This window comes from Streptopelia decaocto (genome assembly GCF_964273445.1).
Source record: "Streptopelia decaocto genome assembly, chromosome: 3".
Taxonomy (NCBI): Eukaryota; Metazoa; Chordata; class Aves; order Columbiformes; family Columbidae; genus Streptopelia; species Streptopelia decaocto.
Window position 1 is genome coordinate 52804290 of NC_138656.1, and position 242286 is coordinate 53046575.

Here is a 242286-nt window from a genome sequence, read left to right on the forward strand (position 1 = left end):
ATCTGCTTGGTCTGGTTGGACTTATTATTTTGCTGTGGAAGTGAGTGTTGATTCGCTTGTTTGTCTAATGTTTGTAATTTCATTTATAAGCAAATTTATAATTATCACAGGCATTTTGAGAGAGAATCTGTAAGAATTCTCTATCTGAAAGGAATTAGAACCTCTTTATGGTACAACATAAGCAACTTATAAGCAAGGATTAAGGGAACAGGCATTATTTCAGAACAGTTATTGTCCTTCCTAGAGCGATTAGATGATTGTTTTACATTTTGTGGAAGGGAAATATTTACTTTAGTGGTAATAAGTTTTATTTACTTTCTTATTCTGTTTATTGGAAACTGCTACAGTGAATCCAATTAGGCAGTTGTTTTAACATATACACAGGGTGCCTAATGATTTGGGAATATTCTCTGTGGTCGTGTAGCAGACAGGTTGTATCAAGAGCCATTACAGACAATATAAAGCTGTAAACCTTTTGAAGTATTTTCATACAAAAATAAAATCTTGTGTTTTCAAAAACAGTAAATCAAGACTATAAATGTCCTTACAACTTGGGAGAGGGAAGAGATCTTAAATGGACTTAATTTAGTTCATGCAATTTATCACTGTTTAGATGCAAGCACCAAACAACAGGCTGCTGCTTCCAGTAGCATCTGTATTCTTGCATTTGGTTTTCTATAAATCCATTAGTCAGGCACCACTCTTCAACAGCCTCTGTATTGGTTTTTACAAAGCAGTATGTTCAGTTATTCTAAAATCAGAAAGTTACATATCCCAGAAAAAAAATCACAAATACTGTACTTGTCAGTGGCTGTGTACCAGTGGTAGGGTTGCAATCGAACTCCCATACCTTTGATATTTTTTATCATTCTGATTGCATAATCATTGCTCTTATAATCCAGGGGAATGGGTGATTGCCCAAAGCAAAACAGTGTTTGCAAAGAGCTCATTGTACGCCATTTTCTTTCATGATGTGTTCGATGACCAAGTACAAAACCTTGTTAACTCCATAGCAATTATTCAGGAACATGATTTGTTTTGATGTGGGAAGGAAGGTCAAATTCATTTAACAACACTGCATTTCCACCACTTGTGCTTTTAGTATGTTTAGTGTCTAGACTTGGACTATCAATTCTTGTTTCTCAAGGCCTTATTTAAGAAAACGATCTGGATGCAGTTTTGAAGTCTATAATGTGCAGTACATTTTTAGGAATTATTAGAAGTAGATCAACCAGGTGGATCCCTTTAGCACCTGTAATTTTTGCTCTCCATTTTGCCGCTTGCTGTAACCCTATCCATAAGCGTTCATCTCCAGCGAGGTACACGGTATTGCTGCTGGTCCAGGGGCTGCCTGGTGTCTGAGGGCGTTGCTCAGGGTTAAGGCTGTTCCCTTACAGGTCCTAACTTTTCAATTTATTAAAGCAGTACACCTTAGTGAGCCATATTGGCTATTTCTATCCTTCCACATCAAGTAACAACAATTTACAAACTGGACCTACCTTTTCTTTTTCCTCTCTGAAAGTAATTATTAGGTACAAAGCTGCAATAAATCAGAGCACTTAAAGATGGCCCAGGGGAGCCTTTATGTTTGTAAAACCTTGTCAGTCAGGATTTGTTTTTGTAAAAACTCCATGGAAGTTGCTTGTTTCATTTTTATTTGAACTTTCAAAGCAATGAATTTGAGAACATTTGGATTAAAGCTTGCTTTTTTTTTTTTTAAATAATAATGTTATCAATGTTAATTCAGATATCAGGTATAGCAAATCGGTTCTCTTTAATTCCCATACTGGAAAACACTTCATCTGGGATGAAGAAAAATATACATTTCTATATCTTTCTTATACCCTTGTGTATCCAGACCATTTAAGTACTTGTGTTACTCTGTATTTGAGGATGGTTTGCCTCAAGCAGAGAGAGCTTCCAGAGAAGGACATATGATGCTCTCAGCAGAGCTGGAGAGCTAATGCCAGGCTGAGCCAGAGCACTGGCACTGGTGGCATGAGAAGGGTGCACTTAGGTACTGGGAGCTGTGGTCATTTTATGCACTCACAGAGATTACAGCAAACGCAGGCACCTCTGGTCCTTGCGTTATCACGGCAAGTTTATTTTATGTACTGTAGATGTATGTCATGCATGAACAATATTATTGGAAGTGCCTCAAAGTACTTTGGTATAGGAAACAAAATATACAATATGATGTGCAGGAAGAAATCTCTTGAAAGGCAAGTCATCAAAGAACATTGTCAAAGACTCTGTGGTTACTGAGAGTTGGGCAAAGACGTGGTAACTCTGGTCCTCAGCTTTTACTTTTGTGTCAGTAGAATGGATTTCTTTTCTTAATAGAAAAGTCATTTCTTTTTTTTTTTTTTTTTACAGTGAATTAAGTCAGAGTTCCCAAAGTTGATATATATGCTCTTTGAACAAACTGAATGGGACTAACTTAATGGCAGTTTTTGATAGGGCAGACAAGGTTAAAAGCATTAGTGGAGAGAGCAGAGACGTAGGCTGTCTAGAGAATATCTATTGGGATAGTCAAAGTTGTTTTAGCACAAAGAATGTCATTACAAATGGTTTGCCGTTTGCCATCTTTCTCACAGACAGTAAGTGTACTATATTAGGGATATCAGAGGTGTAAAGATGAATTGGCTCAACTGCAGAAGCCCTACAGAATGGTTGAGGTGGGCATGGGTTGAAACTGTTGATTTCTCATGTTTTAAGTCTTTCATGTCTGTTTTACCTCTGTTCCATTGTAGCAAATGTAAAGACATCACAGAAAAAAGTTATCTTCCAATGGTGTATAGAGTAAGCAATTTTTTGTAGATTCTCTAATCTCAGAATGAAGCCGTTACTGTAATTTTTACTGTATTTGTGGAGCAGCTGCAGGCTGATGAGAAAGCAAACAAACAAACAAACAAACAGTCTTAAATGGGTGGGAACTGTTAAACTGCTGGACAGGTGGCTAGATGTAGCTGAGAAACGCAAGTGTTACTTTAGATAACAGTCTAGACCAGTGCATTGACAGTGTATTGATACATACAGCCATCTATCTAAAAAAACTAGACCCCATTTCAAACAGGCACTTTTAAAAATTATTATTAAAAAGTCACCGAAGTATGTCATGCAATGTGAGAAGAACAATGGAAAAGGAAAATTAGAGAACTGCAAATAATTCTTCCATTTCAAACCCTCTCCAATTAAATGCATGTGTAATCTCTGCTAGTTATTAACTGAGGTCAACTAGTGAAGAATACACTAAACAGTTGGACTGTAGTTCTACTGTACAGTCAGTTCTGTAAATAAAATTGGTACCTGATAGTAACTAAGCATTATTGAAGCTGATTGACAGTAAAACGTCAGCTGATTCTGATGGGGAAGGAGAGGGCATGGGATCTCACTCTCTTTAGCTAATGGAGAGACTTCTAACATCATTGGAAAGGGAAAGAAATTCTGCTTCAACTTTTCACTGAAACACCTCCAATGTATAGGTTTATATTTCTGTAAACTCTTCTGTTCTAAAATAAATTCAGCAGACTAACAACTGAGTGGTCTTACTGTAAAGGGTGAACAGTAACTGTGAAATGAAGGCAATGTATGTAGAGTCAAATCATTCCCTCTTTAATTTCTCTACATATATATTGGGAGAATTAGTGAAAAAACTTGTCTCATCTGCCAATGTGGTACTCATAAAAGTACCACAAATCACACAAACATTCCAACATACATTTTAATGGCATGTTCCCAAATGACAGGAATCTTCTTCGCTTCTAACACAGTAAAATCTCTTCACAAAATCAGGCTGTGGGAGAAAAGGAGCCAACGTAAATGTGATACTGGATGAAAAGGTGAAACACTGAAGAACTAAACCAAGTTGCCACTTTGATCTTATAGTCCTACTCAGTTGAGCAGCAAGAAGCATGAGCCTCTTTTGATACTCAACAAACCTTCAGTATCTTTTTTCTGATTTGTTTTTTTTTTCTTAAAGCTTCAAGCTCTCTTGGAGCTGTCACTCCTTCCTCCCTAATAAAGATTTGCAAGTCGTGCACTCCAGGCTCAGCTATCCTGGAGCTTTGTAGCTGCGTGTGAAAACATGGAGGAGAGCTCCCAGCTGGCAGGCTGTCCAGCCCCACTCTGGCACAGCCCTTGGACCACACTTGTGCTGGGCTCCTTCCAGCTGCTTTAGTCACCCCTTGCTAAACCTGCTAACAAGGATCTGTTGCCCATCTTTGTGTGGAGGGTGTAGTGGCAGGAGCCTGTTAGTTTTCGGCTTATTTACTTCTTTTTGGCAACTTCATCCCCAATTCAAAGGGATATCTGAGAGGTCATGGTTGCAGCCTTTCTGCTTCCCTTCCCTGCCAAAGGCCCATGTGTTCTCTGTTCACCTTGCTGTAACAAGGTAGATTTTTTAATCTTCCAGATCAAAGCCAAAACCAGTGGAAAGGTGTTCAAAAGCAATAATTGCTTTGCATTTTCTATAATGTAATCATCTTGAAAATTGTATTCATCAGTGAAACTTTTGGATAAAGTCACAAACATCTGGTCCTGGAAAGGCAAATATTAGGTTGAACATCTAGTCTGATCATTTTTCAGTGTGAAAAATAACTTTCCATCATAAGAAGACGATATTTACTTGGCATTGCTTTATATCCATAAATACCCGCTTATTTTACTCTTGCCAAAGTAGTTTTTATTCTGGAAAAAAAAAAAAGTGTCAGAGAGTTAACAACTTTAAGACTTTTGTCTAAAATTGTTGCTATTACATGAAAGATGCATGAAAGTTATAATGATGGGGAGAAATGTAAAAACCCTAAAATAAACTTTTTTTTGGAACTGGAATGATCCAATGAAATGAGTAGATTTACTGCAGTATAAATCACAGTTTGGCCCAAAGTCTGAGTACTTCTGCAGTTTTTGGTAATTCCATGTAAGGCCCTTGTAATTTTGTTAGTGTACAGCATGTTCAGGCAGTGTTGCCATTGCCTTCAGGATAGCCCTCATCACAGTTGTTTCCAGTATTTGCTAAATGTGCTTTTGGGGCCGAGTAGTGGCATGTTTTTCCTTCACCTGTGAAGAAACATGGAAACAGGGAAAATGATCCCATAATGCTTCCTTAAACCACACTGTCAACAAACCCTAACTAGTTTCCACAGAAAGCAAATATTCACTTATGTTTTCATAGCACAGAAATCATCATCTCAAGCCAGGAACAGTGCCAGTAAACTCTGATCTCTGAATAAGCAGTTCACATGCTCAAACTCTTAGGCTGTATGGGAACTGGTACTTTGCTCCCCCTCAAATACCTCTGGTGCTTGAGATTAGCACTCCAAGTGTTGCACATATTCATGATCAAGCATTCATACTTTGCATTTCAGTTGAGTGTTGTTGCGTGTAAAACCTGATACCTTCCCTTTACTCAGCCTTTACTAGCTATTTAGAGTTGGCTAATAATAAGTTGCAACTGTGCAAGTAAGCAAATTTTTCACGTTTGTGTGGGATTAGATGGCATCTGATCTGGTGGGATTGAATCAAATCTGCTCTTTGACGATACATTTGGTGGGATTCTGGTTTCTGGGCAGGCCCAGCACTGCCTGAAAGCTGCTGACTGGGGAGTTGTGAAAACTTAGATCATAACCTAAATGTTAGTGCCAGTACAACATCCAGCATCAAGTTTTTTCAGGTCTAGCTTGGGCTGCTTCTAAAAGCTTGAAGGGAGACGCTGAACAGTCTCAGGCACAAGCTCTGGGGGTATGTGTTTGGTCTCTTGCCTCCAAAGCAGCAGGAACAAGTGGAAGTGTCAGGGGGTCACCTGGCTGAGACCTTGTAATGAGTTTGCAGCACAGCTTGGCACAGGCTGTGGTTCCTGAGTCTGCTTTGGACCAGTGCCAAGCTGGAGCAGAAGAGGTCAGGGGTGCATTTCATCAAGTGTGCTCTTCAGAAGCTGCATGTACACTCCTCATTGGTACTGTGAGGTTTCTTTTTTTTTTATCAGTTTGCTTAATTTCTTTATTGGATTCCTGAAATTCTCCAAAGAGAACTGAAAAGCTTTAATAGGTTATAAAATTAAGACTTTTACAACAACAACAGTGAAAAAGTGACATTAATTTCTCAGATTATGTGGTGTTGGGGGTTCTATGTAGTATTTGGAGGTGGGTGTGTCTTTATTTCTTTTAATTTAAAAAAAAATTCTTAATAGTATCATTATTCTGAATGATACAGAATACTTATTGCAGAAGCAGCAGGAGCATGGGAATCTCGGGTATTCTGAACCAAAATGATAGCAACCGGGAAGTCCAGGATTGCAGGTTATTCCTGCTATGGGTATGTAAACACTCACAGATACCACAAAGGTGCAAAGACATATGGGGTGATTTTATCCTGGAAAACATTCAGAATTAGCTACCTTATTACTTGTCTGCAGGTAAAATTTGCCATTGTAATTGAACTGCTGTAGTTACACAGGTATAACTCCTCATTCAGCCACTGGTTTCAGAGGGAGTGCCCAGGCAGGGAGTTTATTATCAGAGTAACCACGGCAATGTGCTGCCATACAAGTACAGTGAGGCCATTTGCCAGCTGCTGCATGCCCGGTGGTGCCATCTGAGATGCTCAGGACAGCATTGCTCATGGTGAAAAAAATTGCTGAGCTGTGCCAGGGCCTTAGGCAGGACACACATTCCCATCAACGCCTCGAAAATAAACATTTTAAGTTACAAGTCAAATAGTTTCCCTATGTATATAAAATCTAGTTGCTTTTGAAAACCTTCTATCACAGCTTGCTTTCACAGTTCAATTTGACAAAAAGATGAGTTTAACTGTTAATATTTAGCAGGCTTCTGGTGTTGGATCCTTAACTCAGTTTCTTACCACTCCACTTTCCTACCACCCCTTTTTCTCTCCACCCTGCCCGTGGCTGTAGAGCGACTTCTGACTGCGGGAAGGGCTGGGAAAGGGATGAGGTGACTAGCTGGAAATGTGGGTGACCTGGCTCCAAGTCCTTGCTTTGTTGCAGACTGTCTGTATGGTCTTGGGTAAGACGATCTCTGCAAAGGTGATGAGCACTGTGTCCACAACTCTGGGAAGAGCTGCAAGTTGTGATAACCATGTCAGAGAAGATGAGTTGCACAGGTTGGGCAGGCGGAGAGGTTGGGTCAGTACCTCAGCAGCATTGCATTTCCCAGAAGAAAGGGATGGAAACTTGTTTGTTCCCCAGACAGGCTGCTTCTCTGGAGCAAATCCACTTTGCCTTCCCTCCTGTTCCCTTACTGAGCAGTCTTCCAGAGCCTTAACTGCTCAAAGCAGGTTTCTGTTTCTCTTAATGCACTGAAATGTATCTTTCTGAAAAAGGAGAAATCTCCTTGAAAACACTTGTGACCTCTGATTATTACAACCTGAAGAAATAATTTATTTTAAAGCAGGAAGGTTCACAACACTTCTCAGCTCATTTGGCTGGAGAAAGACAAACCTCATTCAGGGACAGTTGTTCTAAAGAAGTTGGCTTTTCGGTGTACAAGACATCACAGTTCATTATGGGACACGCTCTGCTGTGATTGTCAATGTTTGCTAACAACAGATTTAGAAAAATTGGCAGGACTGGATGTTAATGTTGGATACTGAAAAAGAGAAAAAGAAAAAAGGGGGGGTGAAACTATTAAATCTGAGCTAAAGCTAGGTTCCTTTTCACCTCTTCATCATGCATGTGTAGCCTCCCATGCTTGCCCTTGTTTGGATTGGAGTTAATTTGGTTAGTGGTTTTTGCAGGTTGTTCCAGAACTGCTGAATATTTTGCGAGTGTTCATTAGCCTGCATAATTTGCTCTTACTTGTCTTATATCAATCTTTGTCTGAGGTGGACAAAAACACATATCTTATGTGGGAGCTCTATTATACTGTTGTTAAAAGCAGCTGTTTGAGTCCTTGCTATTCAGTCTTTACTTAATTTCAAAAGCGACAATTCAGATTGTGAGTTTAGCTCAAGGATATACAATGAGGGTAATCAAACCTCTTTATATAGCCTCAAATTTGTGTCATAAAGAACTACAAAAAAGGCATCCAAATGCAACATTGAAAGTTAGATGGCAATTTATTTGTACAGTGTAATCTGGCAGTCATTTCCCTGGCCTACAACAGGCTTGGAAGTGCTCTGCTGTGGTGTGTGCATTCTAGAAAGAAAGAGACTATCATGAACATAAACATATACTGGTGTTAAATGTACTTTCTGTGTTTCAGAATCTGTGTTCACTTGGATAACTCTAGGCATACAATATCCCTAACATAAAAAAGAAGGGATAGGCTAATATTTTATCTATAGTCATCTCTGTTCTCTGTTCCAGGCATACCACTTTTTCAGTCTTAGATGTCTAGCATTGGGAGAGACAATCCATAGCTTTTTAACAAAAAAGGGAGGTTGTGGAGTCTCCTTCTCTGGACACATTCAAACCTGCCTGGACATGTTCCTGTGTAACATCATCTAGGTGTCCTGCTCCAGCACAGAGATTGGACTAGATGATCTTTCGAGGTCCCTTCCAATCCCTATCATTCTGCGATTCTGTGAAAAGGATTGTGCTACCTGCCTGGTCTAGTTCTTGCTCAGAATACTGAAAGGGGGTGATAGAGATGTGCTTGATGGATAGGAACAGTCAAGAGCAGTCCCTTTCCTTATCCAGGCTTTGGCCAGCTGTCCCTCCCTCTCCAGTTTAGTGAGCATCTCAGGGAGGGGAGAGTGCTCAGCTGAAATGCACCTACTTCCATTTTTTCTGATTGAGTATCCCTGTCATTTTTTAAAAAAAATTATTCTTACTCTGCAGGGAATTATATTCAGCAGGAATAGTTCATTTTTGTTTCTTACAATATAAAAAACAAAACGGTGCTGCGCCCTTTCAGATCCGTGACAGATCTTCGTTGCTTTCTTGTGAGGAAGAAACCCAGGGTGGCAAAGTCAACCTGGGCCTCCAGTAGGAACTATTCAAATACACAAAAAATCTGAGGTGTTTTTGCAGTCACAACTATTTAGGGGAAAGCATGGAAAACATACTCAATGCTCAACAGGATTTGTCTCTGTGCAATTTCATTGGTTGCTTTGTTGTTTGGTCTCTGTGTTGGGCTAAACAGTGACGGTGGGGGCATTTTGTTCAAAACTTGCTTTGCTAAATAAAAAAAAAAAAATAAAAAAAAAAAGAGTTTTGTACCAAGTTTTATCCAAACATTTCCCCGCGGAAAGGACTACGTGCACTTCATCTGCTGTACCTGTACATTTGGGGAGGAGGCCCGGAAAGGGGCAGAGCCCGGCGCTCCGCCCGCCGCGCGGCTTCGCGCACCGGGGCTGCCACCTAGCGGCCGCGAGCGGGCACCGCGTCGGGGCGGGCGGGCGAGAGGACCCGGCGCTGGCCGAGGTGCCCGCCCAGGGTCGGGCGCTCGCTGGGTTGATGTTCGGATCTCTGGCGGCCGTAGCACACCTCGTCGCTTAAAAATAAAATTAAAATAAAACACCACAAACAAAGCAAATCTCCCCCCTTCCAGTAAGAAAAGTGGACGAAAACAAACAACCAAAAAAAACCCCCCAACAACCTACAAAATGTCCCTCGGGTTTCAATGGTAGGACTTTTACTGGGCTGCAGTTGGGTTGGGGGTCTTTGTTATTAATTGTCCGGGGATTTGTTATTAACTGCCAAAGTGCTGAGTACTCCCCCTGGGTAGGTGGGCGCTGTGGGTGCAGTGGGGGAGGGGGTGTGGGGTCTGGGCCACCCGCAGCAGCTGTGGGCTGGGATCAGGGGCTTTCAGGGGATTCTGCAACAGCAGTGCCAGGGGAAGAATTGGTCTTGTCATTTGCTCTTCTATTTTAAAAGTACTAAATGTTTGCTGAAGGAATACCCTGTGTCTGCTGAAAAATGTCCATGCCAAACAGCCCCTTCTCCCCTCTGCCCCCCGCATCCTCCCCCACCAAACCCCAACAAAATGAAAAAAAAAATGAACAAAGCCAGAGAACAACTTAAAAGGAAGGGAAAGCATAATTGCTTATGTACAAGATCACAACTTAAACATTATGTAGAGGAAAGAGCTGGTATTTTGTCCTGATTTAATATCCATAATTTTACTTGCAGGGTATTTCTCCAAAAATTAAATATTTCTGATGAGGATGGTTATTTGTCTTAAATAATTTAGCCATTCAAACTGTTATTTTGAATTATCTGGCATCTGTTCATTGAAAGGAAGTTAAGCCTTTGTCTTTTTTCAAGGTCTAGATTTCAAACTACAGATTTATTTGCTGTTTACAGCCACTTCATATCCAAAATTGCCGCTGTAAAGTGGTAGCTTTGCACTCTATTTTGGTATTAACCATTGCAAGATCAGTAGTCTGTTTATAGCACGGAAAAGTTGTTTCATTGTGTGCTTTCCTGCTGTGCCACATTTCTGAAATCAATGAAACAGAGCACAGGGGAAGAGATAGGAAATTTTGCGTTGTTTATGATATCCTGCACAGAAATAGATGAGGCAACTGCATCCATTGTGGTTTATGGTAGAGAACTGTGAATATCAACAAAATGCTGAAGGATCTGTTGGTGCTGAGATTTTGATTTCCCTATTACTAATGCCAGGTATTTTTAATAACAGTTTTACTTACCTTATTATGCTTATACTTTTTTGGCATGAGATTTTATGTGCCTTCTCTGTGACCCTGATGATATGATATTCTTCATGAAAACTGACATTTGCATAAATGACATGATTGCAGGAGCTGAGCACTCAAAAAGAAACCTATGGTTATATACCTTTGTGAAAGCTGCGCGTTATGAAAATTATGTTAATTAATTGACAGTAATTGAGTTGGGGGGGGGGGGGGGGCTGTGTGCCAGTTTTAGCCATCAAAGCACCTGTGGATATTGTGTATAAGATAATCAGGAACTGAGACTGACCAACAATACTGGTAAATATTTTTCCAGTAAAGCTATGTGCTACTAGGGAGGGGTGAGGAGGCAGCCACTTTTGCAAGGAGCCAGGTTGGGACTATATTGGTTTCTAACCTTGGACATTTTTTTCCCATCAACCATCAAAGCCTGACTTATCCTCTATATAGTACTGTCAGGGAGTTTGATAAATATCTTGCTGATTATTTATATACTTTATATAATTTTGGTTTATTTTTGACAGGTAATCATATCAGTCTTTGCTGCGATCTGGCTTGTGCTATAAATGTTGCTGTCAGGTTGCTACGTTAAGTTGAGCACAGGGACTGTCTGCCATAGACAGAGAGCAAATGGTGCTGCACAAGAAAATGATGCTTAAAAATCTCTGTTTGCAATTCTAAACAGGAGAGAGGAAGAATTTTGTTTACTGGGAGACTTTGTACAAGAGCAAATCAACCTCTTTTTGTTTAACTTCAAGACCTGCTGACTGAAAACCATGTTAGCTTCTAGGATTTAAGATAGCAACTCTAATAATTGGTAGTAGCCTTCTATTAACAGTGAGAAGGCTGTGCAGAAAGCCAGCAAAATGAAGAGCATAATTTACACAGCTGCTGGAAAGTTCAGAGTAAGATGACTTTTTCCTCCCTCTGTCTTTTTAGGTAAATGAGATGGTAACTTTTTAAAAATTAGTGTCAACAACTCTTTTGTTTCCAAAAAAACCCATAATGTTCATGTCTGGGTAGACCTGACTAAACAAAGAGCATCAGTGGCTTTGTGTCCTGCTTTCCAGAATGGGCAAGTTGTAAGATAATGCGCTATACAAAAAATCCATGTAAGCACAAACTCACTTTTCACAGAGATTGCTGGCATCACTCCTGTGGAGGTGGCAGAGCTGCCTGATGGTTTTCTCTTCCCCCTCCGGAGAGGTAGCACTCTGTGTACATTGTCTGCAACATACAGCGCATATGGTCAATAAGTGAAGTGCACAAAACCTAGGTCAGATGAAAGTAAGGCATCTAGCAGACACCAAATATTTTCAATAGGAGACTTTTTTTTAATTTGGTTTGGTCTTTAACTAAGCTTAAAATTGCTGTTGCCAGTCTGTCCAAGCTAGTGACCACTGCTAAGGAAGAAATACTGAGCAACTTCTTTGGAAAGTAGCTAAAAACGCATTTTAGAAACACTGAATATTTTATTGTATACTTCTTCATTCCACACAAACCCTCACTTTCCCTGTGTTAGTGTCCAGGTGTCATGATCTGTGTGTGGGATGTGTGTGCACAGGTAAATGTCTTGAGTTAGACTGGGTCCAGGTGGAGAGCAACGCCATCTGCTACCTCTGACTCGCAGCCCCAAAGATCATAGAACTGATCCAGGGGAATGCCTTTGTGCTCCTCTGCCTCCAGTATCTCTGAAATGTCTATCACACCTCCCATAGGAGTTGTTCTTGATGTCCCAGCTTCATTTCAGAAGTGAAAGGACACCTTCTACTGCAAATATTTTTTCATACCAGGTTTTCCTGCTACAGGATCTATAGAGAGGAAAAGAGCAATGGGAACTCCTCCTGTCATCACCCTGATCTCAAAGGCAGCATTGTTCCTGTGAGGAGGAGGAGGAAGGAGAAGAAAAGAAAGTGAAAATAGTTAGAAAACTAAAAGCAGCATTTCCTTTCTCCTCCATTCTGAAAGATCTATCTAGGGACATGACAAAATTTTGGTACTTGTTGATGCTGAAGACCAGTGTATGGGTTCCTGGAGGGTAAAAATGCTGACCTCTGCTTTGAATTCTTAAACTGCTGTGAACTTTACTGTTCTCAGTTAGTGTCCCAATCCCTCTGAAGTCTCCATGCTCTTTCAGTGTTTTAAATGAATGAAAAAGAGAACTGAAGAAAATGCAGTAAAGGAGTGATAATGTTTTTCCTAGCCAAATTTTGTCCTAATCCTTACACAGACCAATGGTAAAATTTAAGGTTTCCTTAGCACAGCTATGTCCAGCTTCACTAATTTATTATATAGTTTGCAATTGGAATAACTGTTAGAGATTTTGGTGACCTTTCTGCCCCACTTCATCTTTATTTTATCTATTACCAGAATCTTTTCAGTTGTGTCCTCATGTACTGCTCCATAATAAATAGAAAAAATAATTCCTCTTTGCCCTCGGACTTTATAGTTAGAAATGTCACCATTTTGTGTAAGGAGAATCTCAACTGTAAAATTGAATCCAGTATGGAGAGTTTACTTAGGGTTCAGAACTGTAGGATTTTATGATCAAAAGTCTTTTGGTATTTCATGACCCGAAGGGTATCTTGGAGTGTCAAAGGGAGATCGTGTGCACAGATAACAGTGGAGATTTATAGCAGGGTTGTGTTTCACTACTTACCTTTGTCACAAACAACCCATAACAACTATTTTCAAGGATCTTCTACCATGGTATATAGTAAGCACACAATAATTTTTAATATCCAAGATCTAGAACCACTATTGCTGCTTATGTCTCTACTACAATTCTAGCTCCTCTCTTGTTTTTTAGCTTGATGAATCTGATACAAATTCCATTGGCATTAATGAAGAACACTCATTGACTTCAATGATCTTTGAATTGCATCTGGTATCAACTACATTAGCATAATCAAGTGAGAGGCAATTGTTATGGATGCATTACTTAGCACTGATTGGGGAGGCACCATCGGATCCCAGTGCCAGCTGGTGTTAGATGTTATTTTATTAGGGCTTGATTATTAAATTACTATTGCAAGTTATGAATCTTTCAGTTGTGCTTTCACTCTGCAGTACTCCGTATTTACGTCATAGTTCTGCTAAAGTGTACATTGGAATGATTCAGTCACTTTATATAATTTCCAAATCTGTAATCTCTTCTATAAAGTGGCATTTTTTACAAAACTGAGTGAGGTGAGGGCCAGAATATGCCTTACATTCCCTTCTGCATCAGGAAGTGAGATGCACCCTGTACTGCTGCAGATAAGGTTTTGACTGTCAGCACTGATTTATGAGTAAATGGGAGGAGTATGGCAGGCTTCTGATAATGGTAATTTGAGTCAGGCTTCTGGTACACCATACTCCTTAGCTTGAAAGTTGCTGCAGGCCATTAAGAGAAAAAATATCAAACTACGGATGCCACATCCTGGAGTATAACTTCATCGAACCCTGTTAGCACTAGTTTAAAAACCACACTAGTCATAACTTGAGTGAGCAAAGTTGAGAGGCCATAATGGTGCAGGAATAGGAAACTGGATATTTTCTGCAGTAATAATCACAGTTTTGTTAATACTCATGGAGCAGTTAAAAATAGTTTTGTTGGTGAACAGAGGTTTATTCCAAAGAGTTGCAAGGGACATAAGCCTCTGCTGCAAGTTAGCTGTTTGCCTTCCAACAGCACAAAATTTGCTTTTAGTGAAGTCCAAAATGATTAACTCTCATATTAGACAACGCATTTACTTCTGTCAGTGTTTAGAAAAATTTCACTTTAGATCCTAATGTTCAGGCTGATGGACTTCTGTGCCAGTGTAGGACTTCATCAGTTCTTGAAAGTTGATCTACGACTTTATTTCATGCTGCAAAATCCAGACCTCACCCAGTAGAGCAGAACTGAAATCTTCCTCTGCCTTGTCAGACTGGAGTGAATATGTGGGAGACTAGTGTGCTTTAAATTTTGGGACACAGAACATGGACATGTCATATTTGGCACAGTGGTGTCACAGTGGGCTATTCTAATCACACACGGGATAAGGGAAATCTGCAGCACTACACCAGTACGTAAAGACAACATCTCACTGGGGTGAATTGCTGCACTTCCACAGCGGAGGGAGAAGAGATGGATGTTTAGTATGTGACTGTGGGACCAAGGTCTGCTTCAGAAAAAGGCCATTGAAAACAGACCTATTTGCAATTGCTACAGAAACCAAACCATGGAAATCTTTCTTACAAGTCGAAGCAGGCAAAGTCTACTGAAGCACTAAGGAATAATATTTATAAGACGTTAGTACAAGTGCATGATTTTAACATGGAGCTATTTACATGGATATTGAAATGAAAATATAAAGTTGGGCAGAGGTCTGCCTGGTACAGGCAGAAGCATGGAGCTAAATGGTGGACAAGTTCAGAACATGTTTTCTTGGGGGATCAATATAAAAGAACTTCAGGAAGGGTACATAAAGGTGATTTACTTTTCACCTTTTTCTGACTTACTGTAGAAAAATGTAATTGAACTTCAAGTGGTGTCTGAATTATTTGGCCTTCTGTTAAGGTAGCAGAGAAAGATCTTTGATAGATGTTTATTATGATCCTGATGGAAGATTTTATGCTGTGTAGCATGAGAATCAAGGGAGGAAAAAAAAAAAAAAAAGGCTTTTAAAGTTGTTTTTTACCATGTGCTGTTTCACCTCTGTGGTTTTACTTGCCATCCCTCTCCCGAGATCCTGCTTATAGGATCCAGTAATGCAGAAGCTGCCATCACTCGCCCTTTGCTCTTTTTTCACCCTTCTGCTCCAAATGAGTTCAAAACCAAGGAGTTAGTCACATGGAGTTTTTGCCACAGTTTTTCACCACAGTATTTCTGTCTGTCAAAATTGTTTTCTTGTTTTGAAATAACTAACCTGAGGTAATATTCCACGTAAATTAAATTTCATAACACGTATTCAAATGCCCCTTAAAATAAAATGCCTAGGTAAAATCAAGTAACATTATCATGGTAAAAGAATGGATCTGCAAAAACTCCTTAGAGCTTGCAGTAGAGCTCAGCAACAGGACATATTTTCAACCCACTAGGTTCAATGTACATGGTTCCAAACAACAGATAAAGTATTGGAGACATCCTGGTTGTAACTGGAAAGCCCAGAGGGTTAAGGATCCTTCGCAACAGGACAAAGATGTCTGTGTTCCACTAAATGCCAGAAGAATTGTATTAGTTTGCCAAGTTGCAGGATTCACAGAATAAAGTAGGAAAAACATACATGCTGATGAGGAACAGTTTGCTAGTTTTTGCAAATCAAAGAGCTTGAAAAGCACTAATAATAGATTTATTGCTGAACAACATCCTTTGTAATTATTTGCTTCTGGACAGATACAGGATGATCAGCATCCTGTTTTATTTCATTTTGTTTGTATAAGTAGAACACTGAAGTGATTAACTGGGAATAAGTGCTGATTTAAGATGCATCTAAATTTATCCCACATTGTTTGGAGATAGCATAGACTCAGGAAATCTGAAATCAGATCATTGGATTGTTAGTTTTGATCTGTGTGTTAAATAGTGCAAGTGTATGCCAGTGTGCAGTCAGAGTCCAGTACAGATGTTTTACTGGTCTGGGTGACTCTATTGAGTGAAAACATGGCATTTTTATTCTACTTTTCATTTTGTCCCACTGATCTAATTAAATGTGGTCTGAAAGTGCATAAGTGGTTCAAGGCTATAATGGCATAGATATTACACTACTATATGTACATCATATTATATATCTATGCAGAATTTCCTAAGCTGTAAGAGGGTAGAAGGTTTTTCCTATGTATTAAATTAATTAACGGGTTGATGGCATTACTGCTGTCTTACCCAGGGGCAAACCAAGTGTTTCACAGGGTCCCTCCAGCCATGAGTATGAACCCCTTTCCTGGCCATGTCCCAGCGTTCTGGGAGCCTGGCCCCTGCAGAGACTGCTCGGGCTCCCCAGGAACCGTTCCGCGCTTCCACCCACCTGCTCCTTGGTTCTGTCTAATCACTGATGCAAGGGCATCAGAGGAGGATGTTAAAGATAGGAGCTTGGCAGAAAATATAAGCTTTTAAATATAAAAAATTTGAGCTGTGAACAACATTCATCTAGATTGTCTCAGCAATTTCCAAGCCACAGCACCAGTAGTGGTCCCAATTCATTAGGAAATGTCAAGAGGTGTGGAGTGAATACTACCTCAGACCTCAATGTGTCAGAAAAAGAAAAAACTTGCAAAGAAAAAAAGGTTATCTTGATCAATCTGGTGAGGGCTTGATGATTGTGTAAAAGTCTGCAATAGCATTTATTTGCTTGGAGTGATACTTTTAGTCTGGGACTTGAAAGATTTTGAACCTTCACAAGATTTACCTGTGTAGGCAGCTAACCAAAAGTTTTAAAGATAGGCACATGAAATAAATGACAAATCTTGCACTGGAGTCTTCCAACTAACTGGAGGTCATTAAGTTGTTACGTATTTCTCCCTTCTCAATTTACTGCAGAGAGCAGTTTCTAAACTCTTCAGATTCTCTTCTCAGGGCACAAATAGGTCTGCGTGTGTATGGGAAAGAAGATGCAGCATTTAAATTTTCCCTGGATGTTGTTATCCTCATTCCTCAAAAAATGCACTGCATTTTTTTCTGTGTTTTTCTTGGAGTTCAGGGGTTTTTTTTTTAGTTGTTAAAAGTGGTAATTATAAGTGCATTTAAATTTGTTCTTGTAACTTCTTCCTACCGCAGTAGGTTTGTGTATTAATCCATTAATGCATTGTGGCAGAATAGGTGTTTTAAACTTGTGGCTTATGATGAACTTCATGATATTTAAATATGTAGCAAGCAGGAATCCGAATCCACAGCTATGTTCCATGCACAGAATGTAACTTAATACACCTTAGGGACTTACACTTCAGAGACTTTTAAACACAAGCCTCTGGCTTGAAGCTATCTTTCTCTTGGCTGCACATAGCACCCAGTAAAAGTTTGTATCTGGCACGTCATTTTTGAGGTGTGGCGGAGTTACAGATGGCAATATGAGTTGAAGTTTTACAAATGATTATGTTAGAGACATGTATGAATCCTTGAGCTCCTTTATTATACGTTGTGCAAGCATTCAGTTAGCTGAGGCATACTTTACTTTTGAATCATAAGGAGAATGCCACTACCCAGCTTGCTTGCAAACTCGTTTGCTTAGAAGCCTCATTGCATCAGCAAAAACAACAGTGTGTGTTTAGAGTACTCTGTGGAGCACAATGTTTCCTTTTCTTCGTTCAGTAATTTAAATGATTGGAGTGAGACTTTTGACAAGGAAGAAATAATTTCATTGTTATGGATCATTTTTCAAGTGAAACTGAGTTTTGGAATAAAGTGATGGTGAGTAAACCGTGTGAGTGGGGAAGGAAGGATTATTTTTGTTCCGAGTTTTATTCAGCAGTTTCTGAAAACTAAGATGGAAGTGATTTTGGTATTCTGACTGCAGGGTTATATGTTTTTTATTAAGTGGAAAACATAATGTAACAATTAAAGAAGGGGTGAGACAGTAACAAGCATGCTTGCTGTCGTGTTCCACGGGGAAGTGGAATGTGATTTCTCTTTTAATATTGAGATACAAATCTGATTCACAGTTAGTTCATCTGACTTATTCTGAAAGGGAAACATGTCAGCTCATTAAATGAATGCATTTTTTCTAAGCAGCTGCTTTTAACGTAATAGTAACCTAGATTTTCAAAATCAATTGTGGTATTGCTATCTAGATATTTAAAACAGGGGTTTTTTTTACTTAAAATAAAAAGGAAAAAATAAAATCAACACCCAATTTAATTTCAGAGGGGGGAAACTTTTAAATGACTAGTTATGATTACTCTCTTTCTGGGAACTGTATTCTCTGTATAACTGTATTCTGAATGTTCTCTAAGTAGCCATTTTCTTTTGTTTCTTTTTCTCTTTTTTTTTTTTTTCCCCATCAAAATGCAAATAATACCTCAGTCATTGAATTATTGATTTCACCCAAAAAGATAAGTTGTTTTGTTTTAAGTTGAAGTTTTGCCCAAAAGGTTAAAAAGGCCAGACAAAATAATGCTGCTTAACTATAGGGAGGTGACCGTATGCATAGCTGCAGGTTAGGACAAGTAAATTTTATTGTGCCTTCTCTTGTTGCTGATGGTAATCAGAACATTCATATTAGCCTGATGAAAAGAAAAAATCAACCAGAGATTTTCTGAGGTAACTAAAGGAACACTTTTTTTTCTGAGAGGGAAAGGCAGTGTGATCTAGCTGGTAAAGCTTATAATCAGTGTGTCTGGCTTATCATCTCAGGCACTGCCACAGGCAGCCTTAGATGGGTTTGAGGAAGCCACCATAGAACCAATTTTACTACACTTGCTTACAAAGTGAACTGCACTTTTTTCATGTGGTAAGGTACCCCCACAAAATCTTTGCGTTTCCATATTTTTAAAATGTCAGTGATTTTCTTCTCCTTCGCAGGGGTGCTATGATTCTTACTGCATTGCTGTATTTAGTCGTTGAAGACACTGTTTCAGCTATCTCTAGGTCTTTCCTCCATAGGCAGCACTGCAGTTGAGTGAGAGTGATTATTATAAAACCTGCCCAAATTTGTGAAGACTCGTTTGTATTTCCTTGTTTTAAAAAAGGCAAGTAAGTAACTGCTTGGCTGTCCAACTGCTGAAAATACAGGATACATAACCTACATTTTAGAGATGTGAGAGTTAACCTAATCTTTTTCTGTGTAGTTAGTTCAAATTTGCAAGCTATGAAGTTCTTCATTTTGCTATCTTGTATATATGATTTGTATAAACACCATTAACTCATGACAGCAGGTTTGCAAGTGGAAATGATCGTGCTGTTGAACTTTTAGGCCGTGATCATGCAATCTGGTTGTAAACCATGAGTTCTGTGGGTAAAGACAACTTCCGTGGTTGTCTGAACATATATATGGAGTGGGTTCTCATGTCTGGAAGTTACCTTTGCAGTTTAGATATTTCAGGTGAGCTTGTGTCTAGTGGCGGCTTCAGGAACGTGTCTCCTTCATGATTTGCTAACTGGTTTAAATGTTTCTTTAAAAATAAAACTAAGAGAGCAGCTCAGTTTGTTCTCTTTTTTTGCAGTGACTGAATTTCTTTTTACTGCCTTTCTCCCAGAACAATAGCACTTCCATCTTCACCTGACTATACTTTCTTCTTGAGTGAGACCTCTCTGCCAAGAGCAGAGCCCTGTGCTCAAAGCTGAGATTTAGAAATGCTACATGAAGAAGATGCAATGAAAACATCTGTCGATGGGATTTGCCATCTCTTGAAATTAAATTTTTAAATAAGCATCCATGTGTCCTAATCTTTTCCTTTCACAGAGCATTGCTTGTAGGACAATGCAGCCTTCTCCATTGTTTTTTGCACTTGAACACAGCTTAATAATATAAAAAGTCCAAAGGAGCAAAAATTATTTTTGAAAAATAGGTTTATGGTTGTGTGACCACTGTAATTTTCAGGAAGGGTTTTAAAAGAAAGGTTCTTGGAAATATTGGTTTTCATTTCAAAATAAGCCATCAAATGCATCACATTCCTGTGGAAGAAGCCAGCTGATTGTCACAAAGAAGATATGCCAGCGTCCACATTGTTAGCAAGGTTTGCTGCTGTGCCAAGCTGAGATCTGGAGGGGATTCTCAGTCACTCTGCAGAGTATCTTGATGCTGGAAGCTGGTGAGCTGGTTCCCCGTGTGTCCTGAGGATGGGGTTACCCAGCCAGCTTGGTGAGAGTGAGTCAGGATAGCTGCTCTGTATTGGATCATTGGGCTGAGCCACGTCCCCTGTCGAAGATCAAAAGAAGAAAACACTTAGGGGCATGCAATGCTTCAAAGACAGTAGCGGATCCGTTCTCCTGATCACAGGCATTTTGCTTAACTCAATTCCAGTTTTGAGTTTCGGTAAAGAAATACATAATAAGCAGAATGTGACTAAAGGTATCAGAAGAGGACGTGTAACTGATTTGCTGCCTCTTTTTGCATCTATAGGTCAGGTTTGAACATTGGCTCTCAGCATGGGCTGATGAATGTGGAAGGTCTCTTGACTTCCCTTTGTGGCTGCTGGTGTCCTGAGCCCGAGCATCCCTCTTGTGGGCTCAGGGCTGCCCTACCGTCCTCATCATCTGCTGGATCACTTCATCTGCGGTGCAGTTAGTCACCAATAAAATCCCTTAGTGAAGGGGGTCTTCTTTGTATAAATTCAGAGCTATTGTGGTGTGCCAGGTAGTGTCAATGCAGTGTTTGAAATGGGCTGAGAGGAGAGTATAACAAAAGAACTCTTAACAGACAGGACACAGGTTCATGGGGTATGTCTAATCATAGGAATAAGATGTGCCAGCATCTGCTATTGGCAAGTGCAGTGTCACTCTGCTAAGATTTTGGGGATGTAGTTCAGAAACTTGGCTTTGCAAAACTCTAACTATGTGTGTTGCCAGCTTCACCATACAATGGAGTGATCACACGTCCTTTTAATTAAAGTACTAACAATAAAATAGAAGCTAAAAAGTGCTTTAGAGGCACCATAAATAAAAGCAGTAGTAGGTTTTAAACATGAACATTGATGAAATAGTGGTTTAAAAAGAAAGAAACCCTTCTTCTGAACTCAACATGTCATCTGCAGTTTTGGGTGTAGAGGGGGGAAAGTCTGATTTGTAAGCTCGGGCACAGCAAGGGAATGGGCTGCATCTTCTCCATGTTCCAAGTCTTGGAAACAGTGATTGTAGCCACCTTCCCTTGCCAAGCAGAGGTCCCACCATTTCTGAGAGGCATGTTCTTGTCTGCATACAGCCCACCAACATCTGAAATGCTTCACCTATTACTGACCAGGTGGAAAGTTCAAATTCATGTGTGTGAAGAAACTGCTTGTGTGATAAGCCACCATTCTGCTGCTTTTTATGTAGTTAAGTAGTAGATAGCAAAAGATATTGAAATATATTTTTCTGTAGTAGTTGCATAGAGAATCTTTTTTTCTCCCTTCTTCCTAATTTTCACTCCCACTTTACTACCTCGATTTATATTTTGCATTTCTTTTTCATCCCACCTATAGAACTGAAAGCACTGTATCTACTACACACCTGCATTTGTTTTACATCAGATTCGTCCAAATACTATAAAAACAAAACCCATCTTTACAGGTAATCTGCTCATCTGGAAGCTGATAATTTTTTTAGAATTGGGTTGAAGGTTATATGCTTCCCCAGAGAAAAGACATATATATATTGATGTGTTTATGCTTTGCAATAATAATATTTGTCCATGTGAGAAAGTGTGAAGTTTTTTTCTTCTGCCACACCATATGGCTTATGACTATTTACAATCCAAACAATAACAGCTGCTGCTGGGTAAGAGAATCCATTCCTCTGAGCTGGAGATGTGCTGAGTAGCAAATGACAAAGTGTATGTCCACAGATGCATTCCAAATATCCTCATTTACCACTCAACATCCTGTCTATCACTCTCTCCTTGGAAACTGTTGGAGCTGTTTTCTTATATGCTTAGCTAGTGGGAAGAGCTTTGACAGCTTGGTTTGGGAGTTTGGGAGCAGATGGAGAAGCTGTGTCTGATGACCACCATCCAAATGGGAGAAGGGAAGGACATTCTGATTGGGTGCTCAGCAAAATGAAAATGTGAATCATGCTCTTAACCTCTTCCAAAGAAATATCAGTTGACTCTTATAATCAATAAATGAGAAGTTTCTAGCTGGAAGAATGAATCAGGTTAGTCTTTAGACCTTTAAAATGTGGGTCGCTCCATGCCTTTCATTGATGGCATGCTTCAAGTTTGGCATTCCATGTTACAAAGATACACACATACTTTGCATTTTTCAGCTAGTATCAGTCATTTCTGGCTCCTATCAGTTACTTGTTGAGCTTCTTTTTTCTGTGGTTGTCTGCTGGTCATTTTGACTAATTCCTGAATTTTTGTTTCAGATGTTGTAAGAGGTGACTTACCATTGTCAGTCTTTGCTGTCAACTGCAAGAGGACAATTTCCAAATATTATACAATCAGGCTGCTTGCCTGGCCTTTAGCTAGAATGCTCTGATTGGAAATGGCATTTAAGCCATGTCTGTGCCTGTCAGCAGGTTCTCTCATATTTGCAGTAAGTTGTTTGTGTACCTGCTCTTTCCCAATAGGTTAGGCAATTGGCATATTATATGTATTATGACTTATCTCGCAAAAAACTTATTCCAGGGAGGATGAAATGTTCAGTGGGAGTATTCCCTGAGCATATTCTTCCTGTCACACAATAATTTAACAATGTTCATTAGCAAATAAGAATTGCAGGTTTCTTGCAGTTGATGCTTTATCTGTGATGAAGCTTTGCTGGTAAATAAAACCCACTGGATTTCATTCGACTTCAGTGATGGCTATGAATAGAAGCGATCACACTTTGTAACAGCATCTAATGTTGTGGTGGAACCTTCTCATTGAAAACCCTTAAAATTCAGACAAATTAATTCCTTGACAGTATACAATGATTCCTATCATTTACTTTTTTGTAATGTATCTGTAGTACTCCTGTGCCACTGAGAATTTTTCATGTCAGGGCTACAGCTACCATAGAAACAAAAGGAATAAGAGGAACTTTATGAGCCTTACTGGTAGTTAGGCTGGCAGCCCCGAACCTCACTGCTTCAACGACTCTTTAATTTTAATACCTTTGTGGTCATCTTACAGAGAGATGTTTTTAACTTGAATAGTTTTCTGCCTTCTTCTAGGTGCTAGCAGGTCTCCCTCTCAGACTGTTTTACTAAGGTCAGCAACCTCTGCTCCTCTGCTTTCTTCATGTATGACAGATGCTCTGTTGCCACAATTACATTTGCTGCTTACAGTTTCTCTTTCACAACTGTGCAGTGACCAGAAGGGTTTTGAAGAAGGGACCCCATAGAAATGAATGGGCGCTTGGGACCACCAAGAATGGCCTGTAGGGCACATCCCGTGGGCCAGTTCAGTAAATAAATAAAGTGGGGCTCCGGGTAGATTCAGGTTAAAACCCTTTATTGTAGAGCCCAAGCAATGCCGCTTATAGTTAATGAAAAATCTCCTTTATATTATAAATCTAAAGGCACTACATAGTTGTGATTCCATAATTCATGTGCTGAGTCAGCTCATTCCCATGTGCAGGAAGGAATTACTTGAGAACATGCTCTTCAGTGTGAATTTCATCTCGCTTGCCAGAGATAAAATGAATTTACCAGAAATATTTGTATGAAAAGCCATAAATGCAGGCTTAATCTACATCAGTGCTATGGGAAAGAGCTTCTAATGTATTCCTACCAGAAAAACAGTGATGGGTACCATCTCCTGCCCCATTTCTGCTTCACTAGAAGAGACAAATTACTTCAGCTTTCTTGGATCAATGCAGCTGTGCCCCGGTTAAACTTGGAACTGTATGGAGAGAAATCAATATAAAACAACTGACAACGAAAATGGCAGATGGGAAAAATCGCTCTGTATAAACTGAGGCCACATTTTGTCGTGGCCTTTGCCTGCCAAAGCTGTTCTGTGAGCAGTAACAATGGGTTGCATAAACAAATTCAAGGGATTGATTGAATTTGATTTCATGCTTTGTTCTTTCTCCCTGTTTTCTATGTTAACCAGAGCATCCATTTCAATACCCACTATGCAAAATTCTAGAAACAGCTGTGAGTATTTACTTCCAGGATGCTGCCTAGGGATAGCTGGGCTTCTTGGTAACTCTGTGTTAGAGCAATCAGTGTCAAAAAATCACCTAGTGAATAAAATTGTTCTGCAGACCTATGACATGATTTGATGCCATTAATACCAGATGTTGAAGCCTCTACTCCTCCTCCAGCCATGCACTTAATTCACACAACACTGCAATGAGAATTTGCTACTGAAAACTCTCTCTGCTTCCTAAGCAGGGAACCCAGGAGCTTCATCTGCAGAGGAAAGCCCCTGTATTGGCTTAACTAAGGGAACTTCCACATGGACTGTTGACTTCATAAAAAATAAAAGCATATTGTCACACTATCCTTTCCACTGCCCCATCACTTTGGAAACAGCATAGAAATAAATTACAGAGGGTCTGTACTTTATCAGCTCCACAACAGAGGCAACCTTGTGTACTAAAATTGCTTAGTTTTGGGACTTCATTGGTGTTGTCTGAATTTTGGCTTCAGACCAACAAGCTAGAATCTAAGAGAGTAATCTCTCAAATCCCATGTGCTCACTTTAGCACAGCAAGTTAGAGCAAGAAGCTGTGTTTGGACAGCATCCCAGTGAGACAGCATGGAACCAATTAATGTCAGAAACCTGTACCTGGATGTGAATCCTAGTGTGCGGGAGTTGCTGAGGCATATCTTTCAGAAATCTCCTCCTAGAAGTCAGACTTATTGATTTGCCCAGAGACTCATGCCAGGACCCGAGTGATCTGAATGTGCTTAGGCAGTAACCTTGCAAAAGCACGCCCATTAGCATCAGGCAATCACCTCCAACAGCTATTGTTCGTATGTTTTTTGCCTGGAGTGGCAGAAAAGGTTGAGCAAGGGATGAGGTAAGAATGAATTTGGGGAGGTTGTCTTTCCATCCTACTCAAAAGTAAAGAAGAAAATCCTGCTCCTTCCATCTCCTGTCTGTAAGGGATCTTCTTTCCTGTGTTTCCACAGGCTGATGATATGAGGGCTCATTTTTTTGGATAATATAAGGTAGGGGTGACAAGGCAATGCAACAGAAAATTAAAGTGCAAATCCCATGTCTTCCTCCTTTCTCCTCTAGAAATGCCCCATTTCTTAGCTCTGCCAAAGAGCAGGGATGCCAGCAGTTCAAAACACTGAGACTCTGAGAGCGTCAGGGGAGCCTCAGGCCCTAATGTACCATAGGGAAAGCATTTTGGGCCATTCCCCCCAGTGTGGCTGTCACTCGATACCTAGAGAGCGCAGAACAGTCAGTCGGTGCCCCAAGGGAGGCTTCGGCAGGCTGGGAGCTGCACATGGGCAGAAGGGTTTGTGAGGCTTCAAGCATCTGCATGAGCTGTTTTAACATGGGGTATTTTAGGTTTAAAATGTGCTTGAACCATCACTCTAGACTAATTCCTGCAACATGAATTGCATGTTGTAGTGCCATTGCTCTCATTATTTCTGTGATTTCATTCCTTTTATTGTGAGTTTTATCTGTGAAAATAAATAGATAATTTACTGTTCCCCACTTACTTCTGTCACAGGATGAACTTAGTTTCCCCAATACCTTTACTAAACTGGCAGTGCAGGTCCCCTGTGAAAAACCTGCAGCTGTCACAAGGATTTCTAACATGTATCTTCAAAATCCATCTTTTGCCTCTTCATTCAATAGTCTTCCAAGCCATTACTTCAAAAGAGGATGTTGCCTATTTTTTATTTCTTGAGTTCAGTAGTTAGAGATAAGTGAACCTAAAAGAGAAAATAACTGAAGATGAAGAATAGAAGAAAAATGTTCATTATTAACTCAGGCAGAAAATTAATCCCTTTTCAGAAATTCAGGAAGTTGATAATAGTGGATTTTTTTTATAGATGATTACCCTCATGACAAATCTATCACTTCAACTTCTCAAACAAGTATGATAAGTTTTGTCTTTTTTTTTTCCTCTTGACAAGGGAATTCATGACATAATGTCACCTTGTTGGAAAATATGTATGTTTCTGGTAATTACTGGAAAATGATGCTGTTCTTAATTTACATATTGCACAGGGTGATTGTGCTTAAAATGTTAGACATTTACATGCAAGAAAGTGCTGGGATAAGTAATTTCTCATAGCTGCAGCAGACATTTCTTAGTGAGAAGACATACTATCACTTGTGTGTGTGCTTTTTTAACTGTTAAACAGCAATTCCTGTACAAAGAAGAGTTGTGATCCCACACAGATACTGAATATCTGTGCTGTCTCTGTGCTGTCTTCAGTGAAGGTAACCCATCCTTCATATAAATAATTTTTACCTCATTAGGAACCTTGCAATACCTTCTATCATTGCAGCACAAAGCAAAAAAAAAAAAAAAAAAAAAAAAAAAAAGGAACTGTCATCTTCTCTGTTTCCATGCTTTATTTTCAGAGATGCAGGGATGAAACATCATCTGAGCACCCATCCCCCTACAGTCACGTGTTGCATTTGAAACTGAAGCAGAGAACAAGATGTCATGCTGTCCCTCTTATCGGTTCATCTTATCTGCCTTCTCAGACATATCCTGCCTTTGGACTTCATTTAGATTTCTCTCCAAATTGTTTTGTTGCAAAGTCACCACACATACTGGTCGTTCCTTGGTGTTGGTTTAATGAGTGAAGTCATAGCTTGTATTAATTCCTGCCCAGCCCTTTACAACTCCTCAACTGCATTTAACATGTCACATCTAGCCACCCTTAGGTGTGGTTGGCATCTTTATTTGAAAGATGTGATGGCACACTTACCTAAAACTTTCGCCAAGGTGAAGGACTGAAGGAAAGCCAAGGGTTAGGGTTCCCTTGGAAAACAGAAAGATAAGCTGGCAGTGTGAGCCCTGAGGGGTCCTTCCAAAAAACACTGGGAGAGAAGTAGTCAATAAATGAGGGGAACTGGAAACACTGATCCTCCTAACCAGTGCCCCAAAATAAAGCAAGGTTTGAATGAATGTCTTGTTGTCACATAGGCACAAGCCCTTAGAGCTCTCTGAACTTGGAAAGGATTTTTTCTGACTGGTCATGGTAGAAAAGTAATCTTTTAATACAGAGAGAATTGTAGTATTTCAACACATTTTTCGTTCTTAAAGTAGGATGGAAAGTGTAAATCTGGGAAGCATTACAAATTCACAAACTAAAAATATTAAATAATAAATTAATCAAAACATTTTTTTTCTTGTTTTCTGTCCCTTTCCATCCCTTTTTTCACCTTTCTTTGCCAGTTTGTTTTTTTTTTTAGACAAAAATTATTAATACTTAAAAAAAAATAGAATACTGCCCCAGAAAATGCAAACTTTTGCCATCAGTTCTGTTGCTGGCAAACTGAAATATTTTATAAAAGATAGAGTGTGTTTATTGAACAAATTTGTGGTTGGCTTGACTCTAATCTTGAAAGCAGTCCCTTCAAATTCATGCAGAATGCAGATAAAATCCACCTTAGTAGTCCATTCTCCTGGACAATGGTTAAAGACTCTGGGACCCAGGGGCTCAGGATGCAAGGTGAAAACCTGTCACGTTGAGTAGAATACAGAATAATCTGGGTTGAGCAATCATATTGATTTGTATAGCATGTAGCCCAAAGTCTTCTATATTCCCTGTATGAAGGGGAAGAGGAAAGAAATCTTGTGTTAAGTGTCTAGATTAAATTCCAGTAATCTCACTGTGTTATAATTGAATGATTGGTAAAGGAATAGCACACTATAAAATGATGTGAAAAAGATGAATACAATTCAACAAGATCAATATACTAATAAAGGGGATTTTTCACTCTGAGCTAATTATAAAATCCACCTTCTGCAAACAGCTGAATAGACTCAGGTTGCTTCTTCCAAGCATTTCTTTGCCGTTGGTTATCTTTTAGCAATAAGGTTCGTTATTTGCAATGTGATGTTATAATGAAAAGTAAGAGAAGGAATGCTTCGTGCAAAGGTCATGTGCAGCTGACAAAAAAGGGCCTTTCTGATATGATTCCTGTGTAACTGTGGAGAACAAGGAGCTGTCAGGGTGGAGATGATGGAAACACAGACAGTTAAGCCAGAGGAACACAAAGACCCTCTATCTACTTCTTTGCTATAATAGAAGTAGTAGGAGGTAGTAGTAGGAAGCAGGTGGTTCTACAGAAACAGGACAGATGTGTGGCAAATCTCTCAAAAGATTTATCTTTCTCCTGCAAGTCCCTCATTTTCAGTCACCTTGCTTTCACACGGCTTTTGTCTGATCTCACCTCTCTCATCTAGCATCAGAGGCCTTTTGGGCCTACTAAAGGCTGCTGAAAACTTGTGCTGCCTCAAAGGAGCCCTCCTTTATCTTCCTGAAGCATCTGTTCACCATCTAATTTCAAAGCATAGCTGAAAATCTGTTTTGTTGGATTTTTTTCTTTTTCCCTATGCCAGTGCTTTTAAATTTCCTCATCACTTTGTTGTTGTTGTTTACTTTGTAAATTTTTAGATGTAGTCCTTTTTTTTCTTTTGAGAGCAAAAATATTGCTTCAGATTGCTCTATCGCAACATATATCAGAAATTTACTAGTTAATAATACTTTTTTTTTAAAAAAAGTTCTCATTCTGTTTAAAACAGTGTGATGATTTAGACCTGTTTTGTTTTACCAAACAAAAAAAATACAAGGTTCGTTATTTGCAGCTCATTGACTGAAATCAGCTCATTGACTGAAAAGATGAAGTAGTTAAACCTGATGGGTTTTCATACATCAGTTTTGGTCAATTTTTTATGTTGTTGTGGGGTTTTTTTTCCCCCTGATACTATAAGTCCCCTGTCTGATGCTGGGATGTTTGCCATGACACTATAATTCCTCACATAGATTGTATGTGCTCCTTGGTGTATGCAAGAATAGCTTCAGTCTTCCTTTCCCATCCCTTATTCCCTATTCCACCCTTCCCAGCTTTTTATAATGATAGTGATGAAAAAAGGAGGGAGAGCTACTTCCTACCACTTCCTTCAAGGCCTAAGAAACTGGGGTACCTATCCAACTGGGTTACACTTTTCAGTTTATGTGGATATTTTTATTCTCTCAATTCATGGACTGAAGTCAGGAAATGCCTTCCTCTTAGAGGCAGCCACAATCTGAGGCTCTTAAAGAAGAAAGAGGAGGGACCCTGAGAACTTTTTCCTTCCCTCTCCCCTCGCCTCTTCCCCCTTGAAATCACTGACCCAGACAGTCTCCTCTCAGCAAAAAAACCACATCTTTTAAACTGCATGGATACGTTCCTTTCAGATCTTTTAAAACCCAGTTTTCAAGGAAAAGGAGTGGAAAATTCACAGTCTTTAGTGTGGGTGAGAACAGCCTTGAGAAAGTCGCAAACACACCATGCTGAGCTTCTGACAGAGACTGCTTCCCTCAAGCATTTTCTGAGCTGCCTTACTTGAGTCTGTTCGATGAGAATATCCCATGGGGCATTTTCATCTGTGCAACTTTGATGAAACATTTTGCTGTATGGTTGGCCTGTATGCTGCACCACTATATATGTTTGAAATCTGAGACTCAAGACAAGATCTCTTTTTCACCAGCAAACTGAAAGTTGTGTTGTATTGTTCCTTAAATAATATTTTGGTATCAAACACTTTTCTTCTCTTGCTAGGTATTTGGTGATAAAACTTTTTTTTTTTTTTTTTTTTTTAAGAAATAGCAGAAATCATGAAAATACCATTTAGTTTTTCATAGTTCTCCCAAATGTTTGAACTTTGGAAAATTCATCCTCCAAGAGCAAGAAATTTATCTGCTGTAGTCTAGAAAGTAATAGTAATTGTAGATGGAAAGGTATGAAAATCAAGTGGATCCACTAGAGGTACTCATGCAACATGATAGTTGCAATTCTTCCCTTTGTAATAAATGGCTATGTCTGAATATATGGGTTTGGATATACACACTCAGTTACTGTGAAACTGTTTCTGCTGAATCCAGAAATCTTAAGAACTCAATTGAGAGGTTTTGAGAAGTCCACGAATGTTGAATTAGAGCTGTAACAAATAAGAATTCTGCATCTATGATCAGTGTGATGGGGGGGGACACAAATCTCATCTAAAAGCAGGTATGACAAGTATGATTTGCCTGAGTTTCTCCTTTGAACTTCGAGAAAAATGTTCTCCACCTAGATGAGCAAGAGCCAACTGCTTTCTTGCATATGCACATACGTGTCTGGTCCTGTAGACTGGGCAGAAACTGAGCTCATTCACTGAGCAAGTGTAATTTAAATAACAGGTTTAATTACAGTCCTAGAACTGGAGTGTCAAGTTTGTGACAAATGCGTGGTAATTTCCATTTCACTTCATAGAGTCAGCAAATGTTAATCAACAGGTACTGCTTACTCTCTCTTTAAGAAGTTTTGATTTAAAATAACCAAGATCAAAGCAGTTCTAAGAACAAGATATGCATGCATTTGATTCCTAAAGTTTATTAATTTTACCAATTCAGGTTTTTTTTTTTTATGGTGCATATTATTAGTGGCAATAGATATTGCAAAGCAAATGCTATGACAAGATAATATGGTTTTAAAAGCCAATACTGTTCAGTGCTGTAGAAAGAATTAGAGAAATCAGTGGCTTTTGTACAAACTTAGAATTTGTGTGCAGTGACAGTTGTTTGCCTGGGTATCAGTGGCATGTCAATAGTCACATCCCATTCAGGGGATCCATCATCAAACCATTCTAAAGGCTACTAGCTATAAATTTTTCATTAAATTAGTCAGAGCTCTATTCCCACAGCATTTGGAAAATTTTCCCTTAAATCTTCCTTTTAGAGTATGAATGAAGCCACTTATATTAAAAATATTTTGATACTGGTTAATAGAGAATGGTGTTGTTGATGCCAAAAAAAAAGGTAGAAAATTATATAGAAAGAGTTTATTTTTAGAAGCCATTTCCTAAACATTTAATTTGTTTTATGTCCATTACCTGCACTAAAAATGAATGCCAAAGTGGGAAATACACTTTAGAAAGAAACCTTTTTTCCTCATTAAAACATTTTTTGTGCCTTTTTATGAGGCTCTCCGGAGAATGAAAGCAAATGGTTGATTCTCAGGAGGACTTTCATTTGTTTAAAAGTGAAGATTTTTCATTTTATTTTTTTTACAGCAGATGTTAGATTAAAATAACTTATTAAAACTAAGTAGGTTGTTAGTTTCCTTTTTCTACTTTTTTTTCCCAATATGCTGTGCTTTTCCAGGAGACTCCCAATAACCACCTTCATATATTTGAACGTTTACCTGTTACTGTTAAATCAATGTTAGAAAGAAATAAATTACTCCAGAACATATTTTAAAACTCAAAATCTATCCGTTTTGGTTTTGTCCCTTTTAATTCAGGCCCTGTTCCTATCAGTAATCTTGGACCCCTTTGATTTTTCTTCCTCCTCCCCTAAACCTTTGCAGTTTTTCAGTCAAATAAACTGACAACTGTGGGATTTTTGTTGTTTCTGTGCTCCAATATTTGAATTCAAGAAATAGGTTGTATCTAATCTCTTCAGTTTTGATACTTCTGATCTTCAAACCCAAGTGGGATGCACTGAACACTACCTCAGTGTCTTCATGATGAGAAGCTAATTTTGTATTGTCTTATATCTGGCTCTGTGTTTCCCATAATGTATGATTAATAAAAAGTAAAAGAACTGGTCCCCAGTATTTTTAATCTATCAGTTCTGTTTTCTAAAAACAGTTGTTGAAAAAAATTTTCACCATATATTAACTCTCTGCTCTTTGGCAAATTTTAGATCACCTTGACAACTTGAGTTATACTCAAAAAATAATATTTTAGTTTAATTTTTCCAGTTATGTTTGTCAAGACCTAAGGAATAACTGAATAGAAAACATATATTCAATTTATATATGACCAGAATTTTGCTCTTTTTACAACATGAGGGTAAGCAATTCCATTAATCAGGTGTTGAATACAGGGCCAGATATCGAGAAATATGTTGGGAGCTTCATGAGTCCTACTGGATGTGAGCCATTCCAGACAATGGTGGTGAAAGAGCTGCGGTCCCATTGTGCAGTCCCACAGCCTGGTCCCCTTATCTTTTATACCTTTCCATCCAAAAATTCACATCCTCAGAAAGTGTCTTGACATCCATAACTGACAAAATTGAGTATAGTCTTGAAGTGCATTGATTCTCACGATCACCTACTCCAGCCTCCTAAAGCAACCACCCTAAGACAATTTATGCCATTTCTGCCCTAGAGTACCCTGTGTGAAAGAGAGGCTTGAATTTTCCCTATGCATAGAGTGTTGTGAACTTGTCCTAAGACTTGACTCCTTAGTGTGATATGACACCTCAACTCCATGAACAGGGCTCCCCTCAAGTCCTCTTCTCAGGATGCCCCCAGAAAGAGAAGTTGCAGTCTCTGCCACTCCACCGCAGGGAAGAAGGGAACAATGCACCTTTCCTCCAGGCCTCTTGCTTCTCCATAAGGCATTAAAAAAAAGCAGCCTGGGAAACAAAAGACTTGGGGGATAGTGGTGCAGAGATAGTCATGACTTCTTGCTGCAAACTGGAGGAAATATCTAAAAGAAAGAGTCCGAGCAGAACTATCTGTGCTGGTTTTGCACTCTAATAATGTTCATGTTACAAGTGCTGATGAAAGGAACAACTCCATTAGATACCAGTGTCCCTTTCTGTTGTTTATATCAGTCTTGTTTGGTGCTGTTGTTCATCTAGAAGCAATCAAAAAAAAAGGCAGGCTGGTTATAAATACTGGCCCATGGCTTTTTCCTTAGTGACCTAAGAGATACCATAGGTTGGATTTTTGTTAGCAATACCTCCTCGATAAAGCTATTTTTCTTCGAACATCACATATTAAATTGATTATGCACCATGTCATTTTAAAAGTATGCAGTTGCTGTTTGATTTATATGGTCAGACTACCTGCCAACTCAGCAATTTTCATCCTAAAATAACAGATCCAAAAAAACCCCAAGCCCTACAGTCAGCTGCTTTATGTTGTAATGAGTCAGCTGCAGATCTGTGCAACCACTAATTTCAGCCCATTTGTCCAAAGGGACAAGGAAAAACATGCAATTTTCTAGCAATTACAATCAGTGAAGAACTCTACATGGAAATGGTTGGCAGGAACATCAAGAAAATAATTTAGACCGGGAAGCATTTTCTGCTCTTTTCTGCGTGCTCTCTCTCTTTATATATACATATATATGTTTCCACTAATCAATTAAATGCCAATCAGAGACCTTGTTGGCCAGTTTCAGGAGCAGAAAAAGAAGGGAAAAAACAAACAAACAAACAAACAAACCAAAACAAAACCTGATGAAGGCAATGAAGTTGCTAGGGGTTTGCAACTGCGTGCATACTGAAGAGAACGGATACTGGCAAGGCAGTGCAAACTTTAATAATGTCTCCTAACACCGTACCAAAGTGAATAAAAAATTTTCTTGGCAGCTCTTCTATGCACGGTCATTTTGGATGTAAACCAGACGGGCCCACGTGTGTCACGTACATGATACTCTGCCATTGAACAGCACGCAGACTAACAGAGAGCAGTAGTAGGTATGGCAAATGCAAATGTACAGTCATATTTAAAAGCATGAAAAAATAGGAAGGCAGCCTACAAAGCTAAATAATGTTGGTATAGTCTTCATGTGCATAATATGCATCTTGGTATTAATTAGGAAAAAGAGAAGAAATTAGTCTACTCTTCAAGTAGTTCAAGATATAGAGCTTGCTGATCACTTCAGGATATTGTGATAGAAATACCTGATGTTGACCACTTAAAACCCAGTGCACAGCAGTGCTACAGTCCTTCCTTCATGACTGGAACATGAAAAGCTGTAGGTTAAATTCAGGTTAAGAAATGGCATTCTCAGGCTTCTCTAGTGGTAGCAGGAAAAAAAAATCAACCCATGCAGTGTGGCATCTGGGAAAAAGGGAGCCCTTCTCCATTATCGTCTTTCCTTTTGTCATTCTGAAGGTCACCAGGAATTCAGATATCCTTTTTGGTGTAAAAGAGCCAAGGAATATCTGACAGTCACTGCAGATGCCAGCTTTTACCAGTCCAATCACTTATGACCATAATCATGTGTGACTTTGTAGTTTTAAGGTGATCTATAGAGCCTCGTACTTGTATATTGTTTCTATTAATGATGCATAGTCAAGCCCAAAGCAATAATGTAATGAGACGAATCCAATAGAGTTCATTTGTGTGGCCTGTGAAAGTAATATCTTTGACAGACCTTGCATTTAATGAGAATATGGTATTGATTAAATTAGATCCACAATGGCATAAACAATAACACTGAATTTCCAAAGTGTGCTCTGATTGAACTACTATTTCAGATTTGGGCTCTAGGGTTAGAAATCGGGTAAATGCATATCCATAAATAGTGTTTGTATGGCATCAGTACTAATTAGTATAATTATATTCCACTATCATTTGCTTAATTTATAAGTTGGCAGCATGACTGAAAAGTAGGGTTTTTTTCTTGCCTTTTCTGTTTAGAATTTGGTCATTAGGATGAGGTCATTAGTTTACAATTAAGTCACTTTATTTCCTCTAGCACTAGTGTTAATGGAACACTTCATCACTGGATCCCATATCTTGCCTTTCTGTTACATAGAGGGAGGAATTCCTATGGGTTTTAGCTTCCCACTCCATCATTAAAGCCACAGGAGGAATTTCTTACATGTGTTATATGAGACAATGAGGCAATTTCTTATGAAGTAATTTTTATGTACACATTCCCATCTTCGTGCCTCCAGTGGGCTCTTTGGATCTTCCATCCCTCTTTCTGGCAGCACAATCCATCAGGTCAGATGTGGAAGAAGGCTTTTCTTTGCAGGGGGTAAAAAATGTGAAGCCTTGCTTTAGTTACAGTTTTAGCAACTCAAATCAGTCCTAAACATTCAATCCTAGCATATGTGTCTGGCAGCAGTTGACATCAGATTCCTCTGATGAAGGCTTTTTTTCTGTGAGGAAGGGGGATAAGGGAGGAGACCTGTTCTTTGGACCACTCTGGACTATGGGTGTGTCACATAAATCAAACTCTTTGTAATTGACAAGCAGTGATTAAATATTCATATATGTATATATAAAGGAACAAAAAGGTAGGAGAGATTTCTTTTTTTCCCACCCATATAAAAAAGAAAAAAAAATGACTTGGGTTTTTTTTTATTATTTGTCACAGCATGATCTGTTTTAACAACCCTTTTAACAAAGTCTCTCTCTATTCATACTGTTTCCCTGTAGGGATGGGTTAGAGGGGGAGTGCTGCTGCGTACGCACAGAGCAGAGCGAGCTCACTGCTTCTTGAGCTGGGCAGCAAATGTTTAAGTCCCGTTTTAGGGCACAAGTTTAGAAGCGGTTGTTCCTGTTGGTTTAAATACTGTATTTTCCAGTCACGTAGTCATATCCTTTCATAGGTTTTCTTTTTTCCCCTGAAACTAAATGACCTAGAGTAACACACCACTACCATAAAGCACATACTTTGCTTTTACAACCCTCTTTCCCAGTAGTATCTGCTCAGAGCGTGAGGCATACTGTTATAATAAAACACTAGTTGTGCCTTTTATCCTTCTAAGTCATTCTAGCTATGTTTAAAAAGAATCCTAAATCTAAACGCACCTGAGAATGTGCACTGTGGATTTTTAATAGTGTAGCTGTGTTTCGTGTACGCACAGGGATACATATCTCTACGCCTAAACTCTATGCCTGAGCGTTCTGACTTCGCTATCTCGAGTTCACTGAAAAGTCCCCTCTGTGATGTTCCTAATGGAAGCCTTGGGTGGTTGCTCTGCAGTGGGTGACCATGTGAGGATGTGTCAGAGTGGGGCCCTTGCCAAGGCTGCTTTCCGTTCACCCTCTGTGTTTGCCCATCAGCCCCTGGAGGAAGATGCACTGTGCCCCCTGACAGGAGGATTAGCTGTATTCCCAATTTGCTGGGTGGGGGCGTGTGTGTTTGTGCAGAAGACTGAGCAGCTGGCAGGGCCATGAAATCTGGGTGTATTGCCTGAGAGTGGAAGTCTTGTCCTGGCGTTCATTCATCCATTCCACATTCCAGCCTCCTGCATTCATCTCAGATGTCTTCCAGAAACCTTCCCAGGAGAAACAGCTGCCTCATGCTTAAGAGAGGAAATACTGAAAGCTCTTGAAGTTTTAAACCTGGGGGATTGATGTCATTTCTCCCCTTTGGCAACACATGCAGTGTTTAACTCATCTCTTGCCACAATCAGAGGCTGAAGAACTACCCTAGAATTTTTTATTTGCTTGGGTAAAGGATGCTACCGTGCATGGGCTTTCAGTAGTCAGAAGAGTGGATGGCTCTTTGGCATTAAATCTTATAGCTTAACAGGATTTGAAAAGCTATATTGAGAAAAGGATAGAAGTGGTGTAATATTGGAACATGGGCTCAGATTTTCAAATCTAAGGTATCTTAAGTTGTGTACCTAAAGATAGCTATTTAGCAGGGGTTTTGGAAGTGCCCACTAGTAGTTAGGAGAATAGATAGATCATTTAGCAAATCTCATTTGTTTGCCCCTTTGAGACTCTAAGTAGCTATAAAACTGAGAATCGTGGGGTTTTCTCTACTACAATGGCTGAAGTTCTTACTATAATGCCTTTGGAAGGTAGAGTTGAAAATTATTCTGGTGTAGGGCTGACTCCTAGTGATGACTCACAGACAGAAGCAGCAGCCTTACAGAAGTCTGGCAGAGAGGCTTAATTCTGCATGTCCACATGCATGGATATGTTCATGCACATATTGATGTAAACAGCCAACTTCTGAGTTGGACTTGCAGCAAATTAATGTTAATTGTTAAAGCGTTGGGTACCTATTTTGAGTCATAGTTGTATTCTTCCATTCCCTTGGTTCGACTTGTGTTAACACTTGCAGTGCTGTAAATCCAGAGTGGCTTTAGCATAGATTTTACCAGTGTAAAGATAAATGGCTACCTGAAGAAGGGCAGTCAGGACATGGAAGAGAAATTAATTGCTATGACATATGCAGTAATTTTGCCAGATAAACAGCAGAGGTAGATATGACATTCATACTCTTTAGAAAGAGAAACAGCAATTTTGCATAAAAATAGAAGCTAAAGTTCTGTAACTAAATGCATGTGAAGTGCTTTTCCTTCTTTTCTTCCAACTTGCTTGCTTCATGCATTTGACAGCATTTTGGAGATAGATGTGTTTGCTGTATCCCCAACATTTCATTTAGTCAGTTTTCAGTGTTGTGCCCAAGTCACTGCTGTTAAGTGTTTGCAGGACTGCCAACTGTATGCTTGGCACTGTCTAAACACTTGAGGATGGCAGCTTGGACAACTGGTAAGGCAAAAAGAAATAATATTACTCTTCACAGCTTAAAAATCAATGTATTTTCATAGGCAGCAGAACGCAAGTGGATCTTCAGGTTGAGGTAAAGCAGGACTTTTGGGGAAATTTGAACAGAAGAGGTGATATGGGGCAAAAGACAAGGAAACTCTGAAAACCTGGCAGGAAGGAGGACTGGGAGGAAAGAAGAGGAGGGTAAGAAGTTGAGATAAAGCTTAACAAGGGGAAGATAAATTAAAAGGACACAGCATTATGTTGAGCTTGGAAGGTGCTGACATCTGTTATGGTTTTGGAGGGAAGCCAACACTGAAGCTAAGAAAGGGATGTGGGAGTCAAAAGAAAAGAGGTGATCAAACTTCCAGGCAAAAAAACACATATTTCCTTGGCAGCACTTTGATTTGTATGCCTTTGTGCACATGGGGACCCAGAAAGAAGGAATGGAGTCTGTAGTAATCAAAATAGGATATGTGTGAGAGATAGAGTAAAGGATTGAACTCTAAGAATGGAGTTGAAAGGGTGGATTTTGAAGATGCTGAAGAGATAAGTGTCATGACTTGGAGATGGTTTGGATGTGGCTAAGGGCAAGGAATCAAATAAAACCCCCAAATGTTGGCTGGAGCAATAGGAAGAGGAATGGTATTGTCAACAGCACTAGAAAAGTTTGGTGAGGAAAGGTAACTTTGATTTGCCCATAATCCATCAAAAATGACAAAGGATTACAGTTTTTCTTGGATAGTTAATTCATACCTAAACAATTATTAATTTTTTTATTATTATTAAATGAATACCATGTTAACTCCCAGCAATGGTAACAGTTGCCAGCTAATTGAAACCACTTACACAGATCTGTTAAAGGCCTCATGTTTCATGGCATAGCTCTGTTGAAATGGTTGTTAGTTCTTGGATTACAAAGGTCTTTCAGATAACAGTGCGGTAGGAGAAAGACATGTATATTTAAGGGAAAGTGTAATTGGAAGATCCCAGAAGTTGGAAAGTAAATGTAAGGCAAAACGTTAGTACCTTAAGTAGGTAGTACTGAGTGCGGATATGCCTGTGCTCCCTCTTTGGGTAGCTAGATTTCGTGACAGCCTTATCTCTCTAATTTCTATGGATGTCAATCTTTCCCTCTGTCTTGCTCTTTTTTATTTCACTAGCACAAACAAATGCAGTATCAACTTGTAACTAATCAAACATGATGGCTACTATTACTCTTGATGCTTTCCTGGACTGCAGTCCAGGAAAAAGCTGTTTCTTGGCCACTATTGATATAGCTACATAGAGCTGTTTATTCCAAGAATCCTTACCGTAACACAAGTTACCAGTTCTGGTCTACACAACTGAAAGTCATCACTGTTTCTTTCAGGACTGACAACAGTTTGTTTCTCAGGCTGCTGTCAGGTCCAGGGTCCCCATGAAAAGTTGTCTCCTAATGAACCATTATGGACTACCCAAGTGGGAGAACTTGACAGTTGTTTCACAGACATGCATTAATATCATGGCAGCATCATGACTCAGATGGTAGACAGCACTGAAACTAAAACTAAACTAAAAAAATCAGTGAATTATGCATTTCTTCCCCTCTCTGTACCTCTTCTTTTGCTGTCCTGGGCTGCTAAAGTGGGATGGCACTACCAATGACAACCTGGCTCTTCCTCCTGGGAAGGTGAGGGCAGCCACACTTTCCTTCCATTCCTTCTGTCCAGGGGCACCCCTCTCTGTTCCCAGTAAAATGCCAGAGAGCACCTGCATCAATGAGGTCAGTGGCACAGATCCTGAGGAGCTGCAGGGGGGTGAAAGAGGAGGCTCCAGCGCCATTTTGCATTTCAGGCCCAATGCAGAGTGAAATCCCCCAGGGACACGCATTGGCTCCCAGGAAAGCACATTGTTTAAGAAGCAAAGGGGTTAGCACGGGAAAGAGATTCCTGATTCCAATGGATACTCATAGAAACCAGTCCCCTGTGTGACAGAACAGATCTAAAATTATTGAGCAATGTGGTGTCTTTTGTCCTATTTCAACATACAGATGAACCTACTACTTCCTTTTGGTATCTCAGTGCAAAAGAGAGGCTGTAGTGCAGTTGAGTTTAAAATGATAAAATATATTCATAAACCTAATGCTTCCTCCAGCTAGGAGCTGGAGCAATTCCTGTAGTTTGTTGCTAGCTACCAAAGGACAGTCGTGGCTGGTCTGTGATAAGAGAAAATTATTCATGCAATATGTTTGGAATACAGATTGCTCCCTTTATTTTGAAACTATTAGAGGAAGACATGCACATGAGAGGAGGAAGGAAATAAAAATGTAAAAGTTTTAGGAAAATCAGCCCACCTCCTGCCCCTCCCCTCAGCAAATGTTTCCTTGTGTAACATCGGGAGTTTTGCTTTCCTTGACATTACTATGTGCTATCACCATCTTACAGCATTCCTCATTATTACTGAAGAAAATTGAGCAGGAAACACCTCGTTTTTAAACCAAGCATTGTTTACTAATCAGGGTATTCTATTTCATTTAAGGAAATCACAGTCTAATTTCCTGTTAAGCAATCTATTATATTGGGGTGGGGAGGGAGCTGTAACTGCTGCTGCTACTTTTTAAAGTACTCATCTGCCTTTGCTATAGAAAAAGTTTGGGGTTGAATGTTTCATATGTATATAACAATTAGGGAAAAGGGGCTTTGGCAGCTTTTGATGTCTTTTCTCCTGAACCAGACTCTGCTGTCACACCCCTCACTGGCCACCTCCTGGGATACTGTGTGGGATTTGTGGTGGTCAAAAGACTGGAGGGCAAAGAAATGTGGCAACTGTGGAGAAGCACCAACAGCAAGGGTCTGCCCTTGTCCCTTCAGCCCCAAGTTGAAAGTTACCCAGGCTGTGATAGCTAGACATTTCCTTTATAGCAATCACTCTCAACATATGTTTCCTCTAGGACATAATTGGATCACTTGCAGTGGGTTTTGCTATCTCTCTACTAGGAAGTCTTGATTGAAATGTATGAATGGGTCAAGAACATTAAACTCTTGTGAGGAACTTTTTTTAGGGTTAGGTCAGGATTTGTGTGTATATACTCACGTAAGCAGGGCTTAAGGCATGTAGCCCTGCTGGCAGAGGGCAGGTCTGTGCATACTCAAACCAATGAACTTCTTTCCCCTTGGACAGCAACAAGAATACAGGTGTGTACTAGGGTAGCCAGAATAAATTGAAACTAGTTTATACTTGCTGCTGAGAAATGCAGAACAAGAACACCTCCATTCACATAACATTTTTTCTAATTACACATTGGACTAAAGAGGCATGATGGAGTGCAGCTTTGCTCTTGCTAGAAATAAAACAGCCCTACCCCACATCTCCTGATTTAAAAACAGTGCTCTCTGGCGATGTTGCTTCTGCTTGGCTGAAGCAATAGCTCCCATCTTGTTTCCTTCCAGTTTTAGTATTGCTTGCCTAAATATAGCTTTGCTTATCGCAGTCATCTAAACCTTTGTAAGAACAAGGCTGGTATTTTTTAAGGAAAATAATAATCTAAAGCAGTTCTATTTAGAAGCTCAAACCATCAAACACATTGATTTCTTCTCTTGTTGTGTCTCCAGGTTGACTGTGACATTGTGTTGGGGGATATTTGGGAACAGAGCTTTGCACCTGCAGCATCCAGGACCAGAGCTGAATGATCCAGTCATGTCTTTACCTCTATCTTCAGGATACCTATCTCTACCTTTAGCTGTCACTGTGAAGCCTGTGTTCTGCTCTGATTGCCTTCACTGTGCAGCTCCGTGTTGTCCTCTCGTTGTGGTGACACAGCTTTCAGAATGGTTCTAGAGCACAGATTTTAATGGCAGGGAATCAATTATGTATAGGATGCCTGAGCAATAGTGGCTGCCTTGGCCAGCTTTCTCTCTTTCCTGTGTGCATGCACATGTACTCCTCATTCTTTGATACAATAGAATTTGTGATGCTCGCTTGTCTCCTTTACCTTGTCAGTCCTTCCAGGTATAACATATGCTTCTGGGGAGCACAGTAGCATCACTGTGCCAGCTGAGGTCTGTGAGCAGTTGGCCTCCTCTGCTAAAGCAAACACACTCTTGGTTCTGATGAGATGCCATTTCTCATTTACATCAGCCCTCTTGCAGTACCGCATCGCTCAGGCTGGGTCCTGGGAGGGCAAATGGAGAAGGATGGCTTCAGTGGAGGTTATGGCTCATTGCAAATCAGTTTCTGAATGCCCAGGTGTTAACTCAGTAAAAATTTAACCCATTCCAGTATCCACATCTGGCAGTATAGATTGCATTACTAAGGATGTGCATGAAAATTTTGTGTACGTTTACAATAAAAGCAAGACATGCTTTAAAAAAATAGAAAATACTTGCTTGTGTGATTTGTATAGTGAAGTGAACATGAGCACTAGTGAGCAAAGTGTGAAGCATGGCTTGGAAAGCATGCAAATCCAAGTATGTCAGACTTCAGACAAGACAAACAAGAGGGAACACAGATGTGAGAGTATTTTCCTTCAAGACAATATTGTTATTGTGCTTGGTGAAAAGGAAGAACTGCTCTGAAATGCTGAAGTGGTCCAGATGCAAATGCATTAATTCAAAGTTCAAAGACTATCACAAACCAATGCAGGGTTGGTGTTTGGTTTTATTTTTTGCGATCCACCTGCACATCAGGGGTAAATCCTTCTTGCATTCTTAAAAGTTGCTCCTTCTCTCGCTGGCAATGCCATGGAAAAGCAGAAGGCTGTGCTGGGCTTCACTGAGCTGGAACAGCATATTGATATAAACAGACCTGGGACCTGCTGAAAGAGATGCCTGCTTGGCAGGAACACCACCTTGAGTTCAGATGGGATGTACATCTGTGCCTCATTGATAATGTAATAACCTTCATTACATTTTTGGCTGAGAGCACCTGTGCACAGCCCGAGATGTCAGCCCAGGGCAACCATTTTGATTGAGGTGATATTAACAGCTCTCATTAAAACTGATGACTATAGTAGTGCCCAATAGCACTGCTGTACTAAAGCGTCTGTCAGCATTTCTACTACAGAGCTCTATTTTCAGGAGTTAATAACTCAGCCATAAAAGTTTGCCTACTTCTGAGCTGAAACTTGAATACAAAATACCAGACTGAGATGTCTTCCGAGCAGCCTAACTACTACAGGTCTAACTTTCACTTTTTTCCGAGACTATCTTGTGCTTTGTTAACAGTGCAATGGCATTTATCTGTCAATCGTAAGATGCCAAAGATGTCAAATGTCTTCCTAGGCCAGAATGGGAAAGCTGGAAATGCCTGAAAAGTCTTGAGACTCCATTGGAGGAGTCATCCTCCAACTGCCCTGAGAGGAACCAAAGCTCCTATTAACCTTTAAAATTGAGCATTATTCTAAAATAACAGTATTATTATCATCTTATTCATAATCAAACTTTGGCTTTTTTTTCTTGAATTTTGTGTATAGGCTGCATAGGATAATAACTGTCTCAGTAATAATTAAGGAATAATTATTTCAGATAAAGTATTCCTGGTTAACTTTCTGCAGGTAGACACCCTTATTTCAAAATGAGAATATAATCTTCAGACAAATTTTTCATACTTTAGCAAGTGTGTTTAAGGAATTTCCAAAACTTAGGCATTCTGATTTTGGAGTGTAATTTTTTCTACTGAGCTATTCCTGAATCATGTTTAATTTAAATATACTCCCTAGTGGGGACAGGCCCTAAAAGACGCTTAGATTCATTTAAATATGTAGAGTTAATACATAAATACAGACCCTGAAAATGTCATCTTTCCCATGCTTAACTTTACTGGTAAGTAACATTAATGTGTTTGAAGGGTTTAAATCACAATATTCAATTATACAATTCCTTACAGAAAATGACCCGCTAAATCAGTGGGACCGCTAGTCTGCAAATACATGTCAGCAAAGAAGAATGTGGATAAACAGCAATTATGACACAGATCTGACAAGTAAAACATCCAGCTGAGCTCCAGCAGTTCATATTTTGGCACCTGGCTCTTTGCCAACACCAATGTTTCATACTTGACACCTTACATGGACAGTGTGTACTTTTGAGAATATTCTTAGGCAATTATGTGCATCTTAGCGAGCCAATGTCCCCCTTAGGGAAAGAAGGGAGTGGGAGAGGCAGAGAGGAGAGCAAATAATGAGAACATTAATGATGCCTCTTATTAGTCATAAATTATAGAATCACTTAGTAATTTAAGTTGAAAGGAGCTTATGGGGACCATCTAGTCCTAACTGCCTGCTTGAAGCAGGGCTAACTTCAAAAGTAGATCAGGTCCGGTCAACTTTTGCCTGTCTTCAGGGATGCTGATTCTGCTAACTGCCTGGGCACCCCATCCAGTGCTGAACTTCTCTCACTGTGAAGAATTTTGTCCTTGTGCATAATCAGAACTTCTCCTGTTGTGATTTGTGATTGTTGGCTCTTGTCTTGTTGTCATGGGTCTCTGAGAAAAGTTCAGCTAAGTCTTCTCTATGGCCTTGCTTCTGGTAGATGAAGACTGGTTAGGTTTCTCTTCTTCCTTCTTTTCTCCAGAATAAGCAAACATGGCAGCATTTGGGTTGGGTCTGGCCACATAGCTCCTTGGCCTTTGCTGCATTTTTCTCCAATTTTCAGTATTTCTCTTGTGCTGGGTGGCAAAATTGCCCACAGTGCTTTGGATGTGGTTCCAGGTACTGGAGAAAAAGGGAAAAAAAAAAAACAAACCACAACCCACATGTCCCTAGAACTGCTGATTATTATCTTGTTCATGCAACCTGGTTTACAGGTAGCCTCTATTACTGCAAGGGTGCATAACTGGCTCACATTCAACTTGACATCCAACAGGAGCCCCCAGTGCTGTGCTGCAAGGCTGCTAGCTCACCAGGCAGGTCAGGCTCTATCAGTGCCTTTTTAGGTTTCTCAGTATGTCAGTGGGTGATTTTTTTAGCTTTGGGTGTGGGTTGTTTTGGTTTTGCTCTTTTTTTAAAAAATAAATATTTTGAAGTTTCCACATAATTTTATTTAAGAAGCAATGAAGATGTGAGGAGAGACAGGAAGATTAGTTTCCATAGTCTGTGGAATCAATGCTGTCAATGGAAGAAGGTAACCTTACATCTAAGTCATATGTATTGTCTGTATAACTGTTTAACATGTGTGTAAAGTTTCATCATCTGTAAAACTTGTCTGTTATATAGATGGGTAAAACATGCTAAGCATCCTTCTCATGTATGTTACCTGAAGCACAGCACAGAGGTATGCTGATTAAGCATTCCTCCAAATACTTCAGCAAGGCAAGGGGATAAACATCACAACCACCATATAGGGGATAAGAAAACTGAGACACAACAGTCAGTTTTCTCCAGAGGTCCATGCAGCAAGTCATTAAGTGAGCCTAAAGAAAAATTCTCCAGTCCTTCTCCTTAGTGATGTAGCCAACTCAGTCACCTAAGCTATGCTATATGTATATTTTAAATCTAATATCTTTGCACTCTTAGTAAAAAAAATTTGAAGACTGTTTGAGGCATGCACGAGTGTTTTGCTTATTAGGTTATGAGTTAACCAAATGGTTCCTATTTCTGCCTGAAAGAAAGCTTCCAGGACAGGATATACCTATAAATTGCCAGAAAAATCAAAAAATATTTTCAGTTTCCACAAATGAAAGAAAGATGTGGCTCTCAGTGTTAGAATGACTGCAGTTTACAGAAACAAGAGTGTATTCAATGTACTCAGATGTGTATTTGAAAACAAACAAACAAACAGCAGTAACATGAGCAGTAAAGCTAAAGTTAAAAGACAGAGAAAGCAGCTGTGATTTGAGGAATGCAGTCCTTAGAATGCATAGACAGATCCTTAAATCTTCACTTTATGGAGCAATCCATCTAAATAATGCCTTTGTGATCAGTCTCTCTCAGAGCAAGTAGGCTACACTCAGTGTATTAATTCACATGGGATCTGCCAGCCAAACTGGAGGGGTGGGAAAGCAGATCAGTTGCTTGGCACTTCTCTGAGGCTGAACTCAGCCAACATGCTGTTCATGATGGCAGCAGATGTTTCTGCCTTTGCCTTGCGCCAAAGTTTGCCGTATGGATCAAGTTCATGGGCTGCTCCTCCCAGCTGCAAATTCCAGTGCAGGCAAAAGCCTTTCAAAGTAGAAAAATTGGATGCTGGTACATCAAGACCTGGCACTAGTCAGTGTTTTCAAAAAGGTGAATGATAAAATAACAGAAATCTGCAGGGTAACAATGTGGATATTGCAATTTCTTTCTTTTCCAGGCTTTGGCCCAGTGCCGGTTCTCTTTTGTTTCAGTGCATAAACACTGACGTTTTTGTGGCTGGACCACATTAAAATTTGCACTTTGCAAAATCTGTGTTTCCTTTGATGTAGGCCATGAATGCCTGGGGACAAGGTTCCTTGAGGCCATGATCCAGTGCTGTGGAACAAATGCTTGCATGGATTCGCACAAGCAAATAAGAATATAAGAAGATTTTTTTATTTATACTTCTTTTATCCAGCAAAATCTTGATCTCTCTAATGAAGGGCTTGATAAATAGCAGACTTAAGACTAAGGCCAGTTCTGGTGCAAGAAGGAAACAAACTTTGCCATGTGCATCAATGAGGTGTAACATCTCCCAGGGAAAACTCTTTGCTTCTGGAAGCAATACTGGGACAGGGCTCCACCCAGAGAGATGCGACTCGGGCTACGGGACTGAAGCCTGCACTCCAGAGTGAACAGGGCTTCAAAAATCACAGTCTGAAGTAAAGAGATCAAAATTTATTTTCAACTTGGTTTTTGGGGGGAGATTTGGGGTGGCACACTGCTCATAATTTCAGAATAAATAAGTCATTTTTTCAATTGCTCATTTAATCTCATGTTCGTTGTTCTACTTTTAAGCATGGAAAGTCAATTAAATGGCTAGTTTTATAATGTTCATTTTTTACATATTAGAGAAAGATACATGGAACCATCTTCAATTTTATATTCATTTTTGTGTGGCTTTTCTCAGGGTATACCAGTTATTAGTAATTCATCTATTTCACTTTAAAACAAAACAAAAACAAACAAACAAACCAAAAAGCACACCAAAAAAAAGCCCTGAAAGTAGTATGCAACATTTCAAATATTCTGATCATTTTTCACTTTTTTTTTGCACGTATTTTACTGTGAGGCATGCTGACTGGTCCTACACAGAAGGAAGGCAGAAAGCACACATGGATGCTCTTGTGGAAGTATGATGTCGGTATTTCTATATTTATTACTGCAAGGGCATTTTAAAATACATATAATGCTTTTCAGTTTTCATAAATGGGAATTTTGGAGTTATTGGCTTTTATTCAAGCTAGAGAGAAACCTAAGTGTGGTTACACTGCTGAACAGGATTTTGATTTCTTCAGACCTCCATTCCTGATTTTCAAAAATCAAGCAGGACTTAGGTTGCGAGACCGTGTAACTGCATCTGAAGCATGTTTCCTTTCAACTACACTACAACTGAATCACAGCATCTGGTTAAAACACATTCAAAATTGACAGCGCAGCTGGCACCTAATGGCAGAGCTTAATATTTTGTGTATTTCTTAAGAAGATACATTGCAAAACCCATCTTTCTTGTTTAAAATCGGTTAGTTATGTAAGCCTTAATTTTTCCCCATGCTTACTGACAGTTTGATGGAATCCTAAGTAAGCCTCAAGAATCAATTCCTCTGTTTTAAACACCATGCTAGGAGTGACTTGATTATCCCTGTGGCTGGAAAAAAAAAATAGCCTGCATTTGTCCTGAATTGAAAACAGATTTGCATTAAAGAGCATTATATCAGTATTGCTGATACACTAGAAATGAGTCAGCTGGGAAATACATTTTAAACTAAAATATGATGGAATTACAAGCAATTAACTACTTCTGTGGAGCAACAGAGATATACAAGATATGCGTTTTCTTCTTTAAAAATACCTCCCACTGTTAGAGGATAAGACAGGAATAACATACTTAAAGAGCGGACTACACAGGTAGCAAGGAAATAGCAGAATCAGGGACTGTTTATTTCAGCCTCACCTCTGAAGTGGTAGATGGTCAGTCAGTGAAATGGTCATTGCTCCTTCCTCCTTCAGCTGAAAATATAGCCCAGCCTCTCTCAGAGTGCTGGTGCCTCGTTAGCTTCGTATCAGGGTCTAATATGTGTTATTGATTTGCTCTTTACCGTGCAAGAGGCTACAACTCCATAGAGCCAACACATATTTGTAATTCATACAGTACACTTCTTACTCAGATTAATCTATCTTCGGTAGAAACCAAAAAATTATTAACTATTAACATTATGGGCATTTTTACCTCTCTCAGGTAACAGGAAGAACACAGTAGACAGTGCTGTTTCTGGGTAACCATAAGAATGTATTTTAAATATCCAGTAGCAAGGTAGGTTTTTCATAGCACTTTCTTGTCTTAAGCATATATGTGATTCACCTAATCTTTTTTTCATAAACGGAAACCTTATTTTAGCAAATTAAAATGCAGTCTGTCAGTATCTGAAAATTTAAAGCTATATAAATCATGCTATAATTATTATCAAAGTCCATTGGCTTTTCTACTTTGCTTCTCAGCAGTTTGATGTATTCAAGGACCAGCTTATGTCAGAGGTGACTGAGCAAAGCATGGAGTATTTTGCTGTAGCTAGTCATTTAGTTTCAAGATACACTTTACTTCTTCACCTCCCTTAAAAAAAAAGTTAATGAATAAAGTTGCACTGCTTAGCTATTTTAGTTCATTGGTTTGGCCTTTGCGTGTAAAATGAAGTCTGTTCTTGACATCTGGGACAACAGTGACAAAAATTAAAACTGAATCATCTAGATATATGTTGAGTTCAAGTAGCGGTTAGCATGAAGCGAGATGGGACAACCGCTTTGTTGATTGCTTTTGGACTCTCTGCTTGGGACAGGACGAGACCATGGGAGGCAACAGGCCCAGTTTTTAAGGAAATGAGGCTGTGAATCAAAGGTTGACTCCCTGCAGGAGGTATGAGTTACATCCAGTGACTAAAACCATGTGAAGGGATAGGAAGCCAAATAGCTGACAAAAGTGGAAAGAAGGATTTTTGTTGATTCATTATATGACAAAAAATGAAAACTAAAAAAATTTGTGAAAGCTTGGTTAAGAGACATTGGGAAACTTTCTTCCTTTCTTTCAGGGCTGTCAGAAAAGTAGAAGCAAAATCTGATCTAGTCAGCTTCCACTTTCTTTTTTGTAAGTCCATTGATCATAAATATTGCGATGGTATTAAGAGAATTTGTGTTACATGAGATTCCCATAACTGAAGTAACAATATAGTGGCCAGGAGGTGATGTTTTCTTTAGAGGATCCAAAATTTTGTTATGTTTTGAGAACCTGCCAGAATCCCTTAAGTGATGTCAAATTTTCCTGTATGCCAAAAATGACTGCAGACTGTCATGGGACCATCTTTGCCTTGTGATCAGCCAGTTGTTTGGTTTTTTTTTTTGTGGTGGTGTTGGTTTATTTGACTTCACCTAACACAGAAGGACAAAAAAAGTGTATTGGTAGTATTAACAGGTTCCCAACAGCTCAAACGATTTGAGTAGTGGATCATTGGGAGTCAGTTAAGGAAGCAGATTAGTGGATAACTCTTCCATCTCTGAAAATCCAGATTGCTCCAGATCAATAGGAGTGGAAAGTTATCTTTTGATGGTTGTTATTTGTCTCGTCTTTGAATTCATTATCAAAGCTAAGTACACATTCCTTGGTTTTGACTCCCTGGCACTCCTACTGATAGTCTCGTCATGGTAGTGGGGCACAAAGAACAGAGAGATAGCGCTGTCTCAGGGGTAAGATAGGGATGCGCTGTTTGGACTTGCAGAAGTCTTTCTGTATTATTTATGTAAAAGGAAGAAGATTGTTACTTGAATGTTTTGCCACAGCAAATGCTGTGGTTTTTAAGAAAATCTACTGCACTGTTATTAATTTAGGCTTTTTTGTATACTATTACGGAAGAAACATGACATTTGGTAGGGAAGAAAAATAGCTACTCTCTTTCTCTCTCTACAGTTATTTTGTTTGTTTTTTCTCTACAGTTAACTACTGTAGATGTGTAAGATTACCTGGTATTCACAGAATTTGACTTGAAATATTTGTAAAATCCCCAAAACATCACCAGTTACTCCTGGCATTGCTTGCTTTGTAGTTTGTCATCAGGCATTAGCCATCCCTATTCTGTAGTCTGAGAGTAGGATGAAAAGTCAGCAGGCAAATACCCAGTGTATTATTTTGCTAAATAATTCAGGTACAAATTATTAACATGAAACACGTTCTTATGAACAGACCAAATGAAGGCGCCATATAAATTAGTGGAGAAAGAAAGAACAGTGCAACAGTGTGGGTGCTGTGCTGTTATGTGCACCAGCATTACTGGGTATCTGTAAGATCAGGGAAAGTCACTGTCATCTTAGATTCTCCCTGAGAACTCTACATTTGTCATTGTTAGATAATTAAGCTTTTCTATAGAAACATACATCAGCTTTTACTGAATTTTTGCCTAGTGATTGTCAACTGTCTCTGCTGTCAGTGCCCAGGGCACAGTGGTGAACGGCCTCTTGCAAGCCCTGATAAATCTGCTGTGGATGCTGCCAGTTGATTTGCTCAGAGTCTTGCACCCTGTACTCAAGTGACTCTTATTTCCTAACATATTCTAACAAAACTAGAACACAGTCTTGCAAAATACACAGCAATTAAGCATGCATTTAATTATAATCACAGAAATTTATTCTTAAATACATGTATGTTGGACTGACACCACAGCACTTTCCAGAATCTTGTCAGATCAAGACATTGTTTCATTATTTGGCACAGTGAAGTAACGTAAACCATGTACAGTTGTGTCTACACTACACATGACCATGTCAGGACATTCAGCTATAAGACTACTGGTTTTGCCCACCATTATGTCTTTGGGTTTTTTTGTTTTATTTTGTTTTTTAATTATGTTTTATTTTGTTTTTTCTTATTTGATTGGTTGGTTAGTCAAAGGAATTTTTGTTACAGACATATCAAATCACCATTACAGTGGCTGAGGAATCTCTCTGATGTTTCATTCTATTTTGCAACCATCCTCAATGAAAGGGATTCTTTCCAAAGCCAAAAATAATGCTGCCTGCATTAACAACATACATTATCTCAACTTTTCTGAAGGTTGATACTGAACAACAGTAGCTTTCCAGTTCTGACTGGAGAATGTAACATAGAAGAATAAGGATAATAACTAGATCATGACTTGTTATTAACCATATCACCAAAACTTTCAATACACTGTATATAAATGCATATACATATCTTGAATACTCATTATCAAAGTGTGGTGTGGGGGAAAAAAAAAATCCCCATTTTCAATGGGAAATATTTATATTAAGGCATGTGGTCTCAGTGCTTATATTTTCAGGAATATAAGTTTATGTTATTTAAAATTTTTGAAGGATTTTTACCATCTCAGCTTTTCTAAAGGGAAATGGGTGATGTGTATTAATCAATACTACATTAAGGAGCCATGACAAATAATTTGCAAGTAGGTTAGTACCTTAGAAGCAAATGACTACAGCTATCAAAAACGTTTTTCTTCATCTATTCAGTTATAGAACATAGGATATAAAGGATAAATGAGAGTCAAGAATTCAGGTGTAAAGTATACACTTTACTGTATTCTGTAATGCTTTAAGAGTCTTTTATTTTAAGCCTCTGCTTAAATATTTTAAAGTTCAGAATGTATATAAATGTGGGCATGCACATTGAAGATTCTAAGTTACACTTTTTTTTTTTACCATTATTGTGAGCATCATTGCAATTACTGCTTTGTCAAAACCAAAAATTCTTTGGTCTGCAAAACATAAACTTTTTCTGACTATCAAACTCTAGGGGAATTTGAATTTGAGAGCTTTCAAATGAATTACTGGCAACATTTTAAAGTTTATGACAGAAAGACAGATTAAAAGGTGCTGTCTAAAGGGGAGGCACCAAAATGAGGTGTTGCATTTGCCTTTTCGCAGCCTCTGGAATGCCAGCCTCTGCTTAGAAGGATCCAGCAGCATTGCCAACAAAGTCAAAATAATTTAATCTAATTCTCTGGTTTCCTTAGGGTAAATTTCAACCTGAACTAGCCTGTTTGAAAACATGCAATTTATCTAAGTAGTCTGTAACCTCTTCTTTTGCCTAATCTGACCTGAATTCTCACCCCTTTGTCACTCATCTTAATGGTGTTAGACACCTGATAACAGTTAACATGGTTAGTGAAACAGAAACCACAAAATCCTTAAATGCATTAGCGGTCTCTGCAGTGCCTGTTTGTTTTACATTCCTCTTGAACTGTGGATCAAAGCATTTTCTGGTCCCTACAGTTAATTCACTGTACTTTCCTGATAGGCATCCAAACACAGGAAGTTTACAGCTCAGGTTGCACTTTGATTCAAGTATAACATATATAAGTACAGGACAGGTATTTGCCCAGTTTTAAGTCAGTAATTATTCCATAGAGTAATTTACATTTTGACTGATGTGTGACTGAATCTTAAAAAATAATAGATTTTTCATTTTTGCTTGGTATGCGTGATTATTTATCATTGTTCTTCACACGTCGGAGTTCATCTGGAAGGATAATTTTGTAAAGGTAATATGTAAGGAATCCAGGAAAAAAAATGGGTTTTTTTGAAATGGTTGATACTCCCCTTTATTCCTAGGGAACTGGAAATTACATCCCTAATAAAAGAAGTCCCCTTTTAAACAGTTGTTCCTACCTGCTGTGCACAAATGCAGTGGGGTAACTTGGCTACTGCAGCAGGTTTCTAAGCCAGCAGATGATCTATCAGTCATGTAAGGTTGTGCAAACACTCAGAGCAAACCTCACTGGAGAAGCACTGCCCCACACGGTCAGGAAAATATTGCTGAATTCCATCATATGAAAATTTAAGTGTTCTTCATGCCTGAAGACCTCTTTGCAAATGTTTTCCATTATCTAAACTGTTGGGCCAGATCCACTGGCAAGAGCAGCAGTGAGAGTGTAGAACACGTGGTGAATATTATTGTCTCTTTTAGTTCTATTAGATTTCTCCTGATATTTGGTATTTTTGCTAGTCCCTAGTTACTGAATATAGCGATTATATGAGAAAAACAGCTTTCATTAAAGTAAATAAGAAGTTGCATCACTGGTAAAATTTGGCCCTTGCTTTTGTAGACTTTGAAAACTTATACTGTGGAGGTGCGAAACTCTGAATGGAAAGAGAGCCCTGAAATCTGCCTCTTACATATGAATTTAAGCCACTGTAGGCCATTGGGGGCTGCGAGCTACAGTGGTGGACAGTGGGATGTCCACAATCTAGGGTATATGCATCACAGACCAGTTGTTCCTCGCTATCTTCTGAGCAGCACATAAAATAGCAGTAGCCAACTTGCCACATGTATGCAAAACCTCTTTTGCCCAGTGATGTGGGAATGGCTGAAGTCACTGGGGGACCAGGCACTTCCAGATAACACCAAATGCATGCTGGAAGTGATATACAGCATCCTCCTGCTCTTTTAAAATAGCTTTGAAAATCAGAAGGCAGTGTTGCTTTCAGAAATGGAAGAATTCAAGCTTTTAAACATTAAACCAGCAAGATTTAGTTGGTAAGATAATGTAGGTGAGGTCACATCTGTTTGCATCACTAGGATCAAAACAAGACCAAAAAATAAATCTTGAAATGTAAGCTTAATGCCCTGAGTGGTCTGGGTGAGCATGGCCAGTTTGTGACCGAGAGAATTTCAAAAATCCAGCAGATTTCTTCAACAAACTGTGTTGATCTGAACTGGAGCAGGAATTACCGGGCAAACAGCAGGGAGCGGGAATACCCCAGGGCAGCAGTAATCCTCTGTCCCAATTCTAAACCCGTGCTCCAGGGGGCCCTGCACGGCCAAAAGTGATGCTCCCTCTGCAAACCCGGCTGTGCTGCTGCAAGCACTGTGAAACCACGCTCTGCCGCCCGCATGAAATAAAGTATCGCAGGGGCAGCTGCCTCCCGCCCAAGTTCTGCACTCTGCCAAGCTCTCGCTGTTTGCTTTTACCCCTCCGTGCTAATGGGGCCAGCGTGATGATCGCTCTGGTTGGGAAACAGTTGCTGCATTCTGCGCAGCAGAGGATTAGGTTTCAGTGCTGAATGCAATAGTCTGGCTTTATCATACATAAATGTCAGTTTATATGTCACCTTTAAACTCCTTCAGAAGTCTTTAAATACTACAATAAGTCAAAGATTATTGTAGGAGTGACTGTTTATTTAGAGATAAGTATTTTATTTTCAAATAAGACAGCCAACACGTGAAAAGCAGTGAATTTTGTGTGTGTTGTGTTTGTATACTTGTGATTCTTTCCAGACAAAAAAAAAAAAAAAAAAATCTAGTTAAAAATTACCCAGTAAGAGCTTGCAGTGCTTGTGAATTGTTTTCTGTTTGTGAACTGTGGTAGGAGGAGTTAAGGGAGTATTTAGTTCTTTGGTTTTATATGGCCTTGTTGCTTAACAGGTTTCAAAACAGTTGTTGTGCACCTCTTAGAGGACTCCTGATCATTAGGGTGCATATCTCTGTCTGCTGCTCCCTTCTTCCCATAGTCTTCCAGGTCCCACCTGCAAGGCTGATGCATGTTGCAAAGGGTGAGAGCAGCTGATTCAGTTAGTTGTAAAATGTTTGGCCTGTGCAACACCCCTTGCTTCCCTTAAATAAAGTGCTTTTCCATATCACAAATGAACGGAAATTTGGACTTCCACCTTTTCTTTCTGTTGCTTAGGTTTCAGCTGGACTTGGTCGTGTGGCCTCTGACATTGTACAAGGAAAGCACTTCGTCCTTTTAACGGTTCCTGTCATTGAGACAGCCCTTGGAGGAGACACTGGGAAGTTTTAGTCAGCAGTAGTCCTCATGGCAGGAGAAGAGGCTTGAAATGAAGCTTCTTGGAGCTTGGTTAACATCAGGAGTCACTGTCAGCCTTACTCCTGAGAAGCTTTAGTTATTTAAAAAAACAGTGATTTGGAAGTTGAAGTTTTAGAGTTGGGGGTAAAGTTCTTTCTCTTTCTTCAGCATTCTCTAGTTTTTTCTATATGTGACAGTAGACACAAGACAGTTTTTTTGAAGTAAAGGGAGGGAATGCCATGAGTCAGGCTTGCCTGCTACATGTAGTTATTTTTGTCTATTATGATTAACAGTAACCGTGATATGTCATGGAGTAAGCTTCAACTTCAGATTCCTACAGATCTATATAAAATGCTTACCTAGTTTTGTCTCATTGGTGGTTTGAGTTTAAAAGACATAAAACTGCCTTGTCTTAACAACAGTGATCATTCTTCCTTCGGAGGCCTTCAAAAATATCAGTGTGACAGACTTGGGACGCTGCTTAAAAATGCAGTAAGAAACTGCCGTGGTTGTAATCATGGCCTATTTCCACAGGGCACTATTACTAAGCTTATAAAAATGGTGCTGAGCTTTATTTAGCTTTACAAGGCTTTCACTTCATCCTAGCAAAACCGCATGAGCCTGTTTCCCCCCACAGCCCTGCGAGAAGAAGGGAAGGTTTACAAAGGGGGCCCAGCCATTACTAATGAATGCCTGAACTGTGCACACAAATCCCACTTCTCGGGGACATATGAGAGTGCTTTGGCAGTGGCTCCACATCCAGGAGCAGCACTGTTTGAATAACACCTCCCATAAAGCAGCCTTCCTCCTTCCCTCTCTCCCACCCCCAGGCTATGCCAACAAAAGTGTCCATGTGGCTTCCTGACATACCTGATCACAGAAGTGATCTGGCCAGAAAAATATCCTAGGCTTTTATTTCAGGTTTCTTTTGTTCCCACCCAGATCAGCTCCTTGAGACACTTCACCACTCAGCTGCATAAACAGTTGCCTTTGGCAGAGCACAGGGAGAGGGGTGGGGTGGGCACCAATGCCCAAAGGAAGCGGGGGAGCCAGGGTTGTTTAAACTACCCTTGCCATCAGAGAAATGCTCCAAGAACCACAGCCCCAGCTGCTTGAAGTGCAAAAGCACAGCTTTAGATTTCCAGCTGCTTTCGGTGTGCATGAATAACCTGTACGAAATTGGGAAGCCATTGCATACAAATATGAGACTCACCCTGATCTAATTCTTTTGTGCAGGCTGTTCTTAGCGTGCCATTGCTATGAACCACGGTGGTTATGGTTGTTCAGCATTATGTTGTTGGATACCATCCAGAAGTAGCTTTGTGCCTCTAAAAAAGCAATCTCCAGATGTAAATAAAAGTGACCATCAGAATGGGCGGTGCTAGCACTGTGGTCCCACAGACATCCATCCTGCTTACCTTGCCATTAAGATCAGGTCTGTGCAACACCAGATTCAGATCAACTGGCGATATAGATGTGTCCCAAATCAGACTTGGGCACATGGTTACTCAATTAGCCCAACCCTGCAAAACAGCCTGTATTTTAGACTCCTGTTTATGCTGGATTCAGAGGACAGACAGTTCCTAGTCAGGAGTGACGCCTGCCAGAATAAAAGTTATCTCTCAGAAATATTTCAAAACAAATTAGAACCAGAAATGTAGGTTTGGGCAGGTTCAGTGTTTTATGTCAAATAGCTAGATCTTACTTTATTTCGTAAGATGTGCCTTAGAACTAGAGTGTGACAGCAACCTGATATTCTGCAGAACAGCTACAAAATGAATGAAAAAAAAAATTAAAAAAAAAAAAATAGAATCTCACCAGATAAATCCATTTGGTTAAAATCCAGCTAACAAACCCTAAACTATCAGCAGCTCGTGAAGCCTAGTATGCAGTTTTCTCTGCTATTTTTTTAGTGCCGCAGACTTGCAAAACTGTTCTGAGGCAGCTGAATTAAAACTAATAAGAGTTCCTTGGTTTGTTTTCATGGTGGTCCTCTTCTACAGTGTGGGGGAGATGGTCAACTTGAGTAGCTGTAGCAAGTGAGAGCAGCATCGCTATATCTCAATGAGTCAGTGAGGGTTGTATTTTTAGGTACCTGAGAAAAAAGCATTTTTCAGAATGGGTTAAAACTGTTTGCATTTTGTGGTTTTTGAAGCCATCTCTGGAGGTGGCTGTGTTGCAGTCTATGTGGACGTATTACCAGACTGAACACCTGCCAGGTGGCTGCATCCAACTGAACAGGGCGTTTTGCAGAATCCTTCTGGAAGGAAAACTGGCTACAGAGGTCAGTTTGAACACTTGTAGTGATGGCAGAAGGGAATGGACTAAATTTTTGTGGGGTACTGTCTAACAAGTCACAGAAAGCAATTTGCAAATGTTGGAGAAATGTCAGGGAAAAGAGAGGCAACGAGGTCCATCAAGCTCCAAATCATCTGTGAAAACCCAGGTAGCTGAAATGGTTCTCACATTCATTGCACATGTAGTCTGGTTTTAGGTATCTCCAGCGCAGTCGTTCTCTTGATCTATGGTAGTTGTTCTCCCCTCAGTGCATGAGCATGTTTCCCATTCACATAAATAAGAGTTATGTCTTTGTATCCAGAGAGAAGGGATTTTATTTGTCTAGTGCCAAAGCAGCTTCTCACAGGACTGTTTTCCTTCCACACTCTTGCTTTGGTCCAGCTCTCCTGACCTGTATTTCCTTTGTTTTGAACTCTTTGGGCTTTTATATTTTCAGTAATAAACTTTAGTAAACTATTGGAGAAGGTGACATGCCTAGAAATTTCGTCCTTAGTGGGTTCAGCCATTTAAGTAATGCGGCCTAAAATATGACAGGTAGCTAGAAAGAGAGAGAAAAATCTTGAAAGTTTTGCAGTGTAGAAGTAATTTTATTTTATGTGGTGATATCACCACATTTTTCTCACTCCTTTCCCCCAGTACTTATCAGCGAGAGCCTTGCTTTGCTATATGTGGCAAAGCTTGCTCTTATTTATAGGGTTCTTGTGTTATTTAGCTATTTTTTTGTCAATTGCTTTGAAAATCTCTGTCACAAGGTACTATGCAAGTGGTGCTAATGATGACTATGGCTATCACTGCTAAAAAGCTTCTAAAGCATGGAGTGTGGGTTTCTTTGTGTATGAGCTTAGTTTGTTTAGTTAATGGAGTGCAATACTGATGACCAGGGTACCTGGGGCCTTACAGACATCGGTGCTGTACTAGCAACCGCAGGATTTCCTTTGACACATCCTGTGTATTGTCCAAGACTGTTACTGGGAAGGTGGAGCTGGTGATGTTCATTCAGCGTTAGGTTTGATGTACCAGGGTTCCCTGGAACAAAGGTTCATCAAGCTGGCATAGTCATTTTTGCCATTTGATCACCCCCCTGTGCAGTTCACTTGGTTACAACCATGCTGTGGGGAGGAGGTTAAGTGTGCTCTCCTCCCCATGAGCTTCTGGAAGTGTTGCTGATGTGTCTGCTTTTCTTCTCATGACTTTTTGGAGGGGGAAGGGAGGGATGGGAGAAGACAGGTGGCAACTTTTTTTTTTTTAATTCTTTTCATTTTTCTGTTATGGGCTGAGCCCTCTGCCCACATCAACCTCTGTCTGCTTTTGTGTGACAAAAGCTGTCATGCAACTTCCTGATGATGCCACTTCTCTTTATTTTTTCTGTCTTTTTGGCTAACTGTCCGCAATTTTCCTACCCGGTTTGCTGCCAGGTTAATCAAGCAAATTGACACGCAGCCACCTCAGGAAACAGTTGTGTAAGTGAAGAAACCAGGGAGAAGGCAGGGGAGGCTTCAGCAGTGTAAAATCATTAGCGATGTGGGAGGAATGAGCTCTTGGTTATCACTGTACACAAGCTAGTGTCCCCTACGCTGGCTCCTGTATAAGTTGTGGTCAGCTGAAACCACTGCAGGGGGGAGTTGTACTTTAAGCACCTGGAGAGTGCTTGGTCACTGTAGCTATAGGATAACTTTGCATCAGGCTATGGATATATCCTGCTCTTTTGCATTCTCCATGCTGGCAAAAGGTGGTGTTGCCTCAGCTCCTTGAGGAGCTGGCCGAGCTGAGCTCACTGTTTGTCCTGCCGCTCCCCAGGTTATCAGGGCTGCGGGAGACGCAGATTAGGGCCATTCACACCAGCGATTTCCTTAGTGCCTTTGCGAGACTGATAACTTCTGGCGGAGAGGCAGTGACGCCAGCGGGTAGTAATCTTTTCCCGCGGGAGAGCTGCCTGCCCTGTGTGTGTGTTTATCCCCACAGGTGTGGCTTCTGGAAACCCCGTCTCTCTTCCTGGCTTCTGGTGCCTGCAGTAGTATCCCAGGCCAGGCACCACAGCTTGTCCAGTCCTCCCCAGGGAGCTGCTTTTTGGGGGGGAAGAGTTGCTGAACAGCAGCCTCGTCCTTCACAGGTGCCATTATGGCCCTGCCAAGAGGGTATGTGCTGTGCCAGCCTGGCTGTGGCCATCATGGCCATCACCCCAATTTCCTCCCTGCTGCTGCCTGTCAGCATGTGGGGAAAGACATCAGCTTGCAAAAAAAAAAGACAGGCTAGGTGAGCAAACAAAAAGAAGCATGAGAATAGCTCAGTTTAATTCCAGGCCTTGGCATTTCAGTGCTGCCAGTCAGAAGGCAGAGTGCAGCCTGCACAGCCCGGGATGGGTGGCAGGGAACACGCCCGCCCTGGGTGCGTGGCCAGTCCACAACGTGCTGCTGCAGGAACGTGCTGCAGGAACGTGCTGCAGGCACAGCCGCAGCTGTGCCAGGTAAACACCTCTGTAGCCGCAGCACCAGCACGGCACGGGTGGGCTGCTGCCCAACCTGCTGCGCATCACTGAGTCCCTTCACACAAAGGCAGTGTTAAGCACGGGCATGTCTTTAATCTTGATTTCCTAACCTCACCTCCGGCAGAGTTACGAAAGCAAAGAAGCAAAGTCCTACTGTGTTTGAAGATTTTTAAACATGGCTGTGAATGTATATGAGCTTGCTTGGCCCAAGATATAGTGAGCTACTGAGAAAGAGTGTTTACTGAAGTGTACCCTGGCATCCTTATCCTTCCTTTGCAGCTGCTATTTACCAGACAGCATTTGTGGTGAATGTAGCTGGCAGGAAACAGCGTCTAGGAATGAACTGGATGACTTAAAGAAATTTTCACACTAACGTTATCACAGACATTTGAAAATACTTCACATGAAGGCGTATTTTTGTAACACTGAATTAAAATAACATTGCATGAAGCTGGCTCAACTAAATCAAATTTGCCATCAAAATGTTCGGTGTTTTTGTGCTGGGTCCTTGCCTTGTTTACAGCTTCACTGTGTGACACTCTGTGTTGCAGAGAGAGCTTCTCCATCCACTCTATTAATGTGTTGTTTCACAAAAGTGGCAGTAGCTCAGCTAATTCATTGGCACTGGGGCTGAGGTGGGGAGATTTAGACTTCATCCTGGCAATTAAAGAAACTGATTATGAAAATGCGCTTATTCCTGTATTAGTCAAAAAGGCCTGCTATTATACTATTTCTTTAAGAAGATCAGATTGCTTGACTTGTATGAGAAGGTCTTCTTTAAAATTATCGGAATAAAGTATCAGGATTGTTTCTTCTGTAGGCTGTTCTGAGATACAGAAGTCACTTTCTCCATTCTGGGATTTAACTTGCCAGTCAGATGTAATTATTCTTCTTGTAGTTTTGTAACCCATTATTGGATTTCTTTTTTCTAATCATCATTTCACAAACTGAGAAAACTCCTTAAAAATAGACACTAGAAGACATGAGAACCCACAAAACCAAAAATATGCTGCCATTAATATGCATGTCAGTCCACCATGAGGATTCTTTCTTTGTATGTTGTGTAATCTACCCCTTTCTTTACCCATCGTCTTTGTTTTCATATTTAGATCCTTGTTTAGATTTCCTGTAGGACTGTAACTCTCTCTGTTTTGTTTAGAAAGTTCCTAGCAGATTGTGGTTGCTATAGCTAGATGGGAACAGACTATTTTTGTTCTATTATTTATTTGAATTGGGACTCTTCAAAACCCCCTCCTTGTCATCAATCTATTAGAGACATTCTGACAATGTATTAGTCACTGCTGGGGTGACATGAAACAGAGTAGAGTGTTTGGAGACGCCCTTCCAGTGAAAGACACTGAGGTTTAAGCCTCCTCACACACGGGCAGGGCTGTGCTAGCCATGCCTAACTCCCTTGCATCCTTAATAGGCTCTTTGCCTATAAATCCCCATGTGCCATTGAGAGATTGGATCTTTGTAGAAGGGCTGGATTTAATGCGAAGCCTGGATGTCTCCAATTTATCTCACAGCTCCTGTCCACAGTGTTGCTCATGGGGGTGGGTGGAGTGTGCTGCTCTAACACTGACTTCTGTTACCACCCGGGTAAAAGCAGCCAAGGAGGAAGATCTCCCTGCCCAGCACCCAGGAGCAGGCTTAGAGCTGGGGCTTTGTCTCCAGAGCTCTGACAGCAGCATGGCTATGAAACAGCTGAAGTAAACAAACCAACAATACAGGCATTTTGTACAGAATAGATCCATTATTCTTCCTGACAGCATGACTTGGATTTTGAGTTCTCATTCTTTGTATTGTTCCTTATTTAAAAAGAAAGAGAAAGCAGAACAAGGAATGATACAAATGAAACAGCCTAAGGTTTGTGCTTGCCTATAGGATACTATTAAGGTCCTGTCCACACAACAAATTGGAACCATTTTGTAACCAGGTCCCTGAACCCAGCTGTACTTTTAAAGCAGTCAGGCTCTAAAGTCTTAACGTGCTTGAGTGATTTGCCTAGGACTTTCATGCAGAGGACAGACTAATAACCAAGAGGCAATAAGGAATCACTTACCGAGACCAGTTCATTGATCATTCAACACACGGACAACAGAGTTTTTCTTAGCCAGGCAACAGGGCTCACACAATGATAGAGACCAGAGCATGTGCGTGTGTGTGTTTACTGTCCTGTCAGTCTCAGCCCTAGGTGGGATTTAGGCTAGAGGATGCTCCATGGGCTGCAGCAGGGATGCACGCCTCTGTGCCCAGGTGTGCTGAGCCCCATCTGCGCCGGGCTGTCAGACTGGTTTCTTACCCAAGCCCCAGCGTGCCAGGCTGTCAGGGCTGGTTTCTGCCCTGACCCCTATCTATGGTGGGCTGCTGGGGCAGTTTCTGCCCCAGACATCCCTGCTGAGCAGGGAATCTGGAGAGAGACAACGGCTAGAGGGCTGCTGGAAAGGTGCATGAAGCTGCCAGGGCTTTTGGACAGTGGTTTGTTGCAAGGCTCACATTCAGTATGGCTTCAAAATTTTGCCTTATATAAATTTTGAGCCCTTCCTGGTTATTTGGACCGGAAATCCATACTGCCTGCTGGACACAGAAAAGCCAGCATAGATGCTGGAAAATAACATTTTGCTCCTTATTGCATGGTAACTTTCTCACCTGGGCAAGGAAGACTCCCGGTGTGCTCCCCCAGCTGGGACGGGTTTGGCTGCAGGAAGTCCTGCCTGTGGGATGTCAGGGAGGGTCTGTCAGAACCCTCATGCTCTCCTCACACTGCTGTTTTCCAATCTGGACATCCATAGCAAGGGACAAGCAATAAAGCCATCATCGCTGAAATGAGCTACAGTGTTACCAGATTAGCTATCCTAAGACTGCTCATGGGAAGAGCACATCAGGAACATTAGGTAGAAAATTGCTGTATGTTTAAAAATGGTTAAAGTTACTGATCACATGGGTTAGAGACATAATTTGTTGGGTTGTGCCATGCTATTTTTAGTTTAATCTCTGCACTTGTGATTTTCAAGGGGGACACATGGAGTAAACCCTTATTCCACTTTCGAGACTGCACATAAACCCCATTTTAATTGGACAGTCGGGAACAGCTTTCATTCAACTAGATGCTGTTTCTGTTTACAGTTCTATAGCATTTAAACACTGCAGGATTGTTTAAATGCAATGTCTAAATGCATTTAACATTTAATGCATTTGTATTTATGTTTAAATGCATAAATATTGCGTGACCACTCAGTTCTTGGTCTTAAACATAAGTAATGGGGGTTTTGGCCTGAAGAAAGCAAACTGACAGTGGAGGAATTAAAGGGAACCACAGAACATCTCATTATTGACAGATAAAGATAATAGATATCAGAATAACTTTACTGACAGATAAATAAATCAGTGGCTGAGAGTTGTATCCATTAATGGCAACCAGAAAACCAGCTTTCTCATTTACTTTCCTGATACAGTTCGAGAAGCCAATGCCTGAGCACCAGGGAAGGCTGTTCTCCCGCACTGGGAGGTTGGAGCATGGAGAGGACAAGCAGCACGGAGGACAGGGTGCATGAAGGAAGGGAGGAGGCTTTAGGAACTCTGGTGGGTGAATCAGATGCATTAAAAAAATCTTTGATTGAGATACATGGAAAAATACAGAAGCCAGAGCTGACGGAGGCATCCAACAAGAGAAGTAAATGGGAACAAAGAGAGGTCATGGTATAGGAGGGCATTAAAGCATCCTAGTCAGGAGACGTGAAGGGGGAGGATGCAGGGACACATAAAGATATCCAGAACAGGCTGTGGCATCCAGTGAGGGTCAAGGGATGGAAGCATAATAGAGAGAAAGAGGTCACACTTGGGTTAATGTCTCATGCTTGCAGACCCAGGTATGGGTCTGCAGATCCAGGATGGAGAGACACAGATGGCATGGACGGATTAGGGGAGCCCACACTGGGAGAACATGGGGTACACACAGAATTGCTGGCATGGGGACACCATGGTCAGCTGCAGGAACCTCTTGTGTGGCCCTGGGAGGAGTTCAGGCCCTTTTACCCCGTAACTTTATTGTTCAAGGAGGCAGCATGTGCAGTACAACAGTCCTCACCAGTGATCTTCACGAGATTGACAGCAATTAGATTTCCTCATGAAATATATTATGCATCTATTATTTTCAATGTCTGTAAGGTGGGAGAAACAACCAAAGGTAATTTGCTGGCTTACTTCCTGCTCATATTTAAAATTTTGATGCTAAAACCTTTTGGGTTTTTTTTTTCCACTGTGGCTGTCCAGCGGAGTTTACAAAGCTCTGCTTTCAGTGAGGAAATCGATTGACTTGAAAACCAAAAACTCTCTCTTTCTGACTCTGTCTTATGAATTCTGCAGTTTATACTGTCATTTTGTCCCTTTTCTACTTTCGATTTCTTACTGTAGGGTAGCTGTAGTTTTGAATGCATGCATATGTCTAATTGGACATTTGTCATTAAACATACATAAAATTCACACGCACACACATTGAGCATATGGAAGGCTTGTTAAGAATGATTTATTCCCTCTGAGGCCATATACAAACATTTGAAATACTTGAATCAGACTGAATCACAGGTTAAAAATAGATCGGTAAAGTCTTCATATTTACTTTCTAAATTTTAAACCCTGTGGAGGCGGAGGGAAACATTTGAAGTTTTCTCACTTTAATCTTTTTCTCTGATACCAGAAGGAGTAAACAGGCAGTTTTCTTTCCTTCTCTTTTAATGAAAACAGGAGATTCTCAAGCCTTGAAATGAAATCCCGAGAATAGGCGACAGCACGTTTCCTGCTTCCTTCCTGTGGTGTTCCTGCCAGGGATCCTCAGCTGCTGGGCACAGCCCCAGCCCGTCTGCACTCCCCTGCAGCTCGCCCATTGCCCTTGCCCTCAGCGTTCCCCTTGGATGCACCGTCGGTAGTGTGTTGGGATGCGCTAAGGCTGCTCCCTCCCTCTTTGGCCCCAAGACCACTGCTGCTGAGTGTAAATGTGGGTGTAAATCCCTGTCCTGGAGCCTGGGACGGTGGTTGTTTGTTATATGGATCCCACTTAATCACAGCATTGTTCCTCTTTCCCCAGCAGCGGGGATGGTTGGTGGGGTGTGGATGGTGTGCAGTTCAAGCCCACGCTGTTTGTCCCTATAATACTGAGGTCAGGCCCTGTGTCTCCTTCTGGGAGCACAGAAGAACCAGACCCTCTAGGAATTGCCCAGCTTAATAGCTGCAGATGGAAATGCCACCTATAGTGACTGCAAAGAGCTGCTGCTGCCAGAGCACAGCTTTGCTCTGCGAATGCAGGAATTGCGGAGCTGCAAAGGTGAGCTAACAAAGGTAATGGAGTGTGAGGAAATTATGTAAAATCACCACAATCACCGTCATCAGTAGAAAATTGTTTTCTGTCCTTCCAGTACTCCAAAACAGCAATGCTACTTTTGCTCATATGAGAAAGAAATCAAGACATTTTTAAAGGGCAAGTCTTGCAGCATTGTAGAGTGACTTGATAAAAGTCACTCCATCTCAGAATCATTTTAGTCCTTTTGAACTCATAGTGATATATGTCTTTGGTAGCATATTTTAATTTTTAATTTGCTTCCAAATAGAACTAGAAAGATATTTTAGAAAATTATATGCAGGGATTTTTCTAAAGGCCTAACATTTAAAATATTCCATGGGCGTATACATCCACATGTCTAAGAGAAATTTGTGTGTGTATGTGTATATGGGAGTGAGTCACAATTTTCAACACATTCACTTGCTTTTTGCACTGAGAAGTTCACTTCAGTTTGTGTAGTTCCAAAGCTTTCTCTGTATTTAGTCCCAGATAAGATTCAGAGGGCCAGGACAAACTGGCAATACAACCCTTATCAGCGGTTTTCATAACCAGCAGGACTGGGCTTGATCCAGGCTGAAGGGGAAGCTGCCCCAGGACCAACCTTGGCTGGGCACCAGGGCTGAGAACTCTGTGCCAGCAGCACCCCAGAGGCAATGCCAGGCTCCCCTTGCATTTTGGCTGCATCCCTGCCACACCAGTGTTGCAGCAGTTGGTGCTTGGGGCTGGCTGACATGCAGGGGTGGAAGTGACACACGTCTGGCAGAAAGGGAAAAAGGTGTTTATCAGAGGAAAGCCGGCAGCTGCAGCGGCGGCTCTGCCTCCGTGCGAGATGTGGTGCTGGGGAGTCAGCAAGGCCTTTGGCTCTGCTCGTCTCAGCTTTTCTATCTACCCGTCTGTATACTTTTTAATATTTTAGGGTGTGGTTACACTGCACTTTTAGGAGGCATGGCTCTTCCCCAGGAATGGGACTGTTCATCTTGCTGACGCTTTTCATCTGGAGTATGAAGAGCTATCTTGATGGCTGATGATTTTTTTTTTTCCCCTTGCTGGGTCTGGAATTTGTTGGAGAAGCCCATGACACAGATGCTTTGAAGAACAGACTAGTCTACAAAGAAGAATTAATTTAATAAACCCCACTGAGACTGTTGCTATTCATTGGTGTTGGATGGTAAGTCACTTAGATCACTCCATCCTTATTTATTTCTATAGCTATTTACCTGCATTTCCAAACTACATTCACATGACAGTGATTATTTTGGCAAAGTTATCATATGGTTAATTATGGCTGAATTTAATAGTTACTGGCATTGCATATTTGACTAAAAATAAATAGATACTTTTGAACTGGTTTCACCCTGAGAAATAGAAACATCACTTCTGACATTTGTGAACAGTTCTGCTGCTTGCTCTCTTCCTATCTCTTCCTATCACAGAAAGGTAAGAAGTGAAATTAGTTTGTTATCTAAAAGTACAGGTAAGATTTTGGTTTTGGTTTATATTTTCAATTTCTCCCTTTAAATAAAGTTTGTGGATAAATATGAAGGTGAGGGATGTTTAAAGTGAAAGGAAAGAGACCAATAAATACAAATGAGAAGCAGCAGTATGTGGATAAAGGGTAATTGTGTCTGTGGTTTTTTGTTTGTTTGGTTGGGTTTTTTTTCTCTGCTTTAAATACTAGTGAAAACTTGGTTCTTGAATTAAGCTTAAATTCAGACTGTTTCTCCCTTGCTGCATTTTCTAGTTACTTACCTATTCAAATTGTCTTTGAGCCAACAGAAACTGAATGTTGCTCCTATGTATTCACTTGGTCTAGATATAATTTTCTGTTCAGGGCACCCATATTGGAGAACATAAAACTTCAGTGATTCATTGGATAACTGAAGCTGTTATTTTTTTCCCAGGGATGGCACAAGAAACGAAATCTCAATTAAGAGTGACTTTCCTTTACAAAGCGAAGCCTTTGAATCAGAGTATACCTCTGAGCCTTTTGTCTGCCAAATGGGTGGGGGTAATTCAGTTAGGAAAATGCAGTCAAGATGTGAAGAAAAAAAAAGATGGGAAAAAAAGTGCCTGGGGGTATGCAAGGCCTGCTTCCAGTGTTGCACGGATGTTAGCATCATGCTGAGTTTTAACATCCCAGGGCACAATAGGGCAGAATATTCCCTTCTCACTCTCTGGTAATTAAATTGGGTGTTAAACCAACAGGCTCTAGAAAAAAACAAAACCAAAAACCAGCAAATGTTTGGTTTTCAGTTGGAACCTTTACATGATTTACAAATTTTCTGTGTGAAAGCATTCAAAAATATGTTTCTTTGTTGGCAATGAAATGAGGAGTTGTCAGTTTTTAGTGTCGGTGTCTTTTATATAGGCAAGTTATAACTTTAACTCAGAAGCTATTCAATTGTATGCCTAGTTCCCCACAAAATTGCAGACTATATTTCAACAAAATTAATTCTAAAAGTGTTTGAATTATAAAGTATATTGTATATTTATATTGTACAGTACTTCACAGTATATATATTTTATAATAGTTGGTATAAAATCAAGCTTAAGATTCTTAATTCCTAGAATTATGTGTAGAACTGAACCAAGTTATTTTAAAAAAAGTTCCTATAGAGATTTTTTTTTTTCCAACTAAAAAGTAGGTTTCCACAAATGTAGCCATCTCTCATACTGTGGTATTATACTAGTTCATAAGAATTTAAAATGAAAGAAAAAGAATCTAGACTGTTCAGTTTCACTCTTCCTTCAGTGGTAATAAATACAGAATGCATCCCCATCAAGAAGTATTGAAAATGTGTTTTCAAAGTCTCTACTCTTTCAGAAGACTCATTGGGGAAAACAAAGTTGACAAAAATAGGACTTGAGTCATTCTGGCTGGTGAAGACTTGGCTGTTTGCATCCCTCACTGTATCAGTGGGAACCCTGTGCCCTAAAGGGACTGAAGCTAAATGTGTATTTCTTTGAATGCCAAAAGTAGATGAAGTAAATAAAAAAGGAAATATAATATAGTGGTGCTATACATTTGATTTAAATTAATTTGAAAGATATCACTTGAACATGGTATGAATATATCACAATAAGGGAGGATTATATATCTCTAAGTACAGATTGTCTATTTTAAGATAAAATAATAAAAAATTAAAGAAACTGTGCTTTATTCTCTTTCTTCATAAAACATGAATAATATCTTTTTTAATGCTTTCAATTTTCTTCCTCTTGTATCTGTTGTAAATAGGCAGTACTCTTGATCTCAGCTGTTCAGGCTTCACAGGCTCCAGTTAGGCTTCCTGAATAACAAGAATTTTTCAAGCAATTCTCCCTAATACATTCTTAGTATCTTTTTGTGTCAGGCCGGGGCAGGGGGTTAGTATTTGAGATATCCTGAAATTGTATTTTCATGCACTGCAAAATCAAGAGGGTTAATAATCTGTGCTTTCTTCTCCTAATCTCCATTTCCATTTAAAAAAAAAAAAAAAATATATATATATATACATATATTGTGTCCACATAAATTTATGTGTTTGTAGAAGGTCAAGGAAATGACAGCTGCCATAAATTCTTAGGTTGAAGATCTTCCAACTGAATTACCACTAACTCCCAGGCAGTTGTGGTTTTTTTGAAGGACATTTTTTGTAGACCTAATAACTAGGGTCCTAGGTTATTTAAGGTGTTCTCCTCTAGACTCTTCTTAATTGATTCAGATCTTTTCTGAAGCGCAGTGTCTGCAACGAGTCTTGTAGCCCTGCTGATTGAGGTCTTGCCATGCTGAGGAGAGCAACAGATATATTTTACGTCTCGTCTATTAGTAAATCTTTATATAATTGTTGCTTTTCTATGACAGCAAGAAAGAAGTTGACTCATGTTCATCCTACAGATCCTTTTGTGAGAACTGCTGCAGGGCAGCTGTCTCCCATCTCCTGCTCGTCCTCCTAACGTATTTCTTCCCAAATGAAGTATTTTCCAACAATATGTCCTTTTTGCAAACTGCCTTGTGTTTGTCTTAGCCCATTTCTTCCATTTCCCTATTCATCTGTGTATCAAATCATGTTCTCTGACACGCCTGCAGGTCCTTTCTAGCTTTGTGCAATCTGAAAACTCAGTAATCAAGTTGCATCATCTGTATCAGAGGCTGCCCTACCACATGAAAACCTCATGGTTTTCAATGCTTTCTCTTGGCCTCTGCAACCTCAAGCACTTCTTGCAGGTCACTGCTGAGCAACATGATCCGGAGAGGATGGTCACTGGCCCTGCAAGAGCCTCAGAATGAACATCTTCGTCACAACTCTCAAAATGCCTTGATACATCTTTCCAGTTTGGTGAGAAACCACTCTTTGACATGGTTTCGCTGTCATGCACTGACATGCACTGACAATTTCATGTAGACTGTTCTCTCCATGAATATGCCATGTGAAGCAGCATTGGAAACCATATGAAAATGGAGATAAATCTCATCTGCTTCCTTCTTGTTTGTAAGGTATATCATTGTATCACTGAACAAAAATCAGCTTTATTTGACAATAATTTAGATTGTTTCTCACAAAGGCACGTGATCTTGAAGTCTTACAAATAGCATGTGTGATTTTTAGTTCACAAGCAGTTTTTCTGACAAATTTAGGTCAAACTGAAATGCCAGTCAGACCCCTGTGAAACCTACTTTTTGCCCAAAAAGCTGAGCGTTGACTTGCCTGTTCTCTGTCTCCTGCAACATTAACCATCTGCATTACTGTGCCTGTGCTATTGGCCTCACCAGACCTGTGCCAGGAAGAATTTGAGGGCAGAGACTGCATGGGGCAGGGCAGAGGTGGCGTGGGGCAGCCCTGGGAGGGGCTGGCAGGGACACAGACCACTCAGGTGACCGCTCTGGGGCTGAGCAGGGCTCAGTTTCTCTCCGTGTTTCATGTCCAGGCTGCATCTGCTATGGCCACCTCTAGCCCCTCACTCTTGCTGACATACCAAAGACAAACATAGTGACCTGTGGTGTTTGTGTCTCAGCAGCATTTGGGTAGTTAGGTTTTTCTGCTTACCAGGAAGTTCTGCTTTGTGTGGTACTATTCAGAAATAATCCTCATTCACCCTGATTTAGTCCATAGTAGGTGTTCAACAGTACCAGACTTCCACCCCCCCACACCCCTGCTTATTAATGCCCCAAAACTCTCAAGAGGGTTTACTGCTCTGTCTTCCCAGCATTTGGGACAAGTTTAGTTTACCTTTGAAATACAAATGCAGGCCTCTGCCTCGCCTATCATTCCTGAACAAGCTGTACATTTTCTATATTAATATTCAGTTGTGTGAATTCTTAGCAAGTTTCTGTTACACCAGTTAAATCTCGTACTTTATTATGCATAGAGACTTCCAGTTCCTCCTGTTTTATTCCTTATGGCTCTTTTATTAGCACACAGACTTTAAATACATTCACCAGACTGAGCTGCTATTTGTTCCTGTCCCTCTTGTGACCTTACAGTGAACCCCAGTATCTCTTTTCCCCTCTTCAGAGTTTATGCTCTTTTTTTCCCTCCTTTCCATCACTTCCCTGGGTTTTCACCATTCTCTTCATTGTTTTGGTTGAGAGAATTTAGTTCACTGTTAGTTTTCTGTCTTTCTGTCTTTCTTCACTAGATGGATAACAGCAGAATAGCAGGGAATCTGTCGTGGAGCCATTATCCTGTGATCAAAGAAGTCAAAGTGCTCTTGGCAGTCTCCTCTGTTCAGCTTCTGCATCCAGCCCAACATATGTGTGCACACACACGTCCACGTCTGTCCTTCTCCTCTACCTGGTCTTTTACACTAGTTGGGTAGAGTCCAAGGTGATGCTTAGGGAGCCCCTGTGCCTTCTGCATTAGCCCAGTTATTGTCTAAAGTTGTCCCGCTTTCCCTAGGAATCCATGGCTTTATTTCTGCTCTGTCTTTTGAAATAATAGAAGCTTTTTGCCCCTCCTGAAAGAGGCCAGAACTATGGATGGAGGAAGGTCACTAAGGTGTCCAAATACCTGGAGAGAACCAGGAGTGCTTCCCACTGGGGCTAGGGGTGCCTGGGCTCCTGATAAATTGAAGGACAAACAACAGGCAAGGGAAGAGGCTCAGGACCTGAACAAAGGGAAATAAACTTCTAAAGAGTTGGGTTTTTTTTAACAAACCTGGGAGAAGCTGCCTACATACCTAAGGGCTTAGAGGTCTTTAAAGAGAGTTTGTTGTTTCATTGAAAACGCAAGGCTACCTTTTCTTAACTGCTTGTTTCCTTTAAAGACCATGAAGTCTAGTGTAGTGCAAGTGTATTTCAGAGTGTGCTACTTAGTAACCTAAGTGCTGGGACTTCGCCGTGTTGAATTGACTGCTGAACTACCCCAGAATAACTAAGTATCTCATATACTTTTTGCTTTCAACAGTTCCTACACATTAGTTGAGGCTTCCATTAGTACATACCATAATTTAATGGTATATTCTGAATGTTTAACCCTTGATCTGGGCTTAGTTTTGGACTCTGAAGCTCAGCAAAAGTGATTTGTGACCTTTCTGTATTACTTACTCTGTCTAGCCGTAGATGCAAATCAGCGTGGTAAATTTAAGGCTGTTAGAAACTAAGACATTTTCTTAATTACTTCATAAAGACTTCATTAAGATACTCAGTAAGGCCTCAGAACTCCGTGACCACAAGCTGGAAACCACAAGTTCAGAAACAATATATTAGGAATTAATGGTGAATTCACAGGCCTGCATTGTATTATTGTATTATTAATAAATAAGAGGAAAACATCTGCTGTCTACTTCAGCAGTGAAGATTAGCTGTAGAGGTTTCAAAAGCAATTTGTTTACAGTTATTGATATGGAAGAGACTTAAGGAGCTACATTATTCTAAATATCTTGTTTCTCTTTCTCCTCTTTCACCATATTGGCATACAGTTTTTAATCTGGGGAGGTAACATGAAATCCAGAAAGATGCGAGACCCTGAAATGAAGAGAGATAAAACTGTATCACTATGATTCTTATAAACCTAGATTGTTGTAGTTGAGTACTTTGTGATTCTTCATCTTTAGTACTGTGTCAGCAGATGATGACCATGGGTCACCATGATATAGTGTTCTACTACTTCCATAATTATCATTAATATAGTTTTACATGGAAAATACAATTGAAATATGACTGTCACTGTGCTCCCTTCCAGAAAGATCATGGTGATGATAAAGTTCTCCAGCTGAATATAATGCTTTTAGTTCTAATATATCAAGTTTCCTTGTAAAATGACTTGACTTTAAAAATATTTGATATTTCAGTTCAGCTTCCTGTGAAACTCTGCATTTTGTATGCACTTTTTAGTACAGAAATATTACTTTCCAGCCAACACTCCCACATCTTTGCGTGGTTTGGGACTTTATTACAGAGCATTCCCCTTCCCAGTTACAAGTGTGTCTGCTTACAGCTGCGTATTTTCTGTGGTCGTTGCTGTAATGTTTTTAACAGGTTTATTTCTGTTGTGCTTCATTGTGTAAAAGGTGTTCAGCAAAACAGATAATTTCCTAAGATATCTTTGCTTTCTCAGAGTCATGGGGCATGTGATGTGCAGCCTGGACTGGTACACGATTATTGACAGCAGGAGTCTGGCGTGGCCCAGTCAGCAGTGCCCTGGACTGCAACTCAGAAGACCCTGATTTCCCTTTTGGCTTTGCTACTTATTTGCTGTCTTTCCCAGTGCAAATAACTTCATTGTTGTATCTTCACCCACTGTTTCTGACTCAGATGGAGAGCGAAAATTCCCTTAACCTGTATGCAGTATTCAGTATAGTAAGAAAGATCTTGTTCTTTAGGGGAGGTGTACAGATGATTCTGTAATAAACACTGAATACATGCTAAATAATATTTGAAGAAGCAACAAAATGTTCAGAAACTGGAACAGCATAAAAGATCCATCTTGGCAGGAATATTTTCCTCATGATCTCACTACCTGTCATTTCTTGGTTCTGAATTTATTCCTGCATTATTTATTTTGAGACATTCCAGCACCTTATGTGTAGACAAAACCTCCCATTTTACTTCAGATGTTCTTCTGACTTTGGTAACTCTAACTTTGGTAATATATTCACTCATTATGACTGCAAAAATGATAATGTCTTGAACTGTGGCTGGCTGGCAATGTCGCAGTTCAGGCAGCAAGAGCCATTTGCTTAGGAAAGAGGGAGCTCCCTTCCATAGCTACCAAGGTGACTGTCGGCTGTGATAAAGCCAAAGCACTGACTGTTCTTAGATCAAGTTTGGGTTTTAACACAGAAGATAGCCATATCAAGGATAAAAAACCCCTCTTTTCAGAAGCTATGGTTATTACTTTATATCCATGTCAACACTCATTTTCTGGGTTTTGTGCAAATTGGATTAGTTTTCAGACATTTAAAATCAAGTGTAAATGGCTATTGCAGAGAGGCTGCAGGAAGGGAGTGCTGGGATTTCAAAGGAGACCTCGTCTCTGTTAAAAGCAACAGGGAGAATCTGCTGGGATTTTGAGGGAAAAAGGAAACTTCTTGCTGCTGTGTTGACCTTTCCAGAAACTGCTCTTGTTCCAGGAGAAGTGAGTGGGAGATTTATGATTGGCATTGTACCTTTTGCAACGCGCAAACTTGGAATTAACTAGGAATGAGTGTAGACTCGTCTGGCAGAGAAACAAGATAGTTAAAGTGTATCTTGCTGACTTTATTCCTCTTTCAACCTTTGTATTTGAGGGAAGGGAGTGTTTTCCTACCTGTGGAGTCTTTAGTTATAGTTATTGCACCTAGAAAGTTGCAACAAAATTCACTCTGATTTCTCTGGCAAGACATTTAGTGTGGAACGGGTTATGTATGTTTGTTTGTATGTTTTCTTTTTTCACCTCCTGATATAAAATACTACCGCAAAAAAAAAATTCCAAACTTTTCTAAAGGACTTCTGCTGTGTGAAGCATGAGTACAAAGAGTCCTTTGTTTCACAGGAATAGCCAAACCTGTGGTAAACCCTTGCTCATTTTTTTTCCCCCCAGACAGGTGCTATGAAGCTCTTTGACATTTGCAGAGCAGATGGGATGCCATTTTACTGTTGTATCTAATTGACAGAGCCTTACTAACTCTCTCCATGCATCCTGCCTCGGAAAGTGTGGGCTGTGGAGTCTTGGAGAGCACTTTTTCCTCATCAGCAACTTGCTTAACTCACTTACTTCCAGGTGAAGAGTGAGAGTGATAACTTGCTAACTGACCTGTGAAGCCTTTTGGGAATTCATAACCCAGGGAAATGCTTTCTTCCTGATGAATTTGCCATTTTGGCTGGTTGATCACTTGCTGTTGACTTGGCTACCATATATTGTAATATACATATGTGCAGCGACAGATGCTATTGTGAGCATATATTTTAATGTAAATAGCAGTGTTGTCTGTCTGTGCAATCACATAATGACATATGTAATTGAATATGTGTAGAATACATGGAGTGGTCTGTGAAATGCTGTTTCTGGAGATATGTGAATGCACATGTGTCTCCCTGTCTTCTCACCCTCTAAGGCTCCCAAAGGAGGGATTTTGCAAATGCACAGTTTGGGGATTCCAGACACAGTGAGGGTTTAATTTCCAAAATGCTGGTGCCTGTGAAGGTCACAGAGAAGAACATATCTGTCCCAATCACTTCTGCAAATCTTGGCATGCCACCCTCATGCTTAGCACCAGCGCAAACTTATGTCTCATATGAAAAACACAGAATAACTGTTCTGAGTGTGGCTTCTGCTAAAGGTTGTACACTCCTTTGCAGATCTGGTTTACACAAGGAAACCCCGTTTGCAATGTGCTTCCAGCATTTAAATCCCAATAGACACATATGCCTTCCCAGAAATTGCTTCTTTGAAGAAAACAGGTGATGTTTTCACTTCTGGAAAGGCAGCTAGACTGCATTTTATAGTGATTGTCACTGAATTTGACCAACAGGGGTAGGAGTACCCATACAAATATTTAATGCATTTCAGTAAGAGTATAAATGAACTAACAAACCTCTTGCCCTTGAACAGCTGTAATGTTTAGGATTATTCTTATGAAGGGTGTTGAGTTTGGGATTCTTGGCTTCCTTGTGCAGCAGCTTGTCCCTTTGGCAACTGTCATCCTCAGCCAGATCAGTTACATGCTGCCACAGCCACTCAGACATCCTGTGCAAATGTTAATATTAAAAGCAGACCAGGTGGTAGCAAACTCTGGGATAGATCTTCAGGTCACTACCAAAATCACAAGATTTACAAATAACCTGGATGAAATTTCTGCAGTTCTCCAGGTGTCAGTAGTTGCTTCTGTGGCACTGGCACGGAAAGCATTTCAATCTCTTTGTGGTATCCTTGATAACGATAGGCTCTAATTCTAACTTGTGGCATTGTATGTTGGCCTTTTGGCATGAATGTCATTCAGATATCTTTTTGAATAAATGCTGGCTGCTTTCAAAGTCTGGTTTTAAAGAATTAAAAACAAAAACAAACAAACAAAAAACCAAACAAACAAAACTCACCAAAAACCTGGGAAGAATCTTAAGAGGTTATTTAGCCAACCCTAAGCCCCAGAGCAGAATCAGTTGTAACAAAATAATGGGATGTTGGGAGGCTCACAAGAACAGGTTAGACAGTGATGAAGTCTTCACACTGACCCCAGGCAATCAATTCCACCACTTTTACAAACCTTGAAGTTGGAAAGCTTTTTCTAGTGTTTAACCTAATATCACCCCTGCTGTAATTAAACCTGTTCATTCTTGCCCTATCCCAAATACAGAAGTTTATTCTTCTTAGTGAAGTAAAGCTTTTATGTATTTGAAAATTATTATCCTATTCTCTGGCAATCTTTTGTCTTGGATAAAGCATCCTTATCCTTTCAGTCTCTGCTCATAAAAATCTCATTTGTGTAGTTGTCCTCTACATTTTCTCCCGTTAGTCCATGTCTGTCTGTACTCCAAGCTTGGGCTTGGTCGGCAGAGTATAGATTGCTACTCATTCTGCATGTGGTTGTGTATCCTACTGGCTGCGCTGGGTATGTCCTACCATGAAACTTGCTGCTCTGCAACAAGTTTGCTTGTTTGATTCATGTTCAGTAGTTATTTTCAAGTTCCCTGTCATCTGTAAGTTTAGCGAGCATATTCTCTATTCTATCAGACAAGCTGTTAATTAAAATATTGAAGAACAGATCCCTACAAAACCCCACTCAATATATTCTTTCACATTGGCTGGCAAACACTGAAAACTAATCTCTCTGAAAGTGTTCGTTCAACCAGTTGTGTGCCACTTTATTTATAAAGGTATCAGCTAACTGTGTTGAATAAGGTATTATAGAAATCTTATTAAATTCAATATGTATTCCATCTGCAGCTATTGCTTATCCAGTGCCAATTATACGCCAAGGAAGGAAATTAGATTGATTTGATACAATTAATTCTTGACAAATCCATTTTACAGAATCACATTTGGCTGTTTTAAACACTTACAGGAGAATAGGATGGAAAAAGAAATGTTACATAACTTGTCTGTGTATCTTTCCAGCCCTGTGCTTGACCTCCCTTAGTCTGCTTGAACTCTACTCTTCAGGAGTCCTCATTTATAATTACTGTGAAACAGGAGTGAGAACAAGAGATGGAGGCAGGAGTTGTTATCATTGCCAAAATCTTTGTATCTTAAAGCCAAGCCTGGGCATTCTTGGATGAATGTGAACAAGTTAAGCTTATTTGAACCCACCAGGCACACTAAGTTGCCTCTAACACTGTTTAGCAATTTGACACTGACTTGAATCCTCTGTCATATGTGGAGCCTGTTACAGTCATTTCGTATACATCCATATAAAAACAATTCAGCTACCTAACCTTTGTTACCTACATATATATACACACACCTTTTTTTTTTAATATTAGGTGATAAAGTATTTTAAAACAGTTTCTCCCTTTCCAAAGTCTTTGGATGCATATGAACTTGGTAGAGATTAGGATAAAATTGTGTGTTTAGGGGTGCTCTGAATAACTAAGTCCCTTGAATTCCTTTCTGGTTGCAGGCAAATATGAACAATACCTGGGCAAGTACAGACAATAGAAGTTAAAATCACATTTGATACACTGAAAGCTGTTTTGAGTAACAAGCCAAGAGAAAAACTCTATTTCCATTCTAACAGAAGAGTCCATGTCTCTTATACTAGAAAATGCTAGGAGATAAAAAAGTACCGTGACATTTGGATTTATTTGATTTATTTAAGGAGGCAATGAATTTGCCTCTTTGACAAGTCAAAACGCAGTCTTAGCTCTGTCTGCTCATGCAGTTTACATACATAAGTATAATAAATAATTATTATTTTTATCTCCAGGAGTTTTTAAATTGTGTCTATAAAAATGAAAGCTGGAGAGTAACAAAAACCATTTAAACAAGGCCCAATACCTTGCTTGCATCTGACCACATTCATATGTATTCCCTGAATGCCACATATGTAATCAAGATTAGCTAAGATATGTTCAACAATTATGGGGAACCTAAGAGCCACATAGACTTTTCAGACTTCTTAGGCAATTGCCCAGGTAGCACACTCCTTAGAATCATCCATTAAAAACACCTAAAATAATTAATGTAGCTGCAAGCCATGTGAAATTCAGTCATGGATTGTACCTAGCCCAGAGCCTTATGGGCTCACCACCCCTGCTGCTGCCTCATCAGTCGTGGAGATGGCAGTTCATATAAAGTGACTCCAGAAGGTCACCTGGCTTACTCCAAAGTCCAGGGTTAATGGTGCTATTTCACATATTCCCCTCACCAATACGGCAAATTTCTTTCATTCCTTTTAGTCCACTTTCACATATTTTGTCCTTAGTGACAAATAGCGATGACTTCTGAAATGACCAGAGCTTATTTTGTATACACAAATAATGTCATCATTTTAGGAGCCAATATTTCAGAGCTTAAAACCACATACATTTATCTCATTGCCCTGAGTTACACCCTCTTGAGCTTTCTTCAGCAATCTGACTTTTCCCTTGGTGTTTACACACCCTTCATGCTTTCAGATAATCACTGCATCCCTTCCAATCCCTTTGACCTTCATCTAGCCAAGCAACAGTTGTTTGTTTAAATTTATTCTCATAAATCACATCTTCCCACAGAATTCAAGAGCAACATGTCGTGCACTTCTGGCATCAAACGTATTATTAACTTTAAAAAACCCAAATCTCAGTTACTTTATATTAGGCATATGTTGATACAGGATACACATTTTACTGCAGAAACATATTGGCCATCTTCAAACAGAATTGCCTAGTTACTGAATCCTTGCAAATGAAGATTCATTTTTCTGAGAACCAGAGATACCAGCCTACCCTACATACACTTGAACAAAATTACTTCCTTGTAAAACTTCTTCAACACAGAGCCAAGGCAGTTAGCTCGTGTTGTATCATCATCAGTACAGCTGGTTGAGTTGTGGAGGGTGAATTCCTCCCACTCACACCACCGCAGTCACAATAATCCTTCTGTTCACAAACTTCCCAAAATATTTATTGAGAGAATAGCTTGGAGGTATGTTTTCAGCGGTGCTTAAGCCTGTATTCACTTGTCTCTTTTGCTCAAACTTTTTTTTTTTTTTTTTAATTACAATTTGGAAGTGGGTTGGCCAGTGCTTAAAAGCTGGGGTTTCAGATAGACAGTTTCTCCTTGCTTTAATTAGTTTGACAGGCACCTCTGCTTTCCAGCTGAGCTACCCTAACTGGAAGCAGCTGCTCTTTGGAATCGCTCCCCCTCCTCGTAATAAGTGTCTTGTGCACCTTCAATGAATTTATGGATCTAAAGTGCACAGTTCCAGGGCTTCGGGTGTGCCTGGCTGTGGAGAGATGTTTCTCTCCTTTCTCTGCTACTTAATGAAGTTTTATGAAGTGAAACATGTCATTAGCAATACAGGGAAAACAAAATGTACATATCAGATGTGATTCTCCCCTTCCTTGTTAACTCTTGGTAGTGAGCGTAGAGCAGGTTTTAACATATTTTTCTGTGGCAACTTGAAACCCTGGTTTGAGAGAGAAAGAGCCATGAATGATTGGGCAGCTTGCAAGGTAGTGAAGAGCAAAGCTTCTCCAGAAGAGCACAGGCTCTGTGAATCAAGCTCATGCCTGTGTTTACAGACACAGCCAAAATGAATACTTATCATCTTGACTACATTGTCACAGTGTTGTGAAGGCTCCTGATTTCATCACTAGCTTGATAACTTATTTAACATCTTACCACCTGGAGCCAAGTGATGTAAAAACCTCAATTTGTTGTTGTTTTTTTAATAACGGAAATGTAAATTCTGGCTTTTACTTTCCAATAAAAGTATGAAAATCTGACCTAAGTGTACCTCGATGACTCAGACAATTCAATCTGAAGCACTCCAAAAGTCTTACTTTAAAAATTCCATTATATTTAAATGAAAGTGTAATTTCCAGGTGCCTTACATCTGTTAGTTTTGAACACTTACTATTATAACAGAAATTGCAACACCACATGTAACACAACTGCTTGCCTACTGCTTGCTAGTCAACCGTTGTTTGTTTTTCCATAAATTATCTCTTAATGTACATGTCTGGGCTTGCTGAATGGTGCACAGGTCAACTAACCCAGGGGCACAACTCTGAGAGGGAGAGGACACCCATGTTTTGGTCTGATCCGGTACTCTGGGGAATGGACACAAAGCATTTAAAAGGAAAGGAAGGGCAACAGTTTGGAAAGTGAGAGAAAATTGGGTGTTCTGCATCCATCTGAGCCCTCTGATAAGGGCTATTGCCAGGGGTGGAGGCAAGAGGAGAAGCTCTGGTGATGTAGCATCTAAAAGAAGAGGTCAAAGCAAGTACTTTCTTCTTAGCAGGAGCAGCGGGGAGAATTGACCCTAGGCTGACATCCTCTGCAAGCAACATCTAATAATCACATCTGGTCTATTATCTTCACCTGTGGCTAGCTGAGATCATCAGGCAGGTTTCTTCGGTTGGTTTGCTTCTGCATTAAGTAGGCCCACGTACTCCTTCACTAATAATGTATCTGAGTGACTTGGGACACAGACTTAAAAAGTGGAAAGTCTGAGCTCAGTACTGAATCCTTGTGGGACTGAAAGTCAGGCTTTGGTAGGGTCTATTTCCTGCTTGTTCAGAAGGATGGTATATTAGCTTTTAAAGAAAGAGTTGCAGAAACAATTTGTGTTCTGTTTTGGGACAATATTTAATTTGTAAATTGGGGAGTGGGTGTTAGGTGAAGTGTGGAGGGGGTGACTTTTGGGTGGAAGTGGTCTGTTCTGGAAGAGAAGCTAAGCAGCTCTTCTGTTTTCTTGCAAGTCTCTGTCATTGGCATGTTTATGTCACATGTACTTTGCTGTAATATTTTGCCAAGGGCAGCTCTGTAAATTTTTATCTCTCCATTGATAACAAGCAGATAACTTTTTTTTTAAGATCTATATTTGCATTCATGATTGGCTGCTTTTGCAAATATACATTTAATGAAAGCTGTTGGGTTTCTTTTTCCAGAAAGTATTACTTTTAGGAAAGATATTTTCCCTTTCAAAGGGAGATGCAGTGAACATCTTCTGTGAGATGTACCCATTCTTATTTTAAAAATGTGAGTTGTTCATGAAGTGAGTAATAATAAAACTGCCACTGTGTGAAGTTGGCCATCTCTCTGGTTCTCCTCCCACCTTGTTACAGCCAACTTGGCATGATATTTACATCAGCACTGAGCATCTCTTAAATATATGGCTATCACGCACTACTAAGTTGTACCTTATTCTTGGCTGGTTTTACAATGTGCTTTGGGATGAGATCATCAGACTTCTTTTCATTAGTAATTTACTAAGAACTTCAACAAAGGAATCAAAGGACACGGTGTTTGGAAAAGGGAGAAACCAAAGTCCTCTTCCCAATTCTCAGGCACACTTTCCTCTTTTTCCACTACCCCACTTCTAAAATTATTTGGGATAAGAGCAGCCAAAGCATGCTGAGCTACATAGTTCAGTCTCTGTGGATTTTATAAGCCTCTTACAAAAAAATATTTGTATCCATCCTTTCTAGCAGATGCTTATGAAAACAGTATAAGTTGAGCAAGTTCCTGTGACCAGCAACGTAAAGATTACCTCCAGACATCCCGAAGGATGCTGAAGTCCTGTCTGAAAAATTAATTAAGGTTTATAAAACATTCTGTAAAAAGTGCTGCAGAAAACTAACAGAAAATGAATGCTAACTATTTAAATGTTGATGGGCAATAACAAAGCTTAAAGCTGGCTTTCCCATGCAGCTAGAGAAGGGGGGATGCTGAGTTTGAGTGGAGAAGGCAGAAGTAAATAACACAAAGCAGCAAGAGTCTTAGTATATTTTTGAAGTTGTCCAGACAGGGGCTGACATTGTTGGAGGCAGATCGGAATCCTGATTCATGGGCAGTTTTGGAGTGGAGTGCTGTGCACCTAAGCAGGTTCGTGGCTGTGCTGTCCCCAGGGATGGGTGCTCCTTGCTGGTTAAGCTCCAGCTCCTGGAGCCCCACTGCTGGCTGAGCTGGTGCTGCTGCCTCCTGGTTAGGACACAGGGTGCGGGTCTCTACAGTGGGGAGGTGAACTGGGCAGGATAGGAGAGGCCTTTGTGGAGCACATTTGCAGGCAGGAAGGGAGGATACAGACCTTTCCTTTCTCCTTATGAGTCAAAAGGTATCCTTCCAGAAGGGCTCTGATCCTCACTGTGTGCTGTGTTTAGATTTCCTTTCCTTGTATGTTTTGTCATGCAAAGTCACAGCCACCACATTTTAACTGAAGCCTGCGAGCTTAGCAGTATTTATGTGTCTACTGAGCATGGTGATAGCCTGAAGTATAAAGACTACTGGAGTGATTTTTCTGGGCATGTGCCTCTACCTCCTTCTTAATTGTTTTAGTGTAGTAGGATACTGATATCTAGGGGAATGGTGGATCAGGTGTAATATGGGGAGTTCAGACTTTTATCAGAATAAAACAATTCATTGTTCATAACTTATTTCTACTGATAGAATTAAACAGACTTAATTCCATCTGGTTCGTTTTGGGCATATTAGTGTACTGCTCTCACTGAGATGTGATACTGTGTAGTCAAGGGGCTGGCAATAAGACTGGGAGCTTACAGCTAAGCCTCTAACAGAATAAAAAATGATTTCTGAGTGTACAGCAAAAGAATATATGGTCTAAATAGTGGTTGTTTAAAAGCCACTATATAAATATTATTTGCACCACTTTAAAAATCAGAAATACTTTCTGTAGTTACCTAACTGGCCGAGTGTGCTGATATATGATCACTTCAGGAGCATATGAGTCTGATGTGCAAATGCACATGATGGATCTAGCCCTCTCACAATTTATGCCTGTATGTGCCAAGAGTGCCTGAGACAGAGCAACAGCCTGTTGCACAGAACAGCTGGTGGGTTGGGTGTATGGGTCCCGATCCTGTCCCATGCTAGAGACTTTCTGGAGCAGCCTCTGGCACCTCTGTGTTCTCCTGGAGAGCAGCTGCCAGCTCCTTTGGCTGATAAGGGTGAGGCAGAGAGCCCCGCTCCAAGGGACCCCACTACCAGAAATTATAATCACACTTAAATAATTATTATGGAAAATACTTTAAAAAATTATTAACAGGTGAAAATTAAAAGACACAATATTTTAGAAGAACTTTCCAAAAAATGTAGTGAGAACAATGATATAAAATTTTTCTAAGATGGATTCTGATAAGTTGATGGGATGGAGCCTGCAACCAGTAAAGTTTGCAGTTGCATTCAAAGGCTGTGATGGGAAACTCTGCACGTTTCAATTTGTTGACTTCCACCACGAGGAAAGAAGGAGAGAGCTGAAAGGAGATACAATCACTGCTAATAACATGTCGCATTGTAATTTGCTTGTCTTAAGAGTTTTAGGGCCTTTGTACATCACCTGTGGGGGCTAGCTGGAATTTTTATTTCTCTTTTCCCCTGCATCCTCTGTGCATACAATGGCTTGTTTATTTATTTCTCTGAAGCTTTGATATTCTGATTTAGACTTGATATACTGGGGAGGGTGGTGTTAGTGATGTTGAGAAACCTCATGTGTTTTGTTAATGCATGCAGAGTTAATTGCTAGGCCTCTGAGAAGGAAGGCGTTTCCCTCAGGTCATCTGTCAGGAACCCATGAAGTCTGGTGTCCATTACACTGTGGGACATGATCCACTTTTCAAGGGAACCTGGTCTCTCATGGCCATTTTCGTGTATTTTAAAATTGATATCAAAGTGCTTGGCATTGTTTGTGATATAGACTACTTGGATTAAATGGCTTTTACATGATTGCCAGAAGTGATAGTCTGGTTCTGATGGCACACTTTGGCTTTTCCAATTTGTTTTGATTCATGTTTCAGTTTTCCACTATTGAATGCTTTGTTGAAACCATTGTGTCACTTTTGTGTGACGCTGTGGCGAGATGATACGCACTACTTTGGGACAGAAAGATTGTCATCTTTTGTCTTAATGATTCAGAGGTTAAATTTGAGTTTGTGCTTGTGAAGAAGTAATCACAGAGAAAGATTTTGACCCAGTGAAGGTGATCTCCCTAAACCTTCAGTAAAGAAAGGTGGAGGATGAGCTTCTCTATGGCCACCTTAACCTGGAGCTAGGATCCTGCTCTGAGTATCCCTCTAGAAGAAATTCTGTCTCTCTTGAACACAGAATGGTGCTTTCCAAGTTGGTTAATCCTGCCCTGTGTGAAGATGTGAGAGGCTCTTATTAACTGCTTGCCCGCATGTAGCTGATGGTGTTGATAGGAGGATACACTCACATGCCCAGTACATCTGCCATAACTGGGCGAAACTACATTCACTACAAACATGTTGATCTTTTACATCTCCTTTGTTGAAATCTGCCAGAGAACAACCGCAGGGAGCTTCACGGTTGCTCTGCAGAGGGACTTTTCATCCAGACGCACTGGGGAACATGTGAGAACAAACATGAGCCCATGCACTGTGTGTGTGACATGCTGAGGAACTGTATCAGGGTCACTGCCCCACTGCCTAATCCTGCCCTGTAGGTGCATGGAGACCATTTTCCAAGATTTCCAAATGTTAAGCACCTCATCAGAGCTCCTGTGAGATGTCCAAAAAATCTCAGAAAGTTGACCTGATTTATTTGTTCCCAGTAGCATACACAGGTCCCATACAGTTTGCTTCCAGAACACGGTCTTCTGTGGATGCTTGAGTTTTCATCTAGAAAACTACAGATAAAGAAGCAAACAAAATCTGTATTTTAACATGCTAAATTGCAATTAATTTGTAATTTTGTAGTAGCAGTCGTAACAGAAACTGCAATCATAGCTGGGCTTCAAAAACCTATGTAAGGTCTGAGTTTCTTCTTGTTCTAAAACTCTAATATTCTTGTTGCAGCTTTTTGTTTTGTTTTGGTTTGGTTTTTGTAAAATGCTCTGGGATTTATTACTGCAGGACATTGGCGTAATTAACATAGGGGAACCCTGTGATACCTAGAAGGAGGGGGTCTACCTGAGCAAAGAAGAGCAGGGAATATTTCGGCATGTCATAGTCATTAAGTATCTTGGGAAAATGGCATCTTATTAATGTCTGAAGATCAGTAGATAATATAATTGCAAGGCCACAGAAGATGGTAGCTATTGTAAATTGCCATGGATTTGTTGTGATTCTCTCATGTCAATTTGTTTCTTATAGCAACTGCTTCCTGGAGTCAAGTGGTTTTGCAAGATCTTTTTTTTCCTTGTTTCCCTTCTTTAAATTCAAAGGCTCTGTGTCTCAGACAGTCAACTGGCTGAGGGAAAGACTACAGCAGCCATGCATCCTACTCCTCTGGTGAAAGCTGCTGCCTTCACAAAAAGGATGACATCATGACTCAGGAAGTAGCTCTTGGACTACCACAATCTATAATCTAGTTTTTGTTACCTGTACTGCAAGGCTGAAAAGTGCAGATGTTCAGCACCTGCTTCTGTAAGTGGTGTAGTCTTCAATGCACAGGAGCAATGACCACCATTGCAGGGAGAGGCAAGGCAAGTGGGAGTTCTGCCCCTTGCACCTCTTTGATCTTAATCTATTGCTGCCTGAGTCAGAACAAGGAAGGAGTTTGAGATGTTTTGCTGCAGAGTTGTTTGTTGTGTTGGTTGGTTGGTTTTTAATATGCATCCAAACTACAAAAAAAGACAATGTACCTAAACCAGTATGTACAAGAGGAGTCCAGTGTATTTGAATCCTGAGATGAACAGTGTGCCTTGTTCAGATATTTTGAAAGTAGGTTGACATTATTATTGTAAATGGTTCAACATGAATTTCAGAGGGTCACTTAGTAAATTACCCCTGACTAATGAAACCAGTTTTGGGTTATGCAAGCCATCTCAGAGTACAGAGAGACTGCACTGACATGCCTTTATCCTCATACTTCATAGGCTTATACTTGCATACAATTTAAACGTCAATTAGTAGAGACTTAGTATCAGGTTTGGGCCTTTCATTATTTCTCATTACTAGTCAATAACATGATGAATTACATAGTGTGTATCCTACATGTGCATCTTAACGAGTGGTCAAGAAAAATGAATATTTCTACACCATCAGGGTTTCCTCACCACTTTCAGCATAATTCTTTTAGTTTTCCTACCTGTGCCCCACACCTCCTTTTGTCTGTTCTGTGTGTGCCATTCACCTGCAATAGCTGGAACAACACAGCACTTTGACAAATTTTGTTCTGTTCTTTGTGTACCACTTGCTGAGAAAGGAAGTATTTTGATTAGCTTTTCTCTCTGGTGTTAGCCTAAGAAGTTAAATAAGCCATCTTAGCTTTGAGGACAGAAAAAAGAACATCTCTGGGAATGTGGAGAGAAGATGAGGAGCACATAGTCACCCCACTTCTGCTTTATGCTTTCTCCAGAAACTATTTTTAGCCCTGTTAGCAAATGGTGTCTGTCATTTGTTGCTCTAGTCCTCCCAGGCCACTAGTGCTTGTCAGCTCTGGGGCCAGCCACAGGGCTGGGGGGAGCCCAGTGCCAGGAGACCCCATGGCTGAACAGAGAGCCTGTGGGGAAACACATGTGCCAGGGCAGGCCCTGGTTTGTGTGGTGCAGGGCACGTAACATCCAGCCTGGCAGCAAGCAGGGCTGGTGGGATGCTGTAGAAGCTACTAACTGCTTAAAGATGTGAGCTCTTAAAATGTTTGGCCAGGGCATGACAGCTGTTTAGCCATTAAATACATCAGACAGGTGCTTCCAATAAGCAACAGCTTGAAACAGTAGCTTTTCAAGGCACATCTAACCATTTCAAAGCTTAAGGATGAGCACCAAGACTAAGAATTTCTTGCTGCTCATTCCAGCAGAAGCTGGGAACAAGTTGTGAGGTGGTGGGCAGGTGTTCGGTCACCCTCCTGCCCAGGCTCCCCCGACCTCTCTGGCTCTTTCCATCCCATGCCTGATGTGGTTTCAGCACCGTTATTTCATGCACCTTCCTCAACAAGTGTGCTCGGGTGTGTGCACAGGCACTCAGCTGTTCCCTAAGAAGGATGCAGGAGCATCCCTACTGGTGTCATTAACTAGCGATTATTTAATGTCATTATAATTGAGGGGAGCAATAGGAAGCAGGAGGCATAGATGGAGGCAGCATTTCCACAGTCCCTCCCCAAGGACAGCTTTGATTTTCATTGTGTGATCTGTGACCGATCGCTCCTCTCCTCAGGAGAACGATGTGATCCGGGTACTTAAACTCGAAGTCTGAATTAACTGGGCGCCTCTTCGTTGGCCGGCCCTGTAAGGGACGCGGCTGGCACCCCTTCCCAGCCCGTCTACCCGTGGTGTTGAGAAACGCTGCTGACTTTGCCGCTGGAGCTCCTGGCAGCCAGGTGAGGCGACGGGACAGTGGGAGCCCGGTCAGCAGCAAGCCCTGCCCCGGCTGCCACACGTCCCCCGCGGGGCCAAGCCGCAGCTCTCCGCCTTCGGGGCCGGGACCCGCCGGGGCGGCGCTGGGGCCCTTTGTTGCCGCCCCGGGGCGGCCACGTGCGGCGGGCGAGCGCGGGTAGGGGGGCGCGGGGCCGGTCGGCGGCTGGGGGAAGAGGAGGAGGGGCTTTGCCGTCTCCCCGCCGCCGGGTGGGCGCCCCCGCCGCGCCGCAGTGGCACCGCCGCGCCGCCAGCCGCCCTGTCGCTGGGCCGAAAGTTTGAGGGGGGGCGGCGGGGCCGGCCCGCGGTGTCCCGGGGCGGGCCGGGAGCGGGGCGGGGGAGGCATGGCGGGGCGGGGCGGACCGGTGGCGGCGGGGAGCCGGCGCTGATCTGGCGGCCGGGCCGGGGCATGGAAGGGGAGCGGGCGGGCGGCCCCGCCGCCCCGGCGGAGAGCGGTACATCGGAGGCGTTCGCCCAGCTGTGGGCCGACGTGATGGGCATCCTGGTGAGTGCGGCCGGGACGGGGTGTGGGGCGGCTTCGGGCTCGCGGGGAGCCAGCCGTGGGACGGGGCGGGTTGCGGAGCGCCGCTCCCTAGCACTGCTTCCCCATTTGGGGGGCCACGGGCGCCGGAGCCCTCTTCGGGGCGCCGGGTGTCCCCGGCACCTGCTATGGAGTTTGCCCGAGTTGGAGCGTGTCCTCGCCGTGTGGGCTTGTACATCCCAGAAACACTTTTTCCGTGGGCAAAAACAAGCATTGCATCAATGGCTGCTTTAAGCACAGTTTTGGAGTAGGCGCTCTTTAAAGTTTTCTTGGCTGTCACCGTAGGAGAGGCGACAACAACGCGCCGAGCACGGCTGGGTGTTGTTTACCGGCGCAGACCGGACCTCGCATCTGTTTACACACCCAGGAGCGCTTGTTTAGGTTGATCAATGGGCGCATTGTTTCCCGCTGCTCCGACGTGCCCGCGAATTCGGTTAAATTTGGGCGAAAGGCTGGTTTGTTGTCCCCTTTACATTCCACGCACGTGTTCGGGGTGAAGCCCGGCGCGTGGGGGGCGCTGCCGGTCCGGGGGCCCCGTCCCGCAGCGCTGCCCGGGGCCGCTCCCGTGTGCCGGTTTTGAAGCTCGTATTTCCCGATAGTTTTCTTGGGCAGGAGTTGCTCGGTTACGGCCCGTGGAGTTTCTGCGCTGGCAATCTCCTGAGGAGGGACTAATCCTCGTAATTCACTGGTTACAAACAAAAGCGATGGCTCCAGTGACGAGGGCTCAGGGAATTATATTTAGTGGGCGCGTAGTCTACCAACAGGATGGACTGGATGGCAAACAGTAAAAGTACAGGAAGAGTCAATTCTTTATTTCTACTTGCAGCGAGAGAATAATATTTACTTTAGGTGCAAGATGGTAATTACCACAGAGGACTACCACTCAGCAAAAAACAAATACTAATGTTATATATGTACTGGAGCTGGCAGTTTTCCAGTGATACAGGAATGTGGTAATCAGCAGTGGAGAGCCTGTTTATTAGTTTTAAAAGCGAATGAATAGGCTTGATGCATATTAATTTTTGTTGTTAACATTTAACCAACAGACATTAAAGAATATTATTAGAAAGACCTTATGGAAAACTGCTGTGAAACATAATGAACGGTAAATCTGTAGGATCTAATTCAGAAGTGTTATAGAATTGAACAGAGAATTTAATTAGCATTTTATGTTTCATTTTTTTTTCTCTAGATGGACTTTATTGTTAATATTCAGAGTAAGATTTAAAAACCTGTCTCATTCCTTTTCTTCATAGAAATTCTCCTTTGACATGACATGCAGTTTAATAGCACCCGGCTGCGTATCCTCATTCACTGTTAATGATTTTAATCTAAGAACGCAAGCAGAGTCAGTTCTGCCAGTTTGTAGGGAGCACACAGTTAGTACTTTATGAACAGTTTCTTTCTCTCTTTTCCTGGCAGGTTTCAGTACTGCATTTAGTAAGAGCGAAGTGCTATTGGATGCCTGGGAAGGAGTGTTGGAGGAGGCCAAACCAACAGCCTAGCATGCTGGAGCTCAGTGCAGAAAAAGATCTGATTCTCACACAACTAATAGGTTTCTTTTGTCTGCACAGGCTAGTTTCCTTCCTGGGAAGACAGAGCTCTTTAATTATTATTTGTCTTCTAGTAAAACTAAACTAAAGTCATTTGTCTTTGAGTTGATCTGCTTTACAGGAAGGAATCGTAACTATGAAGTTGCTGGTTTATATCTGTTTCAAACATTACCCAGCACTGTTATCTTTCTTTACTGCAGTTATTTGTGTTGCAACACAATTATCAATAAGAAAAGATATCCTTGCGCTGAGTCTCAAATAATAACATATCTGAGGGAAGATGGAAGCTCTTCTTACTGCGAGTTGTCTGGTTTCTTCAGATGTAAGGTTTTTAAAGAGTTTCTAGTCTTTGTGACTGCAAAATACATCTTAATGTGAACTGAATATAAGCTTATTTAGTGCTCTGTCCTTGTCTGAAGTCAAGGAAGACATAGCTCTAGTGCCTTTATTCACTGCTTATTTTTTTGGTGCATAGAGTTTTGTCTTTTCAAACCTTTACTGCAAAAGCCGAGCAGTAAACTAGTGGTTTTTGTACAGAAGCCTGTAGATGGTTGGTCATGGTCTACGAGGCCATGACAGTGGCCTGCAGAGCCAGCTCACTCCTTTCATGTTGTCAATTAAGTGAAAGTATGGGTCTTACATTGCTGGGATTTACAGTAATTCACGATCCAAAATGCTTAGAGAGCACAGAGGTAGACACTGGAGTCATCTGCTGGGGGCAGCTTAACGAACCAAGAGGTTGGCGCAGGGATAGGCTGGCTTGGTTGGCCTTGCAGCAGCTTGAAAGCTACCAAGGGTAGCTGGCAAGGGAGAAGAGGCAGGAGAGAGGAGCCAGGGTCTTGGGAGTGACACACTAGAATGAAAGGAAGAAAGAATGCGATCATCAAAAGTTTGGTGATCGAATAAGAGAGAGAAAATTGCATTCTTAAGGAATGGTTGTCAGATGATGCAGGTTAGAAAGGACCTCAGGCGGCATCTAGCCTGACCTCATGAAGGGACAGCTCTGAGGCCAGGTGAGGTTGCTTGGGGCTTTATCCAGTTGGGTCTTGAAAACCTCCAGGGACAGAAACTGCATAACCTCTCTGTGCAGCCTGTTCCACCGCTTTGCTGTTCTTACAGTGAAAAAATTGTTCTTTGAGAAGAAATTATGAAATGCCTGTTGTTTATCCTCCTCATACTGAGGAGTTACTGCGGTGGGGATGGGGAGGGGAAGGTGTTGCCTTCCTTGCACGAGTGCTGCTGGAAACCTTGCGAGGTATGGTGCTGCCCATTGTGGTATCTCCTCTAGGTGCAGGTTTAGTAGGAGAGGGCATAGAAGTCAACCCAGGTGGTAAATTTGGTACTGAGGTTACTTAAAATACAAATTAAGCCCCTCTCAGTGGATAAATGTGTTTGATTGTTTGTGTACATTTAGTTAGGTTCCTTATAATAAGACCTTAATAGCAGGAACCTGTGGTGGCAGATCCCAGGTCTAGAGGGGGGAAGCAAATACTTTTCAAGTGCTGCTTGTAAGCAGCATATTTTGTGGACTTTGAAGTCACATAATAACTCTCTCTATACTTGACAAGTATTGAGTGTACTTGCAGCTGTACTGGGATTTTGCTGAAGTAAATGTGACTTTTCCCTTTTGCGCTTATTCTAATGAAATATTCCATAGTTGCAGCTGCAGTATAAGTACCTCAAAGCTATTTGTGCTGTTAATGTAGCTCACTAGATAACATAATGGTACTTAAAAGCTTTTGCTTAGTCTGTAGCAAGCACATGGTGGAATGTTCTGGTTAATTATAATTTGCAGTGTCTCAAAGCAACAATGGATGGTGGAAGCATATTAAGGTTTTAGAGATTGCAGTAGGGGGACCATGAGTAGTAATATAGAAACTTTCTGCATCCTCAATACTCAACATCATAAAAAAGAATCTTTTTGGCATAGAATCCCATATCGTTGTGGCCCATAGTAAGTTTTTTGTTGCTAAGAGTCTCAACATTTGTATGTGGTCGGATCTGAGAACAAATCATAATATGAAGTGAAAGTCATGAACTTTATTCTTTCAAAGGTGTTGTTTTTGAACATTGGTTATTTGCCTTAGTATGGGGAATACACTCTGTTTTCCTAGTTAATGGGATGTTCTTCCTTCTTACACACTATAGCTGGAACAGGTATCTGGGTTAAGTCCTGACATTAGTGAAATCACTGGCAAAACTGATCAGTTTTGATACAACAGGGATTTCACTGAAGAAAATACCTATTTGTAAGAAGCTTTTGTCTTCAAGGTCCAAAGCGGAAAAGATACAGAAGAATTTGCAAGAGATGCAATGAAATTAGAAGTCTTCCAGGTTTTTATTTCAAAGTGATAACTAGTTTATTGTTTCAAAATGTTGAATCAATTAGAAGACCTGAAAAAAAATTATTTTTCTGTGATATTTTGTAGTTATGCTAAGAGAAAACCAGTGCCTTCCCACCAGAGTATTTTGAGGACAGTGAAGCTCACTTGGGTTTGTACTGGGAGCCCTAGTATTTACATATATAATCTATCTTGCTCTCCATGTTTCAGTGACTATTTGAATTTCTTATCAAAATAATAAAGAAACAAACCGAAAGAGAGAAGGATGCCAGCTGATAATACTACTGTGATAATGTGTAATTACATACTGGTTAACATACTTCGGCGAGAGGAATTTGATATTAAGCCAGAGAGCCTGGATATCTGGAGAGATGAGGGAAGTAGATCCCTGACTGATAAAGGCAGTCGAAGGACTGCCAGGAGGAGCAGTGGCAGCTCGCAGCAGCTGCAGATTTCTCCCAGGGTTGCTCATCCTCCAACTGTTGTTACTTTGCCATGACCCCCCGTAGAAATCTCTCTGCTCTGTTGCTCTCCTGGTGTCTTGTTTGGGTGACTTAATTCCTCTGATGTCTACTTGACACTGAAAGGCCACTCCAGCTGAATCCATTGGTGCTCCTCACGCCTCTAAGGAAAAGTGCAGGAGACCGAGTAGCCCCTCCATGTAGAACGTGCTTTCGAAAATGCGATATGCTTGGGTTTTTTCTTATTTTTATTGACATGTTGGCAAAATGTCCCTGGCACCGTGCAGTTAGATGGAAAACCCCTTTGGGACGTAATGATCCAAAACATTTTTTGTTCCGGCTTCTGCTTTGGAGTGTTTTTTTTAAAGCACATCCCAGCTGCAACAGTAAGGATAAATCCAGAAGGCCTGGCCTCTGCTTTTCAAACTATCAGGTATTGTTTTTTCTGTTTTACAGAACTGTGGAGTTTATTTTGCTTTCAAATAAATAAATGGCTGTCAGTTTAGGTATTGGATTGAATTTTATATTTTAAACAACCTGTTGCACCTCCTTTTCCTCTCATCTTCATGCCATGTTACACCTAGCAACACTAATCCCTTTATGAAGAAAGACAGCTCACAGAGATAACCTTTGGTCTAGGCTTTTTCTTGCACATCAGGTCACATAAAACAGATGTCTCCATCAGAGAATTTGGTGTCCACAAGACCCTGCACAGTCAGGAATGATAAGAGGTTTTGGTTCTGGTGCCCTCTTCATTCTTTCTTGAAAGCAAACTCTGGGATTCCCCTCCCAAAAATCTTAGGGAAGATTTTTGTGTACCTGTTCTCTGTCTGCTATTACTAGAAAATAACTATAAACTTAAGGTAAACTGGAATATTGGTGATAAATTCTATTTTCCAGAGTGTTGCTGGTTTGCTGTGAAAACTGGCTCCATTATCAGTATTTGGAAATGTTACTTTTCCTCATATTTTTTACACATTTTGAAAGTCAATCAGCCAAACTCTCTGTCTTTTAAGAGCAGAGGAAAACCAGGTTGCCAGAATTTGCCTGTAATGATGCCTTCTTCCTTTTGTGGGTATGAAAAAATGGCAGTCTCTAAACAGAAAGAAAATGTGAAAATCGGTGTGGAAAATGAAAAAGTGTTATAAATGCAGGACAATGAGCACTTAAAGGGATTTTATTAGGTGGAATGAAATGTATTATGCTATACATGCTGGTTACCATTTACTATAGTCAGGTGAAAAGCTCTTATTTTTAGTTTATTTCAGAGCAAATGACATTCTGTGGAACTAGATAATCATTAATCTAGCTTATTCTGATGGTATGTGTAAGCCAATGTAAATCTGTCCCAGTTGCCAGAGGCGCCGTGCAAACAGAGGAGCAGAGGAGTTAAGCAGCAGCTGAGTGGAGGGATGGAGTGCGGCATAGCGGGGTCACTGCTGGACATGGTGTGAGGCAGAGGGACGGGCAGTGCCCAGGGCAGGGGAGTTGGGTCAATGGGGAGAAAGGACTTCCCTCTCCTTCTGGACCCCAGCTGAGCCGCTCCAGCTTTGACCCTGGGCTCTGCTCCCTCAGGACTTTTTATCCCCGCAGCGGTGGCACAGTGGAAGGGAGGATGCTGCTGCACCCAGCCCTGCTGCCTGTGCCTGCCTGGGTCTCCCTTGGTCGCTTGGAACCTCTGGCTGTAGCTTTTCCTCCATGCAGCAGCACAAATTTTCTCCTTTTCCACTTATCTCCTTGTCACGGTATTAATGGTTGTAGAGCACACATTGTGCTTGGGCATTGGGAAGTTCGGTAACACAGGATGAATAAGAATTACGTTGTAATGACCCAGCAAAGTGATTTGTCACAATACCTGCTTTAACATAAGGTGCTGCTAATAATTTTCCTCTTTGTGACAAGCGATGAATAATGAACCTGCTGCTTTCTCTGTTACCATTATTGGTGGCGGGAGGAGGAGGAAGGTAGTGGTTGTGACTGGGGGAATGCTGAGGTTGCTTTGCAAGAATTTGGATTCCCAGATGTTTCTTGAAGAAATGAACAAAAAGAAGAATTTGAGTTTAATATATGCAAGTCAGTAAAAATTAAATTTCTACTATAAAAGCATATTCTCCATTAAAGAAGTATGTAGATATGCATTATATGATTAGATAAAGCGATATGAAGGGCTTTTATTTCTCACTGTCATCAAGAGACCCAGCTGTCCCATTGGCAGGAAGAAATTACAACACAATTCACTGAAACATATTCAAAACCAGGAGTTCACAAGACAGATTTCCATTATGGAAAATAGCTACTCTAAAAATAACAGGAGCTCCCCGCAGCGCAGTAGCTGTGGTGTGGGTCAGGTGTGGGCACGCCGGCTCTGCTTTCATCTTCTGGAGATGAGGGGAATGTTTTTCCTGGCTTACGGTAACAGCAGACCTTTCTTGTCTGCTGCCATGTTTTGAAGCACAAAGTTATAATGTACTATTTTTATTTGAATTAAGATTAGAGTAATAAAATACTTACTGGTTTATTTTTTTGGTGACACCTGGATAAGCATTTTTTAACTACTTTGTAGTTTTAGAGGCACTTTTCCTATGAAGAGTTTTAAATTGAGAGCGAGGATTGTATAGCCTGTCTGGAAAATGGTTTTAAGCAGGATATGACCAGAAAATTAGATGGACAAGCTTAAGAATATAATACAACAAAGATTAATAAATCACATTTTCAGGCATTTTTATGGAAAGTCGTACGATAAATTGGAGAACCGATTCCTAATATCCATGTTGCGATCCAAGTGCGATCTTGTTGGACTGCTGTTGCAGGTCTCCTCTGCTACAAGCCCCTTAGATCTTGCTGGTTTGACTTCCCTGTGGCACTGTGTGAACACAGGGTTATGCTATTGAGATCACTTTACATGATCAAGCCTCCAAATGGAAAAAATACGGTTGTTCTTATGTGCATGAGTAAACACCCACATTGGAGCTTACAAGCATGGTAATATAATGATCAGGAATATAAATATATCCTTTTCTGTTTCATTATTGTTGCTCTGTTTACAATGAGACACAGTGCTCTTTGGTAACAGCACACTAAAATTTTATATCGCAGTGTTCTCTACCTTCAGTATATTCTCTGTGTGTGGGAGTGTTTGCACAAAGGAGATTAGGTAACTATTTAATACAATAATAAAAGCAATACTTTGAAAGCTTTGCAGTGGGCATGACGAGAGTCAGCAGATAATACTGAAAACAGTACCATGCTTGTTACAATATTAAATCAAGAGTACATGAGCCATCTCTTGATTGCTGGATGTTCCTAACCCTCTCACTTGCAACTGAAGATGCTTTGTGCAGTGTTGATGTGTGTGATGGAAACAAAAGATGAAGAAAAGAACAAAAGATAAAGGGTCTAATTTCTGCACTGTTTACATAAAAATTTCATGAGCCTAAGGCACAAAGTTCATTTATAGTGGAGCAGTGTGTGGCCTGTAGGTTTTAAATAAGAAAGTAAAAAGCAACTTTTGTCATTCCTTCACAAGTTCAGATGAGTTGAGCCTCCTGGTTCTTTCGATGCCAGCACCAAGTCAACCCTGCTGTGCAGAGCTTGCTCTCTGCTCAACTGTAACACAAATCTAACTCAATGGAAGAAAAAATGGATTTGAGAGCTCATTGCACCACAGTGGCGTTGAAAGATCTTTTAGTGAGCGTACATCCACAGCTGGAGCTTGGGTGAAAACACGTGCCAGGCCTGATTGCATAGCATTACATTGGACTTCAGGAAAAACACATTTTAGTGTTTTAAAGTATTTTACTTGCCAGAGTAATACCTTAGTGTCATAATATTCGCCTCTCGAAGTGATCTGTCATTGCTGCAGAATGTGTGGGTTTTATGCACTTGAAAATGGGGAGATGTTTGTGTTCTGTCTATGCTTATTATCTGTTTGTTTGTATCTGTTACGATTCTGAAACACATTCATCCTCTTCAGATTTTATGCCTCCAGTATTCTAGTAGGAGCTTCCCATGTATTCCAACTCAGCTGAAAGGGTTTCTTACATCAGAACTTTCTAGTGCAATCCTAGGGCTGGAGTGCAAATTGAAGATACTTTCTACTGCTAAACTGATGCTCAGCTCTTTCCACCATCCCTTTTAGACATATTTCATATTGCTATAATTATAGCTGCATAGACTTAAATATAGCCTCCGTTTATACAGAATAGTTTTTAATGCTTGCGAGTTCTGAAGCTTTCAGTGGTTGGCTAGCTCAGTGCAGTAGCTCTGAAAGCTGACAATAAATGCTTTGCATTTAAACTGCAATGTATACTCTGTGGGGATGAAAATAAGTAAAATCCTGTTTTATACATAAGTGTATTTGTATTCAAACATAACGTACACCACAACTTGCAGGTCGTGATTTCCACTCCATTATTAGTCTTCTTACCGACCTTAGAATTCATAAATAACCATTGTAAAATGGGAAAAGGCGGGGACAGAGTGCATGTTGTGTGTCAGTTGTGGTTCCTGTCTGCAAGTTTCCATCTTCGAGATGACTATTTGTTTATGCTTAAAAAAACTCAACACTTCAGAATGTGTTATGGGATTATATCATGTTTCATTAGAAAGTTAGGGCAAACAGATTCCATATGCAACATTTAATCAGAGGACTAACAAAGATACTTCATTTCAAAACAAAAAAAGCTGGTAAGGTGAGGAAATTTCTAGTTAAGCAAGCAATCAAAAACTCATAGTCAACTGTCATGTTTGGGTTACCAAGAAATAGAGCCCTTGATGGGCATGGTGCAGGGATGCTGGTGCCTGTGGTACTGAGTCATGTTGGTTGGTTTCTGACCTGTTCTTCGTTAGATTTATGTGATGCTTTCTGTCAGACTGAGGACTAATTAGAGTCGGAACAGGTATTTGCTTTTTGCTGTATCTCTGACATATAAATGTTCTTTTTTTCATCACAGCATACACAGTGGGGGATCTCCACCACAGAAGCTGTTTGTGTTCCTGCTTTCCCTGAGGTCACTTGCAATTTGTCAGTGATGTTGGTGGAAGTAAGAACAGGTGGCTCGCAAGCTGCTTATATCCATTGAAAATTGTGGACAGCAGAGGTAGCTCCAGGTACCACAGTGAAGGTGTGTGGGGATTGACACCCCTGCATTGCCAGATGTCAGGTTGAACCCTGGCTGAAATTAAGCACCATGCAGCTGCTTGCTCACTCACCCCCAGTGAGATGGGGGAGGCCGCTTAGTAACAACTAAAACATCGGTGTATTTTCAATATTATTCTCATTCTAAATCCAAAACACAGCATTCTGCCAGCTACTAAGAAGAAAGTTAACCCTATCCCAGATGAAACCAGAACACTGGAGCGCTAGGTCAGCTGCAATAGAGGGTAGAAACCTTTCTTCCCCCATGGGACATGTTTCCTTAGGTTTGTCTTTTTCTATTTCACTGGATAAAAAGGGCTGAGTAAAGGCAGATTTCCTGCTGGCAGAGCATGTTGTGAATCTCTGTACATGCAAATTCTTCGGACACTTTTCTTTGTGTTTTTACATACCATACTTCTTTAAAGTTTCTCTGAGATTGTGCTTTCCCTGTAGAAGAAAATGGCAAATATTGATGTCTCTTCTTAATTATCCAGATTTCTCTGTCATTGTTCCAGCTTATATGTGGAAGTTCCCACCCAGCTTTCTGTGCTCTGTACAAATAAAAATTGAAAGATTCATGCAGAATCATAGAATAGTTTGGGTTGGAAGGCACCTTCAAAGCTCATCTAGTCCAACCCCCCTGCAATGAGCAGGGACATTGTCAACTAGATCAGGTTGCTCAGAGCCCTGTCCAGCCCGGCCTTGAATGTCTCCAAGGATGAGGCACTTACCACCTCTCTGGGCAAGCTGTTCCAGTATTTTACCACCCTCCTTGTAAAAAAATTCTTCCTCATGTCTAGCCTGAATCTCCCCTCTTTTGAATTAAAACCATTAGCCCTTGTCCTGTCACAACAGGCCCTGCTAAAAAGTCTGTCCCCATCTTTCTTATAGGCCCCTTTTAAGTACTGAAAGGCTGCAGTAGGGTCTCCTTCCAGCCTTCTCCAGGCTGTGCAACCCCAGCTCTCTCAACCTGTCCTCACAGCAGAGCTGTTCCAGCCCTCTGATCATTTTTGTGGCCTCCTCTGGCCCCTCTCCAACAGGCCCATGTCTGTCCTGCCCTGAGGGCTCCAGAGCTGGACGCAGGACTCCAGGCGGGTCTCACTGGAGCAGAGTTGCCCAAGATACAATCAGCCTTATGGGCTGCAAGCGCACATTTATAGAATAATATTTTTTATTATATTTTATTTTGTGATAATGTGTCCTGTTCATTGTTTGGAGAGTTTTGGCGGAAAGGTCCATTTTATTTCTTCTTTCATCAGTGGAGACTCCTCAGTTGTAGGTAGTGCAAAATGATTGTCAGTTCTTAAAAATTCTGTTTTCCTCTTTAATTACTGCTGCCTTTATTCTGAACGTTTTGCAAAGAGGCATGAAATGGAGTCTGGTGCTGTGTCATCCATCCCTGCTGTGGTGGAGTGTCCTGTTGTGTACTGAACTGAAGAGATGCTGGGATGTGTTGTCTCAGTGAGGTATATTGTTTCTTGCTCAGCCCACATCCAGCAAAGTATTGTTTAAGTTTTGTGTCTGGGAGCAAGTGTATATGTGCAGATGGATAAACTTTGTAAAACCTAAGCTTTGCATGATAGCTATCTAAATTCAGGAAGTTAACAGGGAACAGAAGGTCAAGGACTTAATTTATTGGCATGACGATGAAAAGGAGCTTAGTACCACATATGGTGTGTGTTCATGCATAAATGAGAAAGGAAGAGGATGCTTCTGCACATCCTTGTTACAGACCTTTTTGTGATGAGTCTCATTGGGTTTGGTCAGTATGGAAGTTGAGTTCCTAATTAGCAAAATTCAGAGAACAGAAAGATGTGGGTGTTCTTAATGTTGCTTTTTCTCTCTGATGGAACAGTACTTTCTTCATGCAATCTTTGCCAGGTTATTTGTGTTTTTTAATCCTCATCTCAAATGTACTTAGAATACAAAAGATTGTACAAGTTTGCATTTTTCGTCTGCCAAACCTAATTACAACTACAGCAAAATGCTCACAGATATTTATTTTGTAAACTGCCATGAAAAAGAGAGGAGAGGGGAGTAAAAAGGTATGTTAGCTCATCTCTGGACCTTCTGCTGTGTGGGTTTGAGAAGTTTAAAAAAAAAAAAAAAGAGGCAAAGAGTTTTTTTCTCCTAATTCACGCCTCTCTTAGGAAAATACCTCTCATATGAAGAGGAAACGGAGGATGACAAAGGACATAGGTGCAGTGACTCAGTATCCAGAACTGTTTTTCTGTGGCTAGAAAAGTGAAAAGAGAGATGATGAGAAGGGTAACTTGCGACTGTTAGGAAGAGGGATTTAGGAGAATCATGTGAAAGGAAGAATTGCTGCCTCCATGGCAGGAAATGGCTGGAGCATCCACGGGGACCTGGGCAGGGGAAGGTCAGCGCACAGGCTGCCTTCGGGGAGGCCCAGAGGAGGTGGCTGCACGGTGTGGACAGGCAGGGATTATGCAGGAAGTAAGTAATAGAGATTTGATACTTGTTTGGAAATGACAGGGCTCACTTCAGGCACTGAGTAGGGATATCAGAGGGCAAAGTAAGCCTTCATGTCTCATTGGTTGCATCTGGTTTTGGTTTTGCTTAAAGACAAATACAGGCTATAGATGGGTAACCATCCATGTGCATATGAGTCAGGTAAACTATGCCAATCAGGTATTGCCAGCAGGTCCTTCAAATAAGTAATTTGTAGCAGAGCACTGGTTAGCTAAAACGGGCTGAGAATGAGAGTGTGATTTAGATGCCCTGACTCGCTGTTCAAACATAACTTATTCTGAACCCATCTTTGCATTTTGGTTTGTGCCTCTCAGGCTTTGAAGAGCTTTCCACATCTGATTATCCTTGCTCCTTGGGAGAGTCATACAACAAAATCTTTGTTTCCCTTCAAGTCCTAATTCTTAATGCATGAGGCAACTTATTTACTATATGTCCTTTCATTTGAAACTGATAATGGTGCATACTGTGAAAAGTGGTACAACATCTTCCTTTTGCTCAGGGAGCTCCCTGCTGGTTTTGTGGCACTTTAGATGTGTCCTGGTATGTAAGTTGTCCTGCCCCTCTTGCTGGGTTCATGGTTTGGTGTTGCCTGGGTCTCTTCTTTCATCTCAGAAGCAGAGTCTGTGAGGAAACTCCTTCCATCTGAGACTTTTCTTCTTCTGTTACAGTCACTTTTACAACTAGGTGAGATGTTTTTCTTTGGCATGACAACTCTTCTGACAAATGGTTGCTTAGTGGGATGCTTTCCTTTTGATGTTCAAGTTGCTATGCATAGAGAAGTTGCTTGAGTGAGAACTTAGCTTACCCTCCAGGTCCAAATGCCTTTATCTGCAGTTGTTGTCTTTCAACCTGTGATTCAGGGCCTTGGGTCAGTCAGAACCAGCTACTGGATTTTGTAGAGCCACACTTTTTTTTTGTGTGAGCTTTATTGACAGACATGGGGATTCTCCAGCTTCTTGTTTCTATGATCTCTTTAGCTGTGTGAGGCTCTTCAAGTTGTTTCATGTTTCAGTTGGAAGTGCATCTCTGTGATGTGCAACACTTGAGTAATGCATTCAGGCTGCAGTAGAAGCAACATCTATTATCAGTGGGCAGAGTCACTGGACTGACAGTACCCATAGGCTTAAGCACTTTCTTGAAACAAGCACGTAGCACCCTGCTTGTTTGGGGGCTCCTGTAGGTACTAAATTGCATGTTGCCTCTTCAGAGAAATACATGCTTGCAACACCTGAAAGATACGGCAACCATGCAGTTATTCAAGCCCAGACTCTGTAGGATTTGCTCTGTAGGCAAGCAGAAATACTTTTGTTTTATTTGGGTAAGAGACCTGTTTCACCTAATTAGGAAGCACTTTGGCAATGATGAAGCAATATGAGCACACAGGAACACAAAAAGCCCATCTTCACTGTACACAGATAAAAGGAAATGAGCAAATAAAATGTGAGATCCCAGAGTAGAAAGGATTATGAGCTGGCAAGTGATAGAGTTCTTATTGCTAGGTTGATATCCCTAGTTGATATAAACATGAGGCCCTGTGCAGTCTGTGGTAGTTAAAAGATACGCATCTAAATAATATTTAAATAGATTCTTGCATTTTTAAGACCCACTGGAGTGTAATTGTATTCAACTTAATTAAATGAACTGAAACCCCCTGATAACTGAGCGTTACTGCTCCTAAATAAAACATTCTCCAACGAGACTTCACGATGCTTAGTTAAAGCAATAAAAAACCTGAGCTCAGTGCCATGAAGTTTTGCATGAGCAGCTTTATATTTAGTTTATCCATGTGCTACCTGCAGTGGTTGAGAGTGTGTGTGTTAACAGGGCTGTACCTCTACTGGAGTCCAAAGCTGAGGCTTCACTGAAGTGCTTCAAGACAGAGTCAGTCTTTCTGGTTTTACTTTGTTTATATGAGTGTGGGCTGTCTATTTAAGCTAGTTTATTAATGCCGACAAAGAGCGGGGACCTCCTGTGCCATGCTGGCAACAGGTACCTGGTCCCCACAGAAGAGAGGGCTTGTGGGGGCAGGTGGGATGGGCAGCATCAGTGAGGGGGGGGGCTGGGCCCAGGTTGCTTATGGGAGCTACAGGAAACCATTTCTGCTGCTGCTAAGCACGGGGAAGCATGGATTGCTGCCATGCCCAGTTTATGGTTGTTTCCTGGTGAAAGACATTCCATCAGGAAGTGGTAGGAGTGAAGGCGCGGTTAGTCCCTGGGTACACAGAAGTGTCGGATGTATCCTCCAGGCTGTAAGCTGCTAAATTTCTAGAAGGAAGAAAAATAGAAGAATAGCAGAATTTGAGAAAGCAGTTTAAACGTTAATATTCTGGCTTTCCCCAGCTGACAGCTGGGCTTGCAGCTGTAAATCAAGGGCACACGGTACCATGTGCTGCTGGGCACAGCAACTGGGATAACTGATTTCCATATCTAGTCCCAAAACTAGAGGAGGGACCCTATCATGCCTTGGTGTGCAGAACAGTATTTTCTCATGCTTTGTAAAACTGGATTTTGAGGTGAAGGCAAATAGTCCAAGATTCCCTTTCCCCCTTTCTAAAACCTTCACATGGGTAGCAGGAGAGTGCCTGTCTCTTGGAAGTAAGCCTCTGAAATGGCACACCCAACTTCATAGTAGCATAGTAGCATAGTAGCATTTCTAAATGTTGGGGTGCTCATCACTGAGCTGGGTGCTGTATGACTGAAGGTGCAGTGCTGCCCCATAGGTCTCTGTGTTTAAGTGCAGATGAGGTGACAGGCTCATCCAGCCAGAAGAAACCTGAGGCGACAGCATCCCTGGGGGCTTTCATGGGCTCTGGCTTCCCTGCAGAGCAGGAGAGGGCTGTACTCTCACCTCCCTTCTCCGTAATTGTAGCTGAGGTGGGGAGGAATGTCTGAGTGCGAGATTCGGCTGCTGAGGTGGTGAGAAATTATGGAAGGCAGGGAGGGTTCTCCTCCTTCATCCTTGAAGCCAGTATGGCTGGGTTTCAGTGGGGCAGGGGGAAGCTGTTATCCTTGAGGAGGTCCAGGCAAGAAACCCGTTCAGGATCTCAGCCTTGGCTCTCAGAATGAGTGGTGTGGAAAAACCCCAGACCCAGAGAAGCAGAAATAAAATTACAGGGTTCGCACAACAGTACACTGAAGGAGCAAGGGAAAGGGATGGGGGAAAAGAGAAAGAAGGATGAGAAATTTGTTTGAGTGAGCTTCCTGTTTTCTGGGCAAGGTATGTCCCCCTTGTGCCAAGCGGTCCTCGTGGAAAGCATAGTAAATTTTAAGATGAAGGTGGTTGTCCTTACTACCATGATGCTTGGAAAAATACATGAGTAGAGAGGAACAAAGGTCACAATAGATACTCGTCACTGTCACCAGGGTTTTTATACAGCACCTACCACAAAGCAGAATAAAACCTCATTTCTTCCCCAAATAAATTACAGATCATAAGAGCTTCTTACCATTGGGGGAAAAATAAAAATTTCGTAGGCCACTATAAATTTAGTGCATTTTATTTGGAGAAACTATTTAGGGACCAAAGTGGATAAAGATTTTTTTTAGTAAACAAGCGATTGTTTCGCCTTGGGTGGTGTCGTGACCATGATCTCTATGCCCCTTATGCATATACCTGTTAGAAACCTGTGTATATTGTGTCTCAGGCAAGACTTAACTTGCACAGTAAATATGTAGGGTGCTATAGAGGTTTTACTGCCATGTGTTGGTGCAATAGAGATTTACAAATCCAAAGTTTAGCAAGTACTTTGCTTACCATTTTATGATCTTGATAAGATACCTTGTTTAAAGGATAAAAGGATTAGGTTAGAATAAAATCCCAAATAGGAGTAGAATATTAGTGTACTGGTAGATGGCATTAGTATTTTGGCTATTGTTCATGTATGGAGGTTGACTTAAAGACAAACAGAGCTGCAAAAACAGTAGAAAAATGATTGCCCATTCCTAAAATAAAACCACCCTTTGAATACTTCTCAGCATACTCGTAAGAGTATGTTCATATAGAAACCCTTATTTTACAGTACTTTCTGATATTTTCCCCTCAGTTGAAAACGAAACCAGAATTTCATGCAGTGTAATAATTGTTAAATAGGATTTCAGTGTCTCTTGGTTCATTGACTTAGATTACTGCATTTTATTGTTTTATTGTTTTTCACTAGTACATCCATCTGTGATGAAATGCCCCTTAGTGATTACTGGTATAAAGTAGAAATCAGTTTTGACTATGCTTTTTGTACTAAAACATGGACATAAACATAACCAAAGTTTGCTTTCTCTGAATCTAACATGCAGCTTTAGCACCTTGGGATGTACTGAAACCACACTTGCTGAGCTTACACAGCTGTCCTGAGATACTGTTGTCTTCTCATTTTGTTTTTACTTTAAATATCCATGTTTTATTCTTTACATGTTTTCTATTTGTTTTTTGTTTCAGGCTACTGTTTGAATGAATTGCTCATAGGTCAGTTATGTAGATCCAAACATCACAGAGAATTTGTTTTTGTCATATTTTGATACTACTATATATGAAGAAAATATATAAATTTTAATGAGACCTCCTTCACTATTGCTGTTGATATGTCCAATTAACTGAGATAAAGATTTATCTCATAATCAAATTCAGATATTTGGCTTTTGCATATCTGTTTCATTAGTCTCTAACTTAACTCAAACATGAAGCCACCTCATAACATACACTAAACTTCCTGATTCTGAAACAAGAAATTCATCTTCATCTCCTTAGTAGTGCTTTAATCACATATATGTTCATTTCTCAGTTCTTGCTGTTCTTCTGTTTGCCATTTCTTTCTGCTCTAAGTGTCAGGATAGAAGCCCACTGCAGCTGCTGTGCCTGAAGAGACACAATTCTACTCAGTTTGAGAAAAAGTCTCAGCAAACACAGTGTGCCAAAGAAGAAGGCAGCCAGAGCAAGGAAAACAAAACTGATGAGAGGACATGTCAGGTGCAGCTATTACATGGCTTAAGGAGTTGTTAACTTATTCTGCCTTACAAGCTGGCAAGGAGAACCTGTGCCTGACTCCTGGCCAGCCTGGTGGGAAGTGGTGGCCTGGCAGGTATCAGAGCAGACAGGACTTCTGGGTTACATTTTGATGAGCTTAGTGCAGATCACCTCAGGGAAAGGAGGATGGAAGATAATATACTGTTATTAGGGAAACTGGACATTAAGCATGCTTTGAACTAACTTTTCATGAATAAAATTTGCATGTAATCTTGTCTGTCAATATAATGAGCATGTGAAAGAGCTGGTTCTGCTTGTGATAAATACCTACTTTTTAGCAATGTTGGAATGTACATTTACATAGATACAACTTTTTTGTTAGTATGCATGTGAATATATATATATATATATATATATATACATACACACTCAGATACACACTCATTTTTACTTTTTATATAGAGGACTTCCTTGGTTGCATGCCAGAGAGAGGAATCCCAGTAGTGTACTTTCAAACTGATTTTAATTTACAAAGGGAAATACATAAATCACATTCAGAATACTTCTCCTGAGGTGCTTTGTTAGAGTTTTTTGACAAAGCCTTCAGGGCTTTACAGTAAAAATGAGAGGAAAAAGATGATGGTGCTGGGTGCTGATGGTGAAGGAAACACTTTATTTGCAAAATTTTGAAAAAGAGTTTGTTGTGATGTAAAGACAGAGCAAGGTTTCATATATATTAGGAAAAGCTTACATAGCTGTGTGGTTTAATATAAAGTTTCTGGGTCTAGAGCAAGTGTGCTCTGAACTCAGTGGACTGTCGCAGTTATTTTAGATAACTGCTGCAAAAGCTTTTATATCAAACTACCGTTGTGCATTCTGCTTATTGTACAGAATCTAGAACTGTTTTAACCATGCCACAGTGAACTTGACACAGTTTTATTAGATCTATTTTTGTACCTCTGACTGTAAAGCCACATAGCTTAATGACTCAACCCTCAGATGCCATTAAAATTAATGGAAAGTCTTCTATTGAATTGGTTTGATCTGTATGTTCTCTTTGTTGTCTCAGTGTCCAGCTATAGAGAGGTCAAGGGAACCATGACAACCCTTCAGCATCTTCTAAAATAGCTATTCTGAATATAAAAATGTCATGACTCCTACACTGAGTATTTTATGCCTTCCCCTGAATATCAAGGCGAGCACTGGGCTGCCTGGCCCCGTGCTTCTGTCTCATTCACATTTCTGACCCCGCTGACTGTCAAGACAGACTTTGAACCTGCCTCTTCATGGATGGTGGAATTGTTACTTCTGCTGAATGGAAGATTGTCCTTTCCAAGTCCTAGAAAAAGAAGGGAGCATTTCTCTAGCAGCTTGTTTGGTTTATTTTTAGTGGCAACCATTTTGCAGTGAAGCCAGAAGGCAAAACTTCAGCCTTACTCCTGGCAGAAGGACATCACTAGCAAGGGGCAGGTAAGAGGGTCAGAAATGCGTAACAGATACAAGTATTGTGAAGCTCTGCAGGTTTTCCTACAGATGGCTGCCCTCATCCTGAGAATCTGCATTACTGTAGCAAATTGAGACACAAGCACTAGCCAGATAGGTGCACATAGGTTTAACTCTTCTGCTTTGAAAAGGTTTGGGTCCGATTTAAATCTATCTCCTTAGAAAGAACTGTGGAAGAATGTGAAACACAGTGCCTCTCAGGGTAATCACCTGAGGCCTGAAATAATGTATTCATACATTTTGCAGTGCTGGGAGGTATCCTGCTAGTCTGAGGTTGCCTAGGGAAGGATGCACAACTTTCTCAAGCTTCTATGAGCCTATGTTAAGAAAACTATCTAAAAAGGACAACTGTCTTATTCAAAGTTGTTCCATGAAAATCTGAGCATCCCTTGCTTTCTAAGTAAGCTAGTTCTGCTTAGCTTTAAATATCTTATATGATGTGTGCTATGTAGATAAAGTCTTGTTGTGTTTACAGATGTTTCACAAAAATTGACCCAATTTGAAATCACTAAATCTCTGCAACCAGGATCTGCCCATGAATGAAACTCTTACCCCTTGAAAGGGCAGGGCATGGAGTTTCAAATGATTGCTGCTTGATTCCTCATTAAACCATTTGTAAATTTTTGTGTAATTGTAACATGTTGCCATTGTGAAATATACTGCTTTGAAACCAGGTGTGTCTTATTGAAACACCTCCTATTAGGCGCAACCATGTTTCCCTTCGGCAGATGTTCTAATTTCATGGCTTTTTTGGTCCCTCCTCCCTCTTACCCCTTTTGCCTCCCCAGACAAGCCTGTTTGTTCTGGCCCATGTTCTGGCTTTCATTTATGTACTTCTTACAGCTATCCAAACCAAAGGTATTATTGAAATGCAGGGTCGTGTTCCACAAATTTTTGGTAGGCGTCCCTGTTAAGATCCAACTGCCAGAAATAAGCTGCTAATGTTTACAGTGACTCTCGACACAGTAGTCCAGTGTTTCAGGCACGGAAATGGATTTTTCTCTTCTTGGGCTGTGAAGGTCAAAAACATGCCTTTGCCAGGACATGATTGCAAAGCGTTCTGAAAGACCATCTTCCCTTCGTTTGTATCCTTTCCACATACATTTATACTTTAATAGGAAAAAAATCTGATGATTTTGTTTGCCTTCACGGTTTCTGACCTGTTCCTAACCTCCCAGTTTATGCATGTGCCGTGGCCATAGCTGGGGTGGTTTGCAAGTTAGGAACTTGTATAGCTGCATTGTGTGCTGTAATGTGCATTGCCACGTGCAGATGGAGACCCATCTGTCTCACTGACCAAATGGCCTTGTAGCATGCACATCTTTTTTACATTTTTGAGATTCGTGCAGCTACATGAATTTCACCCAGTGTCTTGGAGAGTGAACACATATATCTGATAATCAGGACCCCTTTCCTGGTATTTGTAACATCTGCTGGAACAGGAGAAGGATATGCTGGAATATGCAGCTTTGTAATACATTTTTCAGAATTTGAGACAGAAAAGTACAAACTCAAATAATTGGGGTTTTGGTAGCTTTTTTTTTAAACTCTAATTTTGCATGGAAATTTATGCAGAAAGTATGTATACTGTGCCAGTGCCTAGTATTTAGATTCATATCAAGGTTCATTAAATGTATATGTTACTTAGCAAAGTCTTTTATTCTTCCTTAGCTAATAGTGTTATTTTATTACTATTATTAAAATATGAATGCATTTTTACTTAATTTTATTGCCAGCAGAGCTCTCTGGCAAAGCATTTTTCTCCTTTACACTTTCAGATGTCAAATACAAAGGATTCTGCCAACGCGTGAAACTAACTGATGTGCGGTGACTGCTAAATTCTAACTTGATAATAAGTGTCAAATTTTTCCAACTTCTCTTTGTAGTCACTCCATTAACAGGAATCCTAACGGATTCCTTTGGTATTCACATGCATATCAGAACTAATTCTGTGGGAATTCCAGGACAATTCATCACTTACTCTGTGTTTTATGACACCAAAAAATGTTTCATGCATACATTATAAGATGGAAGTTTAGGAACGCATCTGACAACTGAAAATAGAAATCTGAGAACTTCTGTCTTCATTAGAATACTCTATTAAATCTGCATTTTAGATTTAACCATTTAAAACTAGTAGGTTTTTTACTTTCTTGGCTATGAGGTTATTTTACGGAAAAGTCTCAAGCAGGGGTGGAGTCTTAGGAGAAACATACTGTAACTTTTTATGAGTAAATTCAAGCATTTCAGGAATGGTATTTCTGCTCAATATTTGTGTTGCTTACGAATTTTTTCCACCAGAGAAGATCTGTGGGATTATATAGCTGGAACATTGCGGTTTGTATGGCAAATAAACACAACTGGTGCAAAGCAGCCTTCATGGTAGGGCTTTGCTTGGCTGTTAAATTTGTAACAAAATGAGAAGAAGTTTATTATGAGGCCTTGGTTTTAAAAATATTACTGACCTTAAGAGGTTAAGAGCACATAAGTGGCTACTGAATTATAGATATATCAGTAAGAATACATTTGAAAACTGTCTTTTTTAATTAGCCTAACATAAGCTGTTTCAAATATAGGAGCCCGTCTATGTCAAAATGCAAAATGGGGCGCATAACTGAAGGCTTACGTTAAATTGCATTGGCTTATTATTTTTGGTATCAAACAGCTGTATGCCTCTTCCTACCTGTGAAAATAAAATAGCAGTCCACATTTGTTTAGATCCTGTTGTATTAGTATTGGAATGTAGGGCTATTAATAAGGAAAAAGGAATGAAAAAACAGATGGGTTTAGACTTACATTTCTATTATGTTAAAAATTGTCAAGGTTTTGGGTTGCGTATGAAAGCAAGAAGGTATAAGGAACTTATGACAATTAACATTGGCTCTTATTCTTTATGTATCAGAGTGAAATCTATTTAAAATTATATTAGTTAGGAAAGTTTTATTGTTCTATTTTATTAATAATGTTAGAGATTTTTTTAAAAAATTCCATTCACTCTCTGTGCTGTGTAAGGGTATAAATGACTTCTCAGGCTGGAGCGAAAGTTTTGCATGTGAATATTTTACAAATATTCAATTTCTAAACAAAATAGAAATACGAAGTACACTGGTGGTAATTTTGTGTGAGACAGTTTAAAACTGTTTGGAGAGTTGTGGGGGTTCAAGTTAATTAACAGACAGACAAAATGCCATAGTTCAAAATTCATCTTCTGATATCAAAAGTAGGTCCTCTCGGCCATTATCAGTGCAGTAGAAAAATGAAGCATCTTCTCTTTTTTTAGTTTTGCTATGTTTTTATAGTACATGAAGAATAAAGGAGGATGATGGAGATAACTATATGTAGGGATAAAATGTCAGGTAATAAAAAACAGATTGTCTATTACATTATTTCCTTATACGTAACATGATTGGATGCTGCGGGATGTGAAATACTTGCTGTCTTTTGGCTTGGGTTGATTTGCGTATCTGTGTGGTTTGGGTTTTTTTTTTGACAAAAACAATGCTTTTTGGATACCTGCACACATAAACTCGTAAAAGAAGCTGTTTGCCACAGAGACGAATGATTCAATTGGCAACTGCCACTACAACTTCCTGACAAACTGAGATATAAATGCAAATGTTTGTATTTTTGTTCTCATTTTTCAAAGCTAGAGACTTCAAACCCCAAAGCTGTCTGTATCTAGTTAGGCGGCTGGGTGCTGCTTTTGTGGAGTGGTTAACTGATAATATGAACTGCCCTCCATTTGGTAACCCAGCAAAACTGTATGGCAGGGTTGCACTGAGTATGTATTTCAGTTATCAGTTCCCATCTCTAGGATCTTGTGGGTTTTTTCTGTTCCTTCATGGTTTTTTGGATGTTAAGCTTGCTTTCACACAGGACTGGCCTGCCCTAGAGGGCTGGTCCGAGCTCTCTTTGGAGCATATCCCCTAATTTGAGTCCCGAGTATTGAGAACAATCTCTTCTGTCAGTCAGTCAGGCGGGTGCCTGCAGCTCAGCGTCTCTGGACCTTGGGTCACCAGTGGGTTCGGTGGCTTGTGAATAGGCCTTTCTTTGCAGCCGTGTGCTCGCTGGTGGGGGGGCCACCCGACTTCTGTGGGCTTTCACTGGAGTGCTGCAATCCAGCTAATTTTGCTCTAGGGACAGTCACAAGCCCTCAGCCTTCTGGAGAACACCTTTAAGAAAATCATGGTGAACTGCATGCTAACATAAATGAAAAATGAGTGTTTGTTCAGCTTGGTTTGATCCGTTGTGCAGTGCCAACACAATCCCGTGAGTGGTCCATGACCACGAACATGAGGAGCGCAGGTGTGAGAAGGTGTGTAGTGGAGTGCTGGAGAGGGCTGCTGTCCTCAATTCTTCTCCACCCAGCTCTTGGCTAAGCTGAAGTTCACCCGATGTCCTAGGATTTGGAGTTCCAGAGACTCAGTTTCAGAGTCATGACTTTGCCTTTACAAGTTACACCTGTTTCGAAGTAGGTTTACTCCATGAAATCTAACAGTTTACCAAACTGGGAGGAGATGGACTGAGAAAGTAAATAGGCAGATTTCATATACTTCCAATAGCGAGTTGGTTTCCCGTCTTGTTCTTCTAACATTACTCTTTCCAGCTCCTATAATCTTAACTGGCAAAGCTTATAAAGGAATAAACAGACTCTGGCAGGGGAAGATATTCCAAAATGGTAATTTTTTTGTAACCCTGACAAAAGGATGTGTATTATGATGGAGCGTCTGGGATTCAGATGTCACGTTGTCTCTTTGGAAGTCATGCAGGTTTTCTTATTGCTTGCAACAGTGAGCAAATGAAGTTAAGTTTTGGGGTTGCTTTTTCTGGTTGCTGTTTGTTTCCCCGCCCTCCCTCCCCCCCCAACACTGCAGGATGTTATAAAACAGCAGTTATCCTTACTGAGCAGGCAAACCCCATGAGAGCAGCTCATTGTGCTCATGGGATCAGCAAGCGTGTCCTTAGCCACCACAAGAGTTTCCAGTTGCACGAGCAGATGTGTGGAGCTTGTGGCACAGGCAGAGAGTTAGAAGTTTCTTCCCCAGCTTGTTGGGAAGTGCTGGATGGTGAGGAGGTGGCTGGAGGAGGTCGTGTGCTCCCTGCCCACTGAGCGGGTCCCGCTGCTGCTCTGGTAGAAAGGCTGGGTAGCACTGTTGTACTCTCAAAGACACTGTTGTTTTGTCCTTGTAAACTACACACTTGCTTAGTGGTGTGGAAAGTTGTTTGTCCAACGTTCTGAAGTTCCCAAACGTGTATTTGCACTAAGGAATCTGATCTTTTAATCTTTGAAACATATTCTGTTTGGAGTCCTTTGGCAGGTTGAGAGGTGGGAAATACAGTAAAAATATACATAGGTATGTATAGAGGAGGGTGTGTGCATTGATATATATTTACTTAGTGTAGTTATTTTGCTTCTGCTGCTTCAACAAGTGACATGCAAGTTGTTTTCCACCTATACCGTATAGAGTAGTTTTAAGTAACTGCAAACTGTTCTGTATTTTCGGAAACATGAGCTCTGCAAAACTTTCTAGGGCATTTGACATAGCTGTTGTTCATGTGGTATTGCACTTTTATGAAGTAGAGTGTGTTTCACAGAGTCCGAGGTTTAACAGGCTTTCACTTTGATTTAATCTGAAACGTATTTTTCAATTCTCTGGAAGTGATACTTCATTAGAGTGGATCTGCCTCTTTAGCATAGTCAAGAACGCCAAGAGCAGGACCACATACTTATTTCCAAATGGCAATAGTTTCAGGTGTGGTTTCCGATTAAAAGATTTCCTCCTAGCTAATATGCTAAAACTCTGCATTGCAACTTATGTATAATATTAGCATAATTATTTTTAAATTATTCCTCGATTGCTTATATTTTCTTAATATTCAAGGCATAATTTTATATTTATATGTGTTGCATCTATTAATAGCAACAATTAAATAATGCTGCAGTGTCTTCTTGTTCTTCTGTCAGAATGTGCATAAAGTATATACTGCTAACTTTCAAAGAATGTATGCAAGAACATGCATGCTCTTTCATAAATTAGACAAATAGAGAAACCAAATTACTTCCTTTCATCATTCAGACCTATTTTAAGTGTATGAATATTGTACCAAAAAAATTGTTAATTCACACTGCCCACCCCATCACCCAGCCCTCCCTGGCATACATATCTGAAGTGTAGAAGGATTTCTCATGCCACTTAAAATCCAGCCTGTTTTTTGTTTTGGTTTGGTCTTTTGTTGTGGTGGCGTGTTTTGTTTGTTTGTTTGGTTTGGTTTGTTTTCCTTGTTTTCTCTTTATTTGTCCATCATTTTAAGAGTATGAATTTTGACTGTAATTAACAGATGACTAGATTCCTGGCTATAGCCATTTTGTTAACAGGGTAGCAATCCTACCTAGCAAAGTAGACGTTTGGGACTGAACAAACCGTGTTTCTGCCTCCAGTATATCTTGAAAGACTGACTGGCAGAGCGTCTTGGTGGGTGGCATAAACTTGCCTGTTAAAGTCATTTGGCTGGAATTGTTTGCAGTCTGTCTGATTGTGCTTATAAGCAAGAAATTTAATGTTTTAAATTGCTGTTAGTCATTGTCAAGGAAAGAAGGGCAGCTCCCAGTAAATAAGGTCAGTGAAATGTATGTAATGGCTGGTTATTGGATGAGTGGGCAGCTGCTTGGGAGAACCAGATGGAATATGAATACATGTAGGTGGGAGGGAATTGAGACAGATAATGCCTGGGGATGGGTTGTTCCTCTGCTCTGTGTTGCTGTTCCTGCCTCCTCTGTCTGTGTAGGAGTTAGCAAGGACCCACCTATTTCTGAAGAGCTGCTGTGGTACTGCAGTTTTCAACTGTTCCTGCATGCATGGGGATAGGGGTTAAGAAGATGACCCAAGAGCTGTCTGGTGGATGTGCTGCAGGGAAGAGGTCTCCCTCAGAGTTGTGGTCTTACTTTTAAATTATAATTTTAAAACTGATTAACCTCTCATTTCTTTTTCCCTTTGTCTTCATCATAGGACGGGTCACTGGGAAACATTGATGACCTGGCACAGCAGTATGCAGACTACTATAACACCTGCTTCACAGATGTGTGTGAGAGGATGGAAGAGCTGCGCAAACGAAGAGTTTCCCAAGACCTTGATATGGTATGTAGAGAAGTTACTACTTTATTAACAAGTGATTGCCATTCATGCCCCAGATGAAGAATGAATATTTCAGTTTGAAGAGTTCTACCAAGGGAAGTTCTACATGTGATAGTGTTCATGCACACAAATATTTCAACCAGCTCAATTAAACACTTGGAAATTAGCAGGATTCGTTTTTTTCTAGGTATTTGTTATGATTCATTAAGCCTTGGAGACTGCATTTCTTAGTTAGAGTACTTTTTCCTTGTACATATTTGCTTTCAAATCTCAACTCTTGGATGCAAGATAGTGTGTGATGAAAGCATCATTTCTGTGCTCCAAGATGTTTCCGGTATGAGCACAACAAAACTGTGTGCTATTTTTCATTTGCATTGTACAAACAGTTAAAGTACTGCTTCTCAGAACTCCAAGGTGCAAATACTGGTTTCAGGCTCCTAAATGTAAGTAATCTTCAGTTTTGTGAAGCCTTTTCCATTATTATGCAGTACAGAACTTGTACTCAGTCACTCACTCCTTCAGGCTGGAAAGGACCTCAGAAAGTCTCTAATCCAGCCTTTGGCTCAAAACAATGTCAACACTGAATTCAAACCGGGTTGCTCAGCACTTCAGCTGATTCAGTTTGAAGATCTCCAGGGATGAAGGCTTTTCAGCTTCTCTGAGCAACCTGTTGTACTGCTTCACTGTCTTCATAGTGAACTTTTCATTTTTCCTGATATTCTATAAGACAGGCCTCATGGCAATTTGTACTTCTCATGCCACGAACCACTGTGAAGAACCAGGCTCCATTTTTTTTTATAACCTCCCCATATGTACCAGCAGGCTGCTGGTGGGTGTCCTTGAAGCTGTCTTTTTCCCAAGCTGTATCTGCCAGCTCTTGCAGGGCAAGGGTTTGAACACCTTGCTGGCCCTCCCCTGGACTTATTCAGGTTTATCAATGCCTGCTTAGCACCCAGGACTGGACAGCCAGAGGTCGTGGTCCAAGCACGGCCTGACAGGTGCAAGGGAAAAGGGAAGGATCGCTTCCCTCTACCTCCTGGTTACAGTGCTGTTGTTACAGTGTGGGATGCTGCTGGTGGCTTCTGCTAAGCCCACTGTCCCCTAGGCCTTTCCTGCAGAGCAGGCTGGCCCAGCCAGTCAGTCCCCAGCCTGTGCCGGTACATGGGCTTGCTCCTCCTCGGGGGCAGGAATTTGCATTTGTCCATGTTGGGTTTCATGAGGTTCATGCCAGGCCACTCTGAATGGCAGTCCTGCTCTCAAGCGGATTGACTGCAGCCTGTGGTGGGCATCATCTGTTACCATGGTGGGATGCCCTCTGTTTCCTCCTCGGGTACCTAACAGGATAGGCCCCTGCTCTACTTTGCTAACTGTCCTTCAAGTGCACACATTAACCACTGCTCTTAAAGCCCAACTATCCAGTTTTGCACCCTTTCAGCTGTGTTTAGTCCCTGAGGAGTCCCACTTTAGCTGAACCTAATCTATATGCAGGTCATCTGCACACCTCATTTTTGCTGTATTTAAGAAGGAACTTTTAGGATGCCTGTCACAAAAACATGTGTTTTCACTTGTTGGACAATTTCCTTACTGTCCTGTAACAGTAGTAAATGTCTGTTAATACTTAAGGTATGTATATTTGTGCATATTACTGAGCTTTTTCCTTTATAAACTTCTTTGTTAGTTTTCATAACGTTTGTAAAGATCACCTGTGACAGAATAAAAAAGCTTTTAGGTCTGCTTTGTTGGGTCTTCAGTATTTGTGTTCCCAACAGTATCATATGTTTTCACATACAGGTATTTCCTTCAAGTCTTGTCTTGCAGCAAACAGGTTACTGAAGGAATTATTTCTCTGTAGGTTATGGTTTTGCTGTGGTGGTAACTTCTGTATAACACATACAGAAACTTATAACCAAAGTATGGTTAATACTTCTACTGCAGCATCGCACTGTGGCAGAGCCAGTGTGGGATCTGATCACTGTTCTGCAGTTCCTCTATGAGATCAAATCCTTTAAGACTAATTGAGGAACTGAAGTTGTGTGATTTTTGTCTTCTACGTTTGTTTCTGCAGATCATTGCACTGACTGGCTGTGGGGAGTGGTTGGCGTTCTTCCTCTGGCAGCTCTACCTATAACGTGCATTACTTGAGGCTACTTTCTTTCCTCCTTGGGATTCCAGTTTAGCACCTGAGAGGCTTCCAGAGCTAGCATGGACTACATACTTCAGTTACACAATCAATGGCTGCAGGATCAAGGCAGAGAGAGTCGTCTCCTCTGCCCCACTGAAGTTTGTTATTTCCTTCTTTATTTTTTAAATTAAAGAAAAAAAAAAGCAGATCTTTTGCTGCCAAGAAGTTCCAAGTGTTAAACAAAAGGTTATTGTAGGAAATCCGTTTGTAGACAGACCCTTGAGGCTTCTGTGCAAAGAAGCTGATGGCACAGAACGATGGTTCTTGTGAAAAACCTCCACGCTCTGCATACCTGGTACTCTGGGTAGCTGTTGGCAGCAGCGAAACCCTTTTTCTTGGTGCTCTTGGAAGGCAGCTCCTGTGCTGGGTAATGAAGCATGCCTTATGGCAGGAGAGGACTCCCATTTAGACAGATGGACCTAATTTGGCTCCCTTCACTTCCGAAGCTGCAGAAGCCAGGCTGGGGAAAGCCATGTGAGCTTAATTAACTTGCATCAAAGGTGCAGAGCTTAATGCTGGTTTAAATAGATGTGAGCTTACCCAAGACAGACCAGTGAGTGATTCACTAGCTCATTCTGCTAAAGAGAAGCTGTAGTCAGAGAGAAAGTGGCTGTGTCAAAAGACATCCTGGAGATTCCTCTTCAGTGGCTCACATATTGAGTTTGCTCACTCCAGTAGTCCAGTGATGACTTCTTGAACTGTCAGGTGAGAGAGAAGATGTTGCAATTGAAAATAAAATTAGTGCTCAATTTTTCCTGTGTCCATCACCACTATAATACAGTTTCTGAACATCAGATAGCCATTTTGCTGATAATGCATGAGACTATAGTTATTACTCATTGCAGGAGGTTTGGACAAGATAACCTTTAAAGGTCCCTTCCAACCCAAACTATTCTATGATTCTATGATATTAGCTTGCTTCCACAACAGCATCCAAACAGCGCTGACTGCAGCTGAAAATTGCTCTCCTCAATAAGTAGGCAGGCTTGAGTTAGGTACACAGGGAAGGGGAAACAGCCATGCTGACTGGAATGTGTTTTCAGTGTAATTGTGTAGTATGTTTGTTAATAATCTTCTGTGGAAACAGGAGTTGTTTTAAACAATAGAGCTGCTGAGGTGATCACAAAAGTACTAATATGAAAGACAGAATAGAAGAGTGACTCGTTTGTTGTAATGTTTTTCTTCTATTTGCGGCTTGAGGAAAGGTAGTACATTTACAGAGGTTTTGGAACAGTTAATGGGGAGAAATGCTGGGGGAAATGCCAACTTCATAGCATACCCCAGATGTGCTATGATAGCAAAATAAATGTACCAGATATATATGCAGCCTTCAAACTATTATGCACCAAAATTATTGAGTGGTTAGTCTAGCCTGGCTTTGCTCTGCCATACATTGCTGTTCTAGCAGGGGTGAGGAGGGTCAGCAGTGGGGTCCTGCCGGAGCAGGAGGTGGGCAGTACTCCTGTTCTTCCTCTCTGCACCCTCTGATGGTCTTCTCCCTCTCTTTAGCAACATGCTAGGACAGAGCAGAGCTGATACACATGTAGTGCTAGTGAAAGTTTCCAGGGTTTTGCTAGACTTAAGGTTATTGAATCATGAGAAGGGGGTGCCATAGGATAAACTCAACCCCTGCACTGAGATCAGGTCCAAATGAGGAATAAGGAGGCAGGGAGGAGAGTCTCTAACAACTACCTTAAAGCTAGTGGTCCCATGTGCAAAAAAATTCATGAAGTAGAAGGTATTAGGATACATCCTTAGTTTTTTATAATTGTGAGAGATCAGGCAGTCAACAGCTGTGATAGAGCTGGGAGAATGCAGTTTAATGTTTGGATGGCAGTTGTGATGCCTTCCTCTGAAATGCAGTGTGAGTGGTAAATAATACATAGCAGAAACACGAAAGGCCAAAATTAGGTGTGGAGCTGCTTTTATTGAATGCTCTGAACAAAGAGAAAGCGTGGGTCACCCCAGGGGTTGAAGCGTCCTCCAGAAGTTGCGCAGAGTGGCTGCGTCAGGAGGAGCCGTGTGCTAACAAAGAAACGCCTGAGTTGGCAGAGCTTTGCCAGGAACACGTATTTAACAACGGCTCGCCCAGATTGCCCTTTGTAGCGTGGCCACTGGAAGGACAGAAATATGAACTGTTTATTGCTGCTTCAGTACACTTTGAAAGCATTTTAAGCTGTTTGGGAGCAAGTGTTGATATCTTGATTGTATATTGTACTTTCTAATCTGCTCAACAACCTTTCCTCCAAGACCACGGCCTTTTCAGTCTGGATATCCTGCTCTGGAGTTGAATTTTTTTTAAAAAAATCACTTGGTAAAATTGTTTGGGAGAACAGCATATCTTGTAACAAAACAGTAGCTCCAGATGGAGCTGAACACGGAGTATTTTTCCAAATGGTAGTGCCGTCAAGGATTGTTAGCTGTCCTTAACCACGATAACTGCTTTTTGCATTTGGAATTTTGCCTCTGTTTTTGTAATGGAGAATGTGCTTGGGTTTGGACATTAATGTTTGTGAACAGCATGGGAGTTGCCCACATTTCCTAACATTTGGCCTATTCCTGTGCACCATGTGGTTTTTTTGGCTGAGGAAAAACTGCAGTCGGCTTAGATATCATGAGTTTTCAGGCCCATAATGGATCCATCACTGGTAATATTCAGCTGGACATCTGCTAAAATGCAGTTATGGCCAGAAAACTGACTCTGTGAGGATGGTACCTTGTTACTGCTCATAGCTGCTTCCTTTGTGTCTTTGGGATCATATCTGCTTGGCTCACTGACAAAACCAAGTTCGCCTTGCCTGTCAGCAGGGCAGGATTTCATTGATATAGCTGTGAAAGAGCAAACTGCATTCTGTTGTCTCATCCATCACTGACAGCAGCCAGCTAACTGCTGCTGCCAAGGTCTGTATTGTAGCTGATGATCTTGAAGTCAAAGAACAGCTTGAGGTTTTCTGATGGATTCTGACAGCTATGGTTGTGGCACTGAGAAGTTGCACTAATCTTTTGACTTGTAAATTACATAAATTTAAAATGGATGCCACTGGAAAGCTAAAAGGCACACAAGGATACCAGTTGTGTGTGTGTGTTTGTTTGTTTCCTCCGTTTATTTCATTTTTTTATGTAAAAAGGGAGGTGTTCAGAATCTGACTATATACACGGTGGTAAAGTACAGCACATGTTTTTGACAAATCAGCTTGCCTAATACAGTGTTTTTACAGTATGTGGGTGTACTGATCTGTACATATACAGATACAAAGTTGGAAAATATAAATGAACGCAAAACCAACATGAGTTTCTCACCCTACTGCACGGCATGTGCTTAGTCCTCATAGGTCTTGGCTGTGCGTGGTTTTGAAAGGTACTCAGCAACAAGTTGTTTGATAACAAATGGAGTTTACCATCTAGATAATATCATCTTGTATAAATGGTACATGTCCAGCAAGGAAGAGTGGAAGAAAAGCAGCAAAAGTAGAATAATTAGTAATTAGAGTGATAGACTAATTAGGCTTTAGCCTTTTCAGAGGTGTATTTGGCTGACATTGTATTATGGGTTGGCAATATCATAAGACTACTTGCAAAGCCGGTCAACCTTCACTGAAGGAGACTAAAATACCCCAGCACTGTTGCAGTCAGTGATTGATGTGTATTTAAGAAATCTCCAGCGGAGTTCACCTCTGAAGCCGGCGTTCTAATGCTGAATGTCTTTGTGGAGTCTGCCTGTGCCTGCACTAAAGCTGACTGGCCATGCCCACTATTCTTTGCTTCTCACAAACATTAAAATCTCAGAATCCTAAAATAGACTGCTTATTCCTGCCATGACATTGTCAGCTCTGCTTTGCAAATGCAGTAGTGTCTGCTTTTACCTTTGTCCTGAGAGGACACCTCTCTATCTTCCTGGAGCAGGATCCCACTGTTTTGTTTTGTCTTGCTGGTTGCAAGAGGCTTTCCAAAGTATAAGCAACATCTGAGTTGGGTTAAAAAGGTATCCACACCACAAAAAAGAAAAAAAAAAAACAGAGCTGGATAACACACAGATAAGACTTTGCAAATTTTGGAGAGTTTCCAGGCCTTATCAGGCAGACACACAAAAGAAAAAGTAGCAGTAAAAGACATGGACTTTCAAGCATTTTTTTTTTCTCCAGTATAGATTGAATAGAGGGGATTTTGCCTAAATATGAGGTGCATAAAGTAGATTTTTCAGAGAAAATATGTAATAGAGATTTACTATGTCTCAATCTCTCAACATATTAGGTTTTATCTTCATAAGTTAAGTTCATAGTAATTTTTTCATCATTAATGGAGCTTTTCAAAGGTAGACAAAATGGAAATTCTGGAACAGACGGGCTATTTTTAGTGTCTAATGTATCATACACCAAGACAGCAAAGGCATTTAACTACAGAGCTAGCATTAAGCATGAAAATAAAGCAAGGCTTGTTCCATACACAGCAAAGTGAACACCGTTCTTAAACAGTTCTTAGTTCGTTTAGGACTAGCAGACTAGGTAAAAATCTCTCAACTTTCTTTAAGTTAATCATCTCCTGCAATCTCACCACTGTGTTTGTTGGAAGCCCATTTATGAATAATCCCTTAAGGAAATTCTCTCTGTTTCTAGGCAGACTTTATAGGCTGGAGACTCAGCACACTGTGAAGCTGTAGTGGGTTGGGTGACCTTATCTTCCTTTCATACGTCTGGAGGGTCCTTGCTTTCTGGAGCAGGATCTTCAGTTTAACACTTTTGGTCTTCTGAAAATGTTTGTATATTTGGCAATGTCAGTGTTATGGGAAGAATATGTTGTCAAAGAACATGTCAAAATTGTTTTTTCTGAACTGGCAATACTGTTATGAATAAAGTAATATTTATGTTGTAAATAGAAAAGATAACTTCTTGTAGTCTGACTGATAATGGTGGAGGGGAGAAGTTCTCCTTAGTGTTATAAATGTTTTTCTAGCTATACTTTTAGTATCATCTGTAGTGATTTGCTTGTCCCTTTACATTCAGCAGGACTTTTACTTTGAACCTAAGATCAGTTGAATATATTCTTCCTGTGCTGTTCTTTTATCCTAGAAGCAGTGTATATCTGCTGGAACTGACAGACTAGATTTGTATTAACTCTGTGATTTAATCTCATCGGAGCCTGAGGATGTTGGGGGGATGGGAAAGTTGGCTGACTAACTTCAGCTCCCTTTGTGTACTTTTTTTTTTCCTTTTTTCCCCTCTGAATTTAAAAATGACAGCAAAAAATTGAAGCATACGGCATCATGCTGTCTGGACCATTAGGTAAATTTCAGTGCAAAGAATGCAATTGTTAAAAAAGAAAGCAAGTAAAATTGTCATTTAAGAAGGTGCATCTTGGGAATAAAAAAAACCCAAACACATCAGAGAATTCAAACAAACAACCCCAAAGTACCCAAATTCTGTGGTTAACAGTTTCTGTGCCATGCAACCCAGCTTGCCAGTCACATATTACTGAAAGAATTCCAAAATACCCAGCTGAGTGGTATTACTCTGTGAAGGACAGCAATGTGTATTGGCTGGGACAGAAAAGTGTCAGATTTTTGTAACATGGCAGCAGCTAAACCAAAAGAAGAATGAACCTGGAAGGTGTAATGTCTTGTATTTAGATTGGTACTTTTTGTCCTTAAGCATGACTCCCCTCGCAGCCTCTGTGTACCCTCCTTCTGTCCCTCAGCCGCTGCTCTTCAGTCCACCTCTGCATGCTGAAGCTGACTGATGGTGAATTCAGTTGTTAAGTAGTTGTTGCACTGTCTTGCACTTAGCTTCTAAGTCCTTGGGTAGAGGACTGCCACCCCAGGTTCTAAGGAATAGCAAGGATATCACTCAAGACAGAAGTCTTGAAGTTAGTCAGGTATTCAAAAACCACATTTGTAAGAACCGCAACAGCCTTGCAGGTCATCAGGGAAAACAAACAGGTCTTAATCAAGAATAAATCAAGAGCATGTTGTGATGAGAATGAGAAAAACATCACAAATAGTTGTGCACATCTGGATGTACTTGGAAACATCTGTTTCTCTGCAGCAGAAGGACACTTCTCCAACAAAGATGCCCAGAGGAAGGCAAGCCTTCATCTGCAAATTCAAAAGGGTTGGTTTCTCTCTTTTTTTCTTTTTCTGTTTTTTTTTTCTCTTTCCCCTAGCCTGGCCCTGTTCTTCATGATGTAGGTTGTGATGCTGCATAGCTACTGTCCTTTGATCTCTCCATGCTTTATCTTCTCTCAGGGTTTTGTAGGTTTCCTGTTTCAGCAGAGTCGCCTGAAGCACACAGAGAAATGCTCCATTTCAAACAAGACAGTCTGTGAATTTTGTGTTTGTAGGAGAACTCAAGCAGTTTTGAAGAGAAGTGATTTCTTTGGTGATTGATCAATCTCTTTACCACAAAATAATAAAAAGGAATGGCTATCAGCTGGAAACCCTGCTGCTTTACTCCCATATGCCATATCACTCTTGCTTTATATTTGTAAGTTTTCCCTGACAGTTTAGATCACAGCTGTATCTTCCATAAGGGAACAAGGTAATTTGGGATTACTACATCCAGATTTTCCCTATCTCTAGGTCATTTTTGGCTGTTCAAGCAAATTGAGTTGGGGAAGGCAATAATCCTGTGAAACATACATTTAAAAATGAATGGGTAATATTTTGCTAAAGGATTCAGTTTCAATACCTAATCAAAGGGATGCATTTCTTGTTTTGCTGGGCATGATGAATAAAATCAGTCATGGATTAGAAATTAAATAAAGAAGAAAGACTTGAAATTATTAGCAAAATTTGGAATTCCTAAGTTCCTTATGAAACACATACTGGTACACGTTCATTTATATCTGCGTCTTGTGCCTGTTGCTGTTGAAGTTCCTCATAAGACCACAGTTCTAATAATTTTATGCAGGCTCCATGTGAAAATAGTGGTGGTATGGTTGTATACCCATGCTCTTTTATGCATGTAAAGAAGTCACTGTTTTCAGGAATAATTTAATATAAATTCAATAGATACAGCTGTAGGAAAACAGACAAGCTTCTCATTATACAAGGATTTACTCACAAGCCATCCAGATAAATTAGGAAGATAAAAAAGCTAGCAAAATTAAAATCAGAATTTGGAAGCTTCTTTTAAGACAAAGTAGGCTGATAAATTAAACAGTATTTGAAATAAATCCATTTCCCCTTGCCTCCAAGGGGCACACGTTTCAGGCTTTGGTCAGGTTTCTGTCTTGCTGCATCTACAGACCTGATGAGATTTCTCCTCATTCTGGTGTCCCAGCAAAGGTTAAGCCATAGTTCAAGTCCGTTTTGACAGAAGAGATTGCTTTTAAAGTTTTGCAGCATGTAGGAGGTGCTGAAAGTCATGCAAATAAGAAGGAAGTCACTCATCAGACTCGCTTTATTATGTTCACGTGGTTAACTACTGAGAGCCACATAATTGGAGCCTTCAGTTGCTAGCCTACACAGAAGCTCACAAAATGGTTTTATTTCTCCTTTGTGTAGCACTGTCCACCCTCAAAGCCCTTTAAAAACATGGATGAGCTTCTGTTGAGTCCTTTGAGTTTGGTAATTTGAGGAACGTTATCCTTATTTAGCACTCACCTCCCTGAGATTCAGTGGCTGATGAAGATTTACTTAGGTAATTTTCTATTTCCTCCTCTGTAACTAAGTTTGCAACAGAGTAGCACAAAATTTATGGTGAATTCAGAACAACTGACTAACAGACAATGGCATTACTCTGAGTCTACCCCAATGTAGCTGTAAAGAAATACTGGCCACAGGAGCTAACTGAACAGTGCAGGGCCAGTGAGTGACAGACAGACCAGGTGAGTTGCAGCTCAAGCATATAGTCCAGTCCACTAGACCATACTTAAAGAAAAAAAAAAAGTCAAATGTATCTTAAAATTGTGCCAGACTGTTTTAGCATTCCTCATCTAGCATCTTTCAGAGAACTGTCTTACTGTTCTCTGGAGTAAGGAGGTCTGATGAAGAGTCTACTTGATTGGTCAATAGCTCACTGCCAGACACTCTTCTTCCTACCATCCTGCCTTGACTTTAAACAGCTGGCTGGTATATGGCAGGGATAATGTTAATATAAATGCTGAGGTGGAGAGCTGTGCTGTTTCACTGTGGAGCAGGCTAACATTTCTTCAAGAATGCATGGGTTTCACTGGAATAATGTTAGCTGGTGATGGCTGAAAAAAATGTTATTTCATTAAGCTCCAAACTAAATATTTCATTTTGAACACCTGTGGAAAGTAGTAGGAGGCAATGGTTTGATCCAGCGGTGTAGAAAACCACAGTTTGGTTCTCTGCCTGAGGAGACTTGAACTCTTATCTCCTATCTTGAAGCAGAGCAATTTAATCTTCTGTAGTTGTCTTAACCTTATCTGTTCATCAAACATTTTCACATATATAAACAATTCCTGGTGTGGTAATGGGAATACTAATATTCCATCTTCCATGTAGGCATCTTCTCTACAAAGCTAGTGAATCATTTCTTCCTCACTTGTAGCTTAAATCATTTAAATATTTTAAACAGGATTCAATAGCCTTATTAGGAATGTGAATCTCAACCTGATGTTTTTTGGCTCCTTTTTTATTATTTTATGTACTTTCATTACTTCACATTGGAATGATACTCTAAAAAGAAGCCAAGCTGCTGACCCTCTAGCAAAATTCAAGTTTATTTCTCTTGAATGCTGTTTTTGACTCCATAACTAGTTTGCATAACTTTTTATTTGTTGGATAGACAATAGCAGGCGAATTATCTCCCTTGATCTCTATGTTTATAAGTAGTGTCCCAAGTTAGCAGCAAGACTAGAACTTAGCTTAACGCCAGCCTGGATGAGCATTTCAGGGCACTTGGTAACTGTTTTTGTTTTTCCTCCTTTGAACTGAGTTATGTTTAGCCTTAGTGGTTTAGTTTTGTTGCGGCTATTGAATTGCAGGTGCTACCTGTAAACTTGCACCTTTGCTCTTGAAATATACGGATGTCTTGTAGCAGTCATCCTTTTTGCTAAGAAATGTTAATGTTCTTCAAAATTTCTTTAAACTATGGAAATGGAAAAACATCAGGATTTGCATCAACTCCTAGACTTCTATTTGGTAAGATGAAAATATGAAGTATTTCAGGCAGATTTTGATGGCTGAATGACAAGGGGTAGTTAGACACAGAACACATGTTGTTAGAAACATGTAGAAAAACAAGTTAAATATATTATTTTCAGTGTGTTACAGTTCGGCTAAGGTAAACAGTTATTACAGAAACTAAGTAGCCACGAATTTTTCTCACTGAATTTTTGGTCCAAAGGGAGTAAACTTTGTCAGTAGGAGAGAAAGGTGAACATAATTTGGGCAGTGAGACGTGTGCTGTAGAGCTTCCTTTTCATTTTTTCCACTCTTGTAGGTTTTGTTGGGATACTTAGGCTTTTCAGGTGCAGGAGATGACAAGCACTGAAGAAAGAAGGCTCAGCTTTAGGCAAATGAGAGCAGAATAAGGAATCCAAGGGAGTCTGGAGCAGGTGTCCAAGGAGCTGGGACCTCTCACTGCATTTGTCAGGCAGAAGAAAAGAGAAGAAGGGAATTTGGTCATTGCTTGGTCACAAGGGTCAGGAGTGAAAGGTTAGAAGGTTCAGTGAGTAGGTCACTAGAAAACTGAGGTAAAGAAAAACAGGTAATGCACTCTGATGGCTGCAAGGGAAAAATCTGCCACAAAGCAGTGTTATTTTTGCTTATGTGAGTCCTGAACTGCCTCATTTATCAGGGTACCATAACAGTATAGGATTTTAAAGTATTGATAATAAGTAATAACTGGGAAAACAAACAAACAAAAAAACCCAACACCAAACAAACACTAACATAGAACAACTTCAGTTACTTTAAGGCTGAGTTAAGAGCTACAACAGATGTCCTGGCTTGCCGGAAACATCATCACTCGGTGGCGTACTCTTTTCTGTGAATCTGTTGTGGTCGCTGGCCATAATGCAGGCTCAGTTTGATGAGGCGTGAGGTCAAAGGAGGAGATTTTGAAGAGCAGTTTTGACCTTTTCATTATAGGTACAGCAGGAGAAGCAGTGAGCCACAGTCGGGGCTCTGATTCCTACTGTGATAGCTAACTTTGCAATCTCAAAGATGAAATGAATGAGGAAAGAGAAATTAAAGTGTTGAAAAATAGTGTCATGGAAAGGTTGAACAGTTTGTTCATAGAGTGTTTTATATACTTGAAAGCACCTGGGATGGGGCGGGGGGGAAGAAAACTGAAAGTCACTATAGCTTAGTCCAACTTCGCGAAATGTTAGGAGGACTTAAAACTGTTAATTTTAAGAATAAACTCTACAAATTTGGTGAAAACCTAAGATGATCTTGGAATGCAAAGGTATTTATTGCATTATAGCCTAATTTAGAGCAACGGCAGGCTGTGACTATCCCTAGGGTTTGCATGTTTAATGCATTTCTTCTACTCTTAAAATTACAAAAATAGAAAGGTCTTTGTGACCATAGTTCAGGCAGCGAATGCAGAAGAAATCAGGAAGACATTTTAGCTGAGTGAGTGATATTGAAAATCTAAGGTCCATAATGAAGTTTAAGAAGATAGGCATTTTGCCAAAAGTCACTTTCATGGGAAGCATAGCAAAGTATAGTAGGAAAGACTCTTTGTATTTTCTTCTATGTCCATGCTACATGGGACAGGAAATACTGATTGTTTTCTTTAAATAGTGCAAACACAATTATATTCTCTTCTTACTGGTTTCTTCTGACTGAAATTATTCAGGTTTCTAAAACAAGAATTATTCAGTAATGCCCTTTGTTAACAATGAAGTGAGTATCGTTAGGGCAAGACATTGCAATTGGCTCTCACGTTAATTTGGTTTATAGAAAATTACCTGTTGTGTTTTCTTTCAGCTGTTGACATAAACAGCTTTTTAAACTCTTCTCTATTGAATCTTAGGGTCCTTCTAGCACTGAAAAATATTTTATTGTTATCTTTGAGATAGTTTGAAGTGATTCTTTTTAAAGGATATTTCTAGTTGCACAGTAGCAACTCTTGAACTGTACTTCAAGTATGAAAGCTTTCATTAGAGATGATTATAGCATTTTTCAAATCTCTGCCTGTAAGCTTATGGAATCTCTGAAAAGAAAGCTAGTGATCTTGAATTATTTTTTTTTCCTAATATCTGCAGTGTAGATTTTTTGTTGTCTGGTTGGGGTTGTTTGTTTGTTTGTTTTGCTATTGTTGTTGTTGTTACATTATTTCCCTTTATCATTTTATGACCACAGTCCTTTTTCACCCTCTAGCAGACTTGAAAATGGGAGTATAGTATTTTCTGTATGAGATCACAGCCAGGATCTGAGGCCTAACAATTTCCTTCTTAAAAAATAATCTGAATTTAATCTTATGCATAAGACAGGACTATTCAGTTCCTTACTGCTAATGCAATTCCTTCCAGTTCATCTCTGTTACCTGTAGGACACCTTGAAAGTTACCAATCGATGCGTAAAACCTAGAAATTTGGTGGCAACGTTCATGTAATTCCTTTTCTATGTGAACAATTTCTATTGTGGCAATGCTTTGGGCAGTGTAACACTTGCAACACAGAAGTGCTGATCCCATAGCACGTATCATCTTGCATTATTCATACCCCAAGCCCACCCAAAATGGAATGCTAGAAGATGAGCTGTGTCTTGTCTCATCTCTTTAGCAGGAGGGAAATGGCACATTTCATTTAACAACTAATAGAAACACCAAAGGAGGTTTGGGAAGCTAGAAGGTTGTCTTATATAAACTGTTCTTTCAGCTGTTTGAAACGTAGAATGAAAATGAAATTGAGGCTTCTTAAGAAAAAGTGAAACTCGTAAGGATTTAATGTAAATTTAATAAATAATAAGTTTTTATTAAAAGTGAAATTTTTAAGGAACCTACTCACTGTCCATGTCTCCAGCTTTGGTGGAGTTTGGTATCTATAAGAATGGTGTGGAAAAATTCATCTTAGGTATAATACTAAGAAAACTAACATTTCATGGCATGAATCATGCTGCTTATCCTGGTGTCAGTAGCTGCTGTTGCTGATCTGAGGACTGATAGGTGAGCAAGGCTTACAGAAGTTGGAACTCTTTCTTAACCTAGTTCATTACCTTCAGAACATGGTAAACCCTTTTGAGTAAAAATTTATAAACCTTCAAAAAGGAGTTTCACCAAAAAAAAAAAAGTTTATTGAAATACAATCATATCAATCTTCATACCCCTTTTGTTACCAGCAGCTTCAGAGTGACTTGGATGCCGTTAAATCGAGTGGCAAGATACGTTCAAAATGGAGGATGCCATGTGTTAGGCATTTATACTGCTCTAATGGGTTTTATCTCTGGGTTTGAGCATAAGACTTTTATTTGCAGTGCTATTACAGAGCTGCTGAGGGGTAGATGAAAGTTTTTGATTACCAACACTGGATTTGTCAGCTTCTTTCCCGGAGTGGGTGTAGGATAAAATACTTGAGGAAGCCATGTTGTTCCAGAATTAACATGTCTGTCCTTCAGCAATAGTTCAGATAGAGCCTCTGTATTACCTTGTTACAGGAGGCTCAAAGCCACCGGAGAAGCCTCCATCTTTTATCTGTAATAAATCCTTCTCTGGCACCATCTTTATTCTCAAGGGTGTTCATAATCTTCCTCTTCTATCCTTTCCCTTAGCAGCTCAGCCTACGTCCTCCTGCCTTCCTCATTTCACTCCACCTATGCATCTTTTCAAAGCTTTACAACCTTTTCTCTCTTCAGTAGTCATAGTAAAAGAGTCCGTGCAACACCCTTTCTCCATTTACCTGTCCCACATACTTTTTCTCTTTTCCTAGATGGCCTCTTGCACTATACTTTTGCTCCCTCCTTCTGCATTCCTTATTCTTTCTCATACTTACTTCCCTGAGTTGGATTTTGTCTCATGGACAGCAGGACCTTTGTGAAAGCAGCTATGCTATTTCTGCAGAATAGCAATAGAAGGAATGTAAAAGATCAGAAATCTGTGCAAAAACTCTTGAGACTGATGCGTTGAGAACGATGCAAATGTCTCTTCAACCACAAAACAATTGAAAAGTTAAGCTGCTACATTTAGCTTCTCCCGGTTTTGGATTAGACATCGCAGTAAGCAGTTTACATCTCAGCCACACCAGAATGAGGTAGCAACATCTCCTCTGGGATAAAGTTGCCTGTTATTGCAAATGGAGGAGTGGCAATTCTCTTTGTATTTATGTGTGAAATGTATAAACCAGAAGTGAAACACAACTATAGCAAGACGTGATTTTGTTGTTGTTGTTGTTGTGGTTGAAGACGGGTTACCAAACATATTCTTTTAAGTTTTCTGCAGCCTCAGTCTCTATTTTTTAATATTGTTGTACTTCATGTAATTTACCTCACCTTCATTTTATAATTTCAAGGAATCACCTGGTGCATCCTTTGCCCCAAGACAGGTTCATCTCTGCTTATCATTCCTGACAGATGTTGATCTGACATGTCCTTAAAATTGTCTCCATAGGCAAACTATTCTAGTGTGCAAAGTCCCTACCACTGAGTGGTTTTATTGGTGTCTTACAGGCATCACTCTTTAACTTTTTCTGTCTTCCACAGATGCCATAAATGTTCTTCTTTACAGCAAGTCTTTTTTTTATATTTATGAAGGGCATTATGTTTTCTCCTCCCCTTCCCCCCCCCCTTTCTTCCCTTCTGTTTAAAGAGTGCTAATTTCCAACACCACCTTTTTAAAGACCATTCACAGTGTCATCATTTCTTTTTCTGAACTCTGATTAATTTGCTGCCTCTTTTTTGAACAACTGTACTAAAAACTGAGCATATGATTGCATCTGAGGTCTTAGGTGGACTGTGTAGAGCAGAAGGGCTGATAGCACACCATTATCTTGTTTATATTTGTAATACAATGGTGGTTCTCTACCTAACAGCATGACACCAAGACTCATGCTTAGTTCATGATTCACAGTAATCCCTTCATCCTTTTCTGCCAACCTGTTAGCTCTCCAGATGTTCCCCACCCTGCAACTCTTTGTCTGGGTAATTTAATTTAAAAGCAGCACCTCTCACTTCTCCATATTGACTAGCATCCAATTTCCAAACATTAGGCCAGAATAACCTGCTTTTTCATCAGTTATTTCGCTAGCAGTGGTGGTGGATTGACATGTTTGTTTTTCTAGAATGGAGCCTTGTATGAAAACAACCTTTGTCTGCGTAATGGATAGTGACAGTACCTTCCAGCCCTTTGCTCCTTGGTAATAGAAGCAGACAACAGTCCCTATTTGCACCTTTCTCTTTTGATCTAGCAACAGAGATCAAGCATGCATTTATTGATCTAATATGTGTATGTGTGTATATATATATATATAAAAAATACATATTTGTGTCTTTATATAGATCATACTAGCTTTGGCAAAAATTAGGCAAGGTTCTAGGGTGGCAGATTTTAATTGAACAGTCCTTCCTTAGTCTTCTTAATTGATGTAGATATTTTCTTCAGCTCCTTCTGAAAAGCAAATGCCACTGTGGATGTTTGTAGGAAAGGGTCAGTCCGTAAGCAGGAGTGACAGTGCAGGGTCCAGAGAAGTCCCTGAATTTACATGTGACCTTGCAAAAAGGTGGGAGAGAACTTAATCTGTCTCAACACTGAGGTCATGTGCAAAATGTTAAATAGTTTATTCAATGCAAAATATATTCCTTGGATTGATTTGGTATATACTTACTATCTAGAAAAATTTTGCCATCCTCTCAAGTGGAGCTGCCAGTATTATGAAGTTGTTTTATTCATAATGCCTTCTTTAGTCACTATTTATTGATTTCTGTAGTGGAGCCTTCCATAAATTTACTAATGAATTACTTGATCTTGAACCCTGAAGGCCTTATTTATTGCTTGCTACAGTAAAGAAAAAGCAAAAGGTCAATTCAGGCAGTAATGTGACTGCCATCCAACCTTCCTTGCAATAGAACTGAACTGTAAAAATATGTATTTATTATTTTTTCTCAATTTTATGCAATATTAATACCTGCTAGTTTGTATATGTTTTTAAATTTTCTTGAAGGGTTTACAAACTAAACATAGTTGTCTTCTGTGCCTGATGACTTCGAAAACAAATGACAAACTATATTGCATAGATTTACAATTATATAATTGCTTTGTGAAACAAAATTATTTGTGTAGCTTGTTCCCATTGTCAAATATTCTGTTGTTCTGTGGAACTGTATTTTTAAATTCTGATTTATCTTTTATTGTTTCAAACCCAGTATCCTGAATATGTCTTATGATGGAGAAAACTATTGTTTTTAATATAGGTGTTTGCCACTTCCTTTCACAGACTATTTTGTGATCTGGTTTCATTAATATGAAATAGTACCCTATTCACAAACCCTTCTGTTGTAATTACTTTGATGTTTTGCTCTGGCCCTCCCCATCGACCCCCCCAACCTCACTATCCCCTTTCAGTGGGAAATACCATTCTTCATCAAAAAAAGTTTAAAACCATGCAGAAAAGGAGAATTCTGCAGTGCACACTTGATTTCTCTGTAAAAAATAGTTCTAGATGTGCAAGGGCATATCATGTAAAATAGCTTCTGGCCTTCACCAACATCATGATATGTCTTTCTGAAGAAAGCCTGTCCCTGAAGAGGACAGGCTGCATCTACAGTGATGTGAGGAGTTATTTCCATTGTGCCATGGCATTACTGTGGGTGCAGACACATTATTGTTACACATGATTTGCACCTGTGCATTGCGCAACAGTGAAGGCTGAAATATCAATTTTAGAGATGGTTAAACAGAGGCATATGAAAGTTAAATAATTTTTTGGACGTATTTGGTTTTGATCCAGCATGTATTGACTCTGGATTGGGTATGGATCAAGTGTGTGGTGGGACAGTGACTGGATTTGACTAATGACAAATGATTCCTCTTTAGTGACGCTGAGAAATAACAGAGCAAATGGGTGTTCCTGGTATTTGGCACACAGGATGTTCTGCTGCTTTTGGTGTTTGCATTTTCTTGACAGTTGGCTGGGGGCCATTTCTGGATTTTCATTTGCCAAGACAAATTTTCTGAGAATTGCAAGAAAATAAACTTCTAAGTGTTGAATGTAGCAATGTGCATTCTCTCAAGTTGATGAAAATTTCAGGACATTCATTCAGATATATGTGAAAGGCTCTCCAAGTGCAAAAAGCAATGATGACTAAAGAAACATAAATTAACATTTGAAGGAGTTGAAAAGGAATTAAGGATATTCTGTTTAAGGGATGCTAGACCAGAAGAACAAGAGGGGGAAAAAAGTGTATTTGTGATGCTGTTCCTTTAAATAATCTGGAAGAGGTGATATTCTTGTTCAGCCAGGAGATATTTTTCTGGAGGTGCAGAAGGCTCCCTGTGGATGGTTCCATTTTCTGATTAATATGTGGCAGACAGAGGTTTAGTCTCCTTTGCATTGCTAGATGAGGACCTTATCTTAAGCAGTCAGCAAGGCAGCGCTGATAATATGAAAACACTTGTGTATACTGTGAAATTGGCATATAGAAACAATTGCATTATGGCCAAAGAAGGAATTTATGGAGGGCATAAATATGTTGGTTTAATTAGGGACACAGTGCTAACTCCTGGCACATTCTCCTCAAAGTCTGCTTTCAGAGCGCAATTACTAAATGATTTTTCAGAACAGGGGGAGTTTGAGGAAGAAAATGAAGTTGGGTAATTCAGCTGGGTTTTTTGTGTGAGTGGTGGAAGTACAGTCACAGTCCATGAAGTCTGCAGGGTTGTGTGTGTGTGTGCATCCAGAATCAGAGCCAGAGTTGACAGAGAGCAAATCATGAATTTCTGCGTAGAGCAAAATTCTAACAATAAGAGATGTTATCTCAACTTGGCACGCATGCTTTTAATAAAACAGGGCAAATTGAGAAGAATGAGTTTTCAGGGAATCGGATTGTCATTAAAAAAGCAGTTATACTCTTTTGTTTGCCCCCATTTAATTATTTCAAAATCATTATTTACTCTAAAAATTAAGGACCTGAAAATAGCTGTGCAGTTACATCAGGTAGGGTGAACTATTTAACACACTCAACAAGGCTTTCTCTGCATTCTGGGGCTTTTGCCAGCTTTGCTTTTACTAAGGCTATTTGTAAAATAGCTCCTCTCTGTGTTTTCTCTTTCTGCTTTCTTGAACCCCTAGAGGTGGCTACCTCTGCCTTTAGTGATCAAGTCTAATTAAAGTCTGGTTGTCTAATAAAAAAACACAAGCAGAAACACTGTATACACAGCCCTATAAGAATATGGAGAGAGAGGCTCGTCTGGGACTGTGTTGGAGACAGTCACTGAGTATTTTGTAGTTGTTTTCTGAGGCAATGGTCTCGTTGATGGTTTTCAAGGCTCGTTTTGGCAATGGGATGGTTTCAGGAGCAGAGTTCTTTTTGCAAACACAGGGTGCCCAGGAAAGGAGATGCATGCTGTACTTCCAGTTATCTATACCTCTGTGTGTCTTTCCTGAGGTGTTCAGGCAGCTTCACAAGAACTTCGACAAAACCATGAACTACAGTAGGTAAGAATTCTGTTTCCAGACAAATCTATTGAGACACAAAGCATTTAAGTAACTTCCTTGAGATAATATAGAAAGCCAGTAGCAGGACTGAAAGAGGGACTGAGTATTTTTAATGTCTAGCTTTCTCACTTACTGTTTTGGGGATGCCATTCACAGAAGGTGAGAAGGGAAACACTTTAGTTTCCATGCTGTGCTTGTGGTGGGATTAGGGTTTTTTGGTTGAGTTCCCACCCCCAGAGGACGCGCTTTTTGTCTTTGTAACAAATGATTCTCTGGATTGTCTTTGGGTGTTGTAGGAGGCATATTATTAAGGGTTTTTGGCAATTTGAGGCAGAACAGGCAGCAGTAATAGCTAATTTTACTTTTTTTGATGTGACAGCCTGGGTCATTCCAGTTCAGCCTCCTAAATTCTAGAGAAGCTTGGTCAGAGTGTTTGCAGCCAGAGCACATGAAAATAATGAAGAGTATTTTTTTCCCCTTTGTATTTTTGCTTAATGAACCTGCCAGCGTCACTCCATGCTGCATTGAGCTAGTTTGTTGCAGGAGGAGCAGTAGGTGTGAGGAGCCATGCTGTCCATTGGAACACCACAGCAGTCTGAGTCATGTCAAGTGTCATCTACAGATACATCAGCACTGTGCTGCTGATTGTGTCTCAAGCTGTTTCCCCCCCACATCTTCTGAAGCAGCCTCCTGTGTGTTTGGGCTTTTTGCCCTGTTCTGACCATCACACCGTGCTCTTCCCAGTTTTGCCTGTGGAGCTGCTGATCTGCTCCTCAGCAGTATGAATAAGAGAGTTCAAAGCAGCATGACAGACGTGAACCCAGTGGCTGTCCTGGTGAGAGGTGTAGTCTCAGGGCTGAGTATGTTTTGGTTTAGTTTTTATCTTCCTGGGAAAAACAGTGCATTGTGTGTTTCATGGTCACCACATACATCACTTCTTTAAGTGCACAGCAGTGGAAAAATCTCCTGGAAGTAGGTCCCACAGGAACTAGGACAGTATATAGTAAAAAGAGCTCTAAAAAGCAAATATTTTGCTTGAGGCAGTGCAAAGTGCAAAATATGCAGAAGAAAACTAGAGGAGACTTTTTTCCTCTTCGAAGGTGTTTACTTCCTCTTTCCCTCGTGTGGAGGACATCAAAATTTATGGCTTGCAGTATGCCCAGAATTAGAGAGTTGGGAGATATAGTTGGAAAGAGATAAACAGGCTCAAATGAGCCTTACATGCCAGCGTCTAAAACTGCCACAGTCTTTTTGTAACTTCTCCTGTTTTACATGGACTGCTAGCCAAAACAGTTTCATTATTTTCAAGCTTGTTGAAAATAATTATTACAAGCACATTTATAGCTACCAAGAAACTGATTTTAAAGATATTAAAGCGAACAGGTAATTCATTCTGACCAGCTAACATTTTTCCCTTTTCAATAAACTACAAAATGTCTCTTTGTCTTCTAACACTGAGACTTGAAGTGATAGAAAGGGATGGTATGAAAGACGAGCATTTGCCAGTGCTAGAGAAGCCATGGACGTGCAAAGAAAACAGATTAATTTAGTAGCAAATACGCAAAGGCCATGAAGAACAGTTTTTACAGCAGGTAATTTGCATAGGCAGCAAAGGGATGAGAATGGGAGTGATCTACTGAGATAACCTCACACTTTAGTACCTAAACAACAGTAGCAGCATTTTGAATCCTTGCAGCACTTCAAGGCCTTGTCAAGGGGGGCAGCTGCAGAAGCATTGTGAGAATCCATTCAGTCCATGTTTTCTGAAATGTGCAACGTTGTGTTGTTGAAGTTGTTTCTTAATTAGATCTGAATGGTACTGAACGAGTGAACAAACAGAACTGTTAATATAAAGGGCTAATAATTGAGTTTATGTAATTAATATTTCCTAAATTCAAGCTGACAGCTGAGAGGCATTTTAGTTATTGTTTAGAAAAAGTAAAGATAAACACCACGTCAAGTCAATGCTCTCAGCTTCTTTAAGCTTAAATTTTGGCATTTTGAAGTTCTAGCAAGCTATTTGAAAACAGGCCTCTATTGCAGTACATACATTTGCCATGCATTTTTTATAGAGAGCTAGAATTGGGTACTTGTCAAAGACACAGAAGCACAAGGAGGAGATGAAATCAGTTGTGAATACAAGTATAACATATCTGATCTAGTGCCGTCATGTACTTTGGAAAAAGTTAACAGCAAACAGTTGGTGGATTGATTTTCAGGGATTTTTTTTCTTCCCTGAAGCATTGCTTCAAATCAGAAATTGATCTGGTTTTGGCATTGCAGTTTCATCAAGATTTGGAGCTTGTTTTCAGATGTGCAGTACCAGTAGGTCTCTGATGTCTAAGGAATTCTCTTTCATCTGCCTTTGCAATTTAGCTGTCATGGGAGCCCTCACAGAGTTTCAGTGCATGAAGAGCATACTTGGGTCTGAGGATTTACCTGCATTTATGAGGAATGGCAGATAACTAAACTGGCTTCAGGTAATCTCCCTGTCATCGCTGCCCCTCCTGCTCTTTCCTAGTGCCGACCAGGTTCCACTGTCTTGTCTTCTTTCCTCATGTGATCCGATGAACTGTCAAAGAGCAGCCTCTGGATATGCTTGGACAGTGAGTGATTTAGTCTTTTTCCAAATTTAAAAAGGTCTGGCTATCCTCTGAGGGCTTGTTTAGTTGTGTAGCAACTGCACCTTATGCATGGTGAAACATGAAAGCTGCGGTTTCTACGGGAACTGCAATTCCTCTCTATGAAAGATGAAGGTATGCTGTATTATTAACTAACTCCTCCACTTACTGCTTGTACCCTGTCCTGCGGGATCAGGAGTCTGTCTAGAAAGGCATGCAGAAAACATGCCAAAGTTTAAACATGAGTACTGTTGCCAGGCACGTGCTTCAGTACTTTGTTGTCGTAACCCCTTAATTTCTCTGAAATATTATATTAAATAGATATATATTAAAGAGTGGTCATAGTTTAAGGTAAATGAAGAGCAGACTAGAAGGACAGGGAAGATAACTCGATGCTGATGAACTGTGCTGTGCACCTCTTTCTGGTTTGAAAGCCAGTTGAAGTACACAAAGCTATAGTTTCTTTGTAAGTAGCACCCTGAGCATGTTGCAGCACACTTGATCTAATTTGTGTAGTGCAACCTGCTGGTATCTGTGAAAGCCTAGAGTAGCATATGGGAGATTGTTATGTAGTTTCAACTGCATTTACTAATGTACTATTTTTATTTCACTTGTTTTAAACAAAATTTTGTGTAACTGAAAACCCTTTCTGTATCCATTGACACACACTTATTCACAGAATGCACATAAGCGTGAAAAAGAGACAAAAAGTGTTAGCAGGAGCAGTTTGTATTAGAACTGGATCTGAAACAAGAAAAACTTTTAAAGAAATGGTGTGTGCACTGATGAGAGCCTCCAGTTGTTGTAACTAAATCCAGTTAGGACCAAAACCTGGGCAGGGGGGAAGGAAAACAACAACAACAACAAACATAAAAAACCATGAAGGTGATAAGGGGAGCCTAAATGAAGCTTTCGGTCAAGACATTTTGTTGCTGTTATGATTAGAGCAGATTTGTTTCTGAGAATCCAGGGCAGCTTTCCCTTCTGAAGACAGTTGAGCAAAGGAATTTGTTGCATGGACACTCCCATAACAGTGGCAGCACCTGCCCAAACAGGCAGGTCTTGGCTGCAAAAACCCAGGCATTTAGAAACTCTTGCAGGTGTTTGTACAGCTTAAATTTTACTTTGCTCAGGTTTTCCTTACCACAGTAAATTAATTTAGTTGGAGGGCCTACCAGCAGACTGAGTCATAAGGCTTACACAAAGACATTTGCAAAGACAGGGTGCTTGGTCATTTGTTCGCTGCATTTTGCATGTGTAATTTATGCTTGCTGGAGGGAAGAGGAGACAAGATGCAGCACGTTCTCTTCCCGCTGCAAACCCTTGGCTTGTTGCAGGCCGGCAGCTTGCAGAGCTCCTGCTCCCTGGGCTTGCCAGCAACGACAAAGCAGCACCAAAAGTGCTTGGAAGCAAATTATTAACTGAAATGATTTTACTTCAATAGATGTTTATGAGCCCAAGGCTTTTGACTGTCATTTGGTTTAGATTGAAATTGGGAGTTGTTATCCCTCACGGCAGTATTGCAATGTTGTTAAGAGCCACCAGGGTCTTTGGACTTGTAGGTCTGATATACTAGATGTTTGTGAGTTTTATGATTCTTTTGTTACTACGTTTCTGTTTGAGGGGTTTGTGTAGTTGGTGGGTTTTTTTAATGGCTTTGCTGATGGTTCTTTGTTCGACGTATTATATCTGTCTCCAGGATGACGTCTGGCTCAACATTTCTTAGCCTTGAGGATTGCAGTGTACAGTCTGCTTTGGTATTTCTCTTGCTACACTTGCATCCCAGCTGTCAAGATTTTCTTTGTTGCTTCTAGTCTTGTTATTTCATTTCCTATAATATTTCATTAATCCCCTGGGGTTTTATCTGGTTGGTTTTGGTCTAATTCCGTTGAATGTACACACGTGTTTAGAAGATGATTGGGAAGGCTTAGTGTTATGAAGTAAGAGTGATGAGGAACCCCTACGTTTCTGCAGCAAGAGAGTAAAAGCTGGCCTTTATGTTGTCCTTACATCAGCTGGGCTTAATGTGAAGCATGGTTGCTCTAGCTGACCTCCAAGGTTACAGAGGCGCTTCTTGCATTTACAGTTGTAAGCAACCTCCTTCTAATTATTTAATTCTACAGTTCTACTAAGGCATGTGGAGGGCTGAACTTCCTCCATAGCAGTACAGATAATCACGTAGTTCATTTGTTTTACCTAGTTCGTCAGGACATCCATGTAACTTATGGCCAGCTCCTGTGCTACTGCACAGCCTGTGTAAGCATGCTTTTTAGCACTGTTAGTAACGGGGCTGACTTTTGAATGGACTTCCAAACAGAAATACCTACGGGTCACTGGGGCCTCTGTTTCACTTTATGTATGTTTAGAAGACAAATTATAAAAGCTCAAAGCAATGCATGCCAGCATTTTTACTGCCATAATTTGATTAACTGTGACTGCAATACTCTTTTAATAGTAAAATGTGGTATTGGGTGGATAAGGTGAATAAGAAGGTGCATAAGTGAGTCAAAAGCTGTACAGGCTTTGCTGGAATTAAGAGTATGTGCTACTTGTACATGCTGCATCACTAGCAAACTGTGGGTGGCTCTTGGAGTGCAAGTCTGCTCTGCACTTGTGCTTCATCTGTGTCAGCATTGCCAATTCTGTGTGTCCTTAAAAGTCAAGTGTGACCCACAGTCTGGTGGAGAGAAAGGTTGAAGTTGGCAAATGGAACTTGGGAGGAAGCTCATTGTAGTTACCACTTCAGAAATCAAATGGTCTAAGCAGCTGAATTGGGAGTACACACAGGGAGAAAACGTTATGTGAGAGAATCATTTGTAAGACTTTACTGGAGCACACTAAATTCTCTGGTGAATAGTTGTGGATGATGATTGCAGACAATCTGCTTGGAGAAGCAGTGGCAGCTTTCTTTGCAGATTCCACAGGTCTGAGTTTTCTGCAGTTACTGAAGGACAGCTGTTTGCTGCGGTTCAAATGCTTTCTCTGTAAGCAGCACATAGCAGCATCGTAATTAATTTTTTCTCTGCAGACATACTTGGTACTAGGTTTGTTCATTTCAAAGGTAAAAAGAGAATGGTTAATCTAAAAGTCCCTTTATCAAAGGCATGTTTTATAGCAGGGAAGATATATAAATACAGACTAGCATTTTGTGGGCTAATCCTCTTTTGCATTAATATGGCTAATTTGTTTTCAGTTCTCTAGTTCAAGAAATTAATTTCTCCCTCACTTTCTAGGAGGCTTTGAAGTTAGCATCCAATCAACCTGTGTCTGTCTCCCTCACCCCCTCACATTCCTGGAGTGCGTTAATGCAGCTTGAGAGCGACCAGTTCAGTGCCTAGCTCTAGGGAATGAATTCATATTATCCATCTTAATTTTCAGGTGTTCAGTTTCACATACCTACCTAGTAAATAAAACCAGTTTGATTTCAAGTTAGACATTGATTCTGCTTTTTAAATGGTGTATAAATGGTATATAAACTTCTCCCCGTTTTGACCAATTTCTTCTTCAACTTATTTCTTAAAAAGGATCCTGAAAGAAACCATTTCTTCAGAATGCGTTTATTGTAATAAATAAATGTTAGCAAAGAGCCAGTTCCCCATACGCTGACACAAGTTTGTCTGACAGAAAGATTTTTCAAAACTTTTTCTCATCTGTGTTCCTGCCGTTTCCACTGTCAGAGCAGCTGAAATGGGGGTTGAACCCCACCAGCCCTCCATATTTATAAGTCATGAAATACACAGCATGTCCCATGTCGTTACAGCTTTCTGACTGGGGTCTTCTCATGAAATAATGAACATAGGAGTCACTAAGGGGGAACTAAACTGGATTAAAAACATTAAACTGAAAGTCCATATCAGCAGAAAAGGCCTACTGAGTCTAAATCACTGAGAATGGATGGATTGAAAGCTGGGGCTGCAAAGCTTCTGCCCACAAAGACCTGAGTTCAGGACGTCTGTATTTTAGAGCTTGCAGCTGTTGATGTTTTTAACCTCTGAGAGAGAAAAAAAAGAGATACAGTTTTACTGTCACTTGGAAAGCAAGAATCCATTTTGCCCAAATGTTTTAGGTTTTGACAGATATGTCTTTTTGCATGAAAGGATGCAACAGGAGATTGTTTGAATTTCTTCATGGAAATATGAGAAGACCAGTAAATGTGCATGTAGGCATTGCTTCATGATCAGACTGCTTGTTGAGGATGTGGGATAATGTCAGGTCTTGGCTCAGCTTAACTCTGTTACACAGCTCTGATGCCTCTTTTTCCTATTTTCTACTGGATTATTTCACTTCTCTAAAAATTAAAAAGAAAAAGCCATTTCCTAAGCAGCAGCACTAACACTTTCAAAAGTTCTGTCCTGGGTGTGACAAAGTCTTAAATCTAGTAGATTTCTTTTAATTAAATAAAGGTTTTACTCCTCTTCTAAAAGGTTTGATTTTGTGTTCAAAAGAAAGCACAGAGAAGGTGTATGCGTCTCTATACGTACAGACTTTTTTAAACTGGAAACTTGGATAAAGGTGCAGATTTTCCTGGAGACGTATGAAGCAAGAGGAGGTCATGAGCTTTGACAAGCACAGCCTGACAGCAGCAACAGGCTGCCCAAAGGGTAGCAGTTGTAGAAACAAAGTTAGTGCCGGATTTCTTGTGAATTGGTGCTTTTCTTCCCCTGCCCATGATGCTGTCAAGTTCTGAATTTTGGTTTTGCCTACCACAGTCAAAGGATCCAACAGAAAGAGATGGGTCTCCTTCATACATATTTGGTTTTGGTTTGAGTCTCTGTAATGTGCGATGTCTCAAGTAAACGAGGTGGGGAGAGCTATCTAACTTTGCTGTCATAGTCAATCTGTGCATTACACTGACTATGATGATGGAAGTTTCTGACACAAAATGCATTGCAGATGATCAGCTTGACATAAATTAGAAAAAAAAAGAATCAAAAAGTGGGGGCGAGTTTTAAACTGAAATGTCGTTTGTTTTCCACTAGATAACTTTTGTAGCTTTTTTATCTGTCTTCTTTCCAACAAAGTAAAACAAATCACTGCTTTCCCAGAATGAAATTAGTGCAAAGTACTACTATATTTTTTTTCCCCTGATATGAGGGACTTTATTGCTGGTACCCCATGCATCTGTCATGATATTGAAAAGAAAAAAAAAAAAAAAAAAAAAAAAAAAAAAAAAACAAACGAAAAACAAAACAACACCAAAAAAACAAAACTTTCTTTGTGGATTTCTTAATGAGTAGTTCGTCGATTTACCTACTCCTGAATTTCACCAAGGTTTTCAAAGCCTTAGTAACTCTAAGTCAAGCGTAGTTTGTATTTTCTGCTGTATATCTTCTGAATAATTCATTGGTGGCTTATTGTTTGGCACAACATGAAATGAAAACAACGTAGAGTTTGTAAATGTTAGCTAGCACAATAAATGATGATGTGAGTGTACTTGTAAAAAATCATCAGTATTTCAGTAACAACCTCTTTCAGAAGAATCCCTGAGCCTTGAGTGTATTGATTGGTTCAGCGCAAAAGCTTCTATTCATTTGCAGTATAGATCATCAGAAATTTCATGTGCTGGAGGCATGGATATTGGTTTGTATGTGCACAAATACAGCATCAATACAAGTATAGCATATGGCGGACCTGTGTTGCTAGACCGTGTTTCCATTGTACGGCTCTTTGAAAGGATTTATGGCATGGCTGCACAAGTTTCCTGGAGGCATTGGTCTTAGCCCAGGCTTCCCCTTTCTTTGCGAGTTTTCAAAAAGAAAATACATCTTTTGTTGATCTTGAAAGTACTGAAAAGAAATAGAGAAAATGGCAAATAAGCTTAATACAAATGTAGTTCAGCTTTCTGTGCATGAAAATGAAAAATCAGCAAGATCTGAAAATATTTCACAGAGCAAAATGCAGAACATCACTGACCCTGAGGAATGGGTGTTCTGAATTTAAAGAATGCATAAAAACGGATCAGGGCCATGGATATTCAGAAAGAAGTTTGGCATATTCTGCCATGGCTTTCAAGGCAAGGAGATGCTTCTTGTTATTTCCATCCTATCGATGATCTGAGAGTGCTTAATTTCAAAACCACACCAAATTCCTGACTCCACAGTTATGGGAAAGCAAGGTGTGGGGCGATGGCGGAGGTATGTGGTTCACAGAGATGCTGTCATCCTAATAATTGTAGTTTATCAGTTCAGGTGGTGACTGAGACCGAGGTACCCACACGATACCATAGCCATCCTTGCTTGAGAGCCAGCAGCTGGGCAACAAGCCCGTACTTGGCTGATCAGGCTGTTCTTACTCCAGAGTACACTGTAACAAACCATTGCTTGTTTGTTTATTCATTTATTTTCTCCCTTGCTTGTAGTGTAGTCCCACAAGCCAAAACCTTCTCCCTGTGGGAAGCAGCAATTCTTCCCTGGGCCCATTGTGTCAGCTCCTGCACAAGAAGGGCCGCTTGCTTTGGGCAGTGTCCGGTTGGGCTCTGCCTCACGCCTCCCTCGCCTGTGTCACAACCTAAGCCCTCTCCAGCTTCACATTTAACCATTCTTGATGTGTTGGTGTTTTTGTTTTCATCTCTCCGAAACATCGCAGCTCTTCCCCATGCCACGAACTCCCTCACTATCTTCAAGTCCTTCCTGGGAACCCGTGTCTTCTGCTGTGTTTTCCATCATTATTTCACCTCACAAAATTTCTTTTTAACCTTATGTCTACAATAAAAGTTGATGCTGCCAGACCTTAGGAGTTTCAGGCAAACGTGGCAGGTCTTGCCAGTTCTATTTCATACCAGCAGCAGCTCTAGTATAGATGCAGTTATACCAGCACAGGAGCACTTTACTATTTTACTATTTGGGTAATGGGTGTAAAATACATTAATCAAAGACCTGCTGTGTCCTAATCACAAATATATGCCTTTACATTAATATGTTCTTAGCATGGAGAGAGCTACCATAGTTCTGGGCTTGCTTCATCTTGTTTGGAAAATTGATCAGAAGGTATTTGATTTCTCCACTGCAGAAAACTGTGTTCTTGTATCGACTTTTCTATCTCTGAAACCCATTGCTGGTGTTTTTTGTCTTTGTTGTAATTTTGCTGGATTCAGTCTCCATTTGTTACAAGTGGATTTATGAGATAGCACTGCCTCACTTTTCATTGTTACAGAGCTTTACAAAAAGTGCAGTTTCTTTGTAATTGCTAATGAATTATGTTTTTCAAAATCATCATGAAATGTTTTTCAGCCCCTGTGGCTTATAGCCTCAGTGTTGAATGCAATGTATTTGAGATGGACAAAAAAACCCCTTCTGTTCATATTGTTGGCTGAGGGGAGAGTGTCAAACGCTTCCCCCGTGATGTGTTACGTTCGATATATTCCAGCATTTGCGTCAAGCTGAGAGACTTGATTTTTCTTCTATGCCTAATACTAAAAGCAGGCGTGAGTGCTGTAGCAGCGTGTTCTCTCTGAAGCTACATTTCATCAGTAGTTAAGCCAAGTGTTTACCTATGTCTGCATTGCTGTATGATGCACTGAGATGCTTGGAGTTTTATTTCATGTGTAGAAGTATGTATTGTTTGAAATCCCATTTTTTAACCATTCCACCAGCACAGCTCATTTCCTTGATCCAGAGTTTTGCTGCTGCTGCAGGATATTATAATTTAGCATGTGTCGGCTCTGGCTCTCATGGGCTAGAGTAATGGGCCAGAAAACCTTCACTCTTCACTGAAACGGCTACAAGGATGGTCCAGAGGTTGCGGTTTGAGACTCAAAATGTGACTTTTACTAATCTGTACCACTGGAAACTCACTGACCCAGTTAATTCCCTCAAACACTTGCTGAGGTGGTTACCAGAGGGATAAGTCTTTTTTGTTTCTTTATTCTGACCTGTGACCTATAGTTAGTCTTGTAGGCAATTTTCTTTATACAGCTGGGTACCTGTGCTGTCTCTGCACAGGGGCTTCCCTTTGCCTTCTCCAGAACTTCTGCAGAGGCTGAGATATGGTGTGTGGTGGAGGACTCTGGGCAGAATGATTGCTTTGAAAGTAGAACAAGCTCTTAGTGACCTTCAGTGCTTTGGCTATCTTTCAGATGTAGCTTTAATTATTTTAGAAGCTAGAATAGAACATGCAGTGCATGTTTGAAGCAAACAGGGGAAGTATTTGGGGGACAAGACTGTCAGAATTTTCTCACAGAAGTTTTCTGCTGTAGGTGCCTTATTTACAGCTTGCTGAAATGGTTTCATAAAATGATTTATAAATTTGTGAGCATTTTAGCTGTCTCCTTTTCCACTGCTTATGCCACGCTATTTTCCCAGCACTCATCTGAGTCCCACTTTGCACAGTTGCTGTCTGCACAGTGAGATTAATCCTGTCTTGGGATCTGCAGAGGAGTGTTTAAATTTATGATTCAAAATGGATATAGCTCCTGTGGCAGAAACTGTGAAGAGGTTCATGAATTTCAAATTAGAATGGGTTTATTCAATTAATATAATTTCCTAAACTAAGTTGTGGTTTGGAGCATAGATGAAGCTTAATGTTTAGCTAATTAAAATATGCTCATTCCCCTTAGATTGTGTGAGCCTTACCCTGGGTTATCAGGTTTCCTTTTGGATGCTTTTCTGTACCATGCTTGTGTATTTCAGGAGCAGAACAGTAATGCCTTCAGATAGGCAGAGATGTCCCTTATCTGTTCCATTACAAATGGAACAACTGAACTGAAGTTATCACAGGAGGAAAAGTCCCTCATGAATTCAAAACCTGCTGTTCCAGTCAGGAAATGGGTTTCCAGCCTTTTCCCTGTGTATTTTGTGCTTTGTACTTTCTTCCCATATGTGTTTTTCAGGCTTTGCTCACAAATGATTATAATAACTGTTTTCAAGATTTTTACAAGGAAAGTAGTATACAAAACCAAAATCTCAATATTTAGAAGTCTGCAATATTTTGAAAAGAAAATGTATCCAAATGATCACACAAATCACTCAGTGTACAAAGTAAGCAGAAAAGCTACCCGTGAAGGAAGATTTTTCTTGAGCCCTGAGGTGAACAACTTAAAGCTCGAAAGACAAGCCACAAATCCTGCTGGTTAAGCTTACAACTGCTGTTTTCTTTCAAAATGAGAGATTTGTAAAAAGCACTTTGCCGATTCACGCTTCTGCACCTGAGCTTCCAAGCCTCACCAGTTTGGCTCTGCAGTGCAGAAGGGTGGGTGATACCAGGCAGTACATACCTGGGCAGCGCGGTGCCCTGGGCCTTCCTTTCCTCAAGCTGCTGGGTCTCAGCTTCAGTCTGGACCCTGGGGACTTGTCCTGCAGCCGTCGTCTTGATGGCATTGGCTTTGGGTGAAGGACACAGGAAGGAAATAAGACGGATAAGAATATGGTGTCAAACCTGGGAGAACAAAATGTTTCTGCAAATTGACTTTGGTTTAAGTCGGCTGTAGGTGACTTGTTGGAGGAATCCCTAGTTTAAATTCAGTGGGCTTCACTCTGCAGGGTGTTGACATTACTAGTTTTGAACAGTTCCCTCTGGTTTCATTATCAGTGTTTGATATTCTGTGCTGCACTAACCTTGGGCCTTGAAAGGAGCTGAAAAAGCTACTGCTAAGCCAGTGTTTGCCCTCCCTCTTGTGTGTTCCCCAGAGGCTGGATACTATATATGAGTATCTCTGTTTCTCCAGAATATTTAGATCTTAGTTGCTGAGATTTAGCAGTGTATTGGATGTGTGCAATATACACCGACAGTGCCTGGGTACAGGATGGGTGACTCAGGCAAGGACCCTTAAATTTGGAAACCATGCAAGTAAATCAGACACTTCTGGGAAACATTGGATTTAATTAGGTAGCTTAAGCAATCTGCACTTGGGTACTTTCTCAGATCACTGGGTTTCTTTCACTAACACTGCATAGTGTTTAGGTGGCATGAATGCCTGGTACGCCTCAGTCAAGCTTTGTGGTTACACATGGAGGGCAGTTCTCTGGGGCAGCAGGCTGCTAGGATAGAATACCTATCACTCTGACAGCTGCTTTGTCTAGAGCAGAGTTCTGGAAATGCAGGCTAGGGATGTCTGTTACTGCAGTGGCTGTTTGTTTAAACCCAAGCTCTCCTCTGTATAATTTTTAAGATATGGTTCAGTTGAGTGAAAGATGTACTTTCATGAAACTAATCTGTGAAAATATTTTTTGAAAAGATGTTCTAGCATGCTTGAGAGCATGCCAACGATACAACATTTTTTCAGCCCTAGAATTAGCCCTTGATATAAAGAAGGCCCTGATTCTTCTGGATCAAAGTCAATACAACCTCTAGATTTTCATGTGAGGTTTAATGGATTTTAACCTAAATAAATCTAAGTGCTTGAGGCTCATAAAAGTTCTGTGATCTTTGTTACAGGTCTGTGCCAGAAGTTCAGTCAAGAGTTGTATTTTCCTAAGTATTTTCTTTTGGTTTCTTGTCTAATAGCAATAGGAAGAATAGCATTCTGCTGGAAAGGCAGGTAGGTGTATTAATAATAACAGTACAGGACTATCGGGTATTTTGCATTCCAGCTTTTGAGGAGGGAGAGTTGCCCTTCCTTCTGTCTTGATCCTATCAAGGCTCTCCTGTTCTATCAGGGTGGACTTGACAATAAATGAGAAAAAAGGAAACAAATACAGTCAGCTTTTGTTACATGGGATGTAGCGTGCTATTCAGCTGAATAGTTATAGGCTGAAAAGTAGTCACTTTCCATCTAATTGCAATTTCAGACTAAAACTTCACCAGCAACTAACTGCTCAAGCAAAAGACATCCGTAAAGACTTGGGAACCCACATAGCATCTTGTAAATGATATTAAAAAAAAAAAAAGAGCATCTTAAAAACAAAACAACAACAAACCACACTTTCAGCAAGCAGCTTTTTAAGACAACAGATAAAGAATCAGAAAGTTGCAATCTAAAAGCCTGTTGGGGCCACAGTGGATTCTCCTTACTGGCTATGTGAAACTATAAGATGAGATAGCTGATTAAATGCTCCTTTTTTTCGTATGTTCAGCACTATGTGGACACATCAGAGGTGCTCCTGAATGGGAACCATTTTGAGCACTGGGCTTGTCTTTTCCTCCCTCCTTGCAGACTGCTAGGCAGGGGTGGGAGAGTGCCCGAGGAAGATTCACAGCGATGTGCCTGCAGTCTTTCCCAGATGCAAAACTTTCTCAGATTCCATTTTGACAGAGCTAATGGAGAAAGAGAGGGATGCCTGGTGCCAAATAGCTAATTTCACTTTCCTGGTCTGTGAACATGTGTGGAATTTCCCTGGGCTCAGTCCAGCTTCTGCTTGACTAGAGTCCTGATGGATGTGTCAGTAAGTGAACATGGTCGCCTTTTCATACTGACTTCCACTTAAGGACTTCAGTTCCCTTTATGCGGTAGAAAATCTGCAAAAGCAGATATGCACACCGTGCATGGTCAGGCAAAATCCCCCCAATGGGCAATGACTCTGTGTTAGCCCTGTTTACAAGCAAGCACGTGGCCATGGGCCATCCTGTCACCTCCTGGCTGCTGTGACCAGCAGCGTGAGCTGACTGGGTCCTGTGCCAGCAGAGCAGGCTCCTCTCTGCTTTGAGTTTGCAGACTTTCTGGGGAGGGGGGCTAATCACAGAATCACAGAATGTTAGGGATTGGAAGCGACCTCAAAAGATATCTAGTCCAATCCCCCTGCTGGAGCAGGAACACCTAGATGAGACTACACAGGAATGTGTCCAGGTGGGTTTTGAATGTCTCCAGAGCAGGAGACAAACCCCCAGGGCAGCCTGTTCCAGTGTTCTGTTACCCTCACTGAGAAGAAGTTTCTTCTCAAATTTAAGTGGAACCTCTTGTGTTCCAGTTTGAACCTATTACCCCTTGTCCTGCCATTGGTTGTCACCGAGAAGAGCCTGGCTCTGTCCTCGTGGCACTCACCCTTTACATATTTATAAACATTAATGAGGTCACCCCTCAGTCTCCTCTCCTCCAAGCTAAAGAGCCCCAGCTCGCTCAGCCTTTCCTCATAAGGGAGATGCTCCACTCCCTTAATCATCTTTGTCACCCTGCGCTGGACTCTCTCCAGCAGTTCCCTGTCCTTCTTGAACTGAGGGGCACTGCTTCATGGCAGTCAGTGGTAATTTCCTGTTTAGTGTTAAAAGGCTGCATTTCCAGAAAGTTGTCTCTGGTTTTCTTTTTTTTTTTTTTAATTAGATCTTAAGAACGTTCTGTCACCCTTTCTGCAAACAAAGGGCATAGGAAGTACAATTTCACAGAGATAAGAGATTTACATGTAGGCCAAGGAATGCGTGAACAAAAAGACCTCCGGTATTAAGAAATAAATCCGCATCCTTTTTTTATTTTTTTGGAGCTTGTATACTACTGTGGTTACTCAGCTATGGTGAGCTGTTGGTTACGGTACTCACTTTGCCATAACTTTGCTAGGGGTAGAACTGGCTGAGAATAAAACAGCCATAAGTAGGTTCTCCCATTTTTTTCACACACAGATCAACCAGCAAAGTGTAGTTCTCAGTACTGACAACTATAATTTCTTCCACCATTCTAATTGGAGTTTTCTGACTGACTTCAGCTAGATTCTTTGTTAATAGCAGGTGCCTTTCAGGAGGCTGGCTTGCAGTCTGAAATTAAATACCACCAGTGGGACTTGCCTCATCTAACTTGAGGCAGCTGAAACCTGTCAGGCGTGTTGTTCTGTAGGAGTTCCAGTCTCACTACATCAGCTGCAAAGGGAGCCCAGATGACCAAGTCTTGGAGTAGATGGTTGTATCCTAGATGTTTGAAGAAAGGTGATTTGAGTTCTCACCTGTTGATGAATTTCTGTTTGAGAAACAGGCCTTGTTGAAATGTATCTGAATCCTCTCAGTATTTTTAGCTTAGAGAATGCTCTTTTAATGCCAGATTTTCCCTCTGTATTCTTTCTGAAGGTAAATTTTGGGAAATTTGGCTTGAACTTTTCTAACAAATTGTGTGATGATCTAGTGAAAATAACACATTCCTCTTTCTGTTTTATTTTTGAATCACTTTTGTCTGGCAATTTTACCTTCTTCTGTGTTCTCCAGTGATAAGGATGGAATTAGCTGTTCTACAGGAGTATTTCAGAATTTATCCTGAACGTGGTTCTTTCTGGAGAGATTAATGTTTCGCATTTGCACTGTTTTGAGGTGGTCTTAGGTTCTGTTATCCTGTTTCTTCTTGCTTTTTTCTTTCCTTCAGATTTCTTCTTTCCAGTATTTAGCTATTTCATTAACTTGACATCTGTTTTGTTTTAGGACAAACCTGATGCCAGCCCCACATCTCTACAGCTGCGATCCCAGATAGAGGTTAGTGCTTTGATTTTGATCATCCATTTTTGTTTATTTGTTCTTTAATTTGATATTCTGTATAAATTGGGCAATGCCTACTCTTGTGTCTGCTCTCACTGCCATGTGTTTTCCCTTGCAGGAGTCACTTGGTCTCAGCAGCACCGCGTCAACACCCGACACTGAAAGAAAGTAAGTGAAGGCACAGGAGGTGAGAAAGGAGGGAGGGGGAATCTGGCGCGTTTTCTTTTTTCTTGGAGTAAATTTGTTTTAGGTTGTTTTGGTTTTTCAGGATTTCAGATCCAGGTGTTATTAATGAAACCCCTTTTGGGACCTGCTTCTTCTCTTGTTGTCTTTTGGCTTTTTATTATTTTCATTGGGTTTTTTTAGATCAAGGGAAGGTTATCTTTTTCTCTGCTCTGTGAGCACTTGAGATGTGCATACACGAGAACAACTGGTAGTCATTTTGTGGAACATCAGTGATTTCACATTATCTGCAAATTAAAACTGCTTAAAAAATAACTTTCCGTGACTGGACCTAAATGCAGCCAGAAAGAGATAGGTGAGGGAAAGGGAGAGTTACACACTTAAACCGCTTTACTTTTCCTGTGCACTCCCGGGTTTGTAACTGTGTTTTTTAAGAGGGTGCCAAGGGAATGAAGTATTTAAAACCAGGCTAAAAGGATCTTTAATTTTAGCAGTCCTGAATAAAAGCCTCTCTGTGAGGACTGAGAGGGTTTCTGTTTACTGTCACCTCCTGCTGCAATGTGTTGCTTGTTTTCTGCACCTCCTTCCTTTGATCCCAAGATCTTGGATTCCTGCTGTGAAGGGTAACGTGCAGCACTGCATGAAGACAACTGACACTGTATCTCCAGTTGCCTGCACTTTGTGGGGTAATGCCAGCTGGACTGGTTCAGGAGTATGTGGAATCCAGTTGTAATGTGATGTGCTTTCATAAGGTTTTACAGTCCCACAGTTTAATATCTTCTAGTGATTCAACACTGGACTGTGATAGGAAGGTTGTAAGAAATTGGTGCCCTTGCTCTCCCAGTCAGCAGGAGGAGTGTCAGTCCCAGGGAGAGCTGTGGTGGGTGCAGGGTGTGGGGCTCACCTGAGCTCTGGCCACATGGAAGTCGAGTGCACAGTAGGGAACAGCTGCTTAGGGGCTTCCTGTGGAATCATCTGAAAGCTGATTCATGCTAAAGATCTTGGAAAGTGATAAATTGTCTTTTAGAGGTGCCTTGTCCCTCTTAATTGCTCAGAGAAAGCAGTGATTGTTTGCTTCAGGTAGATGCTAATTTTCAAAACAGCGTAAGACAGATAAGGTGAATTTTACCATGGGTACCATCACTGGCACCATGCTATATGCTATTAACAGAGAAAGCCTAGAAGGCTTAGAGTTTAAAAGTGATGTTTCAGATACTGAAATATTGAAAAGTTTTCTTCAATGATACATCCCTGGGTGACATTATAATGAAACCAGAAGTGCCAAGTGGATGGGAACATTATGAGAACTGCAATCTGGGAAGTAAGCCTCCAAGATTATCTTATAATCATAAGATTTTTCTCTAAGTCGCAAGGCACTTTCCCCATGGGTAAATATCATCATGCCATCTCAGGTAATAATGAAATAAAGATCTTGCAGGAGGGCAGCACACAACTGGGAATAAATTCCTCTTACACGTTCTAGCCAGCTTCCTAAAATGTGCCTGTGTAGGTGTAGTACCACAATTAACTTGAGTGAGAAGACAGTATCTACAAAAACCTCTTTCGAGTGACTCTGAAAGAGCTCATTTGCCTTACTGGAAGGAAATTAACCTCATTATTTTAGTTCGTATGGAAGACACCTGTGATTTTTGTGGACCTTTCAGGAGTGGAAGTGTCCTGTTTGAGGATTTGTCTGTCAGCTGAAGGGCATACCTGAGAAACCTGATTGGATATGCAAAACTGACCTGGGACATGTTGTGTCAAATATTTGCAAGATACAAGGCAGTGTGATGCACGCTAATTGGGCAAGGTGTTGAAAATAATAAATGGTATCTACTCAATACCATACAGATTATTCAAACCCAAAATTCTATAGGCCTGGGCCTATCAGTGACAGCCTGCTGCATCCATGCCAGTTTCATCCCTCTAGCTCAGAGGGCTGAATTGATGCAGAAATGCCTCTTCCAGAGTGGCAGAGTTTATAAAATTGATCTGCAGGAAAGCGACCACTTCTAGTCCATCTGATATGTCAGTGCTTGCTACTATCATTTTGAACTTGATGTTTTTTGGGGGAGGATGGCAGCCATAGAGGGATTTTTTTTTTTTTTTTTTTGGTTTCTCTGTTTACATTATGGCTTTCAACTGAATTTGTTGCGTGAGCATCCTATGAGAGACAGGAAAGATTTTCCCTTTGGGGATTCTGCTTTTGTGGTCCCTTCATGGCACATAATAGATCTGGGATAAAGCTTTTACAAAACTTCTTTTGTTGTGAGAAGACTCCAGTTTGCCAAACCTGAAACTCGATGCAGATGTCCATTGGTTTCTCATGTTCACAAAGAGATTTGGGGGCAAAAGGCAAGATTTGTCCCAAAATAGCCATCCACATTTTCAGGAGCTGAGAATCTGTTGTTGTGACTGCTCTCCCAAAGCCCAAGTAGAAGTTTACCCAAGAAAAAGTTTTATTTCTACATACTGAAAACACAAATGCTTTCCTAGCAAGAAGTGAGGCAAGTTGTTTCTTCTCTGGTGTTCTGAGCGGGTTACTTCAGAAAGTAGCAGCAGTCCAAAGGACAAACCCATGCTGGGATGGGGATGAGAGAGCGAGTGGCCGTTCTTGGTAGCTCCCTTGCCCAGCGCTGCTGCCTGCACACCCCACAGCTTAACGCTACCAGGGTCTAAAGTTTTAAAATAACACACCTGGATACTTGTTTAATTTGCCAGAGTTGAGAGAGTCCAGACAGAAAGAGGCTTTGAGGGAGTCCGGAAGAAGCTATGTTTGTTTTAACCTGGTTTGGTTTTTCCTTTTCTGTAGTGCCCAACTGAAGAGGGAGCCTGACTGGCTCCACTGTACACCACACTGAAAACAAATTAGCCTTGGTGCTCCGTGGTAGGAAAAAATCCCATTTGTGTGGGCAAGCGGTGTGCGTTTGGTCTTGCCTTATGTCTTTCTAACCCTGCTGCCCAGGTCATTATTATTATTATCTGTTCAAAGCCAGCGTGAAATTAGTCGTTGCCCTCAGTCCAACAAGTTGCTCACCAAGTATCTGTGCTGTGGGTGATATGCTGTTACTCAGAAGAGCAGCTGTAATGCTTAGAGGAAGGCGAAAGGGGTTAAATGAGGCTGGAGGCAGAGTTCCTTGTCACTTCAAGTCATTGTCCCTCCAAAAGGCATTTGAGGCAATGCTACCGTCCTCCATTGCTGACAACGCTGTTCCTAGTAATTAGATGAAGCTACAAAAAAAGACTGCACATAAGAACCTGCTCCATGCATTGTAAACGCCCTACCAGAATCGATTGATTCTGACAAAGAGAAAAAAATCTTCACTGTAGAAAAGGCCTCTGAGATCTATGTGAATAACAGCAAGGGTGCTGATGTAGCCTGAAAAGCTATCCATAAACAACAGAAAACAAAGTCATGTTTGTTCAAGCCTCGCCTCACAATTGCTCTGATTTTTTGGCCATACTGGCATTCCTTCTGTAAATTGAAACAGTTGGGCAGGCTTCTGAGTCATGTAATATTCCGCAAATAATACAACATGGAATGAAATATTTGTAGCTTTCTTCTCTTAATAATACATTTCATTTCCCTTTGCCCTTTCCAAGATTTACATCTTTTAAACTTCAGTCTTGATGTCGGTTGTGGTGCTGGCATAACTTTTCAGATTCTCAGTGTGCCTTCAGCAAGGTGGCAACAGCATCTTTAACAGTGATGTTATTTTAAACAAAAATCTCCCCAGAATTGCAGGTGTTTCTATAGATACAATGCCTTCTGATTTTGCTAGAAGAATCATCACTGTAACAAATATGCAGTAAATGTGTTCTTAGCACTTACTGTTGCTTCTTTGTCCCCATACCATGTAGATCTGGGGATGTATTGTATATACAATCCCTATTATATCCAAGTGATGGCAACACCCCAAGGATGTTTACTCAGGCAGGGGACTGAGCAGGGTTTTCTCATAATTATAAACAGAGGGTTTAAAACAATGTAATCCAACTTTTAGCCTGTTCCCATTTTTGAGCATTCAAGTCTACATGACAGACTGATGAGCTCTGCATGTTTGCCAGGAAATCCAGGTTAAACCCCGTCCCCTGAACTCAGGCTTCTGCATCCTGACTCTCATCCTGTTTTTAGAAGAACTGGGGATGTTGCAAAGGGGAAGTTTTGTGTTTTCCCTCTTGGGAAATATAACTGTTTGCTGTCACTATTTGCTCCAGCAGCCTGTGGGCACGTTTTGAATGTGGTGTATCAGAGAGCTGCCCGGAAAGAGAAGGAAGTGGGTGAGAGACCCAAGAGCACTGTGTACAGATAGGATGAGGTATAGTCACTACTATATACTCATTTTTTTTCTTTGCAGCTGCTAGAGAAAGGAAGGACAAAAAACAACACATGGGATAGCATTTGTGGCTGTATTTGGCATTTCATAGGTGTTCCCACCACCTTTGTGTGGCAGTGGATGTCATGAATTGTCACCTCCTGTGTGAATCGCCTGCTCTTTCTTGGACTGTACCACTCAAGCACACTCCTGACCAAGTAAATCGTCATACTGCGTATTAAGTGCCACAATTCATCCTGCCGTACTCCTCAGACTGTACTACAGTACAGTTTCTGCTGTTTCAACTCTGTGATCCTCAGGACCTAAATGCCAGACTCTGCCAGAGCAGAGAGCTGAGCAAAAGCAGATTTGTGGAGGGGAAGGTGCTGGAGAGAAGCACGGCCCTGTGGGATGCAGGCAGCCCAGGGCAGCATTACTGGGGGGCTTGACATTCCCCCGGCACCGGGGACCTGGTCTGCCCTTGGCAGCTGTGTCCTCAGCTCCATGCTTCAGCTGCTCCTGAGGGGGAATGTCTATGTCATCCTCTTTGTGAGTGCAGGACATGCGTCTTTAACTGAGCCCCTCACACATTGAGTTCGTATAGTTTGGTCAGATCCCTGGTGGCTTGTTGGGTGTGTCAGAAGAGGAGTCATGGGCTGATCAGGGGTAACCTCTTTCGCTGAGGCTGCTATCTGCATGCTGTTTTCTCTGCAGGAGAAACTGTTGGCTGAATATATTTTTAAGGATTTTCTGCAATGGATGTGCCATATTAAAGCCTGTCACCATCCTGTGGTATAAACTTGAACTCCAAACTAGCCTAAGACTCAGACAGTGCCTGCAGTTCAATGTTCTCATCCTCCACTGTGATTTTCATTGAAAGCAGCAGTCTCTCTAAAAATGGCTTTTGTTTTGCAAAAGGGTTCATGCAAGCCTCAAGTCTGCACCTTTTGGTATACTACTTTACTGGCCTTTGCCAAAAGTTTTTAACATTAGATTTCCTAATCTGCTTCTCCTACAGCATCCAAACTGCAGGTCAAGCTTTGAATGCAGGAGGTTATTAAATCATCCCTCCAGGTCATGGATGTGAGGGGCTTAAATGCCATCATGTTTGATTCTGGCAGCATCTCAAGGTGCCCAAATTAACTTTGGCAGGCATTTGTAAGCTCATCTGCAAAGAAACAGGAGCACAGCTCTGACAGAGGATGTGAGGCAGAAAGACAGCAGAAACTGAGAACAAAGCAGAAAATGAGCAGACACCAAACCCAAGGATGCTAACGACTGCACTTAATTACTAGCAGAATAAATGTTTCCTTTTGCATAGTTTAAAAGTAGAAAGGAATACTGGACAAAAAATAAGTAAGAACTTGCCATATTTGAGATGTCTGCATTTAAGATACCTTTTTTTTTTTGTACCCTGTGCTTACAGGAATCAAGAAGCATGAGTGAATGTGTATGGCCCTGTTTTCACTTGTTTGAGGCCTGATTTAGTCAAAGCCAAATTATTCATGCTGCCTTTAAACAGCCTCCTCAAGAGAAGTAGGGCAGGAAACTCCCACAATAACCCGCACAATGGGAGCGAGAGGCCAGCCAAACGCCGCCTGGGACACGTGAGGAGGGAAACCAGTGTGCCTTTGAGCAGCTGGAAGAAGATTTCAAGCCTGGTAATTTTGTAAGAGGAAGCATGAAGGACGCCTTTCATGAGAAAGCCCGACTTGTCGCAGCTAGTCGGCACGGCACGTAGTAAGCAATGCCCACAGAACAGAGTGTGTTGCATGTGGTACCTTGGGCCCTCCTCTTCGCTGCCAAAGAGCTATTTTTTAGCTGGCAATTATCTGACTCCTGGCTGAGACCCACCAGTCAGTTATTAAGTACGTGACATAGCCCCATCTGCCCACTGCCAGTCACTGGACCAAGCCCGTGGGACCAACGTGGTGGCTTCCATGCTGGTGGTGGCAGAAAATACACATCCACACACACGGCCCACAAGCAGCTTAGTGTTTGTTTCCACTGAGAAAGTTTTGACCTGCTTAAAGAGCCATTGCTATGGAAACCTAATGAGAAGATAATTGAATGAAACGTCTTTGCTTTCCATCCCTTTTTCACACTGGTGCCAGCAAGGTCAGAACCTTGCAGGCCTGCTTTCTCTTCAGGTTCATGCAAATTTGATAAAAATACCAGAGGCCCGTTTTCTTTCCTGTGCCAGCTCTGGTTAGATAAATTATCTTGTATTCAGTCAGGACCATTTACAAGTCTGTCAGTTTTTCATACTAATTATGTGAGTGAGCCATTTCTAATGCACACAGATAACCAAATGGCTTTGCAGCACAGCCAGCATGGGCTTTTGCATCGATTTATTCACTGCTATGAATGTGCATAGTATTTGTAGATTGAAAATCCCATCCAAAGCATTTTCCTCAATGGGCTATAAATAGTCATTGGGAGGGAATAAGAGAGCCACTATCAGTTTATTGAAGATCATAACAGTAGTGGTTTCATTATCAGATGGTGCTGTGCACCTGTGGATTTTATGGTCCATAAATGAGATGCGGCCATGTGTTAAAGCCCATCTGCATTTAAAATACTTAGTGTTGAAACAAAAACCCATCAGAAATCCTGTCATTCTCAGTTCCTATGTTTGTTCTCTTTAAAGAATTATGAGCTTTCAAAAATCAACAGGCATATTCATGAAAGCAGCACATGGTGTCATTTGTTTCCTTTCCCATTTCTGCGGTGTACCAGCACATTCACATCTCAAGGCACGTATGACTGTCTGTTGTAAAGTCAACCACTCTGTATGCAAGATAAGCCCCAGTGTTTTTGTTTCTGAGATCAGAATCAGTCCAGAGTTAACAGGGAAGGCTGTAGCTTGATACATCCTAGTTAAAACCCGTGTTAATACTCAGATACAGTCTCAGCTGGCTCGTGATACAGATGTGTGCGTTGGTTCTTCTTTACACTCTCAAGTTCTGGAGCCTACCTCCAGGATTCAAAGGTTAATTTAAAAAAGTGAGGAACTGCTTAGGTCAGGGGTGTCAAACTCATTTTCACTAGGGGCCACCTCAGCCTCGCGGTTGCCTTCAGAGGGCCGAATGTAATTTTGGGACTGTATAAATGTAACTACTCCTTAGGTATAGCAAGATCATCCCCGCTGTAGCACTTTTATGGGAAGACAGATTCAAAGACTGTTTTGGATGCCTGGCTTTGCCATTGTTCCTACAAAACCACAGGCTGCAAAAGAAGAACCAGAAGTGCCCTCCAGAGTCAGTCTTCATGTCCAGGTCTTTATTGTCAAAGGCATCTGTTCTGGTCTCTGTCTTTCAAGGACTCTCTTAAAAGCCATGAGTTTTTAAAGCTGCCCTCCCTGTCTCTACCTACTGTTGGAAGTTTGTCCAAATAGGAAATGTTAACTCCTCCTTTCTAATTTCTTTCCAGCTTAAGTCTACTTGTTCCTGTGCCTGATTTGTTAAGAGGCACTAATTAATTTTCTTGCAGCTTTCAGTTTTGACAGGCAGAACAGGCAAGCCTTTTCTAGCTTTCTCTCATAAGATAAGCTGTCCAGTTCCCAGACTATTCCAATAGTTTTTCTCTTTACCACTTCTGCTTTGAATTCATTTTATTGAGAATGAGTAATGATGGTTGTACAGCTATTCCCTTATATATTTACTCTTTGTACTGCCACTGGAATTTCCCATCCTTATGCCTTTTTAACATGTTAACTTTGTCTCAGTCATCCTTTTTCAGTTAATATCCCCAGATACTCTGTCATTTACAAACATTCATCACTTGAAAGACTGACTTTTGTGTCAGTCCTGTTTGTGGACTTGCACATTTTAGCATTGAATGTAAACTCATTTCTGTTAAGTCAGTCTTTCTAATCAGCTAATTCCTGGTCCAGGTTCTCCACTCTGGCTGTTGCTACTAAATTTCGTGTCACTGATCACTGAGTGATCTGATGTAATTTACTAAACTCCACTGAAACTCGTCTCTCTAAGGCAGTAATATTTATTTACTCCCCAAAGTAGCTCTCTTTTTAGATTATCTATTGTGTTGCCTTTTTTTTTTCCCCCCTCATTTGTTTATTTCGTCAGTTTGGCTCCAAAAGATAAAAAATATCAGCCTAGAGACTGTTTTGAAATTTTGAGAGTAATGGATTAAAGTTTTGACCCCTTCTGCAGCTCGCTTCCAGAGATTGTGGGTTGATAAGAGAGTACTTTTTCCTTCTAGCCACGAATCTTTTTTTCTTCCTTCTTGCCTGGACATATACCCATACATTTCTTCTGCTATATGCTGTGACAGAGTACGTTTCATGTGAAAGCTTGCTAATGAAGTTGTACATCAGACCACAACAAAAACGAAGGCCTCCACAGCGGAGTAATGGCATTTGGCTCCCTTTCAGACACGCAGGGCTGAAACTTCTGCCAAGTGTCGCTGCATCATTAACTTTCAGTACAAGTTATCAGTCTATGAATGGAAGAACACAAATCACGTTCAGTGCACGTTTACAGAGGAGCTGCAGATTTAGCAGAGTAAGGGAGTGTTACTGGCAAATCAAACACACAGTGACTCTGAGGTACTCTGGAATTTTTCACCAGACATCTAGGAAGTAAAACTCTTGATTGATTTCACCGAGGATTTTTAAGCATCAGAGTTGTCTGGTGGAACTAAAAAGCAAGTGCTTTATCAGGCTCCATGTGGTAGATTTTGTTGGCATTTCCACCTCTTCAGACCAGCTGTTGGCATTTTCAAGGTCAGGCCAGGCATGGAAGATTTCCTCTTTGGGGAATGCATGAAATGATAATTGGAATTTGCATCCTCTGATGAAGCTCAACATAGTTCTTAAATCAGTTATAAATGAAAAGGTGGTCTGCTTGCTGTGGATCCTGCTCTTCTCCTCGCCCCCTCTAGTTCACGCACATCAGAAGTTTGCTCCTACTGCTCTTCCCCTTCTCTGGAGGCCAGTGTGTGAGGAGTTCGTGGCCTCAGGCTAATTCCCAGTGAACAGATGTCCACATCACAAACGTTGCCACTACACCTGCTACTTACTTGCATCGTTGTTGGCAACTGTGCAGGAGAAGAAAAGGATTTAAATGGATTTGTATGCTGAGGAGTGCAAGAGGCTGATTTCACTAGTGAGACGAAGTTCTTATCATTAGCAGATTTCATTTTCTAAGGATGGTGATTTGAGGCATTCAATGGATACTAAATTAATTTAAGATCAATGCTTGATGGGTGAGATCTGTCCTCAGATTAATTCTGTCAGTTCTAACAGAACTTGGCTGTCTTTTACTTGGTTGTCTCCATATACAAGTCCACATACTTTTAGTCTGATTTACCTTTATTGAAAAAAATACTAGCTGACAACTTTACTTTTAAGTGTCTAGATGAAATCCCGGCCCTGTTGAAAGTCTTTAAATTTTGACACTGGCTTTTCTAGAGTTTTTAGCCAAAAAGTATGTGGCTTTTTTCTCCTGGATTTCTTACACAAGCTTCTTAAAACCTAAACATTTGGTGGCATATCATTAACTTTTTCCCTTCAAGGTTAAACTTTTATCAGCAAGGAAAACACTTAAATTTCTCCCTCTGCCTGGTGTACTACAAATCTGAAACTAGGTTGTTTCAATTGGTTTGCAGTTTGTGCTGGATGAATTTTCTGATCAGTCTGAGGTTGAGGGAGGTAACATTTCAGAGCTTCTCTGTGCCAAACCCTCCTTGTCTAGATGAATTACTAAATCAAACTGAAACTTCATACTGTCTCATTTCTGCTTTAATGATGTTTCTGCAAATTGATAAGCATGTTTTTCATGCTTACAAAATGTTGGCCAGTAATTTGCTTACATCTTTTAAACTCTGAACTGGCTTGAACTAAAATTTTCCTTCAAGTGGTTTTCTAAATTGATCAAAAACTCTTCATTGCCCTCTTCTGGGGAGTCTAAGAAAAAGCAAGGAGCCCATGCAAACACTGAGGACAGAAACGAGAGTGTGGATTGTGTGTATTATTACATGGCCCCATTCAAAGAACGATTTGGCTTGAGGTCTTCTGGGTGTGCTGGGGTACGCGTGTTTCTGTTCTGCGTGGCTGCAGCACAACCACTGCACAACGGGGCTTTGTCGTGCTGTGGGGCCGAGCTCTCGGCAAAACCGCTACCGCAATGCTTTGCACTTGGAGCCTCCAGCAAAGCCGTTGCAGCTGGCAGAAGTCATTTCACCAGCTTGGCACAGCTTGGTTAAACAGTGATTCCCATAGCAAGGCTTCAAATAATTGCACAAGATTTAGTAATTTCTATTAGCTCCATTTATACAGACAGAAAAAAGGCAATGAAGAGGGGCGATGTCTCATCAGAGATCCCACAATGTACCGTTGGCACAGAGTTGGAATCCATTATGGAAAACTAGTTCAATGAACATAAAGACCAAGAACAAAACATTTACTTACTATTTTAGTGGGTTGTTTTGTAAAGTCCATGTTCTGTTAAAATAAGTCTCTTCAGCTAGCTTTTGAGGAAGGAAGTACACACTGGTGGGAAAGCACACGGAAGGTATCAGGAGAAAGAAGCTGCAGTCTTCACTCGTGTGGTCACAACTCACAGGGTAGACAAGCCTTTTTCACCTTGTCTTTAAATCTTTACTCCTTGCTTCTACACAGTGGCTTCTGAAAGTTCAATAAGTGCATATTTATAAAGCATTTTCAGATAGAAAACAAATAGGCCAAAAACTGTTATACAGCAGAACAAATACAGCATCCCCATGCTGCAGTTTCTAAGGTAGCCAAATTACCATTTTACAAATGGAAAGGAGGAAAGAATCTGAAAAAGTGTTTTTTCTGCGGGATCCCTAGACTCTTTTGCCTTAACCATAGGTTTCTGTCAGTATATATTTTTTCCGTGCTCATCACACGAGGCATGTTTAAGAGGGAAACTGGGTTGCTGTGGTCAGACCAGTGGGTTCAGTTTTTGTTTCCAGCTTGCTGTGTCGGGAAGAAACAGGAAGAGAAAACAGCTCATGATAGACTGTTTGGAAACTATGATTTACTGTAATCAGACAGCTCCCATGAAATGTGAGAAGCCTGCATCAGTAAGTCCATTTCTCTTTTTTGTCCTAGGCTTTCCATTCATAAATCAAGTTCGGAAGAAGGCTCTGTAGGTCAGTATATTTCATTTTATTTGATACTCCTATGGAATTCTTAAGGAGGTTTTGAGTTTTGCTTGTGCTGGGATGTGAAGAGCTGAGTAAACACAATGCTGACAGAAGTCAGCAGCACTGGTTGTGTGTGTGGAGAGTGAGCGTCAGTAGTTTTAACCTAAATGCTGGGTGTCTCGGTAATCACTGAGGCTGCTCAGCCAGCATTGTCATGTGATAAATATGCATCTTTTGACTTTTTATTTTGAATTTCAAATGTCTACACATTAGAACATTGCTAGCCTATCTGTTTCTATTCTGAAAATTGCCACCACCAGTGAATAACTGGGCTTTTTGTTATTTTTGTTCATGTCATGCCAGAGTCTCTTCTTTTGTTTCTGAAATATTTTGCATTCTTAAATATGTATTTGTTTTCCATTGTATTTCACTTGTGGATTGTTTTGGGTTTTGGTTTTGTTTTTTAACTTACTATAATGAGTTCATATTGCTATTCTAACTTATTACTTGAGCTGATATATTCCTGGAGAAATTTTATTTTGCTTGTTGGAGAGGAAAAGAAAAACTAGGAGGTTTTTCTGTTTGCTTCTTTTTATTTTTTTTTTAATAGGGACATTTTCACAGTCTAAACTTCAGAGAGTCAGTAAACCCAGCTCTAGATCTTCTAGGGTGAGATCCAAAATGCTGTTGTCACATACTGAAACACAGTGGCACAGTATAAACTGTGTTCCTTTGAATTTTTCGAAAGAAGAGGGATGAGGCAGCTCTTTATCAGTAGCATTTCTGCCAGATCGGGCACAGAATGTTCTCTTGGAGATGGAATAAACTTTCTGTCATGTGCCTTGGTTAATTCAACAGAACACAGTTACATGCCCTACCTTGAGCCAGGTCCTGTTTCTTTTTTAGAACAAATCATTTACTTCTGGGTCATCAAGTCATATGCAGATCTGATAATGGACATGGAGACCCAGCCTTGTAGAATACAGGCGTACAGAGAGCAAGCGTCAGATGTAGCTGATGCTCTCAAAATTTCTCAGGCCAAGCAGTAGAATGTGCATGTGTGTGCATGTGTGTGTGCATTTTTATATATGTAAAATTTTTCTTTTCTGTATACGTACACATGCATATTAAAAAAATAATTATCTGAGTTGTGGCTTAAGCTGCATAATTGTGGTTCAGTTAAAGAGAATAAACCAAAAAAATACTTCAAAAACACTTCCAGACTTGACATTAACAACTCGACACATATCAAAATGAATGCAAAATATTTTCTGTTTATAATTCAAAATATGTAAGTTACTGGCTTATCTCAGTCTTCTATAGCATTGGCAATTATAAAAGAATGTGCATTTCCCTGAAATAGCTACATCAGCATAGTTCAAGTACAGAATAAATCAAGGAAAACAGAAAAATTGAGATTATTTTTTTTTCTTGTTTTTGACTTAGAAAATACAACTTAATGCTTAAAAGGTTCTCTAGCATTTGCTAACTAATGTTTCTTTCTGAAATTCTTTTTCCCTTTCCCCTCATCCTCCCTCCCCGCTTTTCTTTTAGGGAAAGCAGACTGGAAAAAGAAAAATAAGTTTTTTTGGCAGAATTTCCGAAAGAACCAGAAAGGACTAATGAGGCAGACTTCAAAAGGTAACTCTTTTTTAAGGGGACATAACCTATCCATATAAAATAGAAGGAGCCAGTGTAACAGAGGAGTAAAATTCATTTGCAAGAGTGTGGCGGTTGGCGGTCTGTGGATCTGGAAGTGTTGCAGGGTTGGTTCATTGTGACAGGGCTCAGAAAGACAAGTCATGTTCTGTGAGACTGCAGATGGGAGGCTGGAGTGCCTTCAGTCCCAACTGCCAGTGATGGCAGGTGTGCAATGTAATGCGGTTAATATTTATTTATAAGTAATATCTGTAAATGAACAAGGTGCCTTTTTTTGTTTTTCACCTGTTTTTGCCTTGATGGGAGAAATGCTGATCTGTTTTAATTAGAAATATGTTTCTCCTTTCTTCGGTTACTTTGCCATGTTTGCTTTAGGATTGAATCCAGGCTCTCATTGTAGAAGATACTACAAGAAGGAGCAGTAAAAGGACATCTGGTGATTAGTGCAAGTGTAGGATCAATACCACTTAAACTGTCAGGTGTCTTTCTCTAGTTCTTCTCCAAAAGATGCAGCTGTGCATTGCTTTATGTATTTCTCTTCACATAGAAAATTCCTGTTTCCCCATGTGTGTCTGTTAGAACCTAGTGTTGCGAACAGATGTGTCTCCACGTCACCATGTCTGTGTTCAGATGGATTGTAAAGATGACAGGAGCCTGCTTAGGAGGTCAAAAAGGGGCACATTTACCCTCTCAGTTAAGTGTGGGTCCATGATGGCTCTCAAGGCACATTATAATTGCCCATGCTGACGTATGTGCCAGGCACATACCAAAAGGAGAGATCCTGGAGTTGAGAGTTCCGGTGCATCCAGCACCCTGTGCCAGCACGTTGGCCAATGAGGTAGCCTGGAGAGATGGGGGATCGTGGCCACTCCGCAGCAGAGAGCTGCAAGGGCTCAACGCACTGGTCCTGAAAAGGCTTCCCACCTGCTCCGGCAGCTGACAACAGCGTTCGTCAGGGCTGAGTGCAGGACTTTCTCTTCTGATCCTTGTTTTTCAGGGTCAATAACTGTGTGATGACAGTCACTTTATTTCTCCTTGTCACATTCTCTTGCTTTCGATGTCAAAGTAGACTTAGTTTTCTAGCCCTAATTTAACTTCCAAATAATTGTACTGTGAGCCTGCTCTGGGGAGGGTCTGTTTCTGGCCAACCAGGTCCACATGGCATCCAGGTTTCAGAGCACTGGGTAAAATCCGGTTTCAATGAACGCCACTCTGTACATGACCTCTTACACATTCTTGTTATCTCTGTGCTTTTTCCTGCAGGAGAGGATGTAGGGTATGTGGCTAGTGAGATCACGATGAGTGATGAAGAACGGATCCAGCTGATGATGATGGTCAAGGAGAAGATGATCACTATTGAGGAAGCGCTTGCCAGGGTATGATATGTTCATCCTTCAGTTTCCTTGAGAAACAAGTTTTAAGATGTGGGATATACCAATTTGGAGTTTTCATTTGCTCAGTAAACATAGAAGGGTGAGAAAGCCTGCTTGTTTGTCCCATTGCACTAGGTAGCTTCAAGTTTTGATGAGCTTGCCTTATTTGTTTCAGAATACATATATTTCTTATTATTTTCCTGCTGCTAATGGCTGAAGGGCAGTTTAGTTGAAGGCTTCAATTTTCATCAATTACAAATTTTGAAAATACCAACATTTAACATAAAAGTTCTTCTGCTGGTTTCTTAGCCAAAAAGGTGAAGTTTTGTTTTAATAGCCTTCAAGAAAACATATTCAGACATTGTTGGCATTTGACATTAAAACCAACACAGACTTATTTTTTTATAAGTACAGTGGCTGTCACAAGTGTTTCTTTATAAATCTTAATAAACCACAAGAAAAAAATAATTACAAGGTGGTGTATTTGTGAAGCAATAGGGCTGAGATTTTAATTGCTCAGGAACCAGAAGATCACTGTTGAATTTCCACATCACTTTTGATTTGGTACCCTTGTTCAAAATACTGTGATGGAACACAGGGTTTTCTGTATGGGCCCCATTAGAGCTACAGAAAGCATGGTTTAGATCATGAATTGACCCTCAGATAAATTTCTGTACTGACATAATGCATCTTGAAATAGATTATCCTAAAATATAAAGTTATGTTATTGTCTGAAGAAAATATTGCTTTGTTGGGAATCATATAATGGGGAAAAAAAAAGGCAAAATTCTAAATTTACTGAGTGGTAATTTTGGAAATTCATTTTCTGCTCTGCTGTTAAAAATTTTGTGGAGTGGGTTGTAACTAATCTGTATGGTTCATATATGTACTAGTATCGTTTCCCCCTAGTGGTCTGAGCTACTAGCAGCAACGTTGTTTGTTTGTAGTATGATCATTTCTTGACGATCCTCTCAAAAGCTTGACTCCAGTAGGGTTCGTTTTATGTCTTAAACCTTTTACTGGAAAATCAGAAAGATGGTCTTTTGTTTTAAAATGGTAAAAGACGATTCCTAGTCTTTCTGTGGATCCTTTATGAAAGAAATTGTCAGGCTAATGAGATTTAGTCAGTCCACTGTTAAACTGTGCCTTTAAGATGGGGAGGCATATTTTATATTTTATCAATGACAATTCATCAAAATTTGGTATTTACAGATCACTTCCTTTTAGGAAAAAAAAAATCTCAGCATTAAACTTGTGATTCTAAAGCAAATTAATTTATTTTGAACAAGTGAAATGTGCAGTGCGAAAGTTCTGATTTTCCCAGTTCCACAATCATATGGGAAGGGGCTGGGGGAAACACAACACAACACTGCTGAAAGGACATTAAGTCTTGCTGTTTTACTGGAGATTCAGAGCTGCTTCTCACTGGAAAATGTTCTTGCTGTCTTTTCAAATTTCAGCTGAAGGAGTATGAAGCCCAGCACAGGCAGTCAAGCACTGTAGATACTACAGAATGGCCGGATGGTTCTTACTCGGCATTTGATGGCTCTTCCAATTGTAATGTAAGTACCTGTCTTTCTGATATAGTTTCCCAATATCATTTAATATTTAAGTTTGGGTTTGGTTTGGTTTTTTTTTCAGTACAGAGTTATCCTGATTTACCTGGTGATTTCTGTAATAGAAAATATATAATTTGACGTTGTGATGATATGTCCTGTCTGCAGAAAATCTTTAATGTGGATTTTAAAACTTCAAGGTCTGCTGTCATAGGCTTTAATGGTCTTTTTTGTACAATGTCTTTCTTCCCTTTTTTTTTTAATCTGATCCTTTGCCACTGAGCTTTTGAAACACAAGTGATTCCAAGCAAAAATGCCCATGTTCCAAAATGCCCAGAAAAAGTTTTTTAAGTTGTTTAGAGGGAACTCTTTCGCTTTCCTGATTAACAGTAACTGAGAAGCAGAGTTTCTCAGGCCTTGCTAGCCCCTGTTGATACATTCTGCATGAGGGTCTGGCTAAGTCCTGGCTACCTGCTGCTTTCAAACAGTTCTATCTCTGCATTTGCTAACTCTCAGCCCAGAGAGTTTGCAGCTTTTGCCAGACCCATAAGTAGTAAGGCAGCTTTCCTCCCTCATTTTTACTTCTGAGCTGTGTAGCTTCTGTTGTTTTTATGGGCACCAGACAGCCTTTGTGTCATGCCATACTGAATTAATTAATTTTTCCTTCCAAGTATCTTCATTTGACTGAGTAGTTTATTCCACTTCATTTCTCTAATTGAAAGCTCACAGATAAATCTTAGAGAAGAACACATTCGGCTGTCAAATCCAAGCTCTTTGTAACCCACATAATTGAATCATGGGGTTTTGAGACCATTGATTGATTTATTTATTTTATTGTCAATGGAATTTCCTGCTGACTGTAGCAGACAGCTTCTCCTCCATAAATGAGAAGAGGAATGCTATGTCATTTTGTGAGATGTTTAAAATATTTTGTGGTGGAGAAAGACTTTCTTGTTTGTATTCAAAAAAATATGTGTCCATCTTCAGCTAGATGGAAGCAGAGGTGGACTGACGTTGCCTTAAATCAGAAATGTGCAAAGAATGGACAAGGAAGGGTCGTGACTCTTCTGCACTGATTGCTTAGCTGGCTGAAAGATGTCTCGGTCTTTTCCTCGTTAGTATTTATAGCCTGAACTTTCCCTCCTTAAGGCCTTTGGCTAAGGTACCTATTGCAAAAAAAGGCTCTAAACTCTCTCCGTGGTCAAATCTCAGAAGGAAACTGAATTTCTCTCTTAAATCCTCTGATAGTGCTTTTTGCTTGTGTTGAAGTTACTGAAAGCTGTATATAGCTCTGAGGACTGAACATGACTCAATATTTGCTCCCTAATGGAATGACTTGGCACCTTTTCTGTAAAATTATTTTCCTAAGCCATCTTTGCACTTTGAGCCAAGAACTCTGCTGCCTGTCTCTGCTGTTCTGCTGGGATATGAACCATCTTCCTCCTGACTTCAACAGGGAATCTCTATTCCATCGCTGTAGATACCTCTCAAGATTTTTTACTCTTCCTCCTAGATTTTTACCTGGTTCCATTTAACAGAAGCCATGAAACTGCTTGCCTTCAAGGGAAAAGCAGATCATTTGCAGAAGTGAAACTTCATGTTAGAACATAAGTCAGCTTGGCTTCTTTTTTTGTGGACAAGAAAGAAACTAGGGTTAACTGGGGTGAAAGACTGGGCTAAAATGGACATGCAAGAGGGGAAGAGCAAGCAGTGCAAAGTATCAGATATGTCTAGAGGTAGGGTGTGTGCTCACCCAGAGTGTTTTGCCAAGGGATCTCTCTATTAATCTAAAATGACCAACTTTTGAGAGGTGCAAAGGTGATTCTGTTTTAAAGCCCTTTCTTTGACAAATGGTTTGATTTTCAGTGCCACTTATGTGAGCTGTACTCTGTGAATTTGGAATCTCAGCTTAAAACTACCTCACTTTTTTTACAGAGGCCACAAAGCAAAGATATTTTCCATCTATTGAAAACATTCTGTTAGGTAGCCCGCTGCCTTCTAACCTCAGAATGTAATTGAAAATATGAGTCACTGAAACTGAAGCTTCTGGTTTTAATTAAAACTCCTTGGGCTTTTCTGGTTCTGTTGGCATTTTTTCTGTTTTCTGTTTTTTTCAGTCTTATGGCCAAATTGTTACTAGACAAGTTTTAATGGAACATTGTGATCATACTTGATCATTTTGTAAACATTTTGTGCACATGAATGATAAAAGCGAATTGCACATTGGGCAAATTTAGGAAAAGAAGGTTTTTTTTTCAGTTGCTATACATTTTTTTGGTAACCTTAGGGTTTTAAGAGATATCAAGACACTAGTATAACAGCTTTTTTTTCCCTTCTCATTTTATCTGTGCAGGCAGAGAGGCCTGCTGGTAGTTAGGAGGACTTAGGAGGATGAGTCACTAGGTTTTTTGTGGAGAATCTTGGTCTAGCTTTGCCTAATGACTACATTTCAGGAAAAAAAAAAAAAAAAGTTAGAATCTAAGTAATTAAGCAATCAGAGAATCTAAAATGAAGGCAGAATGTCTGGAGTATTCCAAGGGTTTAAGTACTCCATTAAGTACTCTGTTGCTTTGAAGTCAACTCTGCCCACAGCATAAGAACAGCCACCTACAAGATAACATCTACAGAGTAAATATTATTAGTTGTTGTCATTTTCCTTTTTAGGAAAAAAAATAAATGACCACTTTTTTTTTTTTTTAATCTGTATAGCTGTCATGTGTTTATGACTAACATCATTGGTGTTGATCTTTAACTCATTTTAAAGTTTGATTTAAGAATTCTTTTTCCTAACTCCTCCTCTTTTAAATTACTATACCAGGAAGCAAAAACTTGCATTTTGTGCCCTTACAAGACTAAACTTTAAAGATGAACCACTAAGGACTGAAGGGTCATCCTCTCAGCATCCCAATGTCATTGCTGTGCTGTTAATTGTATATCCTGTTTGTTCTTAAAAAACCAAACAAACGAAGGCATTGCCAAGGCAGTAGGTGACCTGGTTCTCTGCCCCTTGAGCACTTTATAGCTTTCGGTCTCACTACTGTGGTCCCTTTGTTTCACAACAAAGTATGTGTGTTATTTATTTGCTAATGTGGGAGTGTTGTTGAAACTGTTTTTCTTTTTAGTCAGATGCATCAAAAGTCTAAAACGCCTCATCATTTTTTTACAAATTTATTTCTGAATATTTATATTTCATCTCTGTTGGAATGAAGGCTGCTCACAGTAACACTAGACAAGCTTTCATTGCTTTGTGCCAAGTGCTGGGATGTAAAGCAGGTGCAGATTACAAATGGATCCTTTTCTGGATTTTAGATAAGGGCCTATTTGTCCTCAGAAGTCAGAAAGTCCAGGGAAAGAGAGGACTTCAAAATTCTATCACATTCTTTCTTTACACTGAGGTGCCTGTTGTGCTTTTTAAAGATAGATAGAAGCTTGTTTGATAACTTTTGGGTGCTGGAATTCTCAGTTCATCTACACCAGGGCTGCTTTGTCCCCAGAGCCCTGGTGGTACGGCTCCAGCTCAGCTTAGGAGAAACCAGTATAAATCTTTCCCTGTGTCCTCTGCTGAAAGACGGCTAATTGGTACCAGTGGACGTGTTTGGTGCAGCAGTGGGGGAAAGGAGAGAATCAGCAGAGAGGTAGTGACAGAAGTGTGTATCATACCTGTGCTGCCACTGAAACAAACCACTAATTAACTTTGCTGGCAGTTTCTGCAGATGCAAGTTAAATGAAGTTGCAATTATGCCTAGACTGAGTTGTTTTGTTGGTCTCATCAGGCTTCTGTGTTTCAGTTTTGATCAGCGGATAATGGTCAGCCATCCAGAGCTCATTAATGCGAGTTTCGAGGCCAGCTTTTGTTTGAAGGGAGTCGCAGTGGCCTCTGCCACACTCCCTCGAGACCTCCCAACCTGCCACAAGGTGCTGAGCAGCCTCAGGAGAGAGGCCATAAAATTTATGAGCAGGGAGAACAGAAACAGCATCTGCCTCCCATAGTCTGGCCTGCGGGTGCGTGGTGAGAAGCCCACAGTGCTGTTTTACCTCCCTGCCCTCCCAATACCTCTTTATCCAAGGCTCGCAGCACAGCAGTGTTACCAGTAAGAAAATGGCACCCTCTTTGTTTTCGCTGGGGAGAGTGGCAGCAGTTGTGCAGACCTGGAGTTGTGCCATGAACGTCTGCATGTGCCAAGAGGCTGATGCTGGGGGAAACCCCCCCTTATTTTGCCACCCTTTGTTGTCTTATACTAGTCCACTTCATAAAAGGCAGCAGCAAATCAGGTCCACACAGTGACAGCTCTAGCTGGTGTGTAGTAATCTTTACTTGCTTCTGTCCTTCATATTGTTTCCTGAGGACATTTTCATTTACCAAATCATTAAATGGGGCTAAAAGTTGAAAGGGTGTGCAGTATTGGATTTGTGTCTGCTACCATTGTCAAAGGCAGAATAACAGACAAGAATGGACTTGGGGTCCTATTCATTTCAATCTGAGAGATGCTGAAGCTGTTGGATCAGGATTGTATTAGCTATGGTACAAAGCTGATTCTGACAAAAGGTGAAATCTGATAGAATTATCTCTGACTCAGAACAGTCATTACTGCATTGTTTGGTAAGTGTGAAGAGTAGGTAGAAAAGAAATAATTACAGTATAACTTCTGTAGCACCAATTACGTCGAGAGTAAATCTAAGTTTAACTACAGCCAATCCACATTATTCAGCGTTATAGCATATTTCAGTGATTCAGATTGTGAATACTTTCTAAATGCACCAATTTTTGAATTTATTTTTATTCATGTTACTGATAGCTTCTTAAAAACTTTAACCATTTGTTAACATTATCATTGCTTATACTACAGGACTGTTACAGTCATTACTGCATTGTTTGTTAAGCCCTTCTTTTGGTATAATCAGTTTAACTTGGTAGAACTTGGTAGAAGTAAGCTCAATATCAATGAAGACCAGGGTATGATGAGGTTTGGTTTTTTTTTTTATTTCAGTCGTAGTGTTTAAACTGAAGCAACATGGATACTTTGAGCATTTTGAAAGCCATGCACTATGTTAGCCTTGGTTTTCTGTTGTCACAGGACTTACCAGTTTTTTTCAGTTATTTTTTTCCCACTGATCTCAGGGATGGTGTCCAGCACCTCTCAGTCAAAAGCTAGTAGCGAAAGAATACAGCTTATTTTGTTACAATCTTTCCCCCTTTTCTATGCATGTATAAGAGCAGGGTTTCCCATGGGTATAGTAATACAAAAAACTTCATGAGAGAAACATACAGTTCCCAGGACACAACACAAAGTTTTTAAGGTCAGTGCTGTGGAATGACGATAGCAAAGTAAGAGACCATCAATGTGTTTATATTTAGTTTTGTAGAATGCTCTAAGGAGTCTTTTACCTATTTGGTTTGAAAATTTCCAGAACGCTTTAGAATTTGCAGGAGATATGCATTTATTTAGGAATAAAACTATATCACTTCTTTAAGCATTACTTAACATGCAAAACTTGCCCATGTTGTCATCAGATACCACTTGGCTAGGCATGTGTCCCTGGTGGAACTAAACTTTGTCACCACAGGATTGTACTGAGCAGTTGACAGTAACGTAGCCCAAGTAAACCTCCCACTCTCTGCCAGTTGCTCCTGTGGATGTGAAGGCTGGATATAATTAGTCTGTCGTAAGGTCTTCGAGAAAAATCGTCCTGCTCTCATGACTCAGAGAGCCTACAGTGACACGCAGGCAGTGACTGTAATTAGGCATGTTCATAACCACTTCTGTTTTGACTGCTTTCAGACAAGCCCTGTTGACTGACTTTACCACAAAACGTTTGGCCACGTAATTGGGAAGGGTGAGAGGTGGGAAGGCAAATTAATTTAATATTCATTCTAACACATTATTTGGCTTTTTTATACCTTTTTGCCTTTGGGCAGCCGCTTAATTTCTCTGCTAGAGGGTGGGGGATGGTTGTAACAGCTTTTTCCAATGACTTCCCCCGGCATGCATCAGCCAGCAGGAGATGCTGTAGTCCATAATGTGGTTTCACTAGCCCCGTCTTTTCTAAGACCAAGCCTATTAAGTTGGAACAAAGCCTTGCTCAGTTCGAGAATTAGGAATCTCAAAAGCCATGTGTTTCACTGCCCTATTTGGCAGACCCAGGCTGAATAATCTTTACTTGTGGTACAATAGAAAATTTTAATTGTGCTCCTGTTAGTTACCACTTGTCCCTGCTCCCTGCCACTGGTGTTTCCTTCCTTGCACTTAAGACCATAACATTAATAGTTTGATTGTTTGAAAATACTATCAGAATGTGATTTAAATTACTATACCCTTCACTAAAGGGCTATCCTCTTCTATTGTTTTTTTCTTTTTTTTTTTCCTCTGACACGAATTTCACTGTATTTCATGTTGGTTTCCAGCACCAGTGCTGTACTCCATACATTAATAGTGCAGCCTGCACCAAAGAATAGGGATTCTCCCCAGACCCTGTTAGACTTGCCAAAACACAAGATGTGTTTGAGAGTGCCTTGTTAGAGAATTGGAAAGGAATGCTGTATTGTAACAGATACAGGATAATGTAATGCAGAGCTTCATTCTGCCACATATACCTATGACAAGTGGTACATGAATACAGTTGTAATGTCATTAAAATTAATTATGCTAATCAGTGAGAGAAACACTTTGCTATGAGGAAATGGGTCTGGCAAACATCGGCAATGTGCTTCTCTAAATTATTTAACAAAAACCTGGAAACAGTTAACATCTAGGAATTTGCCTAAGCAGCTATTCTAGTATCAAGACAGACCTCCTGGGAGAATTAAATTTTTGTTCTCTTGTTACTTATGACAAATATTTCCCACTAATTTCAGCAAGCAGTGTCGTCACCAGCTAATGTGTAATACATCTTTCACCAAAGTAGCCATTGGATGCTCCTTTGATTTCCTTCTAAGTAATCACAGACCAAACCCAGACTTGGGATTTTTATTTCCTTCAGCTTACCTGGGGAGGCTGATACTGCAACTGCTCATTTTAAACTCACACAGCCTTTATAATTCATCCACTTGCAGTTACTTAAGTCAAGGGGCAAAAACATTTATGACCTCTGTTAATTGTCTTGAAAATTTTGGAGGCCTTTATTCGTAACCTCAGGATACGATGTGCATTATCACATATAAGCTTCACACAGTTTTTTATAAACAGCCTGTGCAAGGATTAGAGGTTTGTGAAACTTCCTTAATGATACCCAAAATCTTCAGAACTCAAGTTGCAAGCCCCAAATTTAGATCAATTTCACTCATGGCCATGAACTTTTAAGGGAATCTGGGATACATTTCAAGGAAGTCCCTGTCATGTTTCGCTTCGTGTGGGCTGGTATGTTATTGAAATTGGAGAACACTAGCTGGTTTTATCTGAGCCTTAGAATTTTCCTTAGGGTTTTACATTGGAGTTTTGGGGCTGAAGTAATTCAGGGGTAAGAACTGCACCAATAAATCAAGTTTACATGACCACTAGGGAGTAGAGAAGCTGTGTACGGTCAGTAGTACAAATGTGGAGAAATTTAAAAAGGATATTTGGCTAGGTAGCTTATTGAAATCAGCTAGTTGTCAAAATAAGTAGATGTTTAGTCCTGCTGTGATTTCTCAGTGTGACTGATCTGTGGAGAACCCAGATTAACTGGTCATTGGTTATATGGTCCTGATTAAGGGCAATCTTTTCTTGTCTTAAGTGGGTGCTGTCATGGTATGCCTTTGCTACTGCTTTCCACCATTGGATAGCAGTGCTCCTAATTCATAGAGGTTTTGATCTGTGTTTTCTTGTGCTCCAAGAAGAATTGTCCAAATTCTGGATTTGTACCAAGGTTTGGGATTAGGTATGGCTGACTGTAAGAGGAGTGCCAGTTTAATTGAGCATATCAGCGTCTGTTTCTTAGGAGGGGAAGTCTTAGCCCAGCCTAGAAAGAAGTTCGAAGTCATGCAACAATGCTTCATATAGCCACAACGTGTCTAGTTCTAGACCAGTCTGAGATTTCCGAATTAAACGTAATTTGCCTTTCCAGTTCTTTGTGATGTTCTTTTTCATAGCACTGAAACCAAGGGAGGGTTGAGTATCTAAGTTCACTAATTTAAAAAACATCTAAGCAAGGTTTATTTTTCTGTCAAATTAGCCCTTTATAAAGGGAAATTCTCAGGAGGGCTTTTTGTCAAAAGAATTAAAAAGTAAAAAATTTTAAAAGCATGGTAAAGGGCTTAAGTGATATTTCCTATAGACATAGCCTCCACTCTAGCAGTCGTGTTTGAGGGTCAGTCTTCATCCTGGCTTTGCAGAGATTCTCTGTATTTTTTTTCTTTCACTGAAATTCCATAGACAGTAATTAAGGAACTGGAGGCCAGCAAGAGGTCAGCAAGCCTTCGTCAGTGAAAACAGGGATTGTTTGCCATGTACAACACTCCCTTTTTTCCTTGTGGTGAATAGAAGATTTGCTTAGAGCCGATGACTTATGCCTTTCTTGCAAGTTATGCAGCTAGCGAGTAACTGGGGGAATCAATCAGTGAGCAGAAAACAGCTAATTGAGTCCAGCATCACGCTTTTTTCTTCTTTACATATCCAGCGCTGGAATCGGAGCCAGTTTGGTGTCTGATAATGTAACTCCAGAGAAGAGGCATTTTGTGCGCAGGATTCGGAGTGAATACAGTACTTAAGAAGAAGGGTCCAATCCTAAATTTTAGGGTTACGAAGCTGACAGCAGTTGAGGACTCAGGGGGAATTACTCGAAACTGAGCTTTAGGCCTATAAATGCCGAAGCTGGTAAGTCACTGAGCATGTAGCGTGATGTGGAGAGGATGCACCTCCTGTTTCAGAGAGGGGGAAAGAGAAGAGGCTTTTGTGGTTATTCTTAGGCACAGCACAGCATGCATAGCTTTTCTCAGTTCTCCTCTTCCTTTCCTTGGGCTTTTAAGTTCTTTTCTGTTTTGTTTTCCTGTCTCTGACTTTATCCAGGCATGTTTAATAAAACTTTAAAAAAAAGTTAGAATGGTTGGAGTTTTTTGGCAGATGTAAAGTCTGTTAGAGAAGAAAGGACACGTGTAGCCACATCTCCTAAAGGGAACAGCAAAATCTCTTTGCATTTATTATAGAGCTTGTAGTTCTGAAGTGAGCTAGCCAGGACTGGGGGATGTGATATGATATGCCCACGAGTCTGAATGTGTATTTTTGCCCCACTTTGCTGAACAAGAATTGTCTGATAGCCAAAAATAATTGCAGCTTAGACTTAATAAGATATTAAGAGATTTCCCAGTTTCTTAGATGGGAGGTTTACTAGAGATTTTAGTTTGAGGTTGAATTATTACTGGGCATAAAGCAAATTGTAAAGTTTTAATGTCTCTAAATGGCTTCACACAGCTCATGTAAAAGTCACGTATGTTTTTGTTTATGGAGCTGAAAAGGATTAAACAGTTAGGATGGCTATAACTGGATATTGTCCTAGTGTTTCTTAAACATTTTTATTAGGACCTGGCTAGCAGGCTTTGCCTATCTTGTGTTTTTAAGTGCTGCTGCTATAACCCTGAAGTGTTTCCAAACATAGCCCTGCCGAAAGTTAGCTATTTACTTCTGGTTTACATTTTGCCAATTAATTCCAAGTACTCTAATAAATGTTAGTTTTCTCTGTGTGTGTGTGTGTGTGTGGATGTGTGAAGCACTAATTCAAAGGGGGATGTTAGGTTTGTTATTTCTATGGTGTGTGGAATGGGCTGGATGTTAGAGAGCGGCAGAGCACTGTGTGTGCCTTGCCTGCAGAGCAGCCGGCAGCCTGCATGAGGAAAGTGAGAGAGAAAGCAAAGAGGACAGAACTACAGAGAGCTCCTTGAATATCAAAGTGCATGTGCTAATTTCCTATTTGTTCTTGAACGTGAGGCTTTTTGCTTTGATCTTACATATGAGATGATGCAAAGCATGGCCTTTAGACGTGCACAATTAGGAGAAGTATTCCAAGCAGAAGAGACACTAGAGGTGGGAGAGGAAATTGATCTCTCCTGGACTTGATAGCACCTTCATAGGTTTGTGTCCTCATTTGTTAGCGACGAAGAGCTGGGTGGTGGGGATGGGCCTTGGCCTCTCCACAGTTTTCCAGCCGTGTGGTACGTGGTGGCTGCAGTCCTCTGCATGCAGTCCTGGGTCTTTCCAGATGCTCTTAATTTAGTCCCTGTTTCCCTGTAGTCCTTCACGCGTTTGTGTAGCCGAGCTCTCCAAACTGGCGGGGTTCCGCACCATGAGAGCATTGCAGATGTGTCGGGGATGCACTTGCTCCAAGCGGTGCGGGGGAAGGCAGCTCCACCCGGCCCAGCCCCACCGAGGGCCCCGCAGGCTTTGCCGGCTCCCGTGCAGCCCCCTCAGCCCCCCAGGCTTCGCCAGTTCCCCGGCAGCCCCCCTAGCCTCACAGGCTTGCCCAGCCCAGCCCTGTGCTCTCTCTTGAAAGCAAGCTCAATTTTTGTGCATCGACTTGGCCAGTTGGTTATAGTTTAAGGCTGCGGAGCCAGCTGTCTGCAATCTGATGTAATGTTGCCCTGGAAACTAGAAATGAAACACTTAAGCATTCACCACAGAATTACTACATACAGCATTAGCCAAAATAATTAAAAAGTTGAGCCATATGGGGGCTTTCACATGATGGAAAAATTTGAAGCGGAGGGGATGGAAGTTAAGTTGTTCCTATTTACAATACTGCAAATCCATTTGTTTTCCCCTTGGAGTGCAGGGAGAGGCCTGCTCCAGTGGCACCCTGGGGGGACAGGGAGATGGAGGGGCCTCGACTGTTTTACCAGGACATTAAGGATGCCAAGACTTGGCCTAACGGGACAGCCAGGGGCCAGGAGGGAGACATTAGTGGAGGCGGTGCAGCATGGCCTCCTCCCATGCTGGGAAGCCTCCAGTGTAGCCTCTTGCAGACACATCATTCTGTCTTTAAGATACCATGACTACCCCTTTGCAGTGCTGTCGCACACCAAAACGCATGTGAAGTGGGGAGAGGGTGCAAGGGGGGCTGACAGCAGCTGGCAGCATCAAAGCCTCGTGCCAAAGCCTGGATGCTAGAGCTGTCCAAGAAGCCATTTTCCCAGCCCACCATGCATTGGGGAGATTGGGGTGATTTTCCCATCTGAAGTCAGGGACAGCCACCAAAGAAAACAATTCAGTCACGGTGGAAGAGGGGGAGGGTAGAGGGGGTCGGGGAAGTCAAAGCGTCGAAGTTCAATGATTTCCAAATATGTCGCTTACAGCCTGAATGCTTTACATTTCTGATTTCTGTTTAAAATTGGCTGTAAAAGAAAGCATTACTTGAGCTGGAAAATTAAGCTCTGTTTCCCATGTGCCAAAATGGAAAGTTTTGATAATTTCAAGGCCTTTTAAAAAAAAAAATGTTTCAAAAACAGGAAGTGAATTGAAAGTAACCCTTTTTCAAAAAGGTTTTGTTTTCAGGGAATCAGCATTATTTGACAAAGTTTCCTGAGCAACACCACTGGCATAGTCACCGACATTTTCAGGCCTTTTTGCATAAACTTATTAGCCATCATTTTCCTTTACAGAAGACTTTCCATGCCATATGCTGCCCAATATGATAGGAAATAGGCTGCGGGAGCGGGGCTGACTCTGTTTTCAGTCAACCCATTATCTGACAACTCCTGTTGTTAGGCACGAGCTGTTCTCACCTCTCTCAGCTGAGCACCAGTGCTAGGAGGGATCTGTCACTGACTGCAGAGGACCCTTGTTCAAAGGGTGCCAGGACTTATGAAGCAGTGGGCAAAAACAGCTAGTGCTTGATCATGATCGGACTTTATTTGTTCTGGAGTGTGGTGGGGAACCCATGTACTATCCACTGGAGTTTGATGACAGTACGTTGCGCTGAAGCTATTTTGGTGTTCACTTTCATGGTGATAGTAGTGAATGCAAATGTCAGACATTGTAAAAGCTTTTGTTGTCACTGTTGACTCTTCATAACCCTGAGGGGGGACAGTTCTTTATCAGATGTCAGTAAGACTGGTTGTCTGTTCTTTGATGAAACCCTGTGTGGGAGGACCAGGCATGAGCTGTTCTCTAAATTGTACAGAGCTCACAGTTTTACAGATGGTCTTGCAAACCAAGGGTGTTATCAAAAGCTATGAAGGCAAGCAATGACTTAGAGCAATTGCATTTAATATAAAAATATTTTGAGTGCAGAGTATGCATGATGGTTGCTTGCCAGGATGCGCTTAATGGCCTAAGAAATCTTGACTGAACTTCTTGGTTATGGTCAATAATCTATTCATCATCTTATCTAAATATGTCTGTCTTGTTGTTTGACATGTTGCTAAGCTGTCCCAACCATAATCTCTGAACTAATGCTCATCTTGCAGCTTAATTTATCTTGATATAAACAAGTATGGTACTCCTCTTTACAGCCCTGTTTTTCCGAAAGGAAGATTATTAATTACCTAGCCAGCCTGTACCCATAATAAATACATTCCTGTGGCTCTCGGATGGCAGAATGGCAATTCCTTCTTGTTTTGGAGTAACATGAAGTTTATGGCAAATAGGTAATTGGCAGTGTCCTTGCAGAAAGTGGCTAAAGTTTGCTCTGGTGTGGTTCTGCTGGCCTTGTGAGGTGCGTGCCAGTGAGGTCAGCTTTCCAAGCTGCCCCAGCTCCTTTAGGCACTGTTCGCGCCTTTGAAATTGTACATGTGCATCTGCAGCTGCTAATTGGTGTCCTGCCCCATGGTATCTACTGATATTACCACATCCTTATATTTAAGTGTATTAGAAAAGCAGAAAGTGTTTTTTATATTTGGGCTGTCTTTTATTCAGCCTCCAGGTAAGAAAAGACAGCATTTTTGTGGAGGAAGAGGAGAGGGTGGTGCTTTTTTCTTTCTTTCTTTTTTTTGGCTTGTACTTGTTGAGGGTTTTTCTTTTTAAAAAGTTTAATTAGGGAGAAGGAGAAAAAAAAGGATGAGCGTGCTGTGGAAACCCAGATAGCTGTGCCGACAGGAAGTTGCACGCGGGTTTTAGAGCCGACCATTAGGAATGTGGTGAATTGGCTGGGACCATGGGTGGAAACAAAGTAAGGTATACGATCCATACCACGCTCCAGCTGCAGCCCGCACCACGCACAGGAATGTGCAGCAGCACGCAGTGCCAGGGCTGTCCTGGCTGAGCCATAGAGCCCTGCTGGCCTCCTCTCCCCTTCTCATCCCTTCCCCCCACCGCTTTCCACATTCTGAACTGATTAAAACAGAGGAAGTAGCACACTGAACATTGAATCTGGCTCGAAAATCGAAGTCGTCTTCTCGTTCACAAGGCACGGATTGTTTCAGCTTGTTGTGTCACTGCTGCTGGAGAGAGGGGAATTTTTTTTTGTCTCTGTAATGTTTGATACTTGAGGGAAAACAGCTGGAACTGAGCATACTGGATCAGATGCAAAACGAGACGGGATGCTGGGGAATATGGACTGCACTGTATATCTGAAAAGGTCAGAGTTTTCCCTTGGTCAGTGCTGGAGAAATGCTGTGTCCATCTTAATTCCAGCCCCGAGAGCCTTCAGGAGGAGTGCAGGGAGGAAGAAAGGAAGATTTTGTAGCTGTGGCAGTTTGTGAGCGAGGCAGATGAGGTCTCCTCCTTCCTTTTCCTTCCCATTTCTTTCTTGTGCTTCTGGTTTTGATTTTCTGGGAAGACTGGGGGGAAAAAAAACCAGAGAAGTCGTCAATGACAGAAATTCAGTTTGGAGAAGCTGTTTATAACCAGGTTTAAACAGCAAGTCCTGAGATGCCAGACAGACCAGTGACTGACCCAAACCGCAGGAGCATAACTGGTATGGTAAGAAGAGCCCTGGGAAAGAACCCTGCCTGAAACTTACTGAGAGAGGACGTGGAAGTAGTTATTACACAATGCATGGGAAGAAAGACAAGGGCAGGAATGAATTTCAATGCCTAGGATCTTACGTTGCACAGATTTAGAAATCAAAATGGTATGTCATGCTTTCAGAAAAAGAAAAAGAAAAAAGAAAACCGTCAGTAATTTAATGTTTCTGTCTGACCTGGGCTGAAAATGTTACAGAGCTGCATTGACACAACGCAGCAGATGAGCTGGGTTAACATGACTTGAAGGAGCGAGCCATGGAACTGCTACTTTATTAATATTCCCTTTGTTTCTTTGCCAGTCAAGAGAACAATCCGATGATGAAACAGAGGAGTCGGTGAAGTTTAAGAGGTTGCACAAGCTGGTGAATTCTACTCGCAGAGTCAGGAAGAAACTTATAAGAGTGGAAGAAATGAAAAAACCCAGTACAGAAGGTAAGAAGCAATGTGCATATAGTTAAAACTGCATGTGTGAATACATGTTTGTGTTGAGAGGGGACAGAGAGTGGAGGGCTGGAGGAGAGAGGAGGGGTGGAGTGTTCTTAAGGGATGGTGGGAAAGACTGCCTTGTCTGTGGAGCGTGCTTTACCCAAGTAATTGCATTTTGAGATGGTGGAAGGAGGAAAGTGACAGCCTGGGATGTGGTTACTGCTGATCTCCTGGTATTCCCAGAGCAGCACTGGAGAGCCCCTTATTAAGAGATTAGAACTTGGTTTATGTTTTATGCCTCATGCTGGGGAGGGAATGAGACTAAGAGCAATCCCCGCTGGCTGTCCCACAGGCTCAGTGAGGAGGTAAGCGGAGCCACCAACACGTTGCTCCCTCCTGTGAGGCCTGGGACAGCACACAGGTGAAGCTCTTGCTAGTTTTGGGAGAGTGGTGGCTGATTGGTGGTGCAGTTGCGCCACATGGCATTGTCCCGTGGCAAAAAATACAGAAACTCTATCAGACATTCTTGTGGGATAGCAACTGCCTCGTGTAATACAATATTAACTCCTACTTTGGGGGAGCCTGCTTGCGCTTTGGCTCCTCAGTGAGCCCTGCTGCCAAGAGAGAGGGGGAGAGAAGGGAGGAGAAGGAGGGTGGGGAAACCGAGAAGCAGAGTTCAGCCCCTGGGAATGCTGTGCTGCAGAATTAACTCTGGATGACTTGTATCCATGTGTGAGCACTCAGATTAACAGAGCTTGAGCCTTAGGAGCCTCATTGCACAGACTGGCTTAAGTACTCACTAAAATTGTGAGGACCCCTCAATGTTAGTGGATCCCCATCAGCTTTGCAGTGAGCTGTGTTGTGATTCCTTCCTAGTGCATTTAAGGAGAACGTGTGCATCTTCTTGGGTATGTGGCAGGAAGCTGTTGGCAGATTTGTGGTCTAGCCAGCCTCTCTCCTGCGTGATGATGGTGTTACTGGCTGGTGTGAAAGGGACAGCCAGTCTAGAGCTCTGGACCGGGCAGCTGTCTTGGTCTGAAAAGGCTTTGTCATCTCATAGGATGTGCATAAAGCTGGGTTCACTTGGAAGTAAAAACATGGTTTATGAGACAAGGCAAACAAAACGAGGCTAGAATGTGCCAATATCTGAACCCATATGTATTTTGTGTTTGCCTGCTCCTAGTGAGCTAAGTAACTGAAGCTTCCTAATTCCTGGGCACCATTCTTATATAGCATTTAAAAACAAATCACATCGACATCTGTGTCATTATGGCTTTGTGTCGTGGACTCACTCCAAATAACATCTGTTACAGTGTTGACACACAATGCATATTTTACAAGCTGTTTAAAAACATATTTACTCAGTGGACTTAAATTGTTTATCAGCACATATACAGTCCCAGGAGAATGTCTATTTTCTGTTCAAATTGGGAAACAGAGGGGGAAGAAGAGCAAGCTGGACAGTCCAGTGAAAGTGGTGTCAAAATCAGACTCCAGTCTACAGACCTACCCCAGAAAAGTTCTCCAGAATGAAAGCTGTGTGTCAGATGTGCTCCACAATCCCTTCACTGTCATAACAAGTTTTATATTGATAAAATAGCATCTTAGGTTGCAGCAAATGTATGTTAAATCTGTTTTGCCAACAGTGAATTGAAGATGGACAGGAAGCTTGTATATGGCAACTAATCTTTCATCTTGGAATGTGTCTCATTATTGAGTTTAGTAAATCATAGATGTTTTGGTATTGCTTCAAATTTAGCTCTACCATAAGACTGTAGAAGCAATCAAAGATGAAGACAAAGTTGGGTCAGGCAAAAAATTTATTTTGGCAAGAAATAAATACAATCACATTTCTCTGTGTGTTTCTGATGCATACCTGTGAATGCTGTGAAATTTGTCAGGCAGAACTGAGACAAATGTTTACTCTCTACTTGTTGTTACATCTAATACATGAGCCTATACTTTGTTCAGAAGAACACACCAGAGAAGAGTTGTTTAGATGATAAATGTGAAAAGGAATTGCCATTTCAGGTCCCTTATTCCCTTCTTTCCACTCCAAAAAGGAGACCTGGCTGTTTTCCCACCTCCAGTACTTGCACTGTAGAAAGCCTTCTTCCCTTTCTGTGAAATACGTATTTGGTGAAAACTAAGTGTTTCTGTCATTACCAAGACACTGTTGCAGGCACACCCGCAATTTGGCCTACTTTTGTATCTTTGCTTCTGTTTAAGCAAATTGTGTGTAATTAAAATTGATGTCTCTTGTCCCAGCAAAAACCCCAAACTTTTAATTTCATCTTGGAGTTCAACTCCATAACTTTCTGGGGAAAATACTGCTTTCTGCAGCAGCACTGGATATTGAAAAACTGGACCTGAGAGATACTAGGCGCTTTTTTAATACCTGGGTATATTTCTGACCTCATGTAATCTCACTAGAGCTGAGCATTATATGCAAGTATTGGAGAAAAAACATGAGAAGTAGATCCTGGTTCAGCTTCTAAGAGGTTGTTAGAGCATCTCTGGTCTTACTTAGCTGCAGATGAAAGAGGGGAGCTTAAAATAATGATGAGTTTACTTATGGGATGCTGTCGCCTGTCTGCTGTTAACTCATTGCAGAACTCTCGCTTGAGAAATTGAAGGAACTGCTTTAGATTTATCCACTCACAAATACCTTCTGGGCTGCTTATATCAGGAAGAGGTTTCTTCCATTTTAAGTAGGCGGTATCTTAAATAAATACAATAATTCTCTACAGGGAAACAGGGAATTATGAACGATGACATGCGCTATGCTACTTTTGTCCCCTGTAGGTGTGGAAGAGCACTCACTTGACAACTCTCCTATACTGGATGACAGATCAGCACTTTACTCTGGAGTTCACAAGAAACAATTCTACTTTGATGGCTCATGTGAAAAGCAGCCAGAGGACGACTCGGACTCACTCACTACTTCTCCCTCATCCAGCAGTCTTGACACATGGGGAGCTAACCGGAAGCTGGTGAAGACCCTCAGCAAAACTGATAGCCGTGGCCTTATCAAGCCTCCCAAGAAACTCGGGACATTTTTCTCTTACCCAGAAGAGGAGAAGACCCAGAAAGTTTGCCGCTCCTTGACAGATGGGGAAATGAAGAAGAGCCTCGGCTCACTGAGCCATGGGGTAAGTACAGAAAGCATTTGCTTTTATGACAGCAACAGGCACAAGCACCATCTTCTGGTGTCCCTGGAGGAGATTCAGAGTGTAAGGAAGCAGATCCGATTGAAGAAAATGGATACTAACTATTCCTGTTCCAGAGCTTTTCTTTGCCAGCGCCCTGCTAGGAAAGGAGCATCCCCTGCAACTTGCGACCTACAGTTACTGCGGCACAAAACGAAAGGGGGTGGAGGTTGTGGCTTCCCAAACAGAAGGCTACGAGGGCGCACTTCTGTCAGCGAGTTCAATATTACCTATGTGGTGGAGAGAAGCCTGTACAGTCACCTCAACCTCTCACAGCTGGTGCGTCCCGTTACTGACAGGACCCTGAGCAAGGCCGACAAGCAGGACCTGAGGAGATGCCTGCTGGAGGAGGATGAGGAGGCCAAGAGGAAGTGGGCTGCCACAGTGGATCGCTGTACTAAAAGGGTTCTCTTGAGAATCCACCAAAAGTCTGTGAGTCAAAGAGTTGCCATGAAGGTGGTCTTCCAGTTTCTGTGGGGTTGCAGTCAACACTTTCTGCTTTATACTTGCAACTAAAATTCAGTGCTTCTGCTTTCCTTGCCGTTAGAAACTCTTAAGCACTGTAGTTCAGCTGTAGGGGAAGACTTTGATACAGTCCCATCAGAGAAGAGTTTTGTTGAGTCTGCAGTTTCTGTGTGTACAGAATAACTCAATGAGAGAGCAAATATGACAAAACGCTGCTTTTAAAATTCACCTAGTGCAGAAACTGAGATCACTGGTGAACAGAGGAGCCTTGAGATGATGTAAACGTATTCTATGTGATGCTTTCAGAGTCGGTGTTCTCTTAAACGGATACTGAGAGATGAACACCATTTTTGGAGGATTAGAGTATCTCTAGGCAACTGTGCTGTTTCTCTCCTGCTGCCGTTGCCTCATATTGGCCCTCCCCTGCTTGATTTGCATCTCACCAGTTCACCCACCCAGCTCTGTATTCTCTGTTACACACACAGCTGCAGAAAGACAGGGAGTTTTATGTTATGTAGACACTGCCCTCCTGCTTGCTGCTTACCACCACCAAGAAATGGCCCTTCTGCTCTGTCCCTGCCCACTGCTCCTTCTTTCTAGTGTGAGTTGAAGGTGGTACCTTCCTTCAGAATCTTGTGGAAAGAGAACAAAGGGTGACCAAAAGGGATCTTGTGCTGTGCAGTGGGAAATTAAGTGATTTGAGCACTGCAGAGAGATCCAAAGCTGTTTTCCTGATTGTATGACCCAGTTGTGATAGTTCCCTTAACCATGATGCTGAGTTTCCTAGGAATTTCCCACTGGGGCCAGCCAGATCACCAGAGCTGAGCCAGCTACTCTGTTGTCTAGTTGACAACGTAGATATGTTCCCTACTTCAGTGGGTGGAAACAGCAGTGCACCCATAACGTCAAGCAAGATATTCCAGTGAACGATACTAACTACAGGTTAGCTGTGGGAGGTGACCAAACCTTCATGATTCCCTTTTTGCTCTTTGGCCACAAAATAGGTAGATTTTTTTCTAATTGGTACTATGAACGTTCTCTCTTCACAGCTTCACTATTTCTTCTGCTTTGCCTGCTTGCCCTGCCATTCACATGATCCTGTTAATCTTCACAGACACTGTACTCAAAAGACATTGTTTTCCCATAAGGACGTTACAATGATAAGAGAAACCTTACTCCTCCTTTTGCGAGTTGAACAATAGGGGTATCTCAGGCAAAAGAGCATACTCTTGTGTGCTAGAGATGCCCCATAATTAAAATACTCCATAAAACTGCCGTTGTAAATACAGATGACAGAAACAAGCTTTTCAGTTCTTCTAATAAGTAGTCTCGCTACAGTAATTTCATTATTAAAACCATCTGGGTTGGCTTTTGCTTATTCACAGAGATACGAATGGAGAAGAAATGGATAGAGTTTTGTTGTTGTTGAGGAACTTGAACTCCTCAGTCAGCTGCTCCTCCAGCCTCATTTGAATGGGAGAAATGGTGGAGCCACACTGCTCTTAGTAGCTTTTTCAACACACTCCTTCCTGAAACCGCAAAAAAGCTGGAAAACTTTAATTAATGCCCCTCCTTCTTCCTCCTTAACGTTTGTTTGCTGCAACCTCAGGGAAATTGCAATGCCTATGTATTCAGTGGAACTGGTCACTCTGTCTTGCCTTGCTGTTCATTTTTGTCATTTATATTTGTTTCAGTGACCTGGACATGCATGAAATTTTCAAATCGCATCAGTTTTTCTTTTGTCCCAAAAGGATAATACTTTTGATTGCATGGCCATTCCATTGAATATCCCTCATCCACAGAGCTTTTGTTTGGGTACAGTATTGCCAGGGTCACTACTGGAATCTGAAGATGGAAGTCAAATGTATGAGGACATCCATAATGAAACAATAAGCATTGATATTATGATATATTTATTCAGAAGCTTTTAACCAACAGATACTTTGCTCTCTGAGAAGACTGATTTAGGAGGAGCTCTGGCTGGTTTGACAGACAGCTTTGCTCAGAGCAGTTCCAGATGTCCTCTCTTCGTTGCTGGGATTACCATACACTGTAGGATAAGATAGAATGGACTCTTCACAGAAGGATGACATTACTCATAGCTAAACGTGCTGTGTTGTAAAAGCTGATCTTATTACTTGTGGTTGGTCTCAAATGCTTTCCAAAAACAATTTTTGAAAAGCTATGCCACAGTCACATTGCCTTCTGGGGAAAAACAAAACAAAACAAAAAAAACAACAACAAAAAAACTTAGAAAAATTCTACATCACAGCACTCTTTTTAATGTGCGTGGGGCATAGGCAAAGCTGGCTTTGAGTGCTAGTAGAGTTGTTGTGGGTACAAAAGCTGTCTTCCAAGCAATGTATATACACAACACACAACTTACAAGCTGGAAAAGAAGACTTTTAAAAAGCTATTAATGTCTGTGCTGATTAACAGTGAACAGGTCAGGAAGAGTGCTTACTTTAATAGAATTAATTGGTGTAATTGTTTGTTAAGTGGCACAGTTTATAGAGTTTGCTTCTTCCTAATAGAGTGTCGAAGCAGACTGGTAGTTCTCATCACAATACTGACTGGGCAACCTTTGGTAGGTCTGACCTGATGCTTACCTGAGTTTGAATGTGTCCTTGAAGTTACTCTGTTGGGTAGTTCAGGCCCTAAAAACTTAAGGTTTGTGAGTGTTTGATCTTCTGCCTCCTGTTTGTCTCAGCTCAAACTCTGAAGAGAATACTTACAGTAGATATCTGCAACCCACACTCAGAGCCCAGAGCTTAAGTTGTGCAAATGAACTGGAACTGCCATACCTTAATTTCCCTGGATTGCCCTGTAAGACTTCTGGCAGAGCCAGGTACTTGAGTACTGTGCAGCTGGTTGTTCAGTGGCCAAATAAAAAAATAAAAGATTTTACCTTCTGGACTGCAAAGCAAAAGCTGGATTGTCCTTGAGCCCTTTAGGTGTCTGGTCTTTGTTTCAAGTGGCACCAAAGCTTTAGCAGAGATGCCTCTGCCACAGTTAAACTGTTGGCTGTGGTGATGCAGCTGTACTGAGTTTGGTTGCCCTCTGCTCTTGGGAGGGAAGCAGTGTCCTACTGCTGATTTTCTATATTTATTCGGGATGAATTCAGCCAAAACTGCGTCACTCCACCAGGTGGTTATGGCACTGTAAACATAGGATACTTTCTCCCAGAAGTATCAGAGAAGCCACGTAAGACCACAGGTGTGATGGTAAATACCTAATCTGGAACCAGGGCTTGCTTAGTCTCTGGGAACACGATACTTACGGAGACCTGGGCTGGTTTTTCCCTCCTCTTATGAAGGGCTTGCCCTACAAGGCCTCTAGCATTTTGCTGTATTTCAGTGGAAAAGGAGTCTATGCAGCTATTCCCAGAAGGTAGGTTACTCAGTGCTTTAAAAGATTGGTGTTTCTCCATTTCAGTGCTACTGTGGACTTATTTATGAAGGCAAATGGGGGAGTGCTGAGGTGGAGTTGCCAGCACTCTGGAAAACTTGATGCATAACATCAACAGTTTGCTCAGATGAGAAAGTCTCTTTTTCTTTTAAAAAAGAAGAGTAGGCAATAGATGACTAAACAGCAGCAAACCTTAGGCCAATGAGTTGTCTCTGGAAAAGATAAATCACTCAAATTACTTTATAAAAGATTTCTTGATTTATGATCTCCCATCCTTTTGTTTGTTTGTTTGTTTCCATTTTTGCAGACATTTGTGTTTTCACCGGTGTTCTCCAAATCACAGACTTTTTGAGCGAGCTAATAATTGTGATAGAACTGTATCCATCTTTTTTTTTTTTTTTTTTCAGAGAACCTGTAGCTTTGGAGGATTTGACTTGACAAATCGTTCCCTTCATATTGGAAACAGTTCTGACCAAATGGTGAGTTTAAGACAAGAAGGAACAGACTTGAAATAGCGTTAAATGAAATGCGCAATAGAGTTATAATAGACTGAAGTGTAATTTAGGTCTGTAATAACAGCTTGGGGATCCAAGAAAGCAGAGTATCTTTGTTAACCTCAAGCTTCCTTAGCTTTGAGAATAACATACCCACCCATATCCATGTGTCTATGAGTATTTATATGCCATATGTGTAAAGAAGCAGGAAAGAGTGATCAAAGCCCAGATCTGGGGGCACATCTGTGGGTTATTCTTATGTCTGACTTCCTCAGAGCATCACCCCAGGCAAAACATACGATTACTATACTTTCTTGGTGAAAATATTTACAAGATGGAATGATGAGGCAAACTTCCATTCACTGAAGATCTGCAAGTTATTTGGGTGGAAGTCATTACGTAAGAGATTTATTATTTGTTTTCTCATCGTATCTAAGAGCTCTGGAGTAGGCCAGGGTCTCATTGTGCTGGGTGCTGCACAATCAATCTCAGAGCTCTTTGAGTCAAAGGAAAAAAAAACCCTCCCCTGAGAATTAATTTCATTTTATGTTATTCGTGTTGATCCCAGTATTACTGCTGATCAGCCTTGCGGCCAAAAATAACAGAACAGAAATGAGCCAGAACATTATATCAAATGAAATTGCCAACTTTTTTTTTTTTTCCTTTTGCCCATATATTTTTTTCTTTTGTGTTTTAACATTGGTTCCGTTCACCTGAATCAAGTCTGAATTGTGAAGTATCTTATATGCCAGAATTATATTCTTTTTTATGTTAGCTGGGCTTTTTGGGGTTGTTTTTGGTTTTCTGATTATTTTTTGTTAACATCATAAATTGCCCCTAAACTGGCCAAAAACTATGGGTGGTTATTTTATTCACCATTTTTCAACTCAGTTAAAAAGTTAACTTCCAAGCTTACAGTGTTTATCTTTAAGCATCGATACTTTAGCATATTTTGTTCAGATTGGTTTTGATATAGGGAAGTGTGAAATCTAGATGTTATTTTTTTCCCTACTAGGATCAGTAGTGAGAGAGATGCAGTGCACCAGAATAATGTATGCAGATTAAGGGTTTTTTCTTGAAAACATTTAAGTCCCTTAAGTGGAAGGTTTATTTCCGAAAAGATAAGGCAAAGAGCTGTCCTTAATTTTTTCTAAAAGACCCAAAGTTACCAAAGAAGTTTTAATCACAAACAACTTGTAAAGGAAAAAAGATAGAATTGTTAGGAATGAAGTATCAGCTGAATTTTGGAGAAACTTTTGAGAGAACATAAGTGTATTATAGCAAACAAACGTCAATTTAGAAAAAAGGTTAAGTCTTTTATGTAGAATATAGTGCACACTTATTTTAGGGTTTGTTATCTCACATACCTTAATTGTCCTCAGAAGGATTATTGAACCAAGTCAGACACCAAATTCAGTAGTCAATCTATTTGGTCAAACAGATTTTGGTTCTTTTTGCATTGTGATTTTTGGTGCACCATTACCAGTGGAGTTGTAGAGCTTCCTTGCTGCGGTTCCTGACACACTGTAGACAAAAGACCGTGTTGAACATGCTGCCCAGACAATCTGAATAAGGACTGAATCATAAAAGTAAGGCTGGCAAAATGTCAACTGATCCATGTTAATTCTTTGTGTGTGCTTGTGGCATAAGTAAGTGCTAGGTATCTTCAGCTGGTTTAGGAAAGGTTAAAAGCATTCAAAGCAGCTGGCCTTTCTTATCCACTATATATGGACCAGCTAATTTGGTTCAGCAGTACCCTGTTGTGTGTTTAAGAATAGCTGTGCAAGTGTAAACTTCTACCATGGTTGATGGGTTTGGTAGCTTTTTGTGTAAACCACAGAGGTGGTCATCAAAAGAGGTTAACTGAATGCCTGTCTGAAAATAAAAATTAAATTTGGATAGCCAAATGTAGGTATCCATATATATATACAGGCAGATATATATTTGGCTAGGACTGGCTGTGTAACCTCGTCTAGATGTTACTGCTCCTGTGGGGGGATTGGACTAGATGATCTTTTGAGGTCCCTTCCAATCCCTAACATTCTGTGTTTCTGTGATCTCAGAGGTATCTTTACTCTTTTTAAATTGTATGTAGCGTTGACCAACATGAGCCACAACTACTGTTGTGTGTCAGGAGATCTTAGCCTCAGTTTTCTATTTGGTCAAAATACTTACCTGAAACTCAAAGGGATAAGGGCATCCTAACAGACCCAACACAAGGAAGGGATACAAACCAGGCCTTAGGAGTAAACTACAGTGGACCACAACAGTGATTTGCACAGGGTCTCAACAGTGAATTTAGAGCAGTAAACAGGACGCCATGCTGCTGGATACCTCTGCAATGACTGCTGACTGAGGAGGGAAAATGGCTTACATTTTATAGGCTTAAACCCTGTTTTACTTTGCAGGGCAAAGAAGGAGACTTTGTTTATAAGGAAGTGATCAAATCACCCTCTGCCTCCCGTATATCTCTGGGCAAAAAGGTGAAGTCTGTAAAAGAAACAATGAAGAAAAGGATGTCTAAAAAATATAGCAGCTCTCTGTCTGAGCAGGTATGTAAGGTCTGCAATGGAATCCACTTAATAGTGTAGAAGTGATAATCATTATTTATTCCCATGTTTTAAGGCATCTCTGAAGAAATTTCTAACAAGACTATGTAGTATGGCTTATTCTTACGTTCTTATAGAATCTCTCACTGTGAAATAGCATCCTATAGATGCCAAACCATGAAAATGCATTTTAAGAATTTCATTCAAGTAGCTCATCAGCAGAAGCCTGTGACTGATGCTATTACACATCTCTCTCTGTATTTTCATTTCTTTATCTATCATCAGTATTTATTAAGGGAACCGATCTGTGACATGGGGTCACAGTAATATATTTAATCTGGGATTTACACCTTAGTTTAAATTCCCACCATAACTTCACATACACGGTTCCTCTCTGCTATAACAGATTTTTTCTCCATCATAGCTTGCCCTCTGCAGCAGCCCATTAAAACAGATGCACAATGTAGTCAGAAAGCGGCATCCCACAGAAGATTTTCATATTATTCTTTCATTACAGATTTTTATTACCTATTCTTAAAGGCAAACCTGAAGTACATTAGTTGTAAATCAGGCTTTGAATTTCGGTGGCCTAGGAACAATTGCTGCCTTTTTCCCTTCTGCTATACTTTTTCCTTTCTTTGGTGGAGCGTCAAAAATTCTTCGGCCTTTGTTTAAAACCAGTCTTGCCCCTTGAGCTCTGTAAAGCAGAGCTTAGAATGCAGAGCTGGCTCTGGCCGACATCGCCCCCAGGTGGCCTCGCACCGGCCGCTCGGTGGCCGGAGCTGCCGGCAGCGGAGGATGGAGACCCGGACATGGCAGGGCCGCCGTGCCCCACCACATCTGCCTTTTGGCATTAATGCGAAGTGCCTATGAAAGGAGCAGTTTGTAACATTTGTAACATTCGAAATAACAACACCAAACTGCAGGGTCTGGAGACAGGATAGAGGCAGAAACATGACTGGTTTTGTGCACTGTTTGCAACATTAGAATCCATTTCCTGTAGGACTATTAGCAATGCTTATTCATACTCAGGGGTATTTAATTTAAGTTTACAATTAAAACATTTTAAAGTCTTACATGATTTGATATTGATAAGAAGATGCTCTGGTGTCTGACTGGCCTTACAGTGCCCCCCTTCAAAGTCTGCCTAAGAAAGGAATACTTTGAGAAATGGGTTTACAGTGAGTTAGCAGTACTTCTGCTCTCTAGCTCTCTCCAAGACTGAGTTGACCTCTGAAGTCATATGCTGGGATGACTTTTTTTTCTGATGATTCTGATGCATGAAAATCATAGCTTTCATCTAAAAGTTTTATGACAATACCTCTCCACAAAATCTCTTCTTGTATGCAAGCTACAATTATTTTGCTTTCAAACCTTTTGGTGCAGTTGTTTTAGAATATTTGGACCTTTCTGGCATCATGACTCAGACCATACATCAGTATCTCTTCCTGTATCCAAAAAAAAAAACCAAGCAAAAGCTATTCTGCCCACAAGTATCTACCGCTTTGCTTCACAGAGGCTGACAGAATTTCAATTTAGGAGAGACACTTTTTGATTTCTTGTAATGCTTGTCTGAATGAAGAGAGAATTTGTCTCGCCTATTGCACATGCAGTAAAATCTTTTTATATTTATGCATTCATGAGTATTTATACAATGCACGGGCTGCATTTTCAGTTTATTGTGTTTTTTTTTCTTCAAGGTAAATGAGCAAAGATGTCAACAATTCACTGGGGAAAAAAAAAGTATATTGCTGTGCATTTCACTTGCATTGTCTGATTTGTTTGTATTCATTTTTCAACAAAATCCTGATTCAGAAAGCTGAATTTGGTATTAGCTGCTTTGCAAGTACTGCTGGAAAAATTATCACGTGTCACTAAAACCTTTGAATTGGGAGTTTTGTGTAATGTCCCTTTCTACTTACAATGCTACCTTTTTCAGACTGGACAGTTTGCTCCTGTCCCCACTACCATGCCTAATAAAGTGAGGTTTATGCCACAGCTGAGTACCACTAAATAAATAGATAAACATAGAAGGTTTCATCCTGTCTGATAAAGAGCAGGAAAAGAGAATCTCTTTCCTTGGAGATGAAGGAGCAACTCCTGTCAATGCCTGTGTACTTTTACCAAACTGAAATGGTTCAATCCCTTTTAGGAGTCCAGTCCTGGGGTTATGCCGGGTTCTCCACAGTCACCTCCGCCAGACACCGACTCCTTGGACAAACCCAAGCTGAAAGCCGGTGGCTCAGTAGAGAGCCTGAGGAGCTCCTTAAGCGGTCAGAGCTCAATGAGTAAGTTGGGTTGCAACTGTATTTCTCCGTTTCTGTGGCTTCAGGGAGCAGAGATCTCCACAGTAAGCAGAATCAGAGAAAGTCAAAACAGAAGCAGTGGTTAAAAAGCAGAAAAGCTGATGGGTTAGTCATTAAGAGTTTACAAAGAACCATAAGCTCTTTGGTGCACAAAGGATCTTTTTTGCTTTGTGTTTATACCAAGCCCCGAAAAAGTAAAATCCTGCTTTCTGGCCGGGTCTGCTGCATCCTGCTATTGTAATATAAATCATTAGAGTGAGAATTACAATCCTTGGTCATCTTCAGTGTCATCTTCAGTGTCATCTTCATGCTAGATTTCTGTTGGGCACTCTTGATGGGCTTCCCACCCCCAACTCCAGAGAAATCTTGAGGTTCTCTTATTACTAGTTAGAGGAGTATCGTTTAAAACCTGTCTGGTTAAGACTGTGTCTACACAAAATGGAGCTTAAGTGAGACACAGATGGTGTCAACTTGCCTCACTGTGAATTACTGATCAATAAAAATCAAGAACATATTGGAGAAAAAAATGAGGAGAAAGCTTCATTTTTAAATAACTGAAAATCTGTTTGTAAAATCATCCGCTTTTTTTTTTTCTTTGTTTGTGATATCAATACAAAGTGTTGCCATAGAACAAATTCTGGAGTTGAGGGGAGGTTATTTACCTCACACCACTATGTTTTTTTTGTAGGCAAAACTTCCCAGAAAGATGACATCTCCTGTGATCTACCATAGATGAGACAGCAGTTAAACAGTTTCTCAGTTTAATATAGAAGAGCTGAAACTGGGAAAGCAGGAGTGCAAAGTAGATGAACTAATTCTTCCATCATCTATATATATATATATATATAAAAGAAATAGCAGAATTTAAGGCCTTTACACTTTGATTACTATGTTTTGTAGAAAGAAGGCCCATTTTCTGTCTTGCCTCTATTCGTTTCTGAACCTTCTTCATGAAGGGATTATTTTTGTGGACTGATATTACATCTTTCACACAGGTGGTCAGACAGTGAGTACAACAGATTCTTCAACCAGCAACAGGGAGAGCGTGAAATCAGAAGATGGTGATGATGAAGAGCCTCCTTACAGAGGACCTTTTTGTGGAAGAGCCAGGGTTCACACTGATTTTACTCCAAGTCCTTATGATACAGACTCTCTGAAGCTCAAGGTACCAGCTATATCTGTTTTTAAGGGGTCAAACTTTTGTTTCGGCAGAATTCTTCATTAAGAGCTCTTTGAGAGAACTATATGATTCTTAGTCTTTTAATGAGTTTTGATGTGTTTTTTGAAGCCCTTTAACCTGTCTTATTCTGATACATTTAAGATGTGCTTGAATTATAGCAAATGTTGTAGAACATAAGTTAGGTACTAGTATTCTTCTTTGTCGAGGGAAAGACAGTTGCATCTTTAGTTTCTGGAAAAATAAAAATGCGCCACAGATTCATTTTCATTTTGCAAGGATTTTTTTTGAAAGGTTGGAAAAATACTTTGTCTGCCACAAGGAATTTTCAAAATCCTTGAAAGAAATGTGGATGCACCTACATGTAGTGTCTCTTAATGGCATTTCAGTTAATATAATTTATTTTGAGCTAATATTGAATTACTTTGCTGGCTGTGAGTTGTCATCCCTCCCCGCCCCACTTTAATTTTTCTGGATATCAGCTTTTTTTTTTTTTTTAAAGTTGTCCTGTATTCAGTTCAAACTACCTGACTCCTTACAGTCTTTACTTAAAATTTCGAGGACAGCTATTTCCTATTAAAGCAAATGTATGTAAGGTATCTCTTTAAGGATACAAAACCAATTGTGCATCCATTTCTTTGTTATGGGCAGGAGCACATTAGGAAAAGCAACAGTGTTACATGATTCCTTCCGCATATGCTTCGTTTCTCCAGGAGATCTGATGTGAGATTGTGCCTGTATACACTGAGCATGTTCTTATTTGTACCAATTTCAGATAGTTGCACAGCTTAGAAACATTGTACTAAACAGCAGTGATGTGCTACCAGGATGTGAGCAGGTTTGTGAATCTGGACAGCTGGAGTCTGTTCCAGGTTCTATTGTTAACTTGTTCTGTGGTGTTAGGTATGTCACTTAATTCCCTTTTCTTCCATTTGTAAAGGAAGTATAATCAGAAATATTTATGAAAGCTGTGGTTAACCTTTGAAAATTCCATTCTGTGTACATGAAAATCTAAGAGAAAGTGGGTGTGCTTGCTTGGATATCAATCAGAAAGCATGCCTGAATGGCTTTCTTGCTTCTTGGGTCTGCAGAAAGGTGACATTATTGATATCATCAGCAAGCCCCCCATGGGCACTTGGATGGGCTTGTTAAACAACAAAGTTGGCACTTTCAAATTTATCTATGTGGATGTGTTAAATGAAGAGGAAGAGAAGCCGAAGAGGCCCACCAGGAGGCGCCGGAAAAGCAGACCACCCCAACCCAAGTCAGTTGAGGATCTCTTGGATCGCATCAATTTAAAGGTCCAAATTCTCTCTTTCTGTTTACCTTACCTTTCAGGTTTGCTTGTGGGAAGGGGGGCACATTTTTGGAGTTGTTAGTTTTGAAAGCTGTACACCAGATTCATAATCCTAAGGATTGTGACCCCACTTAGCAGAATCGGGTCTTAACTGCAGAGTGAAAATAGCTTTGGCCACACAGAACTGCACGTCAGGCTTGATGAAGTACTGCAGGCTGCGAGTTCATGCACTTGGAGACTGTAAATCATTGCATAGTGTGGCTACTGGCTAACACACGTCTTTAAAGAGGAAGTTATTTTCCATGTTTCTGTTCAGAAAAGCTAGGGATAAACTGGTGTTGCTGTCATTCACCCTTGGTACTTCTCCCTTCATACAAAGCTGTGCTATATTGTGCGTCCGGGCTGAGTGCTACCCAGGCCATTGATTACAGTGCATTCCAAATACAAAAATATGTGCAGCATTCTAGTTCTGGCACAGCTACCTGCCTGAACTCTGAGCAATGTTTATACAAGCTACAGTCCTATAATTTTGCTGTTAAACAGTGGTTTGCATTTGCTAAACTACTGCTTTTTTTTTTTTGGTTGTAAAAATCTCTTCTAGTATCTTTATTGAAAAAATAAATTGAATAAGTATGTTGTCTTAAAGCTCCTTTTTTTCTTTTTATGCAGGAGCATATGCCCACTTTTCTGTTCAATGGTTATGAAGATCTGGATACCTTTAAGCTTTTAGAGGAAGAGGATTTGGATGAACTGAACATCCGAGATCCTGAGCACAGAGCTGTTCTCCTCACAGCAGTGGAACTTCTACAGGAGTATGACAGTACGTGGGATTTTGAGGTTTTCAGTTTTACTAGAACTCTGCCAAGAACCTTGTGACCTCCCTAAAGCAGAAGACCGGTTCCAGAATTCTGACCTTTTTTTTTTCCCCTACTCTAGTTATTCCAGGGTAATCCTCTATAACAGCATGTAGATTTTTGAGGAGTGACTTAAGACTTGCATTTGTTCAGTCAGAATTCTTTGTTCATGTAAGCCCTGTTACTCAGCTTATGTGATGTCAAGTGTACAATGCATACCCTTTAGAATACTGATGTTCAGGAAGAAATCCTGAGATAATAACCTATTCAAATTAAGAAGCTGAGGCATGGAGAATAGGAAAGAAGAAACTTATAAATTAGAAGAGAGTGAGATTATCAAGGGTAGGAAAAAGGTCAAGGCCTGGGGGGCTGTGTGGAAGGGAAATGTGAATTAAACTTTTGCTTATATTATCTGCAGGTGTATATGATTCTTGGACTGTGAATTGCAGGATTGTACAGGCAGCTTCAGGTTGTACTCAGGACAGCACAGCAATTTTAAAAGGGAGAAAACAGATCAGTAAAGTGCGAAGAGTGAAAGATGGTTACCCAGCTATCTAAGGTGCAGGAGTGCAATTCTGCCTGTTGTACAGATGGTCTCAGGCAAGCAGTTGCAAAGATGAGGGGGAGTAAGCTATGGGAGTCAAATTTGATGGCATCTTTGCTGCACAGGAGGAAGCAGGGCTGTACCATCCATGTTGTAGTCACGGTAGAGTAGAATCATCTGAAAAGCAAGTGTAGCTTGAGACAGAAATGTAAATGCGCTCAGTACGTAGTTGCAGCAAGTTAAGACAGTACTGAACTTTCCCTTCGTCCCTAAGTGTCAGCAGAAGTTTAGTATCCCACTGAGCATAATCAGTGGATTGGATTGTGTGAGGGCTTTCTCAGCTGCTTCTGTGCAAAATCCTATGTTTTAACTTAAGTTACCATAGTAGCAATTTAAACAGCTGCTGATTAAGTTGGCAGTGCTTAATTCTGTTATAGAGCAATGTGTGGTTAGTATCTCTGGACAGTGCTGCGTGGCCTAAGCTTTCACTGACATGTAGCTTTCTTGTTTGTTTCCCAAAGAGGCATCCACACTTTTTCCACCCTCCTCTACCCCCCACTAAAACTGCAGTTGCAGAACCATATACCTATATCAGAGTAGCTTTTCATCACCTCATATGACCTTCGCTTCATTATTTGCAGACCTATTTAGAATGCTCACTTCCCTGAAGTAATTTTTCTTAGGAATCTTCAATTTTGGTTTGAAAACTTGAAGAACTATATTATGTGGTTGTTGGAAAATATGAATTCCAGCTCCAAGTCAGGGTGATGAGGAGAAAGTGAAGTGATGACCAGACAGCTGGAACCTGGGAGGGGCAACAGCACTTAGGTCCCACCCCGTAATTAGCTTTCATGTGCTGAGGATAGGAATCGGAATAGCCGTTACTGACATTTTATTGCAGGGGAAAAAAAACACAGCATAAACTGTATCCTTGCATCATGAAGTTGGTTTACTATATCCAGATTTAGTTTCTTTACAAAATATGATTTCTGACCAGACATTCGGAGTAAATTCCTGGAATCCAGCCTGTGCAGCCTGAATGGACCACACTTGAGTGGCTATTTGCACAAACCAAGGAAGGGAAGGAATTTTTACCACTTGTCTCTCCCTTGTCCCTTCCCACTTCATTAGGGGACAGTATGTAACTTTGCCAGACCCACTCCTGATGCTTCCTCTTGCTCCCTTCTGGAAAGTAGGTCAGGGTTAGCATTTTGTTATTTTTCACTTGGTTTGGTTCTTTTCAGTGCTTTTTGCTTTTGTTTTGGGTGTTGGGTTGTTTTTAAGTCTTAGAAATAATTTTGACACCATCATTTTAAATACATTTCCGCGGTTTTAAGTTGAAGGGCTTGGCTCCAAGGCAGCTGAGACACACATGGTCTGTTCTGCTCTCATTGTGTACCAGGCTGCTCCCTCACACCCATGCTGAGCCTGTTGCTTAATCATTTGCCAAACGGGATGAACATTTCCAGTGTTTGTGATGGCTGTTCCTAATGCTCACTCTTTTCTAAAACACTGATCTGATACAATTAATACAACAGGGAAGGTAATGGTATTGGAAATGGGAGGTTGAGAAGTTCAGCCAGATTTTCTGTTTGCCTGCTTTTCATTGTGTTCTCACATCCTCTAGGTAACAGCGACCAGTCAGGATCTCAGGAGAAACTTCTCATTGAAGGCCAAAGCCTAACCGGATGCTCTCCTCGGGATTCTGGCTGCTATGAAAGCAGTGAAAACCTGGAGAATGGTAATAGTGACAGCAATGAACCTTATAATCCCTGCAGCCTTTTTTTCAGTGGATAACTTCATATACTTTCTGCTCCTGTTCCTAGCTAGCACAAGCTACTTCAAACGTGACTTTCCTCTTTGCTCTGACTGCCTCTTTCTCTCTTAGCTTGAGACATTCGTTTTCATTGCTACTTCTTCTAGTTTATTTATTTGCTTTGGTAGGAAATAGATCACATTTCACAAATCATCTTTTGTGACCCTAAGGCAACAGGCACTCTCACTGCCATTCCCTGCCTTCACTCCCTATCATATTCTCAGGCAGCTGTGCCTCATGAGGCTTGCACTTCTTACACTCTGACAGCCTTTGTCTAAGGGTCTGCTGGCAAATGAGAAGTCACTGAACTCTACTGAGATAAGGAGAATTTCATCTAAACCCTTACAAAACCTGTTTAGAAGAGATGTTCTCCATTTTAAGACATGGTTTTGTATTTGCTTAGGGTGCATAGAATCATAGAATAGTTTGGGTTGGAAGGGACCTGCAAAGGTCACCTAGTCCAACCCCCCTGCAATGAGCAGGGACATCTTCAACTCAATCAGGTTGCTCAGAGGCCCCGTCCAGCCTGGCCTGGAATGTCTCCAGGGATGGGGCATCTGCATCTGCCACCTCTCCAGGCAACTTGTGTTCTCCTCTGATCAGAAACCAACTGCAGAGATTTAGGACTTTTTAGTGTATGAATGGTAGCAAGTTAAATTAATTGAGAAATTGGCAAGGCAATAAACTATTGAAGCAAAATGCTTATGGTATCGATTTCTATTACCTTATCTTTCATCAGAGAAAGGCAATACCCTGATAAATTACCAAGACAGATGATAAGAGAGATTGCTCTGTTCTGAAGAAATCAGGTTGTTGTGCTGACTGAGCATGCTTTACTTGAGGGATGGTGTAAACTTGTCATTGGGATGAATTATTAAAATAGATGAAATTGGTTTGAGTTTTACATTATCACTCCAAGCATTTGAGCCATGGCTTGGCCCCAGACTGCCTGGTTTCATCGCTAACGATCAGTATAAACAGGAAACCAAGAATAGAATAAATAGAAATACTGAATGCCCCTCGTACTGGCTATTTTTCCAATTTAAAATACAAGCTGAAGATCTTTCTCTTAGTATATGGATTTTCTGTCAGTCTGCCGCTCAGAAATAATCATTTACTGAAGCAAATTGCAATTTACTTTGAAGCTGAATGTTTGAAATTGGCAATATACTAAATTCCTGAAAGCAGAGAGAATTTTTTTCTTGAATATGAATCCCCATACAGTAGGCATGCTGGAATATAATCGTAACTAAATATATAGCATATGTGACAATTTTATTTCCTTTTTATCTCTAAGTGCCATCATAATGATACCTGTAGCACTGAAGTTAAAGTGCTGCCCGTGCATTTTTTCTTATTTTAACAATATAATAAAATCTTTAGAAAGCAATTGTCATCACCTGCCTACTTAGATACTTACTTTTAAACTAATACATCAATCTAGGTTTGGCAGAATGTGAAAAAACACTGATGGTTTTTATATTGCTTTTCATGTATGGCTTGCTGCATTTCTGCATCATTTTTGCTCACAAATGCATTTAATGCTTTTTTTGAAAACCATTATGAAAAGAACATTTGGTATGGTATTCTCTCAGAGATTCTGTTAAGGCTGGTTAATCGGAAACATGCTCCACCTTCTTTGCGAAGTTCATGGACCGTAGTTGTCTATATGCATATTGTTTCAAAATACATTGGATTCTCATCTGTTAAAAACAAGGATGATGTGCTGATCAGCAATAATAAAATACATTTCATAAAGGGGAAATGCATTCTGAGAAGAAATTGGTCTCCAGATTTCCTGGAGAATGGTTATACATAATATTTTGATGACTAGTATAGTATATTGGTTTGGGCTGATATTGGACCTTTTGCCATCACTTCTAGATTTCAGTGCTGCCCTTACATTTTGGCTAGGAAATGGTTTGCTAGGTACTATGGCAGTGGTGTAGACATATTTTTTAAAGGTACTTCTCTGGGTCCCACTGCAGAAATATATGGCTATTCTCATAGTTATCCACAGTCCAGTTACAACAGCATTGTGATTTTATTTCACTTTACACAGAGCAAGGAACATACAATTTGTGATCTATTCACTGTTAGACAGGTGGAACAAAAAAGCAGAAAGCAACCATCCACGGTCAGACCATCAGTCCATATAGTCCAGCACTTGGTTTGAAACAAGGCAGAGGGAGCAAGCTCTCCTTTAGACTTGTGACAACACTGCATTTATTGGGCTTGTTTTACATGCAAGCATCGTCTGTCTGAGATGCATTTGGAAACTGTGTTGGAAATCTGGTTCTCACAGGAAAGGCCAAAAGCAGATAGCTAGAGAATAGTATAGGGACAGAGAAAGCATCTTTGCTTCCCAGGGTACTCTTGGGAAATGAATCAGTTAAGAACTTCAAAAATTGGGTACTGTTTCCTGGCATTCATTCATTTTCCTGAAACTGTTTATCTTTATGAACATCCCTGGTCTTCTTTAGAACCTTCACACCTAACAGTGTCTGTGTAGAGACCTCTGTCACACTCCTTCCCAGGTCATCTCTTTCCTAGGGTGACAAGGCTTGTTAATCATTCCTTAGAGGTCATCAATGTCCCTGGTCGTGTCTGGCTTCTTTGAACCTTTTATTGTCGTGCTGTATACAGCCTTTTTAAGGAGAGAGAGGATGTGAAGAGATCAAAATTGCACATGCCATGCGCAGAGCAGAAGAAGCAGACAAATCACGGCTGGATCCGGTGGGATAAGGCTGTCCTCAAGTTTGTTCAGAAGCTGACGCCCAGATTTCTGTAGTGCCAATTGGGAGTCCTAGGCACTTAAGCATGAAGTGCTAATTAGTCAGAAAAGGAAGCAACAGAACAGGTGGCCACGTTGCCTAATGTAAGGTGCATTTCTACTACTTTGTAATCAGTAAAAAAAGCAATGAGACAAGGATTGCCTACCATGCTATCATCTTTGTTGTGGCAACAGAGCTGTTTGAAGTGCATGCAAAATATAGCAATCCAAAGTGAAGTTGTTAAAATCTGGGATCCGGGCAGGCCACTGAATGCATTCTGTGTCTGGTTTTGAGTACTTAAATTTATGAGAATGGGCGTCCATACAGAAAAAAAAAAGTACTAAGAGAAACACTGAAAATTTCTTGCTGTACCTCTGGAAATACTCCCCAAGATAATCTCCTTTCTTCTGAGGCAGATGATGACAGGTAATTGAAAAGTTTCTTCTCTGTATTCTAATAACAAGAAGTATCATGAAAGGTGGACAGTGCTTTATGAAAAAACAAACAAACAAACAAACAAACTTGCACCACAAAATTAAACAAAGGAGTTGAAGTATGCCTGTAGCTTCAACTGGACCTGGAAACAATATAAACTTTCTATTCGCTTTGTGTAGGAACCACATTTAAGTTAGCTTTTACCCAGACACCTTTGTCTTTCTGCACACACTTAAAGATGCTACTGTGGTTGAAAGCACTATGAAAGGCATTAGACTGCTTAACTTTACCAGGGAATCATTAGAATGCATTATTATCAAAAATATTAACATTAAAAATGTTTTAAATCATACTAGCTATACACTTTAACCCTTGTAGGTTTTAAATTTTTTTTTTTTCTGAGATAGGGAGGGAATGTTACATCAACGAACATTGTTTATATAGCTCTCCACTTTATGAAAATAACCTAAAAACATGTTTAAATGTCTTTTTTTCACAAAATATTACCTTACTTTCTTAATGTCTCAGAGCACAATGAAGTTACACCTGGCAGCCAGGAAGAGAGGAATAGCTAGAAAAAGAGAAATCACAGCTGTGCTCCTGATATTGCTCTTGACTTAAATCTATGTAAGAGAAATTATATTCTGAACACCTGTCCTTTGTGCAAAACCCCAGCATTGAACCCAGCACTTTTTTTTAAACCTTTTTGAAGCAGAGAGCTTGAAGATTGCATGTTTGGTTATTTATTTTATAGATAAAATGTTTTGAACTTCCATTCTCTCCACATTTGTATTTTTATGCAAAACAGGGCTGGAATGAACTAAAGTTGTTATTTTACTTTCTGCAATTTTTTTCTATTCTTATTTCTCTTGGGTTTTTTCCTCTTCCATTTCCTATGCCAAATTTCTTCTCTCTTTTTCTTTTTTCTTTTTCTTTTTCGTTTTCGTTTTCTTTTTTGTTTTCTTTTTTGTTTTCTTTTTTGTTTTCTTTTTCGTTTTCGTTTTTTCCTTTTTCTTTTTCCCACCCCATTCCTAGGCTACTGACTTTACACAGTCATATCCTATTTCTAAATAAATGAAATGGTGTTTACTGGTTACCCTTATGGCCTCAGTAAGAGCTTATATTGCACGGTAGTAGCATTTTTCACAACTTTTCTTTCAGTGTTGAGGTTCCTGAGTGTGCTTTCCTAAAACCAGTATAACCCCTGATCAATATTTCAGATAGAAGAGAAGGTACATGGATTTTGTTATGTGAACTGTGGCACTGAGCCCCAGACAATATGGTGATTACTGCACAGATCAGCCATGTACTAGCAAATATGAATTATGAAAAGAGAACACTCCTTTCCATACTCATTACATATTAACATTGGTGCCTGAAGGCACTAAAAAATGAATGTAACATTTCTTACATGTCTTTTTAATGTGGTTATAAGCTATCTTCAGAAGGCGGTGGCCTAGCTCCATGGGAAGTTGCAGGCAGAGAAGTTTTTCTGCTGCTTCTCTAAGCAAGACAACTTAATATATGATATGTCTACTAGTATTTTGGGGCAATGGTAATATTTAGGTTGAGTTGAACTGTGAACCGTACAGCTTCAGAGAAAGGAGTTCCTGTATGCTTCCATTCAGCCTTGTAGGCACACCTTGATTTTACTTAACTTTGCTGGTATACCAGTAAATGCAACCAACTCTTTTTGAGGTGAATGTTTTCCTTAATTCTCTTTAAATGTGACCTCCATTTTCTTTGCTAGTTTTCTAGATACTTTGTTTTTTAAACACCTTGAGCAGAGGAAGAGGCAAGAGAAAGAGCAAAAGCAAGCTATTTCTCTTTTAGGTTAAACAGGTTCTTTTATTCATATTCAAAGAGAGCAGCGTATATTGTTAAAAAGCCAAGCGCTGATCTTCTTTCAGCATAAAGCTTTAAAGGCAAGCTGTGTGAGAAGAAAACATCTGTTGCTTAAAAGTGCACTGGATTAATTTAGTTCCAATGAAGTTAGCAAAACTTCTCAGATCTCTAACTAGTCCTTTAATCAGCACCTATTGATTGCCCATTATTACAGATTCTTGATACCATTTAGCCAAATCTATTGGTTTGTGTTTGTTTGTTTGTTTATTTGTTTTTCCATTGGAAAAAGAAATTGCAAGCTTTATCTTACGTATCCTGATTTTGGAAAGCATACTGTACATAGGGGAAAGTATCCCTGTCATCCTGAAGACAATAACTGTTCAGGATGTGCTGTCATTCTGAGAGGTCGTCTGCTTTGAGACAAATTTACTGCTCTTGTTAAAAGGAAAATTTCAATATCTACGCAGTATTTGAGAAACGACCTTGTATTTCATACTAATGAATACTCTAATGAGCTCAAACCCTTTGATCAGAATTTTTCTGTCAAGCAGATTTAATGGACTTCACTGTTTAAAATCAGTGGGACATATATCATAAAAATATAAAATAAAGCTTACAAAGAACCTATGGTTCATAGTGATTCATGTCATCTCATCTTAAGTGGTTATAATGAAACACCACATCTTGTAAGACCTTCCACTTCGATAAAACACTGTGACATGAGAATAAGATTAGTCACACTTGAATCTCCCTTTTGAAACACTTCTCCATTTCATAATATAAGACCTTTTGCCATAAAACTCTGCTGTCCCTAAAAGTAACTTTTACAAAAAGACTGGTGCAAAACCAGTCTTGCAACATTTTTTTCCTCTCTGGTTTGCCATTGCAAAATGCTCCTCATTTGAAACATAACACTATTGGCTCACTTTGTAATTAAAATGAATATACAGGATCTTAAAAAAAAAAAAAAAGAAAAAAGCTTCCCTGAGCAATCTAGTAAACTTCAAACTTCATTGGAAGGTGAATATAATTGTTGATATCCTAAACAAATTAGAAAAATAGAAAAAAAAATGTAGGTATTTCAAGTTACTACTGTGTGAGTTCAAACCAGTTTGTATAACGGGTATAGGGTATCAGTTCTTACTGTGAGATATTTCTACAATGAAAAAGATTTACAAGAGCCAAACCTCAAATCTGCAAATTGAGGAGTAGGAAGGATATTAAGTATTTTAAGTGTATTTTCCTTTTGTGGTCCCATTTACTACTTCTTCATTAATAAAGCTGAAGCTCACAAATCAATGTGCTTAAAATAGCACTGAGTTCTTGTATACTGAGAATTAACAAAAAGAGAGTAAATCCTTTGGTTTCAAAGGCATTTAGAAGTGATCTATTATTTATTCTGCAGCTTTATTATTTTTTTAATGGTGGATTGTGATTTATTTGCTTCCAGGTAAAACTCGTAGGAACTGTCTTTTGCCCTCAAAATCAGCAAGCGAGCATAGCTTTAAGGACTTCAGCAGAAACCAGCTATCAAATTATCCTACGCTCCCACTGACCAAGTCGATAGAAACTCTACAGCAAGGGGGAAACGAAAGCCGGTTGAGTTGTGCACATCGGGCTCTGAAGAGCTCTGTCAAGCCTCCAGCTATTACGGGTCTGAAGAAGAACCGTAGAAGTTTACCGGTTGCCGTCTGTCGGAGCTATGAAACTCTGGATGGCCCCCAGGGTGTAGATACGTGGCCAAGATCTCACTCGCTGGATGATCTCCAGGGAGAATCCAATACTAACCTACAGGGCACTAGCAAGAAAGTAGGTTCTTTTCCTCAGGATTCACTGGATATAGCAAAAAAGGCAACCAGCTCTGCCCCACCGCCTCAGCATCATGGAGGTGGCTGTGTGGTAGATGACTTGATGCCTAAGCAGGGTAAAGGAGCTGCTAGTTCTCAGAAGGGAAGAGCTAAGGAATTGGACTGCTCTGTAATGGAGACTGCGGGTGGAAAGCCCGCTCGCTTCCCCCTGAAACACTGTGAAGCTCAGCCTGCCTTAGTGACACATCTTGCAACAAGGACACCTCTGGAAATACAAAATAAAGGCTTTCATGACCTTGCACGGGCCGATTATGCTGCAGTCCTCAAGGGAGGTCTAGAAGCTGAGCAAAAAGGCACAAACGAGGCAAGAATGCAACCAAAAAATCCTTCTCAGCCACCACCTGTCCCTGCCAAAAAATGCCGAGAACGCCTTTCTAATGGATTATATCATCCTCCCACGACCGCAAGTGGGAACCACTCAAGTCCAGAAGCACCATGTTTGCCAGTAAAAAAGACCAGCTCATGTACTCCTGTTGATTGTCATGGAGCACCTGTCCATAGGACATCTTCTGAACAGGAACCCAGTACCCCTCCTAGCCCACTGCCACCCTGGCTGTCGGAGCTCCCAGAGACTGCTAGCGTTCAGCAGCACGTGATAAAGCTAGGTCCTGCTTCGGCGAGGAAGGTCTCTTGTAGCAGGGGAATGGATCTGGAGATGGTAATAGAAAATAAGTTGCAGTCTGAAGACATCGATCTTACTGAAGAACCGTACTCTGACAAGGTAAGTGGAGGACGTTGCTTCAGTGGTTTTATTTGGCTAACATTCCCAGGGATAGTATTTCATTTATCATATCTGTTGTGGTTTTTGTGAGTGACCAGCCTAGATAAACCATAAATCATTGGGACATTAGACATTCTATAACCATGTTCATCTTTACTATCAGGTCTTATTCCTGAAGTAACTGCTGTGTTGTGAGGGGACTGAGCAATCCCATACTTACACTGAACCTTCATTTTTTTCAGGCCACGAGTACCTTGGTGGCACTGGGCATGGAAATACCTCTTTCTCTGCTACTGTGGGAAAGTAGAGCTGAAAGCGGAAGTCATTATTAGATTTTAGGCTTCCAAGAAAATCTGAATTGCACACATAGTGATTATGATATCTTTTGGGGAAGGAAGAAGTCCTAAGGCCCAGTCCTTCCTTTAGGGATTGCTTTTCGGTTATCATGGAATCTCGAGGAAAGCTGCTTCTTGCTCCCATCCTGCACTTCTCTTTTTGTCTGCAATGATTGGTCTGTATTGATACGTTTCTTTCATCTCTCCTTTCTTCTCTGTGTCTGGCGGGGAACATTCAGCATGGTCGCTGTGGTATTCCTGAGGCTTTGGTACAGAGGTACTCTGAAGACTTAGACCAGCCTGTAAAGGATGTTGCCACAAACATGGACCAAATCCGGGTAAAGCAGCTGAGGAAGCAGCATCGCATGGCAGTGAGTATTTCCATAAACCCAGTCTTCTTATTTATACTCAGGCTATTAAAAAGGACTGAATGCTGGTAAGGGGAGATACCTGCAAAGTCCTGAATAATAGTCTTGAAAGTCTAAACAGACTGCAAGTAGTGGTAACAGAGACTTGCTCACTAAGCGTGGCATGTATTAAACTCTTCTGTGTTGAAATCTCAAAGGTTTTACACTCCTTTTTCATTTCTTAAACTATGCAATTGTCCACTCATTAGCAAAAGCTGGAGGGGGAAACTGTCCAAAGCTTTCATGGCTTTTTAGAAGAGAACTTGTTCTGTCTGAGGAGGTAGTAGGCAAAATTGGTATTCTCTTGCCTTACTGAGAAATTAAATGGATCACCCTGGAAAGTCTTGTCACTGGGTATTTTTTACTGATGTCAAACTAACTTAGAATGGCACATGACGGTCGTCCAAGCAGCTGGATACTGCCCACTGTGTCTGCATTGCCAAGATTGTTGCTGTTGCTCCTGTGCCAAGTGATCTTAGCCTTTCAACCCACACCACTCTCATACTGACAAATGTGATGTGGGAGAAGTTGAAACATCTGCTATGAAATTCTGCCAGTTTGGAAGAAGAAAAGAAAAAAAAAAAAAAAAAAAGACTTGCTATAAAACAAGCAGTTCTGTTTAACATTAAGGGTTGTTTTCTTTTTCCTTTACTGTCCAGATTCCAAGTGGAGGTCTCACTGAAATTTGCCGAAAACCTGTATCCCCAGGACTTATCACCTCTGTATCTGACTGGCTGATTTCCATTGGTCTACCCATGTATTCCAGCCTGCTCACGGAAGCAGGATTCAACACACTGAGCAAAGTGCCTTCTCTGTCACAAACTTGCCTTCAAGAAGCTGGCATCACAGAGGAAAGGCACATAAGCAAGCTCCTGGCAGCAGCAAGACTCTTCAAACCTCTTGATCCAGAGGCAATTTAACATCCTCCATAGCGTGGCATTGCCTGGTCAAGAATCCACTGCTTCTTCCTGCACCAATATTGCTCTAATTACTTCACATAGCTAAAGGAATCAAGGAAGTGGCTCCCAAGGAGAGGCAGATATCTTCTTCAAAGGATATGAAATGTTTCTTTTGCTGTCTTTGGCAACTGAAGGAGAAGAGAAGCAACCACTAGGTAACATAGACGTGGTACTTCCCTCCCCTATATTCTTATTTCATAAAGCGCACAGGCTCGGCCTGAGAATCAGACAGCTTCAGAAAATTTAGGGACCCTTGCACATTTTCCTCAAGTTTGTGAAAGTAATACTAGCAATAGGCCCTGTTTTTATGGAGAGCTCCTTAGGTTCGGGGTTTTCTGTACATCTAGGTTCCAGGTACCTGGAGTCAGTCCTAAAGACCAGGTACAAGCCAAGGTGCCAATTCCAGTGGAAGCTGTTTGGCAAATGCCTTTTGTTTATTTTAGCAGTCTAGAGCTAAACACAAACCTCCACAGTCTTCCCCAGTCATCTTTGCTGTTGCTTGGTATAGGTCCCAATACGCCACAAAGCCTTTAGCTAGGCCAAAGTTAATGGACTGGAATTAGTTTTCATTGTGGTCCATCTCTGTCACTCCAGTGCAACAAACCCGCAGAGAGTCAGAAAGCTTCTTTTTATTTGTACAGAGCTGAGGTCATTTTTATAACTGCTTTCTAGCTAACAGCTTTTTATTTGCCTTAAAATAAGCTTTTAAGCAGTTACCTAGTGTTCACTTACCTGTACTCATATTTCCCAAGTCTTGTTTCAACCTGTCACCCTTAAGCTGCACTTAGGGTGATTTCCAGCTGAAGTAGCTGCTATAAAATGCCTCACCATAACACCTTCTGTGTTGTAGAAATGCTTTTACAAATGCAGGGTTATGCTAGGTTTCAATTGTCAGGCTAACTTCTTGTTCACTACAGTCTGCATTTACTGTTACTAAACTGTTCCAAGATATACTGCCTTGTATATATGTAACTGCTTTTCATTTTAATCATATTATGTGTAGTGTGTTAAATTGTCAATCATTATGCTGCAGCTTTGACTTGGTATCCTGACCATATTGATTTCAAACAGTGGGTTTCTGCAAACGAAAATTCACTTGTGGGAGATAAAATGCATTGAAAAAGCAAATTGTGTCCTGTAGAAATAATCAGATCCAGTAATTCAATTGCATGGATAAAAAAAAAAAATCATATATAGTCATATGAATTACACTGTGATTTTACAATAGTTGACAGCCCTCACGACTGTGTGTTAATGTTCCCTCTCACTGGAAAAAAGCGTTGTTTTGGCATATGTGCTGAACCATTTTTCCATTATGTAACGATATTTATCTGCCTAAATCCATGTAAAATGTTCCATTCACATATGTGGCTAATGACAGATTTTATTTTTCTATATGGGTACACATTTTATATACCAAATACAGATTATCATGTATAGCACATAACTAGCTTTTTCTTTGGGGTCTGTCTGTGCTGCGTCCTTCAGCTTCTTGTAGCACAAACGCTCCATGGAAGACATAGCAAGCTTACTCTGGCAGGCAAAGGGAGATAGTATAGAAACTTGGGCACAGGCCAGGATGTGTGGCTGTTTCTAATATCAGTTCTGACATCAACTTACTGTAAAAGAATGGACAAGGCACATCACTATTTGGTGCCTCAGTTATCCCAGCCTCACATTGAGCTACCAACACTTTTCCTGATAAAATGTTCTCAAGTTGACAAACAAAAAATTATGGTTACTCCACGATTCCCTATATATGGTTCTTACATGGCCATGTTTTAAGTCTGATGAACTATACATTTTACTACAGATGATAATTGATTTGGTTTCTGGTAGAACTGGTAGGTATTAGGTTTACTTTTTTTGTCAGATTTCACCACTCTCTCCTGCTTACCATCATGTGAAGGCAACTAATTCACTGATGTAACTTGAAATTGCTCTCAAGCAAAGCTCCTCCAGGTTTTTTTTCTGTAATGTTCTCCTCAGTGTGTGGATCATCACTGTGTTCTACTATAACAGCATCAGAAAATGTATAGCGTAGGCTTTTGCACAGCTGGTGAAAATCTGAAAAAAGAAAAAAAATCATTTAAAATTGTCTTTTTAATAATAATAATGATTTGTGTGTTGTTCCTCTCTGAGACTTACATGGTGATTATCAGTAAGCAGGAGATGGAAAGAGTATTGAGACTTCCTGGGATCTGTGGCAGGGGTCAGAACTGAGTAGAAGTAAGACAGCAGCTTCGTTGGAGTGAGGGAAAAGTCGAAGCTGGCAATAGAAAAGGAAGGAAATTTCCTCATGCTGCAGGAGAGGCAACTCACATGGAAAAGCTCTCCCATATTATTACTTTCCTCTCTCCTAATAACAGAAAGAGAATTACAGGAATAAGCTGAACCTGCGTGCCAAACACTCTTCATAAATCCATCATTTTTAAATTACTAAGTAGCCCAGGGAAACCAAATCACACCCATCATGACTAGAGTGTGCAGTCTGAGATTTGTGAGTTTTAACAGTTGCTTTGTTCTTTTTAAGACTCTACTCTGTGGTGTTACTTGAATTACAATTTTAGTTTATATTTTAATGTTAAAACGCCTTAAGCTTCTCAGTGTTTGAGCTTCCCTGCTCTGGTTTCAGTGACCTGTGGCGTTCCCCAAGCAGGTGAGGTGGTGTGGTGTGAGAGCCATAACTTCTTACATTTCCTCTCAACTGCGTAGTCCCCTGAGCACAAGTTTGCTTCTTGACTCTTGGGAAACACGAAGGAAACCTGCTGCTGGAATCCTGATCTGCTCTGCTCAGGCTAACAATGTTAAGTATCTATCCATTGTACAGTCATAACTCAAACAGCTATTTAATGATAGAAGCAGCAAACCCAAAATATTACCAAATGCCGTCATAACCATAACCCTCTGTTACTACCCAGGTGGCCATGATGCCCGTAGTTCCCTGTGCTCTCTTAAGAGCCTGGCTTTGAATGCCAACTGGGAGCACAATCAGAAGCATTAAACTTTGCGTTATTCAAACAGGTCATCATCTCTAAGAGCAGCAATAGTGGTCGATTCACCAAGTCACAGCTGTGCAGTTGTACTGTATTATTTTTAGAATAAATAATACTTTTGGTCCAAGATACTTTTGTCTTTAATTGACACCCTCTGGGGAATCAAAACTGTCAAGCAAGTTATGTAACAACTAACAAAGTTGCACTTTCTGTATATGAAATCAATATTTAAATAACTTATTTTTCTCCATTTGCTGTTCTTAAATGATGTAAGTAGCTGTAATATACCAGTACTCAATATGTCCTGCAGTTTGCTTCAACCCAAGAAAGCTGTGTATTGTAAAGAAAAAAAAAAGGAAAAAACAAAATATGAATGTGTAAAAATTATTGTGCTGTTTCATTTAGCAAAAAAAAAAAAATGGTTGACAAAAGGGTTTTCCTGTGTATCAAAACTTGTCTATAATTATATGTCATACTGTTCATAGATAAAAAGTAAATAAATTTCCTTGGTCTCTCTTTTTTTGGTTGTTTTTAATTTAGCTAATAGATCTTGTATTTACTGGTCTGGTAGCAGTGTCCAGCTATTTAATTTCTTTGCTTGTATTCTGGGCCCTCTCCCTCCAGCTTAACAAGCCTGTAGTTGCACCTTGTAAGCACGCTCAACACATATCTACAGCAGGATAAAAAGGTAAAAACATATATATTTATATATAAAAGGCCCTGATAATCCAGGACTAGAAGTAGCCCTCAAATTGTGGTTGCATGGGATGTGGATCATCACTGTCCAAACTTTGCCTTTTATATCCCATGAATGTCCGGCTGCTGGGCTCAGGTGGATGTGTGCTAGAGGTCTCGCCTTGGAATAATTAAAAATTGGTGGAACCAGAGAAGGAGTATATGAGTATAATGCTCTGGAGTTGTAGTTGCAGGTCTTGCCTGAAAGAAGAGATTTCAAACCTGATTTTCAAATGCACCTCTGTTTTGCTGGGCTGGTGAGGTGCTTCATTCTGGAGAGGATGACTGTGACTCCTGGGCACTCAGGTAATCTCTACAGTCTGTAATCAGATGCCAATGTCCTCCGGGGTTTAGGGCAAAGCAGCCTTAGCATGTGAATTTTGGCACTTCCTTCTAGCTCACTTTAGTGACTTACTGCTTAGTGTGTTGCATTTGTTGGTCTAGTTAAATTTGTCATATAACTAATGGGTACACTTAGCTGCTTAACAGAGTGCTTGGCAGGTCCACATGACAGCAATGCACCACAGCTAGAAGTTAATCCTTTGTGGATTTAGCCCTAATTAACAAGGGTGGACTGTGCCTGCATCAGCTGTTGTTAACCAGAAGCTTAACTCTGGAAATGACATAAAGAGAAAACAAACAAAAAAATCTATTGCTTGGGTTGGATCCAGACGGCTGAATCTTCAGTTCTGTTTAGGCAACGCTCCCGTCAGAACTGTACAACGTGGCAAACAGTTCGTGGGAATGAGGTAGCATGTCAGATGTGAGCTTTTAATTTTTCTCCTCTATTAATATCTCTGGGTTCAGCAGAGGACCAGGCCACTGCTGTGCCTGTGCACCAGAGGGCACTGCTCTGCGCGCTGGAGGAGAGCCCGCCGCCAGCCCTGGGGGACCGCAGCTGGCTCAGATGCAGGCCGTTTCCAAGAGTCTCTCAAGAAACAAAACAGAAATAAAACCAAACAAACACTGCACAACATGAAAAGCCAGAGCGCTTGCCATTTCTGCAGCTGGAAGGAGCATTGCTTCCCTTCCAAGGCTGCTGTGGTCCAGGAAACAGCTGAAACACAGAGCCCCTATCTATCGCCCTCAGCATTTTGCTAGTGTGTTTGATCCAAGGGTGTGCTTAACCACCATAACCACTGCCCAAACCAAACACCACCACCCCCCAACACATACACACCTCTCCTTATTCTCAAAGATCTCGCTCCACAAGGAAGGGTTTGCACCAGAAAAAAGAGACCTGGGAGAAACGTGTTAAAGTTCTTGCTGCTAATACTTATAAACTCTATGGCTGAGCAGAAAGTTCACATGTAAGCCTATAGAGACTTGAAAACTATGAATGTAGTGGTAAGTATACCACCAAAGCTACCTCATGAGGCTGCTAAAGGTTGATAATTTAACACTCAGGAAGATAGCAAAAGTCTTCTTAGCTCTAAAGCTTGCCTTTTTGCAGGTACTGCAGTCTTTCTTTGCATGAATGGACATCATTTTGTTTTTCCTGTAACACAGTTAGTTTATGCTGAACTTAATGCCTACGTGACTGTGCTTACAAAGGTAAGTGTACTGGTGATGTTCAAGCCCTGACCCTGAAGCTCTGATATACTGAGAATCTATCATTTGCAGTGGATTTTGGCCTTGCTCCATGCAGGAGAAGAATTTTTGCACATATACATGTAAGTGAATTTATCTCAATTTATAATATTCTTTAACTCACGCACACACGCACACACACACAAACTGGGACATGTATGGAATTAGTATGCTGCCAAAAACAGACTAGAACAAAGCCATAGGTCTTATTTCAAGGGAACCTTGATGCTTGGGCTGCTGTGGTTGCAGTTCATAAAAACTCCAGGTGCCTAACATCAAACAGAAAGACACCCTGGTGGGATTAGTTGCTTCCAAGACTGGACAGGTTTGAGAAGGAGAGAAAGATGAGTTGGGACGACAATTTTACACTTCAAACAGCTTCGTTGTTTATTGAATCCGGCCTTTTAACTTCACCATCTCTGAGATAAGTCCTGCATAGACCTGAAGTTTCTAGACTTGGCTCTTCCAAGGTGGATCCCATCCCAGGTAGGCAGAGCAATTTGAGTCTCTGATAAGTTCTATATTTATTATATTGACATACGCTATTCTGAAAGTCCCATGAGCTGCATTTCTCCACTTAGCCGCAAAAAGCATACACAGTTGTGCAAGTTTACAGAAACAAGACTTGTATTTATGTCCACAAATCCTGCCATAAGGGGACATACTTGAGAGATGGATTATCAATCTGCTACTATTCCTTTTGCTCTTTGGCTCCATTGGCTCCTATGATACTGAATATATACTCAGCAGTCACTAAAAATGTAAGTTACAATTTTTAATGTTCTACCAAAGCATGGGTAAGCTGTTATCTAATGCTACCATTCCTTTTTGAAGTTCTGGTTTAAGCAGCTCATTTGCAGTTAGCCAAACAAAAACCCCACCACCTTTGACCAGTTCTCTGCTTCAGAGGGTGAAACTGAGTTGCCTTCCTTGCAAGTTCAAGGTTGATTAAAACAAAAACGCAATGCCACCTCAACCATATGCTGAGCCACTCCTGTACAATGTTAGAATAATCTGTCTTTCACTCTGATGTCCACATGGCAGAGTACCCACTGGAACTAGCTTCAGACCAAGAGCTGAGGTTCATTCAACTTCTAGGTTTTAACAACTTCAGGAAATTCAGGTCTTTGCCATTCTACAAAGGAAAAAAACACCAAACACGCAATACTGTGGTCCATCTGGTATACCCTGAGCTGTGAGTAATTTTATAAGTTAGAGTGGCTATCTGAAGGCAGGATTAGTGATGCTGCTGAGCACACTAAATCTATAGACCAACACTACACTTTTTGTTTTCTTTTGGCAGCATTCTGTTACCTGCCACCCGCAGGAGCTGCCGCATGAGTAATACCATATTGCTGAGGGTGACGAGCAGGATTGGGCCCCTCCTGTCTCCCAGCACCATGCCTGCTCACCTCCTCAGGGCTGCTGTTGTTGTGGAGCAGCACAGGCTGCACTTGCTTCTGAGCATCAAGGTAGCAGCGTTATAGAACGTGCTTTGGATTTGGAGCAGTGCAGTTTCTGAAGAGAAGAAGAATGGCTTAGATGAATTCAGTTACACAAATAAGCACTTCATGTGCTTAATAAAGTCATCTAATGAAATGAGACATGAGAGACTCTCTCAATCCATTAAGCCTCTTCCCTTTGAGAGAGGCTTTTTCTATCCCCAGGGGCTGGATTTAGCACATTCCTTGGGACCAATTGCTGCCTTCTGAGTTTTCTCATCTGCAACCTGACAACAAAGTGGGAGAGGGTTTCAGGCTGTTTTCTAATATACACGCAAGTGTGAGTCAAAATTTGCCTTTTTGTACAGTGCAAAAACTTCTGGAAGGTACTCTAAAACTTCAATTTTTTTCTTCTTTCATGTGTATTTTAGCAGTTCAGTCAGTTGTGTCTTGCATCAGGAATATGGGAGGCTTCCACTCAAGCCCATGAGAATTAATGCAAGTTAATATTAAGAGCAGCGGCCCAAGCTCCCATGCAATACCTGTCAGTGTGTAGATCTGTCTACCCTGGAGCAGACAAGGGTCTGCAACACAGAATGTTTAACCTTGCAGGCAAGGCTTCCCAATCATAGATATTTCATGCCGAAGAACACATAAAAGAAACACTTTTGTCCATGCTTGTCTGCATAGACTGAGTCTCATTCCTTCCAACTCTGCAAGTTGCATCCTACTGCATACTACAATGACATTAGTTGTTTGGTGTGTGAGAAGACCAAAGCTAAGGTTTTGTCAAGTTCTGATCTCTGGCGCATCATTTGGTGCTTACTTAGGTGTGTTCACAAACAAAAGTGCAAGCAGCACCGGAGCTGTTAAGTGTCACAGGGAAAATGTGGCTAAGACAACACTGATTTGGTGAATACCTTGTCAGGGCCTCACAAAAATCCCACATTTAAATGAGAAACAGAGCTGAGAAAACAAACTGACCCAATGGAGGCCCTCCAAGCTGCTAACTGTTTCTGCTCCTTTTTTCCAGGTGTGTCTATTTTGCTGAGCACTTCTGTAAAGTTCTCTGAAGTCAAGATGCTATTTGGACAACAGAATTTCAGTTCAATTGGGTAAGTGAGAGATGCATCCAGGCCAGATGCACTCTCCAATTCTGAGTAATGTTACTTTTACCGGGAGTGTTGGGTCCTGAGGCATAAGCAATGAGAGGCCCAGGAGAGCAGGCAGATAACAGTGAGATCCCAGTCACCGTTTTCTTGATAGAAGTGAAGTAAATCTAGATAAATCCTATTTAGCGCAAGCTGCAGAGATCTGTCAGGTGGCACCCTGAGGCTTGCGTGAGGTTTGCACAGTGCCAGAGTAGGAAACATTTGATTTCTCTTATTTGTTTTCTGTAATTTCCAGTATCATCCCCAGTAGTGTTCCTTACCTCTGCTCAGTCCTGCGTGTGCTGTGGGGATAACATTTACAGGCTGTGCCTCTCTTCATTCCTCATGCCCTCTCAAGGTGTGCCTGAGCCACCAGGGCAGGGCAGCCCCCTTCGAGCAGCCCAGGTGAAAATCCGGCATCCCAGTGCTCCTGGCATGTGTTTGCTCTGGCTGCGTTAGTGGCACAGGAGGAGGGAGAACAGACCAACCAGCTCACAGAACAGCTGAGGTGGCAGTGAGGATTGCTGGGAGCGAGAGGAGGGAAAGCAAGAAGGGGCTGGGTGAAGAAACTGATGGAAAGCTGATGAATGTCATGAAAACAAGAGCAGCATTTCTGCCTCCTAGGAACAGAGGGCTTGTATTCTCAGATGTATATTTTGTGTGTATTAGACAAGGCTGTGCCATGCATTTAATGAGTTAGTTTAAGATGTTTTTCAAAGAGGAGCTACCTAAAAATATATAAAGAATTGAAAGAAAATAAGAACGTTCTCATTTATCTCTAAACACTTCTGGGAGCTATGTGCTGTTATCCCCCAGAACAGGCATCTCATGGCTCAGGACAGTTGCTACTGGACAAGGTGAGACATCAGGCTCTCAGCATGGCCCGCTGTTTTCTGTTTCTATGTTGTTCCGAGCAGGCTGCCACTAACTCTGAATCATAACAGCGTCTGATTCATCTTTTTGCGCACATAGCAGTGGGAACATAGAATAGATTGTTAGTTTTCCCGGACATACAGTTTCTGCTCACTGGCTTGACTTATAAAGAAAGTAGCAGCTACAAGGTTTGTCGTCACCATTGTGTTAACTACCTCTGAAACCCAAGGGCTTTTTAAAACACAACTAAATAAAATCCAGATGATGAGAGCACACTAAATCAGCAGCCCCACACTTATTGCTAATGAGGCGATTAGCCAAAAACCAGTATGAGCACCTCTGAACCGCATTCATATAGAAGCGCTGCCTCTTGCTGCCCATTTTCATCCCATGCAAACCTACAATTTACTTCCAGCTCCTCCTCAATCCAAAGTGGAATACAAACAGTAATTGATGTTGGTTACAAGGCTCTGAAAGCATGAACTGTTCTGCAAGTGCTGCTGCTTTCATCTCTGTTACGGAGGGGTCAAATATTTGACAAAAGGCCATTTTTGCCTCTGTCAATCCATACTTCCAGAAATCAAAAATCTTCAGAACAAATGTTTAAGTGAAACAATGAAGAAACTCTATGAGAACTTAGAGATGGAAAAGGTTATTTAATATTAACAAAATATATTGAATCTTTATTGATTCGCTGTCTTTCTTTCATTTTGTTTCTTACTGACTGATCGCTGTTTTTCACAGAAGGATGTATCCTACCTCTCTGCAGGTAATCTAGCTGGACTGCAGGTCTCCTAAGCCAAGACACATCTGTGGGATCTTGAGGAGCACTTCAGCCATCACCATGTCACGCAGCTGGTGCTAAATCCCCCGATCTCCCTTCTGATGCCCCTAAATCCATACCTCCCCTATCTCTCTGCTCTGGAGGGAAATACCACCACTCTCAACCACCCCAAACTCTACTGAAGGCTCTGGTGACCTGAGCAGGTGAAAAAGGTGGGACAGGTGAATAGCTAGGTTATCAGCTGGGGCAGAGTCCATGCCAAATCTGATGTAGTCTGTGGGTTTGATCGTACAGTCACAATCCCAGCAACAGCCCTGGAGCAATGTAAACAAGCAGAAGAAGCACAGACGTTCATAGGACACATAGCCATGGTCTGGAGAGGTCAAACAGAAGGGAGAGGATTCAGGAAGTTCTGTGCAATTATTTTCTTAAACACAAGAAACAGACTTATACCACACCAAGAGCAAGTAAAATTCCAAGCAAGTGGACACCGAAATTCACATTTTTACCTCCAAAGTCTTCTAAAAACATCAGTGCAAAAGACTGTCTTCACTAAAACAACCAGCATCCTTTAAGGATGTAAAAATCTTCCCCTTTGCTGAAAGGCACTGTCATTTCCACACGCACTTCTCAAGTCTTATTTGTTCTGGCATTGTCGCACGCTGGCCAGCAATATAATGAAACACCAGTCAGATGATTCACTTGGATAATGTTTGTAGTCCGAAGTTGCACTTAGAATATATAACTGAAGCCCCCAAGGATTTCTGTGTAGAGAAGTCTCTTCACATGATTGTTTTATTGGCCAAGTCCTGGATTGCCATCTACTGGAGAGTTAAGAAATAAAATCCTATGAACAGATATTGCATAGCAAGGGAACTATGTTGCCTGTGTGGTTTTAGTTTTAATTTTCCCCGCTTGTATTCAATTAATCCAAATCTGTGATGGCCTATAAAATTGATTTTTCTCTTGTGGCAAACAACTTCTGGTCTTCACTATCTTCAAAGTTAGACCACATAAATACTACTTTCAGAGTGAGGCACTTCAGAAACTTAAAAAAAAAAAAAAAAAGTTTCTTCAAAATGCGTATATATGGTCCATTTAGAGCTGGAATTACTAGATAAGCAGCCAGAAAAAAAAAAAAAATGGTGCTAAGGATTAAAGCTTTCTTAGTCCTGGACTTCTGAGTTTGTGTGACCTTTGTGGTCTAGCAGTTTTAAGAATGGCTACTAGATAGCTAAATAGTATTACTATTTTTGATTACTACTAGCAGAATTAATGCCAAAGGCAAATTAAAAATCTAAAACTTTCTTCCTCTGCCCATCTCCTTTTGCCTGTGTATTTAAGCCTATTAATATACAGTAATTTCTTGCTGCCTTTCATTTATTTTTTTTTAAGACCATAAAGTCATATGTTCTTAGAAGACAGGAAGCAGAAGAACTAAAATTGGTGGTGCAGCCTCAGGTCACCCTACCAAGTGCTCTACAACTGCCTCTGATGAGCTGAACATCTCACACAGGATGCTCCTCTCAACAGCTGCAGAACCTGACTCTGCATTAAGAGACTGTCCAGGTGGCAGGTTTAAGAGAAGGGGAAAAAAATAAATCTATAGTATTGTGGACTGCATTACTGAGGAAGTTTTGGCCATATATCAAACAAGGCAGATATGTACAATAACAGAAATAATTGTTTCATGGCTGTGTCAGTTGAGGCTGGTTTGGGTCATGCCTGTAACATAGAAAATATGAAAAAACAGATACTTTGTTTAAAAAGACAGATTAATGAAATGTTGGTTGTGTTTCAAGAAGAACATGCTCCTGCCACTACAGCTCTTCTGAGTCCTTCCACTCACCTGTACCCGTCTCCTCCCCATACTTCTTTATGTCTGTCCTGTGCCAATCCCATATTTTCACCGCCCCTTTTATCCTCATCACATCTTGCTTGCCTTGTCGTTACATCATCTGTTGGGGTGCTTGTTCCAGCCCATTTCTCTCTGCTGAATACCACGGCTGTGACTATTTGCTCCAAGACAACTTATGCACTCATTGCTGCTGAGGCTCAGCTGGTGCAGCAGGAGTAAGGCATTTCAGGGAACGGCCCATTCCGATCCTGCAGCGTTACGGGAAATCTGCTGAACAGATTTACATGGTGAACAGTGGTTGCAGCCAACATTAAGACTTGCTGAACCATTTTCAGTGCAAAATAATAATAATTAAAAAAAAAATCTTCTCATCATTTAACTGTTACATTCTAGCAAGTAAACAAAAATCACAGAGGGAATGTGAGACCCAGGCTTTGCCAACATCTGTGATTCTAAATCAATGAGGCAGTAAGTGCTTGATAGCAAAAGAGGAATGAGAAGAGTTGAGGTTTTGTTTTTGTGTTCTTATTATTACTTTTTTCCTCCTTTTTTTTTTCTTTTCTATAATGGTTGGACTATTTTTCTTAAAGGAGAAAACAAACCAGTCTGCAGCACAGCCAGGGGAGTCCAGCCTCCTAGGCTGGACACTAATACTTGTTGGAATAGTGTTTATCACATTAATGTAGATTTCCATTTTCAGAAGAGAGCACATTTCTGCTGAGCTCATTTACCCTGAGAACACAGCATGTTGTTTTTTCTCTGCCTCTTGTACAGGGCATGCTGTGTCTCTCTGAAGAAAATCTACCACACCATCTGATTCTGACCGTATTCTACTTTGCAGTAACCCTTAAGACAGAGGCACAATCTCAGTGCTAAGTGATGTATGACTGGGAGAGAAAAAAAAAAGTCACTTTGTTATTGATACAGTTATCCTCCAGGATCCGAGTCAGGAGATCAGACTATCGGATCAATTTTCTGTGCAGCAGTTTGGATATTTTTCCATTTCGATGAGGCTCTATTTCTTAAAAGCAAAGAGCAGAAGCCAACCAGGTTGGGGAGCTGGGGAAGTTTCCAAGCAGAGCTCTGAGAGACGGTGTGTGAGAAGCAAAAACTTCAGAAATAATATTATATTTCATTTGTCCAATACATTTTCTGAGTGGCATCAAAGTTAAAAAAAAGCTCTGTGATTTGCTGTTGTTCAATAACATTTCACGTAGCTCTGTGCCATGGCATTTTGTTTGCACCTTGTAGCCCCTACAAGAACTGATGCCAGGTGTTGGCCAGCCCTGCACCCCCACAGCCCATGTGGGTGCCAAGGGGGTGCCGCCGCAGCCCACTCCCCTGGGGTGTCCAGGTAGGACTGTGCCTAAGTTGGCAGCTCTCCTCTTGCCCATTGGCACCTGTGGCTCAGCTGGAGCCCAGTCAGCGCCAGTTTTGATGTGCATATGTAGAATTAGGGAAAATCCTATGTCTGCTTGAATGCTTCCCTGTCCTTGGATCGAGAGACCTAGGCTTAGGAGCAAATTAACTCTGTCCCAGTTCTACATCTTGCTGCCAGTGGCTACTTTATATTTGTCTGAAAATGAGTGTTCACATTTCCCTTGTTTCATTCTCAGTCAGCTCCTACCCCTGTCTGTGGTGTAGAGGGCAAAGCAATCAGCCTGGGTAGCCAGCAATGTCCTGCAGAGTTGAAGCTTTCTGGAGAGGGAATGGAAGAAAGAAAAGTCTGTCAACTATTTTTTGCAAAACCTTTTAATAGCCTTATTCAGAGACTACAGCCAACCTTACATGTTATTTCTTTAAGGTTTTTTGCTTTCATTTTACAACAACAAAAGATAGACAGTGGTATTATGCAATATAATGCCATGAGCTGCTCTGAACTAAGGTAATTACTTCTTTCCATCTTGATTCATCAAAATCATAAACAAACCTATTCCTGGCCCTGGTGCCATAATGAAGTCTAGCATATAGCTTGATATAATCACCCAAGCATGGGTTTGTGTATTTATTTATTTATTCTGTGCATCTGTTGCCCTCAGTGCTGTGCCTTGAGGACAAAAAGACAGACCCAAATACCCAAAATATGCATATTCTACCTTCCTTATCCCACAAACGTGGTACTTACTTGTATGCTGTCCTCCTCTAATTCCCCCCAGGGCTCCAATGTTCCTAGCCACTTTATTTTCTGCCACTATCATTACCCTCTCCCTCAGTACTTTCCTTTCACAACATTAACCCTGTTTTAGAGTTCACTGTCTTAAAAATGAACAACGTGAAGTTCCAGCCCCTGACAACTGTCCTTCTTCTTCCCCTCCACAATGCTGGTCCTGCCAAGCAGCCCACCCCTGCCTGCCTCCTACTGCTGGAGGGGCTCCTCCTCAGGGGGACACAGGTTTTGGGCAAACCTCCCTCTGTTCTAAGGCAAGTCCAGGTGTGCCTTGGCACAATCAGGAGAGTCCAAGAGGACACTTGCTGTAAGGCAAATGTTGGTCCCAGTGAAACGGAGGGTACTCTGTTCTTTCAGTGCAGTTTTCTGAGTAAAAAATATTTAACTGAATACCTTCCTAACCTAATAACTACAACGTTTAATTGTTTATCTATATCTTTCCTACTGGATGTCGCTAAGGCCACTGCTATCTCAGAAAACAATGTGTCAGAATTATATGTGGTGCAATGAGGACAGGGATGTTCAGTGGTGCACAGCTTTCTTCTGAAGAGAGACTAAGTGGATCTGAGGTCTGGAGAGGGAGGCTGACACAGGATAGGATGAAAGCCAGTTAAATGATGATGGCCAGGGAAAATGTGAAGGGTGAACAGTTTGCTCAGGGTCTTCACAACACAGTTAACCGCTGATATTAAATCAGCAAGAGGGAATAATTGTTCATGACCACATAGTTAAATTGTGGTATTCCTTACAGCAAGCTGCCTCAGAAGCCACAAGGATCAAGAGATTGGAGAGATTGTGGAATATAGCTTTATTTATGGCTGCTAAAAAGATTATGGTGTGAATGCAGTCTTTCAATCAGGACATGCTAACCACAGACAGCTGGGAGAGTGTGCAGGGGAAAAGGTCTCATACTCCTTCCACAAACATCGTTTAGGATGCCTCTGAAGGAAAGAAACCAAGATGAATAAACCTCTAGTCTGACCGAACACAATGGTTCCTATATTAAGATATTTGGGAGATTTACTGGTAGACTGGAAGGTGCAGCTTGTGCTTTCCTCATATCTCATTTTTTCCGTAGTCCAGACTAGCAGTAACAACATGGATTTAGCCACAGTGGTTAAATATAAGGTTGCTTTTCTTTTGGCTAAGAGCAATCTACCTCGAGCCCCAGTTTAATTGCCCAGAACCCTGTGAGAGTACAAATGACATAGCAAAGGGCCTTCCCATTAAAAATCAGTAGCTCACTACTGTGTTACTCCACAGGACTTATCAAACTTCAGCTAATGCCAACAGCAGCAGCAGAGGAAAGATCTCTCCTGGTTGGCACTCCATTTTCTTATACAACTGATGGAGCTAATTGTTGATATACGACCATAAACAGATGCTGGTTTTCTCCTTCCATGAGATAATGAAGCTTGTGACAAAGCCAGGAGTACCTGACGAGCCGGAAAAGAAGCAGAAGTGGTTTTCATTACAAGGGTCACCACGGAGAGACTTTGGTGAATTAAGCAGCTGTGCAGTGGGTGACATGAGCATGGCTTGGACACTATCTTTGTTCTCTATCCTTTCCTTCCAGCTTTCCACTAATGCCTTGCGAAGTGGGAAGGAGAGAAACTAGCCATCCCATGTAGTCCAGAGAAATTCCAGACAACTAGTTTCTCACTGTTATTCCAATTACCAATTTTTCAGGGTCAAACTGACCTCACAAACCAGAGAAACAACTGCGGCAGCCACTGCCAGCCCTCCAGCACCTGCCTCTGTGGGAGGCTGAGGGCTGCCGTAGCTGGGGTGCCTGGCAGAGCATCCCCGGTGCCGGTGGCTGCCCTGCCGTGCCTGTGGACCCACGCTCCAGCAAGTCCTTCAGGCACACGCTCCTTCAGGCTCTGCTTTACCACCGTTCCCAACAAATAAATGTCTCTTTGCAATGCACAAAGCCCATGTTCAACATCCACAGCCCACGCACTGAAGTCTGCTCCCTGCCATTGTTTTTCTACAGGAAAGTGGCTAAAAATCCCTTCGTCAGTGCCATGTTTTTCCATGAATATGGCCTGTCGTGATTAAGTATGTGTGCATGAGGGAGCTTTCCAAGCTTGAGCAATCCATCTGGCAGCAGTACGCAACACTATAAGATTTGTTTCTGCAGGACAGGAACAAGAGCTGATTTAATTGCATTAGTCACTAAGCAGCAGTACCGCTGATCTTGGACCCAGAGCACTAGCTGGCCAGCAAGTCTCATGGTTACTTTAACTTTGTTTGTTTGACCTTTTCAGTGGTCCAGACCCCTCGAGGAGCTGAAGAATGCTTCATCCCCCAACTGCTGCCTCTGAAATACAGAACAACTAGTGCCAAGCATTAGGCTAAATATCAGGATGCACAGGCTGAGTAATGGTTCATCTTCATAGGGGAAGAGACTGCCTCTTACTGACTGACTTTGGGACCGAATTTGGTGGGAAAGAAGGAAATGGAACTGGCTGCTGTTTATTGCTCTTAGGATCATTAAACATTTCTTTCTTGTATTTATTAGCTGTGAGATTTCTTTATAGACAAATAAATCAGTAAATCTGTAGAACAGAACCAAAACCTGACATTTAGACCCAGATTCAAGTTTTCCCAGAGTTTCTGGGTGTTCGATTTGTGTTATGCACTGATTCAGGCAGGACAAAAAGAAGGAAGCTGAAAAAATTATGTCTTAATAGAAAGTTTTCAAAGTCCAGCAGGACTTTCTCTTCAAAGTAGATCATTTAAAGATACATAATTGTGCATCTAATACCATCACTTGCTGCAGTTTCTATTACTTTAGACAAAGCATTGCATAAGTTTAAGTAGGTCTCCAAATAATATTTCAAAAAGCTGTTTACTGCCAGATTGTTGTTTTTTTAACCTCTTGCGCCAAACTGTCTCAAACTGTGCAGCATCTGGGGAGGAAATTATTACACAAATTGCCAGTGTCAGGACAGACGCCAGATAAACTTTGTTCCGTAGCAGTGATATCTCGCTCATTGCTGTCTGAACTACACGCTTGTACCTTGAAGTCCTGCACTTTTCAGCTTTCAGGAAAGTACTTGTCAAGGCTAAGCTGGCGCAGGAATTTGTACGTGAGGAACCATAGCCACAGCTGCCTTCAACTCCTATCATCGGCTAGATTACCCCTGCATGAAAGAAAACCAGAAGGAATTTTGCACCAAATAGTCTGTAAAACTGTGATGCTAACAGACAAGTCATATAGAAATAAGGATGAAATATATGAAATGTATTGTCTTTTCATATGCTATGGAGTTTGAAAGACCTCCACATAAACTATAAACTTGATAGCCCAAAAAGGTGAACAATCTACCACAAGAATCAGATGCCTGTTTTAATAATCTTTATCTCAAAAGATCTTGGTAAGATTTGACAATTTTTTTTTTTTTTTTTAAATTACCACACCACTGAGTTTTGAGGATGATAGAGATGTTCTAAATGTGCTAATGTGTTACTTCTGCTCTCTCCAACACTGAACTTGCAGGCTGCTGCTCCGAAAGTTGGAATATTTACCCCTCAGGGCAAGGCTGCTTTTAGCTGGAAATACTTTACTGTTTTAAACTTCCTGATTAACACTTCTTGGGATTCTGTAAATAGCTGGGGAGGAAGCTGTCTGTGTCCAGATAAAAGACGTTTGTGGAGTTGCTGTCAGAGATGTGCAGTTCCCTGAGCAACATTACCAGTGATCCCTGTGAGTCAAAGGGGATGACTATGACAGTGATGCTTCTGGTAACACAGAGTGGGACAAATGGACAGTCACATGCAGACACCAGCTCTGGACATCAGTTAGGACTCCAGTAGATTATCCAGTGAAATTCTGAAAAGGAAGAAAGATAACATTCAAATTCTTCCAGATTGATTTTTGCTTGGTTTTACTCTGACCAGGGAGTCAGGGCAAGCAGCTGTGTTTGCAAAATCCACTTTTATGGTGTGAAACTGCTTTACAATCTAAGCAGAGGGGAGGGACTTGAGGTTTGGTTTTAGCAGGAAGTTAACATTTCAGAGTGAACTTCTTTTAGCTAACTAAAACACCATAACCTTTCTTCTTGTATTGCCACATAAACATATACCGTAAGGCTCTCTCCCAGCTTCTGAGGTTAACAGCTCCAATTCCAGCTCTACTCTGAAAAGATACTCTGTAACAAAAACACATCTGTATTTATTGGTTCTCAGTCACTCAAACCTCAGATCTGCTCATGTAAAAATAAAAAAGATGTTTTTTCTAGCTGCCAGTGCTTAAATTGCACCTGGCTCACAAATCATCTCTCATAGGCTTCAGCTGCACCTTAACTCTGCTGTGAGGCATCTCTGGGCTGGGATTGCAGACAGGTGGTTGGTGCCAGGAAGAACACAGCTTGTCTTTCACAGCCCTGAGAGGGTGTGTGGGCCTGGGAGCTTCATAACACAACTTTTTTTACATATAAGCTGAATGCATTCAACCTGCTGCTTGGCCCAAATGTTCCAGAAATAACCTGAGGGGGTGCTGAATCCTTGAAAGTAGGGGTGAGGGATGGTGCTGCTTCATCATCTAGTTAATGGAAAAGGTCACTATTCTTCCTTTAATGAGGTGGGGTTGCTTTCTCCCCAATGTGCTTCTCAGGAGGGACAGTGCAGTTACGTTACACGGCTGGAAGGTCTGCATGGGTTATTTGAGTGACTCTGTTTTTTTAATGTGTTTTCATAAACTTATAATTGGAAGTCATCTCAGCTGACAAATTCCTCACAGCTTTCTAGATCAAGAGGAAAAGGCGAGGACCCCGCGGGGCAGCATGGCTCCCAGGGAGCAGCTCTTTGGGGAGGAGATGCTACCGAAGCAGCCACCGCCTGGCTAGGCCCAAACACCACCAACCAGCCAGCCTATCGGCAGGAAATGCTGGGACTCTGCAGACAGGGAGGTTGGGGCTGGGGAGGTGCTAAAACATCTGCGGGGACCACCCAGCCCGTGCTGGGAGCAGAGGCAGGAGCACGGAACAGCAAGGGTGAAGGCTGAAGCAAGTGCCAGGAGCTAAGCAGGGGGAGCTGCACCTGTAGCCAGGCTGGGCTCAGCTTAAAATAAAAAAATTTAAAAAGAGATACGGGAAGACAGAAGGGGAGTGGCTTATGTGATAATTGCTGATTAGCTTTTGCTTACAGGCAATGTGGAGACTCTGTCAGAAGTAGGGAGGGAGTTCTGAGCTGGTTTTGCCAAGGTAAGCCCTGCACCATCATTCAAACCTGCAGTCTAACCTAGAGTGGGGGCTGTGTGATGAGGGTCTCTGTTTTGAGGTGGGGTGGGCAGTGTCCGGGAGGCAGGCTTGTGATAATGTGACTCAAAGTGGTTGGGTCTGGGCCATGCTAAATCTCCTTTCCCAAGCCAAATGTTCCCTAGGTGTTCAACAACTTCTGTGACTGCAGAGGCAATGGTTCTCCATGCTCAGTTGTGTTTCTTGGGGTAACTTCAGTATTTTACTCTTGAAAAATGAAATTGTGTTTTATCAGGAATGCAAAGGGTGAGCCAGGGGAGTCTGTGGGCCATAGCTGTCCTATGCACTTGATGTAATGTGTGCTGTGAGGGGTAACTAATTGCTGGCCCTCCTCCCTGTGGGTGAGTCCTCAACCTGTATCTCCAGTAGGATCACTTCTTCCCTTTTTCCCATTTTTATAGGTCCTCCCCACCCCAACCTTTTACTCCTTAAACTAACAAATTATCATTCAGTTTTGCAGTCTTTTAGATTTAACCAAAATCTTCCATTGCAAATAAACTTCTGGTTGTCCAGGCAGTTGTGGAAAGCTCTTACTATGTTTTCCTTTCCTTTTGCAACTTGTTTATATTTCTCTTGTGTTATTCTTTGAATGACATCTTCCTCTTGTCTGTGCCCTCTCCTGTGGAGTTTCTACCTTCCAGATCTCCTTTTCCCCTTCAGTGGCAGTTTTTCTCTCTCATCTATGTATGTGTGAGTGTGCATATACTAATAATAGGGTTCAGTGCTTTGCAACACAAGGTAATTTTCCTTGCAATACAAACATGCATAAATATTCCTATTCTGAACTGGTTTGATCTGTGCTCCCACTTAGCAGAATGATAAGAATCTATTTGGTTGAGTAACTGCCCATCTATTTTCAGCAGTCCACTTTAAAGAGGAAAAATGTTGGCAGCTGTTTCATTTATTAAATCAATGTCAATGCAGTTATGCTTTTAAATGGGTGAGGTCTTTTACTGGAGGGGGCAAAATCTGCCTTGTATAGGCCATCACTGTTGTTACAAATTGTTTTAAGTGGCAAAGCCAATGTGAAGAATCACGATGTGACTAATAAATGCATTATCATCTTTAAGCTATAAAAACTAGACCATTCCCTCCTCCCTTAGGAAGGAAGGTATCATTTATCAGCCTCCACAGCTTCAAGGTATAAGAGCCCAAGATGATCTGTGGTGATATAGGCACACCTTTTACATGATGCTGAACCTGTAGGGAATTACTTCATTTTTATTTTGAGGCTAAGAGGCAACTGAACCTTTATCATGGGTCTAAAGACTACACATGTGTATATTGTTTCCAGTTCACTTAAATCTCAGTAAACAGGTTTATGTTTACAACAATAAAAATATTTTGACAGCTCTGGCAGAAGGCAAGAGAGACTAGGATAGTTCACACCACTAAGGAAAAAACTATACCTTCTAATTAGGATAAAGCACGTGTCTGTGAGCTGAGTGGGACCAGCCTCTTCTTTATTCTCAACAGCACAAAAGGAGAAGAAGTTCATTTCCCAACAACTGCCAGCAGCTAATTCTCTCTGTGCTCTGGGAATTAGAGGAAGGATATTTTCAAACAAGACGGGGGGGATGAATGTCACAAAAGGGATGAAGACTACACTACTGTTTGTTTCGGTTTGTGTCTGTCACAGCTCCAGGGAGCACAAGACCATTGACTTCAGTCTAACCTGAGCTATTGGTGGCTGTAATTTTTACCATCCCTTATTTTGGGAAGATTTATCAGACCATCATTAATCTAAGTCTACGCAGAAGTGACAGCACTTGTAAACAGATGATGACGAACTACCTGTGGGAATTATTCCTCTTACATATAGGGCTGTTGGAGGGTAATATCTGCCTGGTAGCAGGTGGCTGCAAGACTCCAGCAAAAACATAGGAACTAGAGAGACTAATCTTCATCCTGCTCTTCCTGCCCTGCAACACCTTGACTTTTAGTGGGACAGCTTTGGGGATAGTTCAGTAAATGTGCGGTCTGCATTGTCCATTCAGAGACATGCTTAAATGCCACATTTACTGAAACAAGAGGCTGGGACATAAGAAGGGAATGAAAAGGGTGGAACTGTGCCTCTCTCCTACACAGAAGTATCAGTGCCACAAGCTCACTCTTTTTCCTCTCTGCAACACTGATGCAGTATCCCCAAAGCTCTCCAGCAAATATACTCCTCCAATGCTGTCTACATTTACCTTTTCACAAGAGCATCTATCAGGGTCTGGTTAAAACCAGAATATGCTGCTTGGCAAGACCTGGTCTAGGATATCTAAGTATTAGTTTGGTAAAGCCAGTGTGCTCTCTGGGGATGGAGCTGCATCCAGCTTCCACTTCTGCCAGCACTCACAGGTGCTGTCCCCATCAACAACAAGACCTCACATGTGCTGCCAGCTACCTGGATAGACAGCACTTCTGTGACACTCCCCCACACACCCTATCCAGTCTGCCAGGTGTCTTCAGGACATACTCAACAGCCTCAATTCTGGGAACCTACTTAACATGCTTTAAGAACACAGTTCTTTAAAAATAGAAAGGAAAGCAGGTTTTCTCATTTCTTTATCTCTTTTTTTTTTTTTTTTTTTTTTTTTAAATAGTCCCTTCTACCATAAGGGCATGTTGAGTAAAGAACTGTGCAAAAATGATGCTCTCTTTTCCCCTTACTTTCAACTCTAACAGACTTTTTCAGAATATAATCTGGTCAAAAAAAGCCAAGAGAATCAAAGACTTCTTTCCCACCTCAGGAAAGTGCAATCTTTAACTGGCAACTGACAAGATCATTCATCTGTCACTTATCATCATGTTTCATGAACATTATGACATTTCAAGCATGTCTTTTTATGGAATGAAGAACAGACATAATGAATTTTCCATACTACTCATCGAAGATTTTTGGATACACAATAAGCCAAAACAACAACAGCTTTCATTTAGTTTTCTGTGAAATAATATTTTATTGATTTTCTGTATTGTGAAAAAATTCTTTTGTAAGAATACAGAAGGCATACAACATTCTTCGGGTATTAAGGTATGAAATGTACATGTCTTGGCTTGGAGTTTATTGAATCTTATCATAGGACTCATGCTTGCTGGGGTTTTGGCAAAGCACAGCAAATGTATCCAGTCCCAGAACATCTTGGGCAGGATTTTTGGCTCTGGTCAGGCTCTGCATTGGGCATAACAGCTCCTGGCTGATTCCTCACCTGAGCTACTGGGTTGCCCCTGCATTGTGCTCCCAAGTCTCTGTGTTGTGCTGGTTACTTTTTTTGCCCAGGGACTCACTGAAGCAGAGTAGTGCTGTGATGGTGAGGCAGTTGGAGGGAATGTCACCATTCATAATGCAGATCAGGAAAACCACAGGAATTTGGTCTTTAGGATGTTGACTGCTACTCTTCTAAAAGTACAGAACTGTCAGTTATGATCACAACAACTTTTCCTCTTGATACCAGACTCAAGCCCTCTAGGTATCTATGAATTTTTTAATATATAGATCAACATATATATATATATATATGCAATAATAGGTGTTATCACATCCTGTTGCCCAGATTTCACAGGGTAAAACACAAGTATGAGATGTCCACATGCTACTCGACTCACACATCTAATGTGCAGTTTCTGTAATGCTTATAGTCATGCACTGGATATAATAGAGTTTGAGGAACCATAATCACAAGTTAATGACATATGCAAGATAAGATACACTATAGCAAGCTGAACAACAGATTTAATCCATGGTCTTTATTATCTGGTGTACCTGAATACTTGAGTCTAAATGTAGAGACTGAAATGCTAATTGTGATATTTTCAGATTCATGTTTGCAGGTGTCCACCTTTACCTTTCTTGAACATCAGTTCTACATTGTAAATGCTGCAAGAATTCCCTTGGGGTTCCCACATGATCCAACATTTGCTGGATGCCAGTCCTCTCTCCCCCTTACCTGGGTAAATGCTTTATACACTCTGTGAAAGAAGAGGTGCAGATACAGACTCCCAGCTCAGGGAAAACTGAGTGTTCAGATCCCATGAGAATGAGGTCCTTCATCTCCAGTACTGCTGTTTTTACATAAAGAGAGATTACGGAGCAACATTGCAATGCAAACCCAGATCACCATGTCCAATATTTGAAAATGAACCTATTCAGATATACTGTTGATTAAATATGCCCTGGTAAAAAGGCATTTGGATCAATTGAGGTGAATACCACTGAGGTAGCAGTGCTTTGTAGGCTGTGTAGGAGTGATGCCAGATTCGAAGCCAGGTTCAGGAAACCTTCAGTAAAATCCAGACAAAATCCAATTGCTGGATTTGTTTTTCTCCCAGTGGAAAAGCAGATAAAAGTTTGAGATAACCAGCAGCACGATAGTGAAAATAATGTAGGAAAATCTATGAAGCAGGATGACAAATAGAGTTTCTGTGAATACCATCGGTTGGCCTCGTTCACGTTTAGATCCTTTTCTGAAAATAATATTTCTGTTTTATTGCGGCTCAGTGTTTCTCTCATCCCCATTTAAAACTTGAGGCAGACCATAAAAAAAAGTCACACACAAACAAAAAGCTGACATAGGGGTCAAGCACACTTTTGTAACGCTAGCAAATTTTTTCTTTAGAAAGGAGATTGTATAGTCCAGTATAGAACACATATATACGATACTAATGCTACACATATGCTTTCCTACGTGTAGTTTGGCACTTTAAGTTTGGATAATTTCCCATTAGTGATGCAGGCAACTTATCTAAGCTCCACCCTCCCTGCATGCCTTACTGCTTCTTGGTATGTCTTCACATTTTCTTCATCACTGAAGCTCACAGTATGTACTAAAACATCTGTTGCCAAGAGAAATAATGTTCCTCATGGTGTTTTTAGCAATGACAATGGTTTTTTAAGGCTTAACTGCTAATGCCAAACTCATTTACAGTTACTTTTGGCATTGTAAGCAATGCAGCTATGCATTCTGTTCAGAAAGTATATGACTACTTAGGTTAAGTAAACAAAAAACTCTTGCATTCTTTGCTATTAAACCTTCTATGTCTATGTAGGAAGGAGGTAGCCTGCAGAGAAAGTGTTAGAAACTTATTTCAAAGGCAGGTTATAGATTATTGAGGAGACACTCGGTAAAATCTGGGATGAATGATCTGTCCCAAAGCCAAAAGAATTTGAAGTAAAAAAGCTTAACCAGTTGGAAGAAAACAACAGATAAATTTGTCAGCTTGAATCAAGCAGAAGAGTAAAACCCAATTTCCTGGGAATTCATGAAAAGAGGTATTTCAAAAAAAAAAAAAAAGAAATAAAATAAGGATGCTGTACACAGATGGTCAAAATCACACAGTGAAAATCTGTCTTCAGCAGGTGGCAACTGCCAGCCTTGGTAAGTGGTGATGTCAAGTCTCATCAGCTAAAGAACTGCAGATGTGAGTGGTAGCTGGGCAGGAGGCATCAGAAAAACGTGTAAGCGCCGTATTTCTCTCAGTGACTCACTTGTTGTCATTTCCCACTTGGGATAGAGCACATGGTCCGTCTCAGTGCTGAAAGGTGTTATTTTCAGTGTGAAACAGTAAAACTGAGTTGCTGACCTCCATAGCAATTCAAGAAAGATTGCTGCCATTTTTGCATAACTAAGAGTGGTGATTTCCACCTCAGGCCTTTTTTTTTTTTTCCTGTATATTTCCAGGAGGATAGAATGTCTTAGAAGTTTTGAAAACAATAATATAGGTGTAAGTGTCAACACTGAAATCTCTCAGTTGGAGAGGAAGATGGAGCTAGCTCTGAAGTCCTGGCTCTAACTGCTTCAGGCTCTGGATGTCCTCTGGAGAAATCTGCCTGTGGTGCTGTCAGTCAGGCAAGGAGGAGAGATTGCTGGTCACAAAAGTTCCAGCCATCTGAAGCTTTCCTACCTTAGAAAGTAAAGGTCTAAATACAGCTCTTATGGTTGCATTACTGGGTCTTTCAGTACTGGTTTTGACCACTCACACTGTTGCTGCTGATCGAAATTCCAGGTGGAAATTGTTCACTTCTGCACCCTCTCCTTCATCTCCCATCTAATCCTCTCTTGTATCAATGTTTTTTCTCACATAAAACCTAAATGTTTACCTAGCATTCTGCATTTGTAATTCTGTGCCAATAACAACAAGATGTTATGCTTGCACCCTGCCTAGACTGCTGATGTGAAGACTGAAGTACTCTGGGTGTTGGTTTAGGTTTGGTGGGGTTTTTTTCTCCTGTTTTCATGGACAAAGTCTGCTTCCTGCCTTTTGTGCATACTACCAGAATTTAGCAAGCCCAGCCATGGGGGAGCAACAGGCTAGGGGCTATATTGACTGATATTGACTGTAATGAAAACCATGGACCATCTGATTCACACAAGAGTACTGACTAAATAATCATAAACCTTAAAAAAAAAAAAAAAATCTTCTTTCCTTTTGGGATAGGTGGATCAATTTTCAGCTCCTGACTCTACATTTTTTTTTCTAGGTGGCCTTGAAAAAATGTTGAGCTCATTGCAAATATACAGAAAATATTAATGTCTGTACATATTTTTGTGAAATTTACTTCTGTTCAGAAATACCATGTACAATCAGTTTGATTGTACAATCAGGCTGATTCAATGCTCAAAGTGGAACATAATGTATTCATGGTTCGAAGTATATTTTCTATATTAGCTAACATTCTGCTAAAATGATCAGCAGTATCATCTTCAGATTTCGGAGTCAGTATTATATAAAGATGAACAGTTCAGACCAATTGAAAATTATGCTTTTGATTTTCTTTGTTCTCTTGAAGATAAGACTGCATCAGTTCTGTTTGATTCATTTCTTCAAGGATGTCTTCACAGCCATGACTCTCAGGAATGTAATTTTATTTTAAATAGGATATGAGACTTCGGGGCATCAGCTTGATAACAAATTTAATAACAACATAAAGTTGGGTGTGAATGCAGCACAAGAAATTTCAGAATCACAATAATTCAGTTGAACATGCTCTTCTTCCTTCTACCTTCTTTCTTCCTCCCTGTCATATTTAAGTTCAGATTGGTATTTGTTCACATAGCACGCAGTATGCTAATGTCAGCTATCATGCCTCAACTCCTCCTACCTGTTTATTTCCATCTCCATGAAATATTTATTGCTGTTTCTTATATTCTTATATCCTGAGGGGTATGGCTTTTGTTTATTTACTTCTTATTTGAATTAATTAACAGAATGTGTTTGCACAAGCCTCACAGGCATGTTCCTGCTTGGTCTGTTCAGGTATGAATTAAAGCTGCTTGTGAAGGACTTGATAACTGAAGTTTTGTAAGGAAAGGTCTATGTTTCTGGTAGAACAGAAAGTGCTTTACATTGCATAATGAGAGAAAATGCATAGTTTGGGGACCATTCACCCAGTTCAGCAGTTTATTTCCCTGTAGTAATAAATGTATTTTTTTTTATCTTTCTACTCTTGATGTGATTCACAATTCTGTATGTTTATGCATAATAAGGCATGGATACAACCTATTCATTTGGCAGAAGGTTTGCCAGTTTAAAATCTGTTTGCCCATCCCTAAATCTACTGCCAAAAAATTTCTCATTTGTAGTTAAATTTACAAAGGGATGTGGTGATCTTAACACTGCAACACTTGATTTACATGCAAGTGTGGCCCTACCATGCAACGTGTAGGAGACAGTTGTTGAGTCTTCCCCTGCCTTCAAACAATTTAAACTTGAATCTGTTGCTTTTGTGCAAAGCTCCCTCCTTCAGAGTCTGCTGGTCTCTGCTTCTGGGCTTAGGGACCTTCAAGACTTTTTGCAAAGTGGAGCACCTTTAAAGAGGGCCACCATGAGAGTGTCTGCCCCTGACCAGTAAGTCTCTGTGTAGGACACTCACTGATGGGTGGGAGGGAACTGAGCCTCAAGTCCCATTTTCTCTGTGTTTGATAGAAATCATTAGTGGTAACAAACCCTCTTTGCACACTCATCTGGCACATGAGACCTCTGAGGAAGTTGTTGTCTCTATGTTTCGGCAAGAGAATGGCTATTTATTACGATCCAATTTAAACTACACCCACAAACTGTGTGTACTGTGACATGCTTTTCCTCCAGAAGTACTGAGAGGATTATGCGTGTGAAATTGTATTTACAATTAAACAACTCTTTGTAGCTGCTTCTGAGCAAGTCACATGGGGTATGTCTGTACTGCTAAATAAACCATGGCAGGCAGCAATACGTGGCTGAGTGGTGCAGGATTCGTCCTGTCAGTCTTCTTTGTGCCTGGCTCCTCCCCAAGCAGAAGCTGCCCTAAGTCCTGCACAGTCCTCGGCCCTGCACCTCCTTGGGGCCTCATCTGCTGCACTGACTCCTCAGGAGGTGGTAATTAGGTTTGGGGAGGGGTTTGATTTGGTTTTGTGTTTGGTTTGGTTAGGTTTTTGGTGGGGGTGGGGTTTCTTGTTTTTGTTTTTTTCATTGTAGAGCATTTGAAGCAATCTGGGCTGCATTACAACCCACAATACTGATGGCTTTACAGCTTCAAACTGGGGGTATTGTCACATGCCATGGGGTCAAGTGGAAAACATTTGCGGTATAAAGCCTGCTAGAATAATGTCAGAAAACTATGTGAGGTAGAGGGATCCAAACTTGAGGCAGCTGTGCCCATATTGCCCTTCGGGAACAATCCATGGAGTGAAATATTTCCAGAAATGCACTCAGTCTTTCTCCTGGAGAAGGCTGTCAGGTGTAGCCCACAACAGGGAGCTCACTTGCAACTGAGCAGTGTAGCTCATCCAAGCCACGGTGCTAAGGATTGCTGTGTGGACATAATTTTTTTTTAATTTTCATTTTGCCATGGGGATGTGTTCAATGAATGTCAACAGAGGCCAGGAGCTACGATTTCTATCCTTGCAGAGGCAGGCTGTAATGAGGGAAAACAGACTGCAGGAGGAATTTTGCTTCCCAGCTTACTTAAGGGCTCTGTATTTGAGCCATAGGATGCTATTGGCTTGGGAAAAGAGAAACAGAGATGACCCTTGCAACTTTTAACATATATGTAGATTGAATATGTCTTCAACGGTCAAGAGGAATAAAATACATCTGGGGAATACCCGTCTCGAAAAAAAATAAAAATAAATAAAAGAAAATAAATACAAGCAAAATTGAGACTGGAACAAGACATAAAAAGAAGGACTAGGAGGTAAACATACATTAAAATATGTAAACATACATTAAACATAATGTAAACATACACTAAAAGTAAACATTTTATTTCTGCTTTTACATTCTCATTTAAGTCTGGGCCACGTTTTCAAATTTCAAAGAACTTACCTTGTATCTTCACAGATAATTAAGCTCCTAAATCACTTGGATGTTGTAGAAAGTAATCCTCCTACTTCCATTTTCTGATTAACTAATTAACATTCTTAGAAAAGAACAGCTTAGTTAATGAACTAAAGGTTTGCATAGTCTGTCATTTGCTGTAGGGAAGAAGAAAGGTTCCTTAAGAAGTCAGACCTATGATTAATACCCCTGTATCTGTAAGAGGAAAGGATTTCTACTTCTTTTGTTACATTTCAGGGAAAATGCTAGTTGGAAGATTATTGGTTGGTGTCCAACTTTCAAAGATAGTTCTCTTAATTAGGACTTTCACTTCATCACTTTCCTGTTCCCATTGTCTATGAAAATGAGAAGTTTGGGCCCCAGAGAGCTGCCTGCCCTGGTGAGAGATCATCACTGCCCCTAGTTTTCCGCACTACATACAAATAGGGTAGATATAAAAAGGGTATTGAACAACTGAGGAGTCATGGAGAGCAACAGCAGTGAGCAGAGCTCAAGGAAATAAGGGAGCAGTGACCAGTCACAGGAATTTGGTTTGTTTAGCTTGAAGAAAAGGTGACTTAGAAAAATGGTTATAACAATTCTCAGAAATGCCAGAGGTCACCAGGAAACAAAGGGAATAAAACTGTTCTACATGACCTCTGTGAACAGGGCAAGAAATTATCTTGAACTGCACCAAGTGAGATGTAGCTGAGACATCACCAGTCAGAATAGGGAAGGACCAGGGTTTGGTGACATGGTAAGCTCTTTGTTGTCAGAGTTTTAAGACCATCCCCTCAGATGTTTAAGTACAAAGATCTGTCAGGGCAGTCCAGGCACAGTCAGTTCTACCTTGGGAGAGGTAGATGTGATAAGTGACCTACTAAGGTCCCTTGTGGACCTACTGCTATCATTCTACTACTCTTCAAAACAAAACACAGCAGTCTTTAGCTACTGTATATTTTAAAAAAAAAGAATGCCCATTTTTGTTTTCTAATATTGTTCTCCCCCAAGGTCACAAGTGATACAGGGACCCTCATGCTATAAGACCCTGAGCAATGGTTTAGCCCATGTTTTCTGCTTGCATCTTTTCTACCTCTTTCCACCCTCTACATAGTTCTAGAAAATTTCTTTACATTTGAGAGGACAGAAAAAAAAAAAAAAAAATCCTGATGCTTAATCTTCAGCACAGTAACATGGAAATAAGGATGTTTTACATGAGCCTTCCTTTTTGGAAAGTGTTTTTCACGTTAATGATCTTGGCCTCAAAAGCAAAACCTGAATGATATGTAGCTGTGCCTGTTGCATACAGGTTTTTTTCGCTGAAGAAAATGGCAGAACCTCAGCTAGAGCACAGCATTTTTCTGTTATGTCCTTCAGATTCCATAATTGTCTGGGATAGTTCCTGGAGTCAGTCCATGCCACCTTTAAACTTACTCAAAGGGATGAAAACTTTCCCTGCCTCTATAATTAAAGCCTCTTGGTCTTTCATGTGTAAAGTATATGTAAGCGAAGTTTTTAAAGTAATGAGATAGATATCTCTTCAGCAAAATGTGTATACATGTTTTTCTAGAATCCATTATTTCTTGATACCTGAACACACTCGAGCTGTATCACAACTGTGAAGCCATTACACTTTGCTGGTTCACAACTATGGAGTTGAGAAGTGTCGTACTCCCTGACAAAACTTGAATACCTATTAAATGTAGAAAAAAAGGTGAAAATGCACAGTAAGGAGAATAGCAGCTCTATTTTCTTCCAAAGTACTTATATACCTCTAATCTATACTCTTTTTCTAGTCCTGCTATGCTTATTGCAGGCTGACTGGTCCAGCTGACTCAGTCATTTACTTTTGAATATCTTCTGTTAATCACTGGTGGCTTTCAGTTCATTATTCAGCACATCATCTCCTCTGCCATACGGTCCCCTGCTTAATTTTGCTGTCTTTGATTGTCCTCTTTGATTCTATGACTCCTTTTCATTTCAGATCATCTTAGATTAAGATCAAAGCTTTTAAATGTCCTCTTTACCTATCTTAGTCCATGTAATATTCACAGCTTGCTTCTGTCCTTTGAAATGTCTGTTCCTTAGGAAGTACACAGATAAGCACTCTTCTTACCTTTGTTATTGTTGCTGGTTTTCACTTAGGCCTTTGCCATTCAATCTGTTCATTAATCTATATCAGACTCAGTCAGCTTCTTACACTGTTATACTCTCCAGGGTTTTATATTTGAGGCTTCAGTAGGATCAGAAAATGCCACACTGAGGGGAAAAAGGACATTTAAAAATGTACCGACTCAGATTTTGACTATGAAAAGGCATGTATCTCCCAAATGCTATGCTTGGAAGGTGTTGTGACCAGGAAGGACCAATAGCATTATGCATATGAGCTCTGACCAGGGTTAAAACTAGTAATTGGGCCATGAAGCTTGTGAGATCAGCCAACTGTGCTCCACCTGAGACTTTCATTAGGACTGCCAAATGCTGATGGGACCCTGGGTATTCCCATGGAGCTCTGGCCCACACAGAAGGAAGCCTCTTGGGGCAGAATCTTACTTACCCTATGACTAAAAGTCTATAAAAAATTAGTGTTTTGATTAATAGATTTAATTTCTGGTCTCCTTTCCAAAAGTTCTTTCTTTCCTTGTCTTCCATTAGCTTATATGTCCAAAGGGACCAAAATGGACTTAATTCCATAGTTAATACCTCATCCCATGTGCCGCTTAAGCTGTGATCAGAGAAGGGCAGCGAAATAGATATTACCAAAACTGAGATGCAAAATGAGAGCCTAGAGCAGTTTAAGTTGATTGAATGGGCAGGCAGAGTAGTGGACAAGTAATGTTTGGACATAGCCTAGTTTGTTGGACTCAAAGGTAACAGCCACATGTCAGGGCTGAGAGACTGGCAGGATGGTAAAGTGCATGAAGAAGAAAATAGAACATGTAGAAGATTGTTATTTTTCTACTACATTCACAGCTAAAGACTCATGAAGTGCAAGGCAGACAGGCTGCAACATTAGCTTGGACAGGAGATGGATCTGAAGTGAATCTGCAAGACAGCAAACCTATGATAACTGCACTTGTGTTCACAGCTCATATTGCCCGTAAATAAGATATGGAGGGAGAAGAAAGCAACAGTGCCCAATGAAAGCTCAGGAGGACAGCAAGGCTCCTCTGAAGGAGCAGGCAGGAGGAGAGGAAGGAACCGCAGATGGTTGTGGAAGCCAGGGAGGACCTGGCTTCAGGCAGGGTCAGCAGCGCCCACAGCACTGGGTGGGTCACTGAGGAAGAGGTTCTGCACCCAGCTTTGGGTTAAGGAAATGGGAGTCGGAAACCTTGACAAGAGCAGCCTGACTGTTCTGTAAGTGAGGACCTAGGCTTTCTAGACTTCTAAAGGAACATTTAGTGTTTCTATATCACTTCTAACCCTTACAGGAAAGGCCCCATGTCAAAGCTAAGTAATGTACAAGCTGACTAATGTACAATACGAGTTTTGCTTATCACCTCTTATGTATTCATTCTTCCTGTGTTCAGAAACCTTTTATGTGATAGGTGTATCTAACATCAAAACACCAAAGGAATTGTACTCCCATAAGCTCATATATCATTGATCAGCCAGATTATGTTCAACTAACTGTGCACTATCTGAAAGAGAGAATTGCTAAACTAGGGGATAAACAAGCTACTTTTTTGTAATGTAGAGGGAATTGAAATGCAATGCATAATGTTTATATGTCCATCCTGTATAAAACTGTTCTGCTTCTAAAACAATAACTCTGCAACTTGAGTTAGAAAAATAAATCCAGTTACACAGCTATATTAATATTAAACAAAGAGATGACATAAAACACTAGTGTCTTTTTCTCTTCTCTTTTTGCTTCTATTACTAATAAATGAAGAAAAACTTGTTATGCAAGGTAAGTTGTTCAGTAAGCTAGTTATAATTCAAATGGAAACAGAATAATGATTTTTATGGAAAGCTGAAATTACATTAAAAGATATGAAGCATCTTTTTGTCAGATAAGTTTCTGGAGCTATTCCAGCCATATTCAGAAACAAAACCTGCACTTCTAAAAAGATAAATAATCTTGAAAACCACACTACATGACCATGACCATCTAAGTAATAACATTTCTTTAATGGAAATGACAATGGATTTAAAAAAAAAAAAAAACAACAACAAAACAGGAACATATATAACGGCAAAATTATCAACTGGAAGAAAATAATAGATGCAAGTTTCAGTCTAACGTCTTTTTTTTCCATGGAAAAATCAATTACCTATATGACCTATGGTGTACAGTAAATTAGTTAACTATGTAAGTTGTCAAACCATGCAAACGATGTAAGATTTGATTTTACAAATCAGTTCTGCCTGTGGGAAGGTTTGCAATAGTAAGTACTAGTGATTAAAATGTCAGCATAAAAGACTGCTGCAGATTCTACTACTATAGTAACAGAATGTAAAAATTACATGCTTGGAAAGTCCACATAATAACAAATATAAAGTTCAAATTATTTTAAAGAATGGTTTCAACTCAAAATTAAAAAGAAACACTGAGGCGCAGCAAGGTGGTCTCCATCTGTGGGCCCTTTTTAAATCAGAATATACTCTACAGCTGCCTTTGCAGCACATTTACCACCCTGCCAGCCACGGGACCCATGTTTGGGGAGTGTCAGATTGTCTGTGTCTGGTTTTTGCAAAAATTGCACATATTCTGAACATGATGCATTTGGAATTTCTTAAAACGCTCTCCTATTCTCAGTTATTTGCATTCTTGATTTCCCAGGCAGACAAATCCCAACAGGGCTTGACAGTTTCAATGACAGCAGTTTTTTCTCACTTTCTAGAGCATAACATAAATATATGCATAAGACAGCAGAATTCCTATAGGCTTTACTTTACCTCTCGATGTAGCACTTGCTTTCAATATAAGATCCAGTCCATCATTCCTGACAAGTCTTGTAGTACTATTTTTAGGTGCAAAAGGAACATGTTGGATCACACAGTAGTCACGCCTCAAAACTGAACTTTGCGGTGGCAGTTTAGGTTTATTTGATAGGCAACGTCATCTTTAAAAGATAAAGCAACATTATGTGTATTTCACATTTACCAAAATGTAGACTGTTGGAAAATATTGGCAATGGAAAATATTTTTGGGATCTGAATTTGGAATTTCCTCTACTGTTGTGTGGGGTTGGCTTTTTTTTTTGCATTCTTTTCCTGTTTGGCATCTCCTTCTTACAGTTTGCTTTCGTTCAGCTTGCAAGAATACAGCTTGTCCTATTTTGTTGTTGTTACAGATGTATTCTGCACACTTCAATACTTCTGATATTTTTTTGCATCTTAACTTTCTCCAAAACTCTTTTGTCTCTGAAGCAGCTTCTTTAACAATTCCTACTAATTGGATGCACTGCCAAAGCAGGTATGTGATTATTCCTTTCAGAGACTATGTTACAAATCATGGTCCAAGTGCAAATATCTGGCAGCCTCTCTGAAGCAAAGAACTGAGTTGTACACAGCATGTTCAGGGTCCCATCTCAGCTTCTCACTACAGACATCCACAAAGCATTAATTTTTTTTTCATATTCACTCAGTAAAGGACAGAGTTTAAGGTGAGAGACACTGGACAAACTTGGGGAATGCTCATCTTGCTATTATCAGTTAATTCTTGCCTTTCTGCAAGCTAGTGTGCAGTGCTGGAGGAGAGAGTAGGTTTTTACTCACAGTAGAAATCACACTATGAGTAATTTCCCTTGAAAAACATAAGACAATGATGTAAATGTTATAAAATGTTTCACAATCTCTCTGCCAAACTTCTTTGGGATCTTCCAACTCTGCTTTAATTTACAAAAGTCTTGAGCTATGCAAAAAAACAGCACGTGGGGTACTCATGTGCCTTCACCATTACCCATTTAATGAGTCCCACCATTGAGCAATGTTACCCAAAGTCTTCTGAAATTATATTGATTTGTTTGCTTTTCAGAGTTCTCCAAGCCATAAAACTCCTGTAAAATGACTACCATCACCCCCCTCCTAGTTTTGGCTGCTTAGTTATAGGTTTGCTCTAGCAAAGCTATTCCATCTACTCCAAAGGATAAAAAGACCTTTCAAGCAGAGCCAGGGGGTGAGAAGCCGAGGCATCTTGGGGGTTGCAGGCAGTGTAGGGGAAGGATTTGGATTTTCATTTTGCCACCTTTCATTTGTTAAACAAAACCCAGTGGGATGAACATCCATCTGGTTAAGATACAGGAAATATGTAGGACTGTCTTCAGGTGAGTTGTGGCTCGGCCACAACAGCAAGTAGGTTTCCTGGGGAAAGGGATATACTTAGGAAAGCAGCCTATAAAACTTCTAAGCCAGGATTCACTTTTCTATAGAGTTGTAGGAAGGGGATATCCTTTGAAATATTTGCAAATAAAGCAAAGACTATGTGGGCATTTGGTAGCTCATTTTTGCAGAGGCTGGAAATAAATTTACGTAAGATGAATTAATTAATTGTGCCACCCAAGATTTTGGCTCTCTCTATTATCAGGAGACAGGTGAGGCTATTAGGGGAGGAAGGCATGCTTTTTCTCTTACAACGTAAGTCCCAACAAGAGTCCCAGCTTTCAGTAAACATAGCAATAAAACCAGTCTTCAGAAGGCAAAAGATACAGGAGGAGGGAGGCTGTGAAATGGAAATATTCCAAAAAGGACCATTGAAGAACATGTAGACCACCAGACAAAGTCTCTTATTTAATCAGCTCATGCTGGACATGGCACACTAAACTCATTCACTGAATCCTCAGTGTTCTTGCTTTCAGATATATTAAAAGTAATACAGAAATAATAAAACTTAGAGCTTGCTGTTTTGACACTAGGTGAAATATCTGGGCTTGCAGTTCTTGTGCATCCAAACCACATGGAAAACGGTCTTTTACTTCCATATCTACAAGCTCAGATAAGTTGAAATGTCTCAGCTATAACATATAATATCATATAATAAGAACAGTTGCAGTTACAAGAACCTCAGCTGCCTACTAGTATTAGAAAATTTGATTGGTAATTAATAGGTAATAAAATATTTTACTCGTCTTGTATTCCCTTAAGAATTCAGATAACATAAATGAAAAGCCTTTTTAAAAAGAGAAAATACATTGAGTTGCAAAAGGAATATAGGACGGAATGTATCCTTTGTAATAAGAGATGAATGTTTGTCATTAGTTTAATGAAGAAACCCTCCAGAAACCCAGAAACCTCCAGCAGCCCCCCATTAGTCTAACAGTCCATTCATACATATACGATACATAGTCACTTGTGCTTGTGGGGGATCAAGTCTGGGGTAAGTCTAAAGGCTAAAATTGAAACCATTTCCACATTTCTGAACCTTAGATTTAAAGCAACAGGAATCTAAAAAAAATCAAAAATTTTTTGACATCTCTATTTTTCTAAAATAATATCTCTTCACTACAACAAACTTTCTCCTTTTGTTTTGGCTCAGGGCTTGGTCTAATCATGATTTATTTCCCTTTAGTATTTATGTTTCTTGTTAAAAGGAGAAGAATTTTCAAAACATCAGTGTTCAGTTTTGCACCTACCTCCCCTGGCTTGAACAAACACACTACATCTGTGAAGACAGAGACATTTTGGCCACTTGTGTGAGCAACACATGCAGTAATGAAGAGTGGGAAAATTTTAGCTTTCCATCTTGAGAAGAGTTTGAGGTACAAGGCTGTCATTTGGAAGGGGAGTTTGAATGAGGATAAAAGGTGCAGTTTGTCCTCTCACTGCTATGATCTACAGCTAAATGGATGCTGGTGGTGTAACACTCAAGCGAATAACAATTAAAATAATTGTTAAAAATGTCCTCTTGGAGTGAAATTCAAATCTTGCAGAGACAACAAGCCAATCCAATC

The 242286-nt window shown here is 40.7% G+C and overlaps 1 protein-coding gene across 7 annotated transcripts; it reads left to right on the forward strand.

The window, feature by feature from the left end:
• The first annotated feature begins 17864 nt into the window (after positions 1–17864).
• Positions 17865–209766, forward strand: SASH1 (SAM and SH3 domain containing 1). Of its 7 annotated transcripts, none has more exons than XM_082049784.1 (20): positions 17865–17983; positions 112468–112596; positions 148222–148272; positions 148394–148443; positions 159874–159914; positions 161463–161549; positions 162831–162943; positions 164401–164502; positions 178663–178795; positions 181595–181941; positions 186279–186350; positions 188774–188917; positions 191067–191202; positions 192216–192385; positions 193489–193698; positions 194364–194514; positions 196720–196833; positions 203413–204551; positions 205126–205257; positions 205953–209766. In XM_082049784.1, exons 1-20 carry the CDS (start codon positions 17939–17941, stop codon positions 206211–206213), a joined length of 3627 nt encoding a protein of 1208 aa, XP_081905910.1. In that variant the 5' UTR covers positions 17865–17938; the 3' UTR covers positions 206214–209766. The 7 variants fall into 7 exon arrangements, with proteins under 7 accessions (XP_081905910.1, XP_081905911.1, XP_081905908.1 ...); XM_082049785.1 differs by lacking the exon at positions 17865–17983 and adding an exon at positions 65732–65771; XM_082049782.1 differs by lacking the exon at positions 17865–17983 and adding an exon at positions 86853–86978.
• The last annotated feature ends 32520 nt before the right edge of the window (positions 209767–242286 follow it).

Bases quoted from the DNA above. Each gene is read 5' to 3' on its own strand.
- SASH1 (XM_082049782.1), top strand. From the start codon at position 86,883: ATGGAAGGGGAGCGGGCGGGCGGCCCCGCCGCCCCGGCGGAGAGCGGT. The intron at 112,597-148,221 runs GTATGTAGAGAA...GTTTTGTTTTAG, and splicing joins TTTCCCAAGACCTTGATATG to GACAAACCTGATGCCAGCCC. The intron at 192,386-193,488 runs GTACCAGCTATA...TTGGGTCTGCAG, and splicing joins CAGACTCTCTGAAGCTCAAG to AAAGGTGACATTATTGATAT.